This window comes from Monodon monoceros, unplaced genomic scaffold, assembly GCF_005190385.1.
Source record: "Monodon monoceros isolate NGI ecotype Baffin Bay Population unplaced genomic scaffold, NGI_Narwhal_1 Super_Scaffold_7, whole genome shotgun sequence".
NCBI classification, from domain to species: domain Eukaryota; kingdom Metazoa; phylum Chordata; class Mammalia; order Artiodactyla; family Monodontidae; genus Monodon; species Monodon monoceros.
Genome location: NW_021703784.1, coordinates 9847458 through 10097362, shown reverse-complemented (window position 1 = coordinate 10097362; position 249905 = coordinate 9847458). Strand labels below are relative to the sequence as shown.

Here is a 249905-nt window from a genome sequence, read left to right as displayed (position 1 = left end):
GGCGGAGACTGCGGGTGGCGGAGGGGGGAGCTTCAGAGCCGCGGAGGAGAGCACAGAAACAGGGGTGCGGAGAGCAAAGCGGAGAGATTCCCGCACAGAGGATCTGGGCCGACCGGCACTCAACACGCCGAGAGGCTTGTCTGCTCACCCGCCGGGGCGGGCGGGGCTGGGAGCTGACGCTCGGGCTTCGGTCGGAGCGCAGGGAGAGGGCTGGGGTTGGCGGCGTGAACACAGCCTGAAGGGGTTAGTGCGCCACGGCTGGCCGGGAGGGAGTCTGGGGAAAAGTCTGGACCTGCCGAAGAGGCAAGAGACTTTTTCTTACCTCTTTGTTTCCTGGTGCGCGAGGAGAGGGGATTAAGAGCGCTGCTTAAAGGAGCTCCACAGACGGGCGCGAGCCGCGGCTAAAAGCGCGGACCCCACAGACGGGCATGAGACGCTAAGGCTGCTGCTGCCGCCACCAAGAAGCCTATGTGCGAGCACTGGTCACTATCCACACCCCCCTTCCAGGGAGCCTGTGCACCCCGCCACTACCAGGGTCCCGGGATCCAGGGACAACTCCCCCAGGAGAACGCACGGCGCGCCTCAGGCTGGTGCAACGTCACGCTGGCCTCTGCCGCCGCAGGCTCGCCCCGCACTCCGTGCCCCTCCCTCCCCCCGCCCCCGGCCTGAGTGAGCCAGAGCCCCCGAATCTGCGGCTCCTTTAACCCCGGCCTGTCTGAGCAAAGAACAGTCGCCCTCTGGCGACCTACACGCAGAGGCGGGGCCAAATCCAAAGCTGAGCCCCTGGGAGCTGTGAGAACAAAGAAGAGAAAGGGAAATCTCTCCCAGCGGCCTCAGAAGCCGCGGATTAAAGCTCCACAATCAACTTGATGTACCTGCATCTGTGGAATACATGAATAGACAACGGATCATCCCAAATTAAGGTGGTGGACTTTGAGAGCAAGAATTATGATTTTTTCCCCTTTTCCTCTTTTTGTGAATGTGTATGTGTATGCTTCTGTGTGAGATTTTGTCTGTATAGCTTTGCTTCCACCATTTGTCCTAGGGTTCTATCCGTCCGTTTTTTTTTTTCTCTTTTTTCTTTTTTTTCTCTTAATAATTATTTTATTAATTTTAATAACTTTATTATATTTTATATTATTTTATTTTACTTTATCTTCTTTCTTTCTTTTTTCCTTCCTTCCCTCCTTCCTTCCTTCCTCCCTCCCTCCCTCCTTCCTTCCTTTCTTTCTTTCTTTCTACTAATTCTTTCTTTCTACTTTTTCTCCCTTTTATTCTGAGCCTTGTGGACCAAAGGCTCTTGATGCTGCATCCAGGAGTCAGTGCTGTGCCTCTGAGGTGGGAGAGCCAACTTCATGACACTGGTCCACAAGAGACCTCCCAGCTCCACATAATATCAAATGGCTAAAATCTCCCAGAGATCTCCATCTCAACACCAGCACCCAGCTTCACTCAACGAGCAGCAAGCTACAGTGCTGGACATCCTATGGCAAACAACTAGCAAGACAGGAACACAACCCCACCCATTAGCAGAGAGGCTGCCTAAAATCATAATAAGTCCACAGATACCCCAAAACACACCACCAGACATGGACCTGCCCACCAGAAAGACAAGATCCAGGCTCATCCACCAGAACACAGGCACTAGTCCCCTCCACCACGAAGCCTACACAACCCACTGAACCAACCTTAGCCACTGGGGACAGACACCAAAAACAATGGGAACTACGAACCTGCAGCCTGCAAAACGGAGACCCCCAAACACAGTAAGATAAGCAAAAGGAGAAGACAGAAAAACACACAGGAGATGAAGGAGCAAGATAAAAGCCCACCAGACCTAACAAATGAAGAGGAAATAGGCAGTCTACCTGAAAAAGAATTGAGAATAATGATAGTAAAGATGATCCAAAATCTTGGAAATAAAATAGACAAAATGCAAGAAACATTTAACAAGGACCTAGAAGAACTAAAGATGAAACAAACAATTATGAACAACACAATAAATGAAATTAAAAATACTCTAGATGGAATTAATAGCAGAATAATTGAGGCAGAAAAACGGATAAATGACCTGGAAGATAAAATAGTGGAAATAACTACTGCAGAGCAGAATAAAGAAAAAAGAATGAAAAGAACTGAGGACAGTCTCAGAGACCTCTGGGACAACATTAAATGCACCAACACTCGAATTACAGGGGTTCCAGAAGAAGAAGAGAAAAAGAAAGGGACTGAGAAAATATTTGAAGAGATTATAGTTGAAAACTTCCCTAATATGGGAAAGGAAATAGTTAATCAAGTCCAGGAAGCACAGAGTCCCATACAGGATAAATCCAAGGAGAAATATGCCAAGACACATATTAATCAAACTGTCAAAAATTAAATACAAAGAAAACATATTAAAAGCAGCAAGGGAAAAACAACAAATAACACACAAGGGAATCCCCATAAGGTTAACAGCTGATCTTTCAGCAGAAACTCTGCAAGCCAGAAGGGACTGTCAGGACATATTTAAAGTGATGAAGGAGAAAAACCTGCAACCAAGATTACTCTACCCAGCAAGGATCTCATTCAGATTTGATGGAGAAATTAAAACCTTTACAGACAAGCAAAAGCTGAGAGAGTTCAGCACCACCAAACCAGCTTTACAACAACTGCTAAAGGAACTTCTCTAGGCAAGAAACACAAGAGAAGGAAAAGACCTACAATAACGAACCCAAAACAATTAAGAAAATGGGAATAGGAACATACATATCGATAATTACCTTAAATGTAAATGGACTAAATGCTCCCACCAAAAGACACAGATTGGCTGAATGGATACAAAAACAAGACCCACATATTTGCTGTCTACAAGAGACCTGCTTCAGACCTAGAGACACATACAGACTGAAAGTAAGTGGATGGAAAAAGATATTTCATGCAAATGGAAACCAAAAGAAAGCTGGAGTAGCAATTCTCATATCAGACAAAATGGACTTTAAAATAAAGACTATTAGAAGAGACAAAGAAGGACACTACATAAGGATCAAGGGATCGATCCAAGAAGAAGATATAACAATTGTAAATATCTATGCACCCAACATAGGAGCACCTCAATACATAAGGCAAATACTAACAGCCATCAAAGGGGAAATCAACAGTAACACATTCATAGTAGGGGACTTTAACACCCCACTTTCACCAATGGACAGATCATCCAAAATGAAAATAAATAAAGAAACACAAGTTTTAAATGATACATTGAACAAGATGGACTTAATTGATATTATAGGACATTCCATCCAAAAACAACAGAATACATATTTTTCTCAAGTGCTCATGGAACATTCTCCAGGATAGATCATATCTTGGGTCACAAATCAAGCCTTGGTAAATTTAAGAAAATTGAAATTGTATCAAGTATCTTTTCCGACCACAACGTTATGAGACTAGATATCAATTACAGGAAAAGATCTGTAAAAAATACAAACACATGGAGGCTAAACAATATACTACTTAATAACGAAGTGATCACTGAAGAAATCAAAGGGAACATAAAAAAAATACCTAGAAACAAATGACAATGGAGACACGACGACCCAAAACCTATGGGATGCAGCAAAAGCAGTTCTAAGAGGGAAGTTTATAGCAATACAATCCTACCTTAAGAAACAGGAAACATCTCGAATAAACAACCTAACCTTGCACCTAAAGCAATTAGAGAAAGAAGAACCAAAAAACCCCAAAGTTAGCAGAAGGAAAGAAATCATAAAAATCAGATCAGAAATAAATGAAAAAGAAATGAAGGAAATGATAGCAAAGATCAATAAAACTAAAAGCTGGTTCTTTGAGAAGATAAACAAAATTGATAAACCATTAGCCAGACTCATCAAGAAAAAAAGGGAGAAGACTCAAATCAATAGAATTAGAAATGAAAAAGGAGAAGTAACAACTGACACTGCAGAAATACAAAAGATCATGAGAGATTACTACAAGCAACTCTATGCCAATAAAATGGACAACCTGGAAGAAATGGACAAAATCTTAGAAATGCACAGCCTGCCAAGACTGAATCAGGAAGAAATAGAAAATATGAACAGACCAGTCACAAGCACTGAAATCGAAACTGTGATTAAAAACCTTCCAACAAACAAAAGCCCAGGACCAGATGGCTTCACAGGCGAATTCTATCAAACATTTAGAGAAGAGCTAACACCTATCCTTCTCAAACTCTTCCAAAATATAGCAGAGGGAGGAACACTCCCAAACTCATCCTACAAGGCCACAATCACCCTGATACCAAAACCAGACAAGGATGTCACAAAGAAAGAAAACTACAGGCCAATATCACTGATGAACATAGATGCAAAAATCCTCAATAAAATACTAGCAAACAGGATCCAACAGCACTTTAAATGGATCATACACCATGATCAAGTGCGGTTTATTCCAGGAATGCAAGGATTCTTCAATATACACAAATCAATCAGTGTGATAAACCATATTAACAAATTGAAGGAGAAAAACCATATGGTCATCTCAATAGATGCAGAGAAAGCTTTTGACAAAATTCAACACCCATTTATGATAAAAACCCTGCAGAAAGTAGGCATAGAGGGAACTTTCCTCAACATAATAAAGGCCATATATGACAAACCCACAGCCAACATCGTTCTCCATGGTGAAAAACTGAAACCATTTCCACTAAGATCAGGAAGAAGACAAGGTTGCCCACTCTCACCACTCTTATTCAACATAGTTTTGGAAGTTTTAGCCACAGCAATCAGAGAAGAAAAGGAAATAAAAGGAATCCACATCAGAAAAGAAGAAGTAAAGCTGTCACTGTCTGCAGATGACATGATACTATACATAGAGAATCCTAAAGATGCTACCAGAAAACTACTAGAGTTAATCAATGAATCTGATAAAGTAGCAGGATTCAAAATTAATGCACAGAAATCTCTGGTATTCCTATACACTAATGATGAAAAATCTGAAAGTGAAATCAAGAAAACACTCCCATTTACCATTGCAACAAAAAGAATAAAATATCTAGGAATAAACCTACCTAAGTAGACAAAAGGCCTGTATACAGAAAATTATAAGACACTGATGAAAGAAATTAAAGATGATACAAATAGATGGAGAGATATACCATGTTCTTGGATTGTAAGAATCAACACTGTGAAAATGACTCTACTACCCAAAGCAATCTACAGATTCAATGCAATCCCTATCAAACTACCACTGGCATTTTTCACAGAACTAGAACAAAAAATTTCACAGTTTGTATGGAAACACAAAAGACCCCGAATAGCCAAAGCAATCTTGAGAATGAAAAATGGAGCTGGAGGAATCAGGCTCCCTGACTTCAGACTATACTACAAAGCTACAGTAATCAAGACAGTATGGTACTGGCACAAAAACAGAAAGATAGATCAATGGAACAGGATAGAAAGCCCAGAGATAAAGCCACGCACCTATGGTCACCTTATCTTTGATAAAGGAGGCAGTAATGTACAGTGGAGAAAGGACAGCCTCTTCAATAAGTGGTGCTGGGAAAACTGGACAGGTACATATAAAAGTATGAGATTAGATCACTCCCTAACACCATACACAAAAATAAGCTCAAAATGGATTAAAGACCTAAATGTAAGGCCAGAAACTATCAAACTCTTAGAGGAAAACATAGGCAGAACACTCTATGACATAAAACACAGCAAGATCCTTTTTGACCCACCTTCTAGAGAAATGGAAATAAAAACAAAAATAAACCAATGGGACCTAATGAAACTTCAAAGCTTTTGCACAGCAAAGGAAACCCTAAACAAGACCAAAAGACAACCCTCAGAATGGGAGAAAATATTTGCAAATGAAGCAACTGACAGAGGATTAATCTCCAAAATTTATAAGCAGCTCATGCAGCTCAATAACAAAAAACAAACAACCCAATCCAAAAATGGTCAGAAGACCTAAATAGACATTTCTCCAAAGAAGATATACAGATTGCCAACAAACACATGAAAGAATGCTCAACATCATTAATCATTAGAGAAATGCAAATCAGAACTACAATGAGATATCATCTCACACCAATCAGAATGGCCATCATCAAAAAATCTAGAAACAATAAATGCTGGTGAGGGTGTGGAGAAAAGGGAACACTCTTGCACTGCTGGTGGCAATGTGAATTGGTTCAGCCACTATGGAGAACAATATGGAGGTTCCTTAAAAAACTATAAATAGAACTACCATATGACCCAGCAATCCCGCTACTGGGCATATACCCTGAGAAAACCAAAATTCAAAAAGAGTCATGTACCAAAATGTTCATTGCAGCTCTATTTACAATAGCCCAGAGATGGAAACAACCTAAGTGCCCATCATCAGATGAATGGATGAAGAAGATGTGGCACATATATACAATGGAATATTACTCAGCCATAAAAAGAAACAAAATTGAGCTATTTGTAATGAGGTGGATAGACCTAGAGTCTGTCTGTCATACAGAGTGAAGTAAGTCAGAAAGAGAAAGACAAATACCATATGCTAACACATATATATGGAATTTAAGGGAAAAAAATGACATGAAGAACCTAGGGGTAAGACAGGAATAAAGACACAGACCTACTGGAGAACGGACTTGAGGATATGGGGAGGGGGAAGGGTGAGCTGTGACAAAGCGAGAGAGAGGCATGGACATATATACACTAACAAACGTAAGGTAGATAGCTAGTGGGAAGCAGCCGCATAGCACAGGGATATCAGCTCGGTGCTTTGTGACCGCCTGGAGGGGTGGGATAGGGAGGGTGGGAGGGAGGGAGACGCAAGAGGGAAGAGATATGGGAACATATGTATATGTATAACTGATTCACTTTGTTATAAAGCAGAAACTAACACACCATTGTAAAGCAATTATACTCCAATAAAGATGTTAAAAAAAAAAAAGGAAAATGTGTGGAAGCCCAGCTGAAGTAGGGCTCATGGAAACTTGAGGAGGGGAACCACCGCAGTTTTGCAGGGAATGGGGATGGAGGTGAATTCCACACCTGCCTGTGGGGCAAGAACTGCTACAGTGATGACACATAGAGCATTGCTGTGGGACAGACCCTTGAGAGGCACTTTACATGAGTGTTCCTAATTGTCCCTACACTCCCATTGTCCTCATTTTTCAGAGAAAGAGAACTGGGTCTCAGAGAAGGTGAGTAACCAGCCAAGTTTACACAGCTGTAATCTAGAAAATCATTATTCATTCATTCAACAGATCCGCGGCATGTCAGGCACGTGTAGGTGCTGAAGAGTCCGTGGCCAACAAGAGAAACAATCTCCACCTCCAGGAGCATGTGGTCCATGGAAGGTACAGGTGAGTGAACAGTTACCATGGAGCCCTGGGAGCCATCGGGTAACCAGCTAAAAGACACGGGGTGTCTGCCTGGCTTCAGAGCCTCCCGTTCTCAGTGATGGGGAACCATTCGTTAAAAAAGCCTGTGCAACCTCAGAGACTCTCCCCAGAGCACTTAGCAACCTTCTCGCTAAGCTTCCCAGCAGAAGGGCTTCTGTTGTCCGAGCCTCCAAGTAGAAAGGAGTCATTTTCTCTCTAGGCTTGGACAACACGAGTACCTAGGGGAGGGCATCGTCCAGCAGACTGAAAGCTTAAAATTTTCCTTGTCTAGTAATAAATGGATAAATGGCACCTCGTGTGTAAATTCCACCTGTGGAACCTGAGTGACGTTGCAGAAAGGATTCCCTTCTCTTAATTAGTTATGAAGAATGAGACCCCAACACAGACATGTCCCCAGGAGTTCCCTACAGGACAGCAGCTGCTGTATTTACCTCTACACACCCACGTCCCACCATATTTCTCAGTGACGCTCTTCTCTTTCCAAGCCCTCCCACCACCTTCTGTGGCATCCCAAGTTCTTTAGCTCTGAAGGTATTGAATAAAAACACCTTCTTGCAACAGCAGCTGCAGGGTTTCTTCTATTCTTTTGCCCTCCCTCTGTTTCCTCCCCAGCCTCCGTCCTCCTTTATACCTACCCTAACCCTGGCATCTTCCTCACTCTGATTTCTCCAACTTGTACCTTTCGCAGCTTCTCTCTCTTCACCATCCTCTGTAAAATTCAACGTAAAGGGAAGCAAGAAGGAAGTCGGAAGAGACTGTTCGGCTTTGCTTCGTGGACGTGGGACATGTCTCCCATCTCAGTGAGTCATAAACTTGCTCCACCAATTTGAAATCACACGGGTTCTTTTCTAGGAAGAACTGATGCCTGGTTCCCACCCAAACATCGTGATCTAATTGGGATGGAGCGCGGCCCAGGCACCAGGATTTCTAAAAAACTCCCAGGCTGAGTCTAATGGGCAGCAGACTTTAGGGGTTACTGACCTGTGTAGCTGTTCTTCTCAGGCATGAGACATGGGTATCCACACGAAACATGGCCTTCTGTCCAAACGGCAGAGCCTGAGGGCTTTGGAGTCAATGGGGGCCCATTTTGAAGATTCACAGCCAGCCTAACCCCTTCAGAACTGGCCCCTTTTGCCAGTCTCAAATTCAGACCCTCGTTCTGGAGTGAATATAAAAACAGGATTATAAGGCAGCACTGAGTCAAAGCTAAAAAGTACCATGAGCTGCTCTGCAAAAGAAAAACAAGGGGACAGGGAGAGAGCGCATAATTATATTAGTCTGTCAAGTACAAGGTGGAAGCCAATTTATTTTCCGTACAGGAAATGTCGACTCTGGTCAAAATGCTATCAGCTCCGTTAACAGCTCCTCTTCTGGAAGGCCGCGGTGGAATCTACACTTTAAACAGGATAAGCCTGAAGCTCAGGAAAATGAAATCATTGTCCTAGTATCAGACAGTCCGTTTATGGTAGACCCAGAGCTGGAAAAACGCAGGTGGCTTTTTTCTTTTAATATTGATTTATTTATTTGGCTGCACCAGCTCTTAGTTGCGGCATGCGGGATCTTTAGTTGTGGCATGTGGGATCTTTAGTTGCGGCATGTGGGATCTTAATTGCAGCATGCATGAGGGATCTAGTTCCCTGACCAGGGATCTAACCCAGCCCCCCTGCATTGGGAGCGTGGAGTCTTAACCACTGGACCACCAGGGAAGTCCCAAACTCCAGGTGTCTTTTGAGAATGCTCAGGCAAGTTAAGACTGCCATCAAAATTCTGCTAACGCTGTTATTATTGTCTTATTAATAACTCATTACTACCACTAAGATTTACAGTAAGAAGTGCATTTGTCTGCAGCTCTGCCGTAGACAAGAACAGGATGATGACTTCGGGATGACCTCTCCCCACGGAGGAATCCTTGTATTAGTCCTCTCCATCTCTACCTCACTCCCCAGAGCCTCTGATTGGATTTCCTGGTGATGAGATCACAAGGTTTTCGCTGGAAAGTGACACATTAGCCTGAGTGACTGGGTGGTCCTGACAACAAGTAGCCGAGCGCCTTGGTTTTTAAGTGCAGTCTGCTCCCCAGAAGGAAGAAGCCTTCTGCTGAGTTTACCTAAGTCCCCAGAAGGTGACTGACAACCTGCTGTAGAGGGAGGCGCCCTGGTGGGGACCCGAGCCCCGCATCCCAGCCCTGGCTCTCCACTAATGAGCAGTGTGGTCTTGGCCGGCTGTGCCAGCTCCACATCTGGAAAATGAGGGGCTTGCACAGGACCATCTTGAAGGGGACCTCCAGCTCTCAGATTCACAGATTTCATGATCTGACACACAGAAAACCGTGCAGAGCCAGGCAGACTCAGAAATTTGCAGCTCCCTGGAGTTCCATAACCATAACTGAATAAGCTTCTTGGAGTAGACTTGGAAGTTGGGGGAATTGAACGCCTCATTTGATGACAGGAAACCTATGTGTGAACAGATTCTCCAAGATATTTCATATTTTAATTGTTCTGCCCCATAAATATAGTCTTGTCAGACTATAGTGCAGGTAGTTGGATAAGAAAGGCACAGTTTTCGGGAATTCCCTGGCAGCCCAGTGGTTAGGACTCCACACTTTCACTGCCAAGGGCGCAGCCAAAAAAAAACAGCACAGTTTCTACGGGCATAAACCTTTCAGACCTGCTACACATCCTTGACTTACACAGAGCAAGTGTGTACAGTTGCACAGCCTTGTTCTTTGGATTTATTCCGCAGAAAAGACACATTTATGTATTTTGTCTCAAAATAATGCACTTAGTAGAGCACCCTCACATATATTACCTCCATTTAAAGTTTTAGGAATCGTTTTCTTTGTCTATCAGCCTTTCAAGATAGGTGGTACTACAGTATGTTATCTTACTTTACAGATGACAAAATTGAGGCCCAGCAAGGTTAAATATTTTGTTAATAAATATCAGAGTCTCTGCTGACTCAACTCTGGTCTTCCAACTTTATTTCCTGTTCTTTTTTTTTTTTTTTTTTTTTTTGGCGGTATGCGGGCCTCTCACTGTTGTGGCCTCTCCCGTTGCGGAGCACAGGCTCCGGAGGCGCAGGCTCAGCGGCCATGGCTCACGGGCCCAGCCGCTCCGCGGCATGTGCGATCTTCCCGGACCAGGGCACGAACCCGCGTCCCCTGCATCGGCAGGCGGACTCGCTACCACTGCACCACCAGGGAAGCCCTCCTGTTCATTTTTAATTCAGAACAATAGCAATTTCTAGCCTTAGAAAACTTAGCTTGAATTTGGCAGCTATAAAACAGGTTTACTAGGATGAGACAGGGATCAAATACTGGTTCAGGGTCAGAGTCGATGACTATAAACTAATCTGAAGGTTCAGAGTCAGAATCAGGACTCAGTGAGCAGGCTCGAGGCACTCGTATGCCCTGGGCCCACAGTACTGATCTTTATGATCACCTAAAGCTGTGTTGTACAACTAAGCATGGCTATTTGTAATAGAAGCCAGGCTGGGTGTTGGAAGCAGTGGTCCTTCAGACTGACTCAGAATGGAATTGGTCTATAGTCTTGCTACTCAAGCAGACTGGGGCATCACCTGGGGCTTGTTAAAATGCAGAATCGGCCCTATACCCCAGATGCGCTGAATCAGAATGGATATTTTAACAAGGACCCACGTGGATCGTATGCCCACTCTACTTGAGGAGCATTGCTCTGGGCTCCCCTCCGTCGAGGTTCTACCAGTAATGATTTTACAAATGAAACTTGTTGTCCAGCACCCTCTGTTCAGCACGCTAGCAAGTGGGGGAGTGAGGGCAAGTCCACTGCCGGCATCTTGGACACCGAGATGACACCCATGGGGCTCAGCAAAACAGTGATAACAGCTGTAGAGCGTCTACATGGGAGCCCTTGAGCAGCAGCCTGTTAGTCTGTCCTGTGAGAGGAGTGAGGTTACCAGACCTTTTCACCGTCCTTAACTTACCTTTGAGACGGTGAGAGGTGAGATTTCAAAAGCCAATATCATTGAGCTTCCCTCTCACTGCCTGGCACAGATAGGAAGCTGGTTTTTCTCCCTCTGTCCTCCCATTGTCATTGCTCTGTTTCTCATTGTCCCTTCTTCCTGTCTCTTTCCCGTCCCATCCACCCCCAGCACACACACACACACACACACACACACACACACACAGATTTTCAAAGTTAAAGAGATGTGAAGATCATCTCTTCTGATTAGGACCCAGGAGAGGAGCTTCTGCAGAGCCACTTGCATTAATTACCACATTAATTTCTTGTCCCTCGGAAAGCTCAGCAAACCCTAAAGCCTTCCTGCAGGCAAACACCTGCAAGACCTGGCAGTGGATTCTGGGGGCTCTGGGTGAGTGAGGTGCTAACGAGAGCACTGGAAAGGAGCCCGAGTGCTGGAAAGGAGCCCTCAAATGGCTTCCGTGCAGGTGTTCGGCATAATAGGGCGTTAATTGGGTAACAGGTGGAGGCACAGAGGGTGGATGAGCGGTGAAGTGAATAGGGCAGAAGCTGACTGCGTAACCTAATTTTAACCGCAGTGGAATTTTCCTTCCTCTTACTTCAGTTTGGGCTCAGAAAGCTCAGTCACAATAGAACGTTACAGCACAACATCATTTATAACGACTAATATTTAGAGCTGCTTTCTAAGTGCCAGCACTGCACACTGTGTACATTACACGCTTTATCCCAGATCATCAAAGCAGTTCTTCAGGACAGGTACGAAGAGCTTATTTTGAGAATGCAGGAGCCAAGGCTCAGAACAAGATGAATGATTGCTCAAGGGCACACAGCTAGTACTAGTATGGTGGCAGAGCTAGTATTCTCTGCATGAACCCACTGCATGGTACTGTCTTCCCGTATCAGTGTTTTTAGGAGAGGCAAGAAGCCTGTTAGACTGTGTGTTGGTCACCCTCATCTGGAGGTTGTCCTTAAATCTGGAGGCCACGTTTTAACACGGATGGAGGGACAAGGAGTCAACTAAACACATGAGGGTTGAGAAACCACTGGAGAATGAGCTAAATCAGGGCTCAGCAAATTACCACCCAAATCCCAACCTGCCCTTGCTTTTGTAAATAATGTTTTATTGGAACACAGCCATGTTGTCTGTGGCTCCTTTCATGCTACAATTGCAGGCCTGAGTCATTGAAACAGAGATTGTATGGCCCACAAAGTCTAAAGATCTACGGTCTGGCCCTTTACAAGAAAAGATTGCCAACCCCTGGGCTAAATAAATTATTGCCCATAAGCCTAATCGCAGAGACCCTGCTTTGAATCACTACTCAGTGCTATCAGAGACACTGTGAATACTTTATCCAAAACAGAGAAAACTCAAGGGCACATACCTGACATCATGTAGAAATGGATTTCCTTGCAAGCCAAGGGGCAGAAATTTCCAGGACATGTTTTTTTGGCCCAACCTAAAGAATTTTCTGTTCCTAATGTCTGAGTTAACTTGTAGGGTAATAAGGTCTCCATCACTATTAGTATTCAAATAGTCAAATGAGCATCCATCAGAAATATCATGGACTTTGTCCCAGATGAGCTCTATGTTCCTTTACAGCCCCCGTGATCATAGGACTTTGTGAATTTCAGTATGACCAGTGAGTCAAGGGGACTTTTCCTTTCCTGAGTTGCTGTGCCCTCGTCTACTATGTTAAACTCATCATCCCCTCCCGCTACCCACGAATATAGTAACAGTTAACTTATCAAGTGTCAGCAAAGAATAAGCTATTGTACTTAAGTGGTGTTTCAGATAACTGGAATACAACGTGTGGTCAAGATGCACTCACCTTTAAACGTCCTTTTGTTTTTTTGTTTGGGTTTTTTTTTTTTTCACTTTTTTCACATTTATTAACAACACTCTTTTAGAGTAACTTCCATCTTTTTGTTTTGTTTTGCTTTGTTTTCACACTTATTAACACTTTAAGAGTAACTTCCATCTTTTTGGGGGGTTTTTTTGTCCTTTTGGTTATTTATTTATTTATTTATTTTTGGCTGCGTTGGGTCTTCATTGCTGTGTGCAGGCTTTCTCTAGTTGTGGTGAACAGGGGCTACTCTTCTTTGCGGTGCGCAGGCTTCTCATTGCGGTGGCTTCTCTTGTTGCAGAGCACAGGCTCTAGGCGCGCTGGCTTCAGTAGTTGTGGCACACGGGCTTAGCTGCTCCACAGCGTGTGGGATCTTCCCGGACCAGGGCTCGAACCCATGTCCCCTGCATTGACAGGCGGATTCTTAACCACTGTGCCACCAGGGAAGTCCCTGTCCTTTTGTTTTTTAAAATCAACAATGAAACATAATTATTAAAGCCAAAAAGGACATAGCTGCTATCAAAAACAAGATTCATTCATTCATTCATTTAATAAATACTTATTGAGAGCTACTATGTACACAGACAGAAGTAGGATGGTAAGTAGGGCTGAAGCGACGGGCATCTGACCCCTGATCTGGAAACAGGCAGAAGAAATCCAAGCCCTGCAGGGTAACAAGGAGGGGAGGGGCCAGAGCCAGGCTTACTGGCAGGAAATAGGTGCTGGGAAAGCTGTGACCACTACCTGGGGCAATGGCTTGTAGAAAAGTACCTGTGGTCAGAGGAAAAAGAGACTGGCTGGGAGAGACGCACACACAGAACCCGGGCCAAAGCATCTGCTGGATCTGGGATAATTCTCCATTATCACCAATGCGGAGGAGCCCCGAGCTATCAGCATAAGACCTAATATCTAAACTGGAGGTTCCAGGAAAACAAATGCAGCCAATCACAAAACTACAATTGAGGAAAGACTGGCTGCAGAAAGGAGGGGAAACTCTCCTTTAGAAACCTGCCTCTTCAAGTCATTCCAAGATTGTTCCATTATTTACACTTTACTGAAAGTGAATTCAGCTTCCAAATGTGGATTTTGTTGGCTGTTTTTCAAAGCACATGAGGAAAAGGAACCAAGAAAATCATTCCTAATAAAATGTAAATAATAGGACAATCTCAACATGATTTTTAAATAAGTGCACATAAAGCCTCAGAAAGATAATAGAATAACATCTCTTTACAATAAAAAGAAATTACGAAACAAAAACATACATGATGCCCATCCCTTTGTGGTAGAGGAAAAAAGATGGACTCCTGTGTTTCCTGGGACTTGCCCCTCCTTACTTGCTAAGGATTTGGGCTCAGCTCAGCTGTAGTCCCATCTTTCTTGGAGAATTACACCTGGGACATTGTGATGCCAAATCAGGATGAAGTATTAGGTTGGCCAAAAAAGATCGTTTGGGTTTTTCCGTAACATCTTATGGAAAAATACAGTAGCCAAGAAGAAAAGAACGAGAATCCAGTAGGAGCCAGAACTGGGGGGCAGGGGAGGAGGGGAGGGGTAGAGTAAGAAAGGGGTGAAAACCCTTATTTTGAGGCAAGTTATAAGGGGTTAGAAGTTTTGCTGCAATCTACACATTCACCCTCTTGTACATGAGACATGCGAGTGAAATGCTATGATTTTAGAACTATTTTAGTTGCTGTGGTGTATCTTTTTAATCACAGAGCTTCCCTGAGTTTGGACAACAACAGTTATGACATTATATGCATATAACCTTAATTTATTTATTTTCAAATTAATTTGGAAATATTTCTAAAATATATCACATATGTTCCTACTTTCTTGAGCAGAACAAGCAATAATTTAACTTCTCTTCATGACTTGGGGTTAAATTAGATGGGTTTCCCCTAAACAAGATAACACCTCTTGCTCTTGGGGATGTCACCCTGTTCTTTCTGTCTCTGGCTTTTTTTTTTTTTTTTTTCTGGCCAAGCCACAAGGCTTGTGTGGGATCTTAGTTCCCTGACCAGGGATCGAACCCGAAACCCCTGCAATGGAGGCACCGAGTCTTAACCACTGGACCTCTAGAGAATTCCCTCTGGCCATTTCTGAGGATGTCACCGTAGGCAATTCCTCACTTCCATCTCTGCTGTTGGTACTCCATCACAAGACATCAGACAATCAAATCAACTCACTTAGGCTACAAAAAAATGTTGGAATCAACAGACCTGAAGGTGGTTCCATTCTCTGCTGAAACAGAAAGTAAAGGATACAAGCTGTGTGAAATCTATTTTCTAGCCATTTTACATTGCTTCCTTCAAGGTTCACAGCTACCCTACAAACAATTGAGAACTCTAGAAGTCAAAACTGGATGAGTGAAATATTAGTGCAATGTGAGGATCTAGTGTGAATCTCTGGCCAAAACTCAAAATGCTTCATCCTCTCCTAGGGTTAGCAAAGGAGATACAGTCAACGCTGTAGAAGATGATCTCTTGAACAAACTCCCTCAAATCCACTTCAAATCACAGCCAAAGCTCCACTGTGGACTACCCAGCACAGGTGGGCAGATTGGTATCTAGAAGAGAGGTAGGGGCCATTATGCTGACCCCAGAGGATCCCTAGGTGTATACAGGTGGTACCAAGCAGGTGCTAAGTAGCCAGGCAGAGTCGTTTCATCCATCCATGGAGTCAAGGAGAACTGAAAACTTAAACCCACCCCATCCCCCCTTCTCTCATATCTGGTCCTTCCCCCTGCAAATTCAATTTACTGACAACTTACTTTGTGCCAGTAACTTTACTAGGCACTGGAGGAATACAATGATGAATAAGGGGGAAAAGAACCTTCTTTCAAGGAGCTCCCAGCTGAGTAAGGGAATATAGAGAAGTAAACAGATAACTACAGAACGAGGCAGAGTAAGAGCAATGAGAGAGATGAAGCAACCTGCTTTGGAAGCACGAAGGGAACAACTAATTTTTTAACAGCTTTACTGAGATATAATTGATAAAGAACAGCACGTCTTTAATGTGTGCCATTTGATGAGTTTGGACATATGCAAACACTCGTGATACCATCACCACCATCAAGGTAATAGACATACCCAGCACGTCCCAGAGTTTCCTTGTGTCCCTTTGTTTTCTGTGGTAGGAACACTTAACATGCAATCTACCTTCCTAATAAATGTTGAAGTCACAACACCATATTTGTTCACTATGGACGCTATACTGTACAGCAGATCTCTAGAACTCACTCATCTAACATAACTAAAGCTTTATACCCATTAAACAATGACTCCCCATACCCCACCACGACCACCACCCAGTCCCTGGCAACCACTGTTGTATTCTCTGCTTCCATGAGTTTGGCTATGTCTTATACCTCATATAAGTGCAATCATTCAGTGTTTGTCCTTCTTTGTCTGGCTTATTTCATTTAGCGATAATGTCCTTCAGGTTCATCCACGTTGTCACAAATGGCAGGATTTATGTTTTTAAGGCTGTATAATATTCCATTTTGTAAATATACCACATTTTCTTTATCCGTTTATCTTTTGTCACTTTTGTTGTTTCCACATTTTGGCTATTTGAATAATGCTCCAATTGGGAATTCCCTGGCTGTCCAGTGGTTAGGACTCCATGCGTTCACTGCCAAGGGCCCGGGTTCAGTCCCTGGTCAGGGAACTAAGATCCCACAAGCTGCGTGGCACAGCCAAAAAAAAAAAATTAATAATGCAGCAATAAATGTGGGAGTGAAGATATCCCTTCAAAATCCTGATTTCTTCTGGATATATGCCCAGAAGTGCGATTGAGGAACATTTAATTTTTAATAAGGGATCAGAAAAGTCTCACAGAGGAGGTAGCAACGAAGCTTGATCCTGAAGGATGAGAAAGTTTTTGATTTACAGCAAATGGAGGGAAAAGGCATGGTGGAATAAGCATGAATGGGACCCTAGGATGTGTCCACAACACTAATCCTATGAGACTGCAACATCGGATGAATGGAAGGAGGTAGAGACAGAGGGGGCTAAAGAAAGTGGAGAATGAGAAACTAGCAGGAGATCCTGAATTTGGTCTTAAAAAGTTTAAAGTTATTCTCCAGACATGGAATGCTTTGGCAGACCTTAATGGAGGGGAGATATGCCATCTGTTTTGATAGTCCCCCTATGTGGACCATATACGGAGGAGGAGCTAGAGTGCAGACCCATGAAGAGCCCATTTCAGGAGCCCTCACAAGAGAAAATGCTATAAAATGCTGAAAATTTCCCTCAGTCTTTTCTGTTAGATGAAAGCTCTTGAAAGAATCATCTGCCTTAATATGAAGGGATAAGCTGGTACAGGATGTGAAGCCAAGATCTCGGCAAAGACTGACTCAGGCCTGCTCACCCATGTTAGACCTTGTTGCATTAATTCCAGGCCCCTCACTGCCTGGAAGGGAGTTTCTCTCACTCCATCCTGACTTCTCTGAATGCTTGTGTTCCCTCCAATATTCCTATGTTGAAACCTAATCCTTAGTGTGATGGTGTTAGGAGGTAAGGCCTTTGGGAGGTGATTAGGTCATGAGGGTGGAGCCCTCATGAATGAGATTAGTGCCCTTATATAGGAGACCCCAGAGATTTCTCTTGCCCCTTCTGCCATGTGAGGACACAGTAAGAAGACAACCTGGCTATGAACCAGGAAGCAGGCCCTCACAAGACACTTGATCTGCTGGTGCCTTGATCTTGGATTTCCTAGCCTCCAGAACTGTGAGAAATAAGTGCTTTTTGTTGAAGCCACCCAGTCTGTAGTATTTTTGTTACAGCAGCTCAGAAAGACTAAGATGCTGACCGACTCTACTGACCTCTACTGGTCATCTCCATGTATGTACAGCATTCAGAACCATGCCTGGTACAACGCCAATGCTACACAATGGATTGTTGTGGTCTGGCCATACTCTGGGTCCCCTGTTCTCCCTGTGTGACTGTGTGTGAGAGCCTCCGTCCTTAGCTACAGGCTACATTGTTCCAGCAAGTGACCAGCCTGAGCCAAATAGACCCCAATATGGACCAGACCTCCCAACTTGCCAAGCTGATTTGGACCCAGAGGCCTCCACTGGTTGGTTTCTCTTGGGTTAAAATAGGTTTTCAGTAACCCCATAGATAGAGTGCTGATCAGACAGCTCCTGAAATACCTGGGGAACTCCCAAATCAGGAAGGGCCAACAGGTTGTCCAGGTAGTTTCTGGAGTCTTTTGACTTCAGAGCTCAGTATTTCTTCCCTGCATGGCTCTTTTCTCTCTGTCTGCAATCTTCACCCTGCAACCAGAGTGCATTTCTAAACTGCAAGTCCCAGCATGCCAACTGCATTAGTTATGTATTCCCATGGGATACACAACCTAAAAGAGTGGCTGAAAACAATAGCAATGATCTATGATTATTATTTCTCTGGTCCTGGAGTCTGACTGGGCTCAGCTGCAATAGTTCTCACTCAGAGCTTCTCCATGGTGGCTGTCAGACAGTAGCTGGGACTGGGGTAACCTGAAGGCTTGCACACTCCCATGACCGGAACCTGGCCTGGGAGGACTCAAAAGGCTGGGGACTCCCTGAGCAGCCCTCTCTATTTTTATATGGTCTCTACTTGTGGTCCCTCCAGTGTGGCAGCTGCAAGGTAGCCATACGTGGTGGCCCAGTGCTCCAAGGTCAAGAGCACTGAGCGGGGAGAAAAAAGAGTCCTGAGGGAGAGCCAGTTGGAAGCTTTATGGCCTTGGAAATCATTCAGTGTCATTTCCACCACTTCTTATTCAATAGATGTGAGTCACTAAGTCTGACTCACTTACAGGAGGAGTTGAATTAGACTTTCTCTTTTGAAAGGAAGAGCATCTGTCTAGAGTTTAGAGAACGATTCTCTGCCATTGCTGCCTCGGCATTGATTTTATTTGGCCAAGCGTCCTGTGGGACATTAAACGGACATTAGTCCCTCGTGCAAGCTCATGCCCTAGAGAACTGCCCGAGAGAACAGCCCACAGGGTTATATGCAAAGTAAGTTCCTAATATGACTTCCCAAGCAGGCCTTGTGAGCCACAGTCTCCTCCACCTCCCAGGGCCTGCCCCTTGTGTGCACCCTGGAGCTTACCAAAATCTCACACGTTTTGGCTTGACTTGTCCAATCCAGCCTTAGCTCAGGAACCCCAAAGCCCTCCCTCTGCACACCTGAGGCCCTGCCGCTCTCTCTGCCTGCACCCCACTTTGACCTCCCTGCGTAGCCCCTCCAAGAGGGCTCCAGGACCTGTGAGCAATAAGCTTCTCTGCTTCATTTCCTTTGTGGTCTTTTTTGGAACCTCAGCTCACTGACCGACATCCCAGGGCTCTACTGAATAAAGTGTTAATTTTCCGAAGTCACAACAGCGCCACAGACTTTGCAGACATATTTTAAGACTATGACACCATCCCTCCTCTTAACATCCATCCTTTGTCCCCCATTGCCTTCAGGATGAAATGTCGGCCCCCTTAGCAGGCTCCTGGGGCCCTTCTTGATCTGGGCACTGTCAGGCTGTCTGGATTTCAGCCTCACCAATTCATGCACCTTCTCCTTACCTCCTCATACCTAAGCTCCAGTCACACCAAACAACTCTGGGGTCCCTGAGTGAATGTGTCAGGACCTGGCCCACTTTCATGTTTTCTGGGTGCCCCCTCTGCCTGACATGCTCCCATCCCCCATTGCAGCCCTAACCCCACGCAGCTACTTGAAATCATTCATGATGCAGCTCTGCAGAGGCTTCCTCTGATCATTGTCCCATCCTGTGGGTTTGGCGCCAGCCTCGGGTGGCCCAGCATATCTGTGTGCACTTCTACCCCCTCACTTCACTGCAGTCTTTCTGCCTTGTGCCTGCCTGTGTCCTCCTCTCCACGGTGGTCTCCTCGGGCTCATGCATCAGATTTTGCTCATCATCTCCCAGCTCCTATCAAACCCAGCATGATTGTGACAAAGCGAGAGAGAGGCATGGACATATATACGCTACCAAACGTAAGGTAGATAGCTAGTGGGAAGCAGCTGCATAGCACAGGGAGATCAGCTCGGTGCTTTGTGACCGCCTGGAGGGGTGGGATAGGGAGGGTGGGAGGGAGGGAGACGCAAGAGGGAAGAGATATGGGAACATATGTATATGTATAACTGATTCACTTTGTTATAAAGCAGAAACTAACACACCATTGTAAAGCAATTATACTCCAAAAAAAAAGACTCATTACGTTGGTTAATAAATGACATGTCAAACTTGAAAAAAAAAAAAAAAACCCAGCATATTGTAGGCCCTCAAAACATGATCAGTGAATGAATGAGGTCCAAGGGTCTTCAAAAATTCTGCTATGGTGCCTGGAATTTAGATTTATATATTCTAAAGATAGATAGATAGATAATAGATAAGTAGATGATAGATGATAGATATAAATAGATATAGATATATATTCTTATATCTGTATGGTTATCCTTACATATGGAAAAATCAGTGTGTGAAAGCTGCTTAGAGGGACTTCCCTGTGGTACAGTGGTTAAGATTTCACCTGCCAATGCAGGGGACACAGGTTCAATCCCTGGTCCGGGAAGATCCCATGCGCCACGGAGCAACTAAGCCCGTGTGCCACAACTACTGAGCCCGTGCACCACAACTACTGAAGCCCACGCACCTAGAGCCCGTGCTCCACAAGAGAAGCCACTGCAATGAGAAGCCTGCGCACCACAACGAAGAGTAGCCCCCGCTCACCGCAACTAGAGAAAGCCGCGTGCAGCAACAAAGACCCAACGAAGCCAAAAAATAAATTAATTAATTTTTTAAAATCTGTTTAGACACTGTATTATCACTTTAGCAGTGTTTAGTTAGAGTTATGTAGAAAACAAAGCTTGATACTTTGTGAGATATAAATCTAGGGCAGGAAAACTGAGACAAGGAGAGATTCAAGGCAATGTTAGCATTCTGGCTACCGTTCATGACAAGCTATGAAGAGACATAGCAGATCTTTGCAGATGTGTCCATTTGGCACGTGGGATGTCTCCGGAAAGGCTACGTAGAGAAGATGGGGGAGGGGGAGACAACCTGACCCTCTCCTGCCAACCTCTGGTTTCCCATTGGTTGCAAGTTCACTCCATGTAGAGTTAACTCTCCCACAATTTTAAGTTGCAATAAAGGAATTGAGGTTGCAGTAAAGGACTCAGAAAAGATGCCAAAGATGTGTGCTGTACACGAGTAGCATATCAGGAAGTGTGCTATAGAGCAGTGTTCCTCAAACAGTGGTAAATGACAATTTCTTTTCAATCTCCAACTTACGATATACCGATGGTTTTGTAACATACAATAAAGGTGAATTACCGGAAAAATGAAATTTCTAAAAAAAACTTACAAAATACGGTCTGAGTATTACTGCTACAGAACATATGAGTCACTCTTGGCAGAAACCAGAGGGAAATTGCATAGCCAAATAAATGTGAAAAACACTGTGTGCAGAGGGCATCCTTGTCTCAGAGACTCTCTGTGTGGCCTAGCTTCTCAGATATCCTGCAGTGAAGAAACCTGGTCCCTTTTTAAGCCCTAGTTTATAAAATATAGTTGATCATCAAACCCAGTCCTCACAAAACACCCATTAAACTTTATGGATCTCAGGCTCATCACGTTGATATATTGAAAGTACTGGTTTGTTAGGTATATTCAAGGAGCGAGTTCAATCAACTTATAAGACAGTACTAAGCAAAGTAGAATGTGTCCAATACCGGGAGGCAGTGGGGTCGTTATAGTCTAACTAGAGAACTACAGTGCCATGTATAAAACATTTAGACTAATACAGGATAATATAACCAAGCACCAATGAAAACGGCACAGGGTATAAGTGCCTTAAAAGATAATACAGAAAATCGAAAATTTTATCAAAGAGCTTCCCATTTAAGAAGCACTAGAACTGGAACCTCCCTGGTGGTCCAGTGGTTAAGACTCTGTGCGTCCAAATGCAGGGGGTGTGGGTTTGATCCCTGGTCAGGGAACTAAGATCCCACATGCCATGCAGTGTGGCCAAAAATTAAAAAAACAAAAAAAACAAAAGGCACTAGATCCAAACAACTTAATTCTACAAAGGTTTAAGAAATTGTATATTCCTCAAACTAATCCAGAAAATTAAAAATATTTCCCAATTCTTTTGATGGCGTAATCATATACTGATGCCTCCTTTAATAAATCACAAGAGTATCAAAACTTAAAGACTAACTTATGAATATGAATTCGAAAAGACCTAAATAAAAAGTAGAAGAGGGAATGCCCTGGCGGTCCAGTGGTAAGGACTCCATGCTCTCCCTGCTGAGGGCCCGGGTTCGACCCCGGATTGGGGAACTAGGATCCCACAAGCGTGTGTGGCAAAAAAATTAAAATAAAAATAAATCAAGAAATAGGGACTTCCCTTGTGGTGCAGTGGTTAAGAATCTGCCTGCCAATGCAGGGGACATGGGTTCGAGCCCTGGTCTGGGAAGATCCCACATGCTGTGGAGCAACTAAGCCCGTGCACCACAACAACTGAGCCTGTGCTCTAGAGCCCACGAGCCACAGCTACTGAGCCCACATGCCACAACTACTGAAGTCCGTGTGCCTAGAGCCCGTGCTCCACAACAAGAGAAGCCACCGCAATGAGAAGCCCACGCACCACAACGAAGAGTAGCCCCCACTCACCGCAACTAGAGAAAGCCCACGCACAGCCACAAAGACCCAGCACAGCCAAAAATAAAAATTAAAAAAAAAAGAAATAAATAAAATAAAAAGTAGAAGGAATATAATTCAGTAACTTGTTAAAAACTAAAATACCAGGACTAAATAGAGTTTAAACATGGAAAGAATGGGTGAATATTAAGAATTCTATTTACATAATTCACTAACTTAGCCTATTATTATATCAGAGTAAAAGAAATGTTTATCCAGAGATGCTATAAAATCATCTGATAAAATTTAACGTCTGTTCTTGATTTTTACATAATTCTTCCTTAATACAATTGCATTAAGAAAATTGCATATTTCCATGCCTATCTGTATCTATATCTACCTTTATATAGCTATATGAACTCTTAAGACAAGAAACTTTAAGGCTAGTGTCAAGCTTAATAGAGAAATGATGTAAGCAATTCTGTAAAGTCAGAAACTAGACAAGGTCGTTTATTATTATTACTCGTTTACTATTTATTATTATTATATGTATGCAGGTATACATATAATATATATTGTATATATATTAGAAGGAAAGAAACAAAATTATTTTTTTGCAGGTGGCATAATTATACACAGACAATTAACTATAAAACTATTACAAGCAATAAGAGAATTCAATAAGGTGACGATGCAACAAAAATAAGACTTTTGATAATAAAAGTCCGAAAAATAGACTTTTATTAGTAATGATAGCTTTCTTACACAAAACAACGTATTTTCCCCTGTTAAATAACAATCATATTTTATCTTACTGGCAAACTAACAATTTAGTCTGCCACAGTTTCATGGATGCTAGCAGGAGAAGGGAGACTCCTGGGTCAGAGACAAAGAATTTTATTACTCACAGTAATTACAGTAGTCAGATTGTTAGCATTTTCTTGGGCCAATTCCCTGAGCTCTAGTTCCAACAGGGCAACACAAGAGAGGGCCAGGTGACACCTGCATATTCAGTGGGTTATATTACCAGAAGAATCCTGGACCTGGGGGACCTGAATCTTTTATATAAGACATTAATCATGCCTGCCCTTTGCTCAAGGGGAAGACATAATCTCTACCTTTTAAGGCTGTTTGCTATACAAACATCCTTGAAAAGTTAGTTTGAAACAAAGGGAGAAACGCAACTCATAGAGAAACATGAGCAACCTGTGGAGAAGTGTCTCCCAACATATGCAAAGAAAACTTTAAAATGCTATTTGAGGATATAAATGAAGATTACAAATTGAAAGATCTATTTTATTCTTGAATAATCACTAAATATAATGAAAAGGTCAAGCACACCTAAATTAATCTATAAATTTAATGCTATTCCAATTAAAATACAAACAGGTGGAGCAAGAGGACTCTCATTAATTGCTGGTGGCAATGCAAAATGGTACAGCCACTTGGAAGACAGTTAGTGTCTTCTTAGAAAACTAAACATAGTCTTACCATGTGACCCAACAATCTCACTCCTAAATATTTACCCCAGTGAGTTGAAAACTTACATTCACACAAAAACCTGCACACAAATGTTCATAGCAACCTTATTTATAATTGCCAAAAATTGGAAGCAACCAAGATGTCCTTCAATAGGTGAATGGATAATGAAATGAAATATTATTCAGTGCTAGAAATGAGCTATCAAATCCATGAAAAAGACAGGGAGAAAACTTAAATGCAAATAGCTAAGTGAAAGAGCCAGTCTGAAAGACTACATACCATATGATTCCAACTACATGATATTCTGGAAAAGGAAACTACAGAGCTCTCAGTTTTGTCTGCCAAATAAAACATAATTCTCAACTTTTAGATTGTGCCTTTTGTTTTTCAGTCGACATCTTGTCAGTTCTTCTTGAAAGCTGGACATAATGTACTGGGTAAAAGGCCTTTAGTAAGGTGGTGGTGAGGAATGGGTTGAGGGGATACGTTCTACAGTCCTGGGATAAAGTCTCAGGCTTTTAGTGAGCCCGTGCCTCTGGACTGTGAACTTCACAAGACTTTCTCAGATTTTTCTTTTCCCCCCTTGAGTGGGAGAGGATGGCTGGGGTGAGCTAGTCTTGGGTATTTCCCTCCCTCAGGTCACTTAGGCTCTGAGAATACCCTAGCAGGTTAAGCTCTTGTTAACTAGTTTCCTCTGAGGGCACGCCTTAGAGTAGAATGCTCTGGCTTATTTAAAAATGGTTCCCTTTCCCCTCCCCCTACCGGAAGCACTAGGGGATTGTTGTCCAAAATTTACTGTGGGAACATGGTCAAGCTCCTGGGGGTAAATCTCACAATATTGTGGAGGTCTCCCTATTACTGGGTTTCCCTAGAGTTTTTAATTCTCAGACTGGTACACACCAAGCATCCAGCAATTCATCAGTTACAGTGCTGGTTTTCCTATCCCAGTGCTGGCCTTTGGGAGGTTTCCACTCCTGAGTCTCCGTTCTTGGAAGCCAGGACTTCCTGTATTCATTTGACTGTCTCTCCAAGCTTGGGGAGTGCAGTTTGCCATGTGTCCTCATCTCATTTTCAGATCCTAGAAAAGTTGTTGATTTTTCAGTCTGTTCAGCTTTTTACTTGTTGCTAGGATGAAGTGGCAACTTCCAAGCTCCCTACATGTGGAACCTGAAAGCAGAAGTCCTTAACTTTTTTTTAAGTACTAAATCGTACCACATTTTTTTTAATTTGCATTTTAAAAGGGACATAAAGTTGAAAACCAGATTACAGCTTACAGAAAAATATTTTCAATTCACATTATACACAAAGTTTAATCTATTTTTTATGCTGACTTTCTACACAATGTGTAAAGAATTTTTTTCTATTATGTGTAACATAGGCAAAATTATTTAAGTCGATAAAAATTTTTTAAATAAATTTATTTATTTTTGGCTGCGTTGGGTCTTCGTTGCTGCGCGCAGGCTTTCTCTAGTTGCGGCGAGTGGGGTTTACTCTTTGTTGCGGTGCACGGGCTTCTCATTGCGGTGGCTTCTCTTGTTGCGGAGCATGGGCTCTAGGCGCGTGGGCTTCAGTAGTTGTGGCACGTGGGCTCTAGAGCGCAGGCTCAGTAGTTGTGGCACACGGGCTCAGCTGCTCCGCGGTGCGTGGGATCTTCCCGAACCAGGGATCGAACCTGTGTCCCCTGCATTGGCAGGCAGATTCTTAACCACTGCGCCACCAGGGGAGTCCCTAAGCCAATAAATTTTTAAGGAATTTCACATGTTCTGATTCTTTCCCCTGCCAATCACCTTAGCTCCTCCAAACTCATAATCTTCAAGATAAGATAGCCCTTTCAAAAAGAAGTTGTCATGTGAGTCAGCCCACAGTCCTTTTAGTTAGGCTTCTTTGATCTCCAGTGGAATACGGACACACTTCAAAATTCCCCACCTGTAATCTTTGGGATCCAACTTCCTCAAGCAATTTACTTTAGGACCATGTTTAGGGTCAGGGGTTGGATCTGTCTGGTTCTGAATTTGACACGCTCTAAAAATGTATTAGGTTCATATCATATTCACTCCTAAGCCGTCACACCCTAGAACAGTACAGATTGTTGGGATATGCCAATACCTAAGATAAAAAAAGTTTGACTGTTAGGTTTTTCATAGACTACTTGGCAGCTCTGTCTTGTAGTTCTTTCCCACAGATCTAACAGGTAATTCTATGAGTAAAGGAAACCACACAGTTACTCTATGGGGCATTTCCAACACTAACCTCTTTAATAGAAAATGGACAAAGGACAAGAATGAAATTACAGAATAATTACAAATGACTTTTAAGTATTTAAAAAGATGTTTAAATATATACAAGGTATTAGAAAATGTTTACTTAACTACTAATTTTTACCTTTATTTTTATTATTACCTTTCCAAATAAAATAAATGCAAATTAAAAATATTAGACATCATTTTAAATTTAGATTGGCAAAGATTTAAAAAAATGGATAATGCAATGCATGAGCATTTCTATACTTTGTTGTTGAGAGGGTAATTTGATACAACTTCTTTTGGAAAGAAATTTAACAAGATCTATCAAGAGTGAAAAGGTATATATTCCTTTTATGCAGCAATTTCAATTCTAGGGTTGATCCCTTAGCTATATATGTTCCCAAATATGTGTGTACAAGAGTATTTATTGTAGCATCTTTAGTAGTATAAGCGACTGGAAACAGTTATATACACCATGATACAGCAATATAATAAAATACTATAGGGCTTCCCTGGTGACTCAGTGGTTATGAATCCGCCTGCCAATGCAGGGCACATGGGTTCGAGCCCTGGTCCGGGAAGATCCCACGTGCTGTGGAACAACTAAGCCCGTGCCCCACAACTACTGAGCCTGGGCTCTAGAGCCCGCGAGCCACAGCTACTGAGCCCACATGCCACAACTACTGAAGACCATGCACCTAGAGCCCGTGCTCCGCAACAAGAGAAGCCACGACAATGAGAAGCCCACGCAACGCAACAAAGAGTAGCCCATGCTCGCCGCAACTAGAGAAAGCCCGTGCACAGCAACAAAGACCAAATGCAGCCACAAATAAATAAATAAATAATACTATATAGCTCTTTAACGTAGTAAGATGGTGCTATAGTATGTCCATGGAAAGATTTTGAAAATATAATATTAAGAAACCAAACACAGAAAAAGACTGTGCTACCATTTATGTAAAAAAAAAAAAGTGGGGATACATCTGGAAGAAGAAAAAAATGTTAGTGGTTGACTCTAGGAATTCGTGGGTCAGGAGTCAGTGAGAGAAGACTCACCTAGGTCTTTCATTATGTGCTTTTATTGCTTCAGAAAAGGAGGGAGGGAGGGAGAGAGAGAGAGAGAATGCAATCAAGCACACTTGTCTGTAGAAGGTTGCTGCTCATCATGAGGAACAGATATCTTAGTTAATGGTTTTGAAACAGGAGGGAAAGGGGCAGAGCACAACCTTTAAAAGAATGACAGAGCTGTTGTGGATACAGCAAAAACTGGTGAGAACAGATTAGGCCCAAGATGGCAGAAGATTTGACTTCAAGTAGACCTTGAGCCTCATTATATGCTCATTGTAATACATTAGCATATGCTAAACAACACACCCACAGGTGCCATGACAGTTCAGAGGCTGACCATAAAAGGTCAAAAAGTGGGTGGTGGCCCAAATCCTGGAAATCCCCATCCCTTCTCCAAAATAGTTGGAATAATTCTCCCACTTATTAGCCTAAGAAATTACCCAGCCCATAAACACTAACCACCCCATATTTCAGCACAGCTCTCGCCTTTTGAGACGAACCGCATTCTATCTACAGGATGTGTATCTCTCTAAATAAACTGACTTCTTACATTTGTCTTACTGAATTCTTTCTCTCACTGAATTCTTTCTGTGCTGAGACACAAAGACCCTGAGCTTCATCAAGTCCTGACACCAGGTGAGTGATTCTAAATAAAAGACAGTGGGTTCAAGTCCCACTCTGGGTTGCATGGTTTCAGTTTCAGTGCTTTTCTAAGTGTGGGAAGGTGCAGGAATCCAGGTTCCTAAAGAATCTCTCCTGAAAATATCTATCTGCAGTCCTGTTCCACCAGTTTTCCCAGAGCACAGAGTGCCTCATTCCACCTGGAGTTCCTTTCAGAGTGTGTTGAAGGTCAGTAACTGCGGTAGCCAATAACTTAATTCTTGTAGAATCGGGTGGCAAGTGACATTCTTTAGTTGGCAAGTTGGTATAAAGCTTCAATTATGCGAGATGAGTAAGTTCTAGAGATCTACTGTGCAACATTGTACCTACATTTAACCATACTCTTGCACACTTACACATTTGTTAAGAGGGTAGATTGCATGTTAAATATTCTTACCACAGGGACTTCCCTGGTGGTCCAGTGGTTAAGACTCCATGCTCCCAATGCAGGGGGCCTGGGTTTGATCCCTGGTCGGGGAACTAGATCCCACATGCATGCTGCAACTAAGAGTTTGCATGCCTCAATTAAGGAGCCCACCTGCCGCAGCTAAGACCCAGCACAACCAAATAAATAAATAAATATTTTTTAAAAATTCTTACCACAATGAAAAACATGTTTGATGAATGAAAACAAACAAGCAGATAAATACATTTTTAATAAATAAATAAATTCCCATACACATCAACCGGTTCTATTCCTAAGCCTACTAACAGATCACAGCACCAGGATCCATAAGAAACCCCAATGAAACACCAATATTTTGATTTCTAAACTCAGTAGGGGCCAAAAAGAAAAATCAGGCCCCGGTAAAAGTATCTCTCACTTTCCTACATCATCCTGCACACATCCTGCATCAGTATCTGCTGTGAATTTCATTAAATGGTTTTCACTACCATTGAACATTCATTTATCTGCATTTGTACATACAGCAGATTTCCTCAGTTAAAAGTCCTGGATAAAAACTCTTTGAAAATGTAAACATCGTTAAAATGTCACCCCTCAGCTTTCAACTCCCTAAGGCCAATCGTGCCAGTAATTTTCATCTTTTGCTCAAGTATAAATTGGCTCTTAGATCAGATGGCTGTTGCAGACCTGTGCTCTTCTTTTCCAAAATAATCGTTCAACTGTGATTGGAATAACCGTAGCAGCTCCCCTCGGGAGGGGCAGGGGTACGGGGAAGAGCTGTGAGCAGGCTTCGTGGGCTGGCAGATGCTGTGTTTCCCTCTCGGTGCAGCAGTTGCGCTGAGCTATATGCTTCTGCACAGACACATTTCCTTGGCAAACAGACTGTTCTCGGGAGGGACGGGGGGTACGGGGAAGAGCTGTGAGCAGGCTTCGTGGGCTGGCAGATGCTGTGTTTCCCTCTCGGTGCAGCAGTCGCGCTGAGCTATATGCTTCTGCACACATTTCCTTGGGAACCAGACTGTTCTTTTCGATGTATGGCTCCAACAGCCTGGTGGCATCCTGTGCAGGTTCCTCCGGGGACGCAAGCCCTTAGGGATGCAGCGCCCAGGGCAAACCACAAGGGGTCACTTTTGCACACAGGTGCAACCCACTTTAAAACACCACCAGTAGCGGAGGAGAAGGTAGCTGGAGATTGTGGCCCGAGGTGTGGAAAGGAGAGACTACTTGTGAACTGGCTGAGCCAATTCAGCCACACGCAACTCCGAGGTCCTTTTGGAATAAATCATAGCCACCCAGGAATTTTAAAGGTGGCAAAAACTAGCTGCTCTCCTACACCTTCGATACCCGATTAAATTGAAAATAAACCTCAAACCAAATATATACGAGAAATTATTAAACAAACAGGAGCAAACTGAAAGAGCACTGTTCATATAACTTGTTTGGTAAACACAATAAATCCCAGCTCTGTGTTCTTTGAGTGCTCCAAACGTTCCGCAAGTCAGGCACAACATTCCAAGAGAAGGATTCTGTTACCCTAAGAGGCAATATCAGGAAACCAGAAATCTTCCTAAACCAATAGCTGGACACAGGACCTCATAGGGATCAAGTCTTGCATGTTGTTTCCCAAGGGAACTGACACAGAGCTCAGGGATTTTTCACACTCTGTTCAAAGCGTGTGTCCATCTTATTCCTCAGGTAGGTGAGACCGTGAACTCCTTTAGGAAAGAAACTAGGTCTTATTCACATTTTCTTCCCTTGTTGTAGAGTGGCCACCGACATTTCCTACCGGCCCATCCAGAGGTGGAGCCTAATTCCCATTCCGTTGAATCTGGGCTGGCCTCGATAGCTGTGGCCGGTAGAAGGTGGTGGAAGTGACACTGTGCCAGTCCTAGTCCTAGACCTTCTGAAGACCGGTGGCTTCTACTTTCACCCTCTTGGAAGCCAGCCACCATGTAAAGAAGTCTGATTACCTTGCTGGAGAAAGAGACCATATGGAGAGAGTGGAGACCTGGGGGATGAAAGCGAAAGAGACCCAGCCAGCCCTCAGCCATTTCAGCCTTGCCAGCTAAGGCACCAGACATGTGAGTGAGGCCACCCTGGACCTTCCAGCAAGTACCACAGGAGCAGAGACAAGCCATCCCTGCCAAGCGCTGCCCAAATTGCAGAATCAGGAGCAGATAAATAGTCGTTGTTTCTACCCACTGAGTTTTTGGAGCGATTTATTACATAGCAGTAGATAACAAGACATCCCCCTTTCCACCTGCCCCAACACAATGGCAGTCACATTCACAGCTGTGGACCAAGAATGCTGCCTGCCATATCAGCAGACAAAGGATGTTTCAGCCATCAGCCACTACAGACACCATGTCTGTAAGCCCTGAGGCAACTCAGGATGGAGACAAACAAGCGGCCTACCATCAAACCGGTCAGTCACTGCAGCCACCCCCAACGGTGCATCCTGAGGGGATTCAGGATGGAAAAGAACTCGATACTGGCACTAGGTAATTGAGGTGCATTTCAAAGAAATGACTTCATTAAGCCCAGGCTCTTGCATCTTCCCGTACATAGGAAAGTGCTAAATTCATTAACTTGAGATGTCTGGTTTTCTTTAATTAATAGTAATCTTTTGATGTTCTGACCACCTGGTTTTTACTGCAAAACTCCTATATATCCTGGGTCCTCCCTCACCTCTTGAGAGCCGTCCCCCAGAGCTATCTGAGACACTGCCTCTCGGGCTTGAGTTCTCAGCAAGTCCCCCAAATAAAACATAATCCTCAACTTCTAGGTTGTGAATTTTTTTCAGTTGACAGAGTAATAGCACGAAGGTCGGCTGAACTCAGATATCACCCCATCCAAGAAGCCTCCTTCCATCTTTCCAGACACCAGTCCTCCTTCTTTATAATATTCTAATATCGGGTGCATCGCTGTCACAACTCTGAATACTCTGTAATTAGAATGACTGAGATTCAGGTACTGTGTGCATGTCTACCCCCAACACTTGACTCAAGGACAAGAAGCATGTTACATTCATATTTGTCCCTCCCCATGCCTTAAATATTTATTGAAGTAGTAACTCAATGTATAAAGAAATGGAAAGTGGGCTTCCCTGGTGGGGTAGTGGTTAAGAATCTGCCTGCCAATGCAGTGGATGCGGGTTCGAGCCCTGGTCCGGGAAGATCCCACATACCGCGGAGCAACTGGGCCCATGAGCCACAAATACTGAGCCTGTGCTCTACAGCCCTCAAGCCACAACTACTGTGCCCACGTGCCACAACTAATGAAGCCCGTGCGCCTACAGCCTGTGCTCCGCAACAAGAAGCCACCGCAATGAGAAGCCCGCGCACCGCAATGAAGAGTAGCCCCCGCTCGCAGCAACTGGAGAGGGCCCGCACACAGCAATGAAGACCCAAAGCAGCCAAAAATGAATGAATGAATAAATAAATAAATAAATGTATTTTAAAAAAAAGAAATGGAAAGTGAGATATAGTTCAGAGTACAGACACCCCCTTGATAGAACAGTCTTACAAAACTCTAACTTTGTAAATCAACGACACAATGCAAAACAGTCAAAATCCGTGGCCAATCCAAGTTGACAGTGTCATTCTCCACGCCTCAGGAATCTGCCTGGAGCTCCTAATCAAGAAAGACTTGAGTTTCTGTCTCCTCTCTCATCCTCCCTCCAGGGGCGCTGCTAACAAACTGGGAAACCATCAAGATGCAGCTGTCAAGGTGTGGGGAGCCACACAGACATCGGGCAGTCGGCCCCTGGAGCTGGTAGGCCAGGCTGGCTGTGGGCAGGCAAAGGTAATAACTGGATCACAGCCAAGAACTGTAAGAATCATCACTGACAGTGGCCCAGTTTGTGTCATTAGAACATACCTCCCCAGGGGGATGGGCAAGTGGAAAGGTCTTCGACTCACTTCCTGGTGTGAGCCCGTCCCCAGGGGAATGACACTTTCTCTGAATCCTTTCCTCACATCCCCCAACACACACATACACACCCAAAAACCCCTATCTCTTAGTCTGGACACCTTCACCTGCACTGACAGCCTCACTCTTTGAAACAGACCAGTGAAGAGCAGTGATCTCAGTGGTGATGGTTCCCACTCATTGGACGTGGAAGCAGAGACAAAGGTTCAATTGCAACCCCAGGCATCCAGGGCTTTGGAACCTGCCAGATGATGCTGAATCTTTCCCCTTTCATCCTTTTGTGTGATATAAACACTGATCGAGGGTTTGTTTTGTCACGACTTAGTCATAATAATTGAGAATCTGATGCCGTCACTTAGATGTCCTGATACCCAACTGTCCTGAAATAAAAACAGAAGGACATTGGATCTACTCCAGACTTTTTCAAACAATGAATTATTGAGAGCCTCAGAAGCGCTGGGAATTTGACATATGGAAATAGTCATCTCTAAGTAGTTCTAAAGATATTGTGGTGGTTTTGCACTGTGTCAACCTCAGTAAAGTGGAACCACATTTCCCAGAATCCCCTTCCCTGTATGCTTCTGGGTTAGGTTGGCCTCAAGGAAATTTGCATGAAATGTGGAAGGTAGAAGGGAAGCAGTAGTGATTATACTAGGAAGGTTGGGTGTCAGACCTCAGGTGATACACCATTTGCACGTGTTGTTAATCTGCTGGCTTGTCATCGCCGTGGGGCAGTGATGGGGCCACAGAGCCTCTGAGTCTCACTGGCTCGCCCCCTCCAGCTCTTTTGCGTCCCCTGCCAGGCATGTCTGCAGTTCCAGGGAAAAGGTACCGTCTTCTTCCTACGCTACTGGAGTTAGATGCGGGGAGGATGAATATGGGTTCTCCTTTGTCCTTGTGAGTAGGCTACACTTAGTCCTCATAGGTTCCAGTTTATTCCTATGCGTTCCTGTTAGTCCTCACTTTACCCCATTTCCCACCCAGCTTTGCTTCTCAACTGCTGGTCCTCTTGACCTTCAGCAGCTTGGAGCCCACCCACCAGAGGCAGAACTTTCCACAGACATCCTCATCTACTGTGTAAGTCCCAACACCTACAATAGATCACTTATTCCACATCACTCATAGTGATTCTGCTTGCTTAAGGGAACGCCAGCTGTTAACACTTAGGTCAGTATTTTTCTGCCTCAAAAAATGTGGTTCTGTGGATGAAGGTGCAAAGAAAAACTGGTACCTACATACAGTGGAATACTAGTCAACCTTTAAAAGGAAGGAAATTCTAACACAGGCTACAACATGGATGAGTCTTGAAGACATTATGCCAAGTGGAATAAGTCAGACAAATCCTGTGTGACTTCACTTATATGAGGTACTGAGAATGTCAAATTCACAGACAGAAAGGAGAATGGTGGTTGCCAGGGGCTGGGGTGGGGAGTGGGGAGTTATTGTTTAAGGTTAGTGGGTACAGAGGTTCAGTCTGAGAAGATGAAAACACTCTGGAGGTGAAGGTGGTGCTGATGTTTGCAGAACAAAGTTACTATTTTAGTATCATTGAACTGTACACTTTAAAATGTTCCAGGGACCGAGGTCCAGTGGTTAAGACTCTGCACTTCCACTGCAGGGGGCGCAGGTTCCATCCCTGATCAGGTAATTAAGATCCTGCATGCTGTGTGTCGTGGCCAAAAAAAAAAAAAAAAGGTCCAAAATGTCATGAGTTTTTTGCTATGTATATTTCAGGTTATATTCTACCACAATAAAAAATACAGTACGTATTTGATAATTTTATGAATTTCTCTGTCTCCCTCCCTTCTCCTCCCTCTCTCTCTGCTGTTTTCCCATATACCTCATCTCAAACTCTCCATTAAATCTAAGTGTTTGGCACATATATGTCACCTCAAATGCTAGATGTAGGTCAAAGATGTCACTATTTTAAAAAGCAAGAAAAAGTAAAGCTCACTACCTCCCAGTGTTTGCAACTCAATGATAAACTTTTCAACAGCTACACTTCCCACTAGAGAGGTCACAGAGTTCAGTCTACACATTGGCACATGGATGTTCTGTTTCGGCCAAAAGAATCGGTTGGTTGAAAATGTTAATAATTTGAGTAGGCATTTCAGGAAAGCTCTGCAGGGAGAAAAAAAAATCTGTGACTAAAACCAGGTCAAAAAAAAAAAAAGAAAAAAATGCACTGCTTCCCCTATTTCTATTCAGATTTGCCCAGGGTCCTTAGATTATCAGGTATGACTCTGAGCCCTCACCTCTGCCCTAGAAATCAGAGATAATGTTGCCCTTTCTTTGCTTACAGTCTCTCTTTCTCAGTGTACCCTGACCCACTGTATACTCCATTCCCAACTTTCAGACCTTAAGTTTCATTTTCTCACCTCACCTTTGGATAATAACACTTGGCATCACATATTGCTTTGGTTCGGTTTGGTTTGGTTTTTGTCTCTTTAACCACAATGTTGTCCCCCCACCCCCTGGCATTTGGCCACCATGACCTGGAACCTGCCAAGGAGCTCATGAGTGTGTCCCAGTGGATTCCCCTTAACTTGCAGGCACCTTCTCACTTCCTTTATTTCTTTGGCCATGTTGCCAGGGTAACTGGAAGATCTAGAGGGAAAAAACTAATCAGCATTAGGAGGCAAGTAGATTTCTTTAACCACAAACACGAGAAGTGAAACAGAATTTGGGGGAAAACAGGCAAAAAGAATCCAGCCCAGATGAAAAATGAACTGAGTTCCGAGCAGACTGATCCAATTTCATTCGGGGGGGCAGTGAAGTATAGTAGGTATGGGTTGGGCCTGGGGATCCGACATTTCTGGATCCCAGTCCCAGCTCAGCTCTTTACTGTTTAGGCAAGATACTTATCCCCACGAAGCCTCAGTGCCCTCAGCTGTGATAGAAATACCTGCCTCAAGAGTTTAGGAGAATTAAAGAGACAACATTTGTAAGCAATTCACTACAATGCCTGGTACAGAGTAAATTCTCAATTAAAAATAATGATAATTATAGCCACTTCCAAGTGAAGAACTAAGTGAAGAATCAGAGAGACCTGGATGACAAAGAAATTAACACTGTGTCATGTAATGAACTGAAGTTTTTATCACGGAAAAAAATAGATTCAAGAGCTATCTTTGAGTATAGGATGGGCTGTCATGTGGACAGTTTAAAAAATGTTTTATATTCCTAATGAACTTATCTACGAAACAGAAACAGACTCACAGACATGGAGAACAGACTTGTGGCTGCCAAGGGGGAAGGGGGCTGGGGGAGGGATGGAGTGGGAGTTTGGAATTAGCAGATGCAAACTATTATATATAGAACAGATAAACAAGGTCCTACTATATATAACTATATATATAGTATATATATATAACACTATATTTAATAATGTGTGAGAAACCATAATGGAAAAGAATATGAAAAGGAATGTATGTATATATGTATGTATGTATAATTGAATCACTTTGCTGTACAGCAGAAATTAACACAACATTGTAAATCAACTATACTTCAATAAAATAAATTTTTTTTAAAACTGTTTTGTATTCCTCCAATGGATAGGTTTTTAGATGGAAGGTGAAAGGGAAAGGGAAACAAATTGTAGCTCAATATAAAGAAGAGCTTTCTTTCTGAAATCTCTACCTTGATAACAGTACAACCCCGGGGATGAGACTTGCACCGGCAAAGCGAGAAGGGTCTTTGGCTGGACCGTTGTCACAGAATTCAGGCCTGGAGTGGATGCCGGTGAAGATTCCTTGCAGCACTGGAATTCTGGGTCTGCTCCGTTCTATTGCTTACTGTAAATATTATCAGGTATTTACTGATCATTTCTTGAGCACCAACTTGGGGTAAGAGGAGAGAAAAGAAGGTACGAAGAAGTAGAGAATAAAGTTTCTGTTTTTGAAACATTTCGAGTCTCCTTAGGCAAACAAGATACACAGTTCAATTTAATTCAATAAATATTTATTAAAGCTGACTTTGTGGTGAAGCCTGTGCTTGTTGGTAGAAAGTCAAAGAGGAATTGAGACAGCCCCAAGGATCCTGGAGAAGCCTACATTAGAGCAAGATGCTATACGCTAAGGGCTGAGTTTTTTGCATAAGTTCTACATGAATTCAGAGGAAGGACAAATCCTTTATTGTGAACAGGACCATAATTATGTATAAGACCTTGGTGAACACTTTGTACACACAACTCTCCTGACTAATCTCAAGAAAATGTGTCTGTATTTTGATTTGAGGACTTGCTATGAACAGGGTTATAGGACGGAAGAAATAGACACTTGCCAGATGTCAACAACCAGAAGAAAAGATAGGTCCTTCGCCTTCCGGAGTAGTGACAATAAAGGCAGGGAGCTGGGAAAACAGGAAGTGAGCAAAGGGTACCCTGCTGGGCATAATGATGAGCCAAAACAGTACCACTGACTAATTTTTAATTTTTTTTTAATTTGGTTGCTTTGTTACTATGTAGGTAGCTTAAAGATTACTCAAACCTTTGATAAGTTCCCGACATATCCAATTTGCTTCCATTACATCGTAACTGTTTCTTTCTCAGAATTTCTGTCTTCCTTAGAGAAAGAAGAAATGAATGGGAAAGGGGGTAATATTTTCTGAGGCTTGACATCAGATACTTTACATACTTGTATGGTCGGGCCATTCAAGATGGCTATTCTCCTGTTCTCTGTACATCCCCTACTTGACCAATCCCTGCTTCAATCCTCTTAATTATGGGGCTTAATTAGTAACTGCCTATGTGCTTGCTCCCTGCCCCAGCTGCTGGTTTCCATAGTAATTGATGAGCCAACCTGACATCAATTGCCCCTATAAATTGCAGCCTCCTTCCTCCCGAAGGTTGCTGTCATGTCCTGCTTGAGGTCTGCCACACACGACGGGGGTGTTGCTCCAGGAACCTGCTTCAGATGTGTAAGATCCCCCTGTCCAATAAACCATTAATGTCTCTGTCACTGTCCCCAGGTTCTTTCTTTGGCTTCAGGTTGGACAGCTACAAGGCTTGCAGGCCTGCGGGGCACGACCCAACAATATTTCATTCTAGTTTCTCCTGAAAACTGTTATGTGAGTATCATAATCACTTTCACTTAATCAGTGCAGAAACTGACATACAAAGGTGTGAGTAACTCACCCAAGGTAACACAGTGAAGAGGAAAGAGTTCAAATTCATGTCTGTCTGGTTCCAAAGCGTGTGGTTTTGAACTGCCCTGCACTGTTTTTCCATTATGCTGATGGTGATGATGAGGACGATTGTTGCAATAAGCTAATGAACTCAAATGTAGAATCATCGTGTTCTAGGGCCAGTAGCAAGACAGTGTTAACAGTCAACACAAGAGGGACCTGTAACACCAGACTACAGGGAAGTAGAGCCACATTCTAAAGCAAGCCTGCCCACTTCTGAATTCCAGGAGAGAAGCAGTCCTGGCAGCACAGCTGCCTCCAATGTAGCCAGTTCAATGTTTCATTTTTATCTTTGATTTAAAAGTTACCCATTATCCTTTGGTTAAAGTTTAAGGAGTCTGTTAAGAAGACATTAAAATAGAGTTTGTGCACTGCCTTCAACAAAACTGCATATGGCTTAATCAGACATGATTTTATTTATTTTATTTAGATTTATTTGTAAGTTAGAATGGAGAAACTTCATCTTCGTGAAAAATATTTTTTTTTTTTGATGAAACAATCCAAGACACCTTAGTTTGAGTGGGAACAAGGAATTCCCTAGTATAATCCCAGTAACAAACCCGACACTTTCATTAAAGTGAAGGTAGTCAAATGAGGTCACTATGCTCCCAGCTGAGCTGTGTGTTCTTAGGGTGGGGGAGAGGGCGGGAAGAGAATAAAAGAAATCAGAGAAGAGAGGGGAAATAGAATGAGAAACAGATGGTCTCTAATTTCCAAACCGGAAACTTTTTTTGGTTGTTTACCATTTGTAATCGGAACTAAAAACAGGAGGCAGATAGAAGTGCCTTCAAGTGACAACTCACAAAACTAGTGGCTGGGAGTCAAGCCAGCAAGTCCCTCTGGCTTGGAGCAGGGGAATGGGGAGCCCTGGAGCCCTTTGCCCCACCCCACACGTGGTCCTGGCCACAGTGTTCTCCTGGCCATGGCATCTTCCAGTTTAGGGCTTGGGAATCTCTGGTCTGGGGAACTGGCCTTGCTTTGGGCTCTGTGTGTGGTTTCCATAGTCAGCCTGATCCACATTATAATGAGTGAAGGGGCCATGGGTCCCAAATGTAGTGGGATGGGTAATGTGTCTTCTGGTTCTTCCAAGTTCCAGTTTCATCTTTCCATTTTGCTACCACGCTGGCTTTTCAAATGCAATGTGTCCAAAATTAATTTTGCAAATTTTTGAGAATGGAATTTCTTTAGTCCTCTAGATTCAAATATTTTTCATTCACCTCCCATATCCAAATCATTTTCAATCCTCTAGAAGGGGTAGATTTACTTCCAAAATATCTCTTGAATCTAATTTTTATTTTCAGCTGCACTGCGGACATTCTATTTAAGCAGTTTTCTCACCTTGGTTTTTGTAAGATCATAATCAGTCTCTCTGTATTCCTGAAAACCGTACTGACTTTATACCAGAGAGAGAATAATCCTATGGTCCTTCAGTGTTGATGTAATACATTTAATTTAAATATATGCAGGCATAAAACTATTAACTTTTTACCTGTAGTCCTTATACTACAGACATTCAATCTTCCATATCTGCAGGTTCCATATCCATGAGTTTCGCATCTGCAAATTGCACATCCACAGATTCAACTGAATGCGGATCAAAAATATTCCCAAAAGTTCCAGAAAATTCCAAAAAGCAAAACTTGAATTTGACACACACGGGCAACTGTCCACAAAGCCCTTACATTGTATTTACAACTATTTACATGGTATTTGCATTGTATTAGGTATAATTAGTAATCTAGAGATAGTTTAGGGTATACAGGAGGACGCATGTAGGTTATATGGAAATACTATACCATTTTATATAAGGGACTTGAGCACCCACAGATGTTGGTATCTGTGGGGGTCCTGGACCCAATCCCCTGCAGATACCCAGGGACAACTGTAACTAAAACATTTTACATTAACAAATAGACATGTAAAACTAATGAAACTAAAATACATTGATTTAAAGTGACAGTATATTGTTCTGCTGAAGCTAGTGTTAGAAAGGTGAATTTGTTCATTTTGTGTTTCACTTGCTGTTAGCTGAATTCTTTTAATTTTGAGTGTGGTGGTGGGCCACTTTTTGAGTCCTGTCACATTGTTTATTTAACAAACACCCTTGAAACTGTCACTGAATGAGTTTTTGATAGTGTACCCCATAATTCTAACACAATTTTTAATGCTTTCTTATTTACTCGCTAACGAACAGTTCCAAGTAAAAATGTACAGAGACAGGATACTCAAGAAACATGCACATCCAAGAGGCTTCATGTATCAAACTGGTTCTTTGGAATCCAGGATGCCTGCACTTCCATGTGCCAGGTAAGGCCTCAATTTCCTCGCTCATCTTTGTATAACCCTGCTTTGCAACTTCTGTTCTTTTCTGGCACCGTGACATCATATTGCCTTCACTTGGTGTTGATGCCTCATGAGCACAAATTCAAACACTAGAAAGTAAGCTCCATAAGGGCAGGGATTCCTTCCTTTCTTTCTTTCCTTTCTTTTTTTCTTTCTTTTTTCTTTCCTTTTTTCTTTCTTTCTTTCTGTCTTTTTTTTTTCTTTTTTGTGAAAAACATTAAGCATACACAGAAGTAAAGAGAATATTACAATGAATCTTTTCATACCCTTTGTCCAAGTACAACCATCAACTCCTGGACAATCTCATTTCATCTATATGCTCACCCACTTTTTTCCACCCCACTGGACAACTGTGAAGCAAATCTTAGATACCATGTAAATCCATGCATAAACATTTCAGTATATATATCCCTGAAAGATAAGAACTCATTTTAAAACATAAACATACACTGTGATTATGCCTAAAAAAATGTTCTTAATATTGATAACTATCCAGTTAATGTTCAAATTTACAGAGGGAGACTTTTATCTGTTGTGTCTACTGCTGTATGCCCAGTGCTTAGAACAACGCCTGGCACATAGTAAGCGCTCAATTAATATTTTGAGTGAAGGAATGGACGTTGAACTTGAGTGGCAGAATTCTGTTATATAATGCGGTCGTTCAAATACTCCAGAATATTATAATATTTTAAGATTTTCATTAGAATAAAAACACATAATTTTAAAATTACTGTAGAATTCTCAGAGCACTGAAAATACATCCACAAATCCCAGCTGAGTAACACTGGTGTATAGATACCCCTGCCAATTAATCTTCAAGTTCTTATCTTGGCTCTTCTGATATTAAAAACCTCTGGTGCTTCCTGTTACTTGCAGAGTTAAATCCAGATTTCTTGGCTGGGCATTTGGGGCCCTTGGGACTCTGACTTCAACCTGCCCAGCTTATCTCTCACTATCCTCCTCCCCCATCCTGTTCCGCGAGTCTAAAGAGGCTCTTCCCTGCTCTCCTGCTTTCTCCTCCCCGGTCCTGACCTTCCTGGCCCCTCCCCTCCTTGCTTCGCCATCACTGCTGATTGAAACCCTTCCTGTTCTTCAGACAGTCTCAAAGAGCATCTTCCTCATGGGACCTTTGGTGATGCCCCAGCTGAACTGAATTGCTCTCTTTCTTGAATTCAGCTAACATTTGATTGTACCTCTATTATCACAGTTTTAATATTCTGCCTGGTTTCGGGTTTTTGGTTGTGTTTGTTTGTTTTATTGAAGTATAGTTGATTTACAATGTGTTAGTTTCAGGTGTGCAGCAAAGTGATTCAGTTATATATATATATTTTTTCAGATTCTTTTCCATTATAGTTTATTCCAAGATACTGAATATAGTTCCCTGTGCTATACAGTAGAACCTTGTTGTTTATCAGTTTTATACACAATAGTCTGTACCTTCTAATCTCAAACTCCTAATTCATCCCCCACCCCAGCCTTTCCTCTTTGATGACCTTAAGTTTGTTCTCTATATCTGTGAGTCTGTTTCTGTTTTGTAAATATGTTTATTTGTGTCGTATTTTAGTTTTCACATATAAGTGATGTCATATGATATTTGTCTTTCTCTGCCTGACTTACTTCGCCTAGAATGATCATCTCTTTCATGTTGCTGCAGATGGTGTCATTTCCTTCTTTTTTATGGCTGAGTGGTTAGTCCACTGTATATATGTTTTTGTTTTGTCTGTCTTAACCCTCTTCCTAGACCATGAGATTTTTTTTTTTTTTTTTTGCGGTACGCGGGCCTCTCACTGTTGTGGCCTCTCCCGTTGTGGAGCACAGGCTCCGGACGCGCAGGCTCAGCGGCCATGGCTCATGGGCCCAGCCGCTCCGTGGCATGTGGGATGTTCCCAGACCGGGGCATGAACTCGTGTCCCCTGCATCGGCAGGCAGACTCTCAACCACTGCGCCACCAGGGAAGCCCTCCATGAGATTTTTTAAGGGAAAGCTCTGGGTATTTTTTTCTGCATATTCCCTACCAGGTTTGGCTTAGAGCTTTGTGTGGTTGTTTTCAACAAATGGTTATGGATTGAGCAAAGCTAGCAGAAGCTAGTGACCTCTTTTCGCTCAAACCGTCCCCTTCTCCCTCCTCAGTTCCTTATGCACCTCAGTTTAAGCTTAAAGCCCTTCACTGGTTGCCCATAGCCTTGGAGGCACGGTCTAGATGCCTTGGTGGGGCTTAGAGGCCTCAGCACGACCGGCCCTACCTACCCCAGCCTCGCTTCCTCCCATCCTGCCAACCACCTCTTACTCCTTTGGTTCCTGAACCCCGTGTCCTTGTCTGCCTCCTGCACTTACTCCATACTGTTTGCCTGAAACACTCCTAACCTTCTTCATCGATTACCATCATCTAGCTTTTAGCTTAGGTATCACTCCCTGAGCTCCTAAATCTGGCCCAGGTGTCCTTCCTGTGAATTCCCATGAAACCCAGCACATCACAATCACAGTACTGATCTGTCTGCACCATTACTGCCAGTGTCCTGGTCTGCCGTCAAGAGCACCAGCGAACATCTGGAAGGTGGGGTCATAGTGTCACTCACCACTGTACTGAATTGGAGTATAGATTACCCATGTTCCTGGTGGTGATGGGGGGCAGTGGTTACATGATGTGAAGTTATAGAGGAAAACAGAGGCCACAGTGAAGAGGGCCTTGCAGACCACATCGGGGAATTTGGCTTTATCCTGAAGACAACAGAGCAATGGAAGACCCTTTAAAAGGGTCTTTAGGGCTTCCCTGGTGGCGCAGTTGTTGAGAGTCCGCCTGCCGATGTAGGGGACGCGGGTTCGTGTCCCGGTCCGGGGAGATCCCACATGCTGCGGAGCGGCTGGGCCCGTGAGCCATGGCCGCTGAGCCTGCGCATCCGTCTGGAGCCCGTGCTCCGCAACGGGAGAGGCCACAACAGTGAGAGGCCGGCATACTGCAAAAAAAAAAAACAACAACAAAAACAAACAAATAAATAAATAAAAGGGTCTTTAGCTTGGGAAAGGCATGAGTACATTTCCTGATCAGATTTTAGAAAGAGTATTTTACCTACAGTGTAAAGGACAAACGCCAGCCAAGACTAGCTCCTCCCTGATCCCAGCTTTAAGCACTCTTGCCAGCTTGCCCTGCTCTCGGGGCATCTACATTCCAGGTCTCTCCTGACTCCCTACCCCTTGCCAGAGCTGACTGGTCCTGGGTCCTAGGGTCCTGTTTTGTGACAGCAGTTACAGAACCAATCTGCTAATGTGCTCACAGGGGCCATACATCAGTCCTTCCAGATAAGGACGTGCGATGCAAAGGGCATCGCCTGGAGTCAGGATACTGAAGTTAATGTTCATTTCAGCTACAGACAGCATGAGACCTGGGGTGAGACGCTTCTGGCTCTAACCTTCACACAAGTATGCTGTGAGGAAAGAGGGAAAATCAAGGTGATTTTTGGTTTCAGAGAAGAGATTTTTTTTTTTCTAGCGAGGGGAGAAGGGGAATTGGGAAGGTTTCATGGCATAAGTAACATTAGAGCTAGGCAAAGGCCTAGGGAGGAAAAAATGGGGCATTTCTCAGGGAACAAAAAATTATTTTTTTGGCTGCACTGCACGTCACGCAGGATCTTAGTTCCCTGACCAGGGACTGAACTGCACTGCCTGCAACGGAAGCATGGAGTCTTCACCGCTGGACCACCAGAGAAGTCCCCAGAAAATAATTTAAATGTTATCTCAAGGATAGGTTTGGAGGTTGCTAAAGATTGAATGTTTGTGTCCTCCTCAAATTCATATGTTAGAACCTAATCCCCAATGGGATGGTATTTGGGAGTGGGGTCTTTGGGGTGATTAGGCCATGAGAGTGGAGCCCTCATGAGTGAGATTAGCACCCTTATAAAAGGGACCCCAGTGAGCTCCCTCACCCCTTCTGCCACGTGAGGACACAGAGAGAAAACAGCCATCTATGAACAAAGAAGTGAGCTCTCGTCAGACATTAAATCTGCCAGGGCCTTGATCTTGAACTTTCCAGCCTCCAGATCTGCAAGAAATAAATGTTTGTTGATTATAAGCCACCCAGTCTATGGTATTCTGTTATAGCAGCCCAAACAGACTAAGACAGCAATCTAGGAAGGTAAGATTTGATCTGAGTATTTGTCCTAAAGATCTGGGTGTCCTGTCTTCCAGACAGAGCTCAGGTGATGCTAATTTTTACTGCTTTGGCTCCCTTTTTTTTTATACTCTCAGAAGACCACCTTGTATTAACACACTATTACCTGCAAATCTATTCTTTGTTCAACTGATAACATAACAGCCCTTTGAACATTAATAGTGCTCTAGGCTATTGCTTGGTTTGGGGTCATATTCTGATTGTCTCAGAACAGGTGTAAAAAACCTATTTTAGGTGGATTCATTTGTGGATGGTAGAGCTCATGTTTGTCCAATCAGATTCTAAGTTACATGGTGACATTTTCCAATTCTGTTCTTCTGTCTGAGAGAAGAGAAGACAATACCACAGTCAGGGCCCGTGGGCCTCTGCACACCTCACGCTCTGGATGGAGTCAAGTCAGAAAGCCAGATAGCTCCACTCACTTCCCAAATCATTTTTAAGCACCTCCTTAGGTGCCCAAAGCACTGAAGAACGCTTAGGATTTTTCCATAAGTGTGATTCTGAACCCTCTGGAAACTACAGGCAATGTTTAGGTTGGGCAGGATTAGCGGATAGGAATTCTCCCCAAATTTTTTATCATTCTTATTCCAGTTCTATTAAGGTGCAAATTGTGTCGTACACCCCCCCCACTCCCCGCCCCTCCTGCCCCCCCCCCCCCGCACACATACACTCAGCACTTTGATGCTGAGACAGACACAGAAGAGAGGGAGGTCTGGAATCTGAATCCCTAGGGCGGAGCCCCAGATCTTGCGCTTACAAGCCCTGTGACTGGAGGACAATCCAGTCCCTCAATGAACTGCAGTCTCCCACCTGTAAAATCTGTATAATGGGGGTAACAATAGTAGTAGCCATTCTGGGGTGTCACACGGTATCACAGATACGGAACGATTGTAAATGGCAACTCGATGTTCTGATGCTCCTGAAGTTGCCATTATTTATTTATTTTTTCTTCTCTCCGTTTGAACAGCTCAAATGCGACTGAGGTGGCAGGAGAGGAAAATGGAGCACCGGGAGACCCGGGGCAGTTCATGATCAGAGAATGTGTCAGGGAAAGATACTGGGACGAGCAGAGCAGAGGCTGCAGCCAGGGTAAGTCAGAAGAAAACCAGCCCTCCTTCCTGTGTTCCTTCCTTCCTCCCCCCCCCACCCCACCCCACCACCCGCCTCCCTCCTTCTGTCCCATTTGGCCACACTTGAAGAAAATGATCAAAGAGTAGACACCTCAAGTCTTCTTCCCAGGGCCTTTGCAGTCAGGTGAGCAGCGGCTGGGAAGAATAGGCTCTTGGGGACCAGCAGGGGCATGACTGGCATTGTGGACACCCCAATGGAGACCTGATGTCCGTAAAGTGGGAAAGGGCCGGAAAGGCAGGTGAGCTGCAGAGGGCATGGGTGATGTGGACTTACTGGGTTTGTTGCACAGGAATGCTGCCCTTCTGGAGTCCTCTCCTGCCATCCTGCCTTCCAGCCATTTCTACAAAACCCTAAGAATAAGCTTCGATGTGTGTGTTTCAGTTTGGAAGGCATTTCATTTATTTTCAACAACTTTGTGTTCTAGGTAGTAGTATCCACTTGACAGGTGAAGAATCTGAGGCCCGGTGGTCAAGTGACTTGCCCAAGGGCACACTGCATGAAAGCCATAGAACCCAAACCAACTGTGAAATCCAACGACTAAACCCAGTGATCATAGCAGGACACCACTCTACACACTGAGCTGAAACGCTTGGACTTGCAAGTGGGGAAGAAGGCCTGATGGGAGGGGAAAATGGTCTTATTCATCCACCACCCCCATATGTCTTTCCCTCCCTCCTCCTGTCCTCTGCTATCTCTCCCCAGAGCATCCATCGCCCACGCCATCCCCAACCAGCTGCAGTTCTTCTGACTGCAAAACACTTCCCACTTCACATCCTGCCCCAGACCTAGTACAAAAGGCACCACAACAAAAGGAAGAAGTTAAAGGGCTCATTCCTCTCTCCCTCCCTCCCTCCCTCCCTCCCCTCTCTCACCTTCTCTCCCCAGGCTCCTCCTCCGCCCCTGCCTTCCAAACACAACAAGGCTTTTAAACCCCTTCCGACTAACAGCAAGGGATGATCATGGGGGGGGGCGCGGGGGGGGCCGTCTGGAACTGGCTTCTGTCCCTCTGATGGGCCCAGGAGATTTGACATTGCCAAGCATTTTAAGAAATTTACTTATTTTCATTCCTTACAAATCATTCCTGCCAAACCAGCACCAGCTCTCATTTTGTGGTTGTTCCCCTGGGGAGATTAATAACACACAAAGAGCCTTCCTCTCCAGGCTTATGTGAGTAAGAGCCAGAACACACTCAGAAATTGGAGGTGATGGGTTGGACTCTGTTTCTACCTGTCCCCGTTTTGTTTTCCCTTTTCCTGTCCTCCTTCCCATTCTAATCCCAGTATTACACGTAGTCAGCAAGTTGGCTAGGCCCAAGCCCACTGTGAAGAACGACTCCTCTCTACAGCGGTCATAGGCTGATGATATGCCTGTTAGGGACAGTCTGACTTTTTCTTTTTTTTGGCTGCATTGGGTCTTTGTTGCTGCGTGCGGTCTTTCTGTGGTTGCGGTGAGCAGGGGCTACTCTTCCTTGCGGTGCACGGACTTACTGCGGTGGCTTCTCTTGTTGCAGAGCACGGGCTCTAGGCGCGTGGGCTTCAATAGTTGCAGCACATGGGCTCAGTAGTTGTGGCTCGTGGGCTCTAGAGCGCAGGGTCAGTAGCTGTGGCACACGGGCTTAGTTGCTCCACGGCATGTGGGATCTTCCCGGACCAGGGCTTGAACCCGTGTCCCCTGCATTGGCAGGCGGATGCTTAACCACTGAGCCACCAGGGAAGTCCCCTGACTTTAAATATTGTCTTCTTGGCAGGTCCTGTGAGCTGATGTTGGGTTCAGAAAACATGGTTACCTGGTTTATACCTTCCCCTGGGGGCCTGGCAAGGCTTGTTCCCCACCCTATGTTTCTTGGGGAAGAAAGCCGCCTGGCTGTGTCCATCTTGTCTTCATTTTTGGTAGTGTGTGCTGACCACTGCCTGAGAGTTTGGAGGGACTAGAGCATGAGGAGAGGCTAAGAAGATGACAGACGCCTACACGGACATCCACAGTCTAAGCCCTTATGCATAAGATCCTTGCCCTCAGGGGGTCCTCTTCACAGTGGTGACAGGCAACTGCCTCAGATGTGAGCACTGTCACTGTGGGATGTCATTAAAGGTGATGCCCAACTTCCTCATCTGTCAAATGGCAACAATACTGCAAAGTTCCCAGACTATTGTGAGACAATTCATGTGATAACTGTAACTCACCACATAGAGGAGGGCTATTCTGACACCCACCCAGTTGCAGGCTCTTAGCAGGACTTCATCAACCCTGCACAATGAATGAGGAAATAATGTAAGAAAGAGTGAATGAATAAATAATGGTTTATTGTCAGTGTAAGAGGAGTGATGTGTCAACTCACCTTTTGTGGGATTTGATATGCTGCAACGCACATGTATGCACTAACTTTTTAGAATCTTCACATTCCTTTAAGTAGCTTTTTAGTTTATCTCTTTTTCTTTTTGCACACCAGGAATGTGAGACCCATTTCACCTACAGTGAACTAGGTGAGAAGTAGCAGAATGGGAACTTGAACTCAGGTCTTCTCCCTCTAAGCCCGGCACCAGTGCCATTTCCCTCTGGAATGCAGGTCTCAGCTTCAACCTCACCTCTCTATTCTATCCAGCCAAGGTGGCCGCCTCCCCCTCACTCTCTTTCCAATTCACCTGTTTTATTTCCTTTACCTCATATATCACTTCCGCTATTGGACATCATCTTATTTGTTGCTTTTAAGTCTGCAAGCTGTTCTATGTGCTAAATTAGACCTTTGTTCTTTAATAAAACTATCACAACAGCCTTATGAATTTAGTATCAGTTTTATCTCTATTTTATGTATGCAAAAACTGAAATTCAGAGAGTTTAGGTTACTTTCGAAGTTTAAATAATAGTGGCAAAGTTACTCTAAGTAGAAGAGTTCAGATATTTGGTATCTGACTGCAATGGTCACGCTTTTCAATTCTGTGCTAATGTCTCCTAAAGGTGCTAGATGACTATTTTTTAGTATAAGGGTGTTTTTTTGTTTTTTGTTTTTTGTTTTTGTTTTTGCCGTACGCGGGCCTGTCACTGTTGTGGCCTCTCCCGTTGCAGAGCACAGGCTCCGGACGCGCAGGCTCAGCGGCCATGGCTCACAGGCCCAGCCGCTCCGCAGCACGTGGGATCTTCCCGGACTGGGGCACGAACCCGTGTCCCCTGCATCGGCAGGTGGACCCTCAACCACTGCGCCACCAGGGAAGCCCAGGATAAGGGTGTTTTTGTCATTGTTATTGTTGTTTTCAGAATTAACGTATAACTTCTACACCATCTCTTAAGAAAATTGGTGACATCCTAGTATCTACTGACTTCAGGAGGATTGAGAGTTACCGAAATAAATGACATAATAGACATGTACAATAATGGAATTATTCCAGTGTTTTTTTCCCTCTTGGAGACAAGCAGCAGTGTGGGCCTCGTTAATATCTGGCTTGAAAATGCATGTTCTTATTCTTCTCTACAGATTTTACCAAAGATCATTTCACCAAGAGCATATGTTGGCTGGTTACGAGGGAGAGATGGCCCAGATGTGTATTTGGGGGCAAAAGGAAATTAACAGTTTAAAACCTGCTGGCTATCACTTACCAAGCAAATACTACAGTTGACTCTAAATGATTGGAAATAGTAAACAGAGCATGGATTTCAGCTTCTGGAACTTATAACAGCGTGTTTGGGGTAAGTCTCTTAGCTGTCTGAGTCTTGCTTTTCTCATCTGTAAAATGAGGAAAATAAAACCTTATTTTCAGGAATGTTATAAGGATTAAGTGAAACAATTCATATAAACTGCCTGGTGTGCTGCTAGTGATAAGTAAACTTTAGTCTCCTTCCACTATCCCTGGTTCATAATGATTTACTAGTCTGTGTATGAGTCGTGATTATAAAATAAAGAATAAGGTCGATATTGCAAGTAAAGAGACTGGAATGCAAACATCGCAGTACGTCTTGGGAAGCTACCCACTTGGCCTAACTATGCTGTGTTGGCTCAAACATTTTTGGAATGCTTCTCTCTACCAGTCAGCCCTCCGTGCAGAAGACATTCACAGGAAATGAAATCAACAACTTGTTATTCATCCATCTCACACTCTTACTCATCCTGAACAAGTGAATGAATGATTATTTTCAGACCAACAGATAAGGAACAAGCCACAACCCTACAACATTTTCTGGAGTGGCCATTCAGCTCTCTGGTCAAGTATCACTCAGCTTCCCTGAACTTTTTCCAGATATGCTCAGAGAAGCACTTGTTAGCAATTTTACCAGTAGCCAGTTTCTAAATGGGGAAGTGGATTGGCTCTGAGGGACAGTGTGTATTAGTCACAGAAGGCGAGGGACGGTGACATTCTTGAAAACAGAGGGGACCAGAAATAGTATTACAAATATCTAGAGCATTTCTTTCTTGAGAGAAAGGTTCAAAAACACTCGTTTTAATGAGGCTGGTGTGTAACAAGACTGATGTGGGAGTGAGGCAACCCCATTTCAGGGAACAGCAGTCCACCGGAGAAGGTCTCAAGAGCCCTCACTTACAAAACACTTTGCTTTGACTGTGAGCACCCTGAACTATGGATACTTTACTTAGATTTCAAAGGCCAACGACGCTGATGCTCTTCAAGAGTAATTACTAGCTAGATGTGTGAATGTATGAGCCTTGGGTCTCTTGCTGCCCGTGCTAGAGATTCTTTGTCGGAAGAAGACTTACATCTCCCATTTCATCTCTAGCTGTGCTAGCTCTGCTCCAAGGCCAGAGACCATCCCCTGCTCAAATTTGCCAACTTTCTTGCAAATGCATCACTACCACTGGACAGAAACCCAAAGTACTTTGTGATGTGAAAGGCTTAACTGCAATTCCTTAAGTACGGCTCTGTATATTTATACACACCCTTCCCTTTAGCCCTATCACCCGAAAGTATGCTTCCCATATCATGACATCTCACCCTTAAAATCTTCAGCTTGCATCTCCCAAGGACAAGAACATTCTCCTACGTAATCATAAGACCATTATCGCGCTTATGAAAATCAACAGTAATACAATAACCGCAGCCAACAGTAAGTCCATATTCATATTTCCCGAATTGTCTCAAAAATGTCCTTTTAGAGCAGGTTTTTTGGATCCAGGATCCAATCAAGGTCTGAGCATTGCACATGGCTGTTCTGTCTCTCTACTTTTCTCCCAGGTAGAGCGCTCCACTGTCTCATTCTGATCTTCATGGTGCTGGGCCCTTTAATGAGCCTAGGCTACTTGTCCTGAAGAATGTCCCACACTTTTAATGAATGACTGTTTCCTCCTCGGTATTAGATTCAGGTGACATTTCTGACAAGAGCATCGCATAAGCTGTGATGTGTACCACCCACTGCATCTCACCTCAGGAGTCACAAGTCAGAGGCACCCCATGATTGGCAATGCCAAGGTCAAGCTCTTGGTTAAGGTAGAGACCACCAGGTCTCTCCATTCTCCCTTTGTATTTAATAAATAAGCTATGGGGTGACACTCTGAAACACTATGAATATCCTACTCCCCAACAGCCCTTTTACCCAATGGCTTTAACATCTATTAGTGATTCTTAATAGAATCTGCCATTATTACACTGAGGGTTGAAAAATGGTGATTTCTCTGATTCCATCATTGTTTCCACACTCATTTGTCAGCATTGTTTTGTGAAAAACAGTTTTCCCTTTTCTCTCCCCCTTTTCCCCTTTCTTTATTTTTAAAGTATCACTATGGATTTATGGGGTTTTATTTGCTTGTTTAGCCTGCTATAATCCGATATCATCATTTGAGGGTAGAGAGGGGGGGTGTTCAAATTGGATTTGGCTGTGGGAGCTCCTTCAGGCTGGCTCCTATATCCTTTTCATATAATCCCATTAATCCTGGGGCAATTCAAGACTTTGTGACGTAAGATGTTCCAGGCCAACCTTGTGCTTTCCCTGCCTCTGACCTGGAATCAGCATCTCTCCATGGAGCCCTGACTCTTTTTAGTTGAGGAAATGGTTCTTAGAAATAAAAATCTATGTGCTAGGTGTGCGTCCAACTGCAATTTTAAAATGCAATTTTGAAGCAATAAATTTCTAGATCTCTGCTACCCAGGCCTGGGATTACCGAGACATTATGACAGCCAATAGTAATACGGCATGACTCCAGAGGACCTTCCTCCTAAAAAGAATCTCTGTCTTGGATGCCCTTCTGAGGCTGAGGGGTGATCCGAACCTTCACTTGGTCTCACCTGAGAGATTTATCTACCACTGCTCTAAGGAACTTGCCCTACACTTAAGAGTAGCAAGTCTTAAGACATTTTTAGCCCCAGCCCAAGAAAGAAAGAAGAAATTACTAGAATGGCTCTCATTTCTGAAAAACCTGGGTTTAAGCACTGATTTACTCTCCTGCATCACTGTATTATCATGGTTACATTGCACAGTTTTTCTGAGCCTCAGTCTTTTTTTTCTGCCTTTAAGAAAAATGTATTTAATGTAGCTTCTTTATATTGTTTTGTTTTCTTGGGGGGTGATAATTAAACAAGGTATTATGCCTGAAAGTGCTTAAAAATTGTAAAGAGCTATGTGAACACTATTACTAAATGGGAATAAGAGGGTAACATTTTAGGTGGGTGGAAGCAGCATAGATAATTCAAATTCAAGAGCAATCTCAGTCTCTACTTCTTTAATTAAAGTCTCTAACTAAGGAGCAGTTTGCACTTGCATTTCTCCTCTTGGCTTCTCTTTACAGGAGCTTCTAACTAATGAGCGGAGAACAGGCCATGAGGAAGCTTCTAGGAGTGGTCTGGAGGCTCCATCCACACTCATGCTGGACACTTAGCCCCAGGAGCACCCACAAGTAGCCGGATGGGGGGGCAATAACTGAAGGCAAAGTCAGGGCCTGAAAGAATAGAGTCACTTGCCATTTAAAGACACGTGTTTCAGGCCTTCCCTGGTGGCGCAGTGGTTAAGAATCCGCCTGCCAATGCAGGGGACACGGGTTCGATCCCTGGTCCAGGAAGATCCCACATGCCGTGGAGCAACTAAGCCCATGCGCCACAACTACGGAGTCTTCGCACTAGAGCCCGCAAGCCACAACTACTCAGACCATGTGCTGCAACTACTGAAGCCTGCGTGCCTAAAGCCCGAGCTCCACAAGAGAAACCACTGCAATGAGAAGCCTGTGCATGGCAACGAAGAGTAGCCCCCGCTCGATGCAACTAGAGAAAGCCTGCGCGCAGCGAGACCTAATGCAGCCAAATAAATAAAATAAAATAGAGACACGTGTTTCCCAAACAGCCCTTCCACTGAATGTTGGAGGTTTGCGTAAATATCACCTCTCTTGCTGGTTCAGGCCACCCATGTGAATGTCCCACACTCTTAATGAATGACTGTAGCAGTGAGGTCATTTTCCCTCTAAAACCCCTACAAGCCTCCAGTCACAGGTGCTCCACTTCTGGTGTGTGGCCCTTAGATCTTTCCAAAAGGATGTCTTTAAGGAGACTTGCTTTGGGGTTACTCACAGCATCATGAACCGGAGGCGTGAACTAGGCATGAAGATCTGTCTCATCACCAAGGAAACTGAAGGAGAGAGAGGGGAGATTCTGACCAGGGCTCTGAGCCCATCCACCCAGTGGGGCGGGAGAGAGAGTTTCTTAGCCTCAGTCTCAAAATCAGGGAAGCGAGGAAATGCAATTGCATATGTGCTGTCAAGGAGTCTCTCATCTCAGCTGGAATGCAATTCAAGCCAATTCAAGAGCATTTATTAAGTGCCCACTGAGGGCACAGCTCTGGGAAAGGCACATGGAGCCTTATGGAGTTCACATTCTCCCCTGGAGGTAAGCATTAAGTATATGACATAGCCTTCACTGTGCTTAGTGCTATGATAAAGGGGGCACAGAGGACAAGGTGGGTGGCAGTTTTCATCTATGCAGTATGCGCAAGAAAGGCAGGTGATCTCAGGTAAGTCCCCTTAGAAGAGGTCGGGGGAAGAAAGAGCTCCAGGCAGAGGGAACAGCATAAATTGAGGACAGTGGCCTTTTCCAATAGGACTGGGAAAGTATGATTTACTTACTCATTTCCTGCCCCTCCCCATAATCTGTCTCCTCCCATTAACCCAGATCATGAGGTTGAAAAAGCTTCTCTTGAACCTTGAAGCTCCTCCAGCCTCAACATTAATTGCTCTAGGACTGGTAGTGAAGGAGGTTAAATAACGGCCACCCAAAGTTATCAGGTCCTAATCTCTAGAACCTGTCAATGTTTCATTGTAAGGAAAATAGGGGGTTTGCAGAGGTAATGAAATTAAGGATTTTGAGATGGAGAGAACATCCTAGATTATCTGGGTGGGCACTGAATCACAAGGGTCCTTATAAGGCAGAGGCAAAGGGAGATTTCAGACAGACACACACGGAGGAGAAGGTAATGTGCAAGACAAAGCAGAGAGAGATTTGAAGATGCTGCCTTAAAGACTCAAGTGATGCAGCCACAAGCCAAAAACTGCTAATAGCCATCAGAAGCTGGAAGAGGCAAGGAATGCATTTTCCCCTAGAACCTCCCGGAGGGTGTACAGCCCTGCTGACACCTTGATTTCAACCCAGGGACTCTGATTGAGGGCTTCTGGTCTCCAGAACTGTGGGAGAATACATTTCTGTTGTTTTAAGCCACCCAGGTTGTGATAATTTGTTACAACAGCCACAGAAATTAACAACATTCAGATTCGTCCAAAGATCAAGCATCTCTTTTGCCCAGGGGACTTCGTTAAGGAAGAAGGGGAGGGAAAGAGGGTGGTCTGTTCTTTGCTGTATTCATCTTGCTTTTGTTTTTCAGATGATAGTCTGGTCGCTCACCCCCGGAGATGGATCCAGCATGCCCACAGGAAACTCGCCGGCACTGGTGGTCTCCACTCTAAAGAGCCACGTTTGTGGAAAGACCTTTCCTGGATTTTTGAAGATGACAAGGCTGATTATGTCATCTTCTCTTCTGGGCTGTTTTTACAATGCTCCTCACTCAAGGCACAAGTTTTCAAGCGAATCTACATTAACACAGGCTTATGCCATGGTCCCAACAAGCTGGGAGCTCATAATCCACTGAGTGTTGTCTCCATCGGTGCCGAGTATTGAAGAGGTCCATGTGGGAGGTAAAAAGGATACAGTGATGATAGTGCACAAGCCCCATGCTCAGGTAATTTAGAATTAATTTGACTAGGACCAAGCGTTGATCATCAATCTTACTGAACAGTGGACGAAAATGGACTAAAATGTTAGTTGATCACTTCTGCCTGAAATGATTTGTTTTTCCTTCTTTATCTTTTTGACATTAATTTTGTGATAAAAAATACCTCGCTGTATTGCTTCTATATTTTATAAAGCATTTACATTTAAACGAGAGAGAGTGAAAAAGTGAAGGAAAAATTAAAAGCGGCATATTGTTAATTATCCGTGAGGTTTTAGGATTTGAAAAGTGCTCTGAGTTTCAGTAGCTGGGGGCCTGGGAAGACTCCTTGGAAATTTCAAGACTTTAGTTGAGCTTGAAGAATGAGCAGTATTTTGAGATGTCACTCTAATTTTCCCTTGTGTCTTAGTCCGTTTGGGCTGCTGTAACAAAATACCGTAGCCTGGGTGGCTTATAAGCAACAGAAATTGATTTCTTACAGTTCTGGGGGGTGGAAGTTCAAGGGAGCTCTGTGGGGTCTTTGTTATAAGGACACTAAAAATTCATAAGGAATCCACTCTCATGACCTAATCACCTTCCCAAAGCCCCATCTCCTAATCCCATCACCTTCGGGGTTAGGATTTCAACATATTAATTTTGGGGGAACACAAAAATTCAGACGATAGCACCATGGATTCTAAGTGGTTTTGGATTATGAACCCAATCATTGGGTGGTGATGGATTTCCTAATAGGGTATCAAAGCTGGGCAGACATCAGCTAGGGAAATATTACCTATAAAGAAGTCTGGTTCTGCAGTAACCCCAATTCTCCAACCCTGCTCTAATATCTGAATCTCCTCCATTTCCCCCAAATCCTGTGCTTCTGCCATGCAAGTTCTCTAAGATGACCTGACCTCTCCCATCTCTGGCCTTTGCACTTGGCATCTTCTCAGGCTGGAACATCCTTTCTCTTTCTACCCAGCCTCATCCCACCCCTAGTCTCCGTGTCTACTTAACCTCCATTCACCTTCCAGTGTCCAGCGCAGACATCATGTTCTCTGGGAAGCTTTACCAACCACCCTCCCACCATTTGGCCCCTTATAGCAACTTAGGCAAACCTCTGTCTCTCAATCATCCTGTGTTGTCATGGTCTGATCATGCCTGTCTCCCACTAGACTTTGCAAACCTTGAATCCACCCCTGTCCTCGAGCCCGTTGCCCAGATATAGTGGGTATCCGATTACTGTAGAAGGGAAGAACTACAGGAGGGAAGAATTTTGCCTTTTACTTGTTAGTCACCGGATGACGAGTTTAGTAAAGATTATTTCAATGCCAGATTTGCTTCAACCCCTTCTACTCATGTATCTTCAAATAGTCTCAAGCAAGCCTGTGGTTCATTTAATAACACGTCCAAAATAATTATCCCTGAATGAGTTGCCTATTCATATATTTTAATTGATATTAATGAATTAAGGTTCACTGTGATGTGCCCTGAAGCTAGATTCTGATGTCTTAGTTTTCAATGCCAGCTCACCACTTAGCAGCTGTGTGACCCTGGGCAAGTTACACAACATCCCTGAACCTCAATAGGTTTATCAGTAAATTTCCCATACAGATATCTGCCTGACAGTGTTGCTGATGGTATGAAATAACGACATGTGAGAGTCCTAGCCTAGAGTGACCACTCAACATATGTTTGTTCTTTTTCCTTCAAGGAGCATCGTGAACAGATTGTTGGAGGGTAGGGAACCTGGAGAAGGAGCAGGAAAATTGGCAGGAGCCGGCAAACACTGTAGTCACTGAGCTCTCTTCCGCTGCCCTGTGCTTTCCTGTGAACCAACTCATTTCATTCTCATGGCAGCATTTTGAGATTGGGTTCTGAGAGGTGAAGCAACTCATCTCACTTTTTTTAAAATTTATTTATTTATTTTTATTTTTGGCTGCGTTGGGTCATCATTGCTGCACGTGGGCTTTCTCTAGTTGCGGCGAGTTGGGGCCACTCTTCGCTGCAGTGCGCAGGCTTCTCATTGTTGTGGCTTCTCTTACTACAGAGCACAGGCTCTAGGTGCACAGGCTTCAGTAGTTGTGGCATGCGGGCTCAGTAGTTGTGGCTCGCAGGCTTAGCTGCTCTGCAGCATGTAGGATCTTCCCGGGCCAAGGCTCAAACCTGTGTCCCCTGCATTGGCAGGCGGATTCTTAACCACTTCGCCACCAGGGAAGCCCAGCCCATCTCACTTTTTAACTGCATCTGTTCAGTAGTATTTCCCCCTTCCCCCATTCCCCCTACCCACTCTCAGGGCCAGGAGGAAGAAGCCCTGGGGAAGCATTTGCCAATTTCCACGGTGTAAATATTCCCACTGTGGCTGATTTCCAGCTACTAATGTTTTAACGGTGGCTCCAGGTACTCCTGACAATTTAACAATGGGTTGTGAACACGGAGCTTGAGTTGGCTCTGCGCACCCACTGCTGGTCTTCATTCTCCCCTCCCTCACTATGCTTCAATTTCGCTGGCCTCCTTTATGTGCCTTTGAGTATTTTCACCTTCGAGGGTTTGCATGTGCTGCGCCCTCTGCCTAAAACGCTCCCCCTCAACCTCTTCATTTGGCTGTTTCCTTCTGATTATTCAGATCTTAGCTCTGAGGTCACCTCCACACATGTGATCTTCCCAACCCGTTTCGCTAAAGGAGCTTCCTACTCTCAGTTACTTTTAAGCACATCATTCTGTTTTCCTTCTTTATAGCACTTATCATTGTATGGAATTTACATTTACTCATTTATTATCTGTCTCTTCCTACTAGAATGTAGGATCCTTGGGAAGAGGGACTGTATCCTCAGCACATAGTAGGTGCTCAGTGAATAATTGTCGAATGAATGAATTTGTTCAAGATCACATGGCTCAAAAAAAAAAAGATCACATGGCTCATAAGGAAGAAAGTGGAACTCAAACACGGGGCCTATACTCTTGAACTCTCTGACTACATTACCTCAAGTTAACCTCAGGTAGCTTGTAGAATAATCTGGACTACAGAATAATTATGTAGCCACAGGCAACCACAAGCGAAGAAATCTCTAACGTGCTGGTGGTGGGAATATAAATTGGTGTAACTACTTTGGAAAACAGTTTTCTATTACCTTTTCTAGGCTACATTGGGTCTTTGTTGCTGCGCGTGGGCTTTCTCTAGTTGCTGCAAGTGGGGGTTACTCTTCATCGTGGTGCGCAGGCTTCTCATTGCGGTGGCTGCTCTTGTTGCAGAGCACGGGCTCTAGGCGCACAGGCTTTAGTAGTTGTGGCACGCGGGCTCAGTAGTTGTGGCGCACTGGCCTAGTTGCTCCGCAGCATATGTGATCTTCCCGGACCAGGGCTCGAACACATGTGCCCTGCATGCGCAGGCGGATTCTTAACCACTGCGCCACTGGGGAAGTCCCTCGTATTACCTTCTAAGTTGAAGATGACCCAGCAATTCTACTCCTAGAATTACCCAAGGGTAATTCTTGCACACATACAGTTGGAAACATATAAAGAATGGTCATAGCAGCAGAATCATAAAAGCAAAAACTTGGAAATAATCCAAATATGAATTAACAGGAGATAGGCTATTTTTCCTTTTTTTTGTTTGTCTTTTTTGGCCCCGCTGTGCGGCTTGCGGGATCTTAGTTCCCTAACCAGGGATTGAACCTGGGCCATGGAAGGGAAAGCACGGAGTCCTAACCACTGAACTGCCAGGGAATTCCCAGAGATGGACTATTATACAGCAACCAAACCAATGAACTACACAATATTCAACAGTGTGGATATGCCTTAGCTATATACTATTGAGCAAAAAAGTAAATCTCAAAAGATTACAAACAACATTATACCCTACTATATTAAAACAGCTTAAAAATTTCTAAGAATACTTTTTAAGACTACTCACAGGTTCAATAAAATTATATGAAAAGGGGGCTTCCCTGGTGGCGCAGTGGTTGAGAGTCTGCCTGCCGATGCAGGGGACACGGGTTCGTGCCCCGGTCCGGGAAGATCTCACATGCCGCGGAGCGGCTGGGCCCATGAGCCATGGCTGCCGAGCCTGCGCATCCAGAGCCTGTGCTCCGCAACGGGAGAGGCCACAACAGTGAGAGGCCCGCGTACCACAAAAAAAAAAAAAAAAAAAAAAAAAATTATATGAAAAGGAAATCAGGAGAATGATGAACATGGGGTACAGGAGGAAGCTACCTGGGGTACAGGAGGAAGCTACCTGGGGTATATGCGGAGGCAGGGGATGGGCTTGTTGGAGCAGGGAGTGGTCATTTGGTAAGATACTGGTTACTGTCAAGGTCCTAACTTTTGTTTCAGGTGAAGGGTTTATGGGTGCTTATTGTATTATTAAAAATGAGTTGAGTAAGCAAGTAGCTAGATGGCTAAAATTGAGCCATATATGGACCATTGATTACGATTAATTCTATAGTCCTAAGGTCTAATTAAACAAAGAAACTGCACAAATGTCATAGGAATGGGAAGGTGAGTACTGCACAGGGAAAAACTGTTTCATTAAGCCCTCAGCAAGCATGTGCCACCTTGCTTGGTACTTCCATATTAGTGATTCACTTAATACCACAAAAACCCTATGAAGTACGTATTGTTGTTCCCATTTTAAACATGAGAAAACTGAGGTAAATTATCTTGCTTACTTTCCCAAACCTATAACCCAATCGTAGAAGGGGACTTATCATAAAATGTAGCTAAACACTTTCTAGGGTGGCTTGGGGAGATGATGGGGCAGGCAACTGGGTAGGGGAGGCAGCATCTGGCACTTTTAATATTTCCATTTCCAGAATGAAGATGGAAGAAATAATGACCTGGCCAGAGCATTATTCTACCAATGGCTCGGCATTACAAAAAATTCCCTATTTGTATAGGTCATAAGTTATTTATGTTTGCATTATGTGTTATGCATGATTTGGAAATGTAACAACAAGGTACACAGACCCACAAAGATTCACTAAAATGCATGTTATGGAATTTTAAAGTAAACTTACATTTTAAAAAAATTATTAAAATATTTTATCTTGCAATCCCTGAAACCACTCTGCATTTTTAAATGGTAAAAATATTTTTCCAAGTATTTTGGTTCATGGCTGTTGTTTCCACTCTTTTTTAAAAAAATTTATTTATTTTATTTATTTATTTTTGGCTTCATTGGGTCTTCGTTGCTGTGCACGGGCTTTCTCTAGTTGCGGCGAGCGGGGGCTACTCGTTGCAGCATGTGGGCGTCTCATTGTGGTGGCTTCTCTTGTTGCAGAGCACTGGGCTCTAGGCGTGCAGGCTTCAGTAGTTGTGGCACAGGGGCTCAGAAGTTGTGGCTCACGGGCGTAGTTGCTCCACGGCATGTGGGATCTTCCCGGACCAGGGCTCGAACCCATGTCCCTGCATTGGCAGGCGGATTCTTAACCACTGCGCCACCAGGGAAGCCCTCCACTTTTTTTTTTTTTTTTTTTTTTTGCGGTACGCGGGCTTCTCACTGTTATGGCCTCTCCCGCTGCGGAGCACTGGCTCCCGACGCGCAGGCTCAGCGGCCATGGCTCACGGACCCAGCCGCTCCGCGGCATGTGGGATCTTCCCGGACCGGGACACGAACCCGTGTCCCCTGCATCGGCAGGCGGACTCCCAACCACTGCACCACCAGGGAAGCCCCCTCCACTCTTTTAAATCAAGGTTTTTGGAGTTTTGGGGGGAGGCTTTGTTTTTTGTTTTTCTTTTCCCTCAGGTTATTTTTAAATTTTATTTTTATTAAAGTATAGTTGATTTACAATGTTGTTGATTTTAGCAGTACAGCAAAAATTATAGTACAGTTATACATATATATACATTCTTTTTCATATTCTTTTCCATTGTGGTTTATCACAGTGTATTGAATCCTGTGCTATACAGTAAGACCTTGTTTATCCATTCTATGTATAATAGTTTGCATCTGCTAATCCCAAACCCCCAATCTATCCCTCCCCTAACCCCCTCCCCCTTGGCAACCACAAGTCTGTTCTTTATGTCTGTGAGTGTTTTTCTGTTTCGTAGATAAGTTCATTTGTGTCTTATTTTAGACTCCACATATAAAAGTGATGTCATATGGTATTTGTCCTTCTCTTTCTGATTTACTTGGCTTAGTATGATAATCTCTAGGTCCATCTATGTTGCTGCAAATGGCATCATTTCACTCTTTTTTATGACTGAATAATATTCCACTCTGTGTGTGTGTGTGTGTGTGTGTGTGTGTGTGTGTGTGTGTGTGTATACCACATCTTCTTTATCCATTCTTCTGTCCACGGCCATTTAGGTTGTTTCCATGTCTTGGCTATTGTAAATAGTGCTGCTAGGAACATTGGGGTGTATGTATCTTTTCGAATTACAGTTTTGTCTGGATCCCTCCGGTTTTTACAGCTACTTAATTTTAAATTGTTTCTTGGAAATAAAATTTCCCCTTAAGTTTCCTGTACATTTCCTTTTGTATACAAAAAGGAAGTTATGTGAGAAGTGGCATTAACCTTTGATTAAGCTTGTACTGTTTATTTCCCAACACTTCTATTGTCTTGTGGCAAGTCAGGGACACAGACCCTTCGGCAGTGACATTTAGGATGAGGCTTTTCCAAGGAGGAAGCATACACAATGGAGTGTCTCCTACGAGGATTCCAAAATAGACACGCTGGGAGTTTTGTTCAGAGACGGACAAAAGAGAAGTGAAAATAGACTCCGCCGCTCTCTCTTTCTTCCTTTTGCAGTTGAGGGAGAGATCTTAATTTTTTCAATGTATGAGGAAAACATAAGTTTTTTTAGTGGTTTGGATTGATGCTCCTAACTTTGTTTCAGCCTTACCTTTTCCTACCGTATACAAGGCTTCACAGATTCAACAACCCAGTAGTAATTGTACAAGTATAGGCTTCCTGCATGCCCAGCGCTGTGCTAAGTCCTACAGACAAATTCAAGACTGTGAAATAGTCACCAATCTCCAGATCTTTAGACATGTTACAGCTGTGCCTCAGGACAGGGTAGAAATGATATGACTCTTTTTAACTTTAATTTTTTTAATTGAGGTATAATTGACATATAATATTGTGTAAATTTAAGGTGTACAACATATTGAGTTGATGCATTTATATTGTAGTATGATTTCCACTGTAGCATTTTGTCAAGTCATATAACTATCATTTCCTCTAGTGGTGGAAACAATGTGACTTTTTTTTTCTTTTTTATAGAAGTATTGTTGATTTACAATATCATGTTAGTTTCAGGTGTACAGAACAGTGATTCAGTTATATATATATATATATATACACACACACACATATCTTCTTTTTCAGAATCTTTTCCCTTATAGGTTATTACAAAATGTTAACTATAGTTCCCTGTGCTCTATAGTAGGTCCTTGTTGGTTATCTGTTTTATATATAGTAGTGTGTATCTGTTAATCCCAACCTCCCAATTCATCCCTCCCCCCACCCCATTTCCTCTTTGGTAACCAGAAGTCTGTTTTCTATGTCTCTTTCTGTTTTGTAAATAAGTTCATGTGTATCATTTTTTTAGATTCCACACATAAGCGATATCATATGATATAACAACAGGACTTTTTAAAGTTTGTTTTACCCTAACATTCGACCTGTGTGGACCCTTCTCCCCTCCCCTCACCCCACTCCTCACCTGTCCCTCCATTCCCAGCAACCTTGGCCCCTACTCACCAATCCGACTTCATTCCCCTTTTACTTTCCCTCTTGTTAAATTATGGTCTCTCAGAACAAAACTAGGCGTTAAAGATCATCTAGTTCAGTGTTTTTCAAAATGTTTTTTAATCCTCTAAACCATCTTCCCATAGAAAACCTTATATAAAATCCCCAAGAGGAAGAGAGGATGCCATGTTTTGCCCACTCCAACTTTCAGTTGACAGCACCAACCCCTGCCCACAAGAGTCCCCGAGGGTCCCCAGGCAAAGTTCTAGGAATCCCCAGCTTAAGCCCCTCATTCGGCAGATGACGAAGCAGATAAGTTCTCTATCCCTCTCATTTGGCCTAGAGAAGGATAGAGAACTTATCTAAGTCACAGCCAACACCTAGGCGTCCCAGTTCCCAGCTCTGGAACCTTCCCATGCCGCTTCCTTTCTTTCCTTATCGCATAGTTTCAAAACCTTCTGGCCATGAGGAATTCCCAGGAAGTCTAGGGGCTTATGGCATCCCAGTGGTTTGAAAAGTGCCTTTGACAAAGCAATATCCCAACCCTTGGGACTGGAGACATTCTGCAGACTTTAGTGCCTGTGCTTAATGGGATCTCTTGACCTTTTCTAGAGGACAGAGAGAAGCAGAAGGGAAAGACACAGGACACACTCTCAGAAATTATGAGTGCAATTAACTGGGCCCGCCTGGGTATCCCTATGGCCTTGTCAGAAGGGCTGCCACACCAAGAAAGTGGCTGGGGCAGCGGGCGTGCAGTTAAACAGTGCCCACATGAACAGAAGGAGGTTTGTGGGGAATTTCCTGGTCCACTTATTAGGACTCCACGCTTTCGCTGCTGAGGGCCCAGGTTCAATCCCTGGTCGGGGAACTAAGATCCCACAAGCCGAGTGGTGCTGCCAAAGGAAAAAAAAGAGGCTGTGGTCCAGGGTGGATTCGGACATGACCTGTGGGTGCAGGGGAACATGACAACTTGTTTCCCTTCTGAGGGAGCAGCTTGATGCTGATGTCAGCTTCCTCACTGTGTGAGGCCCCCTCTGTCCTCCCCACTGCTGTCAGATATCCTGTCCAATGAATAGTCATTCCTCTTCTCTTTGTCATATAACAATATAGACTTTTATAAAGCTTCCCCTAGCTTTTCAAAGTCGGTACAATTAAAGCACAATGCATCTTAATTGCTAGCACCTTACGCATGCAGAACAAAACAGCTGCAGTCTTAAATAAAATGAGTGCTGGCACTGGGCTGAAGCCTGATGAGGAAGCCGGGATGGGATTTCTGTAGAAGTGCCTCAGACAAAACAGTTTGAGTCTAAGGTGTCTGGTTTTTCCATAGTGCTTTTTTCCAGGCTACCTAAAACTATTTTTATACCCATCATTTCCTCTCACAGTTTGCCTAGAGGAGGGAGAAAGACAATTCAATTTTTCTAGAGAAACAGAGATCCAGCAATTCTGTGTCAAGGGGGATAGGAGTGAAACTGAGTCCCCGTAAAAATGAGTTCCGTTACCAAGTTTATGACTAATCTCTCTATCCAAAACTTTCCTTTCTTGTCCCCTGACTTCAGTCCTGTGCGAACTGAACACTGATCAACCAGAGTCAGATGACTGAAATTGCTGTGGTCGATAACATCGTTAACGTACTAAAATTGCTGTTGTAGATAAAATTGCTGTTGTATCGTTAGATATCATCATTAACGAACAAACCCAGGGTTCTCCAGGGCAGGAGGAGCTAACAGGCCCCCGAGCCATGGACCACGTGGCCAGAGGATTGTAAACCAGAGACATCCCGACTCCGAGAAGAGGATTAATCCCAGACTCTTTGTTCTTCTTTAGAAAAAAACAAAAACAGAAAAAACCCAGGGAATTCACTGGCGGTCTAGTGATTAGGACTCAGCACTTTCACTGCTGTGGCCCGGGTTCAATCCCTGGTCAAGGAACTAAGATCCCACAAGCCGTGTGGAAAAAAGAGAAAGAGAGAGAAACCAAAGAAACCCTAACTCTGAGATCAAATTGGGATGGATCTGAGGCTTGTCTCCCACTTCCTTGCTTGGTGCCCTGAAATAAACACTCTACTTTCCTTCACCACAATCTGGCGTCAGTAAACTGGCTTTGCTACACTTTGAGTGAGTGGACCCCAATTCAGTGCGGTAACAGGAGGAGTAAAAAGGTTATTATTTGACCATGTTATTTTAATAACATGGCATCTCTTCATCATCATAGTAATGGCAGTAAGTGGTTGTTTGGAAAAATTTTAAGGGTTCAAACCACTTACTGGCCATGTGATCTTGGAGAAGATGCTTATCTCTGTCTCCTTCAAGATCTTCACTTGTAAAATGGCCAATGGTAATATGGTGGTACCTACGTCATTGTCTTGTTAAGGGACTAATGAGTTATATGTGTAAGATGCTAAGAACAGCATCAGTTCTCAGTAAATTTCAGTTGTTATTTGTGTGGTACTTATGGTTTACAAAGTGCTTCTACAGACATTAACGCTTGACTAGGTTCCAGATCATTTGACTCCCAGCCCAGGCATTTGGAAGAAATTCAGAATATCAGGTAAGGTCCAGCGTCGTTTACCGAACACGTCCCAGGGAGGCTAGTCTGCTAGGTATGATTTGTCTCTTTGCTCCATGCCCAGGAGAAGCCCTCTGCATGGCTTCAGGACACTTGCTGTGCTACGGCAGAAGCCCCCACCCAGGAACTTTTCCTCATCCCCTACACAGCAGGAGACAGAATTATGCACATTGTTGCTTACGCCCCAGTAGTCCTTATCTCCCCACTTCCAGACACCACTGGATATTTTTTAGAAAACAAATTCTGGGCTAAGAGAATTAAGCTGTGTCATTTCCCCTGGTAAAACCCTTGGACGCTTTATAAAGCAACATCAAAAAGTTGCTCCTTGGGAGCCGGTCATCATCCCTCCCCCATGCTCCAGGCAAGGGGAGGAGCTGACATTTTTGGAGAACCCAGAGTGTGTAAGGTTAGTTACTATGATGCATACAGATAAGGACACGGGGCTGTAGAGAGCAGAAACAACTCATCCAAGGCACCAAAAGCTCTGGCTCTGACTTACCAGCCCTACAATCTTCCTCAACCTCTCTGAGCTGAGTTTTCTCTTCTGCAAACTGGGATAATAATCATACACACCCCATAGGGTCATAAAAATTCAATGAATTAATTCATTTATTATCCTGAACACAATGACTGACACATATAAGAGCCCAATAAATGTTAGGTGGTGTTATAGTTATTATCATTACCTGAAAAAGAGCAGCCGGGGTTTACTCTCTGCCTTTTGCATTACACCAGGCAGGGTCCTTGTCCCTGACTGAGGACCGTAAGTTTGTCTCCGAATGGAAGAGCTTTAACATCCCCAAGCCAAGTTCATGGTGTGGGGCACTGGGGAGTAGGGATGTCTAGGACTTCCACCTTCTTTGAGGTGGGAGTAATTTGAGCCAAACTATGATGCAATTTACTTATTCGTCACTGCTGAGCAGCGATGCTCCAGTCGTTACTTTGAATACTTTTATTGACGGGGTACTCATTTGCTGTTGAAAAATCAACCCATTCCGCGTTGCACACCTCTTACAATTAACAAGTGTTCTTTCTCTGTTCCGGCTCCCTCCACCCTCCTCCACTTCCCACTTCCTTCCTCTCCGCCTCCTTCTTCCTGGCATCTTCCTTTCCCTCTTCTTTCTGCCCTGTCCTTTCCCTCCCTTCCTCTCCCCTCCTAGGTCGAGAGCCCCAGGTTCCACCCTTTGCCCTGAAGTCACCGTCTAGGCCACGGAGGTCACAGAGAACACAGAAGGTCTTCAGTGTAGCCCCTTAGCCAGCTGATGGGAACTTGGTCTCCAGGAGCCGTAACCCAATCCTCTGGGTTTTGCAGGGTCTTTGGGAAGCAAAACGTTTTATCTGGGCCTCATGGCTTGGCCTTCTGGTGCATTAATGTCATCCATCAGTTCGCCCAATTTCCATTATTAAAACCCCGTCTAGAACCACAGGAAACTTGAAATGGGTTGATCTGGTGTCTTGAGGCCCAGCTGTCCCTTGATGGCAGCCATGGAGAAGCTGGAGCGCTGGGAGTGACTCTCCGGAACCAACTGGAACCAATGTACACAGGCAGCCCTCGCTGGTTCGAATCCTCCGCTCAGAGCACCTGGACTCCACAGCTTGCGGGAGCAGCCGCGGGCTGCGCTGCCGCTTTAAGAGAGGGGCGGGGCCCGGGTACAGGCCAGGCAGGGCCGGCCCACAAGGCTCCTTTTCCTTTTTGATCCATTCAAAAATTACTCAGTGCAAATTCCCGGACTGCTGGGAGCGGAGAAGGAGAGGGGCGGAGGAGAGAGGGCTGCTGCGGGCGCCGTGCAGGGGGCATCTGGGCCCCCGAGGGGCTGACGGCCGGTCGGGGAGAAGCCGCTCGCGGCGGGCCGTTCTGGCTCCGGTGGCCTCACCAGGAAGCGTCAGTCTCGACACCGGGGAAGATCCGAGCGCCGCCGCCGCCGCCTCCCTCCCGGCACCGGGTCCCCGAGCCCCCGCCCCGGCTCCGGGCCAGTCCTCCGCCCTCCGGGACCCTCCGGCTTGGGCGCCTTCCCGGGCGATGGCTGGCCGCTGAGCATGGCTCAGTACGGCCACCCCAGCCCGCTCGGCATGGCTGCGAGAGAGGAGCTGTACAGCAAAGTCACCCCGCGGAGGAACCGCCAGCAGCGCCCCGGCACCATCAAGCATGGATCGGCGCTGGACGTGCTCCTGTCCATGGGGTTCCCCAGAGCCCGCGCGTAAGTGGCCGGGCTCGCCGCCCGGGCGACCCCTCCCGCCCCAAGCGACCGGCCCTCGGCTTCGCTCCGGCTCGCCTCCTGGCGCCTGCCCGGCGGGCGGCGCGTTCCCCGCTGCCTACGACCTGTTGGGGGTAGTTTGGGCGCGCGGGCGGCCCGGGACTCGGTTCCTCCTGGCGGGGGTGCAGGGGAGGGCTCCGCGCCCGAGCGCTGGGCTGGGGGCTTGCTGGCGATGACTACGGTGAGGCGTGCCTAAGGGTGTGGGATGCCTAAGGGCGAGGGCACAGGGTTCGAGTCCCGGGTACGGTGGCCCGCGCCCGGCCTCAGAGGGTGGGGCTAAGCGAGTCTCTCCCGGGCTCCCCGAGGTCTCCAGCGCTGAGCCCCCGGGGAGGCGGGGCCCCGCCGAGGATTCGGGCACCCTCTCGATCCGGAACGCCGGGCTGGCTTGGGATCCTCTGATGGCTGGGAAAGGGCAAGGCACGGCGGGGCAGGGAGGCCGGCGCTCCCACTCTGCGGCTTCCAGCTCCGGATGTCGCTCTCGGGTTCTGCCTCCCTCGGAGTAGGAGGGGCGGGAGCGTGGGGATTGCCTCGTGTTCATTGATGGGGAGGATGGAATGAGAAGGGGAAGCACTTCCCCCAGGGGCCCTGGGTTCTCGTCAGCGGTGACGGCAGCGCAGGAATCTGTGGGTGCCTGAGAGTGAGGGGGGGAGCAGTCCTCCCTCATCCTTCTTCCTCCGGGAGGGCGGGGTAGGGAAGGGCAGAGAGCGCGCAGGTGGCTGCCCCAGCAGCTTGCTGGGAAGAGGCCTGGTCGCCGGCACCAGGCAGCAGCGGCAGCAGGAGTCTTCGGAGGCTGGCTGCCCAAGGCCGTGGGGCTGGAACGCTGCCTGGGAAGAAGACAAGGCCGGGTGGCCAGGCCCTTCTCCCTCGGTGAATTCCTCACATGCAGCTTTCTTACGCTGGGACACAAGGCCTGGGATCCTTGTAGGGCGCTGCTTCTTTGAATGACATCACCTGAGCAGGGAGTTGGGCAAACTTTATCAGAAAGGGCCAACTTGACGAAAGTTTGTTTTCTTCTCCCTTTTTTCAGGTGATAATGCTAGGTCTCCCTTACTTGGCCTCTGGGCAAACCTTTATTCTTTACTATTAACTTGGCTGTAATCTTGATCAAAGCTGATCCCTGATTTTATCATTCCACCCAGCCTGCTGGGACAGGTCCGAGTGGCCTTGGAAGGCCATAAAATGGACTGACATTTCTGCCTCCTACTAACTTCCAGTTGCTGACGCCAGAGTTACAGGGAGAAGATGTGGTGGGCTCTGCCGGTGTGTGCCAGGTGTGGAAGCTGCAAGTCAGGTCCTTCGTGTGATGGATGTGCATAGCTGTCCTTAAGAGGGGGCAGGTAGGGGCCAGCAGTCTGTGGGGCAAGGCTGCAGAATTAGCACAGCCCCTGGCATTCGCCTTTTCTGAAATGAGGCCAGCGTTAAGGACCTAAATTGCTTAATTAAGGGAAGAAATACTTAACTGAATTCTTCAGACTGTGGTGTTTGCTCTTTGAGGTGGCTTTAACAGGACATCTTCTTTCCTGCACTGGGTCCAAGAGGCCTTGGCTATGTGCTGAAACATTAAGATGATGGTTTCATTTTGGCTTGTTCAGTCCCTGAGATCTCATAATAACTAGCATTTAGTGAGTACTTACTATGTACTGTTCTAAGCACTTCACATTTATTATCCATTTTATCCTCCCAGCAGCCCAGTGAGAAAGGTAATTATATGCCCATTTTATGAACTGGGGAACAGAGGTTTAGAGAGGTTGCATAACTTGTTCAGGGTCACAACAGTGAGCAGTGAACCTGGGATTCAAACTCAGGCATGTGTCGGTTCAGCTCAGGCCTCACATCCAGGACCAGGATGTAATGAGTTAATGTGGGTAAAACACTTAGAGCAGTGCCTGGCACACAGTGGGTGATCTTTAAGTGTTAGCTACTGTATTAGTTTCTGTTTTAACAAATTACCCCATTCCGGGTTGTTTAAAAACACAGAAATTTATTCTCTTACAGTTCTGAAGGCCAGAAGCCCTAAATCAGCATACCTGGGCTGAAATCAAGGTGTTGGCAGGGCTCTGCCCCCTCCGGAGGTTCTAAGGGAGAATCTATTCCTTGCCTCTTCGAGCTCCTGGCGTCTGCTGGCATTCTTTGGCTTCTGGCAGCATCCCTCCAATCTCTGCCTCTGTGGTTGCCTTGCCTTCGTTTCTTTCTGTGTCAAATCTCCCTCTGCCTCTTTCCTATGAAGACACTGTGATTGCATTTAGGGCCTCCCCAGATAATTCAGGATAATCTCCCCATCTCAAGGTCTTTAACTTAATCTCATTCACAAAACCCTCTTTTTAGCCATAAGGTAATAATGTTCACAGGTTCCAGGAATTAGGGCATGAATATTTTGGGAGGAGCCCCTTTCAGCCTATCACAGCTACTATTATTACTAGCACTGCCTCTCTTTACTGGAAAGGTGACAGAGTGGGTCATGATGAAACATCCTGGGGAGGGGGGTAGGCTTGCTGTTCTGTCTTCTCAAATTCTCTGTCTCGGAGCGTCAGAGCCCTTGGCGGTCATCTGATCTAGTCTACTCCCTACCTGGGCTGGCATCTCTTCTACTTCAGCCAAGAGAGGCTGATGTGGTCAGCCTTCCTCTTAATAACTTAATCAGGTCAGTAAGAAGAGGGACTTCTCCCCAGGGCCATCTGAGATTCCAGAGAGCAGACTTTTTTTTTTGAATTTGTTTTATTTATTTTTTATACAGCAGGTTCTTATTAGTCATCCACTTTATACACATCAGTGTATACATGTCAATCCCAATCTCCCAATTCATCACACACACACACACACACACACACACACACACACACACACACACCCCGCTGCTTTCCCTCCTTGGTGTCGGTACGTTTGTGCTCTACATCTGTGCAGAGAGCAGACTTTTAACTTCATTTTGGAGAGTTGTGAAGAAAGAGAGCAAAGGCACCGGGCTCCGCTTCTGAGAAGCCTCTTTCTTAGGCTTTAAGCCTGGAGGAAGGAGCGTGATGAAATGGAAAGTGGGAGAGAGCAGTGATGGATTCCCGGATTCAGGAAGACCAGGCTGTGATGTTTCAAGAAGGAATGAGACCGAGGTCTGGAACACAGCCCTTTGGAGGGAATGGTGGTAACCAGGGCTGGCAGCTCTGGTTTCCCTTCTGGGTGTAACTGCGTCTGATCTTGTGCAGCAGAAAGAAGGGCCCTTCCACTGGGCTCTGGGTGGACCGTAGAGAGCACCCATGCCAGCAAGGCCCAGGTCCCATGCAGCCTGTGCTGTGCTCTGGCCTTGGAAAAGTCACTCAAGCCCTCAGGGCCTGGCTGGCTCCCTCTGAGGGGAACAGGATTAATTAGCGCGTGCTTATTAAGTGCTTGACAGCTACTGAGAGGAGTCGGGTATGTTCCTCTAGCTCATTATGCCCCTGGAACCGTGCTAGGTTTTTTCCCCCCAATCGTATGACCTTTGGTCCAACTTAGACGCTGCTGTAGAAGAACAGCAGCCATGTGGAGAAGGTTCGAGAACTGGCCGTTTATATCGTGTGTGTGTGCGCGTGTGCGTGTGTGTGTGCATGTACGCACACACGCAAGCACAAGGCACGGAGGTGTTAGGGAGGCCTCAGGAAGGAAGCTTTCAAGGGGCCAAAATGGCCTGTCCCTTCCTTTTTCTTTCTATGCCCTTAGCTCTTCCTTTTCCCCAAAGTTCTAAAAATAAAGGCCCAGCTTTGTCAAGACTGGAGTGAGGTAGGTTGGAAGGAAAAGGAAGAGTGTGTGTGCTGGGAAAGGCCTGGGGCCAGGAAGGGCCCGAATGGATCACCCAGGAAGGCAGGGTGAATTCTGACCGAGTGTTGCCTTTTTTGTTGTTGTTGTTGTCTTTTGTATCTTCTTTCTTTTTTTTAAATTTTTATTGGAGTACAGTTGATTTAGAGCGTTGTGCCAGCCTGAGGTGTACAGCAAAGTGAATCAGCCATAATACACATATTGATATGTCCACCCCCCGCCTCGCAGGTTCCCCTCCCACAGCGGCCAGCACAGAGCCCTGAGTAGAGTTCCCTGTGCCACACAGCAGGCCTCTGTTAGCTATCCGGTTTATATATAGTAGTGTGTATATGTCAATCCCAGTCTCCCAATTTATCCCCCACAACCTTACCCCCTTGGTGTGTTGCTTTGTGTTCCCTACTTGCTTTTCTTACTTGCCTCTGGTTTTGGGGGGCAGCGGAGGCTTCTCTGCCACTGGAACTCTGGGAGCAGCCACCCAGCAACTGAATTTGATGAGGCCCCACTGACACAACTCTGGCCTTTTGTTTTGGTTCCATTCGTTCGAGACTGCCTATGGCTAATACTTTGTCTACAGCGCATGGCTCTCGAATGTTCTCTAATGATTGAGAAGTAGAATTTTACAAAAGGACCCTCTGGCCGGGGTCTGATGCCCTGAGGCCTAGCCCAGCTTCTGACCGACACTTGAAGCATTTAGGTCTTCTGTTGAACCCCTTTCCTCAATATCCTGTTGAGCTTCTGTGCTGTGTAACTCACGAGGCTTTGTGAAGACCGAATGAGCTGAGGGGCAGGAAGGGACTTAGAACTAAGTTAAAAATATAATCTGGACCCAAGGTAGATAGGATTACGGTATTTTGGTGTTGGATGAAAAGAAAAGGAAGGAGGTGAGATCGTGGTGGTAAATCTCCAGCAAGGATTTACATGTGCTGTTAGGTTGTTGATATCTGAACAATGCCCAGCGAAAGAGCAGGACAGTGGCGGAAGGAAGGAGCTGGACTAAGTGCCTTTGACTTTGCTTTGGACAGTCAGCATAAGCTATGCATCACTGCCCAAAGATAAAAGCAGCTCGGAGCTGGCAACACAAGGAACTGAGAGGCATCTTGCAGAGCCCGTGAATTCAAGCATCCGGTTTCTCCAGCTTACCTGCTGGTGGACATTGGATCCCCTGAAAGTACCTGGTCAGCTCAGCATCTCTGAATCGTGGCTGATTCTGGGTGGGTGCTGCAGCTGCATTCCCAGGGGCCTTGGGCAGAAAGAGGAGACCAACCAAAGCCCACGTGGAGTGAAGGGATCTTAGAGGTGGATGGAGCAAGCAAGTCTCTACTCCATCCGTCATGGCCGTTCACCCACACAGCACTCCCCCCTTAAACGTGTGTGTGATTTGTGGGTGAAAAGTTGCTCTCACGTGCCTTAAATATCCCTCTTGACCTTGAGAAAAGCCTCACTTTATTTATTTATTTTTAAAATATTTATTTATTTAATTTATTTTTGACTGTGTCGGGTCTTAGTTGCGGCACGCGGGCTCTGTAGTTGAGGTGCACGAGCTCAGTAGTTGTGACATGTGGGCTTAGTTGCTCTGCGGCATGTGGGATCTTGGTTCCCCAACCAGGGATCCAACCCATGTCCCCTGCATTGGAGGTGGATTCTTAACCACTGGACCTGAAAAAGTCCTGGGAAGCCCTGAGAAAAGCCTCGTTTTAAAGATTAGGTGACTTAAGTCTCAGAGGACTTCAGGGGCATGCCCTGTGTGAGGCCATGTTGCCATGACAGCGTTGGTCTAGAACTGCAAGTCCAGTGAACTTCCCAGGCTACCCAGAGGACCTGGCTCCAAAGGAAAGACCTTGGCATACATTCATTTTTCACTTTACTGAGGTATAATTTATGTACAATAAGCTAAACCTATTTCAAGATTGATGAGTTTTGACAAATAAATACACCTGTGGCATCACCTCTGCAAGATAGCACGTGTCCTTCGCTCCTGTAAGTTTCCTTTTGCCCCCTTGCAGTCAATTCCTTCTCCACCCCTATCCCTGGGCAAGCAGCGACCCACTTTGTGTCACCGGAGATGAGTTCACATTTTCTCGATTTGCATACGAGCGGAATCATACAATGCCTACTCCTGTGCCTGCCTGGCTTCTTTCCTGATATTTATGAGACTCATCCATGTTGCATGTAGCAGTAGTTTGTCTCCTTTTATTGCTGAGTAGACCTTGATGTGTTTGGATGGGCTAATAAGGTAATTTTAACCCCTTGCACACAGCGTCTGTGAAAATTTCCTGTTATGCCCTAATACTACCTTAGATTTTTAGGTCACTTTAGAGATGACAAAGCAGATTCATGTACCTAATCACTGTTAAGTTTCAGACATTGATAATTTCATGAGAAAACAGGTTCAAATTAAGTGCCCCAGAGAGTGAAGAGCATCCTGCCTCATGACTCTATCCTGTGGTTTTTGTCACTACCCCGCCCTTGGCGGCCTCAAACTCTAACTGCTTTTCACTGAGTGGACAAGAATGCTCAGCGCTAAGGGCTTTGCTTTTCAGAGAGGCAACAAACCAAGGGAACCCTGTGTCTCCCACCAGCTCTGCTCCTGCTGACAGTGGAGGCGGAGCTCAGCGCCCCCCTCGTCCGGGCGGGCATCTGATGTGCATGTATGTGAGGGTGTGTCCCTCTTCTAGGGCAGGCAGGAACTGAAGAGACCCAGTCACCCTCTGCCTGATACACAGACATCTCACCGTGGCAGCTGTTGGCACAGCCTGGGTTTGAATCCCAGCTCTGCCTCTTCCCAGCTGGTGACCTTGGGCACGTTGCTGAACACCCTGAGCCTCAGTTCACCTGTCTGTACACTGTTGATAATGTTGACTGAAAAAAATGCCCAACCTAGAAGTTGAGGATTTTGTTTTGTTCGGGGGACTTGCTGAGGACTCAAGCCCGAGAGGCAGCCTCTCAGATAGCTCTGGGGGATGGCTCTCAAGAGGTGAGGGAGGACCCAGGGTATATAGGAGTTTTGCTGTAAAAACCAGGTGGTCAGAACATCAAAAGATTACTATTAATTAAAGAAAACCAGACATCTCAAGTTAATGGGTTTAGCACTTTCCTATGTGTGGGAAGATGCCAAGAGTCTGGGTTCACTGAAATCATTCCTTGGAAATGCACCTCAGCTGTCTGGGGCCAGGATCCTGCTTTTCTCCATCCTGAGTCCCCTCAGGGTGCACAGTTGGGGACGGGGACGGGGACTGCTGCAGTGGCTGCTGGCTTGATGGCTGCAGCATCCTTTGTTCACTGAAATGGCAGGTGGCATTCTTCGTCCACAGCAATAATAGTATGTAGCTCTGTAGATGCTTGTGAGGGTTACGGGTGCAGAAAACAGTTGGGGAACGCCTGCAATCCCTCAGCGAGGAGGGAGGTGTGACCGCTACTCCAACGGTGATTTCATTCCACGTGTCTCCCTTTGTCTCAGGGTTCCCGGTTGTCCCCCACTTTTATATCTCTGCTCCTCACTGAGCTGTGGCCGTGGAGTAGAGGCTGATAGCCTCCTTCCTCAGCATCTTGTCCCCGCAAACTGCCCTGGGGTTGCCGGCCGAGTGGAAGCAGGCCCCCGGAGCAGAGCAGGGCCATCCAAACTGCTGACTGTAATTAATGGCCAGGCTGGAGATTTGAAGGGGTACCATATGGTTGTCTTCTGATTCATCTCAAATGGAATCAGACTCCAGCCCTAGAGAGAAAAAAATAAAGTGCGCTGAAGAACGGCTCCTGTATGTGACGGGCAGGGTCCCAGGCAGGACAGAGTTGCTGTTGGGAGAATGAGATGGCTGTGGCCCCCTCAGGGCTGAAAGCCCTTGTCTTCTTCATTGGGAAGTTCTCCAGGTTCCACTGGGGGTTTTCCCAGAGACTTATGGGAGAATCTCTGAGTTTTCTCTTCCCTGGAAGATGGAGGGATAGATGTAGCAGCAGCCTGTGTCCTCTGGACCTTCTGTCGAGAGCTCAGGCTATGTACGTGATGTCTGTCCTTGTTGGTCCTCTGGCTAACATCCCGTTTTGCTGGTGACTTTGCTGTCATGTTCTTTCTGCCACCTGCTGCTTAAGAGGATGAGGCTTATGGTGAAGTGCCTCAGATGAACATCCAGAAATTGTCTGAGCTCCTACTGTGTGCACAGCGCCCTATTAAATTCCGCGCAGGAATAGATGAATGTCAAGTTCTGCCACATGGCACTCTGAAGTCAGCCACTGGCTCTAGCTGGCTGCAAATCCTCCACAGTGACTGTCTGAGGAGCCGGTGTGCCTTTTCTCGGCCTGGGTGAATAATTCTCTACAGATAGTTGACAGGCTCTAGGTTTGGCCCTCACCCCACAGGTAGCCCAGGGGTAATGCACGAGGAAAGCAAACTCCATGTACCTTTCTTTCAGAACCCCGCCTTGGGCTTTCACTCTGCTCTCACTTGTTGGCTGTCTGGACTCATATACATCCTTTTCCTTCCCTGGGCCTCAGTGTTCCCACCTGTAAAAGGGGTTGACGTCAACCACCTCTCCGATCCCAGTTCTGGTGACTCGGGGGTGACATGGACAGCGTTTTTGTTCAACGCAAGGATGTTTTCACTGCCTTGTGTGCTTTTCTGTTCCGGAATGTTTGGCTTCTCTGGTTTTTTGTTTTGTTTTGTTTTATTTTCCCCAGTGCTATATGGTCAAATTCTTCTCCCTTTAAAAAAACTCTTCAGGACTATTGATATTCTAAAGAATAAATGAATGGAAAGGAAGAACAAAACTGGGCAATTACAACGGTGGGGAGTCGTCTAACTAGTATGCATTAGTATAATTTTCAAATTGGTATGATGTGCTTTGCTGCAAAATACAACCACAATGCTGGTTAAATGAGAGAGGAAGTTAGTGCCCTGAGCCCAGCCGCTGGGGGAAAGAAATTGCTCCTTGGCACCTTTTTAATTAAAGGGACACCTCCCCTTCTACAGAATCACCAGCTGTTTGTGTAACAACTCCCATTGTGTTCAGTTGCCCCAGTGGAAGAATAAACATTCCTGTACATAAAGCAACGGTGGCAGTGAACTCCACCAGGACCAGCTATTGCCACCCACAGTGGGAAGCTGGGAGAAACACCACCATCGCAGCTCACAGCAGTCCGGAGCTCGCCGAGAGGAAGCTGACAGCACAGATGGCCAGAGGCGGCCAAAGGTTTCAGATTTCTTTTCAGGTTTTGCAGGATAAACCTTCTGTATGAATCAGGTAGCATGATTGTTTAGAATCCTACTTCCGTGTTGACGGTGCCCCATTCAGAAATATTTACTGTGCGCATTGGCTCTCTGTTTATTCTCTTATCTTGGGCAGGAAGCAGGGAGAGAGAAGGAAAGAAACCTGCCTTGAATGGCTGCTTTTGTGTACAGTCTCTTTAAACACAGGCGACCACATGTAGAACCACACAGGGTTGCTGGATTTCCGAAACCGCAGCGTCTGCTGTCTCCTTTCTTAATCAACCTGTCCTTGAATTGCCTACATGCCTTTCCTTTCTCCTCCTTTTGCCTCATCAGATTTTACCCGCCCTGGAGAACTAGTTCGACCACAGTACAGCTGGCCTCCCTTCTCTTTGCTTTCTTCTCCTTCCCCTCCCCGCTTCCTTTCTCTCTATTATCCTCTCTCTTCCATCTCTTCTCCCTCAAGCTTCACTTTGTGAAGTAAGCAAGGTAGAGAGGCTCTTCCCTCCATCACCTATGAAGTGCTTTGTCCAAGGTCTTCAGCCAGTTCTGCACAGTTACCTATCTCTTTGGGGCCTCTTATAACGCATCTTGACAATTGAAATCTTTGAGAAACAAGACCAGAAAAAAAAATTGTATATGTTTTATCTCCATGAAAAGTTCCCTGGGTAATGCCGTTTTTTCAGAAAAACATACAGACATTTCCCGGCGTACTTATGGGCAACTATTATGACCTATTATAAGAGGAGTTGGGAGTACAAAGGTAATTAGATGTAATCCTTGCCCTCAGGGGACTGACAATCTAGTGTGGAAGATAGAAAGTTATGACTAAATGTCATGTTATGTTTAAGTGTGATGCAAGAGATAGATGCAATGTCTTAAGTGTGAAGAGGAGGAGGTGATATAACCAGACAGAGGGGCCCTGAATTAAATTTAAAGGGCAAATGAGAAGGGGGCGATACTCTTCTACAGTTTGAGAGGTAGGGAGATCAGTAGACAGTTCAAATGATTTAATATCACACTGCAAATGAAGATGGAGGCAGATTTTAATTTCAATTTGGGTTTCTTGAATCATCTCGCCACCACCCCTCCCCCCAACTAAACGAGTAACTTGATGCTATCTAGCTTAGAAAGAAAAGGAAATATTTTTTCTACCAAAGGAAACAGTTGGCCCATAGTTGGGCCTAACTTTAGATCTGACATTTTTTTATTCATTCTTCCAGTGGGCATTTACTGAGTTGCCTACTATAGGCCAGGAACGTGTTCGGGATGCAAAGAAAATTGTCTTTCTTCTCCAGGAGCTCAGCCTTCCTCAAGAGAGAAAGGCATATAAACCATAAGCATGATTTAATAATGCAATTAGTGCCATAGTAGAGGTTTGAAAAAAAAGCTCTGTGGGACCACCAAGAAAACAATTACTGTAACTTGAGAAGGTTGAGGAAAGCAGAGGAGGTGACAATTAAGGCAGAACTTAAAGAATGAATAAAGATTCTCTAGGTATGGAAGAGGGAAGAGCATTCTAAGTCAGAGAGAACAGCATGAAATTCAGATCATAAGGCACATGGGGGCTGGAGACTGGTGGGAAGGAGACAGAAAAGGCGTAGTGAGAGATGAGAGTGTAGAAATTAGGGCCAGACTGTTTCCTAGAGGTTATGGGAAATAACATTATAAGGCAGAGAAGTCAGTATAAAGGGGAATGGAGCAGAGAAAAACTAGGCCTGGAAGCCAGTTAGAAGGTGGTTGTAATAGTCCAGATGAAAGATAAATCGGGCTTGGGTTAAAATACCCGAGAGCCAGATACTAGAGAGGTTTTTGAAATTGAATTGACAGGATTTATAATCTGTGGGGTGTGAAGGGTAGGGGACCATAAAGGTAGCCCAGGATTTCCAGCTTGGGAAACTAGAATGGTGGAGACATTATGAACTGAGATAGGACATGCAGAAGATAGGGTGATTTAGAGGGTGAGGCAACAAATCTGGTTTGAGACATGTTTTAGGTGCTATAGACACAAAGGTACAGATGCGGTTGCAAATGGGGATCTGGAGCTCAGAGTGGTTAGGGCTAGAAATATCAATTTGGGTATTTATGGTAGTAGAAGGCTTGGGAGTAGGTGTAACAAACCAGGCAGAGTGTAAAGAAAAGGAAAGAAGCCAACTCCCAAGGGTAGAATTCTGGGGGACCAGCTGGTGGGTAGAGGAAAAAGAACAGGTGAAGGAGGCTAATATAAATGGTTTGAGAGACAGGAAAAAACAAAATGAGAGATGTCCTAGAAGAAGACAGGGAAGAAGAGAATTTCACATCAAAGATGCAGGTCAACAAAATGTTTCTTTCCCTTTGCGTTTCCAAAGTGAGTGAAATCGTTGGAGGTGACTGTCGTTGGCTGTGAATGAGATGTTCTCAGAGGATGATTCCAAAGCTTCTCTTTAGGGTTTCCGGTAGTTCCCTTCAGCTTCCCCAGACTCCAGAGGACCAGGACCCTGAGATCCTGCCTAGCTCCTCGCCAGCTCTTTCCACACAGAGCTGGAATCTGCTCTCTGAAACTGAGACTGCTGACAGATCTGACTGAACCGACAAATGATCAGGAATCTAATGTAAGAAACATCTGCTCTTTAGAATTCCCCCAGTGCTTAAGTTCCACTTGGAGATTTTACCTTCCCCCTTCCATCCCTACCTCACTACCAGCCCCCAGCCCCATCCATATCACCTGAACTTGTTCTCATTGGAAACCAGGCTGAGGTCACCTGATTATCCTTGCTGGTGTGACCCTTCATTCATTTTTTTTATTCAGCAAATCTTTCCCCATCCTTGCTGTGTGCCAGTCAATGCATTAAGTGCTGTGGATAAAAAGCACTGAGGGGGCTTCCCTGGTGGCGCAGTGGTTGAGAGTCCACCTGCCGATGCAGGGGACACGGGTTCGTGCCCCGGTCTGGGAAGACCCCACATGCCGCGGAGCGGCTGGGCCCGTGAGCCATGGCTGCTGAGCCTGCGTGTCCGGAGCCTGTGCTCTGCAACGGGAGAGGCCACAACAGTGAGAGGCCCGCGTACAGCAAAAAAACAAAAACAAAAAAGCATTGAGAAACCATCTCAGTTCCTCCTCTTTTATATCTCAGGAAGCTGAAATCGCAGCGTGCCATGTGCTAAGCTCATTTCCTATCATTTCCTCTCTCTGGTAAGCCCCTGCCACTACCACCACCTCCATCAGGAACAGCTCATCTCAAGGAATGTCGGGGATCTATGCTCTGTCTATAAGACATCGAGATTCAAGAGGTGACTGGTGGTCAGGGGCTGGACCATCCTCTGTGGCCCTGAGGGAAGGTTTTCTCCAGTCTTCCAAGTCCTTGCAAGTTGTTCTGCACACTTGGGTCTGTCTGTACTCGCTAACAACCTGGAGACGAGTGGGGAGGTGTGGAATCTGAGTGGGTGATGGGTGATTTGGAAGGAAATGATAGAGGAAAGAAGATGGAGGAGGAAACAAGCAGAAGACCTTGAATGGGGCATGGGGTGGGTACCTGAATCAAGGGTGGAGAAAGTACATTTACCCCCCCAAAAGGGAAGTTGTATTTTACATGGTAGGTTGTATGTTTGTGGGAATTGAATTTCTAAGAGTCGGTAGACCTTGAAATGCAAACACAGAATATATAGTTTTAAATTTAGGTGATTTGGTGAGTGACAATTCTTCATGAGTTGCCAAAGGATGTGAAGAAGAACAATGTCCTTTGTGAAAGATGTAGATAGACACAGGTGCTCAAGAAATTTAGTCATTATTCATAACCTAGGCAGTTCCTAGTATTTAGTTGCATAATAGCAATCACTTGTTCCTGCCTTGAGAGTCATGTGTGACAGCAGGTACGTTTTGCTTCAGAGTAAAGAAGCTCAAAAAAAGTTCCTGCCCTAGGTTGAAAATGACTCAAGTACCTCTTCTGAAACAGAGTATTCCTACTTGGAAAAAACCTGCAGAGGTAGAATCTCAGAAGTGTCTTAGTTGAAATTGCTAGTAGAGCTTATCTAGTCCAACTCCCACTTTTTACAGAATGTCAAGTGAGATGAGCAAGTGAAGTGACTTTTTCAAGACCAACAACTAGCCTGCGATAGAAGCAGAGTTTGAGGCCCCCTGGCTCTCAGTCCCAACAACATTCCCTTTTTCTATATCAGACTCCTTCCCTGAGTCCAGACTCCGCCTCCAAGAAATAGATTTCTAGCAAAGTTTCAGCTCTGTTTTCTGGAAGAACGGACTGGTCTGTTGTCTGGATTAGCGCTTTCTTATATTGTCTTGGTTTTCTTCTTTCCTTTTTGCTTCCCTCCTTCTGCCTGCCATTGTTTGCATCGCAACCCATAGAAGATGAAGGTAATTTGTGGATAGGCCCGTTGGAATGGTTACTTCTGAGAAGTGGTTGGGGGGGCGGTGAGGAAGTATCACACCAGGAGTAGAGTAATTGTTGGAGGGGATCCATAGTTGTCTCAGTGACCCACCCATGAGGGGTATTCTTCTTAGGGGGAAAAGAAACTTGGTTTTAGAGACAAAAGACCTGGTTCAAATTCTGGATCTGTCACTTTCTGCGGGTGTAGTTTTTGAACAGTTTATTTTTATAGGTTGGATGAATCAAAATAAGGCAATGTATATAAATGTAATAAAACCCACAAAAAGTCAGGCTCATGTAAAGTGACACTACTATTTGTCATCAGTGATTGGGTTCTGGTACTTTGAGGCTTTTCCAGAAAGTCTGTGACCTGTTGGTTTTGTGTGACTTTCGGCAGGTTGTTCTAACCTTCCCTAACCAAGCTCCGTTCTTCCAGAGAAGCTAATTCTGTCACCGTGGGGAACACAAGGAGCCCTTGGAGAGGCCCGTTCCATCGAAGTGAATGCTTCCTTCTGGAAGCTTAAGTTTTCACTTCACCTTTTTTGGGAAGCAGGGACGTGAGTCATAAGGACTTAGAAAGTGGCTTTTGTGAAGTACAGCGCGTGTGACCAGAGGCATGCATAGTAGTTTCCCATTGCTGCTTTAACAAGCTCAGTGGCTTAAAACAGCACAAATTGATTCTCTGAAAGTTTGGAGATCAGAAGTCCAAAATGGGCAGTATGGGCTAAAATCAAGATGTCCATAGAGATGGGTTCTTTCTGGAGGCTCTAGGAGAGAACCTGTTCCCTGACGTCTCCAGCTTCCCGAATCCTCCCGCATTCCTTGGCTGGTGGCCCCTTCCTCCATCTTCCAAATGCATCACTCCAACTCCTGCTTCAGTCATCACATCTCCCCTCCGTCTGCTTCTCCTCCCTCCCTCTTTCCCTTACCAAGACCCTTATGACTACATCTCTCCCACTCAAGATCCTTGGCTTAATCACATCTCTGAAGTCCTTTTTGCCATTCATAGGTTCCGGGGATTAGGACATGGGCATCTTTGGGGGCCATTCTTCTGTCTACCGTGGCACGTGCATGTGTAAGCACTTGGCCTGTCTCCTTAGTTCACGATATTTCTCACAGAAGAGAGGTCTGCTAGGCTCTTCTCAACTGCATTTCTGATTGTTCACTCATTTGTTGTCTCATCACCTTCACCATTCCCAACCCAAGCACCAAATATCCGTAGCTAACTTTTGCTGAGTGCCTACTGTGTACAGACAACATTTTAAACACATTACCTGTGGATTATTTTGTTTATTCCTCATAACAGCGCTATGAGATGGAAACTATTATGATCCCAGTTTTACAGATGAGAAAACTGAGGCACAGAGGTTTTTTTTTTTAAGTTGCCCAGGATCACGCAACTAGTAAGTAGTAGAACCAAAGATGAAGACTCCGGGCTGTCTGACTCGGTGTGAGTTCTTTTTTTTTTTTTTTTTTGCGTTACGTGGGCCTCTCACTGCTGTGGCCTCTCCTGTTGCGGAGCACAGGCTCTGGACGCACAGGCTCAGTGGCCATGGCTCACGGGCCCAGCCGCTCCGTGGCATGTGGGATCTTCCCGGACCGGGGCACGAACCCGTGTCCCCTGCATCGGCAGGCGGACTCCCAACCACTGCGCCACCAGGGAAGCCCAGCACCCACAGTATTGGCACATAGCTGGTGTTTGGTAAAGTTTGATGAATTGCAGAAGGAAACTTGAGGTCCAAGGAAACAATGTGATGTCCCTAGATTACACAGAACTGGGGTCACAAGGGCCGCCCGCCTTGCCCGTTGGTTTGGTCTGTTATTGGGCCCCAAGTAACAGCAATGTGGTTGGCTGTGTAGAAGTGTGATCTGGAGTTGCAATGATGTTATCGTCCTTTCTGAAAGCGTGGATGTGTGTGTGTGTGTGTGTGTGTACATAGTACTCATCTCGGCTCCAAACTATGAGACGACAGGATTGTTCTCAGGAGTTAGTAGACTCCCTGCCGACCGCCTCTCCCAGCCTCCACCGGCTGCTGCAGATTGAGCCTCCACAGTAGAAACAGGAAGCTCCTATTCCTGTGGCCCCGATGACGGCTCCTCGGATAGAGTGCACAGTGGTCAAAGCAACATGTGTTCAAATTCCTGCTGCACTTGGAGCAAGTTACTGAACGCTTCTAAGCCTCAGTTTTCTCATCTGTAAAATGAGGATAATGAGATCTGCCTCAAGGGGTTGTTACAATGATTAAATGAGATAATACATAGAAAAGAGTGCACAGTAAATGGTAGCTACGGTGGTTAAGATCAGCAGCTCTGGAGTCACACTGTGGTGTGGGGCACACGAGGAGACTCCAGGTATAAGTCAATAAGGTGGTCTAAATCTTTTTTTAAAATTAATTAATTAATTAATTTTAATTGATTTATTTTAGGCTGCATTGGGTCTTTGTTGCTGCGCACAGGCTTTCTCTAGTTGCGGTGAGCGGGGGCTACTCTTTGTTGTGGTGCACGGGCTTCTCGTTGCGGTGGCTTCTCTTGTTGCGGAGCACGAGCTCTAGGCAGGCGGGCTTCAGTAGTTGTGGCACGTAGGCTCAGTAGTTGTGGCTCACGGGCTCTAGAGCGCAGGCTCTGTAGTTGTGGCACACGGGCTTAGTTGCTACGTGGCATGTGGGATCTTCCCGGACCAGGGCTCGAACTTGTGTCCCCTGCAATGGCAGGCGGATTCCTAACCACTGCACCACCAGGGAAGTCCCAAGGGGAAGTTCACTCTGAACATCTTTACGACCTGTGTCTAGGTTCATTCCATTGGGTAAGGCTCTGGGGAGGGGCTGCCCTCCTTATCGAGAAGAATCCCTGACACACCAGCAGCGTGGGGAGGATGGCAGGGGGCCCCGTGGGAGTCAGCTTGTAGGTAGGCCTGGAAAATCAACTGATCCATCACAAGGAGCCTCGGAGGAACCTCAGACCTCACGCAGACCTGTGGCAACCCTGTGCGTCAGGATTGAGGGGAGAGTTTGAAGTTCTTATCTCCCTCTAAATGTGAGATCCCAGGCTCACAACCAGATGGCTGAACAGACAGCTGTACCCCTTTGCTGTTTGGCTGCTTCGGGTGCCGTAGATCTCTGGATGTCACTTCATCCATCAAGCCTTGGCAGAAAGGCCGCAGGTGTGGTTGTCTCATTAGGGCTGCGGCTACGCGCCCTGCTGGCCGCTCGAGTGGGGACATGGGACAGAGGAAGAGCGGCTGGGCACCAGTAAAGCCACTTCAGCAAGATGGCCTGTATCGTGTGTAATCCATGAAGGCTTTTGAACAGAATGACTCTTGGGGGATGTTGAGTAAAGAAAGAAGGTTGCTATTTGCTAGGCAGCGGGCTCAGAAAGATGTGGAGGATAAGGGGAGAAATCTCAGTTAATTTCTTATTTATTTCTTCTTTGCCTCTACTGCAGGCTAAGGAACTAGCCATGGCTTTTCTTTTTTCTTGTTTTTTTTTTAATTTATTTTTTTTTGAAGTATAGTTGATTTACCAGGTTGTGTTAATTTCTGCTGTATAGCAAAGTGACTCAGTTATACACATATATACATTCTTTTCTATATTCTCTTCCATTACAGTTTATCCCAGGATATTGAGTATAGTTCCCTGTGCTGTATCTGTACAGTAGGACCTTGTTGTTTTTCCGTTCTATATGTAATTGTTGCCACTGCTTTTCTGAGTTGGCCTGGGAAACAGGTAGTGTGGGGCTAAATATGCTTAGTCTGAAGAAGACTTGAAGGGATAAAGAAGATGCTGAGGCAGGGCAGAAAGTAGGTTCTATTAATTCAACGAAAATTTACTGAGCAACGCCTTTGTGCTGGGCACCCAGGACTTGTGCTGAGTGCTGGGGCTACAAAGTTGAGTAAGACCCAGCCCTGGCCACAAGGAGTTCCCAAGCTCTTGGGGAAGTCTGGCTCAAGCAGATGACTTTGATATAACGTGATAAGATAGCAAAGGAGGGAAGGTATCTCTCCTCTGATATCCGGAGGGCTGTCACGTGAAAAGAGGACTTCAGTGGGTGCTTTGTGTTGCTGGGGGAGCTGATTTAAGTTCACCAGGAAAACAGGGAAACCAGGGACCTGAGCCCAGGATGCCCCGCCTTCTGAGGCAGTGTCTGCTCTCTCTGGTTGTGGTTGATTGTAAACAAGCTTCCTTATCAGTCTCCTCAGAAGGACTTAAGCATTCTAGGTTGGAGTCAAGAACTTATCTCAAGTCCCTGGGGTGGGGTGAGGCTGGACCCACCTAGGATCTGAGCTCTGCAGGGAAGGATATGGAATCCAAGGGCCACATGCCCAGAAATAGAGAGATGTAAATGGTACTATGGAATCACACAGGAGCGAGGGGATAGCTCTACTTGGGGGTCCTTAGTTCTTCCAAAGATCTGGATATTGTCAAGTGAATTTCTATTAGGTCCTCAAAGGTATTAGAGGTAAATACCATTTTCTTAAAAGACTTCATTTGTTTAGAGCAGTTTTAGGTTCATAGTAAAATTGAGAGGAACGTTCCCATATATGCCCTGCCCCCCACAATGCATAGCCTCTGCCGTGATCAGCATCACTCACTGGAGGGGGACCTTTGTTAAAACTGATGCACCTACACTGGCGCATCATAATTGCCCGAAGCCTATAGTTTACCTTAGGGTTCACTCTTGGTGTTGAACATTTTATGGGTTTGGAGAAATGTGTAATGACAGGTATCCATCGTTGTAGTATCCTACGGAGTATTTTCACTGCCCTAAAAATCCTCTGTGCTCCACCTGCTGCCTATGCATCCCTCCCTCCTCAGCAACCCCTGGAAACCACTCATTTTTACTGTCTCCATAGTTTTGCCTTTTCCCAAATGTCATCTGGTTGGAATCATTCAGTATGAGTGTACGATAAGGCTATGAATCATAGCCTTTTCAGATGGCTTCTTTTACTTAGTAATATGTATTTAATGTTCCTCCACGTCTTCATGGCTTGATAGCTCAATTCTCTTTAGCACTGAATAATATTCCATTGTCTGGATGTACCACAGTTTATTTATCCATTCACCTAACGAAGGACATCTTGGTTGCTTCCCGAGTTGGGCAATTATGACTAACGCTGCTGTAAAAACCTGTGTGCAGGTTTCTGTGAGGGCGTAAGTTTTCAACTGCTTTGGATAAATACCAGGGAGCATGGTGGCAGATACCGTTTTTAATCCTATTTTATGTGCCATTCACTAGCCTCAGCTCCTTACAAACACTAAATCACTCTTCACTGAAAACCTATGCAGTATTATTAACAGACCCACTGACAAATGAGCAAATGGGAGCTCAGAAAGTTATTTAACATGCATTTAAGTGGCAGAGCTGGGTTGCCAACCCTAGTTTTTCCTACTCCAAGGGCCTTTTCATTAGAGCTACAGTCAGGTCACCTCAGTTTCTGCTTTACTGGTTTATTTTCACTCCTGGATCACAGCTTTAAACTCACACACAGAGCTCTAGCACCCTGACTGGCAAATAGACGTTCCCGGCAATCCAGCCAGCTGCCGTTTCCTGTGTTTATAGACCACATAGCAGGAAAGTGTTTTAAGAGCTGTTTCGAGTGTTGTGTCTGCTTCTCCATGCGAACGTGTGGATGCCGCTCCCGAGAGGGAGGATGGTGACATGGGATGCACCGTGCTGGGTGGCAGTTCCCATGTGGTGGGGATTTGGAAAGGAATGCATATGCCACTGGATGAGATCAGAGCCTTTGTTCTGTTTGGTCTGACACCATGTGGTCTCAAGAAATCAATGGACTGCGAGGTCAGAGCTCTAGAACTAACTCCACTGTCCATCTGTCTTGTGACTTTGGTTAAGATGGTCTGCGTCCGCTTTGCCCATCTGTGCAATTTAGTTCTCTGACGTTTCAAGGCCCTCTGATAAAGCCAAGCACCGCGTAGATCCATGAGCCCCAGAGACACAGGATGCATTCCTGACCTTCTGAATCCCTGAGTTTAGGAAGGGGGGAGATACGGAAGCAGCAGATAATCACCAAAGAGGTACATCGTGCTGCAGTCATGCTTCCTCCAAGCTTTCAAAGGATCAACTTGTACTGCAGGGTGTTTGGAGCTTCTTAATTAGATAGAGACAGACAGCTGGTGAGATCTTACATTTGTTGTGAATCTACTATGTGTTGTTTTTACTCTTTTCTTAATCCTGAGGGGATTTGTAGGTAGTATTTCCATTTTACAAATGAGAAAAGTGAGACAGATCAATTAAAAAATTTATCCAACTTGTAAGCGACTGCAGCAACATCCTGGAATTAGTCTGGCTTCAGAGCCTTACGCTTTTCTACCTCACCTAACAGCCCTTTGAAGATTTCATTTTGAAGTTTCGAGATACCAACAGTCCAGCATTCCTCCGCTATTGAAATGACTTCTCTTTCGTGATATCACTGTCAATCAGGAGGTGATAATGGCCTATTTGTTGCTGCCTGTCTTTCTAGCCTCTTCTCTCCCGCCCCCTCCTTGACCACTCAAGTTCCTGCATTTTCAACACTGCGGGGGGGCTTCTTGCTCAGATTCGTTGATGAATCGACAAGTCAACAAACGTCTTCTTCCTGGGTACATTTTTCTCTTAGGCACAATGGTATATACATTTTTTACAAATATACTCTCCTTTGAAAAACTTACTCAGATTGTATTACCTGTTTCTCATTCCTCCTCCTTCCTCTCTACTCCCATCTCAAAGCAGGATATGTGTGTGTGTGTGCGCGCGTGTGTGTGCTGCCCCAGCACATTAGATGTGCCCCAGCCCACAGCTCTGTTGGAGCACTTTTCCTATCACATCATCATGGTTAGTTTACATCAGCCTCCCAGACTAGACCATGTCTCCTTGGGGTGATAGTGGCCTGGTCTTTCTATTTCCCTAGCACTTTGCATGGTGCCTAGTACATAGCAGGCACTCAGTTCATTCGTTCATTTCTTTATTAACATTCATTATTCATGTGCCCTGTGCTGGGTGCTAGGGAAACAATGGCAAACAAAACTGGACTTGTCCCTGCCTTCCTGAGCTTAATAAAGGTTCCTTGGAGGAAACTGAAATTGATCAATTTACCCTTGAAGGAAGGCTGCTGTCTTAGTCTGCTCAGGCTGCCTTAAGAAAGTACCACAGGGGCTTCCCTGGTGGCGCAGCGGTTAAGAATCCACCTGCCAGTGCAGGGAACATGGGTCTGAGCCCTGGTCCGGGAAGATCCCGCGTGCTGCGGAGCAACTAAGCCCGTGTACCGCAACTGCTGAGCCTGCGCTTTAGAGCCCACGAGTCACAACTACTGAGCCCACGTGCCACAACTAATGAAACCTGCGCATCTAGAGCCCATGCTCCGCAACAAGAGAAGCCATTGCAATGAGAAGCCCGCGCACCTCAACGAAGAGTAGCCCCCGCTCACCACAAGAGAAATTCCGCGCGCAGCAACGAAGACCCGACACAGCCAAAAAAAAAAAAAAAGAAACAGAGAAAGTACCACAGTGGGAGGGATAAATTGAGAGACTTGGATTGACATATACACACTACTATGTATAAAATAGATAACTCATAAGAACCTACTGTGTAGCACGGGGAACTCTACTCAATACTCTTGTAATGACCTATATGGGAAAAGAATCTAAAAAGAGTGGATATATGTATATGTATAACTGATTCACTTTGCTGTACAGAAACTAACACAACATTGTAAATCAACTATACTCCAATAAAAATTAATTTTTTTTTTTTTTTTTTAAAAAGTACCACAGACTGGGGGCCTTAAACTACACACAGTTATTTTCTAACAGTTTGGAGGCTAGAATTCCAAGATCAAGGTCTAACAGGTTTAGGGTTCTGGTGAGGTCCTTCTTCCTGGCTTGCAGAGAGCCACCTTCTTCCCCGTGTCTTCACGTGGCCTTTGCTGGGTGGGTGCTTGTGGGGAGAGAGAGAGAGAGAGAGAGAGCTTTCTGGTTATCTCTTCTTTTTTTTTTACGTCAGTTATGCACATACATATTTTCCCATATCTCTTCCCTCTTGCATCTCCCTCCCTCCCACCCTCCCTATCCCACCCCTCCAGGCGGTCACAAAGCACGGAGCTGATCTCCCTGTGCTATGTGGCTGGTTCCCATGCCTGTCTCTTGCTTTGTCCCAGCTTCCCCTTCCCCTTCCCCATATCCTCAAGTCCGTTCTCTAGTGGGTCTGGTTATCTCTTCTTATAAGGACACTAATCCTATCAGATCTGTGCTCCACCTCATGACCTTATCTGACCCTAATTCCCTCCCAAAGGCCCTATCTCCAAATACCATCACCCTGGAGGCTAGGGATTCAACATATGAATTTGCAGGGTCGGGGTGGGGACCGTGATTCAATCCAGTCCATTGGAACTGTCAGTGACCTTCTGGAGAGAATACCTCTGTGAATTTAATTGCCACTCAGCCAAAGGGATTTTAGGAGGAGGGGTGGGGAAGATGCCGTATAGAGCAGGTAGGGGCACATTTCAGGGTAGTTTATGGCTCCCTCCACACACTATCCCCTCCATCCTGCCCCAACCTGGGCTGACAGGGGATCGTGCTTGCTACCCCTCTTTCCCTTGTGGCTGCACTCAGCCTACATCTGACTGTCTGACCTATCATCCTCTGGGTCCGGGTGGCCTTAATAACGAAATAGAAGCCATAAGAAATGAGAAAGGGAAATGCCCGCAGCCTGAGAGAGCGAAGGTGGTGACGGCTGTATCTCTTTCCCAGGCCTTCTCACTCACCACTTACCAGTGCTTTGTATGAGGCAGTCCCAGGATGACTGACTCACTGCTGTGGGTGCTGAGTCTGCCAGTACTGCTGCGGGGACCTGCCGTACAGGGGCCAAAAGCTGTGTCTTCGGGAGCTGCTCCCTGGGCTCAGAAGTTCTCTGTTCTTCACAAAGTGGCAGCTGTGGGAAGGGGCTGCTATTCCCAAACCCTCCAAGTGTCTCAGAGGACAGGCTGAATTTCCCTCTGTTTGAAATGCCATGGAACTAATTCCCCCATTCGTTTCTGAGGTGCAGGTCAGGGAAAAGAAGACACACACCAGGATTCTGAAGGTCTGGGCTCCCGTCCCAGCTTTTCACTTGATTTCCTGGGTGATCCTGGGCAATTCATTTGTCCGATTTCAAATAATGTGCATGATATCCCTGCCCTATACTGAGAACTGTGCTTGGTCAGTGGGCATCTAGGAATAAACAAGACGACTTCTGCTTTAAGGACATCAGTGACATACGCCGTGTGATTCAGGCTGCAAAGAGGAGTGTGACGTATAAATAGGGACCGCACCAAAGGACCACTTAGCCTCAGCGAATCTGGGAAGGCGCCTTTCAAGGAGGTGCCACTCAGCCAAAGGGCAAGAAGGACAATTGGACATGTTGAGGGTGGGGGGATGGGGAGAGGAGAGGATGTTAGAGGCAAAGAGATCAGTGTGTGCATAGGTGTGTGGATGAGAAAGGTGAGCATCAGGGAGCGGAGGGCATGGGTATGCACACGTGGTGTGCATTTCCGGGTATGTGTGCGAGATGCACTGTGGCCAGTGAAGCTGGACACATGGGCAAGAATCACACTGTAGTAAGGGTCTGAGTTAACATGAAGGCTCTGGAACGGCACCAAAGGATGTTGAGCAAGTACATGGCATAACCAGGTTTGTCTAATAGAGCCCAGCCTCGTCATACAAAATGTGGTCCCCAGACCAGTGGCTTCTGCACCACCCAGGAGCTAGTTAGAAATGCAGAATCTGAGCTCCACCCCAAACCCACTAAATCAGAATCTACTGTTAATAAAATCCCTAGGTGATCGGGATGTACCTTAAAGTTGGAGCCGTACTGATCTATAGTAAGGGTCAGCAAACTTTGTAAAGAGAGTAAATATTTTAGGTTTTGCCAGCCGCACCGTCTCTGTGACAACTATTTAGCCTTGCCTTTGTAGTGCAAAAGCAGACAGACAATATGTAAACAAATGAGGTGGCTGTGTTCTGACAAAAGTTTATTTATGGGCACTGAAATTTGAATTTCATGTCATTTTCACCTGTCACAAAATATTGTTCTTCTTTTGATTTTTTTTCATCCATTTTAAAAATGTAAATACCATTCTTAGCTGGCAGGTTGTATAAAAGCAGGCAAGCAGGCTGGATTTGACCATGGGCTGTGGTTTGCTGACCCTTGATCTGTAGGATTCTGATCCTCCGCCTTCAAGTAATACCTCCTGATCTTTATGCTTTATTGTGAAAATCCAATAAGCTGGGAATGACATCCAAGCCAAACCTTTATTTTTCAGATGAAGAAATGGAGGCCCAGAGAGAGACACTGACCTGCTCAAAGAAACACAGCTGGTTAGGACTGGTTAGGACTCAAACACAGGCTTGCTTATTTCCACGAAAACACTCATCCCCTGTTCCATGTATAAGCAACCTGGAAGAACTAGAGCCCTGTTTTTTCTCCACAACTGCAGCAGAATAAGGAATGCTTAAAAGGCAAATTGACTCTTTCTTTCTGTTAAGTTACAATTAGTTAAGGGCTTTTTAATGTCAAAGCTACTTCCACAAAGCCAAATACTCTTGAGCGGCTTGTGCTGGGAAAATGTATTATGCAGAGCAAAACCCTAGACTTTTCAACACCTGAAATAAGATATCAAAGCTCTTTTTTTATTTAGAAAAATTAAAGTTAGATTAGGTGCTGCTTGATAGCAAATGAAGTTTGCCTAGACATCATTTCATGTGTACGTATTTGTTTTTATTTATTTATGTAAGTATGAATTTATTTTATAAATTTTTAAAATTTTAAAAAATTTTTTTCTTTCTTTCTTTTTTATTTTTGTCTGCATTGGGTCTTAGTTGCAGCACATGGGATCTTCGTTGAGGCATGTGAGGTCTTTTTCGTTGCGGTGTGTGGGCTCTTCATTGTGGCACTCTGCTCGGGCTTTTCTCTAGTTGCAGCATACAGGTTTTCTCTCTCTAGTTGTGGCGCATGGGCTCCAGGGTGCGTGGGCTCTGTAGTTAGTGGCACGCGGGCTCTCTTGTTGAGGCGTGCAAGCTCAGTAGTTGTGGCGTTCAGGCAAGGCATGTGGGATCTTAGTTCCTCCACCGGGGATTGAACCTATGTCCCCTGCATTGGAAGGCAGATTCTTTACCACTGGACCACCGGGGAAGTCCCCTTATTTGTTTTTATTTAAATCTTGCCTGTTCCTAGTAATTAATGTCATTCATTATAATAGTTGTTTAAAAGCATAATAGAACGAATCCAGTGCTCCACTTGTTTTCTTATCCTAAACTGGAGGAAGCCTAAGGGATTCTTAGAGCAAAATCCAAGACACTGTAAATGAGAAGAAAAAAAAAATCTACCAATAAATTCCACATTCTCCATAAATACATATCCCTATCTGTGGTCCTTTTTCTTGTTTCCTTAGTCAAATAGAAACAGTCACTCACAAAGGAAATGGCATTTTTGCCTCCTTGTACCTCTAGTCCTTTGTCTTTGGACACAGAAAGACGATGATGAGATTCAGAATATAGGTCTGCGATCAGCCAAACTGAATACTCCACCTGGAAATCACACTGCAGGGAGGTCCTCTGAGATCATAGCTGAGCTCATCTCTAAATAAAGCAGGGCCTGGGCAAGTGGGGTCTGGCCATCATTGTTTGGGTGTCCTGTTCCCTGTTCTTGCACTATGGCACTGAGACGGCGCACTGCCCCACTGAGGTAACAGGCGTAGGTTCATATGCATACTCTTATACATGCGTATACGCACGTGCACACGCGTACACGTCCCTCTTGTTAGCTTGATCCTGGCAGGGCTGGCAAAAATGTGTTTCTACTCGGAGGCTGGGAGAAGCCTGTGAAGTTACAGGGGAGAAGGCACAAAGGATGGCCATCTATGGCCATCACACAACAGAGCATCCTGGATGCCTGGCCTCGGCTCAGGAAGCCTCGTGTACTGAGCATGGCAGCGGCAAGACTGATTCATCACTGCCCCCGCTGGCGTGGCCCAGCTGTCAGAACACGATTCCTCAGCTCCTCTTCTCCATCCTCCCTGCTCTGTCCAAAAAGTGACAGGTGGTGAATCAGCTGCCCAGATACAGCCACAAGGGAAGCTCAGAGGGTGAGTGGGGAGGACGGCTGAGTGCAAATTCTCCTGCTGAGTAGTGCCCTGCTGACTCACTTTGAGGCCTTGAACAAATTGCTTTTTCTTAAATAATTAATTATAATAGTTTTCACTTATTTAGAACTTGACCGTGTGGCTGGTACGATGGAGCCACTGTTCAGACCCAAGTCTCTGACCCACCGTGCCACACTACCTCTCATCTTCCCAGGCGAGATCTCCTCTAATCCTCAGCACAGTTCTTTGACATGGAGGGTAGTCATATTCCCATTTTAGAGATGAGGACATTGAGGCACTGAGAAGTTCACTGGTCCTAGATGGGTGGCAAGGAGGGAATCCAAAACTTCTGACTCCAAATCCCAAATTCTTTCCAGTCTGCCTTTCCTGGGCTTTTATTTTTTCATAGGAGAAGTGGAGAAATACTTCTTTTCCTTTCTTTGGGTTCCCAGAGCCTGAGATACACATTTCTCTCTAACCAGTAGCTTCTCTGAGGAAGACATGAATCAGGACCCGGGGATCTGCTCTCTCTGCAGGGCAAGAGGAGTAACCCAGTCCTGGGCTGTCTGCAGCCTGCCCTGCCCCCCCAAGAGGGGCCAGTACCCAGCACAGCACCGTCATGGAGAATCCTGCTCTATAGAATTCACCAGATGGAAAATTTAATAAAGTACTGATTTTTTAAAAATTTAAGAGTAATTTTCAAACTTACCTAAAGGTAGCAAGAGTGGTATTAATGAAACAATGTATCTAGCCATTCCTGCCTGATTTTTTTTCATCTATACCACACATTTCTCCACCCTCCTCCAGATTGTTTTGAATTAAATCCTAGACGTATCATTTCATCTGTTAATATTTCCATATGTGCCACTAAGAGATTACAACTCTCCTTAAAATGTAACTGCAGGATCATGGTCACACCTAAAAAACAAATAATTATGTAATATCAAATATCCAGTCAGTGATCACATATCCTCTATTTCCTTATAATGTTTTTTAAAAGTATTTTTTTGTGTGAACCAGGATTCAGATAAGGTTCCTACATGAATTGACAGATATGCCTCTTCGTGTGGCTACCCTCCCTTTCCGCCCTTCTCTTATTTTTTTTTATTTGTAGTTTTTTGGTCAATGAAACTAGGTTGTGTGTCTGTAGTTTCCCGTAGTCTGGATCATGCTGTAGGTAGCCCCAGGATGTCATGGGACATCTTTTTCTGATAGTTCTTATAAATTGATAGTTAGATCAAGAGGAAACTATCCATTTTTAAAGTAGATTTTTAAAAAACATTTATTTATTTATTTATTTATGGTTGCATTGGGTCTTTGTTGCTGCACATGGGCTTTCTCTAGTTGCGGCAAGCATGGGCTATTCTTCGTTGCGGTGCGCGGGCTTCTCATTGCGGTGGCTTCTCTTGTTGCAGAGCACAGGCTCTAGGCGTGCTGGCTTCAGTAGTTGTGGCACACGGGCTTAGTTGCTCCACAGCGTGTGGGATCTTCCCCGACCAGGGCTTGAACCCGTGTCCTCTGCATTGGCAGGCAGATTCTTAAACACTGCACCACCAGGGAAGTCCCTTTAATGTAGATTTTATTTGGATCAAAACCTCACCTGACCAGGAACTCTTGGTGAGACACCAGATAAAGCACAAGTCCTTGTGGGAGAATCACTGAAGACCTTGCAAGTGAAGATGGGACATTTGTCTTGTTAAACCAACTTGCAGAGTGTGTCCTAGCGACTGTGTTCACGTTCACGTACACTGGCTGTAGATACACAGTGGGCCAGTGAGAAGTGACCTCGTGAGTAAGCATGTATCAAGTACCTGCCATGTGTCCTCCATGATAATGAGGTGTCAGGGATTCACAATCAAATAAAGTGCAGCCCCGGCTGGGGATGCTTTTCCTCTAGTGAGGGACAAACCGATAATTCAGGGTGATGGTATATTGTGAAAGTGCTTTGTGAAGTTACTCACAGTGATAGAGCTGCAGAGAAGGGGGTATTAATTTTGCTGGGTGATGGGAGGCTTCTTGGAGGAAGTGCTATATTATGAACGATGAGGTATGAACAGTTTTAAAACTGAAAATTATTTGGTTCAATATTCTGCATTTGGAAGAATGGAGAGGAACTCAAAGTGATACAGGCTGATTTTCCTTTTTTAAGATTTCAGCAAGGATTCCCAGCTGATGCTAGAAACCCTCCTGTACCTGGAAAATCGCTTGTCCAGATCTCTCATGTTTTAACATCTCTGGTTCATCAGCATTTCATTGTGCTGTCACTTTACTAACAATATAAAGAACTGACACATCTTCATGTGTCTGAAATTGTGTATCTTATCCTGTTGGGGAAGGTAACTTTTTTCTTTCACCAATTCTGGGTGTTCTCCTTGGATTAACACTGAGTTTGCAGCCAACCTTCCTGCAGCCTCAGAACAGGAAAATGGGGAAGGTGAGAGCCCACTTGTGCCCACAGTGGCAGGACAACTGACCTTGTTTTTTGTTTGTTTGTTTCCTTGCTTGCTTGCTTATTCTCTGCTGACTGGGACTGAGAGCAAGGACCTTGACTGTCTCCATCATCACCCTGATCCTACTGTCTACAAGAGTTTGCCAGGGCATGTGCTCCAGAAATATTCGAGAATTACTTAGTGTATTCATCTTTGTCCACTCCCTATTCTTCTTTTTTTTTTTTTTGCGGTACGCGGGCCTCTCACTGTCGTGGCCTCTTGCGTTGCGAAGCACAGGCTCCGGACGCGCAGGCTCAGCGGCCATGGCTCACGGGCCCAGCCGCTCCGCGACATGTGGGATCTTCCCAGACCGGGGCACGAACCCGTGTCCCCTGCATCGGCAGGCAGACTCTCAACCACTGTGCCACCAGGGAAGCCCCCCTGTTCTTCTTATTTGGGGTAGTGTTTCCCTCTGAACGTTTCCTCCCGTGAGTGGTCCAGATTATATGCAGGAACGGGCTCATTAACCTGTAATGTCTTATGACCAGATGCATCCTTGTGATAACGATGGAACCCTCTCATCCTCACAGTGCACTACAGTTTGCAAAGCATTTCTGTTTGTGTTCTCTTCCTTGAGCTTCACTGCAACCCTGTTAAGGTGAAGGCAGAACAGATACTGTTACCACCATTTCTCGATGAGGAAACTGGGGCTCCGAGAGCTGAGTGAGTTGTACAGGGTCCCAGGGTGGAGCAAGGAGGCACTGACCCCGGGCCTCCCTGGGCCTTAAACCAGCGCCCCCTGGTGCAACCCGCTGCAGGCCACCAGGCCCCTCTCTTGTCTCTGCTCATGGAAAACAAAACCAACAAGGAACAGGGTTCATCCCAGGCCATTTGGCAAGACCTCTGGGGAAGTCTTACCCCAGCTTCAACCTGATGTGGCTGGGGTCCTTAGGAGACTCACAATATTGGGGGCTGTTTATGTGCCCAGTGGAAAGCCAGCAAGACAAACCCTAAGGGGAATCCCAGAGAAGCAGACTTTCTCTCTAACGAGCTGAGTCAAGTCAAATTAGAGACGATAAATGCCCATGAAGGAAGAGTCGGTAAGAAAACCGGCCGACACATGACCTAGGGTAGAAGCAGCAAGACACGTGTCCACTCTGAGGATGCACGGTGCCCTGCCTGACTTCAGGGCTTGGAGCCAGGAACACTGGTTCCCTCACGGGAACCCAGGGGCGCCGTGACTGCAGTGGGTGATGTGTAACAGAGGTTGAAATGGTGCTAAGGTGGTCTTAAATGTTCAGAAAACAAGGACAAAACATTTCGAGGCTGGATGTACGCAGGGTGAGCAAGGCTTGGCCCTGATGTATGGGGAAAGAGCACGTGGCCTTGGAGGAAAGGCCATCCGGGCACACGAATAGAGCTGGGGTTAGTGGATATTGAGGGGAGAGTAGAGACTAGAATATTCTGTGTCCTCTCCCTTGCCTGCCACAAATGCCTCACTGGAATAACTAGTCCAGGCACTGGCTTCCTCCTTTCCCTTAAGACCTTTCTTCCCCTACCTCCTCTTCCCGTGTGCTGACCAAGCTCTATGAGTGAGCTATTTTTCCTTAAGTAAAATGAAGCTCTTTCCAATTTTTTATACCTCCACTGAGGTGAGGTGCAATTGCGAGTTTATCCCAAGCCACACAAATGGTAGGTGGTTTTGATACCATCACCTTTGATGCCTGAGGAGCGTCTAATAAATACGATAAGGTCGTGGCATCTCCAGGTGTGCGTAGCATGGCAGTTTACCATCTGTTTGGGATCCTGCCTGAATTTCAGGTGGCCATGAGGACTGATTAAATGGCTTGGCACTTTGATTCAAACTTTCCATTTGAGATGGTCCTTCACAACACTGGTTTTCCAAGGGAGGTTTTTGCTTCACTCCTGCAGGGGCTGGATTTTGGAACTTGAGCATGATGGAGAACAGGTGTGTTGTGCTGGAGAGAGGATGGGCGAGGAGGGGCTGGGAGAAAGATATTAAACACCAACTGCATGTTTCCTACTATGCCTTCAAGAGCCCCTTCGCACCCATTTTACAGATGAAAAAGTTAAGGATTTGCCCAGTGTCGTCACTCAGTTAGTAAATGGGATCAGGATTCTTTTTTTTTGGCCATGCTGCGTGGCTTGTGGGCTTTTAATTCCCTGACCAGGGATCAAACCTGAGCCCCCTGCAGCGAAAGCACAGAGTCCTGACTACTGGACTGCCAGGGAATACCCTGGGATCAGGATTCTAACCCGAGTCTCCCTGAAGCCAGAGCCCATGTTCTTTCTCCCACCCCTCAGAGTCTTGCCACTTTTCCACGGCCATCTTCCGGGCACTCCCAGGTCTCCAAGCTGAGAGAATTTTCCAAGTCATGAAGCCAACTCTGTATTAGCTCTTCTCCCTATCCTGACACAAATGCCTCATTTAAATAACTACTACTGGTAGAAATAATGATAACAACAATAATAATAATTGAGTGGAGAGTGTTCATGCATTCTGTTTTGTTTTAGTTGGTCATTTCATTTTGGGTTCACCGCCTGACTTCTTTAGGGCATAGTGATCTGGGCCAAATGGCATCACAGGAGCCACAACCTTAAAGAAAGAACTGTTCATCTGCCTTAAGATTCTACTCAATCCCACATTCATGCACGGCGTGCCTGAGGAATAAGGGGAGCCCCTGAGGGGACCGCTTGCTTCTGACTGGGGAGATGTCTGCTGTGTAGAAACTGAATCTGTTAGGGTGCTTCTCTAGAATCCAGACACCAACATGGATGGGGAGGGGCTTTTGATTATTTGTGATGGGCCTTTAAATAGCCCCACAGTTTAAAAAGTGATATATGCTTACTATGTAAATTTTGGAAAATACAGAAGAAACAAATAGGAACAAATACCATAGTATATATAGTTATATGTAAATTAAACAAAGTTGGGATTATTACTTAGTCTTCTGCTGCAAACATTTTTTTATGTCATTAGTTATTCTCACGTAGTATCTTATGCATTTCTAGAATGCCATTAGATGAATATACCATTTAATCGATTCCCTATTTTTGGGAATCTGGGTCATTTTGTTGCGATGAACATTCTTACACAAAAATGTCTGTGTCCTGAATAGCAGAGCGAGATTAAAAGCCTTGGTTTTATGTTTTGTAAAATGGGGATAATAGTACCCATTTCAGAGCCCTGCTGTGAGGATTATATAGAATAGTATATATAAAGTACTTAGCACAGTGCCCGGCACACAACGAGCTCTCCATAAACAGCACCTTATTATTAGCTTACTTCACGTCTGCTTATTTTCTTAAGTTAACTGCCAAAAACTAGAATTACATTCTCAGGGTTTTTGAGGCCTGTGTGGTTTAACTGTGTTAGCTTATCTGAAGGTCAGTGGAAAGAAGGTGATACAAGAAGCCACTGTGGCGTGTCAGCTCAGCCAGCGCATAAGCTGATCAGGTAAGGCAGCCACCGACCCACAGATTGGGGTCCTGCTGTCCCCAGACTGCCTCTGTCCTGAGCATCCCTGGCCAAGACCTGGTCTTCTAATGTGCAGACATATTGAGTGACCCAAAAGCCACTCAAATTTAAATACATGCTCACAAGAGCCAATGAGAGCCAAGTAAATTTGTTCCTCCCTCTGAAACTCATCCTTGCCCACTATTTCGCATTTTTGTGCCTTAATTTGTAAGACACAGTGGCCGAGGGTAGGCACCATGTAATCATCGCTGCTACGGGAAGAGGATTTGCCGCAGGACGTGACGCCCTAAGATGTGTCAGATGTGTCATCTTGCTCTGTGTAATACGTTACCAAATATCATAGAATTTCAGAGCTGAAAGGAAACTTAGTCACGGCTGGGGCTGATCCCCAGACTTTTATGAAAAGCTGAGGCCTAGAGCATTTAAATGATTCTTTCAAGGTCATAAAACAAGTAAGTGGCAAAGCCAGAACCAGATCCCAGGTCTTCCGGATCCTTCCCCCTTCCAGAATTTTCCTCCCTGGACCAAGCTTATTTCCAACAAATGAAAAGAAACCCAGGATTCGAGGCCACAGTTAACTTGTTATCCTTTCTTTCCAAAATGGAGTGTTTCTCCTGAGGGGTTCATCACTGGAAAAACGAAACCGCATGGCTGTGTGTTCTGCCCTAGGCCTGTGCTGAACCTTTCCTGCAGAGAATTCTGTTAACATCATCAAGAAGCAGGAAGGAACTTTTATAAGGTGGCTCTTATTTCTTCTCTCCCCTCCTAACTTTAATACAAATATTTGAAGCTGGTTCCTGTAGGAGAAAGTTGCTGTTTTCTGGACCAAAACTACTGCAGCCAAGCAGCATTACATCTCACTTCCTTGGGTGCAAATTCGAGGAAACTGGCCTTTGTTACCTCAGATGCTTTCAGCACAGAACTTTGAGTGAAGAAAGAGCAGCCGCGGTGCCACCTCTGGTGCAGAGGATGAAGTTAGGAAAACTGCACCAAGATGCTTTCCCTCCCGGGGGTGTAGCTGGATTCTCACCTCGCTCCTCAGTCAATTTAGAATTTAAAATCTTTATTTAAGAAGTGTTTTTATTGAGATTTCAAAGACACCAGTTCATCCTCTGTTATGGTAGTAGCCACCCACCACTGGCAAGAAAATCCCTAGATGTCAAACTGTTGATTATTTTGCAAATGAAAGACACACTTCTGGAATCAGTGAAGGGCTGCCTTGGGTAAGTGAGGAACTGGTGATTTTGGCCAGTCCCACAGCTCAAGCAAGAGGCCAGGTGGCCGTTCTATGGGGGCCTTGTGCTTTGGGCAGGGGCTGCCTGGTGGCTTAATTGTGCTCTCAAAGGCCACAGTCAGAGCTGCCCACAGCAGGCCCAGGTCCATCTGCTCAGGATCGGGCTTCTGATCACGAAGGAGGGCAGTCGGTCAGGGAGAGGAAGGTCACATCAGGCTAGAGTGATAGTTAAGAACATCGGAGTTTATCAGGCCTGGGTCCATTTCTTGGGTCTGCCAAGGTTACTTGGACAAGTGACTTAATATCCCTAAGCCCATATTTCCTCGCCTGCAAACTGGCATCAGCACAAGTCCCTACCATCACAAGGTCGTGGGATAATTAAGAGAGAGAATAAAGTACAATAAAGTACTTGGCAGACAGTAAGCACTCGATATATGTTAGCAATCAATTTAATACTCCCTTGCTTTTACTGACGGTGACTCTAGGTCCTTTGGAATCGATAAGAGGAGAGGTGAATAGAAAACTATTTTCTTGCTAGTCATTAATTCCTTTCTTCAGAAAATATTTAATGATATGCACCAGACACTCTCTAGACCTTGGGGGTACGAAAACGAGACGCTCATAGTCTACGGGATCGTGGCATAGTAGAAACAGAGAATTGCACCGAGGTGGGATAAACCCTACAATAAAGTGGTACACTGGGGGTATCGTGGAAACAGGGAGGAAGGACTGTCACAGCTGGCTTGGGGAATGGGCCCTGAAAGGCTTCTCAGAGCAGGAACGTGGAAGGGAGTTTGCAGATTGTCAAAGGCATTCCAGGCAGAGACACAGTCTACACAGACTCAGGGGAGGGAAAGGCAGGGTCTGTATGGACACCGGAGATAGGAGGCACACCTTCAACCCTGAAGGTGTTTAGAGACTGGTGGGCAGAGAAAGACAAGCAGATTCATGTGATAATCACGATGATCAGGGTACCCATGTAGCGGGCATACTGAAAAGGATGGCTGGTCTCAGCCTGAAGTGGTGAGGGAAAACCATGAAGGGAAGATGACACAACCTAAGACTTGAAGATCTGAGAGTAGACAAGTTGGAGGAAACTAGAGGGAGGAGGAAAAATATTCCATAAAGGATACAGGTGGCATAGGGCGTGGAGGCTTATGAGTAGGCATGGGTCCATTGAGGAGAAGTAAGTAAGCCTATAGGCATGGCTGGAATAAAGAAGGATGAGGCTAAGATACGCACCCATGAGCTCATTCAACATATATGTGTTGAGTTCCCCCTGTATTCCTGTGGAATGTTCTAGGCTCTGGGTAGAGGACCAATCATGAAGTGGGCTAGGGAGCACAGGTGGTATTTAGTGGACCACAGTGTCTGATTTGGGTGATATGCAGATGTGACCCAAAGAGGCAGAGTCACGTGGTGATCAATGAATCCTTTTCCAATTCTGATTATAGGGGAGGGTCTCAGCTCAGAGTTAGTTGATCTTTAATACCTCTCGAGTACTTATTAATCTCTCTCTTCTTAACAGAGAGCTATAGGCCTTAGGCTCAGAACGCTTACAGGGAAGAGTATGTAACTAGAACTTAGTGAGACTGTTTTGTATTTTTTAAAATTAATTTATTTTGGGTGCGTTCTGTCTTCGTTGCTGCGTGCAGGCTTTCTCTAGTTGTGGCAAGCGGGGGCTACTCTTTGTTGTTGTGTGCGGGCTTCTTATTGTGGTGGCTTCTCTTGTTGCAGAGCTCGGGTTCCAGGCACGCGGGCTTCCTTAGTTGTGGCGCATGGGCTCAGTAGTTGTGGCTCTCGGGCTGTAGAGTGCAGGCTTAGCAGTTGTGGCGTACGGCTTAGCTGCTCTGCGGCATGTGGGATCTTCCAGGACCAGGGGTCAAACCCATGTCCCCTACATTGGCAGGTGGATTCTTAACCACTGTGCTACCAGGGAAGTCCCTTGTATTTTTTTTTTAATTATTAGATATTTTCTGTTTATGGCAAGTAGGACTAGTTTTCCATTTATAGATGTCATATCAAATTTTCTCTAAAATGTGTTTGAGTTAAAGTAAATGAGTTATTTTAAAGAACAAGCCTTAAATCCAGTAGAGTACAGGTGCAGATATAGCAAAACTAATGAGTTGATCTAGAAAGGGTTAAGGCCTAGGTAGCACTGCCGTTGCTGATGGGAAGGCATTGTAAGTTCTGGGAAGGGAGAGCAGCTAAGAGATGTGTTTGGACTGGGGGTTTCCTGGGTGCCAAAGTTAAATGTGCCATATCGTTTTTTTGTTTTGTTTTTTTTTCCTGGTCACAGACGTGCAGCTTTCAGGATCTTAGTTCCCCGACCAGGGATCGGACCCATGCCCTCAGGAGTGAAAGCCTGGAGTCCTAATCACTGGACCACCATAGAATTCCCAAGTGTGCCATATTGGTTTTGAGGTTCCAGCTCCTAGCATAAAGTTTGGCACTTATCTTGTGCTTAATTTGGGGCATGCCATTCACAACTAATCTGCTTTAAACTCTAAAACTTGCATTTATTCCTTCTATTCCATCCACACCTGTCATCACTCAGTTGCATAGATGCTTGGAAGGCGCTGGAAACTCTGGCATTAAATGACAGGAGCCTGTGGATGGATAGGAGTTCCCGTACTCGGGCCAGCGGGCTGGAGAGCGTATGCACCTGGGTCTCCCCCTGCAAACGTGTGTGTTTTGATGTTATGTGTTTGTGTTATGATGATAACGCTACCCCTCCTGGGACTGTCTCCTGGGATCCTATGGTAGTCCCTCCATTATTCACAGAGAGACGACACCCAGAGTTGCTGATAAGCATCTAATACCAGCACTGGTTCGGTAGTTCTAAGAGACTTTGTGGTTTCTTTCTTACTCCTTTAAAAAAAATGTTCTCTTTTCACTACTCGTAAGCATTTATGCATGTCATGTTTTATGTATTATGATCCTCTTAGCACCTTGGATATGTTGTTTGGACCCTCATTTACACTGTGCCTCTCTTTCTGGAGGTCTGATGATGTTCTGATAAGACAGAGGAAAGAACTGCCTTGCAGCACCTTTGCATCACTTCATCGGTTCCTGCAACCCAACCATAACAAAGGGGGTTTAAAATGAAGTTTTCAACTACATCATTTAGAGCTACCCTTATTCTAGAGCTGTTGGGAAGTTACTGAACAGACACATTGAGCTTAGGGCCCCTGGTCTGATGACCAAATGATTTTTAATTCCTCAGTTCTAAGCAGATAGGATTTTTTTTAAAAAGTTTATTTTATTGAAATATAGTTGATTTACAATGTTGTGTTAATTTCTACTGTACAGCAAAGTTATATATATATATATATATACACACACATTCTTTTTCATATTCTTTTCCATTATGGTTTATCACAGGATATTGAATATTGTTCCCTGTGCTATACAGTAGGACCTTGTTTATCCATCCTAAATATAATAGTTTTAAGCAGGTAGGATTTGAACCTTAATGTGATTCCTACAAGGCATTATGTCACTAAATATATATTTTAAAAGACAGCTAAAGGCTCAAGTGAGTGAGGTGCATGTGTCTCTGAGCTGCTGCCCAGCATTCTTTAGACCGTGTTCAGCACTGCAGCCGCAGCAGAGCAGCATTGCAGGTGACTGCGTGGCCTCCGGCTTCCCGTCTGTGCAGAATACACAGAAAGCAGCCCGGCTCTGGGGGAGGCCTGAGTCTGTTGACAGATGTTTCTCCTTATCTTGTTTTCACATCGGTTGCAACACCATGTCTGTTCAGAGCAAGTGTGGGTGGGGATTCCTCCTGCCCTGCCCTAGCTAGCTGTTAAAATAAGAGGGTGGTTTATCACATTGTTTTTCAAGTTAATATCAGGCCACCAGTAGTTGGGGACGCCAGTGGGTCACTGGAGGGATTAGATGATTGCGAAGGAAAACCAGCCCAGCTGTTTGGCGGGGGGGATACCTCAACAATCCACATGATAGTCACTCGAATTCGAAAGTGAGGATTTGGGGAAAGTTTGAAGTTTTGTTTGACTGCTAAGGTCATTGTTTAGCTCTCAAAACATTTAAACTACATTTTCAAACTTGTATATTTGGACAAATTTTCAAATCAATTGCCAGGAATCGTGGCAGGCAACTGACCACTAACATTCCAATTGCATTTTCTAATCCACAGAGCACTTTTACACATACATGATTATTCCCATATTACAGATGAGAAAACTGAAACTCAGAAATATTAAGAAAATTTGGACCAAAGTCATGTGTTTTATGGCTAGTGACTGAGGGAGTTAGAGATCAACCCCAGATCCACTGCTCCCCAGTTCTGGGTCCTTTTGCCTTCACCATCCTGCCTCTTGTTTATTTCCACCTTCTTGTCCACGTTGATTTGTCCATTTGCTGCTTCAGTGAACAGCACCTCAGTGCTTGATAGTTGAGGTTTAGGGAGGGTAGTGTGGCCATGTAAGATCACTGAGGATCGACTCATTGCATTGCACCATGGATTCATACGTTCACAGCAATTTAGAGCTAGAATTAAGAATAGAGACCAGTATTAACTGAGAAGGCAGCTGCTGTGCTGGGAGCCTTATGGACCTGTCAGTGTGCAAGAGGGTAGATATTTACATACCTCCTCCCTTAATTCTCCAACAGCTTCTTGAGATGAGGTCTCTCATCCCCACCTGACGGTTGAGAGTACTGGAGCTTGTGGAGATACAAAGAAACTTGCCCAAAGTTGTGTAACAAGTAAGTGATAGAGCCTGAACCTAGGTTTGTCTGATTCCAGAGCCAGCCCGGTCCCACTCCCACATTCCATGGATGAGGAAGCCAGAGTGGTGGAATGTCTGTTATGATCTCATGGAGGATGTGGCAGAGCTGGGTCTCATCTGCCTAATCGCAGGCCTCCTCCCAGCACTCCTGGCAGACCTCATCTCTTGGGGTTGGAATTCTCCTCTGTCCCATCAGATGAAAAGTTGTCAGCATTGCGGATTACCTCCCCTCGCCCCACCCATGCCTCTGTAGTCATGAGAACTTTTGGTTGCAATTCACACCAGCCACTGCTTTCTACCTCCTGGTTCTCTTCCAGAATCCACCATGCTGCTCATCCAGGCTACTTGATTTGTACATTTTCTCCCTGCCTTGCAACGTGACAGGAGGAAATGGCTTATAAGACTATAGAAAAATAGGGTGGCATAATGCTAAAGTAGAGAAGCTGGATGTATCACCCTGTGGAAACAGCACCCACAGTGTGTAAGAGCCCGGGGTAAGTGGTAAGTAGGCACCAGCTTCGAGGATACTAGAAACGGGGCCCTGGGTCATCCTAGGTGCCACTTGTGGAGGCTCCCTGTGTCACTACAAAGGCCAGACCCTACAGTTGTCCCCAACCCCAGTGTCCCCACAACTTCCATCCTCTGCTCCTTACACCCTGCCCTCCAGCCTCTTTGGAAATCCATTTGCTTCAGTGCTGTCACTGATGTTCATTTTAACCTGCAGCTGTGCGTATAAGCGTATAAGCGTATCATGGACGCAAACCCTACAGAGATTAGTTCTAAATCTCTTTAGAGGGTAGGGCCTCAGGGGCATGGAAGGGAGGACTAACTACTAGGTGCCTGCTCTACGTAGTTATTGCATTTAATCCTCACAACACGAAGGAGGTGGGCGTTCATCCCATTTTCCAGAGAAGATTGGGAGGCTCACAGCAGGAAGGGAATTTACTCACGGTTTCCCAGGTAGCGAGCGACCTACCCAGGATCAGAATCCAGCTTTTTCTCCAGAACCCACACTCTTTCCTCTTTACCGTGTATCAGCTGTATCACAGAACCTACCTTCAACATCTTGCAGGGAGGGGACAGTATGACCTCTGATCTCAAAGGACGCACATGCGTGGCAGTGGAGTCACAGAATTGGGTTTGAATCCTGGCCTAGCAACATCCTAGCTGTGTGTTCCCTCTGTGCTGTCTGTCGTCTCTTCTCTGAAATCTCTACACGATAGTTATCTACCTTCTAGAATTACTCTGAGAAACACATCAGATGACAGATTTTTCTGATGTCTGTTAAGCTCTATGTAAATGATATTATTTAATTTTGAAAATCAATCAAGGAACTGACAGTGGTACCCACAGGCCTAGCGGTGGAGCCAGAGGGAGAATGGCTGTCAGTGGTTCCCTAATCAAGAACTCTACTCACCTGGACTGGCCGGGTGGGCAGGTGTGTGGTGTGAGGAATCAGGCGTGGCTATTAAGGGATGCCCAGCCCCCGTGGGCCTGGGAGGTTGGGAGAAGCGGTAGCAGCCATGATGCCTCTTGGAGCAGCCCTGCCGTGTGAGTGAGAAGTCAGACCCTGGTGATTAGCTGGAGACCCAGAACTGATTCTCTGCAGATTTGGTTTGAGATCTGATTCCTCAAGTCCTGGAAGTAAGTGCAGAGGCCCCGGTGCTAAGTGGACGGTTTAACTTGCAGAGCTTTGCCTCCTTGGTTTGGACCCTGACCAGAGTTACCGGTGGTGAGTGCTTTTTTTGTTTGCTTTTAAATCATTCTGTAAGTTTGGGATTTTTTGTTAAACTTTGTAATTTAGTGGATAACTTTAGCATTTCATTGCGTTTAATTTTTTCTATTTAAATTTTCATGTGTTTATCTTATTTGCTCTCGTAATTTACTTCTGGTTTTGAAGTTAGCAGTTTGGGAAGTGGTTTGGAAGCGTCTTGCTGACAGGTGAGGGAAAGCTTCACCTTGGAGTAAACGGTAAACTGCCCCAGACATGGAACTTCGTGCCATGGGGGCAAGCCCTGGGAGATTCAGGACTCAGTCCGTGTTGGCTCAGAGTTCCAGAAAGAAACAGTCTGCTCTACATTTAACCAGAATCATCTCTGTCTCATCACAAAAGGAACATTAGTGCCATGGGTGACATTTTCTGTTTTATATTAAAAATTCCCGGCGCCCAGCGTACTAATCCCGTGCAGGCCCGCTGGCCCGCACTAATATGCATGGTTGTGTGATTCGGCTCCATCTGCATTGAATTTCTTCGCCTCTTTGTCCGAGGGCATTAACAAACCTACTTGTTTCTTGGGAGGGGCTAAGGACCTGATTGGTTTTGGAGTATAAAGAAACAAAAAGACAGTGGGAAACTAGTTACTCTTTTTGTTATGCACTGTAGCCTGGAGGCCCCCAGGGTAATTAACACAAGTGCAATAACTTAACTGTTCCAGTCTAAAAGGGGGTGGGAGAAATTACAGAGCCCCGTAATAAGAAAACGAAGTCTTATTAACAAGAGCGAGGCCCTTTCAGTGGTAAGTTCTGCTGGTCACCCGATGGGATGGGAGCCTTTTCAAGCTGCTTTTTGGATAGTACAGTTTCCCAAGGAGGTGTCCTTCCTTCTGACACGCACCTCAAGGCCCTGAGCCGCCCAAAGGCGCAGAAGTTTCCCCAAAGTCACGCGGTTGTGTCTACACTCACCACTGAAGCACCTACTCACCACCCCACTGCTTCTCATGAGGAACGAAGGGTGTTCAGGGTGGGAGGGATGGAGGGCTGAAAATTGGACCAGTTCTTTCCTTTTGACTTTCCACGGGAGATGTCCCTCTTCCATCTCAAAACCTGCCCTGACAGCTGTTGCCCACATCGAGCCATGTCCCTCCCGTGAATTCCTAGGGCATGTGTTGGCCTCCTCTCTCAAGACAACCGTACTGCCTTTTGCCCCGTGGAGACTGCAGTATCCACAAGGGCAGCAGCGGCCTTGCCCGTAGTCCTCACGTGTGGCTTGCGAATACTATCGTGTATGCTCCACAAAGAGATTAGCCAGCACCCCTTGAGGAGAAGTGGCGTTTGTTCCTTAAAACACGAAATGCTACAGATGAACTTATTTGCAAAGCAGAAATAGAGACACAGACGTAGAGAACAAACTTATGGATACCAAGGGGGGAAAGGGGGGTGAGATGAATTGAGAGATTGGGGTTGACATATATACACTACTACGTATAAAATAGATAACTAACGAGAACCTACTGTATAGCACAGGGAACTCTACTCAGTGCTCTGTGGTGACCTAAATGGGAAGGAAATCCAAAAAAGAGGGGATATTTGTATACGTGTAGCTGATTCACTTTGCTATACAGCAGGAACTAACACAACATTGTAAAGCAACTATACTCCAATACGAATTAAAAAAAAAAAACACACAAAATGATTTGCTTTAGAAAATGAATCCAAGTCCATAGAAACATTTCATCCAAAACACTAATGACATCTGCATGGAGAGAGATGTAAGAGTCTAAACTAAGGATCTGGCGAAAGTGTGAAAGGAGGGCAGAGAATATCACTCCATAAAATAAAATATATAAGATTCCATCCCCAGGTCTGAAGACTCCTTTCCTTCATCATTCGAGATCAGATTGGAGACTTCATAGAAGTTGCAAAATTTGCAAATTGCAAAAGATTCTAGAAACCAAAAATGTGTTTGGGGGAACAGGTGAAAAAACATAAGCAGCAAGAAGAACCATAAGATATTAACTCAGGAAAAGTGTATATTCTCCTAACTCTGTGGACCATATTAATGCAATTAAATGAAGGAGTGGAATTGCTCTCAAACTTACTACTAATCCTGATTTTGCATTCATTCATCACTCACATGTTCACTTATTCACCCATTCTTTGGACACCTCACACGCTCCCAGAGGAGAGCTGCCATGTCTGGTTCGTTTTTGGAATGTCCTCTTCCCCCCCATTCTCACAAGCTTGGCCCACAGCAAGTTCTTAGAACATGGCTGTTAAATTGGTTTGGTTGTAGACATGCCACATACTTCTTTGAAATATCGTTTTCTTTTTACTTTTCAAAACAAATATCAAGGGACTTCCCTGGTGGTGCAGTGATTAAGAATCCGCCTGCCAATGCAGGGGACACGGGTTCAAGCCCTGGTCTGGGAAGATCCCACATGCCGTGGAGCAACTAAGCCCGTGCACCACAACTACTGAGCCTGGGCTCTAGAGCCTGTGAGCCACAACTACCGAGCCCACGTGCTGCAACTACTGAAGCCCGCGCACCTAGAGCCCGTGCTCCGCAACAAGAGAAGCCACCGCAATGAGAAGCCCACGCACCGCAGTGAAGAGTAACCCCTGCTTGCCGCAACTAGAGAAAGCCAGCGCGCGGCAACAAAGACCCAAGGCAGCCAAATAAATAAATACATTTATTAAAACAATAACAAATATCAAGTAAATAAGTCTTATCCTCTTTCATGGGAAAGTCTGCCTGATTGAGAGTCATGGACTAAGTTTTGAAACTTGGACAGTTTATTGATTTCAAAAAAGTTTAAATCATATCTAAGTAGAAACTTTTAAAATACATTTTTTAAAGGTTACACTCCATTTATAGTTATTACAAAACATTGGCTATATTCCCCGTGTTATACAGTACATCTTTGAGCCTATCTTATACCCAATAGTTTACCACTAGTTTGTTTTCTGTATCTGTGAGTCTGCTTCTTTGTGTGTTATTGAATAGAAACTTTTAGACCTTGAGCATAAGTGGGGCCATCTGAGACTACAGGACTCTTGGCACGAGTGTAAAGTATTGTTTATTGTTCATTTGAGCCCCTCGTTTTGTGAGGGCAAGCATCCTGCCTCCCAGGGTACAGGAAAGGACTGAGGAGTTAAGAGAAAGATGACTTGGAAGCCTGTTAACTGGTTTTGGGTTGATGGAAAAGCATGTGTTTCTAGGGTAGATGAGAGAGAAGCAATGGCATGGGCCCTGGGGGTGTACTCTAGGGACCTGGCATCCTTGGGAAGTGTCCTACTGGCTTCACAGTGGTTGTTCTTCCCTGCCTTCGTGGACAAGAGGATCTTTTGGCTCGGGGGCCAGTGTCCCCTACAGGCTAGCAGTCATGGCCTCAAGAATGACTCACTTAGACTTGGAAGCTAGCCTGACTTGCTCAAGCAGTCTGTGGCTTACACGTCCCGTAGAGACGGAAGCAAAGTTTTGCCGACAGCAGCAAGTGCTCTGTAGGCTGTGTGTGAGCTCAGAGGAAGCAGAGCTGGTTGATGTGTTACGTAGGGGCTAAGTCCGTGGCTTGGGGAACCTGAAACCTGCTAGTGGAACAGTCTACGTTGGCCAAATGTGGAGCATCTGAATCACCACTTCCCAGGGTCTTCCTCTGAGAAGGTGGTGGTAAGAAGGTTTGGCTTTGAAAACACCTGCTGCTCTTTACTTTGATTGACAATTGTCTTGTGAAAGGTCAGGCCAGCGGGGATGAGAACAGTTTCCATGGGGACCTGAGCACAGGGGTCTTAAGAGACTTCAGTTGTGGCAGGTGTGAGAGCATTGCTCTATTCTAAGGCTGGTGGAGTATTAGAGAAGGCACTTTCTACAGAGGGATTGTGGACAGATGTCTCTGGAAACAATTGTTTAATTTTTTTTCTTTTAATAGAGAACTTTATCCCAGGGTTTCTTTAAGGGCTACACTTTCTAGGGATGGCAGTGGGTGAAACAGGCCACACCCTCTTATGTTTTCTTTATTTTGGGGGATAGAAGAATGGAAAATAAAGTCACCCAGATGAAAAGACCTATGGTTAAAGAAGGATTTACGTTAGAGCCCCAAATCTAGTTACTTCAGCGGAGGGAAGAAGCAGGTGCTAACCTGGCCAAGAGGACATGTTTGGCCCGATCCCAGCCCCCCACCCAGCCCTGCACAGAGAGAAACCTCCCTGGACCCAGGCTGCCCTCCCAGCTGCCAGCCAAATTCACGAGTCCCAAAGGGAAATGGCTTTGAGGTTGAAGCTGGCTCAGCCTAAAATCCTTTCCACTACTGACAAGCAAGCCAAGAGCCCACAGTCCACTGTCAGAAGGCCAGTGACCCCCCCCCCTTTATACACCATGGCAATTTCTTATAGAAACTGTAGAAGCAAGGGCTGCTTTCCGAGTCCTAATGAAGAGAGACTGTTTCCCAAGGAGCTACCACGCCAGACGCCCTTGTGCAGCCCAGAGGCTTCTTTGCCAATGACCTTGAATCTCACCAACCCAGTGGGGCATCCCCACCACCAACTACCACATGTGGTCAGTTAATAGGGAGGCTGGGAAGCCTTGTGAGTAGGTGAGTGGAAAAAGAAAGAAAGAAAAAAACCTGCCCATGGATTCTTTCTAATGTTCCCATCCTCACCAGCCACGTTTTATCACAGGACTCTGGGCTACCCTTGCTCTGCCTAATTCACACCTCAGAGGCTGTGAGGGAAGCAGCTGACCAGCTGGAATTCTGTGATCCTAGGTATGGCGTCAATCTCCACAAGTCACCCTGAGGCCCCGGTACACACACTGGCTGACTGGGTCTGGACCTCAGGCCACCAGATGCCCTAACAGCTATTCCTCGGGAGTCAAAAAAAAAAAATGTTCATGATGAAGAAAGAAGATAAAGACATTCTCTTATTTGCCAAAGCTTTAGTTTTTAATGAGCCCCCCTGATTCAGATCTAAGGCATGGGACTTGAGAACGTGTGGGTTATTTAGAAGAATCCATCTATCCCCTTCTGAACAAAATTTTAAAAGTAGATTTGAGACCCCTCTTCTCGGCTGTACCCTTTTGGTGGCTTCTATAATCTGAGCACTCAAAGGCATTCAGAGGTATTGTTTGCACATCTGGCCGACTGTGGGGAAGTTCCTCCCATAAAGGTCTGGGGCTTTGTTGCCCGACAACTTGGGGTGTTAAGCGGCAGTGTACCTTTTGCATTTTACTCCGGAACCCTGGATACAAGATTCCCTTGGGGAATCTGCTGTAGGAAAGGGGCTGGTTTGGGGACAGCCTTCAGAAAAATGTGTTTTAGGTTTGCTGTTCTGATGTTGGATCTAAAAAGGAGTGGAAGTATTCCAGAAGCCCTGGGTAGATGGATGGGTCTGAAATTCTTGGCTAGAAGGAATATCAAGAAGTCATATAGGTACAGAAAAATAATAACTTACAGCTTGGTTCATATTCTGAAAAGACACTGTAAGATGGGGAATTTCAGCTGTACAGAAATTAGTCTACAGAGATTATTTTATGTGTGCCAAGCGGAAGATTTTACCATTCCAGGTAGAAGAAAATGGTTTGCCTTTAACTAACTCTATCTAAATCTAGCAGGGCTGATGGGCTATATTCTTCCACCGTGCCTTTGGTCCCAAATCCTGTCAGTATTGTCATTAGACCAAAGCAACATAAATAAACAAATACCGGTGGAAAGTTTCCAGATCGTCTTCCTGAGGATGAAGTGCCAGTCATTCTGAGATTGTGCCCTTCCTACTTTTTTGGAATTAAAACATCCTTATTATTATGAATGAATGGTAATAATTGGTAGTGGGGACTTTAGCATAAGATTCTTAATTGAGCAAATTAAAAGTAAACAACTCCGTGAGATCCACCCCCACCCCACTGGCCCCTGTTTTCAAGATGCATTGGTCCATAAAGTGCAAATATCTGGGATCATCTGATCTACCCATCTTCTTATAAGCCACCAGGCAGATGAGACTTTCCTGCTCCCTGTCTTAAAAGAAGACTCTACAAACCTATTCTGCAGGCTTTTCCCATACAGTTGGCCCGTGACCAACACGGGGGTTAGGGGGAGCTGACCCTCCATGTATTGATATAACTTGTAGTTGGCCCTTCACGTCCTCTGATTCAACAAATAACTAGTATTTACTATGGCAAAAATACGCATGTAAGTGGACTGGTCAGTTCAAAAATGTTGTTCAAGGGTCAGCTGTACTTTCCTCCTGGACAGAAAGTTGGAGGCTTTTCTAGCCTGTGCCCTCTCTGCTTGATGCCCTCCCTCCTTATCTTCTCAGTGGAGCCCCTGGCAAGAGAGCTAATGGGCCTCTTCCTCCTCTGGGCTGACCAAGCATCTCATTCATACTTTGTTCTAGCCCTTATTTACCATGATAAAAGATAATTATTTGAATGAGCCTCTTTCTCACTAGGCTGTGAGGTCCCTGGCAGCTTATCTTTTCGTCTTTTTTTTTTTTTGTCATTACTAAACACAATGCCCGATAAATATATATTTGTCGAACAGGAATAAGCATCCTAAATGTTACAGTTCAAGTCCATTGTCTCCTTTGTCTCCCTCAGTAGAAATGAACAGCTAACCTCGTATACAATGATCCTTATGATTCATGGGTCCTGTGATGGATCCCCGCTTTGGCCATCTCTTCTGACATCTTCATCATATTAGTAGAGAGGCGCTGGGCCAGGAATCTGCACACCTGGGTTCTAGCTCTGACTGTCACAAGTCACTCTTCGGAGACTCTGTGTTCTATCTGTATTTTGTTTTTGTTTTTGCGGTATGTGAGCCTCTCACTGTTGTAGCGTCTCCCGTTGCGGAGCACAGGCTCCGGATGCGCAGGCTCAGCGGCCATGGCTCACGGGCCCAGCCGCTCCGCGGCATGCGGGATCCTTCTGGACCGGGGCACGAACCCGCGTCCCCTGCATCGGCAGGCGGACTCCCAACCACTGCGCCACCAGGGAAGCCCTGTGTTCTATCTGTAAAGGAAGGGGGCTGAAAGCCATTGTCTCGAGGGTTCTCACTATCCTCAGCATCCTACAGGAGAGCCGATGGGAGGGAGGGGCCTTCAGATGTGAGACGCATGACTCTTCTCCAGAAAGTTTCACTTAGTCATTTAAACTTTAGTTTGATTTTGGGTAACCTATTTGTTCATTCATTCACGCAACGAAATCTACGGCCAAATAGTATCATTCACTTATATGTCTCAAAAGGCCCAATAGGTTTTGGAATCAGAGCATTTCTAAGTTGGATATCGCTCTGAGTTCTGGCTCCATGTTCTAGGAGATGTGTAACATGGGACAAGTCCCCATCTGGGCTTCAGGTTTTCTCACGAGCAGAGTGTGTATAATAATCCCTCTGTCGTAGCTGTTGAGAAACGAAATGGGAAAATGTATGTAAGCATCCAGCGTGGTGCCTGGAGTACACGTGTTCAGCGCTTGGTCATTTCCCCTCTCCTGAATGCACGGAGCCTTCTCATGGCAACCCAAGACCCAGCCAACTTAAACAGGAGAAACTCACTCATACTTGAAACTCTTCACCTTCTCTCCCCATCTCTACCTTTATGCCTACTTTGTAAAAAATAGGCTGTTTGTAAGAGAGGCTTCAGACACAGGGCAATACCAACATCTATCCCAGAAGAAGATTTTGGGGAATGATAGAATTTCAGGAGTGAAGGTTTCAGGGAGGAGTAGGAATTTCATCACTTACAGGTCAGCCCCAGTAGAAGCCGGCCAAGTGTGCCGCCTGATACGTGAGCTTTAACTTCAGTAAATCGGAATGAGAAGGGGAGCAGGTGTGGGTGTGGGAGGGATTAGAGATTCAGGGCGTGTGTGTCCTGCTCTTTCAATCCCTGGTTAAATATGGTGAAAATAACTTCAGCTGATGGTTAACTCTCTCCAGGTGTGGGCCTGTGACGAGCAGTCATCAAGCACTGCTGGCATCGTCAGTGGAATTCTCTAGTCCACGGCTTTTGTCAATGGGGAAGCTAAGTCCCCACCCAGCTCTTTCTCCTAGAGACCTGGAAGAGGTTATCACAAGGTCTCAGAAGCTAGAGCTCTAGGCCATTTTTTATTTGCGTTCATTCATTCGTTCAGTTGCCTGGGATTGAAAGAGCATTCTCACTCACGGATTTAAGATGATGGATAATAAATGACATGGCCTGGCCTTCCAGGTCTCCACAACAAGGGGAAGATGAGACTGATAGAAGTAAAGTTGGAAGGTATAGGTAAATGCAGTTTGGGAAAGGCATCCAGGAACAGGAGGAAAAACAAGTCGGGGAGTGTGCTGGGAGCTGGGGAGAGGGTGGGCCCACCATTGTTTGCAGGCTGATTGCATGCCAGGTACAGTGCTGTCCGTTGCATATATTTTCTCCCTCTGCATCCCCACCACTCTGCTGGGCAGGTCCAGCCTCCTCCTGTTTTGTGAAGAACAGGCTCAGATGTTTAGCCCCATAGCTGACGTTCCCCACCTGAAAAGTGGTAGAGCTAGAAATGAAATCTTCATCCCGCTGGTTGTAGTGTCCCCAACCTCTGCTTCCAGAAGCATGTGACCCGAGCTGCAGTTAAATGGTAGCTGACCCTGGCACAGCCAAAAGTGGGACAATAAAGGTACCAAAGCAGAAGCGGTAGTGGGGGGTGGAGGTGGCCCCAGAAGGGCATCCTGGGGAGAGCTGGGAGGCAGAACTGGTGGGCTCTGGGAACACAGAGAGCTCGTGCTGCACACCACTTCCCTAGAGCTCTTGTGCTCTCATTCCGTGGGGACAGGAAGCCCAGGTGGAGGCTTTGGGGAGGGGGTAGTCGGGGGAGGTGGTGGAGAGGACGTGGGAACAGCTAAGCGTACCTCTTGGGTTTTCTGGGACAATCTTCACTTGTAAATCATGCCTTTCATTGGCAGGCCATAGACAAAACATTGATATTGACAATTGTTTCAGAAAATAAGGCCCCCACTGAAGTCACAGGGTTAGGAAGTGGCAGGGGGAGGGGTGGCAGTAGCTTGAGGACTGTTGGAAGCCAGATTCATGGAAAGAGAATTCTGAGCACTCCTGACTCGGGGCCTCTGTGTCCAGGCAGGATCCCCTCAGCCAATTTTCCCAAAGGAAGCCCCCGGCCTTCCTCTTTAAAATCTCTGGCAAGGAAGCTTCTTAGCTTTGCAATTCCAGGCTCCAAAAATCTCTGCAGCAGATATATTTTTTTGTGGGGGGACCCCATCTTCAGTCCAAGCCCTGGAATTCTTCATATTTTTAGTGCTTTAGTGCCTAGGGAAGAGAGAGGAGAGCAACCGGATCGCATTCAAAAATCCATCTCCTTCCTTCCTTTTTCCTTGCCTCACTCTCCAGGGAGGTGGGTCCCCTCCCAAGTCGTCAGTGACAGCATAGTTGCCTGTGAGTCCTAGGCAGGCTCACAGGACACAGGCAGGGAGAAGCCAAGCTCAGGCCAGGACCAGGAAGTGGGGAGCAGGTCCGAGTGGTGGGCAAGGAAGGCTGGGCGCTGGCCACCCTCTAGTGCCTTCGAGGCCACGTCTTAGGAATACATCCACCTGGGACTCTCTGGAGCACGTTGCCTGGGAATGTCAGCCTGGCCTTGGCCTCTTTACTACCTCACTCTGCGCTGGGTACAGACACATGTGGGTAAAGAGCCTAGGTTTCCCGACAGAACTGATGTCCTGTGTTTAGGCAAATCCCCTGCTTGCCCTGAACCTTTCTTCCTCCACCTCTAAAATGGGGATACTGATCTATCTCATCCCTGAGGTCCACACACCCTTCTCCCAGGGATGCTTTGAGGACAAGTGAGTCAAAGCAAAGAATCTCAAAGCTAAAACTCACCCCGGGATTCATTTTGCCCTTCCTCCACCTCCAGCCAAGTCCTCTCCATAATAATACCCACAGCAGACAAAGGAATGTGCCAGGGCATCGAGACCACCTCTGAAGAAGAACCCACAGCTTCCTCTTGGGTGGGAGCCAAGTTAGAAGTTGTCATGCCAGCTTTTTTTTTTTTTTTTTTTTTTTTTTGCTGCATGGCTGTGCATCATCAAGTAATTCAGGCCACTCGGAAAAAAAAAGACTTCTCTCAAAATGAGGGAGTGATTTGCAGCATCTGTTACTTCCTTTTTAATTGAATCTGTTCTTCTCAGATACTAGGAGCAAGTGCCAAAGTCAGCAGTAGGATTCAGCTGTGTACATTTTGAAGGCGCTGGAAGATAAATTTCTGTGCGCTGTACGGATGCAGACTGTACAGAAACCAGATGGCCATCTGTCCCCGAGGTCCTCTCGTGAGCAGTGGCCGATCTGAAGCTCTAGGGTGAGGAGGTCACTTAACTCTCCTAAGGAGCTGCCTTGGTGAACACGTGCCCAGGGTGGACTTGGAAGTGTCCTCCAACTTGGGGGTTGGGAGGGTGTCACACGAGACAGGCTTTCTCAGCAGCCGAAATGGACCCAGAGGTGCTCATGCCTCCTTCCATCCTGCTCCCCGCTGAGTGATGGTTTGGCATAGCCAGGATCCAGTAGGTTCTAGTATCTTGCACTCTCCAGGCTTGTGGCGAACCAGGAGGGCTACCAAGGGAGGCTCTGGAATACCTTGCCCCACAAAGTGCCTGACTGGAAGAGTTTAAGTGCTTGAGGCAAGGGGAGGAGTCAACGGGCTTGGCAGGTCCCTTCTAACCCGCGAGGTTAGAGACACGCACACACATACACTCACATGTGCACACACAAAACCTGGAACCGTGTAAAGCTCCAATAGCCCAGCTTCTTAAAGACAGTTGTGGGGGGGGGGGCTTCCTTGGTGGCGCAGTGGTTAAGAATCCACCTGCCAGTGCAGGGGACACGGGTTCGAACCCTGGTCCAGGAAGATCCCACATGCCGTGGAGCAACTAAGCCCATGCGCCACAACTACTGAGCCTGCGCTCTAGAGCCCGTGAGCCACAACTACTGAGCTCACGCGCCTAGAGCCCGTGCTCCGCCACAAGAGAAGCCACCGCAATGAGAAGCCTGCGCACCGCAACTAGAGAAATGCGTGCAGCAAGGAAGACCCAACACAGCCAAAAATAAAAAAATAATTTAAAAAACAGTTGTTGGCGGGAGAATTGGGGATTTTGCTCCAGGCAGGACGGGTGAGTGATGATGGTACAGGGATGTACGCTGCTGAGCTGAGCTCCAGAAAGTTAACAGTCATCTTTCTTATCTAAATGCGTACTTTCTGAGCCTGAATAACGAGAATTGGGAGATTGTGATGCCCCGTGTCTCAGCCTTCTTGTGATGTGAGACTTGACAGAGGAGCTTGGTATCAGCGTTCCCCATTTCAGGCGGGGAAGTTGGGGCTCAGAATGGGGAGGAGGCTTTCCCTCAGGGTGCACAGAAGGCATGCGGTAAATCCTCAGTGCAACACCGTGTGAGGAAGGGAGGCCTTGGCTTGCGAAGTAAAAAGCTTTGTGCTCGGCCGACATTGTAGAATCAGAGGAATGTGTATAGAAACATAGACCGTAGCCACTTGAGGAAGGCATGGAGTTGTAAGGGCGAAGGTCAAGATCTGCAGATGGGAAGGGAACTCCCTGGCGGTGCAGTGGTTAGGACTCGGCCGTTTCACTGTTGAGGCCCGGGTTCAATCCCTGGTCGGGGAACTAAGATCCCAGAAGCTGCGCGGCTCGGCCAAAAAAAAAAAAGATCTGTAGATGGGAAAGCCCTTGGGGAGGAATATCCCATGGAAATAGAATAGAAGGAAAATCATAGCGTTAGCCTCTGGGGAGCGTATGTTACTTGTTCAAGGAGATAAGCTTCTTGTTAGCAAATGTAACTGAACTATAGACAGCTTGCATTTTTCTGATAGCCATGCCCAAATTCTTGGTAAGAGGGTTTCAGAGAATCAGAGTATTTTATTTTGGGGACTTAGAGTTTACTTATTCTAGTCAAATCTGGCTACGTGTCACGATCATCTGGGGAGTTTTTAAAAATAGTGATGTTCGGAGTTCTTCTCTGACGATTCTGATGCACTAGGTCTTGGTGGACCTGGGGACCTGGAAGGTATATTTTAACTGAGCTGTACCGGTAACCCAGATGTGTGGCCAGCACATTGACCCGCTCTAATGCAGCCTTCCATGTCAGAAACCATCTATGGCTAACGAAACAGATTTTATGTAGCTCACAGAACTGGCTGGAACCTGGATGACCAGGTTCTGACATAGGAACCAAGGACACTGCTGCCATCACCTCTACACTTTGAGTCACTCCTTTAAGGGTCCAACTCCAGTTGATTGGCTAAGTCCAGGTCATATGTCTGGATATCATCCGGCAGAAAGTTGAAAGAGAGAACATCTGCCCCATAGGCTTCCTTAGGGGGCTCCCGCTCCCCCCATTGGGATGCCCCCTAAATAAGAAGGGTGTTTGGATACTGGATGGCCAAGGCAACAGTGCTCCCTACAAATTCCCTCTGTCAAAGGAATGCCACCAAGAGTTCATCAAGACTATGCTGGGCCCCCCGTGGTCGTGGAGCTCTCCACCTTGCAAGGCTATCCATTCTATCTCTGGACATATTCCATGATTAGGAAGTTCTTCACAAATCCACCTCCCTGAAATGGCTACGCATTGGCCCTCAGGTTCAAGTCTTTTCCGAAATCCCAGCTAAACCTCTGGGACATTTAAGAAAAACTTCTGAGCTTCCTCTTCTACTTTTACTTTAAAATCTGGAGCAATTGAGAGGCCAGACCCCTTCCTCCAGGAATTTGGTCCAGAGACAGCATGATAAAAAGGAGAAGGCACAGGACCGATCTCGGTCCTGGCTCTGAATCCGAGCTGTGCTGCTTCTTAGCAGTGAGACTTTGGACAAATTAGTTTCTTCAGCAGAAGACTGGAGATAACTGATGATGGCAGGGATTAAGCTCACACACTTTACCAATGTGCTTGTTCCTTCTAGCCTTGCTCTCAGTGAAGCAATGCCAGCTGACGACAGGAAGGCAGGGTAGGATGGTGGTTAAGAGCAGAGGTGCCAGGAACGCCTGAGTCTGAGCCCAGGTCCCACTCAGTATCTGCATAACCTTGTACAAATGATTTACCTTCTCCTTTGCTCATCTGTAAAATGGGCATAATAATAGTAGCCACACCATAGGGTTGTCGTAGAGATTAAGTGAGGTGAATGTCAAAAGGCTTACATGGTGCTTGGTACATAAATAACATTCAAGAAGTGTTATTTCTTGTTCTTATTGATTGGCGGTTGGGGGTGTGACTCCTTGATCCAGAAGGACTTTTCATCACTGCCATTGGGGGAGGTGGCTGCCTCTTTCAGGAGAGTCGTAGCCCTGCTGTCAGTGTCCATGAGGAAGGAGACAGGGCACGTGCTGGTTTATTAAGTTTTGGCCGAGATCATCCTGGAAGCTTCTGAATCAGTAGATGCCTGTGACTGGTGGGGCTTCAGCTGAGCTCCTGTCACTGAGGGCCATTGACCCCATCTGTCGCCAGAGGAGACACAGCAGATCTTGCTGGAGAAACACTGATCAGAGTCCAGCATGAAAACTGCTCCTCTCCTCTTGCTACTCCTCCCACCCCATCTGCTTCTGTCCCCCGCTCCCTTCAAAGCACACACAGAGACACACACCCTTTTTTCCTCTCTCTCTTTCAAAACAGGGAATAATTAAAAAACCCAAATCCAAACATCCAGCAGAAGTTTATGCTTGAGTCTTAGAACACAACATATGGCTTCCCAGTCATTGCCAGATTCTGCAAACCACAGAGAGAGAGAAGTCTTCGGCCTCCACCACGGCCCCACCAGCTTTGGGACCATTTGCCACAGGGTCGGCACCCCTCCCTCGAAGACGAGGGGTCCTGGAGTTCAACCCCTTGACTTTTAGTCATAATTCCATCTTCCTCTCGTTTGAAAACGTTCCAAGAATGGCGGGCATTCAAATGCTTTTCTTCCCTCTTTTTTTTTTCCCCTTCGGTACGTGGGCCTCTCACTGCTGTGGCCTCTCCCGTTGTGGAGCACAGCCTCCGGACGCACAGGCTCAGCGGCCATGGCTCACGGGCCCAGCCGCTTCGCGGCATGTGGGATCCTCCCGGACCGGAGCACGAACCCGTGTCCCCTGCATCGGCAGGCGGACTCTCAACCACTGCGCCACCAGGGAAGCCCTTCTCCCCTCTCCTTGCCGCTCTATTACTCACCTTCTGCATTGGGTTTAGAGGCATTGGGGACCACGGAGAGGATTCCGATATGGAATTTTCTGGTCACGTCCCACTGCCCCTCTGTAGGGGCAGAAAAGCTGTGTGGTGGCAGCAGCAAGCTGGGGCTGACGAGAACCCCAAGAGGAAGGGGACTCTTGAGGCATGAGTAGGAGCCGTGCTGAACCACACAAGGAATCTCTGCTCTGAGGCTTGGGCCAGTAAGAGCCCCTTTCATCTTCTGCGGCCTTTGCCTAGGAGCTCTTACTTTACAGTCGTGGCTGTTCCGTAGAGAGGTCTGGGTTATAGACACATAATCTCTCCACTGGGCAGATAACGCAACCGGCATATGGGCCGATGAGATAAAATTCTTGTCTGTGAAGTCCAGGTTTCCAAATCTTGGCTGTCAGACCAGGCTGAAGAGGGGTGTCCTAGAATGGTTGGGGAAGGGGGGAATCAAAGGAAAACCTTCCCCTTTCCTCCCAGTGGAAGCCTCAGCCTCCTAACATGTGGATCACAGAGGGAGTCGTGTTCTGGCAGGAGCTGAGATGGGGTGAGCTTGGGGTATCCTCGCCCCACCCACCCCAGGCCACCTGGATCCTGTGGGCTCCACCACATGCATTAGGTGTGGCTATGGCTGCAGATCAGTAGAGGGAGAAGCATGACAAACAGCAAAGGCACTTGTGAATGTCCATTGCCCTCTTTGGGGGCCGGGGGCATGGTGGCTATAATTAGCTTCTCTAGCACTCTGTGTGCACAGAGGGGGAAACAAGCCCTTGGAGATTGTATATTTTCCACCGCTGTACCCCGTGATGTCACCACAGGTGCCTTCTGGCTGGCCCCAAGCTTCTCATTCTCCAGGAACTGCCGTGCCTGTTGGTGGCAGTTTTGTAACTCTGAAAAGTCCCAGGGGGTCTGGTCAACCACCAGCAAATGATTTCCTGTTCCCTTCCCCTGCTACCCCACGATGGCCCAGTCCCCATGACACCGGGCCAGCACTCGCTTGGTGAGAATGAATTCAACTCTAAGTGGATTTCTCACCCAAGTTTTAGACAACTCCAGGAAAGCAGACGCATACGTATCTAGTCAGATGTGTAAAATACAAGTCAGGTAGCAGTCAGGTAGAACTGCTTTTCCTGTTCTAAAATGACCTATCCGAAAGTCCTAGAGCCTTGGGTTCCTGGCAGATCCCTGAGACATTAGTACATGGCATCAATGTTTAGAGCTGGGCGGGCTTGTGGAAGGAACGAGCGTATGAAGACTGATGGCCTTGGGTTTGAACCTCAGCTCTGCTGCCTTCAGCCATATGACCTTGGGCAAGTTATTTAACCTTTGAGTACCAGCTTCCTGGCCTGTAAAATGGGGTAGTGACTTGCCTCATATGATTGTGTGAGGATTAAGTATGATATATATAAAAGCAAATAACAGAGCATTCCTCAGACCCTGAATAATGGTAGTTTTTGTATAAATAGCACAGATTAAAGAATCTTTGTGATTGGAGCTGATAAAGAGATAAAGAGGGGCAGAGATTAAAAGCTAACTCATGGAGTATGTGTCTTTTGTGGAGAGAAGGATAATGTTCTATGTTAGAATATGAGTCAATTTGGAGTAGAAAAAGGATAGTTCAACCGTATCTTGCTCCTCCAATATGATACAAAATCCTCTGGTGGACTTGCACGATTGCAGTTAAAAATAATACTTTTTGAGCATTTACCATGTACCATTGTTCTAAGAATCTCACATGTAATGATTGTCTTAATCCTCATTACAACCCACGGTGGTGGGTATTATAATTGTCCATTTTACAGATGGATTAGCTGATGCACTGAGGTTAAAAGTAACTGCCCAAGACCATACAACTAAGAATTGGAAGAGCCAGAGAGTCAGTTCCCTCTCTGAGCTTCATTTTTCTCCTGGGGAGGGGGCAGTTTAGAGATTCATAACGTCCAAAATTCTCTGTCTATCCTAAATTTACCTGGGGAACTTTCTGGAGTATGTGGAAATTTGAGAGTTACTTTAGTGATGTTTAGTGATGGAAAAAGAAACCATTTAGGAAGCTTTCAATGACCTGAAACTCTTTAAAAGTATTACATATTCACTTGTCTCCTTTTTCGCTTCTCTTTTCTTGTCTTTGCTCTTCCTCTTCCTTAAAATGAGTCTCTGTGGTATATATACTTCATTAGCTCATGAGAACCAAGCTCCTATCCTATCATATAAGTCAAGGAGTGTATTTGAGATTGTTAAGAAAGCCAATACTATGAGTTCTCATCACAAGGTATATAAGTATATAAATTATATATATATTTTCCTATTTCTTTAATATTGTGTCTATATGAGGTGATGGATGTTCACTAAACCTATTGTCATCATTTCATGATGTACGTAAGTCAAATCATGATGCCGCATACCTTAAACTTATATAGTACTGCTTATTTTATATCTGAATACAACTGAAAGAAAAAAAAGAGCCTCTGATCAGAGGTTGTAACAGTCCAGCTTAGCATCTTGAGAGATCATTGCAGCTGTTTCTCTTCTTGCAAAGCCTAAAGCATTAAAAAACAGATTCTTTAAGAATAAAACTTCTTGAAGAGTCATCTGCACTGGCTGTTTCTACTTCCTTTCCTCCTCTTCTCTCATAAACTGATTTCACCCAGGCTTTTGGTCCCACCTCCTGCCCAAACTGCTCTTGTCGAGGTCAGCAATGGCCTCATCATCACCACATTCGGTCAATTCTCCATCCTCCTTGTGTCCGTCCATCAGTGGCATTTGATCCAGGTGACCCCTTCTTCCTTTCCTCCTCTTCTCTCATAAACTGATTTCACCCAGGCTTTTGGTCCCACCTCCTGCCCAAACTGCTCTTGTCGAGGTCAGCAATGGCCTCAGCATCACCACATTCGGTCAATTCTCCATCCTCCTTGTGTCCGTCCATCAGTGGCATTTGATCCAGGTGACTCCTTCTTCCTTCCTTGGTGACACCTGGCTGCTAGGAGTCTCTTCTCTTGGTCCTCCTACCTCAGTAGCTGCTTCTGCTCTGACTCCTAATCCCCTCACCTCTAAATGTTGAAGCCCCCCAGACTGAAACACCGGCCACTTTACTTCTCGTCTGTCTCATCAGACTCCTGGCTTTAAATTCCATCCATATGCTGACAACCTGTATACTTATATTCCCAGCCCAGCCTCCCCTCCTGTTTTCCAACTCCATATTCACCATCTCCTTAGGATGTCAGATGGGCATCTCAACCATGCCTCCTCCTACAGAGTTTTCCCCTCTTCAGGTATGGTAACTTCATTCTTCCAGACGTTCAAGCCCAGCACCTTGGAGTCATCCTCAAGGCCTCACTTCTTCTCACGTTCAACTGATCAGCAAATCTGTTGGCGTCACTGCTTCACACTCACCAGATCGCTTTCATCTCTCATCTGTATTATTGCAGTTGCCTCCAAACGGATCTGTTTTCACATTTGCTCTCCTACAGTTCCTGCTCATCAAGCATATCCGGAGACCCTTTTACAGTGTAGGATGGATGATATCACTCCAAACACCCTAGTGTTTTCCCCATCACAGTCAAAGTCAAATCTAAAGCCTTCAAGTCCCTATCTGGTGTGTTTCCTTGTCACCTCTCTGAGTTTTATCTCCTTTCACCCTCCTTGCTCTTTGAACCGAAGCCACTGATCTACTTACTGTTCCTTGAATACACGGACTGTGCTCCTGCCTCAGGCCTTTTGTACTTGCTGGTCCCTGTGCCAGGAATGGTCTTCACATAGACGTCCACATGGTTGCCTCCCTCACTGGTTCATTTATGATCTTATTGGACCACCCTGTATAAAACAGAAATCCCTTCCCATCCTTCCTTGCTTTATTCTTTTCCAAAACACTTATCATAAGATGCATGTATTTATTTATTCGTTATAATATCTGTCCTCTCCCTGAGAAGATAAACTGCATGAGGGTGAAGATTTTTGTATGTTTCACTCACGGCTGTATCCCCAGGGCCAGAACAATGGCTGGCACGTGGTAGATGTCCCATTAATATTTACTAGGAGAATAAATGACTCTAGGTCAGTTTCTACAACAGATTCCGAATGACCAGCCCAGCTCTCTGTGGAATTCTGTTCACTCAGAGTGAGTAAATCTTCCACACTATTGAGGGTAGGAGTCGGGGCATGGTGGTTGGGAGGGCCACTAGACCTTTTCTGCTATAAATTCTTTTTCCATCTGATGGTATTTACCATCCCAAGATTTCAGCTCTGGCTCCAGACTTCCCTGAGGATATTTGTCAGGAAGAGCTGGACTAAGAATTCAGTGATTCTCAAGATGGTTTCCCTGAAAAGGTCCTTGTGGAACACCACCCGTTTAAAAGTCCTGAATCCAGACTGCCTGTTACATTCTCGGATGCAGTGTTTAAAGTATTTCCAGTGGTGCGGTGGGGGGGGGGGCAGGAGGTGTGAGCTACTTTTGTTACTTAGTGGTTTCAAAAGCCTTCCAGGATCTCTTTCCTTATTACCCCAAAGAATTTGCTCACTCTTAACCCTTCTCTACTGTCACCTAACATAACCTCTTAGACTTCATAGCTCATCAGCAAATCTGTTCGTGCATTTCATCTGCACCTCCAACTCTTAGTGGGTGAAATTGAGAAACATGCCACTCCCTTCTTTGGGGGTGTCTCTTAGGAGAGTGAGACTTCTTTTCCTTGGAGAGGCAGAGAATGATATTCATAGAAGATACTTTTTATTGAATGAACCAATTGCACAGACTTTTAATTCCTTGGAGAATGTACCATATTCGTGGTACAGCGCAGTAGTCCTAATACTTTTAAAGAATAAAAACATTGCGTTGTATTTGGGTGGTTTTCCATCATGCTCTGCAGCCCTTCACATCTGTTATTTCATTTGACTGTCATGAAGCTTCCTGTAATAGACAAGTTGTATCCAATTTTACAGATGAAAACAGGAGCATTGTTGGGTCCTAGTGACTCACTTAGGACCGCCCTTGATTGATGGACGACGGACGGCCCAGTCCATCTCAGGTCTTTGGTGTTCCCACTTCCTGGCCTTCAGCGCTTGGCCTCCCCTCAATATTGATAGGTGTCCCTCTGGTTCTCCCCTGCACTCCTGGAGCTCAAGTCCCTGTCTCAAACACTTGATGATTGCCTTTTCCTGTGGGAGTCCATTTCTAGCTTACAGCATCCTACTGTTGGTTCTGAGGGGGCGGGGTGGGGAATGTCTGTGTCTGGGGACTGTTCTTTCCCTAGAAGGATGCTCAGTGGAAGAAGGAACCGTCATGAATGGACCATAGGATCCATGGCTGGCTGCCCTTCCCGTGTTCATGGGTACCCAAGCTCCAACCTGGTCTAGAGTTGGGCTTCCTTTCTGGACATCCATTGGGAAGTCACATCCTTTAGAAATCTTCCACTTGTAAGTCAGGCAGCCCTAGGGGGTAACCCTGAAGCATAATACTCAGACTGGTATTTCTTTGACCACAGAATTATAGCAATGGCCACCTTTGTATAGTGCTTTAAGCGTTACGACCATGCTTCAGAAGCACCCAGAGAGTCTTTTAAAATACAGGTTCCTGGACTCCTCCCCTGGACATTCTAATTCAGTAGATTTAAGAAGGATCCAGAAATCTGTAATTTAGAAAAAAAAGGAATTCCTTGGCAATTAACCTGGTTCTGAAGTCACTGTTTAGATTACAAAGCCCTTTTGTTTATAATACTTCATTTGTTCCTTACAGCACACGAGGAAGCTGTTAACCTCTTTTGCAGATGGGGCTCAAATATGGTAAATGACTTATTCCAAATTCCTAAGTTAGGGAATGGCAGAGCCAAGCCTCCAGCCTCAGGTCTTTGTCTCCAAACCTGGTTCTCTTTCCACTCCGTTCTCCCTTAAGAGACTCCTTCCTTCTCTCGGTTGCCCTGGGGTATTGGTTTTCCCTCATACCCTGATTGCGAGCCAACAGTCTCACTCACCAGGTCCAACTGTTCTCTCCTGAGAGCAGCTCTGAGCAGGTTTGGGGAAGACAGTAGGAATCCAGGCCCTGGGGGAAGCTTTTCCGGCCATCCTTCCATGTCAGGTATCCGGGAATATCAGGCAACAGTGGTGGCCAGGCCCAGCCCCATCCTGGAGGATGTGCAGCCACCACGAGTTGAGTGTTGCAGGGGCCCCAGACCAGCTTTCATGACCAAATAGAACTTTCAGCCCAGTTCCAAGAAAGAATTCTGGAGAGCAAAGGCTGAAACCACTGACCGCTGGCATGGAGAGTTGGTGGTAAAGTAAATCTTTCCTCTTTCCATGTGCGTTCTGTTTGGAGCTAGCTCATTATGGAGAAACCTCAAAATCTCAGGTTTCATTGTAATGGGAAGAATGCAGGGTGGCGCTGGGGGTGAGTATGGGAAACTTTGAATAGATCTTCTGGTGTCTGTGGATGGGGAGATGCCAATGTGTAAGGGTCACGGGAGGGCAGGGCTCCTTTGTTCCAGCCGCCCCATACCATCGGGCACACCGTCCTGCGGCTGAAAGTCTTGCGTTGACTTTGGAGGGTGCCCTCCTCGGCCCCGACTCCCAGTGTGCCTGCTGTCCTTGGGATTTCAGAAGTTAGAACCTGGAGGACCTTTGCTTTAGGAATGGGCACTTGATTTCTAGTTCTTGCATTTATTCATGTAGTATAGGCATCATTATATCATGGTTAAAAGCATGGGCCCAATCTGGCTGTGCCACATACTAGCCTTGTAATTATGTTGCGGTGCCTGTTTGTTTCCTCATCCGTAAGACTGTGACACTAGTACCCACTTCCTAGGGTTGTGGTGAGGATTAGACAACGTGTGGCAGGTACACAGGAGGTGCCACCTACTGCTTGCCAAACATCCAGTTCCGTGCCCCCCCCCCCCCCCACCCCCGTGGCATATAGGAGAACAGCCATGGACCCCGCCTTGCAGGAGTTCACAGTTTACCGGGAGACAGACAGAGCAGCAGATCACCGCGACATCAAATGGGAAGTCCTGTAATAGAGGAACGTTCAGAGTGTCACGGGGGCACAGACAAGGGGCCGGCCGTGAGGGGCTGGGGCTGGGCCTGAACTGGAGGCGGCTTCCTAGCGGAGATGGCACATTTGATCTTAAACGGTCAGTAGAAGTCCGCCTGATGGAGAAAGAGGGACCAGCATTCCAGACAGAGGCAGCAGCATGAGTAGGGCCACAGAGGCACGTAAACTCTAACATGTGCAGGAAATTATGTCAGGTGGAGAATGACGCATCCAAAGGAGGTGGGAGGTGAGGCGGAGGGTCAGTGAGCGCAGGGACCATAAATGCCCAGGGATTTGGACTTCACCCGAAGGAAGTGCACTTGAGGGTCACTGGGGCCGTTGGAGAAATGTGCTCAAGTTTGTATTTTCATGAAATCAGTCGGATTGTTGGGAGAAGTGGAGAACAATCAAAAAGGAAACAAACTAACCGGCTGACTTGAGTCTCTCACCCTCCTTAAAGGTGAGTGTAGGTCATCTCCCCCCATTCAGAGAACACCCGACTCCAACTGTGGCCACCAGACAGGGCATGGAGAACTTGGTGCCGATTCTGCCTGTGACTTTCAAGGTGACCTTGAGAAGGGCCCTTCAAGTGTCTGGGCTCCCAGTTGCTCTGTAGTTCAATGGGGATTGCATACTCGGTCTCCCTACCTCATAGGAGCAGGGTGCTGTACTCCATTCGCGCAAAATGTAGCCCCCTCAGAAGGAAAACTGGGGGTCCAGCGCTTGTTCTATCTTTCTATAGAGTGTATTTGCACTTAATTTTATTATTTAATAGGGAGCATTGTCAGGATGCAAAAAGCAGCGTGATAGAAAAAGTTACCCATCGCAAGCCTTGCTCCTACCCACCCACCCTCTTGCCCCCATCCCTCCACAAGAAGCCACTCTTACTAGTTCCTTGGGCGTCCTTCTAGCATTTACTTATGCAAATTATAGTGAACACAAATTGAGATGCTTACTGTACCCCGTGTCTTATATAAGTCCAGACACTTCTAGAATATGCCTCAGTTTCTTCTTCAGGCCGTATACCAACAAGCTCTTTGAAAAAGAAAAGTTGTGCTTGTCAAGGGCTTTCTAAGTAGTCCAGCTATTTCTTACAAAATGGAATAAAGGAGAGCTTTGCTGTGACATTGTCTCCCTGCGCTGTAAAACAGGGACAACCTTCTGTCTACCCTGACTCCCATGGGGGAAAGTTATAAGTCATTTCACACTCGTAAATTACTTCGAGACTTCTGGTGGAAGGGAGTCTCACGGTGGGACTGTCTGATTCCTCAGTGAAATATTCCTGCTTTGTTCACTGGTTCCAGGATTTTTTTTTTTTTTTTTTTTAATTTAGACTGCTAATTGTTGAGGTTTTTTCCTCCCCTCCAGCTTTTCCTCTTAAAACCACTGAGTCTTAATGGGCAGCCCGTGTCTCCGCCAGGGCCATGTGGGTCTGATTTTAAGCCGCATCCTGCCAGAGACTCCTGCCTGCACGCATGTGGCTCCCACTGCTTCTCCCGGCGTCTGGTGCAAAGTCCTTTCTTTTTTTCTACCACATGTGCTGAGCCGCACAGAAGCTTCAAGACTTCAGCACAGCACAGGAGTAAGCCAGTGCTGGCTGTAATTAGCTAGAATTGCACATTCCTCCTGGTCAGAAAGACATCATATCTTCGCCTTTTCGTTCACTGTGGAGAATTTCCTGCGTTCTCTAGGTTCGCTGGAGAGGCCTCAGAGGAAGGAAGTTGTCTGTGAAAGGGGGGAGGGGCTCACTCTCTAAGGTCTCTGCAGTTCTCAGGGTACACTTTAATGACACCTTCCGGGGCTGCCTGTCCCAACATCAGGAGGTAACCGTGGCACTGTAGGTTTAGCAGATGCCGGGAGTGGAGACCTCCGAGATACGCACCAGGAGAACACGGACAGTGATGCTATTGTCCGGAAACCACAGAACCTGGTGAATGTTTTGAAAGGGATTTGGTTTTGTTTTACTGGCAAGCTTCTGGAAGTCTTTTCTTGAGGCAGAGAGCTTATGTTAGGTCTTAGGTAGAGCATAAGGCCGTTGTCTCTCAGATGTGGACTTGGTCATGGGGAGCTTAATTCTGGGCCGTGGTTCAAAGCCTTGCTGGTGCCAGCTTTGAGAATTTGAGAAATTCAGGTCCCACCCAAGGAACCAGAGGGATTTTGAACAGTCCCTTCACCCTCCCTGCCCAGCCAGGCAGGGCAGCAGCCAGGGGCATATTCTCTATCCTGAGGGCTAACGGCCCTCACCTATAGGAAATTCACACATTAGGGACCATCTTCCGCTCGGTCCTCACCTATAGGAACTTCACAGGTTAGGGACCGTCTTCCACTCTGTAGTCTTAGCCCACGTTGAAGATGAGCTATGCCGTTGTCCCGGGTGGATTTGTACAATCTTTAGGAGGATTCGAGAATCACTGAGCTCCCTTATGGAAGGTTTAGCTGTCTGCATTGTTCCCATGGGCCTCCCTTCAGGAAGACGGATGTTTGAAAGGGCTCTGGGTGCTGCTGGGGAGATGTTCCCCATTGTAAATTGGCACAGACAGCTTTCTGCACTTTCTTCTCGCCAGGACCACTCTCTATGGTATTTCTGTTGGAGCAGGTGGGGTTCAACTTGAGCAGGAAACCCCATGGATTGGGGCCACCAGCCCAGAGTCTAGGTCATAGGTCTGAGCTGATAAGACCCACAAGCACTTCTGTTATAATTAGAGAACTTTCCTGCTCCATTGAACAGCTCCCTGTTTAAACATTAGCCTCTCCAGGGAGACACTGGCGACCCCTAGCCCAGCACAGTGTCTGGCTTACTGTGAACACTCGGTCATTGGTTGTTGGGTTGGGTACTTCATTCAACAACATTGCTTGAGCACCTGCCATGTGCTTGGTGTTGTGCTAGAATCTGGCAGTGCCAAAATAAGATAGAGGCCCAGCCCATAAAGAGTTTATAGTCTAGAAGGAGAGGCACTAGGGTACTCCCAACATCTGGCACATTGCCAGACACATGGGGGTCACTTGATGGCTTTTGAGCTTGAAGTTATAGAATGATGGAACTGGAGGGTCTTCGGGATCGCAGCGTCCCTCCCTCTCACTTCAGAAGTGAAGACACTGATTGGTGAGGGACTTGCATTCAAGGCCGCCCAGACAGGGGCAGAGAGAGAACTCGGTCCGTGGTCCTCGCTTTCGGCTTTTGGTAGCACCCCACTCAGCTTGCTTTTGGCGCTTAACTAGAAAGGTCAAATTCTGAAAAGTAAAGGCAGTACCAAAAAGCGTAGGAACCCGCTTGCACTGCACGCCTGCCGCTTCTCGGTGACCTGAATCCTGTAAGTACTTGGAAACTCCGGACACTGGTTCTCAGACGTGGGCTGCAGAGTGAGTTACTCAGAGGCAGCAGGGGCCCAGCTGCCTGCAGTTCCCACTGAGATGTCATTCTTGGGAGGCCAGAGCTCCCAAGCTGGAGAGTCATCAATTTGACCTTGTGGCTCTTTGAGCTGGGGTGCCGAATGGTGTTCAGGATAAGGTGTGTGAGAGGTTCTGGTTCTTAAACCACATAGAAGGGCTTTCCATCCTGCTAAAATAAGGCCGGGACCTTGTTTGACCCTGATTCAAACAAAGTAACTGTAAAAAGATGTTGAGATAATCAGGGAGAAAAGAATGTGGATTTGATATTTGATGATACTAAGAAATGCTCACAAATGGTAGAGGTGATAATGGCACAGTGACTGTGTTACAGGAAAAACAGTCATCACTTAGGCGCATAGTAGGTTGTTTTGGAATACTCTAGGGAAAAAAGTAAGTCTTCATAAGAGTTTTGGGGTAAGGTGATATGTATGAGATTTGCTTTAAAATATTCCAGGGGAGGGGCTTCCCTGGTGGCGCAGTGGTTGAGAGTCCGCCTGCCGATGCAGGGGACACGGGTTCGTGCCCCAGTCCGGGAAGATCCCACAGGCCACGGAGCGGCTGGGCCCCTGAGCCATGGCCGCTGAGCCTGCACGTCCGGAGCCTGTGCTCCGCAATGGGAGAGGCCACAGCAGTGAGAGGCCTGCGTACCGCAAAAAAAAAAAAAAAAAAAAAAAATTCCAGGGGAAAAAAAAAGTTGGGGAATAGATGAAAAATTTGGCCAAACATTGGTCATTGTAATTACTGAAGCTGGGTGATAAATGCAAGGCAGTTTGTCATACTATTCTCTCTACTTCTGTATGTGTTTGGAAAAGTCCAGAATAAAAAGTTAGAGAAATAGGGCCTAGATCTCTCTCCTCGCCCTCCATGCCCACCGCTGAAGCCCTTCCAGTCAGGGTGGAGGCTGGCACTGCGATGACAGACCACACGAGGAGGCTACTGCAGGGGCCCTGTAGTAGTTGGCCGAGCCCCTGGCTAATTTAGAGTTGCCCTGAAGGGCTGGACCCTCCTTTGAAGCCCCTTGTACCATGTCAGCCAACAGCCCCATCTCATCCCTGTTGTGTCTTTGGAAGCCACCTCCTCCTCAGCCCGGGGAGCTCAGTGCCATCCTTGGTGTTTACCATTCCCTGCCAAGTGCATCTGCGCATCAGGCCAGCCTCGTCAGACTCACCCAGAGAGGCCCACCTAAGGCAGACTCTGCCGAGCAGGTGACACAACGCATTGCCAACGCTGCACATCGGGGCGTGACAGGGTTTCTCTCTCAACACCCTGCGATGCAGCTATCTGAATCCTTATCCTCAGTCCATGTCTGTCCATTTCCGCTCCCTCCCTGATAGAGGGACCATCATTATATCTCCCTGCTGCTGGTCTGCAGAAGGATGGCAGTCACCCACAGCCTTTACAATGTAGAGATTTCACTATTATTAGTTAGTTTCACTTTTTTCTCTCTTGTCTTACTCATACATGAACTTTTTGTACCCAATCTTGATCTTAGACCAGAGGGTTCCCTTCTGGTCTTCTACGGCCGTGCCCTTTAGGACAGAGTGCAGATTCCCTAGGTCCACAGGGACGCGCTTACCTGGAGCCTGTATCCCTCCCCCTCCCCCTCCCCCTCCCCCTGCCCCCAGCAAACACACATCACACACTCTGGGTGTTAAGGACCCAAAGGACTAGCAGGCTGCTTCCTGAGTTTCTTCCCTGTGTCCAGCCTCTTGAGGACAGACACCCCTAGCCCTGAGCATGACCAAGGAGCAGCTGTTTGTGGTGTGAACAGAGTTTTGACATGCTCCTGAGGTGTCCATACACATGCATGTGAGGCCTCTCCTGGTACCCGAAGGAGCCGGGGGTGGGGGTGGGGGGAGGGCATAAAAGCGGGTGGGGGCAGAGCACACACAAAGGGATCAGGGGCAGCCGTGTTTTGGCACAAAATGCCAAGGAGTCTGGGAAATCTAACCAGGCCTTTATGAAGGCCGATGTGTCAAGTAGGAGGATAGGACGTATTTTATTTGCCAGTTTGCTTGATTTATAACTTCTAAGCATTAGACATTGGATAGGTGGGTCTCCCTTTACATTCTTGCCCAGGCTCTGCACATTTTAGGTACCTGTGTCCTAATTGAGACACGGGAATTTTGCTCGTGGCTGGACTTCATCTCATCTTAAGATAAGCTTATGTTCTCCCACAGTATTTCCTGCAGCTTGTAAAATACAACTTGTGAAGTCCTGTTGTAGCACCAGTTACTTCCTGTGTTTATAATGGAGGTGAAATCATGGTTTGCCTTTCCACCACCCTGCTTCCCATTCCCAAACAAGCAAGCCTGAGTTACATAAGCTAACAAGCTAATCTAAAATAACCTTTAAAGTGAGGGTCACTTATGTGTGCCAACAACTTTATCGTAAAAGTCTTCCCCTGTAATTTCCGATGCTCGTTCAAAGGGACTGGCAGGGTTCTGGCCTCCATTCAATGGGTATTAGCCGTAAGACCTAAAAAGTTGAGCTATTTTTTAAATTATAGTTTCCCAAAGTGGCTCCTTCTCTTCAAATAAGTGCTGGAATTCCACCTGCCCTCCCTTTCTCCCTCCAATGAAACATTTTCATCTCTCTCAATGAGTTTTTTTTTTAACTTTTATTGGAGTATAGTTGATTTACAGTGTTGTTAGTTTCAGGTGTATAGCAATCAGTGAGTTCTGTTGAAATGCCTGACCTCTTATGGCACACTCATCACTATGTTACCCATCAGGGTTCATGGCCTCCTTAGTCAATAGAAATTGATAAGAGGCCAGACAAGAATTTTAGGCAAGGCTTTATTGGGTCTCCTGCTGTAGCAGGAGGGAGCAAAAACAAGTAACTGGTTCCCTTGCTTGCTACCTGAGGGAGTGCGGGCTGGTTCCTTATATGGAGTGAGGGTAGGGGTGTGTCCAGGGGTCGGGCCAGAGGGGTGGCTTAGGTGGTCTGCCCACCCCTTTCGTGGTGCTGTGTGCAGGGGCATGCGCAGTACCCTGCTTTTGCTCCTGGATCTTCAGAAGTCGGGCTTGGGTTCTTTTGGGCTTTTTGTATCTTGTCCATAATTTGCCCCAACTGCGCATGCATGCAGTTATTTTTAGTCCCTTACAATTTCTTTGTATTTTGTTACTCAAGGAGACGTTTATCCAGGTACAAGCATTGCAGCCAAGGGCCCCAGCTCCCAGGTTCCAGCTTGTCTCAACTACACCTACGTAATATCAAACAGAAAGGTTTTGAAGGCCTTTGGGAATGTCAGAGCAAACGTCTCCCACCCATATTGGCTGTGTAGTTGGCCTGTCTCTCTCTTTAGAGACATTAAGCCCTCATGTTAAGAATACGAAAAAAACACAATGTCTATATGTGTAAAACTGAGTCGCTTTGCTGTACAGCAGCGATTGTCACAACATTGTAAATCAACTAAACTTCAATTAAAAAATTAAATTAAAAAAATAAGAAAGGACTGTGGATTTGGGGAGGGAGTATTGGGGAAGCAAGTAGGAGGCTTCACATCGACAAAAGAAGTGCTCCCCCTACACCCCTGCAAACCTTGGCTTCCGCCCCCTCACTGCATCTCAAACCCCAATTAAAGTTTAATCCAAATCATCACAAATGCAAAGTGTTTTCTTCAAGCTCCATTACTTCATGGAGCTCCCAGGTGCCCAATTTAATACATGCTTCAGGGAAAGATGTCTGGCAGGGACTGGATGCAGGTATTGACTTTGGAAAGAGGAGTCTTAACATCCTTAAGTATGTCTGAACATGCTCGAGTATGTCACTGATCAGTCCCTGGAAACAAATCCCAGCCATCCAGTTTGCTTGCTTATGTGGCTCGGGCGCCTTGCACCCAAGCTCGGCCCAAATCCAAGTTTCACATTGGCAATCCCTGCCATTCGACGTGTTTGGCTCTTGTCTCTAAATGGGTGTCGACAGACAAAAATCTACACTCCTTCATTCGGAAGTGCATTCATTCATAACCTTTATTCCCCAAATGTGTATTGAGGAGCCCTGCGTGAGGCTTGGGAGGGAAGGGAGACTGATCACAGTGCAGGCCTTGCCTTTAAAGGCAGCTAAGCTGTATGAGCAAATTATCATAGTGATGAGAAGAGCGTGTGATAATAGAGGTATGTACAGAAATGTATGAATGCAGGAGAAGTAGTGTCCTGTCTGGAGGAACTGGATGAGGTATCAGAGGAGGGGACACCTGATGTGGACCTTGAATGATGCACAAGAACAGGGATGGCTGAATAGGGCCATTGAAATTTACATTCTCCTCTCTTGAGACTTAACACTTCAAAAGCTTTTGGTTTTCATGAGCACAGAGAGGGCTGGAGGCCTGATGATCCACTGGGGGCCTTATCTACAGCTGCCGTGAGGAGAGAGAGAATGGAAAAGAGCTTCGGATGCTGAGCCAGAGGGAAGGACTCTGCCTGGGCACAGGGGATTTACCAAGGAGAAAGGAAGGGGCTCAGGGGCTGGCCCCACCCCTTTGCTTGGGCGTCAGTCATAGACTTACTAGTTGTTGATGCCTCCAGTATGCCACTGGGTGGGAACCAGCAGCCCCGAAAGGCCAGTGGGGATAGTTGTCAGCTCTGCTCATCTGAAGACTTGGCATGTGCTTCACATACAGACCTCACTGCAGCCACTGCCTTGATTCCCATCTTGAAATAACTCATCACGGGATGAGTATTTTAAGATGCAGCTTTCATCAAGAAGCTTCCATTAAAGCAATTCCAGTAGAGTGAATAATCATTTCCCCCCTTCATCAGACATGCTTGTCTTACAGAATTATGATGAGTTCAATTCTCACTTTTTTTAGTCCCATCTTTAAAAAAAAAAAAAACCCTCAGAGAAATGATCCTGCATCTGTGTTAAAAAGTTTCCCTCTGTGTTTTCAGATCCGTCTTTTCTGGGTCAGCATTTCTCTTTAAGGCTTTCCTTATCACAGTTCTTTTTTTCTTTTTTAACTTCCTGTTTCCTATGGAGCTTTGTATAAACTCATTTTGTCTTAAGCCATTCAGGAGTGAACTTTTCCCCTTTTTTTGCAGGCCAGTACTTTTTCAGCAACTTCTTATTCACTGTACACTCGAAGGTCATGCTTGTTTCAAATGTTTTGACAATCTTCAATTATTTGCACTTAAGGATTTGAGTAGAAAAGGGGAGCTGCATAAATTACCAGCAGAATGACATTAGAGCATGACATAGATGATACCCAGTGACAAGTTCTCCCCATGTGTTTATTCGCCCTTGGAAGGTACTTAAGATCTTGTGTTTAACACAGTAAACTGCTTCATCTGCAATTCTTATGCATAGAGTAGATGGGCAACAACATTTACAGTGGAGAACCAACCCATTGGCATGTGGGTAACAGAAAGCTGGAGTAATGTAACTTTTCTCTGCCGGGAATCATAAGGAGAGGCCAGATAATCTTGTAGTTTAGGAAAGAAACAAAAGCCTAGACAGACACCAGCCTGACTCACAAAGACCTAGGCTTCATTCCTTTATTTATTCAGCATTTACTGAGCACCTAGTATATGCCAGAGACTGATTGATTGATTGATTTTTAAAGCATTTAAAAAAAACTTTTATTTATTTTGGATGCACCGGGTCTTCGTTGCGGCATGCGGACTTCTTAGCTGTGGCACGCGGACTTCTTAGTTGTGGCATGCATGTGGGATCTAGGTCCCTGGGATCAAACGCAGACCCCCTGCATTGGGAGCGTGCAGTCTTACCCACTGGACCACCAGGGAAGTCCCAGATGCCGGAGATTTAAAGAAGCGAAAGACATTTCTCTATCTTCTTTGGGTCAGTAAAGTCAAACACAGCTTGACAGAAGCCAAACAGATGAGTCCCAGGTAGGAACAGTTAACTCCACTGTACTGTCCAGAGTGTGACTCCAAGCCACAGGACAGGCCAATGAATTAGAGACAAGGTGTTGAGGCAAGGAAGACGACTTAATTCAGAAAGCTGGTAGACAGAGAAGATGGCAGACTAAAGTCTCAAAATATCTTACAGGGGCTTGGATGCCAGTTTCTTTTATAGCACAGAGAGGGGGAGGAGATGAGGAAGAAAGGTAAAAAGGCCATAAGTTTTGCAAATATCCCCTGGAATGACCAGCCTCGGGGAGGGGATGTGTTAATTTCTTCTTTCTTGCAGCCATCCGCAGGTGGACAGGGTCCGGATGTTTGCCTGAACAAAGGCACTTTGGTTTAACATTCAGGCAGGGGGGCAGGGTTCCCCGAGGCAGGCTATTATGTATAGACAGTATCCTTTTAGTGAACAAAAGCAGCGGAGAGCAAAGGTTAAAGTAAAAGAAACAGATCCAACATGTAGTCGATTTGGCGCTTCCCTGTTACAAATATAGAAAAGTACGTCGGAGGCAGGTATGTGTGGAAACGGGAACAGTGTTCCGGGCAGAGGGCCCGAGCATGTACAAAGACAAGGAAGGAAACAATGTATTAAAGGAGAGAGAGTTCAGGGTTGTTGAGATGTGTGGGAGGGAAATGGCAGGGTTGAGCACAGAAAAGTAGATTTGGGCACGATCATGAAGCAGCTTGCATGCCAAATGGAAAAGATTTTATTCTGTAGGTAACAGCAACTCTCTAAAGACTTAAGCAGAAGTAATATGGTCCAGTCTCAATTCTAGAATAATAACTTTGACAGCAATGCAGACAGTGTATAAAAGAGGAGAAAGGACTAGGGGACACCAGAGCAGACTTGCCAGGTGAGAGATGAAGCCGTCCCGGCCTAGGACAGAAGAGCTGTAGGTGGAGCACAGGCGGTACAGCCACCACAGTTAGCATGCTTTGGTAGCCGATAGAGAAAGGGAAATGAGGAAGATGGACAAGTTGAGAACGGTTCATAATTTCTCATTTCAATGCCGTGACCCATTTTCGAAATGCACAGGTTAAAAACGTCTACTGCTAAAGTACAGCCCCTGCTGCCTCTCGCTGTTTCTCCAGCTCCTTTCAGAAATGGGTAACTCATCCCTAGAATTTTGAGGGGGACACAGCCTCATTCTGCATGCCTGACTCTGAGGAATGCAGAGGACTGGTAACATACAAGGCTCAGGCTTTTAGCTTTTTCCTCTTTAATTTAATAAACACCTTTGGCATCATGCTAGAATGTAAGGCATGTCGAGTGAAGACCTGGTCCTTTTCCTCCATAAGCTCGTAAGGTACAACATTAAATATTAACCAAGGCAGAATGAAAACCTAAGGGCTGTGGGAGCACAGAGAGAAGCCTAGGAGGATGCAGGAGGGTTTCCTATAGCAGGTGGTGTTGGGGCCGGGCTGTTCGTGTTTGCTGAGTATCTACCACACGCCCCGTACTTCCCTCAGCACTGAGAATAACATATATACATATACACACAGTAAGGAGGAAGAAAAACACTACGTAAGTCGTTACAAGCACAGTGAACACTGGGCGAGAGAAATGCAGGATGTCATGAGGGTAAGTAAGTGAGAGCTCAGTCTAAGGAATCAGCGAAAGCAACCCAGAAGATGTAACCTGGGATGTGAAAAATGAGCCGAGATATTGGTGTAGGAGAGGGAGAGAGAAGTACGTGTTCCCTTGCTCCGTTGTGAGAAGATGTGTTCAAAGAATGGAAAGAAATCTAATGTGACAAGAGCATATAGAGAAGGGGGAGTGGCCTTAAGAAAGACTAGGAGGGGCCAGAAAATCTGTCGGACAGGCTTGTTAGCCATGGTGAGGTCCTGGAACTTTATCCTAAAGGAAATAGGGAGCTATGGATGTTTTAAGTAGAAGAGTGGTGTGATGGCTGCATATTTGGAGAATAAATTGGAAACGGCAAAACTGGAAGCTGCTGCGGTAGTCAGAGTGAGAGGCAGTGGTGGCTTAGAGAGAGGAGATGACAGATTGAAGAGACCAGGGGTGGAATAAATTCAGGAGCAGACCTGGGCAAGAAAGGAAAGAGAGGAAGAAGTTAGGAGTTGATCTTAAGCTTCTCATTTGGGAAGTGGGACAGATGGTGTGTTATTAACTGAGAGAATCTGGAGAGAAACAGGTTTGCGGGGGGGAAAAGGTGAGTTTGGTGTTTGAACACGTGAGGTTTAGTACAAGCAAGATATTCAAGCAGAGATTAACAGGAAGGAACGTGTTATGGAAGCACAAAGGTTAAGAGGGAGAAATGGAGCTTCCCTGGTGGCGCAGTGGTTGAGAGTCCGCCTGCCGATGCTGGGGACACGGGTTTGTGCCCCGGTCCGGGAAGGTCCCACATGCAGCGGAGTGGCTGGGCCCGTGAGCCATGGCCGCTGGGCCTGCGCATCCGGAGCCTGTGCTCCGCAGCAGGAGAGGCCACAACAGTGAGAGGCCCGCGTACCGCAAAAAAAAAAAATTAAAAAAAAAAGAGGGAGAAATGGATGGTACACAGAGCATCAGTGTGTACAGGTGGGAGTCGCGGCCATGGGAGTGGCTGGGATCTCCTAGAGAGAGTGAACAGAATAGGGAAAAAAAGACTGGACACATGCCTGAGGAATACCAGCAATTAGAAGGCCTGCAGAAGAGTCAGAGATAACAAAGAAAGCTGAGATGGAACAGCTAGAGAAAACAGCAGAAAACCCAAAGGGTATAGTGTCAGCGAGGTAGAAAGTAGAGAGCAAAGGGAGCATCAGTAACGTGAAATGCTGTTGAGAGGCCACGAGAGACTGAAATTCAAAAAGCCCACTGAACGGACTGTGATGGTCCAGATTCTTACCGCCGCTTCCCGAGTGACCTGAGACAAGCTACTTAATTTCGCACTGAGCCCCCGTCTATAAACTGGAGTGACGGTACAATATTTAGCATCTGAAGGTTCAGTCAATATTAGCCATTATTTCTCACATGATTTTTGACGAGGAGAACTCCTGGGGGCTTGTGGGGGAGCAATTTTAGTGGTGCGGTGCCTGATCAGAGTAGCTTTGAACCAGAGGGAAAAGTGAGGTTGAAGATTTGGGAAGGGATTGTTGAAATGTAGAGGAGGAGACCACAGGGAAGGAGAAGCAGAAGATCCAGAAAAAGGATGAATTGGCTTTCAGTGAGTATACAGCAAAACAACCGAGAAGGAGAGGCATGAGCCAGGGGCCTGAGGTGTGCTATTATCAATACATGGTATGATAAAGGAGCGCAGTCCGGTATGATGGTCCGGAGGATGGAGGATGGGAAATGGAAGACCGATGGGTGGGAACTGAACCTGTCAAGAATGTGACATTCATGAGTTTGAGCATTTGAATTTTTATTTTGTGAATGTAAGAGAACCATTGACAGTTTTAAAGGAGTGGAAAGTTTAACTCTACTCGCTTTAGGAAAATTACTCTAACAGTAGTGAGAAGGATAGATTATAGTGGAGAAAGATTGTTCCACGCTGCGGTTGCTGGTGGTGGAATTTTAATACAGAGCAAAAGGCCGCCTGTGAGCGTTTGATCTTGACTTGCTCACTTAACCGCATCTAGACTCCACTTCCCCATCAATAAAATGGGGATGATAGTGTTTATCTCTGAGGTTCTTTTGAGCATCATGTTTCATGTCAAGGACCTAGGTTGGTGCCTGGCATCCAGTGAACAATGAATATCCTTGCACTCCCCATGCTCCGCCTCCCCCCCCCCCTCACTTTTGGCAGGTACCTGAATGTCTTACTGGCACCTGATTCTCAGGAGAAGTATCTTTGCTTCCCACCTTTCTGGGCCATACTAAAATAAAACAACAATCTTATCTTCCAAAAAGGTTCCTTTCAAGAGTGGGGCTACTTTGTCACTACTGCTACTGCTCACTCCCTGATTTGGCAAATCCACGTACGTTATTTGCATTGCACCAGACTGTCTTGACGCAAGAGTTTCTGTGTTTGGGGCTGGGCAGTGGCTCAAGAGTATTGCTTTTTCATTAAGCTTTTAAGGTACTTACCTACAAGATGGATAACACACATCCTTCCTTGACAGATGGCAAAACCCTGAAGTTGTTCCCTTAAGTTCTCCTCTAATTTCTCCTTTTATCCCACCCTCTGTGACATCCGATTTGGTAAAATTCATTTCCACACAGAAATAACTGGTTTCTTGAAAAGATAGAATATGGATTATATTTCTCTAAAGCCATATGCCCCATAAATCTTGGCATCCGCACAGATGCCATTTGATTCCATTTGGTTTTATTCATTCAATAAATACATATTTTTTAATTTTAAATATTTATTTGTGGCTGCATTGGGTCTTCGTTGCTGCATGCGGGCTTTCTCTCTAGTTGTGGTGAGCGGGGGCTACTCTTCATTGCAGTGCACGGGCTTCTCTTGTTGTGGAGCATGGGCTCTAGGCACGCGGGCTTCAGTAGTTGTGGCACGTGGGCTCAGTAGTTGTGGCTCACGGGCTTAGTTGCTCCGCGGCATGTGGGATCTTCCCGGACCAGGGCTCAAGTCCGTATCCCCTGCATTGACAGGAGGATTCTTAACCACTGTGCCACCAGGGAAGTCCCTCAATAAATATTTATTGAGTGTCTGCTTGGTGTCTTGGCATCACAAAATAAAAATTCAAATACTCAAACTCATGAATGTCACATTCTTGATGTAATTTCAGTAGACCGTGGCTAGGTTAAGTAAGAGGTGCCATCCAGCTTTCAAGTCGGGGGAGGGGGGACTAAGGGGTTGCAATAAAAAGCTTTAGAAAGCTGCCATTTGAACTGAGTCTCGAAGCGTGAGCTCGATCTTCCCAGGTGAAGTAAAAGGGATGGGCTTTCCTGACATGTTTCCTGATGAAATGGCATGTGATTTGAAAGAGGATGGCTGACCCTGAAAAGGCTGACGTATTCATTGTCCCAGGACGAGGATGCCAGCCAATGTTCACTGAGAGCTCAGTATATGCCACGTAAGGTGCTAAGTGCCTTGTGTTTTATTTCACCTGATTCACAGAACCGTATGAGGCAGGTCCTATGAGTATTCCCATTTTACACAGGAGGCAACTGATCTCAGAGCGGTTGAGTAAATTGCCCATGGTCACACAGTGACACAGCTGTGATTGAACATAAGCTGTTCCACTCCAGAGTCTGTGGATGCTGTGAACCACCACTGCACGAGCTGGGTGCGGGCCATGGTACAGAGGACGAGGGGCGAGGGGATGGGCGGAAGGAAGAAGGGTGGATAGAGACCAGCTTCGAGGGACTGAACACTAAGATGGGGCTGGTAGATATATCTTTGCATGTTTATTTCTTATAAAAGTGTAATTATATTACTTTTAAAGTGAAATAGGACTCATTATTTAGACACTTTTTATTTTTTAAGGCATCTCTTTTTTAAAATTTATTTTATTTTATTTATTTATTTTTGGCTGTGTTGGGTCTTCGTTGCTGCACGCGGGCTTTCTCTAGTTGCGGCGAGAGGGGGCTACTCTTTGTTGTGGTGCGCGGGCTTCTCATTGCGGGGGCTTCTCTTGTAGAGCACGGGCTCTAGGCGCACGGGCTTCAGTAGTTGCAGCACGTGGGCTCAGTAGTTGTGGCTCTCAGGCTCTGGAGTGCAGGCTCAGTAGTTGTGGCGCACGGGCTCAGTTGCTCCGCAGCATGTGGGGTCTTCCCGAGCCAGGGCTCGAACCCATGTCCCCTGCATTGGCAGGCGGATTCTTAACCACTCCGCCACCAGGGAAGCCTGACACTTTTTTTTTTTTTTAGCAGAAGTCCTGCTTTAGTGGGAGGTAATAATTGTATAAATGAGACAAGAGGATTAGTGTAGGAAATCTAACTTAAAAACCAACTGTTCTTAGGGATTTTGATTATTACTTACTTGAAAAATGCTTACTGATACATAAATTCACTTTCAGTCATCAAAGTAAACCCCAATAATGTAAAAGTCCTTCTAAGTTATTCACTCTTTTCACTTGAAAAATTTATTTTCCGTGAGAAATTCAGGAATGTAGATTGGCTTTAACCTCCAGCTCTCGTAAGCACTAACATTGTAATGCGATTCAGATTTCTATAGGACTCGCCCAGAAACAAATCTCTCTTCAGTTTACTTTCAGTTCATAGGACACTTTCATGTTCTGGGTTTCCTCCCACCCCCAACAGTGAGTATTAAGAATTATCGATTTGAACCTACTACCAGTATATTCACGAAGTGTTTCAAAAAGCAAAACTAAACCCAAACAAGTAAAAATACGAATCAACCACAGAAATAGCGCGCTTGTGTTGGTTGTAAATAAATGAGTAAATAAATGAACATCTGGGCTCGTGACAGAATTCAGCTGAAGGAGCACAACTCCAGATCCTATTTGCTTCATTTCAGGTCCCTCACTTTAAGGTCTAAGTCAGTCCATGTAGTGGTTACTCAGCTTCCCGCTTGGCAGGAGCTGCATTAGGAATCTAGTACTCCAGATTTACAGTCTTTGCCGGTCTCCGGGGAGGAGTGCTGACCTCTTTGGATCCTGAGGCCCGAGGGTCTCTGCTTGGAGAACACAAACCCCTAGCAAGGAGCCCAGCCACTCCCCTTCCTTCCCGCGAGGCCCTCATGACTTCCGGGCCCCACGAACATGAACTTGCTGGACTTGGGTGGCCAGGCTGCTTCAGAGCCTCTCTGGGAGCGAGCAGCCCCGTTCCCCTCCCGTGGGTTCTGCGTCCCAGATCCTTCTGCTGACCAACGAAACCAGCCTTGAGCAAAGTCCAGCTCCCCGGATGACCCTCCTCTCCTCCTTTGCTCCCCGGATGACCCTCCTCTCCTCCTCCTACCAGGTCTCTCCTGGAACCCGGGCTGCATCCACCACCCACACAAGCTGGAATTTAGCCTCTGCGGTCTGACAGTGGAGTACAGCCCTGAGAAACCCCTCCCCGCTCCCCACAAAACAGCCCAGGGACAGCAGACGCCGGAGTTGGGTACCATCCAAGGTCATCTCAGGCATCACCCGCTTTCTCACTTGTCGGTGAGACTCCGTTGGTCAGAGTCTCTGACCTCAGGGAGCATGAATGCCTGGAAGGGTCAGGAGAGGCTTTTAAGAAAAGGGTGGGACTTGGAGAAAGAGAGGTTTGGACAGTGGTCCAGACAGGAGGGAAGAGCAATACATTCTCCCAGCATGGGCGTCTCTCATTTCAGTCCTGGAGATCTCCAGGAAGGAAATTCCAGGGCTTCCCCTGAGCCTGACCCATCCTTTTCCTGTGACATCTGATGTCCCATTTTATAGGCCCCGGCTGTTAAATATATGAAACCTACAATGCAGGGGACTGTGAAACAGAGGGCACAGTCTGACAGAACTGCTAGCCTCGTGGAAAAATCCAGCCGGGTCACGTTTTTCGTCCCCTCTTGTCTCCTTCTAGCCACACACATGCTATCATCACTCTATCTGAGTCTCTTAGGCTGGTTTGGGAGGACAGCCTGCTGCTGGCACCCTGCTCTACCCTCCGGAGCATCCTTTGGCAGGAATACAGCTCAAAGGGCTGTGTGTGCGGCCTCCCTCCAAGCTTCAAAGCACTGAAGCCAATTTCCTTTGCAGGGTCATTGCTGAAGGAAAAACGGTTTTTAATCACTTCTCTCAGAGAGAGAAAGAAAGCGAAGTTCCAGAAATGTCATTCATCCCCAGAAATGTCATCTCGCTAAGGCTTCCCCTCCATCTTGCTCTGTAAATTGTGGAAATCAGTCCCAACTGCCTCAGGCAATTGAAGTCTGTACATGGACCTATCCAAGCTCCTGGCACCAGGCCAGCTAGAATCTATTTCTATGCGTGTGGTTTGTTATGTGTATGGAAAAGGGGGGGGGAGGGAGGGCCTTCAGGGCCAAAGGTGTGGGGCATGATGTTCGCCAGCCTGTGACAGAGCTTCACTCCTCTTCTTCGTCTTCTCTCCCTGCTCACCATCAGGCGTTGCTCTGGCTGTTCTAACACACTGTCCATCTCAGACACACCTGTGTTCAGAGCCAGGATGACAGGTGGAGTAGTGACATTCCTGAAAATGGAGCATTGAGATCAGAAAGGCTGCTTCTGGGCCCCCGGGACAAGTGACTTATCTCTTTGCTCTCAGCTTCCTCATCTGTAAAATGGGTATAGTATTCACCACTTCATGAAGCCATCTTGAAGACTGAAGGAGATGCTGGTTATGAAAAACTGTAGGGACTTCCCTGGCGGTCCAGTGGTTAAGGCTCCCTGCTTCCACTGCAGGGGGCACAGGTTCGATCCCGGATCAGGGAACTAAGATCCTGCGTGTGCTCATAAAACGGCCAAAAAAAAAAAAAGAGAACGAGAAACTGTGAAATACAAGGTGCTGCAAGGAGTTCATCTTAGAAAACAGGTCCCTGGTCTATTTCATCTTGGAGTGGGGGAGAGGGGAGGGGCGGGGACAGGTCACAAAACTGAATATTTCCCTTGGAAGGGAGCCCGGCCGAGTAGGTAGCAGAGAACCTAAGGGGTGAGGTAGAACGGCTCACAGGAATTAGTCCCAGAGGACTCCGGGAAGAGGTGGCTTCCAAAAGAGAGGGTGCTCCATGTCTGCAGGCAGGAAGGCAGAGGGTGTTTCCTTCTTCCTCACAGAAAACCCCTGGCCGAGGGGGAGATGCCAAATGATCTGGGTGACTGCATCGTCGCCGCCCTGGCCGGCCGAACGGTCCGCAGCCGGGCGCCAGGGCTGGTGCTGCTTAGGGTCTTGGCTAAGCCCCGGCCTCGCGCCTGTGAAGGGGACGGGCACCCGCAAGGCGTCCCTTTTGAATCCAGCCCGCGCACCTGGGTCCTTCACACAGCGCTCGCCTCACCCACACCTCCCCTCCGCGCTCAGGCTTCCTGTTTTGAAACCACCAAGAGATGGAAAATGTGAGTGCTGTCACTTTAACGGCTCAGGCTGTGTGTGTGTGTGTGTGTATACACGTGTAAGAGAACTGGGTATGTGTGCTGTGTGAATATGGGAGCTGTGTTGTGTGAGTGGGTGTATGTGTGTGTGGGCAAGTTTGTGAGTGTGTGTTGTATGTGATCCTGTGTCTGTTCGAGCATGTGTTGTGAGAGTGTGATTGTGTGTGACCGTGTGATTGTGTGGCTGTATGAGCATGAGTTGTGAGTGTGAGCATGTGTGTCTGTGAGCACGAGTGTACCACACGGCCTAGAAAAGGCAGCTGAGGCCCAGGGCTTGCCAGTGCCGGGACACCTGTGGGGAGGGGTCTACTAGGCACTGTCGCGCTCCCAGCACACCTGTCTGCCCCAGCGACAGAAGGGAGGGGCACTGTAAAATTAGTGTCTGCAAGCATGCAGGGGCAGGTGGCCGAGACCCTTCCTGTTAACTCCCAAAGGTCATCTCACAGCTTGTAGAAAGGCCTTTTTTATTTTTCAAGCTTTAAAACAGAAATGGTTTCTTACCAACTCAAAAATGGCTTTCTAAGGAGCTAGCTCATGTAATTGACCTTGCTTAAAGGGCAGGCAATGTGTCTAGTCCATGCCTTTATCTCCAGGACCTAATTCAGTTCCTGGCAGGTAGCAGGAGTCCAGTGAATTCATTAAGCAAATATTTATGGGGTGTTTACTATGTACCAGGGATTGCTGGAGGCTCTTGGGATTCAACGCAGATCATAACAAAATCTCTGCTCTCAGGTTGCTTATAGACATTGGAGGGAGACGATTGCCATCCCACGAATACAAATATTAAATATGGTAGGTGCTGGTAGTGTTGGATGAAAGAATGGGTTCATTTTAAAGCTCTTTCCTTGGCTTTTTAGAGGAGGCTGTGGCTTGCCGAGTTCTGCAGAGCAAAAGCCAGAATCAGCATGCTTTTCTTCATTTACTAAGATAATATAATTGACCCACGGTCTTTTGGAAACAAAACTTCTCCCCTAGTGAGAAAAGATAAACAGACAAGGTTTCTCTTTCCTGCCATGCCCCTCCTCCACCCCAATTTTGGCCTCCTTAGAGCTTCTAGTACCTTCCCTCCTTCCCACATCACACCTGCTGTTCCTTCTCTCTTGTCTGGATGGCAAAAGTCCTCTCATCCATCAAGACTCCACTCAAATCCTGCCCACTCTGTCAGCAGAGTTAATCTCACCACCTTGGTGAGATTCTTTAATTTTATTTATTTTTGGCTACATCGGGTCTTCGTTCCTGCACGCGGGCTTTCTCTAGTTGCAGCAAGCAGGGGTTACTCTTCGTTGCGGTGTGTGGGTTTCTCATTGCGGTGGCTTCTCTTGTTGCAGAGCATGGGCTCTAGGCGCACGGGCTTCAGTAGTTGTGGCATGTGGGCTCAGTAGTTGTGGCTCACGGGCTCTAGAGCACAGACTCAGTAGTTGTGGCACATGGGCTTAGATGCTCTGTGGCATGTGGGATCTTCCCGGACCAGGGATTGAACCTGTGTCCCCTGCATTGGCAGGTGGATTCTTAACCACTGCGCCACCAGGGAAGTCTCCCAACCTGCATGCTTTAAATGATCTCAGGAGCATGTGTATCACAGGGCATTATGATTATTTGTTCTCTGTTTGTCTTCTGCCCCAACTGAGCTCCTTGAGGCCAGGAACTCTGTTTTGTCTATCAGTGAATTTCCCAGAGTCTGGCACAAGGCCTGGTCCTTCTCAGATGTTCAACACAAGTGGGATGGATGCATGGATGGATGGGTGGGCAGACAGGTGGTTAGATGAATATTTTCTCACCAACCTTTATGTAATGAAAAATAGACACTAAAGAGATGTCAGCCCAGGATGAGGAGTGCAAACCAAGACCCAAGGCTCATGCAAGAGATGGAGTTTTGGGGCTTCCCTGGTGGCGCAGTGGTTGAGAGTCCGCCTGCCGATGCAGGGGACACGGGTTCGTGCCCCGGTCTGGGAAGATCCCATATGCCGCGGAGCGGCTGGGCCCGTGAGCCATGGCCGCTGGGCCTGTACGTCCAGAGCCTGTGCTCCGCAATGGGAGAGGTCACAACAGTGAGAGGCCCGCGTACCGCAAAAAAAAAAAAAAAAAGAGATGGAGTTTTAACCATGGCTCTTGCTGAGTCTGGGCTTCTTTCACATTTTTATAAATGATCCAGAAAAGGAAGTTCAGAGTAAAACTCACACATCTGTGGAGGACACAGAGCTGTTTGGGTAGCGAGGAGCCGTGCCCCAAGATGTGAGCTGGCAGACAAGTAGACCTGGCTTGGGTGTGAGCAAAGCAAGCCACTGCGTTTAGGTAGAAGTTACCTGAGGTATGAGATGGCGCTCCTCCGTGATTAGCATTGGCAGGAAAGAGCGAGGACCTGGGAGTCGCTCCATTCACTCAGTTAATTAAGCTCCTACTATGTGCTGGGCTTTGTGCTCAGAAATGCACCTCCTACCCTTGAAATATCTCAGAGTCTGAGGAGGAAGAATATATTTCCAATGTAGTGGTGAAAACAGACATGGAAGGAAATAGAGACAGACATACAAGGAAACAGAAATAGAGGCTAGCAGTGCTCATAGAAAGATATTCTAAAGTGCTGAGAGACCTCAGAAGACAGCCGCTCTGCTGGGGTTGGGGTGGGCAAGGGAGGGTTCATTCATTCATTCCTCCCTTATTTAATGCACATTCCAAGGATTCACCGTGCGCCATATCCGGAAGGCACAAAGTTAAACAGATAGGGAGCCTTGTTTCAAGGAGTTTCCAGTCCAGTGGCGGATATGGAGAAGTGAAGTGTGGGAGGGGCCGTGAGGGGAGATGTGTGATTCAGAAAGGACGTTCTAGTAGGATTCCACTCAAGGGATATGAAATCTTGGCTTAGACTTATAGTCATCCTCTGAGTTCGTTAGAAAAGAGAGGAGGTGTAGGTAATCCCGCTGGAAAAAGCAGAGTGGGCAAGGCTTCAGCAGAGAGAGCTTCAGGGTATTGGGGGCAACTGCAGGGCTCCTGTGGCTGAAGCCAAGGCTTCTTGGGGTAGGGCGGGGGGCAGGGTACAGGGAGGGACAACATGGTGGGGGGAGGGTAACTGCAGGAGAGGCAGCCAGGATGACGGGAGCCACCACGGGCTGTGGCCAGGGATGTGGCTCTGAAGGATCTTAAGTAAGACAGTGGCATGATCCAGGTTAGTATTTTAGGAAGATTATTCTGGCCTCAGTGGAGGATGGACTGGGAACTGGGGAGGAGAAGGGAAGGCGAAACCAGGAGCAACGAGAACCTCTGAAATCACCCAACAGGAGCTTATGCGTGGAGAATAGAATGAATGAATGGACCCACAATGACCTAGGAAGTGGGGTTGGCCTGGTGACATCAGCCAATAAGACTTGGGAAATGTCATACTCTCGCCAAACATACAGGGTGTCCTGTGGGAACAAGGCTGAGACCAATACCCAGAAGCAACGCTAGACAGGAGGGGGGAAAGAGCACGGGAGGCGTGGGTCCTGGGCTGAGCCATGGCTCCGTGACCTCGGACAATTGTCTGACCTGCCCATGTCCCCACTGGGACTGCTGCGAGAATAAAATGAGATAACATTGTTAAGTTATTTGTAAACTACAGGGTCGGTACCTGGAGTGATGTTGGGTAGTTCTGGCTCTTGCACATTAGGAGGTAAAAACCTCTTAATGGCTGGAGAAGCTCCAGAGATGGGCACTGGGGTGATTAAGGGGTTGGAAAGTTTTCTTTATAGAGACGCAATGAAAATATTAGAGCTACTCAATCTGGAAAGAATGAAGGGAGTCTGCCAAAGCTTGGGCTTTATAGCCCAGGAGTGGAGAGGGAGGCAGGCAGACTGCCTGTGTGCAAATCCTGACTCTAGGGACTTCCCTGGCGGTCCAGTGGTTGAGACCCTGTGCTTTCACTGCAGGGGGCAAGCGTTGGATCCCTGGTTGGGGAACCAGGATCCCCCATGCCTTGCAGCGTGGCCAGGGAGAAAAAATTCCTGACCCTACAGTTCGAGATCCTCCTAGGGCCTTGGGCAACCTCCTTAGCATCTTTAAGCCTTAGTTTCCTCGATTATCTAACTGGGGGATGATGATCCTGAGCTGATTGCTGTGATTAGATGGCATAATGATGTGACCTAGCTGTTGGGAGGATTGAATGACCCGATGCAGGTAAAGAGCTTAGTACAGGGAGTGGCACGTGATAAGCACTGACTGTTAGCCATTAACAGGAACTGGGAAACGGGTGTCTGTGCAGTTATTCCCCGGATCCTGCAGGGCAGAAGAATACCTCTCTTGTGCTTGAAGAAACAAGTTGTCGCAACTAAGGAAAGGTAGAGGGCTCTCCCACAGTGGATGGAAAGTGATGAAATTCATCAGACTGAAAAAACTGCGTGGGCAACTCTGGGCTCCCACCCTGCAAGTTGGCGGTTGAGGGCAGCTAGGCGGGGAACAGCAGCCCCGCACCCTGTCGTATTCCCTGGGTCACTTGCGCACACCAGCGCTTAATACTGATTTGCCACCTCACAAGTCTCTTGGCTGTCAGTGAGGGACGGAGCACGTGGGAGGAAGCGGGTGGGGAGAGCCCTCAGCTTTGGCTGCTCTTACACGGAGAAAGTCTTTGCTGCCGAGACAACCCGGGACAGCTGTGCAGTCTCCAGGTCCCAGAGTGATCCCTGCACAGTGCGTGCCCCAAACTACAGATGGCACTAGGTTTATCTTCCCTGGGAGAGGAAGAGCCTTCTGCTGACACATAGAAATTACTCAGGTCGAATCTCTTGTGGCTTTCGCTGTCACCAGAAACCCTCCCCTGAGAGGCAGCTGAATCACACTGCCTATCTTTAGTTGGTCCACTTTGTAGGGTTGGCAGCCTGGAAGGTCGTTATTGCAAACGATACTAATCTCTGAGCTGAACTCCAGAGTGAAGCTGCTGCTCTACGGATGCCGTAATTACATGGAGCAGATACTTATGCGTTCGCTATATGCGAAGCACTGCATATACTGACAACACTTGCCCAAAGCCTAGAAAATAATCGATTGCAGTTGCGTTGTGCGTTACATCTTTTATCTGTAATACTAACTCGCAGAGTTTATTGAGAGCTCACTGTGCACCAGGCACCATGTCAATGAAAACCTCCAAACAACACTCTAAGTATGATTGCCCTTCTCTAGTGTCAGATGAGAAAACTAGGGGTTCGCTATATTCAGTGTATTACCCGAGAGTCCTGTAACTAGCGGGTGGTGCAACAGGATCCACATCCAGCTCTGTCTCTGGAGGCCATGGGTTTGACCACTAGGCTACACTGTCCTTGACCTCTAACAATAGCTTTGTGAAGTTAATCGTTATCATTCCAGTTTTACAGATGAGATGCCAATGCCCAGAGAAGTCTTCCCTAAATCGCAGTTAATAGATAGCAGAGCCCAGCTCGAAGCCAGATCCTCTGACCCCGTATTCAGTGTGTTTATTAGCGCAACTCCCATCCCTCCGTCAAAGAACGTCTGGGCTACTAAGGGAACAGGCTTGCCAACACCGATGCCCATTGCTGATGGGGTTCAGTAGCAGGACCCCTGTTCTGGCATATTGCTCAGGCTGGTTGGGAGGAGGGGGGTGTTTTCTCCCCTTGAGGACACAATATACCCTTAGTTACACCCACATAATGTGGTGGTGTGCTTTTGACCTAAACCCCCAAAGCTACAGAGACCTCCTCTCAGCCAGTGCTGTGTGAGCTTAAGAACACTTGACTAACAATATCACCCTCCCTGAGGTGGGGGGCCACATCCCATCCTTTTATTATGTAAAAGAAACAGAAGAAGGCTTCTCCCCAAAGGAGGCTAGGGAAATGACCCCAGAAAAACTGAAACCTAGACTCTGCCTCAGTTCCACTTGGTAGTGTCCACTTCTAGCAGTGCTTTGAAGGCTTAACCTAGCAGGCTTCAAGATGATGACCTTGATGCTTGCATTTTGAGGTCCTAGTCTAAGCTCTTCCTCTGTCATCCTAGGGGAACTGGGGGCAAGTTACTGGAACACAGAGCCCTCATTCTCCACCAGTAAGAATCAAATGTTCACCCCTGTTATCAACCTCTTAGGAAGGTTGGAGTCATAGACACCTGTGAACCATGCTTTGAAATCCTAGGAGGAAAGACATCGTAGAAACTTATTTTATCATCAGTATCGCTGGAAACGGTATATTAAGCACCGACAGTGTGATGACTGAGGTAGAGTTGGGTGACCGTCAGTATTTCGGTGCCTGGCAGGAGGGATGAACGCCTGCAGGTCAGCAGGAAGAACTCTGTTTTGCGCCCAGGTTTTGGGCCACTGCTGTTCAGAGCACGTCCCTGCCTCCGGCTTTTTGGGAAAGCACATGGTCTATTGCAGTGCTCCGCCAAGAGCAAAGGGCTTTTAAGTTACACTTGGCTACATTTATTTCATAGTTATCCTGTGAATGAGGTATCCCTTTCCTTAGATGAGGTAACTGGGTCCCCAAAAAGTGAAATCCCAACTCTCCTCTGCTAAGGGGCATCTCCCCCTATAGTCTTCCAGAAAGCTGCCTGGATGCTCCTTGGGAGAACGCTCCCACAGCCCTAGGAGCTTAGAAGCAACGAGGCGTGCCTTCTCCTCTCTTGGAGGGCTCCCCTCTGCCCTCCCAGCCCTCCAGTGCATGTGTCCACTTGGAGGTTCACTCCAGTCTGAGACCAGTCGTGGCTGATTTGGGAGAAGCCGGCAGCCTGGCAGGCGGCTGGCTTCGGGGCCACCAACAGAGCCCCCCTCCTGGTTCTAGTCTGCCCTATAATTAGGTGTTTTAATTGGGCATTCTGTTTATACTCAGCCACAGCTGTTGGCGCTGGCTTAGGCCTCACACAAGCAATACCTGCTTGGCTGGAACCCTGTTCTCCCCAGGGAAGATGGTGTTTACTATAAAGGGGATGCAGCCTGGGGCCGCACACATCCTGGCCTTCTGCAGTGGGTTGGGAGCCTGGGCTCACCTTCCGGGATGATCTTGGCTAATCACAGGGCTCCGCTTTCCCCTAGAATGCCACTTAAAGTCACTGGGCTGCACGTCACATCCGTCATTGCTGTACCTCCTCCGAGATCAGTGTGAGAAGCCTCTAGATGAGTAGTGGGAGTCATAGACGTTTTGATCCAGGGTGAGACCATTTACTGAAACCCAAAGGAGTCAGCTCTCTGGAGGAAAGCCTCGTTTAACTAAAATTCTGTTCCTTTGGGCTGAAATGATACCAACCTAAAGTATAACAACATGGGGAAATGAAATTTTTATTATCATTACATACTAAACATCAGGTATCTGCAATGTGTTCGCTGAAACATGGAGTCCATTGAAGGAAAAGCACAGTCCGCCTGTACAAAGCTGGTCGGACTGTCTTTTCAAGGCTAAGCTTCTTGGCTTACCCTGTTCCCGATCTATCTGACCCTATTGGAACCCAGGCCTACAGGGCCAACCACGCCATCCCCATCCCTAGGTTCCCCTAAGGAACCAAGTGCTGCCTAAGAACACCTCCCTTCTTTGAGTGTGGACCCGTGTGGTGGAGGAGCAGAGACACAGGAAACCATCAGAACAAGCCCATGCGGGAGAACTTATCATGTACAAGACAGGAGAGGCACTAAGAGCGCCTGGGTTTGGGGGCTGGAGTTACAGACAGGGTGAACTAAGGGAGCAGATGCAGTGTGAAGAGGTGGGAGAAGCAAAGGCACAGGTGGGGCAGGGGCACATGTGTAACAGGAATAAGGGTTCTCACCTCAGGAGCGGCCTATCTGCCGATCATGAACTAGGAGCTTCCTAAGCAAATGGGGCACGTAATCCTACCAAGTGTTAGAAGGTGGAGATTGGTCTTGATCTCACAGGCAGTCGGGAGCCATTTTAGTCTTTGGAGCACCAGGACATGATAATAGTGGTATTTCAGCAGAAATCTTTCCTTGGACGTGTACACGATGGATTGACGTATTATGATCTCAAGGCAGGGAGAGCCTTTGGATAAGGCAAAATATTCTTAAGGATCATGGCAGCGGGACTCAAAAGCAACTTGAGGGCAAGGTCAATGATGCAAACTCCTTAGAGCTTCCAAAGTATTCTGTTATGTTATCCCACTTGGTTCATATAAACACCTCCTTGGGGAGAGTATTATTACTCTCATTTTACAGGTTACAAGAGAGATTCAAAGGGGCTCCACTTGCCCCTGTGATTGAAATATGGACTGGAGCCTGGGTCTTCTCTTTCCCAGTCCTCTGCTCTGCTCCTTCCAATACATTTACCGACCTACTCTTGGTGGTGGTGGTGTTTTTTTGTTTGTTTGTTTGTTTTTGTTTTTTTCCGGCCACACCGTATGGCTTGCAGGATCTTAGTTCCCTGACCAGGGATCAAACCTGGGCCCCTGGCAGTGAAAACCCGAAATGCTAACCACTGGACCACCAGAGAATTCCCTTGTTGTTGTTTTCCATATCCCTCTTAGTACCCAGGCTAGGGAAGCACCAATGGGGGCTCAGACGCCTCTTAGAGAAGGAAATCAGAGTTTCTTGGTGTAATTTTGAATTACTAGCATCATTGTACTGGCACTACCATATTCTCTGCCCTATCTAACTTGCCTAGCCATGAATTCGATAAATTCATTCAATAAATGCAGTGCCAAGTATGTGTCAGGCACTTCACTGGGTACTTGAGATCTGGGAATGAACAAGGCCCATCCCTGCTCTTGGGGAGTTTATGTTCTAGTGCATCTCACTGTCCACTCGAATACTCTGTGGCGATGAGAATATTCAGATCTGTGCGGCCGACATGGTAGCCACCAGCACCTTAAATGCGGCCAGTGTGAGGAAGAACTGAATTTTTCGTTTTATTTTACACGTGGCTGGTGGCTAGCACAGTTCGGATGGAATATTTTTATGGACAATAGTGAAGGGGAATTCCAAATTGACACCCAATTGCTAAGAAAGGCAAACTACAGGACGAAATAAGTCTTTTCCTCGGGATAATGGAGGCTGCTCTTCTAGCATGTGGCTGCCACTCCAGAAATGGAGATGGGCCTTTTAGCCTTCTCTCTTCCCCTCAAGGAAATTGTCTTCCTGACAAGCTAAAAATGGCATCTCATTTTCCTGAAGCATCATTCTCTTTGTGTCTTATCTACTGAACACAGAACAATAGTTGGAGGAACCCAACTTGTATTGCATCTGGGAGAGCAGCTGAAGGGGGTAGACAGAGCATGAATGGCTTAGAGAGAGAGAATACGGTCCTTTCCCGCTGGGATGAAGCACAGTGAGGCTTGAGGCTGTCACCTGTAGAGAGGGCTGCAGTTTGAAGTGGCCACTTTCCGTTTCTTTTGGTCTTTGTAATAAGCATGACTCCTGCTTTGGTATCTGTTGTCAATTCCCACTGAGGATTCTCCATGACCCTTCCCTCCCTCCCTCCCTCCCCTGCAGGCCACTCTTCATGATCAGCCCACACCTGGCTCTTCTGTTTTACCCATCATTGTCATCTAAGGGGAAAGAAACAGCCCAACTTCCTCCCCCCCCTCCCCCGGTGTATGAAAGGGAAGAGAATCCACAGGACATATAACTCACAGGCTATCAGAACTGGAAGGGGACTTTGAGATCCATCTAAGCCCTTTCCATTTTCTACGATCCCAGGAAGGTTAGGGACGTGCCCAGGGTCACACAGTGACAGAGCCAGGACCAGAACTGGCTGTCCCACCAGCTCAGTCCTTTTCCCAGGGATGCACAACGGACAGTCAAAGGGGCGGAAAGAAGACATGGGTTGGAGCACTGGATTGGGTACATGACAAGGATTTGTGAGTCCTGGGTTCCAAGTTGGCTCTGCACTAACTCACTGTGACCTTAGGGAAGTTGTTTTTCTTCTCGAAGCCTCAGTTCCCTGCTCTATGAAATGGAGAAGTTAGCCCCCACCTTCACAGTCCAATGGTGAATAGGAGTTTCAGTGAAGCCCCAGAGCTCTGAAGCACATTTAATGAAGTTAATACCCCCTGTCACCTCATGCTGCAGAGCACCGCGAATGCAATTTAACACACAAGCCCAAGGAACATGCAGCCCCTTGCCCGACTCAGCTTTTCAATTTCCCACCTCGTCCATAAAAAAGACTCAGGTAGCAGTTGACTTTTTGGCTTGTAGCCTTCTGTGGAAAGGGCCTGAACATTTTATACCTTTTTTTTTTTAAGGGAAAGTGAGGATCAGGTTGTGGGTCGGGGAGGTGGCTCGGGCTAGAGAATGTGGCCACTCAGAGTGATGGTCTGCCACCATCGAAGGGGCTTTGCCCAGCCAGCTTCAGAAAAGCCTCCCATGTCAATGAAAATGGTTCTGCAGAGCAGGGCATGCTCTCTGCTCCAGAATAATGCCCTCAGCTCTTATCTTTCCCTCCCACCCCGAGAGGGAGGCTTATCAACCCAGGGGGAAGCAGGCAGGGGGAAGTGACTCACTCAGGATCCTCTTTTGAGCTGGGGACAGAGTCAAATTAGCCTTTGTCAATTGAGGCTTAAGGCCCTAGGATTCTAAAACGGGATTTATATTTAGAAAAAAGAGAACAGAGCAGAATGCACTTATGTAAACCTTGTGGCTAAAGAGAAACCTGGTCCAAACGTAGGTAATTAATTACAATCTGCTTTGGTTTTCTTACTGATTAATTTGTCTTGTTTCCTGGGGTTCGGAGCTAATTTGAGAAATCGTTTGTATCCAAAAACACTGCAGCGCCCCTGTCCCGGTTACACACAGCACAGGTGTTGCTGGGCAACTCGGGGGGCTGGTTAAGGAAGAGGGTCAGTTAATTAGGACGGAAGGAATGAAGCCCTGCATTTCCGCCTACGATTACCTTGCGGTGGCCTGAGAGGCATCAAGCGAGGCCCACTGCAGTTGGGGGTGACATTTGAATGAGGCAATAAAAATAAACTGCTTGGAAAATTCTTAAGCGCTTTTGGCCTTGAAAGTCACGCAGGGCCATCTAGAGCTGAGTCAGGTCCTCTTGGTGCCTTGGAAATGTAGGACCACGTCTCTCGCTGGAGCCAGCGACTGGATTGGATTCTTAAGCTCGCACGATTTTAAGCCTAAGCCTGGTAACTACCGCTGCCTCCCTCTCTAAGCCTCAGCTTCCTCATCTTGTAAAACACCTCAGAGACGTGCCCTGAGGATTAAATAAGCTTGTTCTGTTACGCTTCCTCCTTTCCCTGCCCTCTCCCCGCGGCACCCCGCTCATTTCCAGCATCCAGTTCCCACATCTCAGGGAAGGGCGCACAGCTGTCTCTCCAGACTCTGCTCCCTTCACACCAAGGGCGGTTCTAGCTCTTCTCGAAGGCTCTGTAGTGCCCCAGTGTGGAGGGCTGGAGTAGGACCGGGGGCAGCGGGGGGTGGGGGGGAGGTCAAAGAAGGAAGCAGGACCCTGGGTGGGAGGGCTGCCCTGCCAAATCGCAGCTGAAAGGCCTGAGGCAAACCAAGGGGTCCCCTCTAGCGCTGCTCCCTAAGAAGGGGGTCCCAAGGCCTCTGAGCAAAGTAGCACCTGCCCAGGGGCTAAAGAAGTGGTGCTAGATCAAAAGGAAATCGAGCAGCATGGTCTAAGCAAAAAAGGCAGAGCCACAGCCTAGCGATATGCCAAGAGCACAGTTTGGAGACTTAGGAAACCTGGCTTCCTGTGCTTGTCATTTGCCTGGGCGGGTCTTAGTTCTTCATCTGTAACACGAGAGGATTGATCTCAGAGGCGTGATATTCCATGAGCATCCTCAACATCATACCTTAATACGTACACTGTTAGCAGAATCTGAAATCACAGACACACACACACACACACACACTCTGTCACGCTCAGGGGTGCCCGACGTGGTCCTGGGTATTAGTAGACATCTGATAAATCTAGATATTCCAGGCTGTGGGATACTGGACAAATGGGCTGTATTTCTCTATCCATAAAATAAAGTTAGTGATTGCATTCTGTTTCCTGTTTCCTTCCCTCCTAAGGCATTGAGGGAGGAGGGCTTGTGAGGTAGAAGGGCTCCAAGCTCTCAGAAGTCTAATGGGAAAACAAGAGCTTATTTATTTTTTAAAAAAAAACAAAAAACAGGCTCTTCTTTGATGCTTCCTCAGGGCCCCCAGGCCACCTAGGGTGGCAGTGTGCTTTCTACCCATCTGAGGGGACATCGCCTGATTCCCTGAGCTCTGGGGGCAAAGGCCCAGGGGACTGGATGACGTGGCAAAGGGGTGATGGTCTGGGGGATGGGCGTTAGGACAGCTCTCGCTTCCCAACGTGTTTGGTCAAGTCCCATTTATGATATAGAAAGTGCCCATGAAAGGGGAAGCAGTAAGTCATTTCAGGAAATTGGCCTGATCTCTCAGCAGCCTCATGGCGCTGGAACAGGCAGGGTAGAATTTCCTGGGATTTCAGCTGCAGAGTAAACCTCCCAGGCATCGGCCAAGACCTGTTCGGTCCAGGAGAATCCCATAGCGGCCTTAACCTTAGAGCCAGGGAAAGTGGGGGAGGGCAGCGGGTGGTGGGGTTGGGAAGGGGACATAGACCTTGAACTTGCCACTTCTTGCCATTTCACATAACTGTAACAGAGCCCTGAAATCAGCCTCAGTTACCCAGGGGACTGAGCTCAGGGAGGTTAGGCCATTTACCCGGGGTCTCGCATCTTGACAGGAGCAGCCGCAGATTCCAGCCCCACTCTGTCCGACTCTGATTCTGTGTTCTGGCCGCTCCATTTACCTCCTCCTTTAAGTACCAACCTATGACTCTTGGCCAAGTAACAGCCTAAATCAGATTTAAATGGCGGCAGGAATGAGATGGGATGTATTCGTGACGAAGGACTCAGACTAGCCAGGGTCAGTTGGTTCTGGGATGGAGGCCTCCCATCTCCTGCATCAAATACTGAGGTGCCTGCTTAATGCTGAGGTTGGGCTCACTAGCTTATACCAGCCAATGCTCCACTGGTGTTACTTTCCTGCCTCTTTTCCCTTTCCTGAAAAGCTGGACATCCATTCGTTTTCTATTACACCACACTAGAAACTTAGTGACTTAAAACACACGCATTTATTATCTCCCAGTCTCTGTAGGCCAGGAGTCCGGGCTTAGCTGGGTTCTTTGTTCAGAGTCTGGTTGCAATTAAGCTGTTGACCGGCCTGTGTTGTTATCTGGCGGCTCAACTAGGATCCACCTCCAATCTCATTCAGGTTGCTGGCAGAATTCATTTCCTCTTGGTGTAGGACTGAGGGCCCCAGTTTTCTGCTGGATGTTGGCTCGGAGCCACTGTCTGGTCTTAGAGGCCACTGACATTTCCCTGACATGTGACTCTTCCCATAGCCAGTTCACAACATGCTGCTTCTTCAAGGCCAGCAGGGCAGCGAGTCCCTTAGAGTCTTATATGTGTATCACAGTGGAAGCACAGAAGTGACATCCATCACCTTCGCCATATTCTGTTGGACAGAAGCAATAGGGCTGGCCAGACTCATTCTGTTGGGTCTCACCTATACTCTATGGGAGAGGATTATACAGCAGAGTGAATGCCAGCAGGCAGAGATTACTAGGGTGTCACCGTATACTCTGTCTGCCACATATCTAGACCTTTAACATCTTCATAAAGTTCACTTTTTAAAAAAATTATTTAACACCTACTCTGTGCCAAATACTATACCATCTATTAGGGCTGCAAAGAATGTCAGAAATGGTCTCAGCTTCATATAGGTCACAGTCTATTGCACAAGACAGATCATTTAAATATAATGCAGGAGGCGCTGGGGTGCAGCCATGTACCGGATGTTCCGGGTGCCCAGACCAGTCAGGGATAGCTTCCAGAGGAGACGAACACTCCACTTCCATGTGGAGTGTTAAAGCACAGGTAGGAAGCATCCAGGTAACCAAGGGTAGGGTTGACCTTGCAGAAACAGGAACACACAGGAGGAAGGTTTGGAGTGTGAGACAGGATCCAGGGAACAGCATGCTTGAGGCTGAAGCTGAAGAGCAGACAGGACTGAAGCCACAGAAGGTGCAGGGTACATGGTAAGGAGGTTGTACGTGTTCTTGGAGGTGACAGTCTGTAATGATAGGATGGGCAAGCTTTATATTGAGCCCTGAGTGGCAGCAGGTGTCTAAACTAGCTACCCCGCTTTGCTCTGAATCCCTGCGGCCCTTACTGACGCCTCTTTTTGCCCCTTCCTATCACAGGTTCAACTACACTGGTTGTCACTCACACAGTGGACCCCAAGACTGTCCAGTTCTTTTGCCAGCTTGGATTTTGGTCTCCACAAATACCTCTTTTTTTTTCCTAGTGTAAATTACTCCTTTTTTTTTTTTTTTTGAGAAAATAAGATTGATTTTATATGCATTTCTCATATTCTGTGCTTTAACTTTTTAAATTAAACCAACAATGTAACAATAAAGAAAAACTGCTAGAAAAGATTACTTGTAATCCATCACCCTAATACAACTTCAGCATCTTTTTTTAAATCTCCTATTCTTATTTTTCTTATTAAAGTACAGTTGATTTACAATGTTGTGTTAATTACTGGTAATATATATAATATATATATATTATATATATATATATATTATATATATATAATATATATATATATATATACATTGTTTTGCTTTGTTTTTACATTCTTTTCCATTATGGTTTATCATAGGATATTGGATAGAGTTCTCTGTGCTATACAGTAGGACCTTGTTGTTTATCCATTCTGGATATAAAAGCTTACATCTGCTAATCCCACCTTCCCACTCCATCCCTCCCCCAGCCCCCTCCCCCTTGGCAACCACCAGTCTGTTCTCTATGTCCGTGATTCTGTTTCTGTTTCATAGATAGGTTCATTTGTGTCATATTTTAGATTCCACATATAAGTGATATCATATGGTATTTGTCTTTCTCTTTCTGACTTCAGTTAGTATGATGTTCTCTAGCTGCATCCATGTTGCTGCAAATGGCATTATTTCATTCTTTTTTTATGGCTGAGTAGTATTCCATTGTATGTATGTACCACATCTTCTTTATCCATTCATCTGTCGATGGACATTTAAGTTGTTTCCATGTCTTGGCTATTGTGAATAGTGCTGCTATGAACATAGGGGTGCATGTATCTTTTTGGATTACAGTTTTGTCTGGATATATGCCCAGGAGTGGGATTGCTAGATCATACTTTTAGTTTTCTGAGGAGCCTCCATACTGTTTTCCACAGTGGCTGCACCAACTTACATTCCCACCAACAGTGTAGGAGGGTTCCCTTTATTCCACACCCTCTCCAGCCACACAAATACCTCTTGAAATAAGTGGCAGCAGAATGGGATTGGCTCTGGTAGAGTCTGGGCCACACATAAGACTCAGTGGTGTCCCTCTGCCTCTCATCCTCCTTCAAAGGTCCACCCAAGAATCCCATGATAATAACCCATCCTCCTGGTAGAAGACCCTCAGCTTAATTCTTCAAATCCAGGGCTTATTTTTGTTTATCCGTGTATTCCTTTGGAAACTGACCTCCATCCTTCAGTGGAGGGAGAGGCATGGGGGTGGGGTGGGAAAGAGGGATGCCGGCCAAGAACATGAGTTTGAAATGAGTTTGAAAATAAGACCCGTTTTGATCCCAGGACTGTCTTGAACGGTGTTCTTAATCTTTCTGCACCACGGTTTCATCATGTATTAAGATGCAGGCAGTAATACCCACTCCACCAAATTGGCTTAAGGATCACATAAGCTGATACCTGGAAATGCACAGTACATACCAGGTGTTCCATTAAGGTTGGCTTCCTCCTCTTTCTGATATGTGCTTGTTGAAGTGGTCATGGGGTGACTTCCCTTAAGGGCAGGAGCCATGGTTTCCAACCATCTTTATATTCGCAGCCCTCAGCATAGTGTCCGGCAACAGATCCGGACACGACACGTGCTGGTGAAGGAGTATTTGAGTGAATGAACAAACAAATGAACTGTCATGAGTCGGACTGAGAAAGCAGTGCCGTCGTGTTTTGTAGCAAGTTCCCATGGAAGATTGTCACTGCACTTCGCCTCATTGTGATCCAGAAACAGTGGCCGCGCTGGTCCTGGCGTCCATCTGCTCTGAGGACGTGTGGCCTGGCGGCTGAGCACACACTTGAATGCCACACCTTCCTCTTCCCGGCCACATTCTGCAGCCTCTCTAAGCCTCACTTTTCCCACCTGTTCGGTGAGGGAAACAATGGCACCTACCCCAAAAGAGCTAGGGATTGAATGAGATCATTTCTATTTAAAATGTTAGTACATTGCCCGGCTTCTAGTAAACACTCACTACATCTTAGCTAAGAAATCACTTGTTTGATGAGGTATGTGGTGACGGTATATGGCGACGATGGCTCTGTTTGGTCTGTACTTTTCCCTGACCCACAAATGCTGGGAGTCAGAGCCTCTTATGAAGATTTGGGCTGAAACCATTTCTGAAGGACTAAAAGTCATCCGTGTTTAAGTATTTTGAGCTGAGTCTAGTGGCTTGGAGGAGGGAGGAGGTGGAAATGGGAGAAGGAAAAAAATTAATCTCCGCAACCTGGAATGATTCCTCCTTTTCATCTGTTTCTCCCAGATCCTTTTTGGTGGGGTGTGGGTGGGGCTGTTCCCTCCATACGCGTTAAATCCCACCTGCCAATCATTGCGACCAAAATTAACCTCATGGGCCCAGTGGTACCTCAGAGCTCTGGGCAAGAAAAAGCGGGTCAGAGTTGGAGTCACCCCTCTGCCGTACGCTGCTGTGTGAGCTGAACTAGAATTTGAACCTCTCTGTTCCCTCCTTCTCATCTGTGATATGACAGTAACAAGGATGCTCTGCCTACCTCTCAGGGCTGTTAGGAGGACCCAGGAGTGATCATATAAAAGTCTTGAGCAAAGTTTCAGCCCTACTGTCGTGTTTATCGGTTGAGCCCCATCCTCCTTCTCCCCGGCACGTCCTACCTCCCTGAGAACAGTCACTTCTCGGCTTCCTGTGTCTTTTTGCAGGAGCTTTCCTGCCTTCCACACACCTCGGAGCACTTCCGCATTGGGCCACCGGTCTGAAAGGCGTCTGGGGGCTCCCTGTGGCTCTGTATTAACCTTCCCGCCCTCCACAGTGCTGCTCTTTTATGCAGTGGACACCTTTGCCCCCAAACCGGCTGGACTTTCCTCTGCAAGGATGCAGAGACTCTGCACAACAGACAGTGCCCTTCCAGGGGTGCCTGATTTCCATGGTTTTCTATAGAACCCATAACCTAGAAACAGAATCTTCTGGACTGACAGAGAGTCAGAGACCGAAGCCTTAATGTGAAACTGAACCGAGCGGCTAGAGCCCAGACCTGCGTTCCATCCTCAGGTCTCTCGTAGAGGAGGAAAAGTGTATGAAAGTACGCAGAAATCGTAAAGTCCCAGAGAGGAGAGAGGAGATAATCATCAAAATATAAGTCTTGGCCATTTTTACTGAGCAAGATTTATAGGCAGGGACTGGACTAAGTGTCACTACCACATTCGTGATTTCCTTTCGTCTGATTCTGGGATCCTTGAGTCCCCCGTTTGCTGTGTGTCCTCGGGCAAAACAGAGGCAGCTTCTGATCCTCTGTTTCTCAGGGAATAATAATAGCTCAGCATGCACAGTGGATTGAACTTTTTTTTTTTTTTTTTTCGGTACGCGGGCCTCTCACTGCTGTGGCCTCTCCCGTTGCGGAGCACAGGCTCCGGACGTGCAGGCTCAGCGGCCATGGCTCACGGACCCAGCCGCTCCGGGGCATGTAGGATCTTCCCAGACCAGGGCACGAACCCGTGTCCCCTGCATCGGCAGGCGGACTCTCAACCACTGCGCCACCAGGGAAGCCCATGGATTGAACTTTTAACGCTTGTATCCTATTCCCTTGGGAGGTGGTTCAGCTATTATTTCTCCACAGCGGCGTGGGGAATAAAGAACCCCATAGGGAGCACTAGTAACAGGATCTCAGAGGAGGAAGGGAACCCTGGCCAGTCTCGCCAGTGCCTGATAACCATAGACACCCAGATCGGGGCTGGCTCTCCCTCCTCCCCTTGGATTCCTGCAGTGAGCGGAAACTCTGTCCCTCCCTTGCTTAGGGCCTCTCAGTGACTCCCAGCTTCCTTCCTGATGGAATCTGAACTCCCCTGCCTGCCTCCCGACAATCTGGGCTGTGTCCCCCCTCAGTGGAAGCTCTCCAGACAGCCACACATCACTGGCTGGTTTTCCCTTTGTGCCTTTTCTTGTGTTACTGCCTTATCTGGAAAGCTTTTCTTTCTTCCTCCAAATCTCATGTACTCCTCAAGACCTTCCCAGATGGTTGGAGATTGTTTTAGCAGAGAGGGGAGCTGGTGCCCAGTCTTGAAATATTCCTATTAGCATGGAACTTGCAGACATTTTTTTCTGGGAAAATTGCAAAGATTGTTAGGTAATATGCCATCTGTACAGATGTTTTTTTTTGTTGTTTTTTTTTTTTTTTTTTTTTTTGGTCCCCGGGCCCTCCCTTTTTCAGCCCCTCCCGTTGCGGAGCACGGGCTCCGGACACGCAGGCTCGGCGGCCATGGCTCACGGGCCCAGCCACTCCGCGGCATGTGGGATCTTCCCGGACTGGAGCACGAACCCGCGTCCCCTGCATCGGCAGGCGGACTCTCTACCACTGCGCCACCAGGGAAGCCCCAGATGTTATTTTTAAGTACCTAGTATATGCCAGATGCTGTGCCGAGCTCTTCAAATTCATGATCTGTTATTGATATTAGTCATCATTGTATCCTACAGGGTAGGTATCGTTGGCCCCATAGAAGAGACTGGGAAAGTGAATCCTCAGATTAATTAACTTGTCCGCAGTCCCACAATTAGTAAGAGGTGGGCTCCCAAGAATGTGCTCCTTTTACACGGCAAACACTCCCTTGTGCCTCCATGCAAAAACTCATTGGTCTTAGGGGGAGAAAAGGACTTGTCTAGATCCCAGGGAGACTTAGAGGCAAAGAGAAATGTATTTTCTTATGTCACCACCCATGGTCTAATGGCTGGTTTCCCCATTACAAATGGCTTCCTCCTTAACAGCAGAGGCCAGAGCCCCAGCCCCTTCTTAGCAGGAACAAAACAAGGCCTCTCCGCACGGCCGCTGGGCCCACCACATAAAAACACCAGGGCACCTAAGCAGCATTTTCCCTGCTAAGCACCCCCTGTGGAGAGCGGCCTAATAGGCTCTTTATGGGTTGGGAAGTAGAGCCTTGGTGATAGGAGAGAAAGAAGGGCTTCACCACAGGTTGAAGTTCTTCCACTGGAAAGCCTTCTTAAGCCCCCAAATAGCTCAGCATTTTTTTTTTTCCATCTCTGATTAGCTTCATATAAAAGCCCACAGCTTTTTCTTCCCGTTGATCGGCCTTTTGGTGGTAGCATCCCCGGCCCCCTGGCGGGCCTGCTCTATCCCATTGATTGTTAGATGCATGGCTGTCAGGCCATTAGCCCCGGCCAACTGAAAGGGTTCACCGCCAGGAGACTGATTGTGAAACTGGGTCTTTATGATCAATATGTCGTCCTCCATTAGGTTCATTTCCTCCGAAGGAAATGGGTCGGGCCATTAGGGTTTCTGTGTGTTGATGGGCCTCTCACTGCCCCCACTTCAGCTTCACAGGGAGGAGACCAGAGCCAGCAAGGACTTCGGAGACGTACTTGCTAGACTGAACTGCCCAGGCTCTTTGCAAGCCTGTCTTACTGGCCTTGGTGACCAAAAGTAGCCAGAATCCCATGTGTGAAAGTGACAGAATAAATGATTTTGTTATATAGGAAAGAGTGACCAACTCCACCAGGTACAGAAAACATGGCATAAGTTTGGGCACAGCTGGAAGGACTTTCCGAGCACAAGGGCTATTAAGCAAAAAAGAAACATTGTTGAATCCCCTTTTCTTAAGATCTGTAAGAACAGGAAAGATTCTTTCAAAGATACAACCTTGAAGAAAGTACAACCTTGTCTGGTCCTAAGGAGGAACGGACCGGATGGTCTCAAGATCCTTTGTCACCACAGACACAGTTTATCACTTCTAGTTGCTTCTGAGGACCTCAAAACGCTTTATAAATGTCCCATCTCTCTTTCTCAACCTGCTTGTGTGCAGTTTCATCACCTCCTCTTTGGAGATGAAAAAACTCAACCTCCAAATTGGGAAATGACTTCCTTCGGGGAAATGGCAGCTGCAAACCAGCGCCCGTGTTCTAGCTGCAAGGATCCACTGGGGCAACAGTATTCGGCCTGTCCTTTAGTTTTATTTAACTTTTACTAAAATAGCACCACTGCCCCCTCCTTGGCTTGCGTAGCTCTTAGCTGCTCCGCAAACGCTCCCCCACGTTCATTTGGCCTCTGATCATCAATTAAAAGTGGGATTAAATCTGTAAGGATCTTATTGGCCACTGGTAGCCAAGAGGGTAACCATATCAGAAACTGAAGTCTCGATTAATAGGCAGTAATGGGTGAGGGGGCTGCAGGATGTGAATTCAGGGGGTTACGCTGGTTACTCTAGAAGCATCTCCCATCGCTGGCCACTGGGGAGCCTGGACTCCTGTCTGCTCTGTATTTTGTGTTCATCCACCCCATCCTCATACCCTCCTGCTCCTGATGGGGGGCTCTGCTCATGGGGGATACTCTCTCTTGCCATGAAGTCCCATTACAACCTGGAAGGCACCCCAGATCTCCAGGATCACACCCAGTGAGAGGTTTAGGGGCCACTTCTCCCTGGGTTTCCAGAGAGGATGGAGTTTGGAGGCCATTGGCTGAGATGCTGCCCAGGGTTCTAGGCTCATGCTTTGTTTTTGTTTTTCTTGCGGTACGCGGGCCTCTCACTGTTGTGGCCTCTTCCATCGCGGAGCACAGGCTCTGGACGCGCAGGCTCAGCGGCCATGGCTCACGGGCCCAGCCGCTCTGCGGCATGTGGGATCTTCTGGAGCGGCATGTGAGATCTTCCCAGACCGGGGCACGAACCCGTGTCCCCTGCATCGGCAGGTGGACTCTCAACCACTGTGCCACCAGGGAAGCCCTAGGCTCATGTTTTGACTACTCAATATACTCCTTTGACTGATGCAGACTTTGGTCACTGCCTCCAGAACCAGCCCCTGGATTGGGACCACCACAGAGGTGACTGGACAGCTGACCTGTCAGGGTAGAGCCACCCAGATCCAGGGAGGCTTCTAACAATACCGGCTTCACCATTTGTCATGAGGCTTAACGTCTAAGTGCCTGATACATAGAAGGCCTTCAATTGTGGACTTCCTTATCCTTATTTTTCTCCTACTAGAGAACAAAGATGCAGAGTTACCTGTTTGCACTTTGTTCTCAGGATAGCTGTCAGCTGCAGGCAGGCTCAAGCTGCCTCAAATCATCCATAAAGAAGCTGGCACTGGGACTTCCCTGGTGGCGCAGTGGTTAAGAATCCACCTGCCAATGCAGGGGACACAGGTTTGAGCCCTGGTCCAGGAAGATCCCGCATGCTGTGGAGCAACTAAGCCCGGGCGCCACAACTACTGAGCCTGTGCTCTAGAGCCCGTGAGCCACAACTGCTGAGCCCGTGTGCCACAACTACTGAAGCCCGCGTGCCTAGAGCCCCTGCTCCGCAAAAGGGAAGCCACCGCAATGCGAAGCCTGCGCACTGCAATGAGTAGCCCCCGCTCACCGCAACTAGAGAAAGCCCGCGCACATCAGCAAAAATAAATAAATAAATAAATTAAAAAAAAAAAACAAAAAACCTGGCACTGAGCAGGTAACTCTTCATGGAGCACAACAAAAGCCTCTGTATTTCCACCTAAAACCACATTACAAAGCACCATCTGCTTTGCAGATACACTCTAAAAGAATTCCTCGATTTGGCTTAGTGGCGCCAGTGGCCTCTTTATATGACGAGACTCTCCAACCAAGAAAAATAGAAGTTGGATTCTGTTTGCCCCGGTCTAGTGCAGATCCTGGAAAAGGAATGAGATATCTGATTAATTGGGTCATCTTTTAATTGAATTCACAGTATTAGATGTCGCAAATTTATCAATTGGTATCCTGGATGTTGAGAACATTTAAAAAAAATCCTATATTAGTTTCAAATGTTTCTAAAAGTTGAGATTGTCTTAGCTACACAAAAGAATGATACAATTTAACTTTGGTTGCACAGGGAGCTTTACCCACTTGGAGGATTACCTATTTGACCCCTTGTCTCTTTTCCTGCACAAATAAGTCCTTAGTCACAGAGAACCAATGCACAGAGCAGATGGGATGCCAAGGCCACGAGCATGCATCTACCAGCAAACCAAAGCCAAGGACCGAACAACTTCAAATAACTGGAAAGTTCAACAAATTCGTTTTCTACTTAATTGAATCAAGGTCTTACTATTTTGAAGAAATATATTACTATTTACATTAGTATATAATGTAAATGCCTGTTGTTTTTCACTACAGGTGTCAGATATTTGAGTTTTGTCAAGTGCAATAAAGTAAGGGATTAACTCCCCTCTATGAGTGAGAGATGAGTCAGCCTGGAGAACCTGGGGGTCTGGGTAACCTGTCTGCTTAAGCCAAGGATGGCTTGAGTATTTAATGACCTCAGTATTGAACAAGTTTGGAGCTGAAGGTATTCCTTAGACAGGAAATAGGAATTCAGTGGGTAGCCTAAAAGAAGTGTCTGGCTTCCAAACAGAGACAAGGAATCATAGTCAAGCTAACAGAGAAAGCTTTTGGGATATGGTACCCTAAACCAGACCCAGAGTCTGTTAATGATACTTGGTGTAGATGTAGTTAGGCCAGACCCCCAGATTCTCCAGGGGACAGTAACTGAACTCATCACCCATTACCACCCCAGCCCAAACTTGTTTCTACCCTGCATTCTCACTCAGGGGTGTCTGCGCCATCCACATAGGCCTTCAAGCTACAATTGCTAACCCGTCTCCAAGCTTCATTCAGTCAACAACCCAAACATCTTAGGCAACGTCCCCACCCTCATTATAGTTCAAGACTCAGTGTCCCTCTTCTGATCGATTGTCAAGGTCTTTTAAATAGTCTCCAGCCTACAGTTTATCTCCCTTGAATCTGACCCTCACATGCAAATCTGATCATGCCTTCATTGTTCCCCGCTGCATAAAACAGGTCCAAGCCCTAAAATAGCACAAGGACCTTTGTGAGCTGTCCCCTTTCCAGCTTCATTTTTACCTTCTTCAAGCCTTGCCGTTTTTGCTCTAGTATCACCAAATTCTAACTTCCCCGCCCATACAGTGCTGCCTCTCACCTTCCTATACTAGCTCCTGATGTGGTCGTCGCTTCAGATGCCCTTCCCTCCTTGTGGATTTCTCTAGCCAGCTCTGACTCTGCTTTGAAGATCCAGATCAATCATTGTTTCTTCCCGGACGGATTCCCAACCGTCTCAGTTCATAGCACCCTTAGAGTCTGAGTAATTTTTACATAGAGCTTGTAGACCAACATAAATACCTAATGGTTCTGTGTATTTAGTAGCTAGATCCAAACAACTCAATAAGTCGCTCCTAACAATTTAAGGACCGTGTGAAAAAATAATACACAAAATTGAAAGAAAAATAATATTTTTATTTCATTCTTAAAGAATTGCGACTACTTACTAATGACACGTGTGTATGTATAACTGAATCACCTTGCTGTACACCTGAAATGATCACAACATTGTTGATCAACTCTACTCCAACATGAAATAAAAAGTTTTAAAAAAAAGAAATTGTAACTACCTCGAACTAGTAGCTTATGGGATGCCCAACAGCTGATGAAGGTGGCTTTGTTTCCTTCCAAAATTAGCGATTTCCCATGGCACCTCTGAGTTTGCTGTGGTATCCTGACCTAGGGTAGCTTTGTGGACAATTTGAGACCCTCAGCCCCCCAAAATGCCCCACTACTGAGTTAGCATCCCTATTGTGAGCAGCCCTAGCACACTCGGCCCATCTCTTATGGCCATTAACGTATCGCCTTGTAAGAAGCTGCTTGTATATCTACGTTCTGAACTCTTTGAGGTCCAGGATCGTCCTTCCCTCTTCTTTGCTTGCTGGTGATAACACAGCGCCTAGCACACAGCTGGTTCTCGGCTGAGAAGACCTGAACTACCGAGAGTGTCAGAGACCTCCGTGGAACCCAGAGCACCAGGGTGGCTGCAGAGGAAGTCAGCCTGGGTGACAATTAAGCAGGAAATTCCATTCTGGCTCAGAACGTGTGTTTTGAAGAGGGAGTGAGGATCCTGCTGGACCCGGACATGGGACCAGCCCAAATCCGCTCATCAGGCCCGAATCCAGCCGAGGGTACCAGAGACCATGGTCTCTGAAAGGGCTCCAACCAGTCAAACTTCAGCTGAGACAGCTACACCCAATAAACTCTTGGTTTTATTTTTGGTTTATTGGTCCATTTGGTTTCCTGGTAAGAGTTCCTTGGGAGGAGAAGGAAATAATGAGAAAGGTAGGAAGAAAGTAGGAGGGAAGGAGGGTGGAAGGGAGGAAGGAAGGATGCTGCTTTGCCTCTCACAAACTGTGACCCTGGTGGTTGGGTAGAGCCATGGTTCTGGGGCCAGAGCCACCACGGACCCAAAATTCAACCAAGCTGCGGGCAGACAGTGGCAGGAATCCCAGCCCCCGCAGCCGCAGTAAAGCAAGGCTATCAGTGTGCGCTACTCGTTCCTCCCCATCTGGCTAATTTCCTCACGGCTGCGTGCCTGAGTTTTTTGATGAGCCATTGCTTTTATCTGCTTTGTGCTCTTCCTCCCCATCATTAGGCATTAGAGTTTGCATCACTTTTTTTTTTTCCCCACACTCTGCTAAGAATGAACCCTAGACATAATTGGGAAGGTTAGGACCAGGGTCCGAAGTCAAATTTGTGCTCTCATGTAATAGCAGAACCTCAGTAGTTCACATGTCCCTCTGATTCTTACCATGAAAGTCCCAACTCAATGGCTGCTATGATCCAGGAATCTCTCCTTGGAGTTTAAAGGGATATTTCCCCTTTATCTGCCCAGCGGGCTCTGCCGACTTCTGAGTCACTCTGAGGGTAGCAGCTGTTCAAGCTCAGCCTGGTGTTTGGGGTCTACCCCACACACCCCACTGTTCTTGGCATTTACCCCATCGGTGGACCATGGAGGTGGCAACTCTATGGCAACAGGCTTTCCTCAGTGGGATGGAGCAGAGAGATGTTCTGCCACTGCCTGTGTTCAGTCTGTTTTGTGGGCAGAGCTCTGGGAACAGACTCGGCACAAACCACCATCAGCCTGGCAGTGGGTGAAGGAGTAGCAGAGCTCAGCCTCTGGCTCAGGACCCGAGGGAAGCAGTGCTATCACTCCTCCTACAGCCTCCTGCCTAGAGAATCACACACCTGTTTCAGATCGGTAACTACTTTCTAGAAACTTCTCCAAAACAAAACAAAACCAAAAAACCACTTTAAAGCACATTACTGCCAGGACGTTCTTTCCGGAATCTAACTTGAGCCCCTTGTACTATTGCCAAAGCTTCTTTTACTTTGGCTGACCCTCGCTAGGAAAGCTGCACAGATATGATAACCTTCCATAACCCTGAGGACCTCTCAGACTTGCCTTCTTCAGAAAGAAGAATTGGTGTTTCCTTAGTCTTTCACCACAGCCTTGTCACCCAAACCTTTCATTATCTTTCTCAATTGTATCTTTGAATCCTCTCCAAAACTTGGCTTTTGAGTTACAGGGACCATAACTTAATGAGATCTTTCATTTCCAGAGGACATTCCTAGTGCTGAAGGAAAAATAAATTAAACTTCAGATAAAATATATTTCTTTGGGGCAAGAGCCTAGGAAAAAAAAAATTGGATCCTTTATATAAATAGCACATCGTACTGCAAGTGAACTTTCCTTTTCCCAATTGTTTTTGAAATAATGGGTCTTTTTTTTGGTGAACTTAATCCCTCAAAGATTCTAACCTCTAAAAGACCACGTTTTGTGTTCTTTTGTGGGTACACGGCTTGAGGATTTGAAAAAAGCACAACAGGTGACCTCTGATTGTCTAGTAAGTGGTAAAGGAAACAGGGCTTGCATCTTGGCAACAATTAAGCACCTTATGCAGGTGTGGGAAGGAGTTTCCTGTGTTTCCATCTTTTTCGGCACCGGCTTCTCTTCCAAGGGGCTCTGAGGTCTTCCTTCTTCATAACCTCATCTTACCGTAAGTAGGCTTGTCTTCTAGAATGCCGTTCTACTTAGCTGTGCAGATTTTTCTATTCTGATCATTTGGTATTTGTGCTCAGAGTTTCGTGGGGGAAACGAAGGGATTCTCTTTGGACTGTGGAAAAGAGCAACTGAGGCTGGCCTTGAATCAGGCTGGAATCTGCCCTTCACTCAGCACTCACCGCAGCCAGGCTGCCCTGAGCACGTGACTTGTCTTCCTTTACCTGAATCTCCCCCTGTGTCAAGTGAAGAAATTGGGGCCCCAGTTGATGTCTTAGGTCCCTTCCAATCTGACCCTCTGTGACTGTCACAGCATCATGGGTTCTCATTGCTCCAGAGAGGTACCAGGAAAAGGCAGGAGGAGTTGGGTTCAGCAGACAGTCAGGAAAAGGATGCCTGGGAAGAGCATCAGTTTAAACTAGAAATTCCTGCCCTCTCTTCTCTCTCCCAAGGACCCTGAATTGGGGTAGTATAAAGGGATAGGAATAACCAATTATTGATCACCTCCAGTGAGTCAGGCACAGTTCAAGGCTCCTCACTGTAGAGGAGAGGTACTCGGTGAATTCCATCACCACAGCCCCTCACACCCAGCCCACCCCGCCCTCCCCCTCGGCTCAGCCCAGATCAGGTGTCCCAATCCTATGTGCTTAAGGTTCTCTGTGCTCTCCCCTCATTGCACTGACCACCCATGTAATTAAATAATTATTTGTGCAGTTGACATTTTCACGCCTGCTCAACTGAAAACTCCCTGAGGGCAGGGACCATATAAGTCTTGTGTTTCAGTGTATTCCTGGAGCCTAGCACAGTGCTGACAAAGTCATAGCAATTCAGTAGGTATGTACTGAGCAAACATAAACTTGAATGCCTGAATGGACGGAAAAGTAGCGAAGCTGGATACAAACCCAGAACTATCTGGCTTTTGCAGACCTGCCTGACGTTTCAGAAGCGCTCTCGTCGTATGCTCGTGTGCAGGGCTGTGACTCGCTGCCAGCGCCACCCTGTGATCCTGCCCCACCATGCACAGAACTTTTGAGTGTTTCTCCCACAGTGGGAGTGATAGCCGCCCTTCTCCAGCCAGCCCCTTTTACCAAGTGCTACTCGTCCCCAAAGACGTCTGTAAAATTGTTGGAGATGATGGATCCAGTCTGAGGCTGCTGGTGGTAGTTGGAGGACAGTGGGAGGAGGTACTGGATTTAAACCAGACCAATTGTCCTTCTGGACATTTAACCTCAAGTCTCAATGGCCTTAATAGAAAGTGGCGGGGGGTGGGGGTGGTGGTGGGATGAACTGGGAGATTGGGATTGATATATATACACTAATATGTATAAAATAGATAACTAATAAGAGCCTGCTGTATAAAAAATAATTAAATTAAAAATTTTTTTTAAAAGCACCATTTTCTAGCACACTTTGCCAGGAGGCTGCGAATGAGAAAATGTTCTGTAGGGGATCTGGGTCAGGAAGAGTGAGTGGGTGAAAGGGAAGGAGGGAAAAGCAAGACATGACAACCTTTAGGGAAGCAAAAATAAAAGTCTAATGTGGAAATGGCTAAAAATAGACGGCATGGGCTGTTAGGCTGCGTGCAAATCCAATGCTAATTACATGGAAATTAATCACAAGTCCTAACGTCCCTGTGCCTTGCTGTGACCCCTGGGGGGATGCCCTGCTGCAGGTGTCTCCCCTACACCCTTGAGGAGGCTTAACAGTGCCTGCTTCACACCCAACTCTTGCCACTGCAGTGGGAAAAGCTGATAGGAGGCTAAAAATACTAACAATAGAAATCTGATTTCTTATTCCAGACAAAAAGCCTTGGCATCCACAGGAGGAAGAAGTGTTCAGGCAGCATGTGACTGGTTGGTATGAAATAAATAAATTGAGAAAATAGCATGTAATTAACTCTAAGTGTATGTGGATGAGCAGGGATGTGCAGCCTGTGTCTAACGGGCCCTTTGGGGGTGGGGTGGGGGGGAGGGGAAGGATCCCAAAGACTGTGTGACCAGCCGGTGTATCAAGCCATTCGCCTCCCCTGTCCTGGCCCCAGAGTGTGCTCTTCTCAGAGCTGTCAAAGAAATTCAGAGCATTTCCAAGACAGAGCCTCTGTCATGCTTTCCGCCCCCTCCTCCACTCACTTAAAGATCCATCCTAGATATCGGGCAAATGGATTTAGAAATATCCTACTTACTTACCTTCCAGGATATCGCTACCCAGGGCTGACCCCACAAGGCGACCCTCCAAGCTTCCCTCGTCTTTGGAGACACACGTGTTTAATCCTAGACGGAGCTGGAGGGACAGGCCGGGCTGGAACAGTACTGATGGCCTGGGAAAGGATTTGGGGTTGATCCAAAACACTTGCTGGAGAGCGGCCTTAGGAGGGAGTCGTGGGATGCCCATGCGATAGGATAGGCAGGAGTAGAGAAGTTGGTGCATCTGAGAGTTGGTTACAAAGTGTGAGCTTCGAGGGGTAGATTTTTAAAGTACAAAACTGAAAACCCTCCCGGCTCGCGGTGCTTGGTGGGGTGGAGGCTGCCCAGGATGGACCTTGATGTCAGTTCTCCCTTTGCTTCCATTGTTCTCAAGTGAGGCGTGCTCGGCCCCCCTCTCTCTGGCAGGTTGTTCTCCCACGTCGGCGACCCCTTCCTGGATGACCCCCTGCCCCGGGAGTACGTCCTCTACCTCCGCCCCACCGGCCCCTTAGCGCAGAAGCTTTCCGACTTCTGGCAGCAGTCGAAGCAGATCTGCGGCAAGAACAAGGCGCACAACATCTTCCCTCACATCACCCTCTGCCAGTTCTTCATGGTGAGCCGCAGCCCCCCACCCCGGGGCGCCTGCATCCCTCCAGCCCCAGGGGACTGGAGTTAAAGCTGGGAGCTGGGCTTCCCGGGTGGCGCAGTGGTTGAGAGTCCGCCTGCCGATGCAGGGGACACGGGTTCGTGCCCCGGTCCGGGAAGATCCCACATGCCGCGGAACGCTGGGCCCGTGAGCCATGGCCGCTGGGCCTGCGCATTCGGAGCCTGTGCTCTGCAACGGGAGAGGCCACAGCAGTGAGAGGCCCGCGAACCGCAAAAAAAAAAAAAAAGCTGGGAGCCTCTCAGGATGTTGGTAGAAACAGTCACGGGCTCCAGAGTTGGGTGAGCCTTTGAGGAATCAGTGAGGTCCACGGCTGCTCACCCTGGTCCTCTTTCTAACACCTGCCGAGACCTAGGTGCACCCTGGGTCTGGTGTGGCATCGTGATGACCGTGTGCTCCTCAGGACCCAGGGGACAAGCCTGACCCACTGGGTGACACACTTGTCTGGTAGCCACAAGGGGAATGGATTCTCTAACCTAGCTTCTCCTGTCTGTCATCTCCCTCCCCTCTCACGAGGAAAGAGCAGACATTAGAGAGGTGGGGATGAAAAACGTAATCTACAGATGGGGGGAGAGACTTTAGCCTCCTGCACACCATCCACAGGTTTTGCCGTGCTAGATCTTTCTAGAGATGGCTAGGATACATTTCCCCTGCCATAGTTACCTAGCCCATAATTCTAGCTGTCATGAAGCTTATGCAGAGACTGAATCAAATCCCTCTCGTTCCAATAAATGTAAACATATTGCATCTACTTTGGTTCTCTGCAGAGATGGAGAAGAATTGATGTGTCCAGCTATTGTCACAATGAAGCAGAATGGTAGCATTTTAAGACAATATGTTTTTCTAATATTGGGGGTTGTTTTTCCAGAATCTCATTCATATTCTCCCCCATCTCCACCTTTTATAGGTGAAAATTTGTTCCTAACACCTTCTCTTTTACCATTCATGCTGAAAATTAAAATGATGATCATTTCCTCTTAGTCATCCAGGCTCTTTCTCAAAAGCATTCAGAGTTTTAGACACTCTCATTGTTTCTTCTAGTGCCCGGGGGAGGCGGGGGGAGGGTGAGGATACTGCAGCTCTTGGAGCCTCATTCTTCCCAAGTATCATGGGGGTGGAGGTAGAGTCAACTTTGGATCATGTAAGTGGAATAGAAAAGGCACAAACGATGCAAAACTGTAGAAAACACACAACGACTTATCGTGGGGTGCTGTACACTCTCTTGGCACGTCCCTCGTGCTTGCTTTCTGCTGGACCGGCCCTACTGCATTCTGGCGGGGCTCAGAGGAGCACATCGGAGCAGGGAGAGAGGGAGGGGAGAGGTTGTCCGTCGCCCCAGTTTAATTGACTGGTTGGATAATCCATTTCCAGATAATTGGGAGGCTGCAGGTCTTCTCCCTGCTCACAGACAGGAATGATGGTTCAGTTAGCAGCCTCCAGCTCTGGGCAGAGGATGCCAAAGGTAAGTAGCGGCAGACATCTCCCCTTGTCCCTGAGCGAAGCCTCTTGTTTCCCTGCCAGTGTGAGGACAGCAAGGTGGACGCCCTGGGGGAAGCCCTGCAGACCACCGTCAGTCGCTGGAAATGTAAGTTCTCAGCCCCGCTGCCCCTGGAGCTCTATACCTCCTCCAACTTCATCGGCCTCTTCGTGAAGGAAGACAGCGCAGAGGTCCTCAAGAAGTTTGCCGCCGACTTTGCTGCGGAGGCTGCCTCCAAAACCGGTGAGCTGCCAGCTGCCAGGCCTGCCCTGGGCCCTGGGAATTGGAAAGTCGGGAAGGAAAGGGACAAGAAATGATTGTGGAGGAGGAGGGTGGAGTCAGGAGATAGAGGGTCCTGCAGGAATGGGCAGAACGTGCCCAAGAACTCAGCCGTTTCCCGCAGGACCCCACACCTCTTGCCCCTTTAAAAAATATTCAGGGCTTCCCTGGTGGCGCAGTGGTTGAGAGTCCACCTGCCGATGCAGGAGACACGGGTTCGTGCCCTGGTCTGGGAAGATCCCACATGCCACGGAGCGGCTGGGCCCGTGAGCCATGGCCGCTGAGCCTGTGCGTCCAGAGCCTGTGCTCCGCAATGGGAGAGGCCACAACAGTGAGAGGCCCGTGTACTGCAAAAAAAAAAAATTCAGTTACAGTTCTGCTAACCTCCTTGAGAGCAGGTCCAGTGTCTACTCCCTGACACCCATGTTGAAGGTACATAAATGACTGTTCCCATTGAACTATAAATGTGTTCCTTTGCAGCCCCACCATCTCTTCCCTGTTCAGAAATAAGGAACTTTTCTGTGTGTGGTTTTTTTTTTTTTTTGGCCATGCTGCCTGGCTTGCAGTATCTTAGTTCCCCGACCAGGGATCGAATCCCGGGCCCTTGGCAGTGAAAGCGTGGAGTCCTAACCACTGAACCGCCAGGGAATTCCCAAGGAACCTTCTTTTCCTCCTCCAAACCCCCATCCCAGGCAGGTGTTCGTCTGGGTCTCCCCGTCCCCTCCGTGTGGACTGAGGTCTTTGCTCAGGGGGTCATACAGCACAGAGTAGAGTGGAACCACTTAGCATCCAGTAATAATCAAATCCACTGAGCCACACCTTTCGACTTGCTTGAAGCCCAGTAGTCAGGCCCCTAAGCCTCAAAAGGGCCCTTATCCACCCCTTTACAATGTCATCTGCCCTTTGCATGGGAGGTCTCAGTTCAAGCTAACAACTGAGGTTTACCGTCAAAGGAATCAGTTTGGAGGGATGCTCAGGATGTGTGCTGACTTAAAGGCGGGCGGCGGCGAGACGGGACAGGAGGCAGAGGTTTGCAAAGCCTTCCTGTGTGACTGCAGGTGCAGACAGCTCCTCAAGGGCCTCGTCTGCCGTGAGACAGACAGACAGTGGGGGGGCGGGGAGTCTTTTTGGTCCCTTTAGAATGAAATCACGATCAGCAGGTGTTTATTGGGCACCTACTGTGTGTTTATCCATGAGGAACACAACAGGGAAGAAGAGGTGGTTTCTCCAGGCACCGTGTCATAAGAGCTGTGAGAAGAGAGGCCATCATCCCGCCACGGGATGATGGAGTGGGGCCCCCTTCACAGAAGAAAGGACAGTCACTCCGGGAAGACGCTGATCCATCGGATGGGAATAGGGCCCTGCAGGAGGGCAGGTGGCATGAGCGCAGGCAGGAGGGAGCACGGTGCTGGGGCCGGTGGGCCATTGCCCTGATCAGAGTGGAGGGCGTGAGCTGCCCACCCGGGTCCTGAGTGTTGAACGCAGTGCTGGCGGAGGCCCCAGCTGGCCAGCCCCGCCCTTTGCTCCCTGGGCTCCTGACCTTTGGCCTCCACCTCACCTGCCTGTGTCCCACTCTGCTCTTTTCATCCCCAGCTCGGGGCCTATTTCTCAGTGGCCTTTTCTACCAGAAAATCCCCAAATAGGGCTCAGGACTCTAGGAAGAGTGTGGTGAGGGCCCAGCGTCACTGAACAGGATCACAGTGAGGTCTCTACTCTCAGAGGAACCCGGGCCCTTAGGTCACCTCTGTGCGTTGGGAGCCTGGTCTCCTTAGATGCCCCACCTCCACCCCTTCGTCCCCGGGGACTCATCTCTGCTCTCTGACTTCGGTGGAACCTGCCCCCTTCACAGGAGCATAAAATCTCAGAGAAATGGCCTCATAGGCAGATTATTTCCTGTTCCCATCCCTCCACCTCAGGGAAATGGCTCTTTTCATCCCACAGTAGCTATTGTCAAAACCACTAAAACTCCCACAAGAACCAAATCTAATGTTGTAGCCACAAAACCCAAATCATTCGCAAGTGAGTAAAGCAGGTCTCAGCCAGGACGCGGCCAGTTCATAAGGCGCATATTGAGCGAAAGGCAGGCGGGCCCTTGCTGGCTTTCCTGCCAGGAAGGGGGCGAGCCAGCGCCTCCGCAGCCATCTGAGTCCTCTGCAAGAACCGGTGGGCTTGGCTGGCTTCTCGGCCCTGGTGTGGCCCCCTGCTGGCGACTCGGAGAACTGGGTGGCCCGGTGTGGGAAGCGGGCCATCAGGTCTTTGCCCTAGAACTTGTGTCATGGTATTCAGACGTGTGGCAGACCCAGATTCCGTCAGCGAGTAGATGAAGTGTCATCCTCCATCCTTGATGGTTTAAGGAGATTCATTCGTGTGTCTTCATTCATTTAACAAATACTGAAAGCCCGTGGGGTGCTGAGCACGGGTTGGGGGGTAGGGGGGTTATAATCCATGAACAGGACACAGAGCCCTTGCCTTGGGAGGCTTACACCAAAGAAACGCATGTGGTATAACAGAAAAGTACTCAAAACCACAGCCCCAACTTCTACAATTCTTCTACCTCTGTGCGACTTGAGCAAGCCCCTTAATTTCTGGAATTCCCTAAATTCCCTCTAGTTGCATCTTCTTTGGTGTTGGAGCTTGGACAGTAGATGAATCTCCCTCACTGAAAGATAGACAAAAGACAAAATCTCTTGCCTTGTGTAGGTAGGCTGGTTTCTTTTGGTTTGCTTTTTAGGGTGTCTTAGAATAACAGTCTGCATACTTTAAACCTGTGGTTTTCAATCGGAGTGATTTTTGCTCCATCTCTCCCCAGAGGTCATTTGGCGAGGTCTGGAGTCGGTTTTGGTTGTTACAACTTGGGGGGTGCTGCTGGCATCCAGTGGGTAGGGGCCAGGGTTGCAGCTAAACACCCAGTAACGCACAGGACAGCCCCCATAACAAAGAATTATCTGGTCCAAAATGATGTTGAGAGACCCTGTTTTAAACTTTGAAAATAATCCATCTTTTCCCCTCATTTCTCCATCAGAGCCACCCAGAAGCTAAGAGGCTTGATTTCAAAACAAAGGCAAGATAACCTGGGGAGTCCCATGATGACAAAATTTGCTCCTTATTTCCACATAAATTAGCTCATCCCTTTAGGTCTCGGTTTCCTTATCTGAATGGTGGGGCCAGTGACACTCATCTGGATTTGTTGTGAGCAGCCGCCGATCAAAATGATTGTCTCTCAGCTGGTCCAGAAAAGCCAGACATGTGGCTCTTTCTCTCTCGGACTGTGGGTTTTTATCCCCCGCCCCACTCTTATTCCGCTGCTGTGAAGGAGAGAAACAGGTTTTGTCTGACCGAGGGACTCTGTCCTCTGCTATTTGGGAAACAGATTTATCAGGGCACCGTTCTGTGTTTTTCCTTGTCTTCACCATCGAGATGCAACAGCTACCTCTTTCCTTCCTTCTTCCAGAAGTGCACGTGGAGCCTCATAAGAAGCAGCTGCACGTGACCCTGGCTTACCACTTCCAAGCCAGCCACCTGCCCACCCTAGAGAAACTCGCCCAGAACATTGATGTCAAACTCGGGTGCGACTGGGTGGCGACCATATTCTCCCGGGATATCCGATTTGCTAACCACGAGGTAATGTCTCTCTGGGGCTCCTGACTCTGCCAGGGGTGCCGGGGTGCCATCAGCACCAGTAGCACTTGCTGCTATGGGGAGATGGACACCAAAGGGAAGTAATGCCCAGGAGTCATCTGGCCTGGAATTTCATCCAAGCACTGGCCGGCTCACTGGGAAGCTTTGAGCTTGCATCTCTTGTCTCTGGGTCCCAAGTGGCTGAGCTGTGTAATATCCCCATTGTTCTATCTGCCCTGCCAACCTTACTGGGATGATATAGAAATGAAATGGGAGAATAGATAGAAAAGCATTGTTGATCAATTTTTAAATATTCTATCAGTTCACAGTATTAACAGGTAGAAGGAGAACACCTAAATACAAAAAAGACCCCAAACAAACCCTGAACACATAGCTAACGGATATTTGCTGAGTATCTGTGGCATGCAAATTACCATGGAACATACTAAAATTTTATTTTATTTATTTATTTATTTTATTTTTGGCTTTGTTAGGTCTTTGTTGCTGCACGTGGACTTTCTCTAGTTGCGGCGAGCAGGGTCTACTCTTCGTTGCGGTGCGCGGGCTTCTCATTGTGGTGGCTTCTTGTTGCAGCACGCAGGCTTCAGTAGTTGCAGTACGGGCTCAATAGTTGCGACACATGGGCCCTAGAGCGCGCGGGCTTCAGTAGTTGTGGTGTGTGGGCTCAGTAGTTGTGGCTTGCGGGCTGTAGAGCACAGGCTCAGTAGTTGTGGTGCACAGGCTTAGTTGCTCTGCAGCATGTGGGATCTTCCTGGAGCAGGGCTCAAACCCATGTCCCCTGCATTGGCAGGTGGATTCTTAATCACTGCACCACCAGGGAATTTTAAAATGTGGTCCATATGAAATGAAAGCACAGACCAAATATTGTGAGAGTTTGTGTGTATCACATGGGAGACCTGAGAGGGACAACTGAATTCCAGGACAGGCAGAAAGATTGGCGTGGTCCTGCCATCCTTCTTCTGAAGGAATTGACATTGCTTTCCAGGACAAGCACGTGCCACCTCTGAAGAGTCTTATTGTCCTTTTTTTCCTGAAGGAGAAGCTGAGACATAGGGATTCAGTGGCTGGTCCAAAGCTAAAGAGCAATTTAGGACCAGAACTGAAGCCAGAAGCCAGGGGTTCTGACCAATGAAGACGGGCAGCCCATCTAAAAAAAGACCACAGAGTTTGCAACAATTGTCATCCAGTTTAACTACATTTACGGAACATACGTATAAATTGTTTCCTAGTTTTTCAGCAGCAAAAGAACTGATATTTTGTTAGTTTACGTAGCCTTTTAACATCTGTTTTAGATGGATTTTTTTAAATATGAAAAAGAGTTAGAAATTCAGGGTCTAGGCCAGGCGACCTCATCGTTGTTTTGGAAGTGTTTGGAAGAGCCAACCCACGACAAAGGTCCAGGACTGTGTGCGGGGCCCGAGAGTGTCAGGGACGTGCAGATTTGTCTGGCTCTGCTGATGGGAATGTCATGTCCTCCTTCCAAGTCATTTGATGCAAGTTTCTGTAAAGACACGGCAAGGAGACTGGGCTTAATCTTACTTCAGAATTCTGAAATCTCCTGGACTTGCTTAGCGTGAGCCCTAAATAGAACAAGAGAGGTGTGGCTGGTTGGATTCCTTCCGAGGGCAGAGGAAAAAAAAGTCAAGGGTGGCATGCCAATGGACGGTGAGAAGTCACCTTTCTAAGAGAAGGAAGGTGGCGATGGAATTTTCCGAGGAATATCTTCTAATCAACACTGCCCTCCAGTTAACTCAGAGGGTAATTGCTTTTCTGCCTGACCCACATTCTGCTCGACTGGCACGGAGGGAAAGAGGCAGCTAGCGCCCACATGAATTATTTTCTAAAAATAACATGGCCTCTTTTTATCTCTTATTTGTAAAAGCTCATTTATTACTGTTCCTCCTGATAAAGTTCTCCGTCCGAGGTCATTTGGCTTTAGCTGTGCCCTCCTGCATATGTAAACCTCTACTTACCTTCCTCCTCCTCCTGTGCCCAGGAGGCAGGATTGATTAACTGGTCCAGTGAGGTGACAGATGTCCGGAGAAGGCCAGTGGTTTAGGCAAGGACACTCAGCAAGTGATGCTTTGGAACCCTCTGGGGTCTCACCCCTCTTCTGTTCAGATGCTCACTTGATGTGGGCTTGCAAATGCTTGTTTGTACTTCACACCATCTCTTCCACGTTAGCGATCCCAGTGTGCCATGCCAGTTTTATGTGTCAAGCACTAGAAATCTAGAGGAAGGACAGAGTTACAGAAAAAGCATAAATTCTGGAGTTGGGTACACACGGCTTCAAATCCTGGCTCCCTCACTTTAGCGGTGGTTAGATTCGCTTTTACAACTTCTAGAAAATAATCCAGTCCTTAGTTCTCTCGTGTGCAGAATGCCGGCGATATTTTGCTGGACTGTCGCCTGAACTAGAGGACATGCGGAAAGGTCCTACCATAAGAGCCAGCACAGTGGGCATAGCGACAGCGACAAAATTGCCACAGCTGTTATTGTTACTGAGAGTAAAAAGGGCTTCAGAGGCAAAGAGGGTCAGTTCCTGTCATCACCTGGGGCTGTACCTGCCCTTCCCAAGATGTCAGTCAGCAAACTTTGAGCTTAGTCCCCAAGTAGGAAGGGAGGGAAAACATACTTGAGACAGACTCAAGAGTGCTTACAAGTAGATGCTAAACATAAAAGAGTATCACATAGGACAAAACTAGGCACGTGAGCTGAGATCCCCCAAACTTGGGCTGACTTTTGCACACGCTTTTGGTAAGTGGGAAAGGGCTATGGGGACCTGGGCACCGGTTGTAATTTGAGATTTGCCGCAATACCTTGATGTTTTTTTTATTGATTATTCGATAAATCAAAGCTCCTTATTGTCCAATTACCCTCTGCCCAGGACACGATGTCCCCTCTGCTCCTCTCTGTGCCTCGATCTCCCTGGAGATCGTCTAGAGCTAGAACACTTACCCCAGCACCCCCAAGTGAAAGGAGGAATGAGTTCTTCTCCCAAGTCATTTTTGAGGTTCTCAAAGAAAAGACACTTCTGCCGAGTCAAAGGCGTCATTAGCCAGGACTGTGCTGCACTTGAGTGTCTGAGGAACCTGAGTTGAGTTTAGACTTCTTCCCCATGACTTGGTGCCTCTCTCTACCCTGTTCCAGGAAAAGGAATGTTCCTTTTGGTGTCTCAACACATACCTAGCCTATAGATTTAAGATTTTTTTTCTTTAACCTCTTTTAACAACCCAGCAAAAAAAAAACCTTCCTGGTTAGTGTGGAAACATGGTTTGAGTGAGTATGTGGCAGGGGAGTGGGAAGGCGATGGGATGCAAGAAGATCTAGAGCTGAAGGGGACATCAGAAATCCAGTGGAGCAGGTAGTCAAGTTCTGTGCATTATCATGTTCATTCTCTGGGGGGAAAATCATATTTTTACTGGCTCCTCTCATTAGCAACTTCCAGAAAGAAATTCTTTATTGACATGCTCTGATGTACCACCTTGACCCCAGTGAGCTGACGAGCTCACAAGCCTACCCAACACAGGACTCAGGGGTCAGCATCAGCTAGACGGAAAGGTAACCCTTTGAAAGCCAGCCGTCATGGGTCACTAGAAATAATTATGCTCCTTCTGTGTACCAGAGGCCTCAGGAGTTTTCTTAGGTTGTCTCATTTAACTTTTATAGTCCGGGTATCATTTGACAGATGAGAAAACAGAGGCCAAAATTAAAAACCTGTACGTGGGCACCAGAATATTTTGCCTGCCACTGGTAGCTTCAAGATCAAACGAAAAGCTGATAGAACAGCCCCTCTTAGCCCTTGTGAAACACAGAAAATATTTTCCTTACTCTTGAGGTCTCCTGCTGTTAACAAAAATGGAGTAAAAGAAATGTTTTCCAAAGTATCTTCATGCCTATGCCTGTGATGTTTCTATATACCAGAAAAGGAGGCAAAAAGTGGAATAAATCAGCCAAGTGGCATAGCCTGAGGTTGGCCCTGGGGGCTTTTTCTGAGCCCAAAGAAGGAACACGTGGTCTCCATCTGTTCACTGACAAAAGCTGGTTACAGACACGGCACACTGATGGCTACGAAAGATATTTTTCCTTCCAGGCCTTTGTTAAAAATGGAGGTTTAAAGAAAGCTTTTTTTAAAAAATTATTTTATTTTTGGCTGCGTTGGGTCTTCGTTGCAGTGTGCGGGCTTCTCATTGCAGTGGCTTCTCTTGCAGAACATGGGCTCTAGGCGCACAGGCTTCAGTAGTTGTGGCACGTGGGCTCAGTAGTTGTGGTGCACGGGCTTAGTTGCTCCGGGGCATGTGGGATCTTCCTGGACCAGGGCTCGAACCCGTGCCCCCTGCATTGGCAGGAGGATTCTTAACCACTGCACCACCAGGGAAGCCCTAAAGAAAGCTTCTTGAAGGCAGGGACCATGTCTTGTTTAAGCCGCTGAGTTACATGGAAGGGAGAACACTTCATTTCCAAAGCCTTCCTAGGGGAGTCTCCATCTGGGCATCAGTGACATCTGCATGGAAGACTCCCTTTCCCATGAGTTGCATTTCCAGGGTCTATTATGGCACCTACCCCGGCAGACGGAGCAGAGAAAACTAGGTCCAACCCTGTTTGTATAGAAGTTTACTGGAGAGCCTACAGGTTTTCAGATGAATTTCTAAAAACCGTATCTTTTGAAGCAAAGACATGCCTGAAGGAAAGTCTGGAGACAGCCAGGAGCACCAGCACATACTCACAGTACCCTGAAAAGAGAAGAAACGCCTTCTGATCTGAATCCAGATCTCCTCAGAGCCTGCAGACCCCAGGGGCACCTGTCAATGTCAGCTTCTGGACGTGTGCCCTGTTAGAGCAGAGCACACAGACCGGCCCTGGAGGCGCTCAGAAGAATGGGTCAGATGTGGGCCTCACGCATCCCTCTCCTCCTTTTTCAGACGTTACAGGTGATCTACCCCTACACCCCGCAGAACGACGATGAGCTGGAGCTGGTCCCTGGGGACTTCATCTTCATGTCGCCCATGGAGCAGACCAGCACCAGCGAGGGCTGGATCTACGGCACGTCCCTAACCACAGGCTGCTCCGGACTCCTGCCTGAGAACTACATCACCAAGGCTGACGAGTGCAGCACCTGGATATTTCATGGGTGAGCAGGTGCTAAGTTCTCTGTCTGCTGCTTTTCAAAGAACATTGCGGAGTTTGAGGAGGTGGCAGGGAAACGGACTCGATCCTGGATGGGCAGGGCAGCAGTGCCAGTAAATGAAGTCCGAGGGGGAAGAAAGCCCTATTGGTTCCAGACTTTCAGGGAAGGGCTGAGCTGGGGCATGAGAAAAATGGGAGATGGCTTGCCCTGCTTTGCTCTGCCTGCCCCCATTGGATGTAACATCTGTCTGAGTTCCTGACTGGAGACTAAACTGAGGCTGCTTGGGGGACCATCTCTTCTGGCCTCAGTGTGGGTCATCCCAGCACTGAGTCTTTATGGCTTTGGGGCTTCTGTCCACTCTTTCTTGGGTTGTTGCACAGAGGGGTCTGACTCCCCAGAGAAGCAGGACAGATTCCCACTATGCCAGCCAGACCAGTAGTGAAAGGATTTGCAAGGGTCAGGAAACCGAACCGCCCCTCACCGCGAGGTGACCCCGAGCAAGTCCTGAGACTTGGCATGTGAATGCCTAGATGACAGAGACCATTTCTGTGGCAATGGGCAACCGCCAGAGCCTTAGAAAGGCAAGCGGTCCCTCCCCCACCCAAGTTTTCTGGAGAGTGATAGCGTTCCACCCATCCCTCACTCCTGCTTTGCCCCCAAACCAACCTGGTCCCACGTTGAGAGTGACCTGCGCTGCATGACCAGCTTTGTCCTGAGAGAGAGGTGCCTTTTGTTCCTCTTTTATGTTTCTTAATCGGAGGAGTTCAAAGCCAGCCCTTCCCTGGTGCACTTGGGCATCTGGCCAGGGTGTGCGTGCTGGTTTGTTTTTCCTCCCTCTTGTTCTTGCCATGTGCCAACGTGGCTGAGAGCCGGAAGCTCTGAGCACCAGCTGCATGGTGTGTAACACTGCTTCTCTTTTATGACAGTAATAACAGAGACAGGCAATTTCAGTGAGTGTTTTGCCTGGAGGAAGAAAAGAAAAGACGGTCCCCTACCCCGGTTAGCGGCAAGCCGATAAACCACAAACCCAGGGCTGGGAAGGAATATCTTCTTCCTTAATAACCGCCTCCCCAGCAACCCTTCCTCTTCCTTCCCCATCCCCACCCAAGGAACATCCAGCATTTGGGGGCACAAATTGGAAGGTCAAAGCTGCCTCGTGCTCCCGAGACCTTTACTTTTCTTTTTTTTTTTTTAATATTTATGTATTTATTTGGCTGTGCCAGGTCTTAGTTATGACACGTGGGATCTAGCTCCCTGACCGGGGATTGAACCCGGGCTCCCCCTGCATTGGGAGCACGGTGTCTTAGCCACTGGACCACCAGGAAAGTCCCCCCAGACCTTTGCTTTTTCAGAAATGTTTCTAAGTTGGGTTTCCAAAGTCACCGCTTTATCCCTGTAAAAACAAAAACAAAAAATATATGTGAAGAAACGGAGAATCAAAAGATTATTTGGTGATATACAGCTCCCAGATCACATTCTTAAAAGTAGGGCTCCCTGTGGGAAGAGTATGTGGGAGAAGTTCTGCTGACCCGGTTCAGATCTCTGCATCTAAACCCACTCTTGCCCAAGTTAGAGCTCAGCTGAAATGGGGGGGGGGGGATCCTCAGTGACCTCAGTCCATGGATCCCAGGGAGGTCTGTGTGTCATCTCCCTTTATTTTGAGAGATTACTAGTGATGTTATTTCCCTGGGAACCATGTCTGAAACTTCAGTGTCAGCTGCCACAGCCAACCCGGCTGAGAGGGGGGGAAATACTAATATACTAGGTGTTTGTTAGGACACTGTAATTAAGAATTTGAGTTTTTACTCCAGTAGTCTCAGATTCAAATCCTGACTCTCCCACTCACCAGCTGTGTGACCTTGGCCAACTCACATGACGTCTCTGAGCCTCAGTTTGCTAATCTATGAAATGGAGATAATAATTGCCTTTCCCGTAGAGGCGTGTGTGAACACTGCTGTAAAGGACTTAGCTTTATGTGGATCAGGGCCGTGTATAAAACCGCACTGAATCTACAAGAGCCATCAGCTTTATGGTTATTTTCTTTTTCTAACTTGTCTTTTCTAGTCCTCTCTTACATGCTTGTCAAATCAAATGTCTCTTCCACAAAAGCGACCCTATAGAAGAACTGCACTTTCCTAATTAACCCCAGAAGTGGAAGTGACTCAGCGAGGCAGAGCCCAGCTGCTGTAAGACAGCCTTGTTTCGCCCCTAATGACAGGTAGCCTGGGGGAGGGGGAGCCACGGGGTCCCCAAGCATGACGCGGCCGACTTGATGGGAAGTTGCAGAGGGGATTCAAGCAACCAACAAGTAGGGACTTGGGGTCAGCAGCCCTTCACAACTCTTCCTCCCCTGTCCTCAGTTTTCCGAGTCCCTCCTAAGGAAATATTTTCCTACCACCCTTATTAGAGCACCCTGCCGGGTTCTGAGTACCTCCAGATACGTATCAATTGGTGAAAGACCCACCATGTCTTCTAAATTGGGGTAGGCTGGCCGGTCCTTCTCGGCCGACACACAGCCCTGATGTGTCCTAGGGAGGTGCCAGTGTCTCTCCGATGCTTGAGAAGATGTTCCGGGCGTCAGGTGCAGCTTTCTCCCTACTCTGCACTCAACATGAAGCATCTGACTATTGTCTTACTGGAACTGACAGCCCCAAACTGCCTCAGTGAGTCGGGGGCTTTGATGACAGTGACAGTTGAGAAGAGAAGGAGGCTGGCAGTCTCGCTGCCGGCTGAGCTGAAGGAGAGAGAGAAGGGATTCTAGCAGTGTCTTCACAGCTGTAATAAAGTAAAGAAATTAGGGAACATGTACAAGTAAGATGTCAGGATGATTCCATATATCCAGACATCTCAGGCGCTGAAGCTTTGATGAATCACAGTGAAACTGAATTTTCTTTAACTGTGCGATGTTTGGGAGGGTCTCAGTTTAAAATAAAGGAAAACAACCAGCCTAGTAGACTGTGTGAATGGCACAAGATTTCCTTAGAAATAACCCCAAAATATTAAAAAATAAAAACATAACCATAAAGCTAATGGCTATTTTAGATTCGGTGCTCTTTTATACATATGGAACTTTACCCTATTTGTAAAGAAGCAAGAAATCTAAAATTTAAATGCTCTCCCTTGACGCTGCCCAGTGATGTCTGTTGGATTTGCCTAACAACCATATTTGAATTGCAGTGTTTATTAGATAAAGCTTTTTGGAGGCCTTACTAATCAAAATAATTTAAACACAGCATGATTTGCTGCCTGTCTTTCAGCAAGACCTCTTTTGGGGCTTCTGTAGTTACAGTGTTACATCCAGAAATGAGAGCTCTTGGCTCAAAGCTCTACACATCTGGTGAGAATGGTCTCCTCTGGAAAAACGCTGTATTTAATCATCTTGTTGGAGGTATGATTGAGATGGGGGAGGGGTTTGGAAACTGAAGGAGGTAGAGTAGGGGGTAATGGGCAAAGGTTTCCTTGACCATTAGGAGCCACAGGCAAAGTGGTAGAGACGGTCAAAATCCTCCCTCTTACTTGTCAGTTCAGATGGAAATCACCATGGAAAAGATTAAAGGCAACAGGAATTGTTTATTTCTTGGAGCCAGAAAAAGAGCTGGAAACAATGGTACAAAATTGATACCTCATTATTCTGCAGCATGCTTTGGGTGCCAGCCACGCCTGTGGCATCCTAATAAGCACAGAATCACAGGCCCCATCCCTGCCCACAGGGATGAACGCATCTGTTCCAAGTCCAGAAATCCATCTACCACTAATTTATTAACTGCAAGACTTCAGTATAAAACAGGATGTTCCTTATAAAAAGATCAAATCGCTATGTCGTACACTTGAAACTGATATTGTTAGTTAATTATACTTCAATAAGCAATTTTTTAAAAAGATGTTCCTCTGCAGGCATGGGATGCCCCCTGCTCAGCTTTCCCAGCCATTGCACCGCCCCAGGCAGTGTTTCCTACTCATTCCCACAGTCCCGTTGAGCCCAGGGGTGAAGTGCTGATGACTTCTGGCCAAAGCAGTTAACGTCTTCCTTGTCTTCCCTCTGCAGTTCCTACTCGATCTTAAATACATCACCTTCCAATGCACTCTCATTTGGGGATGGCATCCTGGAGAGGCGGCAGTATGAGGACCAGGGCCTGGGGGATACGACGTCCCTGACCGTCATCTGCCAGCCCACCCAGGTAAGGTTGACTGTCAGGGCCGCCTCCTCAACTCTGCTCAGGATTCATGAGCACCTTTTTACTAAGGATGAGACCTTGCCCTTGCTGCCCCCAAAGGGTTACCTGTCTCTCAGGGCACAAGAGCCTAAAAGATATATAAAAATTTAAGGCTTTGGAAGAGTCAGATGGGTGGTGCTGACAATGACTGCCAGCATCTGGGTCTAGGCTGGTAAGGAAGGCTGCTCTGCAGAGAGGACGATATGTTATCTGTAAAGTAGTAACGCGGTTGAGCCTTGAACAACGCGGGGGTTAGGAATGCCGACCCTCCATGCTCCGTACAGTGGAACATCCACTTGCAACTTACAACTGGCCTTCCACCTACCCGGTTTGCTTCCTACATATCCACGGGTCTGCATCCTCAGGTTCAACACACTGCAGATTTTCTTGTAGTATTTACTTTTGGGGAAAAGTCTGTGTATTAGTTGGACCTGCATGGTTCAAACCCAAGTTGTTCAAGGGTCAACTGTATCTAATCTATTTTACAGGCCATTGTGAAGATTAAAGGAGATAAGGATACGGTTCTTAGCACAGTTCCTGGCACATAGTGAACGCTCAGTGTATGTCCGATATATGCCAGAAAGGGTACAGAATGGAGGAGTTTGTAAAGTGTATGTACTGTATTGGCAAATGTGAAGCCAGTAGGAGCTGGCAGCCCTGAGGAAGCTGGGAACAGCTGACTCCATCAGAAAGAAGGAACATAGAAACATCTGTAAGGATCCACGCAGTAGTTACACAAACCAGAGCCGTTTGGACAAGCCTTTGACTAGACTTGCCGATTTCATCACCCAGAGGTAGCAACTACCCTCCCCGAACCACTTCTGGGAACACCGTCTTGCGTGCAGCGAGACCACAGAGCCTAACCTGCGATTAGAATGGGCAGAGCGGGACCTCCTGGCCGGAGTAGCCTTCGGACCACCACACGGTGGAGATGCGGCAGATGTATTTGTGGTAATAAAAGTCCTCGCTCCCTGAAGAAGTTGATGGAGCATCTCGTTAGGGGAAGAAGCTGTCCCGCTACATGGCCGTCTCTCCATCCTGGCTAGTTTCGCCTGTGAGCTGTAACTCAGGCGGTCTTCGTGTTTCAGTATTGGCCAGATACTAATCCTACCAGCAGCAGCAGCAGTAACAATAAAACCATTTTCATAGCCCTTCTTATTTTGCAAAGCACCTGCAGTGCATCTCATCTGAGCCTCGAAATAACTTGTGAGGTCAGTACATGAGGCTTACCACCCCCATCTTATAGATAGGCCAACCTAAATCCGAGGCAGTTAAGGGGCTTATCCCACTCGAACATTAGTGAAACTTGTTCTAGAGCGCAGCTCACCTGACACCCAGCTAGCTCTGAGACGTGTCTATGTGTGTGTCCCCACTTACAGCCTTTCTTTCTCTGCAGCCTCTGAGGATCAGCGGCCAGCCTGGCCCTCAGAAGAGATGCCTCTTTGTGTGTCGGCACGGTGAGAGGATGGATGTTGTTTTTGGGAAGTACTGGCTATCCCAGTGCTTCGACGCCAAAGGTCAGTAATTGGTGGGCCTGTTCAGCATTGGCATACCTATCACGGCCTCTAGGGGGCAGAGTCAAGCTACTTTTATCTAGATGGAGTCATTTATGAAGTGCCTGTCATCTGTTACATTGTAAGTCCTTCCGGATTGTCTGGAGTGTTAGGGGAGAGAGAAGTGTTCTTACCCCCATTCTATAAACTGGGACACCATGGACCAAAAGAGGCAGATGTCTTGCCCCACAGCCACATGGCAAAGTCAGAGGCAGAGACAGGTGTCTTGATTCCATGACCAGACCTCCCTCTAGTAAGTCACCCTGGCTCATTTTGGTTCCATTTTCATTTGGGTGGCATGTTTAAGATAGGGAGGCTTGCACCTCAGAGAATCCTACCTGCTTTAGAGTGTCTGGCGTTGTTACTTTCCCTTAAAAACTATCTCTTGTCACTTTCGTCAGCGGAATGGAAGCGTGGATTCCAGGACACAGTACTAAAGGAGGAGGTCAGCTTCAATATTTTCTAGAGAGCTCAGTTCAGTCTCTGTGGCCAAAAAGGAATGGAAGTGGAGGGGCTGGCAGGACCAGCAGTGGAAGCCCTAAGGAGATAGGAAACTCATGTCGCCTTGGCCTGACTTTTCTTTCCAGGTCGCTACGTACGCACTAACCTGAACATGCCTCATAGCTTACCTCAGCGGAGTGGCGGTTTCCGAGATTACGAGAAAGATGCTCCAATCACCGTTTTCGGATGTATGCAGGCAAGACTCGTGGGTAAGTGTCCTGGAGTGATCACACAGCCTTTCCTGGCTACTTCTTCCAAAGACTGGCTCCAGTGGGTATGCCAGAATGCTGCCTAGGGCTTTCCTACAAGTACTATATTTCGTCGATTCAAAAGGGATTTATTATGTAACCATTAGGTCCAGGGCAACTGGGTTGGTTTGCCAAAGTGAACAAGGTGTGATCGCTATCAAGGGGCAGATGGTCCAGTGATGGGGCAAGGTCAGGCTTGGTGCGGCAGACAGGTCAGCTTCTAGCGCAAGGATGAGAGGGCAACCCAGGAGTGGCTGAAAATATAGAGGCCAACCAGTCTCCAAGATGCTCAGTTCTTTGCAGGTCTAGGTCCATACCTGCCACACAGAGCCAGCAGCAGCCTTGTGCTGTTCAATCATTTAACACACGTCAGTTGATCACTTACCTTGTGCAAGGCACCATGCTAGGTACTGGGGACCTAAGCGTGAGTCCCCACCCTCGGCGAAGCTTGTAAGTGGATGAATAATATAGAATATTCTTGTTACTCAAGAATAGAACTATGTACAAAGTATCATGGGAGCACAAAAGACGACATAAGAGGAGAACAGAGTAGAAGTTAGTAGGAAGGTGGGACAGCATCTAAGTGGGAGGATCAACATCAAGTCATAGACATGAGAAGCAGTGTCCACAGTGCAGAGGAAACAAGCCGTCTTGTTTCTAGAGCATCAGCTGTGACCAGGGCGGGAGACAAGGCTGGCGGGATGGAGACAGACAAGTTCATGGAAGACTTTGACCGCCATGTTAAGGCATTTAGACTTTATCCATGAGAGAAAAACGGGCATTTTACTGCTTGTTAGGACCAGAGAGACAGAAAGAAAACAGACAAGAAGGATGTATCCCTTGGTCTTTCACAGAAACACTGGTCAGGAGAGTTGTTGAAAATGAGATTGAAACTGCTGGTGCTATGTGAGCGCCCACCTGGAAAGAGAGGTTTGCAGGGTCTGTCTGGCACCCTCTCCAACACTGAGAGTCAAGTTGAGGCTTCGTAAATCATCGGATGGATTCTTCTCTGGTTTCCTTCGCAGGTGAAGCCTTATTAGAGAGTAACACCATCATTGACCATGTCTACTGCTCCCCGTCCCTGCGCTGTGTCCAGACTGCATACAACATCTTGAAAGGTGAGACTGGATAAAGGTCAGCTAGCCCATCCCTCCGTCTCCAGGCAACCTGACACAAATTATCCTACTCAGGGCACATTAGCCAGTTGAAAGCTTTGAATTTGAAATGTTTAGCAATGATTCTTTCTTTTGGAAGATGACTTTGCAAAAGTCCCCAAATCATACTCTGGCAGCAGAAGTGAGATCAAGAGAATATACAAATCATGTTTTTCTTGAAAATGTAAAGCTCTCTTCGATGAATTCGAGGCTTGTAAAATATTGTTCTCTGGCAGTAATTTAGAGCCTACAGAGCGTGATCCTTTTTTGTTTTGTTTTTTTCTTTGTTTCCTCCCACTCTGCTCTGTTTGCCTCTTTACAGCAGGGAACGGTGCTCCTAGGTGTCTGTAAATCTTAATCAATCACCCTTGTTTCTTTAGTTAATTGGAATGAGTTCAAACGTACCATTGTTATAAAGATATTCAGCTTTTACCCTAAAATCCGTGGAAGCTTGTGTTACAGGAATCTCCATTCTCATTTCACTGGAAGGAAAACTAGAAGAAACAGGGTTGACTGTTTACTTATGCCAAACAAACAAGCCAGAAAAAGCTGAGTCAACAAGGAAATTACACTACGTTTGAGACTTCTGTTCGTTAACCTTAAGTAAGCCAGAATGCATCTATGTATTCAAACGCATTATCTATCACATTTGCAAGGAAAAACTGGGCTAAATGCAATACAAAGAGTTAAACAGGGACAGTTCCCACTCTGAGGACAATTACACAATCACAAAACACAGGACTTGTGCACTGGCATTGGTAAATATTCAACACTGGATTTTCTAGTAGAGAAAATGAACAATCTCTATGATACGCAAATATAACGTAAGCGATTGTAAAATAGTGGATGCTAAGAATTTCTGAAGTTTCTTGGTTAAGAACATTTTGGAACTTACTTTAGAAAGAGGAATTATAGTAGTCACAGAACTGTAATAAATTATATGGATAATGACTTTTTCTTTAATCAGATAGCATTTAAAGCCAGCATACATCCTGGTGATGGGGCCAGAATAAACTCACGTGCTTATAACACAAAAATTAAAAACTCTTGTCCAAACCTGCATACTTTACTTCCTTAAGCTACATATAGCATCTGCTAGGAAAGAGAATAGAAGGTTTATGAGCATTTTTGTAACAATTTGGCCTCTAATTTACTTTTCCACTGAGAACGTAGTAATACTTCCTTCATCTTCATTTTATTTTCCCTCTAAGGTTTACAACAAGAAAATCACTTGAAGATCCGCGTAGAGCCTGGTTTATTTGAGTGGACAAAATGGGTTGCTGGGAACACACTACCTGCGTGGATACCTCCATCAGAGTTAGCTGCAGCCAACCTGAGTGTTGATACAACCTACAGGTAACCCTCTGAAAGCGCTGTTTCCTGAGGCCAATGTGGAAGTACTCTTCTCCACCAGGCCAGGCTAATTAAGGAGATGAAGGACCAGATGTAGCCCACAGCCAGTTGTCCATATTGGTGGAAGTCACGCTATGATTTAAAAAAAAAAAAAAAACTGGAGAAAGCCAGCATTCCCTTGTATTGGGCATTGGTGTGGAGTATGTCTCCCGTCACATGCACTAGGGTTTTCTGACTTTACTACATTGATTTCAGTGAATAATAAAACCACTTCGCATGCCAGGAGCACACACCAGCTAATGATAAAGCAGTTCAGAAGCCTGTTGGGAAATAAGGGAAATGACGGTGTCTTGCCTTGGATTGTCGCTTTCGATTTTTCAAAGCATTTTTAATTATCTTCATTCATTATTGCTATAACCCCAGGATGGAGGCAAAGCCACTCTCATCTATGAGAGAGTTCTGTGGGCTGCCAAAAGTTATACACGTAGTGGACATATCTGACAATAATAATAACTAACCTTTATTGATTGTTTTCTGTGTGCCAAACACTGTGTAATCTGCTTTATAGTAGTCCTTTGCTTTTTCCATTAGACTATTATTAGAAAGAAGTGTTTGTAGATTGTAACATACTTACATTAACCATCAAAAATCCACTCGGGCTTCTTACTGACGTGATAAAAAGAATGCTTTTTGTGTTCTTTATAGCAATATTTATTTTAAATATTTTTAGTAAGCAATGATATTTTTCTCTCTAACCCCTGTATTTGGTTTAAATATTTTTGTTAGTTGTTCCTGTTGTTAAGTGTTTAAAATATATCTGATTATCTTGTCAGTGTGCAATAAAGTTTTAGGTTGAGCGTTAAAAAAAAAAAAAAAAAATCCACCCAGACATTTGTAAAATGTCTTTGAAGAAGGACAGATATTCACAACCATTACGGTGGGGAACTAAATGCATTTCTTAAAACAGAGTTTGGAACAAGTGACCAATATAAGCAAAACTTTTCCTTGTGCTATCCCTTGACCTTTCATTTCAAATACCTACCCAAACCTCAAATGAACCAGTGTGAGTTTCTGGCTAAGGTAGGAGAGAATATCTTTTCTTCCATACTAAGTTTTGGCTCTGCAAATAAGACCTCAGATAACCCCATTAATTAATTAATGTGTGCTACTCCTTGCCTTAAAGGAATGAGCATTCCTCAAAAATAATCCTCAAAAATAAGATTAAATCAATCAGTCAGATCCTCTACTGAAATAATTCACATTTTGTCCTATCTACTCTATGGCCACTGTTTCTCTGTTCCTTGGGAAGCAGCAATAAATGATTGTCCCCATGCCAACAGCCATCATCCCTCTGCCCTGGAAAGAGAACAAGTTACTGCCAACGTTGGTAAAATGACTTTCCTCACCTACCACCCAGCCCCACCCAGGCCAGCTAGCCTTCAGATTCCCCTCTAAGTGCATCCTGCAATTCTTCCCAAGCTACTTACAAAGGTCCCCAGAATCATTCTACCTGAGCCTTCAATGCGCACACAGACACATACCCCACCAGTAGTATGAACAGAAGGATGAATGCCGGGAACCTGGGGGTCAGGACACGGTTCATATTCCAGATTTCCTTTTCCTCTACAAAAAATCAAAGTTCTGTTCAACCATTTTGTGTTGGGGCTTGGGGTGGTGGTGAGATTAAGCCTCTAATTCTATAAATCAGTCGTGAAATTCATTCTGTCAAGTGAGCAGGGCTTCTGAAGCAGGTAGTGGTGCCCAAATGATTGATTGAAGAAACGTGGTGATGTGCAGAGGGGCAAGAACCGACAGGCAGGGTATTATAAGCCAAGCAAGCACTGCTCATAGATCCCTCCCTGTCGCCTTGAACAGGAGGGAGGAGCGGCTGGAAGGTGGATTTAGGCTGGTGACCAATATCCAAGCGTCAGCCACGGGCAACAAGACCCATCCTGGGGGCTGGGTGTAGAAAGCAGCCCCAGGGGAGCTAGGCGGGAAGGAGCAAGACAGAAAAAACAAAATACACAACCAGCTGCATGAGGCTTCAGAACAGGGCCCTGACTGGGGGAGAGGCAGGGAAAAGGGGATGGGGAGCCATGGATCTGGAGTATTAGCGAGACAACAAATCAAACTTTGGTGGGGGACTCAGGGCAGAAGCCTGCTCTATAGTCTGGACCAAAGTAGGCTGGGGAGAGGAGAGTATACACGGGAGAATACTATCCCAAGGGTACTACCTGTGTACCCAGAGCTCTGGGTGCCAGGTCTAGTTGGTGGTTGGAGGCCCACCTGAGTCCCAGAATAGTACAGGGGTCCTGTCAGAAGCAGGATGCTGCTGACAAGAGTGAGAAAGCTTTGACTGTCCCATCCCCTTCAGGGCTCGTTCAAACATGGAAGCCATTCATAGGTTCAACGTCAAGGCCAGAACTGAGGAGGAGGAACTGGATTCTGGCATCTACCAACTCTTCACTTCCGCAAATCTTGTACATTACAGTGTGGTTTCACCCCTGCCGTGACTCCCTGAACCAAAGAGGCCTTTTGTCACAGTGTGTATGTGTGTGTGTTGGGGGAGGGGTCCTGGGAAACCAGGTGATGTAAAGGGTAATGGAACTGGATGAGAAGTAGGGATGGGAAGAAAGGGTTTGCTCCAGAACAAGGAGGCACATCCCTAACGAGTGGGGAATTCATGTTTCTCCCTGTCACCCAGGGTGTTGTAAGATTCAGAAGGTTGTTTTCTAGGAGAAATAGTATGCTTGCAGAGAGAATGTTATTTAGATGAAGGCAAGTTACCTTCAAATGGAACAGCATCCTTCCTCTCCAGACAGTAAACCCAAGTGCACAGAAGGGCAGCTTTGAGGAGGGCACTAGCAGAAGCCATCCAGGGTGAAGGATAACTTTATAGGTATTAATCGTCTCAGACACAGGTTCAAATCCGGGCTCTAAGAGTTGCTAATGATGTAAGCAAAGGCAAGTCAGCTGTAGCCTTTCTAAGCCCTACTTTTGTCATCCATAAACCCAGAATTTGCAAAAGGGTTGCCAGGTGGGCTATGTTCAAAGAACGCAAGCAGGGCGCTTTGCGCAGAGCCTGACACAGGGGAACCTCTCAGTAGATCTTAGCAGCAGCAGCAGCAGCAATGTATTCTGATGCAGATGCCGTGAGAATTCACTTTGAGAACTCGCTAGCACCTCCATGCACTAAATACCAACAGTGAAAGACAAAGTAAGAAAATATGACACAGTTGTACTCGAAAACAAGGTAAACACCTCATAGACCAGAAAACTAAATAGCAAAGGAAGGTGGAAGACAGAAGTGACTGGGATTGAAGACATTCAGGGTCACCAGGATCGGAGGGCCCTGCTTTGACCATCGTCTTACATGCGTTTGTACATCGTGTCATAATTATCATTTACATCATGAGCTTACTCACCCCAACCACACACAGAGAGCTCCTCAGACATAGAAATTGGGTTTTCTTCATCTTTATGTTCCCTGGACTTCTCCAACTGCCAGGTATGTGGTCTGTGTTCAAACTAAGAAAGAAAAGGAAAGGCTGGTGAAGCGTTATTAGCTCACAAGTCCAATGGACCTAATATCTCCTTTAAAAACCTATCCTTACAACTCCCCATTTCATTTTATGAGGCCAGCATTACCCTGATACCAAAGCCGGATAAGAATACTACAAGAAAAGGGAACTACAGGCCAATATTCTCAACAGATATTAGCAAACCAAATTCAACAGCACATCAAAAGGATCATACACCATGATCAAGTGGGACTCATCAAGTGGGTTGCAAGGATGGTGCAACATACAAAAATCAATAAATGTGATACACCACATTAGTAGAAAAAAAGATGATAAAAATTATATGATCATCTCAGTAGATGCAGAAAAAGCATTTGACAATATACACCATCCTCTTCATGATAAAAATTGTTCAACAGATTGGGTATAGAAGGAACATATCTAAACATAATAAAGGCAATTTGTGGCAAGCCCACAGCTAACATCATACTCAATGGTGAAAGGTTGAAAGCTTTTCCTCTAAGATCAGGAACAAGACAAGCATGGCCACTCTCACCACTGCTATTCAACATAGTTCTGGAAGTTCTAGCCAGAGCAATTAGGCAAGATAAATAAATAAAAGGCATCCAAATTGGAAGAGAAGAAGTGAAACTCTCTTTGTCTGCAGATGACGTGATCTTATATATAGGAAATCCTAAAGACTCAGAAAATCCTAGAACTGTCAGAACTAATCAACAAATTCAGCAAAGTTGCAGGATACAAAATCAACATACAGAAGTCAATTGTGCACAAAAATAAACTCAAAATGGATCAAAGACCTAAATGTAAGGCCAGACACTATAAAACTCTTAGAGAAGAACATAGGCAGAACACTCTTTGACGTAAATCACAGCAGGATCTTTTTTAAAATTTATTTTATTATTCTTGGCTGTGTTGGGTCTTCGTTGCTGCGTGCAGGCTTTCTCTAGTTGCGGCGAGTGGGGGGCTACTCTTGGTTACGGTGCACGTGCTTCTCATTGCGGTGGCTTGTTGCAGAGCATGGGCTCTAGGCATACAGGCTTCAGTAGTTGCAAGATGCGGGCTCAGTAGTTGCAGCATGCAGGCTCAGTAGTTGCGGCGCATGGGCTTAGTTGCTCCGTGGCATGTGGGATCTTCCTGGACCAGGGCTCGAACCCATGTCCCCTGCATTGGCAGGCGGATTCTTAACCACTGCACCACCAGGGAAGCCCGCGTGTCTCCTTTTGAATTATGGTTTTCTCAGGGTATAGGCCCAGTAGTGGGATTGCTGGGTCATGTGGTAGTTCTATTGAGAAAAGGGATCCTTGTGCACTGTTGGTGGGAATGTAAACTGGTACAACCACTACGGAAACACTATGGAGGGTCCACAAAAAATTAAAAATAGAACTACCGTATGATCCAGCCATCCCACTTCTGGGGTATATCCAAAGGAAATGAAAACAAGGCCTCAGAGAGATATCTCCACATAATATCACTTATATGTGGAATCTAAAAAAGCCAAGCTCAGAGAAACAGACAGTAGAGTAGCATGGACACCCATGGGACCGTGGGGAGGGGGAAATAGGGAGAGACTAGTCAAAGGACTACAAACCTACAGTTAAAAGCTGAATACATTCTGGGGATCTAATGTACAGCATTGTGATTATAGTTAACAATACTGTGTTATATTCTTGAAAGTTGCTGAGAGAGTAAAGCTTCAATGTTCTCACCACCAAAAAGAAAATGTGACATAATGGAGGTGTTAGCTAAGACTATGGTGGTCATCGTTTTGCAGTGTATAAATGTATCAAATCAATACATTGTATATACCCTTAAACTTACACCATGTTATACATCAATGAAATCCCAATAAAACTGGAAAAAGATTAAGTAAAACTTACCCTTACTGCTTATCATGTGCAAGCCTACTAGAGGCTTGGGAAATCTCTGGTGATTTAAATAGATAAAGAGATCTAACCTCTGCTTGGCTTCCTCTTATTTATGTGACCTGGGACTGACTGTCAGTAAAATTAGTCAAACTGCTATGAGATATCCTGCAAGGGAAGCCTGAACTGAATGTTTCTTTTCAGCTGGTCGCTTTGACACCATGCACACATGGCCTTTATTTCTGTACATTCTGCATATTAGGACCCCACTTCTACATAGTTGAAATACCCTTCCCTGTGCCTCCATCCTTTCCAGGGAAATGGATGAACAGAAATATGGGAACTTTAGAAAGGTCTTGAACTAAAACTTAGAGTAATGGCAATTGCTTTGTCTTGGGATCAAAATGTTTTCGGTGCCTTTGTTCATTTTTCTATTGCAGACCTCACATTCCAGTCGGCAAATTAGTGGTTTCAGAATCCTATGACACCTATATCAGTAGAAGTTTCCAAGTAACAAAGGAAATAATAAGTGAATGTAAAAGTAAAGGTAGGTATTATTTTGGACTCCATAGTTAAATCTGTGATCATTTTTCCACCATGGTTAATTGGCTATTCAAGATGGTTCAGCGTGCTTTGACAAACTTGCTTAGTAGGAAAGAAAACTATTTCCAGACTCTCTTATAGATACTTTGATGTTAAATTTGTACTATTCTCTTGAGTACCTCAAATGGTAGATATTCCGTGGAAATACATCAGACTTAGTTACTCTATGAAATAACAGAATTCTGCATTTCAGCTATTTATCTTCCACTCTCTGAAGGAGGTTCCCTATTACAGTTTCCAGAAATTCTTTACCATAACACTGTTTTGCCTATAATTGGATCCAGGAGCATGGACACCTACACACAAACACACCGACACAGATACACCTACCGTCACTACTACCACCAGCCGAGAGCAGTGTGCTATACGACTCAAGTCTGCCACTGAATTTTATAATCATTGAACTCAAATATTTAATGATGTGTAGGACTGTAATATTTGTAGTAAAAAGGGCAGGTTACAAGAGAGGCTGCACATTCCCATCCCCCACTAAAAGTTAAAATATTTATCTTCATAGAGCAAAGGCTGGATTTACATACACCAGAAAGTTAACAGTGGGTAGCCCTGGTCAACAGTATTGTGGATGGTTCCCGCCTTTCAGTTATCACTTGTAAGCCACTCACTTCACGACCACCCCTGTGGTACCACCCATCCCCACTGCAAAGAAACTCAGCATGTTCTATCAACCAGAAAGTCTCAAGCGCTCACAGCTCTACCAATGGCAACATCAAAAACTATAATATATTAGAAGTAATAGCAGAGAGCCCTGTAGACATAGAACAGTTTTGTACCTTGATTGAGGTGATGGTTCCCAAAAGCTCCACATGTGATAGACTTGGCTAAAGCTGGTGAAATCTGAATAGGCTATGTGGAGTATACCAGTGTTCATTTCCTAGTTTTGATAGTATACCTTAGGCAAGATGTTACTATCAGAGAGGCTGTGTGAAGGGTGCATGGGACCTACCTAGTGTGTGTGTTTGTATAGTATATATGCAAGATACATGTTGTACATATATGTATGTATATGTGTATATGTATATACATATTATATAGTATGTGTGTATAGTATATATAAAATATACACACGTATATTTAATATGTAAAGTATGTATTTGTTACCTCCTGTGAATCTAATTACTTTAAGATTAAAAGTAGGTTTGTTGTTGGGTTTTTCTGTTGTTTTTGTTTGTTTGTTTTTTGCTTTTAATGACATTAGGCTGCCTTAACAGTACAAAGCATTTTCAAAATCTTGCTTTTGGCCGAATTGTCTCCTTCTCGAAAATGTTTGCCTCACCCTGGAACACTTGGCTTCAGTACTTATTACAAGGTTTACATATGTCTTTATAGAAACAGTCTTTTCAGTCCTTGCTTTTTTGCCCCCAGGAAATAACATCCTGATTGTGGCCCACGCATCTTCCCTTGAAGCCTGTACCTGCCAACTTCAGGGCCTGTCACCTCAGAACTCCAAGGACTTTGTACAAATGGTCCGAAAGGTAATTCCTGCTTGCATTTCAGGGGCCTGTGGGGCCTTGGAGCTTCAGAATGGTTCAGTGCTGGCTGATAGCGAAGTTCTTTGGAGCTGGGAAGGTACATTTATTGGTTTATTCAACCAAGATGTATTGAATGGGGCTCTGTTTAAGGCGCTTTACCAGGCCTTGGGTAAGAGAAAAAGATGTGTTTGAGCTACTTCTGGCTTCTAAGAGCTAAAACTTAAGAGGTAGTAAGAATCATGAGCAGATTGTCCGGACTTCCCCGTGGGACCGCGGAACGGATACGGAGGAGGTTTGTGGGCCAAAACACAGCATCTGACAGCTCAGCTGGAAGAGAGGCCCTGGCGGATAGGCCAAAGGAAGCAGTGATTCAAAATGATGAGGCTGAAAGGCAAACCCAGGAACAAGGCAGCGAGACAGAAAACCCACCAGGCTGACCAACACATCTGGATTCTTCCTTCTCATGCCTGTGGAAGAGGTTTTCCCGTCAGCCACCCTCCCACATACACTTCCCTCCAGGCTGAGTTATATGCTTCCTGTAACTATCCCCAGAGAACCTGGTTCAAACTCGACGGCAGTTCTTTTCTCATTTTTTTAAAAACTTACTTACGTGTCTGTCCTTCCCATTAGTCTGTAAGCTGCTTGAGGGCAGAGATTTTTGTCTTGTTCATAAATGCAACTCTGGACACACACACAAATACGCTTTGAAATGCCATGCCTACTGAAGTTAGGAAGGGCACACAGCTTCAGCTCTGAATGTGTTAGATACACATGCCAAAAAATGGAAGAAAAAGCAGGATAAAACAAACTCTTAAAACTTGGTTCATCTTTCCCATTGTCCAAGTATAATTTCAGAAATGTTTGAGCTGCGTTTTCAGCTTGACTTGCAATTAGGAATGAACTCCTAGCACCTTAGCTTTATACATGAGTTCCTTTTTTTCCTCCCGTGCTGTATAGAAACCATGTATAAATAATTGCACTAGAAGCGCTCACCATTTAATGAATCCTTCCGAAGAATCCTCTTGCGTTGTAAATACTCTTCCTTCTGATTTATCAGTTCTATCCATTTCATTTTCAATATTTTGGAGGGGATGCTTGCCTACAAAGCCCTGATTCATTCCTTTGAGTTTTCCTTCGTCTAGGTAAAAGTTAAAGCACTCAACCTGTTTTCTATTTTCCCTTTCTTTACTATCTTACCTCAGATCCCCTACTTGGGGTTTTGTTCCTGTGAAGAATTAGGAGAAACTGGAATCTGGCAGCTGACAGACCCACCAATCCTCCCTCTTACCCATGGACCAACTGGGGGCTTCAACTGGAGAGAGACCCTGCTGCAAGAATAACCGCACGAGCGAACAAGAAGAAAAGGCTTGAGGAAGGCTTTGGGAGAAGTGTCTTTTTGTGTACTTAGTTACAGTGGGAAAGTCTACACCACACCCTAAGCGGACAGCTCAGAATAATCTAGCACATTTCCTTTCAGCCTTTAATGTTCTTAGGATGAGACCGTGTCAAGGAGAGAAAGACCTGATTCAGGGGAAAAAAATGCATTCTCCCTGGACTCTTGCCTCGCTAACAAGGCTTTCAAGAATTGTCTTCCTATACAGGGGCACCTGCTACGGCAGGGGATGTTTCCTCCCTTCCACCTGTGCTGAGGAGCCTGGGTCCTCCCAAAGAGAGCTGCCAGCCCACTCTGAGGAAGGATGCAGGAGAATCCAGCTGGAGGGACACCAAGCTGCCAGTCCAGTGATGGGCTTTTCTTTTCTTTTCAACTCCATGTTCCAGTTAAAACCAAGCTGCAGAATTCTTCTAAGGTGATTAGAAAACATGCGGTTTCCCATCAATTTCTACCCTCAGTATGACCCACACACACACTAGTGCTGCTGGCTCAGGCCATCTGCCGGAGGACTCTAACCTTCACCCTGGTACCGCCACATCACATTTTCTCTAGAGAAAAGCTGACTACAGCTTTGTGCTACTGTCCTACCCCCTTGCTTCTATCTATCTGTGAAATGGGGAGACAGCATTTTTACTCTCCAAAAGCACTTTTGGATACTCAGGAGGAAGATAAGATAAACGTGTGAAGTATTCAATTGTAGGCGCAGCGAACTTGCCAGATATATCAAAGGAGTTACTCGCGTCACAGCTTAACGAGCCACAGGACTTCTGAATCACCGTGATTCTCTCGTTTTCGCCCCGAGAGTCTAGACCATGTTAACTGGTTAAGGATGTTGACATTTTCAGATGTATGTGAAATACATTCTTTGAGTCAGCAAGAAGCTCATTCTTGTGCAATATGGACGTCGTTACAAACCATACCAAGGGTCAGGTCATTGTACGCTTACAGTACATGTCAACCATAACAGAACACCCACAAATGCATCAGTTACATCCAGAGACGTATTATGAAGTCAGGGAACTAACTTAAATGATGACAGTCACGACTGCACTGCTGCTTGTGCTGTCGTTTTCGTTTGTTTGTTTGTTTTGCTATGGTAATTTAAAAGAGGTAGGTAGGGCTACTTAAGGAAAGTTGGGAGAGCCACATCCTGTCGTATCTCGTCACACTTGCTTCCCGAATTAGGAGGGAGTTTATTTAAAAGAAAAACAAATGACAGTCAAGCGAAAACAGTTATCAGTGTCTCGTTAATTGTGTGACTAGCTGACTGTTGACGGCAGCAGGCAATGGTCTGGCATGGTACAGTTCACTCTGTAGAATATATGTGCAAAATGAAATCTCAGCCATTTAAAGAGAACATTCATGTAAAACAAATCAGTATATATTGTAGCATTAAACAAGCTTCAAAACCCAAAGGAGAAAACATATGGGATATAAAAATAGATCTATGCTCCTGTTTGAAACTAGAATTTGATGATCCTTGAAAAGAAGAGGAAGTGAAAGGATGCTGGCTATGTATGTTGATCTGCAAGAGGATTATTGTTGAGGTTTTTTTTTTAAGTCACTTAGAGAAATATGTCATGAATTTTATATTTTAAGAAATCTTGATTTCTTCCAGCATTGCACAAACACTGATCCAGCTTCTGGGTCTAGAAATGACTCTGTGCTGACATGATTGATTAATGTAAAAGTTTTCATCTTAAACTGGGGGAAATAACTCATATTAAAGGTTTTAAGAGAAAAGTCACAGCATGGCCAATGCAGTGTCGCTGCCAGTCATTCTTTTATCTGTAATTAGGAGAATCCACTCTAATCAGATCTATAATGTTTATTAGATTCTCCACAAATTTTCATGGACTTTCAGTGCTCAGAATAACGCTCGAGCATCTCATATTCGATTTCCTTGAAAATTGTAGCAGTGTGTTCTGGACAGGGTCTGTACTTGTATAGAACAAAGTTCATAACAGGTTATCCCTCTCTCCTTCTCCATGATCTTAAGCCTTTGATGACCTGATAGGTTGGTTTAGCTGGGCTACGGTCCAGTGTCCTTGGTCCAATATGGACAGAGCCTTAGGCCATCATCTGTGTGAGCAAAGGAAGGCAAAGATCTGAAATAATCTTCTGAATAATTTAGGGTGGAAAACCTTGAGTCAAAGAGTTTATTCCTCTGCTTTATCCAGATTGTTGATCAAAATGGCCTGAATGATCTGAATTCTCATGAAATTCTCTTTTCACATTTACCTAATTAAAAAACTAAACTTGGACTCCAGTTGAGAAATTCTTTGGAAATTGTGTTGAATCTATGTGTAATAAAAGGAAGAGACAACTGTATTACATGATTTCATATCCATTTAAAAATTCTAAATTGCTATTACAACTCGAAGTTCAGGCTGGTTTCTTTTGAACTGAGGCTGATGTTTGTTAAATGTTTTGGGGGGCTAGGAGAAAGAAGGAAGGTAGAAGGGAGGGAGCGGGGGAAGGAAGCAAGGGAGAAAGGAAGGAAATGCCAGATTGGAAGAAGCAAATGGTTTCCTGTAGAGAGGAAATTTTTTTTTTTTTTAATGTTGAAAGTTATCTGAAATAAACTGAGATAAAATTAACTAAAGGATTTAATCTGGGATTGAAAGTCCACAACAGTCTGCTGCCTGCACAAGTGTGCCACATCAACCCGCTAATGGCTCAGTATTATTCACAGATAGACTTTGGTTTCAGTGATTTTAAAATGCCACGTCTATTCCTTTGTGGACTAGAATAATTGGCACATTTTAATGCACAAGCTGGGGGTTTCATTTTCCCAGGCTCCCACTCCATCACTGCAATGGTAGCTGGGAGCTTATTGCTTCACCCCAGCAAGGAGTTCAGAATACAGTGTTTTCCATTACATTTAGATTCATAGAATCTGAATGGCTGATTAAATGGCCATCTGATGGCTGAAAGAGGGGGGTATTTTTCACCCTGTATTGAAAGGCTTGGGGGAGTCTCTAGTTTTTATTTTAATTATACTTTAACCAAAGAATTCTTTTAAAGTAACCTTATATTTGAAAGACAATTTTGCAAAAAATGAAAATAATAAAAAATATCTTCTGGAGTGATGTCAGTTTGGTAAGTCATTGTTGATACTTTCTTGCATTTTAGGCTGCTGTGGTCATTTTCCTGTCAGTGGAATTTGGAATGCCTATAGATTGTCATTCAGTTGTGCTTAGCATTACCATAAATGTATCTTTTCCACTCAACTAGCTGTGTTCGTATTAAATCAAGTCTCTTATTTCAATTACCTAGTGTCACTGGGGACTGACTGAAGAACTGCAGAGAGGTTCCTATCTCGTTGCCTTTGTAGAAAGGCGTGCCTGGGTGGTAAGGGAGGTATTCCTCGTAACCTAGGCACTCTGCCGCTCCGGTGTCTAATTTGAAAGCAGTGATGAATTGCTCTTTTGAATTTACTCTAAGTCACGCGTGTGTTGGAATACAGATGAGCCTCCTTTAACTTTCACAGGCACAGTCACAACTGGCCCGTCTGCACCAACTTCTCAGATAATGAGGCGCAGGGTTATTTGCATTTAAATTGTAGTCCTGCACACGTGTGAGAACTCAGAGACGCCAGTCTTGCTGCCTCGCCATGAGGGATGAGATCGGGCGGAGGAGGGTAGGGAAAAGAGCGATTTAACATCTATTTTAGGTTAATATTCACTTTACTAAGGTGATGGGGGGATATTTTGTTAGGTGATGGCAGATGCTTTTCATGTTTAAACAGGATTCACTTTGGATTTGCTTCTCTTTCGTACCGCAACATACTGAATTTTCCTAGGGAAGTGACTAGCTGTAACAAATTCAAGGGAAGGGGGAAGAATCGCCTCTAAATGCAGAGGAAATCACTTGATTTTTAAATACATATACTATTTTGTTCAGTGTGTGTAAGCTTAAAATTACGATGAATAGTCAAAACTTAATATACCATCAGTTCTTACAAATGGTTTACACTGCACCATTTAGCTGCCATTACTCACACAGAAATCGGAATTTTTGCAGCTGCTCAACTATTCTTGGACTCTGTACAGGATACATATGTATGTATAATGGGAAATATGTACTGGTTCTTTCTTTGATTGCCACGCAAGATTGGGAACACCATCCTGAAGCATTTTGGTTACACATAGACCATTTTAAACCTGCTGTTTGGGGAGGTGTATTGGTTTCTTTCTCATTTATAAGGCTATTGTATCATTATTTTTCTGTGTGATTCAGGCATATTTATTTGGTGAAAAGGGTTTGTAATTATAAAAGAGGAAACCACACCTAATTGTGTCGCCAAATTCCTTGTAAAGTACCTGTGGCATCTGTGCTTTTCCTGGCTGCGTGCTCTTCTCCATACAGCTCTGGCACCATTGTAATTAGTTCATTCCATTCCATGAGCAGCTCCATTTAAGTGGTTCCTAGATGATTTAATAAAGAGAAACTGTGTCCTCAGTCGATCCAGAGCGATCTCATATTACACTGAGTGGTCTCGACTCCTATCATGTCCTCAGACGTTGCTGTGGTCATTATTATTTCATAAATGTCCATTAAGAGTGGGATCCTTCCCTCAGAGGGGCACTTGCTGCTCAAGGAAATGAGAGGAGGCTCTGGCAGCACCGTGGGCCTCTGCTCCCTTCTGGTTGGGCATCTCTCTGAGCCATCCTGGCTGGAGAGGTGAAAACCCACCCAGGAATGAAAGAGCGAGCTCCAAAACGCTTCCTCTGCCCCACGTGCGAGGCTTCATCCCTTACCACTACCCACCCGGAGGAGGTGTACCAGGAATGATGCATAGAGAAAGAATTTGGGTCAGAGAGAGGACAATTCCAGTCCAAGCTGGGTTCCACACTACTAAAAGCCATAGACCCCATTTCTGAAGTAATGCTATGTTAAGCTAATAGGTTTTAAAATAAGCCATGTATGCAAATGTATACCGAGAACATGAACACAGATTTTCATTGGCACAACTGGCTACCACCCTTGCAGTGTTTACTTACTGAGGAAACTTAACAGCTAATGCTCAGATCTGACAAAAGACCAAGCTGTGGTTAGCCTTGTGGCTGGTTCTCAGCTGTTCTGTACTTGACAGTTTCCCAAGCTCATTTTGCCCTTTTGTGATATATGTACAGGCTGCCTGCACATCCAAAGAAAACGAATCATTGTGCTTTGGATCTGTTTAAGCTTAAATAAGCAAAAGTTTTTTGTTTGTTTTTTTTTTTGGAAAGTTGTTTGAGGACCAAAAAGCAGTTTTCCTTCGGAAGAAAGAGAATGCGTCATTTTGCCCAAAATAAACATGTAAAACCCAGATGGCTTGCTCCTGACCATGAAAGGATGCCAAAGTTTATGTAGCTTGCTGGTTGTCATTGTACTGATGGGACAATTCAGAAAGTCTTTGTATCACTGAAGAGGAACTTGATATTGTACCAGAGAGGAACCCCTAATTCCAGAGTCAGATAGAGCCACGTTCTGATCCTGGCTCAGCTACTTCCTAGATCCCTTAAACTCATTTCACCTGGAAAAATGGGCACATAATGATTTTTTATAGATATGAGCATCAAATAGGATAATACAAAATACCTAATACTACATGCTAATAATAAAAAGATACTACATGCTGATAACTAAATCGCTTTTGCTAAGGCCAAGATAAAATCACTCATCTAGCCATTCCTCTTGTCTATGGGGAATATCAGGGACAAGGAATAAAACAGCCTCATTCATACTGGTGTCACTTTACTATTTGCCCCATAATTTAGCTTCTGTAGTAAGAGAATGGTAAAAGTTGGGGTGTTTGTTGAATTCTGTGATTTGTCTAAGAGGCTGCCCTAATGATTTTACCACCTTCCCCAAGTATAATTGTTTATAGTTTTAAAAGCACATTCTCATTTGATCTTCAAAACAAGTTTTCAAGGTAAGGAGATCAGGTATTATTAACTCGTAGGAGAGAAATTAAGATACTAAGATCCTAAGGTTGTGGACTTATCCTTCATTCTACAACACTGATTGAATGCTACGTTCCTAGCAGGTGGCAGGTGGAGGTACAGCGGCAAATCAAAAAGCAAGATCCCGGGGCTTCCCTGGTGGCACAGTGGTTGGGAGTCCGCCTGCCGATGCAGGGGACACGGGTTCGTGCCCCGGTCTGGGAAGATCCCACATGCTGTGGAGCGGCTGGGCCCGCGAGCCATGGCCGCTGGGCCTGCGCGTCCAGAGCCTGTGCTCCGCAACGGGAGAGGCCAAAACGGTGAGAGGCCCGCGTACCGCAAAAAAAAAAACAAAAACAAGGTTCCTGCTTTCGTGAATTTGGGAGATAGACAATGAATCCACAAGTAAACAAAATAATTACAGGTGTTGATCCATGTTGTTTAGGAGGAAAATGGGTTATATGATAGTACATTTGGAAGGGATGCGGGGCAGGGGACGCTACTTGAGATGGGATGGCCAGCTTTGGTGTACCTGAGCAGTGGCAATGAAACCAGCAGTGGAGGCTTGAGTAGAAACTGGTTGTGGTGAAGAGCTAAATGAGGAGGCTCCTGGGGAGACAGAATGAGTGCAAAAGCCCCCACGTGGGAAGGAGCTAAGGGTTAGAACAAAGGGGGTCAGCGGGCTAAACCTTCATGAGCATGGCAGGAAGTGGGGGGAAATGAGGCAGGAGAGGAAGGCAGACCCAGAAACACGGGGCCCTGTACACCAGGGCTCTGCAGAATCTGGCCTACAGCCCTGTGTTTGTCCAGCCCACAAGCTAAGGACGTTTTTACAATTTTAAATGGTCGAAAAACAAAAGAATATTGTGCAAAAAGATACAAGCACCCCTATGTTCATACTAGCACTATTCACAATAGCCAAAACATGGAAACAACCTAAATGTCCATCGACGGATGAGTGGATAAAGAAGATGTGGTGCACATATCTATATACAATGGAATACTACTCAGCCATAAATAAACAAAATATTGCCACTTGCAGCAACACGGACGCAACTAGAGATTATCATACTAAGTGACGTCACTCAGAAAGAGAAAGACAAACACCATATGGTATCACATATATGGAATCTAAAATACGGCACAAATGAACCTATCTACAAAACAGAAACAGACTCACAGACATAGAGGTCAGACTTGTGGTTGCCAAGGGAGAGGAGGGGAGGGAGAGGGATGGACTGGGAATTTGGGGTTGGTAGATGCAAACTATTACATTTAGAATGGATAAGCAATAAGGTCCTACTGTATAGCACAGGGAGCTCTATCCAGTCTCCTGGGATAAACCATAATGGAAAAGAGTATTAAAAAGAGAATGTGTCTATATGTGTAAAACTGAGTCGCTTTGCTGTACAGCAGAGCTTGTCACAGCACTGTAAATCAGCTATACTTCAATTTAAAAAAAAAGATTATGTCAGGACACAACTCAATAATTATAGGAAATCCAAATTCCAGTCTCTATAATAAAGTTTTTTTTGTTTTTTTAAGTTTAGTTTTATAATTATAATAAAGTTTATTGGCACATGGCCATGCTCATTCATTGACATATTGCTTACAGCTGCTTCCTGCATACAAGGGCAGAGGTGATCACATACAAGAGGACACAAGACCCTCAAAGCCTGAAATATTTACTTCTTGGCGCTTTACCAAAAAAGTCTGCCGGCCTCTGTTGTGGACCACGGTGAAGCATTTGGATTTTGTTCTAAGCCCAGAGTCCAGCACAGAAACCATTCCTACTGTATAACAAATGAAGAGACTGGTAATGTCCAGTAGGTGGCAAAATGACAGCCAGCATTTAGTGAGGGCTTATCTCGTAAACCTCTTTAATCTTCTCAACAACGCTATTTTAAAGATACTATTATTATTCCCAATTTACAAAAGAGGAAGCTGAGTCTTAGATTCTACAACCTGCCCAAAGTCACATGGCTGGATTTGTTGGAGCTAAGATCCCGGCCATGTCAGCCTGGTTCCAGAGCCTGGACAAACAGTTTGAAATATTTTTGAAAGAAATTTTAAGGAAAATATCGAAGAACCCTGAGGCACCTGGGGGATACATGGGTTCTTCAGAACACAGTTGGAAAACAATTGCTCTCATCCAACCCCCTCATTTGCACATGAAGACACCAAGGGAAGTCACTTGTCCTGGGAGATCTATGAGCTAAGATCTGAAGCTGGAGATCGCTTTTCTGCGGTACCTTCCCCCAAACCACAATTTCCTTCTGAAATCAGCTCTTACTTGAGTTCTGTTTTCAGAATGATCCATTTGATTAGGTTGTAGGCAGAAGCCTTAAGAACAAAAGGTGAGCTGGCCCTTTCGTTTTCCAGGAACGTCTCACCAGCTGTGGTTCCTGTGGGGACAAGGTGCAGCCCCAGCTCCCTGAGGTCTGCAGATTTATGGAGGATCTTGGTTGTGCCGCCGTGCTGGGCACGATGGGTAATGTGTTTGATTCATACCTCCCAGTCACCTTATGCTGTCATTATTCTTCCCATTTTACAGATGAGGACACTGATACCAAGAGACAAGTATTCTCCAGACGACAGGGCTGCTAGTGACAGGGCCCAGTGGACAAGTCCGGGTATGTCTGCCCCACCACCCCTTATTCATCCCGCTGAGCTCTGCTGCTCCTAGGAAGCCCTTTTCTCAATCAATAACTAGTTACAGAGGCTGCTGCTCTGGTTTGCAAACTCCCCAACCACTCTGTGTAAGTCGACAACAGTGCTCAGAGAATCCCGACAAGGTGTGAACTGGGCATCCTGCATCTGCTGGGAAATGCAGGCCAGGCCACCTCTGGCCCTGGCTTTGGGAAAGGTCACAGATTCTTCACAGGAGCCATGAAAGGTCAAGAAGAAAGTTTAGGCCCCTCTTGTAACTGCAACAAAAACCTCAGGGGCTTCTTTCTGCATGGGGAAATCCCCTATCCTTTCTGACCCTTAAAAGAGTCCATCTTTCACCTACTTGATAAATCTCCTTTTCAGAATTTTTTTTCTTCCTGACAACCTAGGTTGATCAGGGTGATGATGTTTATTTCTCTCAAATCTGTCCCACCACCACGACCCCATCAAATGCTACCTCCTATGAGTACAAAAACATACCATGGGGATTTCATGAAACCCAGATCAAAGTGACAAATGGGCTATCAGCTATGAGACCTCCCACATACAACGTGGTCAGTAGACACTTTTCCATGAGAAAATAGGTAGAAGGTCACTCCTTGACCACTATGCTCTGACCTCACCTTTTCCCTCCACTTGCTAAGCAGGCACAAACTGCTCCCTTCCTCTGCTGAGCCCCCTGTGGGCTGCAGGCTGAAGTGGGGGTGTTGAGAGGGGGAAGGACCATGAAAACCACAAGGGCATGTCACTCAGAGCCTGCCTTGCAGCATTTCCCCCACGGACCATTTGTCCTTTCTGAGCCCAGTGGACTACCGTGACATTTCTCAAGGTTGGCAACCAGTTGACAGCACATCCATGGGTGAATAAGATATACTCATCATCTCCCAGAGGGCCATTTAAAGTAAGATCTGGGCTTCCCTGGTGGCGCAGTGGTTGGGGGTCTGCCTGCCAATGCAGGAGACACGGGTTCGAGCCCTGGTCTGGGAAGATCCCACATGCCGCAGAGCAACCGGGCCCGTGAGCCACAACTACTGAGCTTGCGCGTCTGGAGCCTGTGCTCCGCAACAGGAGAGGCCGTGACAGTGAGAGGCCCGTGCACCGCGATGAAGAGTGGCCCCCGCTCGCCACAACTGGAGAAAGCCCTCGCACAGAAACGAAGACCCAACACAGCCAAAAATAAATAAATAAATAAATAAAAATTTAAAAAAAAAAATAATAAAGTAAGATCTTTAATGCTCTGAAAAAAATTGTAAGACAAGCATCCTTCTAGGCTCAGAGAAAAAGAGCAGTGTTTCTACCTCAGATGGAGAATTCATTCATTCTTTCATTCACTCACTCATTTGACAACCTATTTCAGGTGCTGTTGTGGGTCAGTTTCCCTGGAGAACAGATGCTGAGATGGAGACTTGTGTGTGGGAGTTTATAGCCACACTCTCAGGACAACACTTGTGAAGGAAGCAAGATGGGGCGGAGAGAGTTGCTGAAATGGGGTGCTGTGGCAACAAAGGTCTCAGCTAATCCTGATCCCAAGGGGAGCTCTGAAGCTGGACCATTTCCCTTTAGAGCTGCTCCACCTGGAGGCAAGGGCACAGGACCTTTCAGCCCCTCTCGAGGGGGCCCATGGAGGGGCCCCATGGAGGAGGTGTGACTTGGGCAAAATGATTCTCCCCACTGAAGGCAATTCTCAGAGAAGGAGGCTGCTGACACATCCCAGCCTCCCAGCCTCTGGGGGATGGACAGAGAATCTGAGTGTCACACCTGAGTGTACACTCCAGGTGCCAACTAAGGACCAGCATTTACTTTAACATCTCTTGCTAACGTTGAGCTTTTTCTCTGAATTAGGAGATTATCACAAAAAGTAGATGTGGAAACACACCAGGTTCCCCTTAGTTAAAGTTTTGCTACAGCTGATTCAATTTAATAAACAATTATTTAACCCTATCCTATGGTAAACAACCAGAAGTCCATCTACAGGTGAATGGGCAGACAAACTGTGGTAAATTCATATCATGTGCTTCTACCCAGCCATAGAAAGGAATAAACCCTCGACAAATTATTTTGAGATGAACCTCAAAATAATCATGCCAAATGGAAGAACAGTGACAGAAAGTAGATCAGTGGTTGCTTGAAGAGGGAAGGTAAAGAGGGAAGGAGAGGATTACAGTAGTCAGGAGGAAACTTTAGGGGGCAATGGATAGTTCACCATTTTGATTGTAATGATGATTTCATGGGTGTATACATATATCAACATTTATCAAATTGTACATGTTAAATATGGACAATTCATTATGTCAATTATATCTAAATAAAGCTATTTTTAAAAAATAACCATGATCTTCAGACTAAACAACAAAGCTATAGTAATCAAAACAGTATGGTACTGGCACAAAAGCAGATGCATGGATCAATGAAACAGGATAGAAAGCCCAGAAATAAACCTACACACTTATGGTCAATTAATCTAGGACAAAGAAGGCAAGAATATACAATGGAGAAAAGGCAGTCTCTTCAGTAAGTGGTGCTGGGAAAACTGGACAGCCACATGTAAAAGAATGAAACTAGAACATTCTCTAATACCATATACAAAAATCAACTCAAAATGGGTTAAATACCTAAATGTAAGACCAGATACTATAAAAATCTTAGAGGAAAACATAGGCAAAACACTCTTTGACATAATCACAGCTATATTTTTTGGATCCATCTCCTAGAGTAATGGCAATAAAGGCAAAAATAAACAAGGGGGATGAATTGGGAGACTGGGATAGACATATACACATATATACACTAATACGTATAAGATAGATAACTAATGAGAACCTGCTGTATAGCACAGGGACTCCACTTCGCTGTACAGTAGAAATGTACACAACATTGTAAGACAACTATACCCCAATTAAAAAAAAAAAAGTGGGACCTAATTAAACTTAATTTTTTCCTTTGCATAGCAAAGGAAACCAAAAGAAAGACAACCTATGGAATGGGAGAAAATATTTGCAAACAGTGCAACTGACAAGGGATTATTTTCCAAAATATACAAATAGCTCATACAGTTCAATATCAAAAAAACAAACAACCCACTCAAAACGTGGGCAGAAGACCTAAATAGACATTTCTTTAAAGAAGACATACAGATGGACAACAGGCACATGAAAAGATGCTCAAGATCACTAACTATGGGGCTTCCCTGGTGGCACAGTGATTATGAAGCCACCTGCCAATGCAGGAGACACAGGTTCAAGCCCTGGTCCAGGAAGATCCCACATGCTGCAGAGCAACTAAGCCCACGTACCACAACCACTGAAGCCCGCACGCCTAGAGCCTGTGCTCCGCAACAAGAAGCCACCACAATGAAAAGCCCGCACACCACAACGAAGAGTAGCCCCCACTCGCCACAACTAGAGAAAGCCCACGCACAGCAATGAAGACCCAAATGCAGCCAAAAATTAAATAAATAAAATTAATAATTAATTAAAAATTAAACAGTAAATTTAAAAAAGATTGCTAATTATTAGGGAAACTCACATCAAAACTATGATGAGGTGTAACCTCACACCAGTCAGAATGGCCATCATCAAAAATTCTACAAACAATAAATGCTGGAGAGGGTGTGGAGAAAAGGGAACCCTCTTGCACTGTTGTTGGGAATGTAAATTGATACAGCCACTATGGAGAACAGTATGGAGGTTCCTTAAAAAACTAAAAATAGAACTACCACATTATCCTGCCATCCTACTCCTGAGCATATATCCGGAGAAAACCATAATTAAAAAAGACACATGCACCCAATGTTCATTGCAGCTCTATTTACAATAGCCAAGACTTGGAATTGACCTAAATGTTCATCAACAGATGAATGGATAAAGAAGATATTATATATCCATACAATGGAATATTACTCAGTGATAAAAAAAGAATGAAATAATGCCATTTGCAGCAGATAACCTAGAGATTATCATACGAAGTGAAGCAAGTCAGACAGAGAAAGACAAATATCACATGATGTCACTTATATATGGAATCTAAACGAGTGATACAAATGAACTTATTTACAAAACAGAAACAGATTCACAGACATAGAAAATCAGCTTATGGCTACCAAAGGGGAAAGGGAGGGGAGGGATAAATTAGGAGTTTGGGATTAACAGATACAGACTACTATATATAAAATAGAGGGCTTCCCTGGTGGCGCAGTGGTTGAGAGTCCGCCTGCCGATGTAGGGGATACGGGTTCGTGCCCCGGTCCGGGAAGATCCCACATGCCGCGGAGCAGCTGGGCCCGTGAGCCACAGGAGAGGCCACAACAGTGAGAGGCCCACGTACCACAAAAAAAAAAAATAATAATAATAATCAACAAGGACCTACTGTATAGCACAGGGAACTCTGCTCAATATCTTGTAACAACCTATAATGGAAAAGAATCTGGAAAAGGTATACATATATACATATGTGTACCATATATATATATATATCTCTTTGCTGTATACCAGAAACTAACACAACATTGTAAATCAACCACATTTCAATTTTTAAAAGAAGAATAAAAAATAAACTATACTATGAAATGGTCTGTGCCAGGCTTCAGGAACACTAAACTAAATAAGAAACAAACTCTTCTTTCGGGGGCTCAGAGGCTAGCAAGGGAGATACATGGATACTCAACTAAATATAATAGAAATCAGAATAACAGCTAGTATGATAAAAAAACAAAGAAATTATCATGGGGGCAAAGAAAAGTGGAGAACTGAATTTTTTTCTGGGAGACTAAAGGATAGCAACAGCTAACTCATAGAGTATTTACTATGCATCCTTTGTCCTTTAATTCCCACATCAACCATGTGAGTGGGTACTGTCATTCTACCCATTTCACAGGTGAGAAAACCGAGGCTTTGATTCCAGAGAGACTGGTTCCAGAGTCCACATTCTTAATCACTAGTTACTATTCCTCTCTGAGAAGTGCCGAATCAATCTGGGCCTCAGAAGACAACTAGAATCACCCCAGAAAGAGAAAGCTATTTTAGGTAGAGAGGGCAGTACAAACCACAACCCAGTGTGAACCATGACGATATAGACGTACTGGATGCTTGAAATAGGACAAGAATTTTCTATGAGTATGGGGAATGGAGGGAAAGGAGGCTGAAATGGGGGCCAGGGTGTGACTGGCCTTGAATGATCTGCTAAAGAGTTTGCACTATAACCTTCAGGCAAAAGGGAACCACTAAAGGTTTTTGAACAGAAGAATAACATATCAGATTTGTGTTTTTGAAAGAGAATGAGAAAGACTACCTGCCTACGGTGAAACGAACACTCGGCAAATTTCATGCGAATCCATTCTCAAAAGACCATTTGATTCACAGATATTGCACTAAAACCACATTAAATCAGTAGATCCGGGACAAACTACACTGTAAATTTAGGTCCGTCTCAGAAGGTTTTATTCTCTGGTCACCTGAGTCTTGTATTCATTCTGTTACTTCCACCTGTTTCTCCACATTTTTACCAAATAGAAAATTACAGAAAACCACTATTGGAAAAGAGAGAAGCAAAGTGACCCTTCTCCAGGCCCTACCTGAATTTAGTTCAGACCGGGTCCAAGATTTTTTTCCCACTGGCTTAAAATGAGAACTCCCAAGATGACACTTCTACCTTTGTTTCTTGTCAAAGTGATTTTTTTTTACCTCCTCATACATTCAACCTAGATGATAAGCTCAAGATCTGAAAAATCAACCAGTAATTAAGTCCAGACATGTTTCTGGCTTTATGAGGGCACATCTGACACCATTGTGTCAAGAGGAAAAGTACAGCCTTTTCCTCATGTGCTTTGACAGGAAGTATTAGAAAATTCTATAAGGAACAGTATTCTTCTAGGTGAAAACAAACGTGGGAAACTATTAACTAGCCACAGGCTAGTTCACACCTTCCAAGGGAGGCCCAGAGACACCTTATATGCACTTTCCTTGGGTTTTCTTAAGGGGGTACAGACAGATCAAGTGTCACTCTAAAGCAAGGACAAGACGTTAGCAGGAAAATCAAATGCTTAGACAGCCTTGGAGCCTTAAATATAAAAACTTGAAGTCCCTAGAGGGAATCTTATGGGGAAGAAAAGAGAAATCAGACCAAATACTCAGAAGTCTTGGTTTGTATTCTCAGTTCTGCCACTAACTCACTGTGTCATCTCAACCAAACTCCTCAATTCTCTATTTTGAAAAATGGTACGATGCAACCTACTGATGCCCTGCTCCCATACATATCAATATATTCAAGAAGCATTTATGGAGAACCTTCTATGGCCCTATAGCCACACCAGCCGGTAGCAGAGACAGGGCTACCTCTCACATCTCACGGTTTCAATGCCAGAAAACCCTCACCATCAGTGCTGCTCACATTCGCCTTCTGATATCTGGAGACCTTGTTAGACATACCAGTAGCTCCTCATTCCAGTGAAATTCTTATTTAATCAATCTGGAGCGGATCCTACCCATCTGCTGCTTTTTAGCTGGGGGCCCAAGGCATTTATAACCTCAATTTGAGAAAGAGGACATTATATCCTGCTAAACTCTACAAGGAGACAATATTTCTCTCAGTTTTTTACTCTCTTTCTACCTGTTAAAATAGCTAACATATTTGAAAGACATTTTTGATGGATATAATGTTCCCTACCCAAACTATCAACACATTTAAGAGTACTAACGCTAATTTCAATTAGAACCAGTAAATATTAGTTCCTTTACAATTTTCTAAACATTGCAGACTAACCTCTGTTTTCTAAACATAAGTCTACCTGTATTTTGCTGTATGTCCCCAGAAAAATGAAATAAAGTCTATCTCAATTTGTCCAGTAAATGAGAATTAAATACCAAAAATTGTTCACTTGCATACTCTCACCCTCACTAAGATCATATTCTCTTTAAACACAAGGCTTTATCTTTCACATCTGATCATATCTTAGAGCGGTGCATACTAGATGGCTAGATAAATAAAGAGATGGATGCTGGATGAATGACAGATGGGTGGATGGGTGGGTGGATGGATACACAGATTTTTTAAATGAGTAAATCTGTGATTTAGTGAACTTTGCCCCCTGATAACCATTAGAAATTGCTTCCAGAGTTAGAAATATATTCACAAGGGTTCAGCAAAAATTGCCTAATTTTAATTGTTTAATAAACTAGACAAGTGAAAACAAGGTGACGTCACTACACAGGAACATTTTAATATCTCTTGCACTCCCTCCTCTCCCCAAAAGCCCTGCAACTAGTTGACTTACCAGGACTACCCACGTGCAATAGAAAGATTTGTGCCACCAACACATCACTCACCCCTCTCCACAATCGAGGTGACACATGTGGTCCCCTAAATGTTCCACCGGGAGGTATTTTGGGGGCAGCTAACTAAGAGGGGGGCTTCCAGAGCGGATGGAGGAGGTGAGACACATGAGGTCACAGAGCCACTGCCTCCCCCTTTCAAAAGAAACCAGTCTGCTCTATTTATTTCAGAATCCAGAGGAAGTTGACAGAGTGCGACAGCAGCACAGCACAAAATGTGGTGGAGGCTTTGCAGCTTGCTGGCTTGGTTCCCCTTACAAGGTAAGGACTTAGAGCTCATGTTTTTTGATGTTCAGTTGACCTAATGTTTGGGCACATCTATCTACCAGTCAGTCAACTGCTCTCACGGAGGACCAACTGCAGAAGCAGCTCAGGTAAATCTGCCACTTTCCATGCCACACCGAAATCACATATCTGAGGGATGTTACTGGATTCATTGAATCTCTTGTTCAGTGGCTACAGGGTCTAGAAACGTCATTGTAGTGTGTGTCTCTGTGGAATCTGTGTTATGGCAAAGTGTAACAAGCTTATTGGCTCTTTTAAGGGTATACCAGTTGAAAGGGCATCTCTTTGGGATTTTTTAAAACTTCCTTGTTGTATAAGCCTTAGCCAAATAAGTTAACTTCTCTGAAACAGTTTCCACATCTTGAAATGAAGATGATAACAATATTTGATCTACCAAACTAGATTGTTATAAGGATCAAATTTCAAATGTGAAAGTACTTTGAAAGTGGCAAAGTGCTATATAACTCTTAATTCGTTCAGATCATAATGATCCCCGTGAAAACTTTGTGCTTATTTTTTGAGTCAGTTATACTTTACATTTCATTATAATTTTCAAATGTGATTTTTTGATGCTTAATTCTAATGTAGTGTTTTGAACATTAAAGAAAGACACAGTTACCTTTTTAGCACAGGTCAAATTATTCCTACCCAAAAGTGGGGGCAGGCTGTATTGTCTCTGAATCTCTGATTGCAACTTGTATCATTTTCTAGCAAAGAAAATTACACATATACAGTGTTGCTTGCTTGTTGAATGTTGGTTTCCAAAATTGAATGTATTGTTATGTTCTAAGTAAAGCAGCTGTCCTTCTAAATCTTCATTCACCACAGAACTGCATCTGAAGAATAGTATTTTTAAAAACTAGATGTCCTCTTTTACATAGTACTTCAATTTCCTATCTTATACACTTCAATTAGTGCCCTCTGTTTTGGTCCCTGCGTCCTGAGGCACTTAATAAAGATTCAAGTTTTGTAATAAATAATAGTGTCTTCAATAAGTGTCTTGAAGAAGAGCTAATACCTTCAGAAAAAGTACATTTAGGTGGCTAAAGTTAGAATGCTTTCAATTATTCCAAAGTTTAAAGCCTTTAACTGACCTTCACTTTTTCAGGACTCGAGTTATTCCCTTATAAAAATAGCTCACAGAAATCATGTTTTAAATAAAAAACTGCAATAATCATGTCCTAAGGTAAACCTAAGATAAGTCTTTTAGGATATAAATTATTCAAATACTATTTATAAAGAAAGGGGAGAAGTATATTTATTGTATCGTGCACAGTGCTGAGTACTTTATGTTATTTCATTTATCCTAGCAAAAATACTGAGGGAGGTATCCCTAATTTACATATGATAAAATTGAGGTTACAAGAAATTAGACAACCTGCCCAAGTTTTCACAGCTAGTAAATGACAATGTAAATATCAGGAAAGCACACATTATCTCATGAAAGTTTTCAGTGAGTGCGTGTGTATTGGGTTGTGATAGAAAATGTGTTTCTTAATGTGGATCAAAAATTTGAAAGCTATAATATACACAATTTGGAAGATTCATTCTTGAAAAATCCCAAACGGAACCCTCATCCAAAGGGCCAGCCAGAGGGCGTCTAGGCTCAATGGTATTTGGGAACCAACTGCCCACTCTATCCTAAGCTTACTCATGCCCATCAGAGTCCCAAACGGGAAAGGAGCTGACCACGTGGCTTTCTTATCAGCAAAAAGGCAGCAAATCAGCAGTTTGGGCAACATAGATTACCAGCTGCTTTTAGCTAACTGAATTATGGGAAGATCACTACACCTTCTTCCCCTGCACAACTTCTATGGGTGCCAAAAACTTATAGCCCCCCCCCCCCCAAAAAGTCCCATAATCTTGGAGCCTGCCCTCTTTTCAAGGCGCCTACTGGCAGCCCCTAGGGTGGGGGAAACACAGTAAGAATGGAGAAGCTTTCAAATTCTTCCCGTTTACCTATATTACAGATGATGGAAAGCCACCAATTTGCACCCTCTGTTCCGGTTGTTTAGTGGAGAGGAGGATGCAGGAAACAAAGAACAGTTGCAAGTTGAGTAGCGTCCTCCTGATACTTCCTTTGACCCGGAAAGAGTCATCCATTTACTGACATGCTGTTGAGACGGATTCTTTAAAGCTATACTGGGAATCATTTGATTTTGAGAAAGTCTGATTCATTGGCACACTCGTAATTTTCTCTATCAAATCTATCTAAAGAATAATAATAATGCCTTTTTGTAATGACCTGAATCGAAGCCTATTTTGCCTGCTAACCTCATAAGAGCCGAGCAAATACAGCTCTGGTTTGAGAATTAACTCACTGTGTGTCTCTGGCTTTAACCTAGCTCATCTTTATTATTTAACATAACCAAATGAGCATCCTATTAAAATGTTTATTACTGAGTAGATACATTTACTCATGATTAGCCATTGATCGAACAAATACTTAAAATGTTACTTTGTGTTAGGCCCTGGGAATATAAAATGAATGACTAGCAAACAACTTTTGTATGAGGAGTCTGTAATCTATCCACAGAGACATACTTGTAACCAAAAAGGTAATGTGTGAAGTGCTGTAAGAGAAGTTTAATGGAAGCCTTTGGGGATCTGGAGGAGAGAGGAGGTTACTGAGGGGAGGGAGAGGCTAAAGGCTGCTTGGGCAGCTTTGACAAAAGTGGTGTAATTTGACTTGAGCCTTGAAGGAGCTAAGAAAGGCATTCCAGGCTGAGAACAGCATGGACAAAGGCAAAGTATCTTCTTGAGCCTGGAACTTTCTGGAAACAGCAAGTAGCCATTTGCATGGAGCGTCTGGAAAGGAATATCGGCAAATGAGACTGGAGGAAAAGATGTGAGTCAAGTTATCTGGAATTTTGACCTGATTCCTACAGGCAGTGGGAGCCGTAGCAAATATGCTAATGAAGGAATCAAACGATCAAATTTATACATTTTAACTGTAATTCTGAAGCAGACGAGGCTGATAAATTAGAGGGAGTAGAGGCTAGAAGGAGGTTATTGCAATGGTCCAAGAAAGAAACAATGGAGGCAGTGAGAGTAGTGAAAAAAAGAGAAATGAATTGATTAAAGAGATGTTTTGGAGAGGGAAGACGCTGGGGTGCCTTTCAGATACCTGGCATGCAATGGCTTGGGATGACACCGAGGGGTACAGGGAACTACCAGAACCGAGCAGGTGGTGTGTCTGTGTTTGGTGTGTGTGCAGCGCAAGGGACAGTACAAATGATGAATTCCAAGCGGACGTGTTGAATTCGGGGTCCCTGCAGGACAGACTGGTTCTCTTCTGGAGTTTTAAAAGTTATTGCATGCAATAATAATTGGGCTACTAAGAAAAAGAAAGAATATCTTACTCTTTCTTCAGTCTGCCATGATGACCTAGAGTAGGGTGGACACACTGCAACTCCCCAAACCTTCGGAAAAACCAAGGACTCTTAGGAACTGCACAGGTTTTATCTACGGGTGCTTTGGTAGGTAGCTGTGGCTGCTGCTTGCCCTTCAGCTTAAGGGTCGGTCACGCGTACTTTGGCGCGAAGCGATTCCACTCATAGGACAACTGGTTCACGCGGTGGGGGTTGGAGATGATGGTGAAGGTCACAGGTTCCCTTTCCATGTATAAATCAGTCACACAGTCACAGTCTATAGCTCCAGACTTAACTAGCGGCCTCGTAACACATGGCTGTGCATGGATGGATAAACCCGGTCGTGGAGATAATGACCAAGCCCAGCAGTCAATAATCCACTCAGTAAACATGACGTACCAGCAGTGAGTGGTGACCTTCCAGGAGAGACATCACAGAGATTCATTGTCAAGCTCTGTATGTCCAGCATTTGGGAGTCACGTCGGGCTCGTTTGTGGGTGAGAAGTCTGAAGCCCAGACAGGGAGAACTAGCAAGTAGGCACAGGGCACTCAGGGTCTACACTAGAAAGCCTAAGGGTGAATAAGGATATACATGTCTTTAGAACCTGTAGGGGAGGAAGTGGTGAGCAAAGAAGATACCCCTCACCCCATCCCTCTGACAAAGAAGGTGAAAGTTTGACTCTAAACTTAGGTGAAGAAAGATTTTAAAGACGAGTTCCACTGTAGTTTTCAATGGCAACAAAAGAGTCATGGGGAACTTCTTTCTTACAAGACGTGCCATCAAAACTTAGGTACCCACTGTGGTCCTCTTCTACCCTTTGACGTGACTTAGACACATTAGACAATATTTTTAAGCACTACCACTGAAGCAATATGGCTCAGTGGCTTCTCACTGGGCTAGTCTTCCTTTCTACAAGGATTTCCTGTCTCTGAATCAAACACGGGGTCTACATGACAGCACTGCAAGATAATTAGGCTTATAAAGCCAAAAGCAAGGCCAGGAGCCAAGAGTAGAGGAAACGACAGTGTTCTATACCTCAAACACAGCCCTTTCAATCTGGAACTCAGGCACCGATTCTTGTGGTCAGCAACCTGATCCTGAACTCTCAAAGGCAAGAGCAAACACTCATCTCGGGAGATAAACTTCTTTAGCATATGCTAAAAAGCCATACTACCTTTTAGGACAATTTTTAAGACACTGTGAGAATCAAATGACATTATTTAATTCATAAGCATGCATCCCAAGAAAAAGACAAGGATGATATACACCTTTAAAATGGGAAACATTTATTCATAAACAGGCAGCAGACAACTCTCGCCACTCCCTTCTCCCCAAATGTGGGCTTCCTGTCTAGACAATCATTTTACCAAAGGTAAGAACATGGGCAAAACTTCTCAGTGTCAATTTCTGGCCCGAAGGATGAAATCAGGGGATGTTGCTTAACACTAGTTTTTATTCTATCATTTATTTATGTAGTAACTTCCCTCCTGCCTCTCAGTTTTCTTACTAACAATAGGAGAGCATAGATATCTATCCATTGCCTGCTAAATTATAGTGTCATCATGAAAGCTGGCATTAAACCATTACTTTCCAAGCTCACGCTGTGATAGTTTCTATAAGGAATGAATTTTAGAGAAATAGAAAACATAGTTATTGCCCTCTTGAAACTTCAATCTGTTTGTGGGAAGCAAGATAATGCATGAGAACTAGAGAGTAAAGCAAGAATCATAATGGAACAAAGCAATGCAAGTTAGGTCTAGATTCAAATTCTTGGTTCAAAAGCTGCTTAACCTTGGAAGAAACTCCATTGTCATTTCAAAGCATCTCTACTAACATTAGCCTTATTACTCGATTATAGGTTGATTTTATAGATGAGAATATTTCCAAATGACCTGCCTAAGCAGGATTCTGGCCTATGACTCAATGCTTTTTTGAAAATAATCTCTTTTTATTGATTCCTTGTTCATCGCTGTATTGGCTGATGATATGAGTGGTTTTCCCTTCTGACTCAAACAAACTGTTTTCCCATGAAAGTCAATATGAATACAATACAGTAATTCTGGGCTCTTATTGCCAGAGGCTAGGTTGAAATTAATGACCGAGGAATGGAACAAACTAAAAAGTCTGCACCAGTTAATTTCCAGAGCTCTCCAAAGCGCTTTTCCTAATATTTGAAATTTATCACAAGGAAATAAACTCCCTTCTTGCTTCTCTTTTTTAATTTCTTTTTTTTTTTAAGGTTTAAGATGATGCAGTAAAACTCACTGCATTTGCTGTTCATATTTTATAACCCCACAGTATTCTTCTGTTTATGGAAGTGTTTGGTACTTTCACTGATAAGAATTGTCTCGTCCTCAGGAAAAAAATTTTTTTTAAATTTAAAACTTGAAGAAATAACAAATGGCAATAAATGTGCCAAATCGGCAGTAAAGCCAATTTATTTTTCTATCAGTTTCTTTTTTGGGAGGATAACTGTGTAGCTGCTTAGAACCAATTGTTTCTCATTCTCTGGGGATTGTGATTTGGGGAAATTAGACTCTCACGTTTGCCTGGGGAAAGCGCTGCTGTGGAATATTAAATCGGAAGAGATCTGAGAACATCTTCCCTCTGGTGGAGAAGCCCTTCTGCGGGTGGGGCGTACCTACTCACCGTGATGGGCAGCTCCATAATTCGCAAGAGCCCGATGGGAAATAACATTCTTTCTTAGAATCCAAGACCCCCAATTTGTACTTGAAGACACAAGTCGCCTGTTTTATAAACAGAGTCCAGAAAGGCTGAGTTTTCCGGGATCTCATCACTTAGGTAGTCTGACCTAGTTACGTGAGCATGGGCTTGCAAGCCTGCACACGTGGGCACAGATGCCAGGCCCAGGACCTCTATGACCTTGAGCCTCTACTCCCTCATCGTCAAGTGAGCAAAATAATTCTTCCTCTAGAGGGTTAGTTTGAAAGTTATGTTAAATATCGGTAACATGGAAGACACAATTCCCGGCATATGGCAGGCAAATGCCTAATAGACATTCAACTTTCTTCCCATCAAAACCCACCCCTTCATTCAGACCTCTTTCGAGAGACATATTTACTGCCCCTGCACCCTGCATTCCCACCCTTCCTCGCATTGTTTGGTGTTGACTTACGTTTTGTTTCTCTAAGAAATGTGTAGTAAATAACCAAATAATGAATGAGGTTGCATTGAGTCTAAACCCCTGCCTCAGCTCAGGAGTGGCGTGGCCCGTGCCAGCTCTGACTGTCCCCGATTCTCTTCCTCTGCAGAGGCCTTTCAGGCCAACCACGTGGAAGCCGTCACCGTGGAGGAAGGCCAGACACTCACTCTAAAGTGTGTCATTTCTCAGGCTGCGACCACCTCCCTGCAGTGGCTGGCCCCATCGGGCTTCACCATTTTCTTCAGTGAGCATTCCGGTAAGTGAAGGAAAAGTAAATCACCACCAGGCCTCAACCTGAGGGATTTTCCAGACAGACAGGTTGGTGGGACAGAAAGCGGCCATGAGTCACCCAAACGGTGGGCTTGGCTCTACCCACTGTGACATGTAAATAGCAGCCAGAAGCTTATTATTTCACAGGTGGCTGCTTTTACTGACAGGAAGTCTGAAATGGAAACCCCACCAAAATGGTTGGTTAAAGGGGGCTCAAATGACAGAGTACGTTTCCATCAACTCCCCTCACCCCCATGTCACTTTCTGACTCTCAGCGACCATGAAAACCACCAACAGCATGATGACAGACGGGTAGCAGACTGACAGACTGGGGGCCCTTGGTCCTCAGGCAGCCAACACATCACCCCGCATCTGGAGCCAGCTGCTTTGTTTTCCATCTGAGCAATCCAAAGCCACATCTCAAAGCCCCTTCCAGATGGCTCCCCTTCTCTTGTTGGTCTTAACAAAACCTTTAGATCACTAGGCGATAGGAACTGACAAGACGTATTACTTTGAAAAGGAGGGCAATCTTCCTCTCTCAGAAATACACATTGAGTCTTAGATGCCTGAGATGGAAGAGGACTCTTTTTTCCCCCAATTTTATTAAGATATAATTGACATACAACATTGTATTAGTTTAATGTGTACAACATAATGATTTGATATATGTATACATTGGAAAATGATACCACAATAAGTCTAGCTAGGATCTGTCACCTCATGTTGTTACTTTTTTTTAATAGTCTATTATAGTCTATTTAGTTCATCTCTTTGGGCAGGATTTTATGAAACCCTCCCCTTTATGAGACCATTTTATATCTCCATTTAATACTCCTAACTGTCAAATGTTTGGAAAAGTCTCCAACACAGCAAATTTCATTCTGCTTTATAAAAGCAGAGCCTCTAAAAAAAATTTGATGTGCTTTGAAAATGTTACTAAATATTGACAGGTTCAATGTAAAAGAACTATATTATTTTCTAAATCAACTAGATTCCGAAAGAATAAGTAGATATTAATTGTTAAAAGTTCTGAGAGGAAAATTTAAGTAGAGAGAATTCTGTTAAATCATGCTTTCCATTGCTTTGTTTTGGGTAAACTGGGAGAAGACGGACGTTCTCAAATTTCGGCAACAGGATGCCTTGATCTAGCTTGGTGGTTCTCAACCAAGGGTACTTTTTGCCCTCTGGGGGACATTTGGAAATGTCTGGAGATAGCTTTGGTTGTTATAACTAGGGAGAGGCAAGGGGATCTGGACTCTAGTGAGCAGGGATGCTGCTAAACATCTCATAACGCACAGTGTAGTCTCCCCTCCCGACAAAGAATTATGGACTCAAATGTCCATAGTGCTGATACTGAAAGCACCTGAATCCCAGCTCAGGTAACATCGTGTCCCAGGACACACAGCAATTATTCCAGATGAGAGACAACCTTCCTTGGTCAGCCATTCACAATTTAACTATTTTAGGCTGGTTCACATTATAAATCTTAACATTAGAAAAAAGAAGCAAATAAAGCCATTCATTTAAGGAGCCTCTGATTTGCTAAGCGACCTTTGACCTGAGATGCAAATCCCAGGTCAAGGTAGAATCAAAAGGAACACTTGCTATTGGCTAGAACTTTCTGGAGCTGTGGGGGATCTTATGTTGGGGTTTGTTTGTTTGTTTGTTTGTTTTGGCGATTCCTTAAACATTTGGAAGGACTAAGTCATCATCTTTGGGAAACTTCAAATAATAATGAACTTTTAAAAATTAAAAATAACAAGCACCTAGCTGGAGCAATGAATATCAGTGCATTTATTTTCCATTCTTCACATACACTGTGACAAGACAATCACAAATGAATCAGATTTCAAAGACATAAATCCTAGTGGGGCGTTTTCCACAATGTAAAAAAAAAAAATTATTTAATATCCTCCTGCAACCTGAACCCTTTGCCAGCACAGGGCTCTTAATTTCCTACGAGCACAAATAAAGCAAATTGCTTATTTCACAGATCCTAGAATCAAAATATTTCATTTCCTAAACTAACTTCGAACTATTCAAGGCCTCCAGCTGGCAACACCAGAATTTGGAAAGCAGCTCAGTTGAAGATGGGACATTTGTTCCTTTAAAGTGTGAAAATCAAAAGCTATTTCTCTGAATAATCAATCCACTGAGAGTCTGCATTCATCTGATCTCTCTCCTCATAATAGCTCTTTTCCCCTCTTGTACAGGTTTAAAAAATTCCAAATACCAGCTTCTTCATTACTCCTCCAATCAGCTCTCCATCAGGGTACTGAATGTAACACAGCAAGATGAAGGCGTGTACAAGTGTCTGCATTACGGCAACTCCGTGAGAACAAAGGAAGTGAAAGTGATCGTGTTAGGTAGGTGTCCGAATGCCAGTAAACCCAGCCTGGGAACAATATACTTAGGAACGTGATACATCATTTTAAAACTTAATATTTTAGTTAAAAAATGTTGCCTAGAGCAAGGCATTTCCTGGGCGCCTTTGCCACCTTTTGTTGAAAGGAAAACAGCATTTTGAGTGGCAAGCCCCAGACTAAAATGTGAATTTGTGAAATCTGTCTTTGGCATCAACTAAATTTTCTCTGCAGGGAACTAAAAGGAAAGAAAACTAGTACTGGATGAGCCGCGACTCTGTGTCAGGCGCTGTGCTAGTCTGCAGAGAATCAAAGATAATTAGGCACAATGTCTGCCCACAAGGAGTTTGCACACTAGTTTAGGAAGGCACAAAACACATACGGACATCAAGCAGAAACTTCTGACAGCATATCCTAAGATGGCATGAGTTCAGATGTAACTGCACTGGACAATCAGCTCACATCCTCTACAAAACAAGTTCCTCTCTTCTGCTGCGGGTGGGTGGGTGTGAGATTGGGAGGCACGGATAGGAAGGGACAGCTCTCGATGGGTTGGAACTTGCTCAGTTCTGCAGATGGTCAGCTGTGTTCAGCGTAAGTCTCACTATCTTTACCTTTTTGCTTTTCGTGGCAGAACAGATCAATTAAAAACGTTGCTTTTTATTGCTCTCTAAATAACATAAATCCACATATCACACAAAGAATTTCTTAGACTTCTCTTCTTGAATTATTAGAGTGTGGTACCTGCCGTAAAGTAAAGGCATGTTGACTAAGTCTCTAGGAAGGAGTGGCTCCCTAGGGGTTTTGAGAACCAATGTGACTCAGCTTAGGGATCACCTTCTCCCCACCTTACTGGCCACCCCAAATACCACTCGGGCTCAGACTGACTGTGTGCCCTACTGAGCTCTCATAACACCCCGTGCCTACCACTATCATTGCACTTAGCACTTGGCCTTTCAATTAACAAGTTAGGGGCTGAGCCCATCGCCAGACTATAGCTCCTTGGCGGGCCTTACCTTTTCCTTATTTGCATTGCTAGCATCTAAGGCATCTAGTGCATACTTGGAACTGACCTCATAATGTCTCAATGGCGGATGGATGAGTAAATCAACATGAAAGAGTGCAGTTCTGGACCAGGGAAGAGGAAGAATTAAGCCTAACTGAAAAGGATTTCCAAGACAGGAGTAGAAAGAAAAAGGGCCGGTGGGCCCTTTAAAAGAGAAATGCATCTTTGATGCTAGGAGGGGACAGAGGTAACGTACGTTGAGGTGAGTCCTAGACTCATGAAAGTTTAGACCTGAAACAACGAGACCATAAACCAGTCATGTCACAGACAAGGAAACTGATAGACCAAGAAGTTGTGGGATTTACCCAAGCGCTTACAATAGCTGGTGACAGAGACAGGACTAGAATTCAAGCCTCTATTCCTCACTTAGTGTTCTACCAGCCAAATACATTCATATATGATGTTTAATAATTACTGTTGTAACAAAGTCTGCCTGGGAATTTCTAGAGACTAATCACACACTGGACGACAAACATTCTGATTACAGCCAGAGTAGCTTTCCAAGTACCTAAAAGCCCTTTAACTATATTCTGAGAAAGGTCAAGTAAAAAAATACGCCCATTATTTAGACCCCATCCCCTGCAATGATCCCTGTAGATTATTAGGCTCTGTGCTTTGCTGATATCTATAGACCAGCTAATTAAGCAAAGAAAAATCAATTTTCTTCTAGCAACTCCTGTCATGCCAACCTTGGAAGTTTCCGTTAGAATGCAAAATGGAGAACATGTCCTACTGAAATGCTCCACTGTGAGAAGTAAGCCCCCTCCACGGATAACCTGGCTCTTAGGGGATGACATGGAGCTCCAAGGTAAGTGAAGAAATGGCTCTCTTTCCTCCTTTGTTTTCCTCCCCGTTTATGTGCCTAAGGAATTTTTCAAGGTTCTGGCACCCTCTGGTGGCAGAAGGGGCCACCATTCAATATTTCATCAGTTGTTTCAAGACAAATTATCCTTACTAACCAATCAATACCATGCCTTACTCTTGAAAGCCTCTACACAAATAACATGGTTACATGTTTTTGTTTAAAACAAGGTAGAAACCTAAAATGTAATATTTATTATGGCTTCATAACATTTCATAAAATAAAAGGTACAATATAGCTATTACCTCTGAGCATAAACTTTGTAGCAGGCATAAAATTAAAAATACGATTTAACAGGGACTTCCGTGGTGGCGAAGTGGTTAAGAATCCACCTGCCAGTGCTGGGGACATGGGTTCGAGCCCTGGTCTGGGAAGATCCCACGTGCCGTGGAGCAACTAAGCCCGTGCGCCACAACTACTGAGCCTGTGCTCTAGAGCCCGCGAGCCACAACTACTGAAGCCTGCATGCCCTAGAGCCCGTGCTCTGCAGCAAGAGAAGCGCACTGTAACCAAGAGTAGCCCCCGCTCGCCACATCTAGAGAAAGCCTGCGTGCATCAACAAAGACCCAACGCAGCCAAAAATAAATAAATAAATAAAAATACATTTAACATAATACATGTAATTGGAACATATATGAACTTGCTTATACCGTGGAGTACTATGTCATACTGCCCACGACAGACAAAAATATTTTGGTAACAGAGAATCTAAGCTTTCAGCCTTTTAACTGAAGCAGGAAAACCAACTGTGGTGCTTGGGAACTATTTCTAGTTTGTTTACATTTCAACAGACATTCCATTCGATTTTATGTAACCATAGATTCAGTCCAGTGCCAATTCTGGACCTCTCCTTTAATTTGCCTTATTCATTCAACTTGAGTAAGGTCTTGGGTCTTTGTGTTTCACAACGTTAGGCTTTTCCCGTGTAAACATGATAAACTTTGGATTTTTTTTTTTTCCAGTAGTGCAGGGTTTATAGAAACTTATCCACTCTTGTTCATCTGCTTCTCTTTGGGACTAGGGTCAAGCATGTCCCAGGCAGCTGGGGGATGTTAGAGTGAGGTTAGAAGTCTAACAGGTTTGCCAAGATGTCAAGGCCATTGGTCTCTCAGAGACGCAAACACGTCCAACAGCATTAAACAGCCACAACCTCACACGCCTCTTTAAATTGCTCCATAGGTGAAACCCACCATGAATATGAAACTGATGGGAAGAAGTGTAATAGCACCAGCACACTCAGAGTCCACACATATGGCAAAAACTCAACAGCGAGCTGCATCGTCCGACACAAAGGCCTGCAAGGAAGAAAACTGGTAGCCCCTTTCCGGTTTGAAGGTTTGGGTAAGAACCACCAATGACTGTCTTTAATTATTTTAAATTTACCTTTATATTACACTATCAAACAAAATTAAATGGGTTAGGAAAAGTCCTTCAGAGTGAGCTCAGGTCAACAAAGCTTTCTTTAATAGCAAATTCCTTTCATGATTGAAATGTCTCCCGCTAGCCAACAGGGTTGCAACTGTTCCAACACTGAGAGGAACCCCCGTTGTGCAGAAAGCCTAGCAGAGTGCCACATGCAAACAGTGTCATGGTCGCTTTTTGATCATGACAGCTGGCATAACTTGACCTTAAACAGTTTTATTGCAGTCATGTGTTTGGAGAGATCATGTGAAGCATACTACCTCTCTGTACTTAACCCAAAAGAAGACAATACTAACTGAAATAAATCTAAACTTGTCAATATCATTTTATGTTAATATAACACTCACGTAGTCACATTAAGTCATGATTATGCTTTAGTTATTTCGTTACAACCGTTTTGGAGATTTCAGTTTACCCATGTTAATATTCTGAGCAGAGCACCAAAAAATAAGAATAATAAAAAGAAAAAAACATCAAACATTAAATGTGAAGAGGAGTTGCCTCCATTTTCAGAATTCCTCTTCTCTGATTCCTTCACCAAAAGTTTAAGAAGTAATTTAAAAACTATATAAAACTTTTTGAGCCAAGAAGTATCCTATAAGAAGCAGCATGGGAACTTCCCTGGCGGTCCCGTGGTTAAGACTTCGCCTTCCAATGCAGGGGGCACGGGCTCGATCCCTGGTCGGGGACCTGAAATCCCACATGCCTCACAGCCAAAAAACCAAAACATAAAACAGAAGCAAATTCAGTAAAGACTTTAAAAATGGTCCACATCAAAAAAATCTTTAAAAAAAAGAAAAGAAGCATGAATCACACATCTATCATTAATAAGAGTCTGACCTTCATTACTTTATAAAAGTTCTTCTTAGTGAGAAAAGAGATTCCTGGAGGATAAGAATTCACTCACACTAGTGAAGGAGGAAGCTGTTGGGTGACAGTGCATTTGTTGAAAAAGCTCTTTATCAAATGAACTAACCAATGAGGAAAGGCACTTGTTAACGAGAACCTCTCTGTGGGAAAACTGTCACGCTGCTCTGTGGGCGCTGGCGCTGTGGCGAACAGCTCCTCGCTCACTACCCCGTGCTCGCAACCATTCACTTTCTCATCAAACCAAAAGCAGGTCTTGAGGAAGCTGGGTTTAGAAGACTCAAGTACCCACAGACCAGACTGTACTGTAACCTGACGCAAATATTCCTACCTCTTTGTTTTTGGGGGTTCTTTTAAGTTTTTTTTGGTTTTTTTTTTTTTACTGTGGACCATTTTTAGTCTTTATTGAATTTGTTACAATATTGCTTCTGTTTTATGTTTTGGTTTTTTGGCTGTGAGGCATGTGGGATCTTAGCTCCCAGACCAGGGATTGAACCTGCACCCCCTGCATTGGAAGGCGGAGTCTTAACCACCTGACCTCCAGGGAAGTCCCTCCTTCCTCTTTGTCATTCATTCCGGTCCCCAACCTCCACCCCCATCAGTGCAAGGGAGCATGTGGGGAATGTGAGAGGGTCGCCAAAGAGAAAATGAGGCTTTATTTATCTAAATGCTTCTGAAAGACTTTCGGATTTTAAATAAAAGAATCAACAATATCAAAAAAGCATATTTTTACTTGTCAGCAATTGTTCAAGCCATCTACAAAAATTACTGCTGAAGGGGAAATCACAGTTTCCCCTCCTTGATGGCCATAGTTTTCTATAGGACTAAAAATCATAGCCATAAAATGTTTCTAATAATAATAACAGGCTAAAACTTGACTTTTATTTATGATCTGATTGTCAATTATTTAGCACCACTGCCAGATCCCCAGTAAGTGTTCACAGAACCACACCAGGATCACCTGTTGGTGCATCCAACTGCCTATGAATGTTTCTCTGTGACGAGCGCCTGCATTGACCCACAGGTGCTAGAAATCCGACAAGTAAAAGTTTGCTAGCTGAGGACGCTCAGGAACATATTTACAATAAGGATTCTGACCCTCTCATCTCCACACTCTGCATGGTAGGAACAATGTTTACTTATTTATTTTTAAAAGAATTAACCTACTTCATATAAAGAGAAATGGCATATTTTTATGGAAAAAAATATATTTTGCAATGCCAAAAAATAGAAAAATGGCACTGTTTTACATTTTTAAAATCTTTTTTTTTTTTTTTTTAAAGAAGATGTTGGGGGTAGGAGTCTATTAGTTTATTTATTTTTGCTGTGTTGGGTCTTCGTTTCTGTGCGAGGGCTTTCTCTAGTTGTGGTGAGCGGGGACCACTCTTCATCGCAGTGCGCGGACCTCTCACTATCGCGGCCTCTCCCGTTGCGGAGCACAGGCTCCGGACGCGCAGGCTCAGTGGCCATGGCTCACGGGCCTAGTTGCTCCGCGGCATGTGGGATCCTCCCAGACCAGGGCTCGAACCTGTGTCCCCTGCATCGTCAGGCAGACTCTCAACCACTGCGCCACCAGGGAAGCCCTAAAAATCTTTTTACTATCTGGTTTAATAGAAATAGGTTCTCATAACTTCTGCATTCAAGCTCTTGTAATATGTTGTTTTGCTTAAACTATATAAAAATATGAAGCCTCACACCAAGTTGGAAAAGAGAAAAGTATTTGAATAGCCTTTTCAGATAATTGTGGATACACTTCTTCAACGCTACACTAAAACTCGACAAGAGGTGGTTTCTTTAAGGTTAGCTGCTCTGTGGACTCTAGAACCATGTCAATGAACTTTTCATACTCTTGTTACATTAAAATCCATCGAACAAATTTGCTATTTAAATGATCCAGGCACTATTCCTAACATCATGCCTTGGTCATTTGGAGAATACTGATTCATTGATTGATACAAATCTTTCAAATGTTGGCACATTTCAGTAACAAAATCACATTCGTTAATATCATCACTAATCTTATCTGAAGACTAAATATTTGGAACGTGTCAAGTTCACAGCGGCGGATACAGGTTTTCCAAAACTCTAACTTGAAATGTGGCTAGTGCAACCGAGGAAGTAAATTTTTAATATTACTTGTTATTAATTTAAATTTAAATAATCAGTATAGCTGGTGGATACCATATTGGATAGCAGAGGTCTATAACATTCTAACCAACCAGGGAGATAAATCATCATGTACCAGTATCCACTTAATCAAGACAACATTCAGTCTAAATGAATCTATTTAGCAGTTTTGCTAAATAGAGGATAAATCAAATACAAACTCCAGTGTGTGTGTATATGTGTGTGTGTGTATATATATATATATATATACACACAGACTACTGTACATATATGCACAATTGTATATATACACTATGGCATATACACAATATATACAATGTGTATAATATATGTAGTGCATATAATATATATAACCTGTTTTGTACATAACTATATGGTTATCTGAATTCACATGGTATACATTATTCTAGATCTTAGTCATGATTGACAAATTTTATTCTACATGTCCCCAGTAGTTGCCATATTATGCTCGTCTTATAATTTGCTTCCAGCACTTCTGTTTGACTTGCCTTCAAGCTTTTCCTTCTTTTCATTGCCAGCAGCTCTACTCTTTCTTCAGGTTCCTCTGGCTTCCTTGTGGCCACAGAGCTTACTTATCATCTATATTACTATTTCTCTAGTGTTTCCTAAGTGGTTCTTCTTTTCTCAGAGCCCTTGGCACATGATTCAGGCATATTTATAGTTTTCAAAAAATTTTAATGTTTGATTAAGAAAATAATTTTCAAAACCACAGAAAATTCTTTGATTAAATAAAAGGCTGAGAAACACTTGTAGATTCCATAAAGATATTACATATCAGTATCAATATTTGTAAATTAATAGGCACCATTTTTATAAGCTCTGTGGTTACAGGCCTGTTCATTGACTGGTCAAATCTATGCTAAGCTGAACCTCTGGAAACATTCCTAAACATTGTTTTATATCATACAATAGCATGTAGTAAGCACTGTGCTTAATAAATAGCCAGGTGTTGTGCTAAACATGTTATTCAAATGAAATCATTTATTCTCACCAAAAAACTCCAAGAGGTACATGTGTTAGTATCTCCATTTTACAGTAAGAGAAAACTGAGCATCTGAGAGATTAGGAACCTTGTCCAAACTCACTCAGCAGCAGACAAGGAGCGGCACTGGAATTCAAGCCAGTCTGAGACTGACTCCAAAGCCACCTAATAAATAAGCAGGTAGATATGTGCTTGGATGGATAGACAGACAGAGGGATTGATAGGTAGATGGATACAGATAAAGGTGGCGAATAGTCTTTGCCCACCACTGCCGAAGGCACCACTCCACGGAGGTCCAGCCTGCTGCGCTTCTAAGCCAGGCAGCTTAGCAGATGGACAATCAACGGGACAGACTCAAACACCAGAGCAAGAGCTGCAGAACACACAATTCTGAGGTTGCTGCAGAACCTCCACAAACAGGTAGCAGCCAGATACATTCTCCAACCTATTGTACTGAGCACAATGTGGGTAAAATTGCTCTCTGTAGTTGCAGAATTTTGTTTTTCCCCTTTCCTAGTTACTGATCAAGAGACAGTTTCAGCTGCCCTGGAGACAAGCTCTCCATCCTCTCAAGACCCTCAGCAGTCCACTAGCACCGGTAAGTATCGAAAAACATTAAAACTTAAAAAAACAAAATTATGCCTCTTTGGGAAGGTCACTTTTCCAATTCTAAGTTCTCATTTTTTTGTTTTAATTTGTAATAAGACCATAGAGGACCCCTTGCAACTGACTCCAGCGTCATGGTGACCTGGAGAAGCACCCTATCAGTTAGTGGGATGGGCTTCAGGGTAACTTAACACCTTGTAAGTTCTCTCTCTCTCTCTCTCTCTCTCTCACACACACACACACACACACACACACACACACACACAACTGTGACATTTGAATTCCTCTGTGGTAAAAGGCAATGCTGAATTCATTTATAGGAGACTTGTTTTTCCATCTAGAACAGACCAAACACAAAATAAAGACATGGTAACAACAAAGAGCAAAAAGCAGAATCTGGAGTTTTGGTGTTTGTCATTGAATAACAAAATCACCCTTGAAGGCTCACCACTTACTTGGTTGTCAAGAACTCAGATAGTTTTTGATAACAGGATTGAACTATAAGTGGAGAATTTAGAACACCTGGATTATAATACCAGCTTTTTTAGACAGTAAAGCACTAGATGGTTAGCTCTGGGCAATGATCATATATTTAACTTATCTTTGTATTTTACCTAGCATAGCATCTGGCAATAGCAGATACTCACAAAATGCAGTGTGAATGAATGAATGGATGAATGAATGAATGCATGCATGCCGTTGTCATGGTGCTTTGAGCAAGACAGGCCTCATCCAGAAAGGCATACATTCCTATATGTCCCCTTTCTGTTTCAAATAGTGTCTCTATAAAAATGTCATGTGGTGGGAGAAGTGCTTTCATATCACCATCATGTTCATAGTTCTGAGTAGGAGATTACATTTTTAAAATGCTTATCGTGAATAACTCTGAAAAGTAAATGTTTAGGTTCTTTAAACACTGATAAGTACATATGTACCACACATACATACATACTTTTTCTGCAGGGCGATGGAAACGGAAAATATTATGAAGTGGAACTACCACCTCATTTGCCTTAATAATCCAATATTTTTAAACATGTTTAGAATCTAGTTGTCTTTAAATTGGTTTACACCACTACTGAATAACTCAATTTTCTCCTCTGCTTTTTCATATATAAGATTTAAGAAACATGGATTCTAAAATTCCTTTCAGCTTTCAATTTCTACAATTTTATTACTGTTAATAATGCCCATTTTCAATAGAAGGGGTGGTTTCATTCCCCTTGGGGTCCACATCGTGGCGCTGTGCAATGGGCTAAAAACCAGGAGACGGCAGAGGAAAATAAAAAAAGAAAAGGGAAGATAAACAACAAAATCGGAAAAAACGATCTCATTTTTATAATTTCTCTTACCTAGCAAAAATCATCATAGTACATCCCACTTCTAAGGGGGAAGCAAGCATAGGTTAGAATGACAACTGAGCTGATTTTCAACATAAAAATCGTTGCTCTGTGCATTTCGGGCTATGGGTTTTCTATCCATCAGGCTTGGGATGCCATTCTTCAGTGTTCACTTGCTATCCTGAAGCACCTAAAACTGTCTCAACTGGAAGGCCTGCTTCAGGAAGCAGGCACAAAACACTGGCTGGAACTTGGGGCTCTGAGTCTCAGTGTTGGCTCTGCCACTTATTTGCCGTAGGACTTTAGACAATTTACTTAACTCTTCAAAACCCCTGTTTGCTCAGAGCTGTAGAGGAATATATACCAAATGGTCAGCCTAAGGCCTGGCACAGAGTAGTGTTCAGTAAACGTTTACCTTAAAAAAAGGCAAACTGATCCTGACCATTTGCAACTATTTTTGGAAGAAGTCAGTGTCAACTAATGACCTCATTGTTGTTTTTTTAATGAGGATCACTGAATTTGGTTTCCAAAGCTGCTTTGGGATGACTCTGTGCATATATACACACTACACGGCACAAACATAGTCATATGTATATATCATGTCTTACTTTCACCTTAGTTGCAGTAATGGAAGATTCTAGTACCTCAGAGATTGACAAGGAAGAGGAAGAACAAACCACTCAAGTCTCTCACTTGGTCACTGGTAAGTGTTCCCACCACTCATTTATTTAGCATAAACACTTGATGTTTTAACCTCCTAATCAATACATCCAATAGCCTTTTCCAGTCCTCATTATTTTTGACCTTTCTATTGGTCAGTCACTCCCTGTCCCTTTACTTAGCTGTCTCCCTGGCTTCCTTGACATACTCTGCCTGGTCCTCTTACTTTATTTTTGCGGTACGCGGGCCTCTCACTGCTGTGGCCTCTCCCGCTGCAGAGCACAGGCTCCGGACGCGCAGGCTCAGCGGCCATGGCTCACGGGCCCAGCCGCTCCGCGGCATGTGGGATCTTCCCGGACCGGGGCACGAACCCGCGCCCCCTGCATCGGCAGGCGTACTCTCAACCACTGCGCCACCAGGGAAGCCCCTGGTCCTCTTACTTTTGCTAACCACTCCTTCTCATGTCCGTTAGCTCATGTCCCTTCCTCTTCTGACTTCTTCTATGTAGATTTGATTTTACTTCTCCATCCTTGGTTATTGCCTTAATGCTTAAAGAGTTTTTCCATTCCCAAGATTATTTCTGTTGCCACCAGCAGAAGATTTCCATACCTGCATTTCCAGAACATTCTCCAGAGCATTAGTCCCTGTTTCATTCCATTTCCCACACATCTCTGGCTGAATTTTCTGTCATCTCCTCAAACTCAACATGTCTAAAAACTGAACAGCACTTTTCCCCACAAAATCAGCTTGTCCAAAGCATCACATAGGCCCCAAACCTTGGTGACATCCTTCACTCTTGTGCACGTGTGTGTGTGTGTGGACACACACACACACATAAAATCAATAGGTTCCCAAGGACTTTGGAGTCTTCTCTTTTAGGTATTTTGTCCACTATCACTGCCACGTCCCCGAGGCAGAGCCTCATCATGTCCTGCTGGAAGTATTGTAACTTTAGTTTCTCCCCTTGCTGTGCATTTTCAGCACTTACTATCAAAACATCCCTTTGCACTCTTCACACCTATGTTCAGAAAACTGCTATGGTTCACAGTCCACAGCACGGAATGTGAGCCCTCAACCCTCCATAAGGTGCTCTCTACCACCTACCTCTGCAGTCCTGTCTCTATAAGGTCCTGACCAGAATACACATTTTTCTCTGAAAACTTCATCCTGTTTTGATTGCCCTGCCCTTGTTTACCCTAACTGCCCTGATGAAAGGAAAAGTCCGCATCACTCCTCTCCTTACCCCTCCTTCAAGGCCAAGATCCTCACCGAACACTTTCCTGACCAACTCAGGCACCACTCCTGCCTCAGAATCCCTGAACACATCATTATATTAACACACGTGGGTCTAGAATTTGGCACAGATATCTTAATTCTGTTTGTTTCTATTAACTTGTTTGTTTGCATATATAGACAACTCTCCCGAAAACATAGGGATTGTGCCTCATGCAGCTCTAAGCACAATGTTCTATGCGTAGCTGACACTCCTCAATGGCTTGTTGGTTGAGATGACAGGGACCGTGAATGACATTTAGCAAAGTTGGAGCCCGTAGAATCAGAATTCTAGAAGGATCTTTAAGAGCTCATCTGGTTTATCTCCAGATGCCTTCATGGAGGACCGCATTTAACTTAGCCAAGATTAATGAAATTTCATTTTGTTTGCACAGTTTCACAAACTCCTTAACGATCTCTCTTGCTACTTAACTACACTTTGCTGAAAACTCATTCCTTACATCTAATTTGAATCCCCTGACTATAATTTAATATTCTCACATTTCCACTAGAAATGAAAAATAACTAGCTCGATATCTATGTAACTTAAAAACCTTTTTCAAATCATCCCGCACAATTGCTTTGTCTGTTTGTATCCCTGCTTGCTTGTTTTCAGAGAATAAATGACACGAATCTCTTTACTTTCAGGGTAAAGCTCTCTGTCGTCTCTTCCTCTCAGCTGTGTATTAGCCTCTACTATATTTTGCAAATACTGTGTATATTCCTCAGTGACCAAAAAAAAAAAAGAAAAAAAACAAGCCGCCGAACTGTCTAAAATCCTTTCATTTTCCTTCTAGAAGCGAATCGTCAGTTTGTGGGACTGACGAGGAAGAAGAGCGGCATCCTGCTGCTGAGCCTCGTCTCCTTCCTCATTTTCATTCTCTTCATCATCGTCCAGCTCTTCATCATGAAGATTCGGAAAGCACATGTCATATGGAAAAAAGGTGAGTGGGCAGAGAACCTGACGGAGGCTACAAGATGCTCAAACAGTTGGCCAGCCCAAAGGGAAATTCTGTCAAAGCTTTTCCATTCAATGCTGTACTATCTGAGTGTTGTCATTCAAATAAGCAACCGTTTGTTTTGCAGTAAACACAGGATGTGATTCTCCAGGAACTACAGTTACAGGGTGCACGACCAAGAGAAACTAGAGTAGCTCCAGGAATTGGCATTAAACTGTGGAGGCTTCTACTCACAAAAAGACAGCAAATAGCATATTCATTCGTTCATTCAATAAGCATTCATTGAGCACCTGCTGTGTACCAGGCACTCTTCCAGGCACTGGGGACACATCTGCCAACAAGACAGACCAAGTCCCTGCTCTTGAGCAGCTCCTATTCTAGGAATGGTCAATCAAAGGTTGACTATGATAGACTGTTTTGGGTCCCATTCTTACACTGTAAGAATGCACTCAGCCTCCGTCAACCATACGTTAGTAATTTTCCCTAAGCATTCTGATTTAAAAGTTTATTTCATTGGAAACAAAAACAAAATTACTTAGCTAGCATGGAAGATATCTACTAAAATACAGACTCAACACATATCAGAAACAGAAGGGACCTTAGAAGTTACCCAGAATGACCATCTGCTGTGTTCATTCCCTAAATGTGTGCCAGGATTAAATCCCCTCTTTAATTCTGAGTGGTTACTTAGACCTGGGCTGTTCAATACAGTAGCCGCAGTATGGCTAGTCAGCATATGAACTGTGGCTAGTTGCTCTTGAGAGGTGCTGTAAGGATAAAACACACACCCAACTTTGAAGACTCAGTACATACACACACACACACACACACACACACAAGAATACGTCTAATAATACTATATTGAAGCTACTAGTTAAATAAAACATATTCATTTCACCTGCTTCTTTTTACTCTTTTTACTTTTTGACCACTAGAAACTTTTAAATTACACGCGTGACTTTCATTCTGGCGATCTTGGACACTGCTGATTTAGCCACATACGGCTTGAAAACCTCTAGTAACAGAGAAATCATGATGTCCCGTGGCAAAATACTACATCTTTGAACGGCTGTGACCCTCTTAAAAGTACCACTTCTCCTAGTTTAACATCTATGTCTCGAGATATTGAGATGCACTAACATTTTCATCATAAATATACCTAAACACAGGGTCTGGCTTTCCAGCTGTGTCTGCACAATAGGCAAATGCCATACTATTGTTTCGAAATCTCCCGTTGATACTTCGCCCCCACGCCTCTTTAAGGGCTACTGGAATTGTTTCTTCCCAAAAGACAGTACTTGATTCTAATCTGCGGTCATTTGACTTCCGCAGCTCTTATACTGCCTGGCACAGTGCCTGCAGGAATCATAGAGAATAAAAAATGATTTGTTGAACGAATGAGGACATGAGGTATGGGGGAGGGAGCGATAAGCCCACTATGGTATAAAAACAGGTGTGCTCTTACTCAAAACGTACAGCTCTGAATACAGAGGATGCTCTGTGCACCAGAAATCAATAACAATTTTCTCTTCCTGCAGAAAATGAAATTTCAGAGCACACTCTAGAAAGTTACAGATCGAGGTCAAATAATGAAGAAACATCATCCCAAGAGAATAATAGCCAAAGTAAGTCAACTATGTGACCTGAGATTTGAAAAATGAGGTTAACGTGTTGCCTTTAATGAGGAGAATAAAAATCAAAGTTTGATTTTTAGCACAAGAAAAAGCAAATCACATACATCATCTTGTAGAACTTGAGGAAATACTTCTTAAAAAACAAAAAGTAGCAGTTAAGTTCAGGTAGCTGGCCCCTTTGGGAAGCCATCCCTGAGTTCTCGCTGTCACACACAGGTAGAACCCTCCTGTGTGCCACAGTATCCTATATACACCTTTACAGTGAAGCACTTCCCACGCCAGACTCTCATGTTTGGTGTGTTAATTTAGCTACCACAGTACACCTCCAGGTGGTGAGCAACTGGATCTACTCTATGTGTACCCCCAGATCCTAGCCTGGGGCTTGGCACAGATGGAATGCTGGACAAAACTGTATTGAATAAATGAATATAAGGCTTAACTAATTCAAACAAATGTTTCAGGTCTTTTGGATGACTTCATTGCAATTCTTCAAGCAAATATGAAAAGAAGAGTCTAAAAGGAGACTCTGTGTGTGTGTGTGTGTGTGTGTGTGTGTGTGTGTGTGTGTGTGTGTACTCTTGACAAAGATCCAGTAGAAAGAAGCTAGGAATATAGCAAAACAAGAATCTTACACCTTCCAACCACTGTTTCCTCCATGCAAATCAACTTATTCCACCTGCCAAAAGCTGCAAGAAAATGCAGTGAGCTTTGCCACTAGTTCCTATTGGTTTTACTGAGGCTTTGTAAGAAGCATTTCTTTTACAACACCTCTGGCTTTTTTTCTGGTTTTGACCTAGCAGGGTGTGAAACGGAAAGAAAGACTAGCTGTAGTAGCAGGAAGAGGGGCACAAGTGAGAGGTCTGTGCGAGACCTGGGTGTGGGAGGGGAAAATGTGTGTCAGCTGCATACAGGCTGTTGTAGCACAACGCGTGTTTCTATAACATCCATCTCCTCCCACAACTGGCAGGGGGAGAATGACGTCAGTATAACGTGTAATTGGGGTTGTTTCCTATGCCGATGCTCCCAGGCAAGGGCAACAGAAGAGTGGGAGCAGAATTATAACCTTTAGCAGGAAAAGAAAAGCCCTCAGCTCAGCTACTGAACAAGCAGAAGCCCTTGTAATTCACCTTTAAGAAAGTTTAAAATGAGTATCTATACAGAAGAAATGAGCACAACATTGTAAATCAACTATGCTTCAATAAAATTTAAAAAACAATTAAAAAAACAAAAGGAGCATGTGCACTCAGGACTCCCTCCCCAGAAAGGTCTGCCCCCACCCCGACTCCCTGGGGTGGGGTGGGGGGGCTTGCCACAGTTGTGGGAAGTTGTACTTTATCCTGGGTTCTGACCCCCGCTTCCATCCTCCTTCCCTCAGCACCCTCAAATCCAGCATTTCAACTCTATTGTTTTTGCTCACTTAAAAGCTACCTTCTGGAGCTGTTTCCAGACTCTGCGTACAGAGTTGCCTAGGCTTTCAGTGGGTCGCCCCAGTCCTCTTTTTCCCATAAGCCCTCTTACTTTCAGTATGAAATTATGCTAAAGGCAATGTATTGTTTTGTCCAGCGATACATATGTTATTTGATAGCAGAGATGTCTATATATTTTATTTCAGGTTTATGAGCATATAGTTTACATAAGAAGACATTTTAAAAATTAGACTATCACAGGGCGTTCAAGACCATGTTTACACATCAGTGAATTTCAGGTTCGATTTTTTTAACACATTAACATTCGGACCTACAAATACCACGTGCAGTCCACGTGTTTCAAATAAATGGGTGCAATGTTGTTCAAACTAAATGTTCGTGTTCGCTACGTTTTTCTTTCAGCTTCCCGCTCTAAGAGCTGCATGAACTACATCACACAGTTGTACTCAGAGGCAAAAACAAAGACGAAAGAAAAGGCACAACCTTCAAAATTCAAAGGAGAGCTCACTCATATACCAGAGAGCATCGTGTAGCGCTCATTGCAACAGGAAATAGGATTTCAGGGCAGCCTCATCATCACCTCAGTGGAGCAGCCTGTGGGAAGGAGCATAATTACCGTCACATGAAAAACACAAAAAAAGTACTTTGAGTGCTATGAGAGATGGTGTCCTCCAAGTGTAATCTGCCCCGGACTCAGAGCAACAAATGAGGACTAACCCATGGACATAAAGCTTTGTAGTTAAAAAAAAAAAAAGTAAAAAGAAGAGAAAGAACCTATTATGCCTGATACTACTTCAGAGCAGGAGAATTCTACTAAACTTTGGGATCAGGGTCAATGTGACCAGCTAACATCTTACTGTAAAGGTAACAGGAGATATTAGATGCTGGGCTCTAGTGGAACTCTTTTTAAAAATTTTTTTTTGTCTTTCTTTCTGGTTTCCAAATAAAGAACTTCGGGATGAAAAGGACCCAAAGAAGGTCTCTAATCCTAGGAGCTTACTTTCAAGATGCACTTTAAGAAGCTGTAACCAGCCCATTCCCTGTCTGGGAGAAGTTATGCAAAACAATGAGTGAGTCAGATAAGCATGAAGGTCCCAAGACTGATGCCCCAAGACACAAGTGCTAGTTCAAGGCAGACCCAAAGTTTCCATTTGCTTCTACTTGTCTTGCTAAATCACAAGAGTTGACCTGGTAGGCAATGTTCTCCGGACGCGCAAGCTCAGCGGCCATGGCTCAGGGGCCCAGCCGCTCCGCGGCATGTGGGATCTTCCCGGACCGGGGCACGAACCCGTGTCCCCTGCATCGGCAGGCGGACTCTCAACCACTGCGCCACCGGGGAAGCCCCCTAGACAATGTTTTTAGCAGGACACTTCATTACAAAAACACGTGCAAAAGAAAATAATGAGTTGAATTTCCCAATTACTGACATAATAGATGCTTTTAAAAAATTATTTAATAAAGAGCAGAATATGTATTTGTGTTTCTAGTGGTTGTTCCAAGTCGTACTTCCTCCCTTCACTTTCACGTGTGAAAGTGACATGTGACATGTCTTCCCTCCCCCTAACATTTATGACATTTCTCATTCTTTGGACCTGAATAAACTAATTCTAAAATAATACCACCTGCCCCCCCCCATTGCTCTACCACATGCGTAAAAATTATGAGTTTGTAATTTGTTACAGGGGCCAGATCCAACCAGGCTGATTTTTTTCTCATGATACCATTTTCTTTTAACAATCAAAAAATTACTGAAAGGCGTGAGGATAGAACGAAACACTTTTCCCTCTAAACCACTGTAAGTTGACATGATGTCCTGTCACCCCACAAATGCTTTAGTGTGTATTTCCTCCAAACAAGGACACCCACCCCTATAACAACAGCGCAACCCACAAAATCAGGAAATTAACATTGACTTTTTGTACTGCAGACCTCAGACTTCATCCATCTATCTCCGATTGTCCCAAACCTCCCAGGGGATCCAGTTCAGAATCACATGTTTCATTTTCATCCTATTCAGTTTGGCATACCGTGCCTTCCCTTTCAGGAGCTGGACATTTTTGAAGATTACAGGCCAGTTATCTTGTAGACCGTCCCTCAGTTTGGCCTTGTCTGATGGTTCCTCGTGGCTGGATTCAGGTTATGCAACTTTGACAGGACTATCACGTCAGGGATGTTTTGTTTGTCACATTGCATTTTATCGATCCCATTATTGATGATATCCACCTTGATCACTTGGTGAAGGTGGTGTCTACCAAACTTCTCCATTGTAAACTTACTCTTTTCTGCCTTCTAAGTCAATATTTTGTGGGGAGATGCTTCAAAACTATGTAAATATCCTGTTCCTCAACAAACTTTCAAGTTACCTGTTGACTGATACCTGTATGGACTCATGGTTTCCACTGTTATTAAACAGGCTACCATCTGTCCCTACCCTATGTTAGTCACTGGGTTATACTCTGTGACTGTCAAATTATTCAGCTGCTAATTTGATGATCAAACTGTGGAAACAGGCTTTTGTGTCCTTCTTGTCCTCAAGCTTCGAGAACTTGCTTGCTTTCTGGTACAAAATATTCCAGGCTCATCTAAAACTTTTTCTGCCTCAGCCTTATAATCAGCCATTTCTCTAAGGATCCCTGGTTCCTTTTAGTGGAAAATGGTATTTAGAAGCCAAAATCCAGGGAATAGGTGTACTCATTGCTTCGGGGGCATCATTGTTTTCAAGTTATCTCAGTAGACAGAGCCAGGGAATATATGAGAATGCATACATACAAGTGTATATATATGTCCATGTATGGATATATTTAAATTTATCCATTGAAAACCATGTGTTTATTCTAGTTTTCCCCCTTTCTGTACTTGTAACTACCTTTTCTGAGAAATCCAGCTTTCATTATCCTTAACATAGTCACTGATTTGCTAAATCCCCTGTATGTGAGCATCTCCCATCTCTGCTACTATCCTGTTCTCCTTGAGGATGTCCTTCTCTTCATGCTCGAGTTCTGACTCCCCACTCTGTGCCCCCCACCTCTCCTTGTGGATGCTCTACTCACCAAGCATGGGCTCTGACCACCCCCACTGTCTGGAAGCCCTGGCCACACACTTAGTGTTGAATGGTAACCCTCCTCATCCACTCAGGCTCAGACCCTTCATGCTGGGCAGCCCTTCTAGGGGCACTGCCACCTCATAGGGCTGGGGCTCAGACACCCCTCTCCGGGCTTCCACATCTCCTCCACCAGCCCCCCCTGTGGATGCCTACTTTGTTAGACCCCGCCTAATGACTTCAGGACTGAATTGTTCTGGAAGAGAAGGGAAGTGGTGGAGTTAGAAGAAGGGAAATGAGCCAGATGTCCTGATTTCTAAGAGATTTTTAATGTACAAAGACATCAAGATGAGGCATGTCATTTATAGTTTTGTAGCAGCTCAGACAAATCATTCACCAAGCTATTAAACTGAAAACAACCCAGGGGAAAAACACATTCGCTTCAGCGATGGTGCTTGCCGTGGCTGATCAAACCACACTGCTCTATTGTGTTACTTTGAGTCTATGTTTGCAGGTTAATCCTCCCCAAGGATGTTCACTGCAACTGTTTCCATTGTTCCAGGGCCTTTTACTCAAGAGGCAAATGAATATGCCAACATTATAGTATTGATACCATGTGAAGCAGAGGTAAGCAAACTTAGCTGATTGTCAGATTTACCTGAGAGGATTTCAAAAACAGGGATTCCCAGGTTTGTCCTGAAAGATTGGTCTCAGCAGACCTAAAGGCAGAGCTTTGGAATCTGCATTTTTTTTTTAAAGCTCCCTAGGTGATTCCAACCCTCCCTGACGTAGCACAAATCAAAAATTTTCAAAACATAGCTGAAGTTGAAATATTATCATTAAAGCTGAATTAGAAATAATATTTAGAAATATTATATTTTCCTGGAGGTAGAAGGACCTTATGAGTCATCTAGTCCTACCTGATGTAGAACTACACCCCAATCCACAGGCCAAACACATTCTGTGGACAAAAAATTGTCAACGTTCATAGTGCCCAGCCTATGGTAGTTTCTCAATGTATATTTGGCCAATAGCAGAGGGAAGACAGGTAAAAGAAAAACGACATTTGAAAGGACCTATTATGAGCCACTTTTTTTTTTTATGAGCCACTTTATATAGGTAATCTAATTTAATCATCATAACATTCTTGCAAGGTAGGTATTATAATGCACGTTTGACACAAAAGAGCTGCTCTAAACTCTACAAAATGGCTTAGGAGACTGCCGAGAGCGTTTAACCAGGTAAGGAGAGAGCCCAGATGCTGATCTGGGTCTGTCTGGCTTCAATGCTATGCCCCTCCGACTGTTATACTAGGGTGACTCCAGGGGGACATTTAGGAAAAAATGAGATGTTGGGTAGCTGTGCTCATTATCTTTCAATTGCCCCTCCTCACTCTCCCCCCTTTCCTACCTGCCGGGTGCCCTGGAACATTGCCACTTCGGAAACATCAGCAGGCTGCCTTGCCCTCTCTCTGGCTTCCAGCTGGGGAATGTGGATTCCCAGAAGGCGAGCAGAGGATGTGTGTGCAAGATTGCTAGGAACTGACTGGGTCCCCCGACTGGAGGTCACATCTCCCATCAGGCAATTCTCTCTGTCTCTAGTTCGGGAATCTACTTGCTTCCCTCACTTCATCAAGCCTAGAGGGATCCTGCACTGTCTTCTGTGGTTCCCCCAAAGCTTTGGAAGGAGTTCACTTATTAAATCTCCTCAAATTGCCCAGTGTGAATGTATCACCTGTTTGCTGCAGAAACCCTAACCAATACAGTAGCTATATGTATCGATTTCTTGCATCTCAACAAATCTGAATCTAGTTTTATAGATAACCATAGAATATGATCATTAGGAGGGATCTTTGAGTTCATCTCAAGCATTTCCTAAAATTTTGAGGAACACTGGTGACCTAGAAATGTCAATGGATGTTCCGTGGGAAAAAAAAAAAAGTTTTCTGGGGTCAAATAAGTTTGGAAAAGGTTGAACATTGTATCTCCCTCATAGAGATGATGTACAGCACAGTAAAGGCTCTGAAAATCTTCTTAGAAAGGAATCTGTTTGGCTTTGTTTAACCCAGCAAAGATCAAACTCACTTAACCACATAAAGCAATTTGGGATGGTTGCCCACCCAATGACCATTGGCCAATGGCTTCCTCCTTTCTAGTAGATCTGTGATTTTGTTCTAGTATCCACCCCCCACTGTGTAGTCCTGTGCTTCAGGGGAGGCAGGCCTCCCCCCCAGCCATAAAGAAGAATCACGATTGGTTTGAATCAGCCATGGTTCCACTCCCCTTGCCAGTGGTCAGTTTCAGCTCAGGCACATAAAACAATGCTGGCCATTGAGATAAAGAAGATGTGGTATATATACATATACAATGGAATACTATTCAGCCATAAAAAAGGAAATAATGCCGTTTGCAGCTACATGGATGGATCTAGAGATTATCATACTAAGTGAAACAAGTCAGAAAGAGAAAGACAAATACCATATGATATCACTTATATGTGGAATGTAAAATATGATACAAATGAACTTATCTACAAAACAGACACAGACTCAGACATAGAGAACAGACTTGTGGTTGCCAAGGGGGAGGGGAGTGGGGGAGGGATGGATTGGGAGTTTGGGATTAGCAGATGCAAACCACTGTATACAAAATGTATAAACAACAAGGTCCTACTGTATAGCACTGGGAACTATACTCAATATCCTGTGATAAACCATAATGGAAAAGAATATGAAAAATTATATGCATATATATATATATATATGTATATGTATAACTGATTCACTTTGCTGTACAGCAGAAATTAACACAACATTGTAAATCAACTATACTTGAAAAAAATGAATAAAAAATAATAATGCTGGCCATTGAGACAGGAGGGGAAGTCCCTACAGGGCTTCTGGGAAAGATTTCTCTTAATGATAAAAAGAGACACCCAGAATGAAAACATCTTGCCTCCCCTATAATGTTGCCATAACAAGAAGTGATGCTTAGAACTGCCACAGCTATTTTCTCCCCATCAAGGAATCGTAGCTAATGTGGCGAGGATGCAATAGAAAAGAGACAGAGTACAACTAATCCTTGATGACTTTGTTAAGCCGCTGAGTATCTCAGAGCTCCTTGTTAAGTGAGGTAAAGATCCCTATGTTGTTATGTAAGCTGGGTGAATTGGGTTTTAAATTATTTCCAGCTTCTAAATGGAGCACCTTTTAAACTACAAAACAGTTGTTTTATGGAATATTATTGTTCTAACAAACACAATTTGGGAAACACTGATTTTGAGCAATTCTTTTGTATTTTAGAAAGGGAACGGAGGCCCAGAGAGGTTTTGTCAGCTATCAAAGTCCACACAACTGATTAGTGAGACAGGATTAGAACCTTGGGCTCCTGC

The 249905-nt window shown here is 45.4% G+C and overlaps 3 protein-coding genes across 6 annotated transcripts; all 3 read left to right on the top strand.

Annotated features, from left to right (window-relative positions):
* The first annotated feature begins 66538 nt into the window (after window positions 1-66538).
* On the top strand, window positions 66539-207321 carry UBASH3B (ubiquitin associated and SH3 domain containing B). 4 transcript variants are annotated; one of them, XM_029206997.1, is made up of 14 exons: window positions 66849-67009; window positions 173369-173422; window positions 174179-174365; window positions 175938-176136; window positions 179624-179793; window positions 184734-184942; window positions 188985-189117; window positions 190550-190670; window positions 191294-191416; window positions 192481-192573; window positions 193821-193965; window positions 199807-199913; window positions 201353-201462; window positions 202662-207321. In XM_029206997.1, exons 1-14 carry the CDS (start codon window positions 66849-66851, stop codon window positions 202797-202799), a joined length of 1950 nt encoding a protein of 649 aa, XP_029062830.1. In that variant the 3' UTR covers window positions 202800-207321. The 4 variants fall into 4 exon arrangements, with proteins under 4 accessions (XP_029062829.1, XP_029062828.1, XP_029062830.1 ...); XM_029206998.1 differs by having other exon boundaries at window positions 66958-67009; window positions 173369-173426; XM_029206996.1 differs by lacking the exon at window positions 202662-207321 and having other exon boundaries at window positions 66539-67009; window positions 184767-184942; window positions 201353-201889.
* On the top strand, window positions 206469-233392 carry LOC114886860 (cytotoxic and regulatory T-cell molecule-like). The gene is made up of 7 exons (XM_029207929.1): window positions 206469-206495; window positions 211165-211273; window positions 225707-225853; window positions 228081-228233; window positions 229967-230104; window positions 231338-231499; window positions 233359-233392. The coding sequence occupies exons 1-7, from the start codon at window positions 206469-206471 to the stop codon at window positions 233379-233381; spliced, it is 759 nt and encodes a 252-aa protein (XP_029063762.1). The 3' UTR covers window positions 233382-233392.
* Window positions 233393-236023: 2631 nt separating this feature from the next.
* LOC114886499 (cytotoxic and regulatory T-cell molecule-like) lies at window positions 236024-244270 on the top strand. The gene is made up of 5 exons (XM_029207032.1): window positions 236024-236175; window positions 238143-238226; window positions 240253-240399; window positions 241953-242039; window positions 243878-244270. The coding sequence occupies exons 1-5, from the start codon at window positions 236040-236042 to the stop codon at window positions 244006-244008; spliced, it is 585 nt and encodes a 194-aa protein (XP_029062865.1). The 5' UTR covers window positions 236024-236039; the 3' UTR covers window positions 244009-244270.
* The last annotated feature ends 5635 nt before the right edge of the window (window positions 244271-249905 follow it).

Bases quoted from the DNA above. Each gene is read 5' to 3' on its own strand.
- UBASH3B (XM_029206995.1), top strand. From the start codon at position 66,849: ATGGCTCAGTACGGCCACCCCAGCCCGCTCGGCATGGCTGCGAGAGAG. The intron at 176,137-179,623 runs GTGAGCTGCCAG...TCCTTCTTCCAG, and splicing joins GGAGGCTGCCTCCAAAACCG to AAGTGCACGTGGAGCCTCAT. The intron at 179,794-184,733 runs GTAATGTCTCTC...CTCCTTTTTCAG, and splicing joins TCCGATTTGCTAACCACGAG to ACGTTACAGGTGATCTACCC.
- LOC114886860 (XM_029207929.1), top strand. From the start codon at position 206,469: ATGAGGGATGAGATCGGGCGGAGGAGG. The intron at 228,234-229,966 runs GTAGGTGTCCGA...ATTTTCTTCTAG, and splicing joins AGTGAAAGTGATCGTGTTAG to CAACTCCTGTCATGCCAACC. The intron at 230,105-231,337 runs GTAAGTGAAGAA...ATTGCTCCATAG, and splicing joins GGATGACATGGAGCTCCAAG to GTGAAACCCACCATGAATAT.
- LOC114886499 (XM_029207032.1), top strand. From the start codon at position 236,040: ATGTGGGTAAAATTGCTCTCTGTAGTTGCAGAATTTTGTTTTTCCCCT. The intron at 238,227-240,252 runs GTAAGTGTTCCC...TTTTCCTTCTAG, and splicing joins AGTCTCTCACTTGGTCACTG to AAGCGAATCGTCAGTTTGTG. The intron at 240,400-241,952 runs GTGAGTGGGCAG...CTCTTCCTGCAG, and splicing joins ACATGTCATATGGAAAAAAG to AAAATGAAATTTCAGAGCAC.